Below are 203,948 nucleotides of genomic sequence, written 5' to 3'. Positions count from 1 at the left end.
TACGTTGGAAGGGGATTTGACCCTTGCCCGTCATCACCCTTCCCAGCCCCAGCAGCTGTAGCACCATTCAGGGTTAATGGTATTTTGCCTCCATAACTATGCACAGCTGAGCCACATGATAGGTCCTAGATTTGCTTTGTATTGTTGAGTTTACTTTTTTTTTCATGCCCCAATATTAAATTATCCTTAAATTTGTTGCCGAACTAAAAATCTCTCTGAAACGATGCAAATACATCAAATAATCTATCAGCTTTTTCTTCTTGGGAACATCCCTGCCCCCTGTTTAGGACTTTTCTCTAGGTTTACTGCCCTGGGCCCTTCGCCACCATCCTGAGCTGTTCCTCTTGTCTCTCTTGTGTTGGAGTCTCACATTGCCTGAACCCCACGTCTTAATTTTCTTTGCTTCATGCCCTAATTTTGATGTATATTCTTCAGTATCTTCCTGAAAACGATTCAGGGCAGATAAATACATTGATCTCATGTGCCTGAAAATATTTACCTTACTCTCACACTTAACTAATAGTTCGGCTGGGAACAGAATGCTGGCTTGTAAATAATTTTTCAATCAGAATTTTTAGGGCATCGCGCCACTCTTTTTGTTTCTAGTGATGCCGTTGGTTTAATGCTGTTGTAATTTCTAATCCTTGGCACCTGTTTTCCTTTCTCTCCCTGGATTATGTCTGTTCACAGTGTTCTGAGATGTCGTGATGATGGGACCTGGTGTGGGTCATTTTAGTTTTATTTTTTAAAAAGTACTTAAATTCAATTTAGTTAACATACGCTGTATTATTAGTTACTGGGGTAGAATTTAGTGATTCATCAGTTGCTGTTGGATATTAACCCAGTGCTCCTACATCTAGTGCCATCCTTAATGGCCACTGCCCAGTTACTCCATCTCCCCCATCCACCTTCCCTCCAGCAGCCCTCAGTTTGTTTCCTAGAGTTCAGTGTCTCTTACGGTTTATCTCTGTATTTTTATCTTAATTTATTTTTCCTTCCCTTCCCGTATGTTCATCTGTCTTGTTTCTTAAATTCCACATGAGTGAAATCATATGGTATAGGTCTTTCTTAAACTTATGTCACTTAGCATAATACCCTCTAGTTCCATCCACATCCTTGCAGATGGCAAGATTTCATTCTTTTTGATGGCTGAGTAACAGTCCATTGTATCTACATCCCACATCTTCTTTATCCATTCATCTGTCGATGGACATCTGGGCTCTTTCCGTATCTTGGCTATTGTGGACACTGCTCCTATAAACATTGGGGTGCCTGGGTCTTTTAAAAATTATTTGCTCTGGTCACTCAGTTGTTTTGATCTGGAAACTTAGTTCTGGAAAATTTCTTGTAGTCTCTTGATAACTTTCTATCCTCTGTTTTCTCTTCCCGGAACTTCTGCTAATCAGATGTTGAATACCTCAGATGGATCCCTCAATTTTCTTTTTCTTTTTTTTTTTTTTTAAAGATTTTATTTATTTATTTGAGAGAGAGACAGTGAGAGAGAGCATGAGCGAGAAGGTCAGAGGGAGAAGCAGACTCCCCATGGAGCTGGGAGCCCGATGCGAGACTGGATCCTGGGACTCCAGGATCATGACCTGAGCTGAAGGCAGTCGTCCAACCAACTGAGCCACCCAGGCGCCCGGATCCCTCAATTTTCTTAACTTTTCCAATTTTCTCTTCCTTTTTTTCCATTTGGGGAGATTTTCTCAACATTATCTTGCAGTTCATCTGCTGAAATTATTCCCTTCATATTTAAATTTTTAAAAAGATTTTATTTATTTATTTGACAGAGAGAGAAATCACAAGCAGTCAGAGGCAGGCAGATGGAGGCAGACGCAGGCTCCCGGCTGAGCAAAGAGCCTGATTCGGGGCTTGATTCCAGGACCTGAGATCATGACCTGAGCCGAAGGCAGAGGCTCAGCCCACTGAGCCATCCAGGCATCCCTCCCTTCATATTTTTAATCTTTCAAGAGTTTTTTTTTTTTTTTTAATCTCCGAATATTGTTTAGTCTCCTACACTCACAACCATGGCAAGTGTGTAAGGCTTTATTGGTGCCCATGGTTCTCAACTCTAGGTGCATGTCACAAAAACCTGGGAAGCTTTTACAAACTAATGATTCTCAAGGATTATGATTTAACTGGTCCAAGATGGGCCCCAAGCACAGTTTTATTTTTCTTAACCGTTGTCTCATCTCCACTCGAAATAAGCTCGTGTTCTCATTCCTTTATGTCTAGACATGGGCCTGATGCATAGTTAGGCAGGCACTAAGTAACTTTTGAACGAATCAATGAACAAAGCACTGCTTTGTGAAGATTAGAATAAGAACAAGTTACAGGCACTACATCTCTTTTATCCATAATGTTTTCTCTAAATATATTTGAAAACTTAATAGTACCCGAAAGTCCAACAAGTCTTGTATGTCCAGAAAGTATTTAAAACCCAGATGTTTTTTTAAATCATGAAATGATAATGATGATAAAATGATGAAACTCCTATTTCATCTTGCCTTTACGGCAAGTTTTTAACAACATAGGTCTTGTGAACTAGGAAGTTAAAGTCTAGTAATTTTCATCCCAGTTTCTGCAGAAGCTCCAAGGCAGGAGTGGCCGCATGCTGAGAGGAGCGGGAGGAACGCAGGACCGCACCACAAGGTGGCCCAAAGCCAGGCCAGACTTCTGCCTGCGCGCTAGCCAGGACAGGAGGTGGAAGCTAGAGGGTGAGATCGTTAGAAGCTGTTGATACGCTTCGATCTCCACCCAGGGAGGGAAGTGGTGGTTGATTCTGTTTCACCTCACATTGCCAGAGGCAGAGCGTGTAGAGGGAGTCCCTGAGCACCAGAGGCCAAAAGGCAAGTTGTCAGGGGCCAGCAGGCAGCCTGCAGCATCCAAAGTGAGGGAGTGGCCGGTGGGACAGCAGACAGGTCTTGAAAACACTCATGAAAGATGGACCAGAAGGACAAATTTCAGTTTTAAACATGTCAGGCTTAGAGAGCCAGAACCAAGTTCACAAGAGCTATCAGTCAAGTTCGCACTTTCCTCTCCATCTCACTCCCCTCTTAGCAACACTGGGGCCAAAGAGGTGGCAGCACAGTCAGGAAACAGGACCAAGCACTTGCTGCCCACCCTGCGACCCCCACCACATAAGGCAAGGCTGGCAGCGGGCTGAAGGTAGGTAAGGGGCAGTCTCTGTCTCCAAATCCAGTTAAAAGGTTTTGTTGTTACACTGGACTGGACACATCGCCTGCCGATGGGAGGGCCTTTGGTACCCAAAGGTGATGGGAGAAGCCTTAGGACTTGTCAGACCTTCTATCCAGGGGCAGGGGAACAACAAGCCTCAGAGAATAAATTGAAAAACTGTGGGAAACTATAATAAAGTTGCCTTTTGATCACATCGAGCCTGTTTAACACAACAGTTGAACTAGCACTTTGCATCCTGTGATTTCCTTTGCAACTGAATGCAATTTTTCAGCTTAAGTTCATTGATACTGGATTGTGGCTCTACTGAGTTGAGGTGTGGGCAAATTCATGATTTCTACCTTCTGCAAGAAGTCTACGGGATCTACGTTTCCTTTTCCTCCCGGTAATTCACGAGAACCTGAATCTGGTGTGGAAAGATGGGATTCTCAATGAAAAAATGGACAGAATTACAGTTGGTTTGAGTCAAACATATATAAAAGGAGAAAGCCTGTAATTCCTGCAGTGGCTTTTTTTCTCTTTTTTTTGAAGGTTTTATTTATTCGAGAGCGGAGAGCGTGACATGAGGGAGAGGATGGGCAGAGGGAGAGGGAAAAACAGACTCCCCCATGGGCAGGGAGTCTGATGCAGGGCTCAAACCCAGGACCCTGGGACATGACCTGAGTTTACCGCAGACGCTTAACAGATTTGAGCCACCCAGGCGCCCCACCCCCCTGCAGTGTTTTAAAGATTTACTTTTCGGGGGGGGGGTGGAGAGAGAGAACACGTGTAGACACATGAGCAAGAGCAAGGGGACGGGCAGAAATCTTAGGCAGACCCTGCTGAGCACAGAGCCTGACCAGGGCTCAATCCCAGGACTCTGATGATCATGACCTGAGTTGAAATCAAGAGTTGGATGCTTAACCGACTGAGTCACCCAGGCACCCCTGTAATTCCCTGCAGTTTTAAAAACACGTTTTTGGAGAAAGGCAGTAACCAGCTCACAGAGGAACAGAATTCCCAGACACACTGGCAAGTGCTGATGTGGATGCTTGAATGAAGGAGCTGCACTTTGGAGGGAATCTAACAAGGGCTGTCTTTGGGGGGTGCTGGGGGTGCGGTGGATACTGGCTGGGAAGCAGAATTTTCTGGGATGATGTGATCTTGAGAGGGGACTCAGTTGTCTGGTACACCAGCACTTGTCACGTAAGTGGCACACTTAAGATTTGTGCATTCACTGTACATAAATTTCATCCACCCTCCAAAAAAGGTAAAGGTAAACTAGCGCATAACATGCCTGTTGAAGTGTTTAGGAGTGTGTACTGTCTGCACCCGTCCTTCAAAATGTGTCAAAACCAGGATGGATGAAGGAACGGTTAGTAGCATGATAAAGAAATGTAGGAGAATGTTAACTATAGAATTAAATGGAGGATATGTAAATATTTTAACTTCTCTTAAATATTCACAATGCTGGCAACCTTATAAGATATTGGCAAATGTACTTCTGAACCCAGAAGCCACGCCCTTCCCTCCAGGTCCCGGACAGTTGTCAGCTTCTAACTTCAGTGGGTACTATATTGCCATATACTTGCTACTTTAAGTACAGAGACCCTAGGGTATCTGCAGGTGTTCTACCAACATTTAAACTTTTAAATATTAAAAAAAAACCCTGAGTTTTTACTTTTTTTTTTTTTTTTTTAACTTTTGACACCTTACGAGGACTCCAGCGAGTTTTACACATTGTATTTCCAGTTGGCTTCCCATGTGTGAAGAAATCCCACAGCCCAGGGGACTCGGAGGCAGAATAGATGTTCAGCAGTCATCTTGTTTTCCCCAAAGCCAGACTAAGCCTAAACCCTTACTTGGGACCTGGAAGGAAAGTTTTCGGAATTTTAAGGCAAACGAGGGCGTGGGAGGACGAAGGGAAGAAAGGAGGGAGAGGTCTGAAAGCTCTTGCTCTGGAGCCGGACCACCTCCTTTCCTAGGGACTGAGCCCCTCTCCTCCTTTAGAAACCCGACTTTGCAACCAGCTAATTTATGTTGACCAGACCTTCTTTCCCCGTTATCCTTCTTGGAGGAACCCAAGCCAGAAGGACACAGGAACCTCAGACTTAGATCCCGGCTTCCAGAAGCCTCTGAGACCAAAGAAGATGCCAGTGGCCATATCTCACTTTCTTTTAAAACTGAATCTCTGAGATCATTACGGATCCAGGGTCATTTGGCTCTGGTCCTACAATCCCTCCTTCCTCAGCTATGCTTCCTGAGCCCACTGGGACAGGGCAAACCTGCAATGTTTTCCCAGAGAATCAGTTTTCCTTGGTGATTTGGGGAAAATTATTTGAAAGTATTACTGTTATATTAAAACAAGCGTGGATATATTATGGAGTGGAAAATCCCCTATTATCTTCCACTAAAAAGGGAGATTCTGAAAAGATTTTGCTCAGCCCTTATAAACTACACCCCCACGCTCCCGAGGGTGCATCTTTTACTCCCCGGATACCATTAAGGAAACTTCACTGGAAAATCTCAAGAAGTATTTTTGCTAGATGGAAGAACTCACTGTAGACAAAGGTTACTTCTGGGGAATGAAGGATAATGAAGTTTTGAATCTTTTCCCTCTATAACAAGAAACAAAAGACAAAAAGAAAAACCTAATACAAAAAATAAATACATATGGTTCCTGGGAGAAAAATCCCAGAGTGCTACAGGATGACAGATGGCCTACGGCCTCACAGAGTAGCAGTTATGTTCTGGGACCACCCACCTCGAGTCTAAGGGAAGGAAGGCACATGTCTATCTGTTTATGAGCTCACTCATAAAGGGGACCATCGGGGAATTCCGAGAAGAAGGTGCAGAAAAAAAAGAGCTTCTGGAGTCAGAGACTGCCACAGTTGTGAAACTTTGGTTAAGTCATTCTCTAGACCTGTTTCCTCGTCTTTAATACAACTTTAACACTGTCTTCAGGGTACTGTGAGGATGGTATGAGTCAAGGTATATAACACGCTGGTGCATTCTGGGTTCTCAACCAATATCACTCCTTTCCGATCCCTGGTGCAGTGTAGCAGAAAAAAAAAAAAAATCTTTCAAAAACACTGGCGGGAGTGGGAAACGATAAGAGCGGCGGCTAGGGACTAGAGGCCCCGAAACCAGGATACCGATCACAAACCGGACTCTGTTCAGCAAGTGTGGCCACAGGTGCAGTAGGAAGCAGGCCTCTCTGAACCGCAAATACCATCTGCCATGGGGGCTGGAGGCAGCAGTGGGGCTCAGCCTTTAGACCACACGATTACACAGGAAGAGAGGGAGGGAGAGAGGCCTTTTTTCAACCTAGTATTTAAAGACACACAGCAGGGTAAGCATTTCAGTTATTTTTAGTTAAACAAAAACAGCCTTTTCCAAGGGTGATAAAGTGAACTGAAGGTCAGAAGGAAGCAGGGTGTGGGCTGCTCAAAGCTCTTGCTCCGAGATCTGGACGTGAGGAAAGAAGGCCCTCCCAAGAATTCAAGGGTGACCGGCCAGCAGAGGGATGCCTCTGATGACTGAGCACTGGCGCATCCTCTAAGGAGGCCCTAAGGTGATTTCCACCTGCCAGTCAGGTTGACATGATTAACATTATTATTCTTGGGGGCTATTAAATTAAGGAATGACGCAGGAAGCCAAGAGAGTGGCTTATTCAGTTGGATTCTGAATCACAATCAGGAAATAGTCTTTATCTGCAAAAGAGAAAAACGAAAAAATAAATCATTAAATCATTAAAATTAAAGTTAAAATGACCAACCATAAAAGGGGAGAGGAACATAAAAAGCATCAATGCTCAGGCTACTTCCAACTGTTGGGAAAACAGAAGATGAACTTGCAAGCTTCCCAAGGTGGCTGCCGCCCTGTGGCTGCCGGGAAAGCGAAGCCCCTCCCACCCCGCAGCCTCGGCCCGCAGCACCCCCCCTTTTCTAATATTCATGCTACCATATGAACAGGGAGGTAGGAGTATCATGCCTGCTTTCTGGGTAGGAAAACTCAGATTCAGAGAATTTAAATGAATGGCCTACGGCAGTGATTCTCAAACTAGAGGGCACATGAATTTCCCAGGGTCTGGGCTCAAAACAAACACTACTGGGCCCCGCCCCTAGCCCTTTGGATTCAGTAGGTCTGGAGTACAGCCGAAGAAATTGGGTTTTTTTAAATTAAGTTTTTATTTTTAAATTTGCATTTACTCTTTTAAAGTTCTGTTTATTTATTTATTTACTTACATATTTCTCGATACAGCCAATGTGGGGCTCAAACTCACAGCCCCAAGATCAAGAATCACATGCTCCTCTTACTAAGCCAACCAGGCATCCCCTAAACAAGTTTTTAGTTTTAATTACAGTATAGTTAAAAGAATTTACTTTTTTTTTTTTTTTAAAGATTTTATTTATTTATTTGACAGACAGAGATCACAAGTAGGCAGAGAGACAGGCAGAGAAAGGGGGAAGCAGACTCCCTGCTGAGCAGAGAGCCCAATTTGGGGCTCGATCCCAGGACCCTGGGATCATGACATGAGCTGAAGGCAGAGGCTTTAACCCACTGAGCCACCCAGGCGCCCCAAGAGTTTACATTTTTAACAAGTTCCCAGGTAATGCTGATGCTGCAGGTTCTGGGACAGCCACTAAGTTAAGGTTGCTTTTCATTTATTTTAGTAGAGATTGGAGAAGCAGAGCATTTCAAACTTGGCCCACTTAAACTACAAACATTTATTAAGGCTCCCATGTGCCCAGTCCTGGGCCAATCGCTTCTCATATGGTGCCTCAGTAAATCACTCCATGAGACAGACACTAGTGTTTTCCACCTCACTGAAGCTCAGAGAGGTTGCCCAAGCCAGAGCAAAAACGCAGGACTGGGCAGCCAGCTGGGTTAGACCCAGATGCTCCGCACACCTCTGGTCTGCCCTCTGCTGAAGAGGGGAGAAACGGCAGGACCTTGGCCTTGTCTGTTTTGTGTGTGCGGATTCAAACCTAAAGTTTGCTTCTTCCCATGATGACAGGCTGTTGCAGATAGGAAGAAACAGATTTTATATGACTAAGAGTTTCAGGGCTAAGCAATCTGTGTAAGTTAAAATCACTTACAAATAAAAGTAGAAATAATTAACAAGCCACCAATAAAACAGACACAATTAGCAATACTAGTGTCTTTTCTTCCAAGTATCAAGCTCTAAATTCAATAACATCACTCCAAGTGCTTTGTGGGAGGCAGAGTATTAAAGCTTGATCATGCTGTATTAACTTGGCTTTGTATTAGTGAGGTTAACAAATGAAAATCAAAAGTCTGTCTTAAAACGTCTTTTCGCACAGGCTGTTCTGGGCCAGGATGGGGTGAAAACTGGCACATATGCAGTGGACCAAACTGTCTGAAACTACCTGTTGCTATTTGTGGTCAGGGAAGCAGCTTCTTACTTTGATCAGCCAGAAAGATTAGGTGGGAAGAAAGGGATACTGGACTTCCTTCCTGGGCAGGGCTCTTCCAAGTTGTTCCCGTGGTGTGGGATGCTAATTATAGTACCATAAGGACCCACCTCAACATGCAGCAACTAGGCCTGTTCTATGCTGGGGGTGCCGTGGGACTTGAGCTCTGTGGAAATCCCAAGGCCATCTAGTCCTAATGCTTCAGAGGCTCTGGACAGTGGCCCCTGCCCACAAGAGTTCTGGCACCAAAATCCAGAAACTGTGAGCCCCTGTGACTGGGTCAATGGTTCTCCCCTTTGTATCCTTCTAAGCAGCCAGGGAGGTCAGAACAAGCCTGAGGCAGAGAACCAACACTGCCCTGCTACTGGGGTGGGTGCCCCAACAAATGACCCCAGAATTCTGCAGCCAGCTTCCTCTTCATCTGTGTTGCCAAGTCCAAGGACACTCAGCATCCACAGCCTCCCTATCACCCTCCTTCATCCGGGCCCCAAAGACAATCATGTTGCCTCCTGGCTTAAAAACCATCACAGGGTCAAGTCCATACAGCTAAGTTTGGTGTCTGATGCCTCTTTGATAATGGACCAAACATCTCACCCTCATTCCTTCCCACACATATTCTGATGGGCTAGACGAGCTGTGCTGCAGCCCACCTGTGTCACCATAGGCACACTGAACTTCGTGGCCCAGCCAAAGAAAGAGAGGGGGAGGAGCAGAAGTAATAATATAAAAATAGTCCTAGACAATTAATCTGTCCACCACTCACTCCAGTCTGTGAGTGAGGTAATACAGGCCACGACAGGTGGCCCTGATGTGCCCTTCTGTGGCCCAGTCCTTGCAGGCTCCTCCCAGGAGGCGCATTTCATCATCCTGCGAATGGTCCTAAGACCTAAAGACAGGTACAGTTCGTACTACACGGCTTCCACCCCCCTCAAGATTTCATTTATTTTTTTTGACAGAGAGATCACAAGTAGGCAGAGACACAGGCAGGCGGGGCGGGGGGGCGGGGGGAGAAGCGGGCTCCCTGCTGAGCACAGAGCCCCATGCGGGGCTCGATCCCAGGACCTTGAGATCATGACCTGAGCTGAAGGCAGACCTTGAGATCATAACCCACTGAGCCACCCAGACACCCCCTACACAGCTCGTAAACACAGGCCAAGCACTGCACGAGAAGAAACAAAAGCAGCAATTTGTTCCAACACTGGAGGAAAAGCTGGCCACACAGGGCCCAGAGAGACAGGACTACACTTTAGTAGTGGGCAATTTAATACTTTTTCAAGGATAAAATGACCATATGGTATTTTTGTCTTGTGCTTTGGTTTCAAATCACCGAATTCTTTTTCTTTCAAACATCGTTTTCCCATCCCTCCAACTTGGTTACACTCTTTCCTGTGCCTTCTAGATTCAGCTCAAATGTCCCCTTTTCTGGGAAGACCTAACCACACCTTCCTCTTTGTTCCATGAGACCACGATTCCCCTCTGTGGCCTAGGAGAGTCACAGTGCATAAGTATGTGTTGGGGATGCCAGCCAGAGACTAGCTAGGCAGTGAGGCAATCAACTCTGTACCTTTAATTCTTCAGGCTCACAATGGCAACTATGGGGACACCAATGTGCCAAGTTGTCCCGATAAGCTACCCACAATATGCTGGGACAGTCTGCTCCCAAGCAGGAATGTGGAAGACCTCTTACCTGGTGCAACCATAATTTCATTTTTCTTGGAGCGAATTCGAAGGAAGGTGAGGTCATTCTGGGGGTCAATTTCACGCACGGTGCTCCGGGCCTTCAAGATGAAGTTGTGCATGAGGTTGGCATACTGTGTGGTGGTGGGGTTGTCCATGGTGCTCTTGATGGGAATGCCTGAGGGGAGAGCAGGGAATGAGTAGGAAGCTGGAGCCCCATTCTGCCCAGCTCCCAACCCCACACCCTTAAGAGTACTGGACCAGCAATTGCCACTATTTACTGAGGGCTTGGCAGGCACAGCGCTGAGCACTTTCAGCATGGCAGCACCAGTCCCTGGAATTACTCTGGCAGTGGAATCACCATCTTCACTTGCCAGTGAGGCAACAGAAGCGCTGAGCCTTCACACAGCACAGAAGCAGTGGGGCTAGGATTCAAATGCGGGCCTGTTGGCTCCACTGCTGGGCTCCTTCCACAGGGCTGCACTGTCTTGACTGGCTTCCAGCAATAAAAGGGGAGACTGTCATTCAGAATACTTAGAACCTGAATAAAGAGGACAGCTCTTGTGAATTTGTAAATACTGAAAAGTAGGAAGAAGGAAAAAAGGTCGCCTGTGTAAAGACACTACCATCCCTAGGTGCTTTGCTCTAGTTCCCACCAAGGGAGGTTTAGGGCCCAGTTATAAACACATGTCCGTCCACACACATGATCGTGTCCCTCAAATTAAAGTGTGTTTCTCTGTCCGTGTATAGACTGGTAAACAGCATTGCTATTGCTTTCAAATAGCCCACAACTGGCCATTCCACAGAATTAATCATTCCTTTATTGTTGGGACATAGGCTGGATTTTTTTTTTTTACTTAATTACAGTGCCATGAACACCATTGTGTACCAAGCTTTTTCTGTTTTGAAGATTGTTTCCTTTCAATGAACTATTAAAAGGACCTCCCTTACTAGTCAGTACCTATCATCATGGAGGTGAAAAATGGGGCTCAGCCTGAGCGAACTCAGGACACAACTTAATCATCAGGTGCCTATGAATCACTGTGACATATCAGCAGAAGGTTCCACGGAGGAAGCCTTAAGTGCCCAACGCTAACAGGTATTTGTGATAAATGTGGCACAAATGACTCCTCACACATAAGTGGCCAGATATGGGGGCCCATGACCCTGCTGGTCTGGCCCATAAGTGACCAGCTTAAGGACTGGCCAAAGGCAATCACCCTCAGGCCTACTCACAGGTGGCAAGAAACTGGCCCAATCTTGTCTTCTTAGGGCATAGGAACATGAGTGTGGGCAAGAGAAGCAGCTGAGCCAGAGGCTGTTCTGAGCCAAGTGAAGTCATGAAGACAGACTAGTGACCATTTGCCTTTAAGCGACAAGACAACTAGGTCACTAGGGCTGCTACTGGGTCCTGGATGGCAACAATGTGCCCACCAGGGCCCCCTGAAGCTTTACTCCATAGCAGAATCTTCCTAAGGATGGCAGTATGAGCAGCCACGGTGATGACTGAGTAGGAATTCTGAAATCTGATGACCTGGACTTACACCCTAGCTCTATCCCTTGGGGTGGCTATGTGGCCTTACACAAGTGAGTTAACCTCTCAAGCCTCTGTTTCTTCATCTGTAAAATAATGCTTGTGCTGTGAGGATTAAATACAGCTAATCCATTTAAGAATGTTTAGCAAGAGTACAAACGTAATGTTGGCTTGTTACCAACATCAGTACAAAATAAATTCCATCCCCCAGGTAACTTGAGGGGCCAATGTCAAGGCCTGGCGAAGTCTGGATGATCAAAACTCTTAACCTTCTCTTCTTCTATACCACAAGGCCATCTTTTCTCAGGTCCCTCTGCCTGGGACTTTCCTTCCTTCCCGATTCTCTCATAATTCCCACTGGTCCCTCAGGTGTCCATTTTCTGGTGGATCTACCCACCTCCAGATGTGGTCAATGCCCCCACTCTACCACCCACCCAATTTTTCTTCAGAGCTGTTTCCTCTGGAGTTTGATATCACACCATTATGGAAGTGAGCAGGACCAGGTCTGATTTGCTCACCATTGTCCTTAAAGAGACTTCACTAAGCATTTATTGCAGATGATAAATAAGTGCTCTCAAGGGCTCCTTCAGCAGTTCAAATACTGTCATGAGTCTGATCACATTTCTACTAAGTGACAGGTGTACAAATGAGACCAGAAGCTAAACACTTGTCAGCTCACTTTAAAAAGCAAAACAAACAAACAAACAAACAAAAAAAAAAAACTACAAACACTGAAGTAGTGAGGAGGTGGGACAGGGACCAAAACCGGAGAGCATTTCAAATAAGGACAAGAGATCAAGTCCAGATTCACAGGATGTCAGAGCTGGGGACACCACACAGACAGCCGAACAATTAGGTCACCTCCTCCAAGCTTGTGCCTTCACAAATGTGGACTGTGCAGCCTGCAGAAGTAGCTGGTTACTAGGGAGCATGATTTCTAACTTGGGGCTTAGATCCGTCAAGACCAAGGTTGTACAGCCAGGTGCTCCCACCAAACCCAGATTCATTATTAATCAACAGTAAAAAACATTAACAATATTTAACAGAGGCAGTAATCCCCCGCATTATCTGTGGTTTCACTTTCCATGGCTTCAGTTACCTGTATCAACTCTGGTGTGGAAGCAGATGATTCTCTTGATCAGGGCAACAGTAGCCTACTGTTGTCTCACAATGCCTAGGTCATTCACCTGACTTCATTTCATCACATAGGAAATTTTAGGATCGCATGTCATTACAAGAAGGGTGAATACCATATAATAAGGTATTTTGAGAGACCACATTCACATAACTTTTATTATAGTATATTGTCATAACTGTTTATTATTAATTTTGTTCTTCATCTCTTCTTGTGCTTTATTTATAAATTTAACTTTATCATAAGTATGTACATATAGGAAAAACCATAGTACACATAGGGTTGAGTACCATCCTGTTTTCAGGCATTCACTGGGGGTTTTGGAATGTACCCCCCATGGATAAGGGGGGACTACTGTATTTGTTAAGCACCTACTACAACATTGTTCTAGGTGCTAGGGATACAGCAGTGAACACAAGAGACAAATCTCTGCCCTCGAAGCTTACAAGTTGAGTCTTTTATGTTGCCCCATGTGGGTACAGCACAAGATGGAAGTGGTCTGGGGGCACCTGGGTGGCTCAGTGGGTTAAGCCTCTGCCTTCGGCTCAGGTCATGATCCCAGGGTCCTGGGATCGAGCCCCACATCGGGCTCTCTGCTCTGCAGGGAGCCTGCTTCCTCCTCTCTCTCTGCTTGCCTCTCTGCCTACTTGTGATCTCTGTCAGATAAATAAAAAAAAAAAAAGAAAAAAGATGGAAGCGGTCTGAAGAGGTACAAATGGAATGGAGTAGTCCTTAAGTTTTTGGTAATTCCACTTAAAATTCACATTTTTACTATGAAACTTCATTTAAATTTGGCCAAGGCAAAGATGTCAAAAGGCAGTGGCAGGTGGTTGGTAAGTGATTGGGATAAGGGTATGTCATTAGTTCAGGAGCAAAAGCAGTCACTCGGGGCTGGAGTGGTTAGGAAATGCATCCTGCAGGAAAAGGCAGCTGAGCTGAATCATTTGGGTATGAAAGCCCTAGAGGGGCTAATAGATTAAAATCCCTAATCATCCTTCATGGAAGCTTCCAGAGAGCTTAAAGGCCCTATAGAGCAGTGAGTTCTGATGACCGATAGCCAGAAGTGGGTGACCTTGAACATGTCACCCAATTTCTCTCAGCCCTAGGTTTCTTATCGAAAAATGGGCAGTGCTCGCTTCAGCAGCACATATACTAAAATTGAAAAATGGGCAATACTCCTGCCTTGCAGGGTCATGGTGTGAAATGTAAATGAGAGACGAAAGTGGGAGCTCTGTAGTGGGATACAAATTAAAAATAAATACTTGCAATAATTTTAGCATTTATATGGCATTACATCAGGTACTGTTCTAAAAGCTTTCCTTAAAAGGAAACTGGAACAGAGAGGTTAAGTGACTAGCCTAAGATCACACAGCTGATAAAAATTAAGTAGAGCCAGGATTCAAACCTAGGCAGTCTGGTTCCACATTCTATATTCTTACCCACTGGGCAATACTGCCACATTAGTGTATAAAAAAGAAGTGCCCATCAGTATCCAAAAGGTAAGCAGTTGGTGCTATATTCTAATGAAAAAGCTCAAGTTTGGGGGCAGTTTTAAAGCAAAACTGAAGCCTGTGACTTCCAAATACTGATGGAGGTCTAATCCTCCCCCATTTGGGGTGAAAAAATGCCCAGTCTGAGAAGATAGTCTCTCTAGGAGATATACAAATAGTCTTTCAGATCTGGGAGTAAGAAGCAGCTAAAAGAGATTACCCAGATCAATCACTCCACTTATGGCAGCTGAGGTCTGAAGAAGGGAAGAGGAAGCCCCAGGCCCTCTAGCTGAGCAGTGGCAGACCCCAGCTGGAACTTGCTCCTGCCTCCACAGTGTCCTGAGGACCCCAAACCTGTTGCCTGCTTTGACCACATGGCATAATTAGAGTTTGACAAAGCTGGGGAGCATGCGCTGTGCGCTGCCTAGATTTGGGCTGGCCGGAGTCGGACAACTTGGAAAATAACATTCTAACTAAGGACACGTCACTTCAACTTTTTCACCCTTAATGACTTTCATTCTGCTCTATAAGTAGGAATTATTGAGAAGTCTGCCTTTCTAAAAACAAGGACTAGAATGACATCACATACACACAGAGCTCTTAAATCAGAGTTCACTAAATGCACTGCACTAGAGAATGGGGGAGGCCAGCTGGGTGACCCTAAGCATTGACTGGGCTACAGACCAACAGCTACTCTCTGTTTCTTCACAGTACAGTGTGGGAGAGAGCACAAGTGCATTCAGACAGACTTAGCATGAAATGTTGGTTCTTTTTTTTTTTTTTTTTTTAAGATTTTATTTCTTTATTTGACAGAGAGAGAGATCACAAGTAGGCAGAGAGAGAGAGGGGGGAAGCAGGCTCCCTGCTGAGCAGAGATCCCAAAGCGGGGTTGGATCCCATGATCCTGAGATCATGACCTGAGCCAGAGGCAGAAGGTTAACCCACTGAGCCACCCAGGCACCCCTGCAATCTTGGTTCTGTAATGGCAGGAAAATCAATTAAATTTCTAGACTCTGTTCTCTCTACTGCAAAATGGAGACAACAGGGCTGCTTTATGGAATAAATGAAACAAAATGTTTGTAAAGCAATGGCTTGCAGCCTGGCACAGAACAAGTGCTTGATAAATGTTAGTTCTTTTCTTCACCATGTCTACTGCAGTTTGGGAATATTAGTATCCGTACTCTTCTAGTTGATGAAATAATGTATAGAAAAGGAGGGAGAGGCGCCTGGGTAACTCAGTCAGTTAAGCATCCAACTGTTGATTTCAGCTGAGGTCATGATCTCAGGTTTGTGAGATCGAGCCCCACAATGGGCTCAGTGCTGGGCATGGAACCTGCTTAGAATTCTCTTTCTCCCTCTGCACTCCGCACAACCCCCGCCCCCGCCACCTCCCCAAAGGAGGAAAAAGCTATAGGCATTAAGAAGTTGACCAGAGTATTATCTAGTGAAAAAATAGAAACAGGGGCACCTGGCCTGGCTCAGTGGGTAGATTGTGCAACTCCTGATTTTGGGGTTGTGGGTTTGAGCCCTAGGCTGAGTGTAGAGTTTACTTAAAAAAAAAAAAAATTAGAAACCATATAAATGGTGGATGGCTGATAAACATTATACTGGCAATTAAAAATTTTGCTATGTAAATCATGACAAAAAAAGCCAGAAAACAAGCTCATGAGCGAACATATGTAAAAGAATAACAACTATAATAATTATGACCAAGAAAAGATATACCTCGGCAAGGGCTAGAAAAGCATGGCACAGTCAAAAGTATGATCTGTCAGGGCAGTGGAATTGAGTGAATTTTTCCTTTTTTAAACTTTGGAAGTCCAGTAATAGTGCTAGGACACTGGAAGTGCTTAAAAGAGGATACAAATTAGATTGTGTACGTGAAGGGGCTTAGTAAATAATAAGTGTCAGGCTAAGTTTGGGCTGTTTCCTTGGGGTCTGCCTATGAGCAGGTCATGGCCAAAGGGAGGGTGTACCTTCTGTGTTCACCACGATGATGCCCTGTACTCCCTTCTGGCTCTGAAGTCGCTTCAGTGTCTCCTCCACCTCTGCCTGCCAGAGAGAACAAGACCCAGGTTAGGAGGGGCCAGGAAGAGTGGACTGACTCCCTCACACTCCTGGCTGATTAATCACATATTTGTCTTCCAATAACAAACAAGTAACACCCAGGCACATGGCACCTCCTCAAAGCTCCCCAGGCCTGTTTGCAGTGGTCCCTAGGTCATCCCTAGGGTTTAAACCATCTGTTACAAACCCCGGCATGGGGTGTGGCTACTCCTGGCTCTTTGCCCACTAGGCACTATTACCCCTCCCGGCTTAGCTATTTGGGAGCAGAATATAAATACCATTCTTGGGAGAACAGACACATCCATGACTCTCATATTTGGAACACTGGGGGAACCAGACTCCAATGATTTGAAAAAACCTAAACAGCGGTGTCTACTAGGAAGGAGACTAAGTTGTCATTCGTGGCCCAAACAGCACAAATGAAAATATTCCAAAGGAAGAAAATGACTCCACGAGGATAAACTCGGTGACTTAGTAAGCTAGCATCTGAGACAGTGTGACACATGGTACATAGACACAGAAAATATGCCTGGGGAAGGGGCTCATTAATCCTGATTCTCCAGAAACTAGCACATGGCATTTGGGCCCTCACCCTATCATGCCAGGCCTTTTATGTTATTATCACGGCCATCTCTTCTACCCTTCCTTCAACTCTCCATCTTCACACCTATACCTCCTTATCTCCAAATCTTTTTTACCCTAACAAGGAAATCCAATAAATTCTTCTAGGCCATTTAAGGCATTACCTCTTCCATGAAGCTTTTACTGATCCCCAACTCTGGAGTCTTTGCCCGGTTCTGACTCCCCAAACTCTTGGACTGTACCTCTCTAGGAATGCATTAGGTACTGGTTTACTTAGAGTTTCTACAATGCTCTGCACAACAGGTGCTCAATAAAAAGCTTCTTAACTGAACTAGGCCTAACTCTGTGGATGGAAACTGGCCTTAAAGTGTGCTTGTTCTTAGGAGGCCCCTTCCAGACCAGCCCAGAATCCAGGCAGAAGCTACTCAAAGGGTGAGTCAGACTATGTTCAAAACAGATGCCATCAACCAACCTAAAGGAAGTAGTTCCCCACCCCCAAGGGCTAATGAGTTGGCCTGGAGGGGAGGAGCTCCTAAACAGTGATGGAGAGAGCACAATGAATTACTGTTTTTCTAGTAGGAAAAAAGCTGACAATCCAGTCACTACCACCCACTCCCCAATGATATAAGAATACTGAAATGCTGGAGAGAAGAGCAAACAAGTTCCTCCTATGAGATGGCAAATAGCCTAACACGTCATAAATCTGGAGACTGAGTAAAAGGACAGGGCTAGCTCTGTGGACGGGAGTATAATACAGCGGGTCATGAATGTATGAGGTCATAATTCACTCCAGACTTTCACCGAGCTGCTATTAAATGCTATTTTGGGGGGGGGGGGTGAAGTACAATAGTGGTCAGTTTTACACAGTACTCCATCTGACCTGGTAACTTTCCTGAAACTCATCCTAAGGAAATAACTTAAAAGAAGAATACAGCAAGATGTTTGCTGCTGTGACAACTGCAGTTGCAAAATACAGAAAGAGCCCAAAGTGCCCAATAATTAGGAGAAAAGTCAATTCAATTATAGACTTCTCTTCATAGGAATATAATATACATATTAACAATGGTAATCAGAATATATCACCACAAAAAGTTCATGATATTAACATTAAGTGAAAACAGCTAAATGCAAAAATAAAGTGCTTGATGAGGGCACCCACGTGAAAACAAGCAAGCTAGGACTCTGAAAAAAATAAAAGCCACATTGAACGCAGGGAATTGTAGATAAGATTTTCTTTTTTTTTTTTCTTTTCCAAAACAGCCTCTTTTTACTCCATTACATTGTTTCTATTTAAAAACATCTTTGGGGGGGCACCTGGGTGGCTCAGTGGGTTAAAGCCTCTGCCTTCAGCTCAGGTCATGATCCTGGTGTCCTGGGATTAAGCCCCATAACAGGCTCTCTGCTCGGGGAGGGGTCTGCTTCCCTTTCTCTCTGCCTGCCTCTCTGCCTACTTATGATCTGTCAAATAAATAAATAAAATCTTTAAAAAAAATAAAATTAAAGACATTTTTTTGGGGTGCCTGGTTAGCTCAGTTGGTTAAACATCTGCCTCTTGGTTTTGGTTTAGGTCATGATCTCAGGGTCTTGGGGCTGAGCCCTGCGTCAGGCTCCGTAAGTTAACACAGAGCCGCTTGAGATTTTCTCCCTCTTCCTTTCCTCCTCCCCTAACTCGTGCTCTCTCTCTCTAAAATAAATGAACTGAAAAAAAAAAAAAATCCACCAAACCCAAACATTTTTTTAACCCTTCTCTGTGTATCCAAGAAAGAGATCTCTAATATGGGGATACTGTAGGGCTCTGACATGCTCAACATTGACAGCTCAATGTTCAATCAACCTAGGGAAGAGAAAGAAAGCTAAAACCAAAGGTGTCAGAATAGAGGTCTGAAATATTCCCTGGAGGCTAGAAAGTAGAGCTGAAATGAAAGAGATGAATACTTCTTAACTCCTATTCATTTCAGCCCTACGTCAGGTATCTGGATGCCTTCTATATGCCAGACACTGTTTTAGGCCTGAGCTGCTATAATGAACAAAATCTAAAAACAAACAAACAAACAAACAAACCCCTTGCCCTCATGAAGCTGACCTAGGGGAAGGGGCAGACATTAAACAAGTAAAATATAAAGTCGGATACAGTAGGGAAGTGGTATCTGGAATTAAGGGGCTGATGGCAATTCTTTTAAAAATAGTTTATTTATTTGAGAGAGAGAGAAAATGTGTGCACAAGTTGGGGGAGGGGCAGAGGGAGAAACAGACTCCAGGCTGAGCAGGAGCCCGATGTTGGGTTCAATCCCAGGACCCTGAGACCATGGCCTGAGCTGAAGGCAGAGGCCTAACCAACTGAGCCACCCAGGCAGGCAATTTTAAATAAGGTGGTCAGAGAAGACCTCACCAAGCTGAAAGCTGTAGAGATCTGAATGAAGAAAATGAGGGAGCTAATGTGGATTTCTAAGGAGAGCATTCCAAACCGCATAAAGAGCAAGTACAAGAGCCCCAAGGTTAACATATTTCAGGGCTCAAAGGAGCCAGTGTGGTTGAAGTGCAGTGAGCAGCAGGCGGCCAGATGACAGAGGTGGCCAGGGTCAGATTAGATTTCAGTGGGTCTGGTAGACCACAGCAATGACTTTGGTTTTTAATGGGGATGATATGGGGAGCCACTCGCAGGTTTTGAGGTGAGGAGTGACAAGATCTGATGTTTCAAAACAATGGGTCTGGTTGCTCTGTGGAGAACAGACGGCCTGCCTGAGCCGTCTGAACAAGTACTGCTCCCTCTGAAGGAAGCAACCTTCACTCCTGCACTCACTGCTTGATGTAACTAATTCCCGACTCTTTGGATGCAGCTCATGAGTCTTCTGTGGGAGACCTTCTCCCCTCTCCTGGGTACCCTTCACCCTGCCTTCACAGCACATACATTGGGATGTAGCTATCTGTTTTGCTCTAGACCCAAAGCACCCCAGGAACAAGAACCCCAACTTTAGAGCCCCACTACCTGGCACAGTATAGACTCAGTAAATACTTAAGGAACAAATAAAAAGCATTTCTACAACCATGTTTTACAAAAATCAACCTTTTCAAGTGGGGGGGGGGGGCAAGGCCTTACAGTACCCAGGGTAAAAAAGAGCTGGGGTTTAGGTGATCCTATATTTAACCTCGACCAAGACTTGGCTGCTTTAAGAAAACACACACAAGAAAGGGAGGACATACAATTATATATTAACCTGCTCAATACCTGCTATAAGTCAGATATTGGGATGAATGTTTTCAGACACCTTTCTCTCATTTGAACCTTCCATGGTTAGTAGGATCTCCATTTTACAATGAGGAAATGGAGATTCAGAAATGAGAAGTTTTGCCTGAAGACACACAGCAGGTCAAAAGAAGAGATGAATATGCCTCTGATCACAACTGATGAGGTCCCTGTCATGGGGAGCTAACATTCTGGTGAAGAGACATTTTTCTTTTTTAAGATTTTTGTTTATTAAATTGAGAAAGAATAAGCACAAGTGTGTGTGTGTATGTGTGTGTGTGTTTGTGTGTGTGTGTGTGAGAGAGAGAGAGAGAGAGAGAGAGAGAGAAAGCAGAAGCAGAGGGGCAGAGGAAGAGGGAGTAGCAGGCTCCCTGCTCAGATGTGTTTGATTCCAGAACACTGGAATCATGACCTGAGCTGAAAGCAGGCGCTTAACTGACTGAGCTACCCAGGTGCCCCAAGATATTTCTTTCTTTCTATTTATTTATTTTTTGGATGGCTGATGGTGAAAACACCATTAAAAAACAAGTAACCATGATTCTTGAAGGGTACAGGGACAGGGCTGGGGGCAGAGGAATATACTTTAGCTAGTGTGGTCTGGAACACCTGAGGCTGTAATCTTCAAGCAAAGAACTAAATTAGGAGAAAGAAAGCACTCCAGGCAAAGGACTGAAAGCAAAGGCAGTGAAGTGGAAACAAGTTTGGCATGTTTAAAGAATGGAGAGGGCTAGTACTGCCAATGTTTTTTGATAGGTGAAAATCATGTAACAGAAAGTCAACTTTTCTTTAATTTTTAAGACTTATCAGTGAAATTGAAATGAAACATTGTTTACATCTCTCATTTTTAAGTCTTTAGATTTTTCCACATATCTACTGATTTTAAAAAACTTTTGTATGTTAGAAATATTAGACTTTGGTCAAGTATATAATTAAATATAAAAAATAGTTTTCTCTAAGACTAGAGAATAGTCTTTTCCAACATGATCCCAACCCATAGGATGGGGCTAAGCCTGGGTGAGTTGGGGATCATGAGGTCTAGAGAGGGGTCTCCAGGAGAGCAAAGCACCAGCTACTGATCTGGGTTCAGGAGAAACTGCTTTAAACAAGCCTCAAGTTCAGCCCTAAAAGAGCCAAGAAGAAAAACTAATGTTACCAAAAAGCCACAAGTAGCAACAGGGACATTTACAGATAGGAAAGGACAGTCCTAGGCAGGCATCCAAGTATTGCCAGCTCTAGATCAACGTTTGTCGTTCCTGCCGAGCTAGCCAACTGGTCCCAGATCTGCCTGAGTGGATATGCAGTCCCCCAGGGTTGGCTCACATCTCCAACTTCCTGTCCTGCTCCTAGAGAGAGCCCAACTGGTATATTCTGCATTCTGGGTTGTAGGTAACACTAACATGGTGTCTGCATCAGGCAAGAAACAAGCCTTTCAGGTTCTTCAGTTCCCAGGTACATGCTGCTGACAGATGGAAAAACAAGTAGCAGTATAAGCAGGATTATTTATTGGTTCAGCATAAGAGGAATGATAATCATCAGAAGCAAATGATTCGCAAAGAAACTGACCAATCTGACTCCTAAGCATAAACATTATACTTTGTATAAAATAAAAATGAATCAAAACAACAAAAAAAAAATCTGCATCTAATATAACAAAAGAGTAATTCCAAAACATGACACAAAATGATTAAGAAAAATAAAGTCTGGAGGCACCTGGGTGGCTCAGTCGGTTAAGCATCTGCCTTCAGGTCAGGTCATGATCCCACGGTCCTGGGATCAAGGCCTGCATCAGGCTTCCTGTTCAGTGGAGAGTTTACTTCTCCCTCTACCCTTCCCTCCTACTCATGATCTCTTGCTCTCTTTCACCTTCTCTCTCAAATAAATAAAATCTTAAAAAAAAAAGAAAAATAGTCTAAAAGTTAAGTGGGCAAAAAGGATACTAGTAGAAAATATACCTAAGAGAAATTACAAACATATAGAAAAATGTTCACGGTTTCCTGAAAAATAAGAGACATTTCATTTCATTCCTTAAAAAATGAAAAATTGTAGCAATGATGAAGTGATTTTAAATCTAGCAGTTATGGCAAAGCTGGTACAAAGGCAATTCGACCTTTTGGGAAAGTGACAGAACAACACTACCGCAAGACCTGTAAGTTCTGGTCCCTTGGCCTCAGAAGATTTTTTCCCTGAGGATTTTTCCTAAGGAAATAATCTAATAATTTTTTTAAAAAAGAAAAATAAATTCTACACATACAGAAGTACTCATCACAGCATTATCTCAACTAATGAAGAACTAGAAGCAACCCAAATGTACACCAGGGGAATGGCTTCGCAAATTATGGTACAGCTATTTTACTATTATGTAGTCATTAAAAATGACAGATCACAAAGATGATGTAGCAATCATCAGATGAGAATAGTTTTGTGTAGGGGCGCTTGGGTGGCTCAGTGGGTTAAAACCTCTGCCTTTGGCTTAGGTCATGATCTTGGGGTCCTGGGATCAAGCCAGGCATTGGGCTCTCTGCTCAGCAGGGAGCCTGCCTCCCCCTCCCCCTCTGCCTGCCTCTCTGCCTACTTTTGATCTCTCTCTGCCAAATAAATAAATAAATAAAATCTTTAAAAAAAAGGAAATAGTTTTGTGGTGAAGTAAAACTAGACAGTGTTATGGATGATTTTTATATCACCATTCTGAAGGTCAATCTGGCAGTTTCTACCAAACTATAAAATATGCATGCCAGAAGTAACACTTCTAGGAATCCACCCTATATCCTACATAGACACTAGCATGAACACACACACACACAGACAACAATTAACTGCAGGGGTGCCTGGGTGACTCAGTAAAAGTGTCTGACTCTTGATTTCGGGTCATGTCATTATCTCAGGGCCCTGGGATGGAGACCAGAATCCAGCTCTATCCTGAGTGGGGTCTACTTGAGAATTCTCTCTCCCTCTGCCCCTTCCCCTCACTTGCATTCTCTCTTTCAAATAAATAAATCTTAAAAAAAAAAAAAGACAATAGTCACTGCAGCACTGTCTAGAATGAAAAACTGTAAGTCACCTAAATGTATTTACTGCAATGGAATATTATACAGAATGAAGATTTGTATATACTGCCATGGAAAAATGTTTGGTATTTTTAGGTGACTAGAGTAAGCTCTAGAAAGAGCTATCTCTTCCTATGTATAGCCTAAAGTAAACTTAATACCTAGAAACATAAATGTTCTAGTGTCATGTAATAAACAGCTTATATGTGAATGTGCTTATGCACTAATCAAATCCAGGAGGAAACACACCCAACTGCCAACAGTCATTTATCATAGGGGAGTGACATGGGGACCACATGCACTTTCTACATTACTTTGAAACTGCTTGAATTGTTTAAAATGTGCATCTAAATATGTTCTGCTTCTGTAAGTAAAAACACAGTATAATGGTACTGGTTTCAATAAGCTACCATTTGTGTCAGAAGATGAGGGAGCATACACATAACTGTATTTGCATGTAGAGGTATAAGAAACTAACTTTCAACTCTGGTGACTGAGCTGAGAATCAGGGGTGGGAGATTTATTTTTCATTCAGATCCCTTCAGATTATTTTTTCTTACTGTGTGCAGGTTACTTTTTTTTACACTTTAAAAAGTTATGTGAGGGGCGCCTGGGTGGCTCAGTGGGTTAAAACCTCTGCCTTCAGTTCAGGTCATGAGTCCTGGGATGGAGCCCCGTATCCAGCTCTCTGCTCAGCGGGGAGCCTGCTTCTACCTCTCTCTCTGCCTGCTTCTGTGCCTACTTGTGATCTCTGTCAAATGAATAAAATCAATTAAAAAAAAAAAGTGATGTGAAAGATGAGGTTACATATATTCGAAGTAATTACTACATGTTTTTAGTGATGTTAACACATTCTTTGTGGTGTAATAATAAATGAAAAAAGCAGAGTCCACAACTGTACATTCAGTAGGAACTAAACTATATAAAGTGAAAACTGAGGACCGAAAGATTAGGCTATGTCTTCTAATTACAAATGTTTGCCTCTAGGTCATGGCACTGTCCCTTTTTCCTTTGCCATTTTTATTGTGGGCTTTACATTTTAAAATAAGATTTTGGCCTTAACATTTCAGAAGTCTCTTCAAGCTTTCTACAAGTAGGCAGGATAAAAACCACAGGAAAACAAACCTACAAAGGCATAAAGAGCCAAAGACATAAAGTTCCTGCCAGCAAGGCTTTGGGATGCCCAAGGGTGGATCCCCCCAATTTCTGATTCATGCACCAAGTTCCAGACGCTCGAAAGAACCACAGGCACAGAAAGGCGTCAGTCAAGCTTCCTGGGTTCAAATCAACCTCCGCCATTTCCTGAGGCCAGGCATTTAATTTGACTCGGCTTCAGACTCCACGTATGTCAAATGGGGATAATGGTTGCACCTACCTCAAAGAGCTGGGGTGAGGAGAGCCAAGGTACGGAAAGCGCTTAGCAGTGATTGACACAAATAAAGCTCCCAGGAAACATTACCATTATTGTTATCGCGCAACAAGGCCCGGGACGCTAGGATGCAGGAGCCTGTGGGCCGGCCTCCCCATCTCCGTCAGACCCTCGCCGAGGCCCGAGCTCCTGCTTCCGGGCAAGGGGCAGCGGGATCCGGGAGCCCCACCTCGGTCCCCGCTGTCCCCTCAATCCGGGTATAGAGGCCTGCGCCGCCCGGGTTCCGCCCTCCGGTCAGCTCCGGCCCAACCACGCCCAGCCCCGCGGATTCCCAGGCCGGCACTTTGAGACACCTCCGGAGGATGGAAGGCCAGGCGCAGGGTGGTGGGCGGCCGTGCTCGGCCATCTTCCGGCCGCTAGCCGCGAGCTCCAGGAGGACACTCACCATCTCTAAACGGACGGGTAGCTCCGCGACGCCGGCACTCTATCCAGTCCCGGTGCCTCTCCGCGCCTGCGCACACACCCTGTCAAGACGGACAGCTCTGGCAGCCTATCAGGAGCGAGTATAGCACGAGCGGACAGGCGGGTCTTAGCCTCCCCAGGGCTTGTAGGGAATTTACCAGGCGCTGTCCGAAAGTGAAAAGCAGAGGGGCTTTTCAGCTGTGGGAAATTCACAACTCCTTCTGTGCCGAAAGATGCTTGTTATTGGTGTCAGAAGAGGATTTCAACTCAATCGAGGTCTGAGTTGGCTCTCGAAGTCCTGGGTGGACGGTAGTGGGCGAATACGAAGGCGAGGTGGGGGGTTGCTGAGACCCCTTTTGCACCCTCATTAAGGCAAAAATGAGGCGCGGTGCCAAAATGCACCCAAAGCACAGTAAAGTCGGGTAGTGGGACCGGAGTCATGCGTCTCTGGGGTCACTAGAGCGAACACTTTGGGAATATTCCAGGCAGATTCTCAGATGGAATGGACAGGGCTAGCTTGGAAGTATGGCGGTTTAGGACTCTTGAGTTCAGCCTCATTTCTGGGTTACCTTGAAGAAACCACTTTACATCTTTGTGTTCCCTTATTTTCTCACTTAAAAGGGGGGAGCCTTCCTCTTGTCCTATTTTTTGTTCTTTTGCCTTTGTTAGAAAACAAAATTTGATGGCGTAAATTCGAAGCTCGAATTGGCTTTATAAACACGAGTGATGAATCCGGCATCTAAGTAAATAGAGGGAAGCTCTACTGAGCTATACAAAGGCTTTTACAGATGGGGGCATAAAAAAGAAAAGCAATTTGGGGCGCCTGGGTGGGTTAGGCCTCTGCCTTCTGCTCTGGTCACGATCTCAGGGTCCTGGAATCGAGTCCCGCATTGGGCTCTCTGCTCAGCGGGGAGCCTGCTTCCTCCTCTCTCTGCCTACTTGTGATCTCTGTTAAATAAATAAATAAAATCTTAAAAAAAAAAAAAAAGAAAGAAAGCAATTTATCAGCAAGGAACGAATTATTTAGGCCCTTGTAAGGGGAGAGGAACAGGTCTGTCAGTAAACTTTCTAGTACTGAGGAAATTTCATTTGACTGGCTTAAGGTCACATTCCTGGGAGGTTCCTCAATTCAACCCAGATAATCTAAGTCCAATTTTTCATTCCACTGTAGCCTCTCTCCCTTAGGGAAGGATGTGCTCCTCCAGGGGCGTCTGGATGTAAAGAGAATCCAGTAGCGACTTTAAAGTGAGAAAACTGGGCAGACACCATCTTAATCAGAGGTTCAAGGTTAACATTACTATTAATAGAATGTAAATGTGCAGGCAGGCAGGCAGGCTTTGGAGTCACAATCCAGAATTCCAGTTTGTACTCTTGCCACTGAATGGCCTCAAGTTCATCACTTTGAGCCTCCATTTTACTATCTGTAAAATAGAAATAATCATCCCTGAAAGTGGCCAGGAAGACTAACTGACAGTTACATGTGGCACATCTAACCAAGATTGGGACATAGTAATAAATGTTGATAGTTGTCCTGGGACTAAGTGAATATAGGTGTGGTATTGGTTGCTAGGATGGGGAAGACAGAAGAGCAGGTCTGAATTACATGAGGAAAAATAACAGTATGAGTGTTTTCAGTGATTTGTAGGTATGACTGCAAATTCTCAAGGTCCTGTTCTGTAGGGTGCCTTGAGGAAACCCTCTTGCCCACAGAACTTTGCTTAATGGGAACCTGTTAATAAGGGACAAACACTGTCCTTCTGAGGTCTTTACTGAAGACCCTCTTCTCCTAGCCAAATAGCAAGATGATCATGGAATCCTGTCCGCAAATGTCCTGGCCACAGAGGAGCCCTACAGACAAACAGACTTGATAATTGAAATAGGCTGGGAGTGACAGCAATTTCTGTTCTAGAGCTATGCAATAGGAGACATTTCCTAAAAGTCCAGATAACAGGGTCAGTTGGCCACAGCTAGTCTTGTTTGAAGTTGTTTTGTATGGTTTGGGGCCAGAAGCCAAATGTAAGAACAACTACTTCCCACGGAAAATTTCTATATGCTGGGAGAGATCAGTTCCCCCCATCCCTTTTCTCAGCCACACTGAAACCAGATCATTCTAGCTGCTTATTTGAAACATTAAGCAGGATAGGGTCTACTTCTCAGGACCTGGGAAGGAACTGCAGTTTCTGTCCTCTAGTCACTGTTAGTTCAGCATTAAAAACGAAACCAAAAAACAAAACAAATCCCCTTAGCCTCTCACTGCTGATTCTATTTTAAATGAGAGCATGGTTTCTTAACAAGAAAAAGGTCCACTGAAGCTGGAGAGTAGGACAGCATTTTGAGGTTAATCTTGGTAACGAACTGATGGTTGTCTACTCAGAACCCATGCTGGGGTCCTGTTTTAGAGCAACTTTAGTTGTCTTAGAAAAGCAGATGTCTTCATTTTTGTTCTCTTCAACATAGGGGACAAATCCAGTCTCATCCCAGTAGGTCTTTCCAGTTTTTTCTACCCACTCCACAGTACAGACAGGTTATAACCTGCCCACTCAGAAAAGCAGAGAGGCAGAAATCCATATGATTCAATCATATAGAAAGAAAGAAGGCTTCACTGTAGTTAGGGAAAACCTCCCTACTCAAACTAACAGAACAGTGTGCAAATAAAGGACCAAAAAAGTTTAATTATAAATGCAGTCTTACATCTTTTAAGGAAATGCAAGTGAGGCAGCCCCTTGAAGGACTTTTATAAGAGCACTTGACTCCCTGTGATATTTGTAGAGTTACCTGAGTATTTGAAGTTACAGTTCAAGGAAACAAAGGAACTCCAATACAGTAATATACAATCCAGTGCTGCCATTCCTGGTTTTTAGTAAATGAAAGCATACCATATATACAAATACTTTTGTATATAACTCTAATAAGAGAAAAACAAAAAATAAGGGGGGGCTGGAGATACCAACAATATTAAATAGAAGTAATTAACCTAAAGGAGTTCAGATGGAATTATATCCAAAACAAGGAGGGTGTAGAAATAGAGTAAGTCTAATAACCCCATGAGTCACCCCTGATAACGTTTTAGATTATTAACCAGATAAAAAGTGGCAGAGTGGGCTTGACTGAAATAATTCATTTAGGATGAGATCTTTGTGGGCAAGTGAGTAATTTTTCACTTAAATTTCCGATCCACTGACATTGATGTCAATCTCTTGATAAAAAATTAATACCTGAATTTTAAATAGAGTTATTGTAAGTCTTATGAAATTATATTCTTCTGCACTCTGATACAAGATCATAAAAGACAGAGCAAGAATTTATTGTTATGAGCTGCTGGATCAGTTTTAAACCACTCTGATAACAAGTGAGATCCTTCCCTCCTGACCCAGGCTGTGAAATGCTGCCTTCCCCAATTACCCAAAAGAGCAGAAGAATAAGGCAATTGCTCATTTTACTTTGTTTTTATTTCAACATAACATGCAGTAAAAAAAATTAACAGGGTTTATTAGCATTTACAATGCTTACAAAGAAAAAGGACTCTAAAAGCAATTTAGTTCAGATTTAAGAAATCGCTCTAATTGAACACTTACAATAAATCTATTTCCAAATGTTCAGTTTGGACCAAAATTTAAAATAGCATTTGGTAGGTATTTATGTTTGCTGTCTATCTGTAGTATTTTTATATAACCTCTGATTCTTGGGATATCCAGCCCCCATTTTCCTAACACAGCAGGGAAGACATATACATGTGGCCACTTAAATTAAGGAAGAAATGGAGTAAGGGAGATCCCAGGCTGCAAAAATATATACAAGCATTTACCTTTTCCAGAACTAAACGTTTCTTCCATAAAAATATTAAATAGCCAAGCCCTATAGAACTAGGGCCAGGGCTACTTCAAATATAACTATTCTGTATTTTAAAAATATAGGGCAGAAAGCCTTTTGGGTGATATTTATACATTTTCACACAATATTTCTAGGTCCCTAAATGAATCATCAAGCATTATGTAGAACAAAAAAAGGTCTACTTTCTTACATTATTTAATTTAATCTCATAAATCTCTAGTAAATATTGTAGATAACTACATTTTAATGAGAATTCACCTCCATGGTAAGTCTTTATAGAAGGCTTAATCTCCACAGCCATATATTACCAAAGTTCAGATTTATATAATGAATGGGTAGTTGGCAGACATTCGCTCTGTAAGACAAAGCAATAGCATTTTCCCCCTACCAACAAAAAGGCAGAGTCCCTACTTTGGAAACAACTAGGGCTTTTAGAGACCATACATTTCCTGGAGTATATGGAATAAAAAACAAAATAAAGATAGGGTTGGGGAGAACCTAATCTCCCCCTTTACACTGACAATTTCTAGATGAGGCAACCCTTTAACTCACTTAAGTCTGCTTTATGATGGCAGTGTTTTAGAGCACAGGTACACAAGTTTAAAAATGTTTTTGTTGTTGTTCCAGGATGTAAGAGTAGTTAGGGACAAAGAAAAACCATTTTCCTTCCATATGGAACAGGGGTTTGCTACTCTGCTTATTTTTGGCTCAGTGCTACTTGTTCATGTTATGCTACTGAAACCTGCTAAAGTCCTGTTTCACGAATTATGAGGCTGTCCTCAGGGTTTAGCTGTGATGGGCTCTCATTTGACTGAGGATTCATCCCACTATCCATAAAGTCAAATCCCTGACAGCAGCCTTCCTGACAGAGTCTAAGTTAGGCCAAGTTAAAATAATTAACTACAGAGATGTTCAAAAGTGCACTAATCAGATACTAATGGAGCAGGATGAAATTAAATAGTCATAGGGGATAAAAAGGAAAGCCTGTTAAAATTTTTAGGAGTGAGAGAGTATCCAATTCAGACAATGTCAAGAATGGAAAAGACTATTCCAAGGTGTGAGAGAAATGATAAGTTTGAAGACTTTTAATTCATACAGAGAATACATTTCTGTGGTTACTAGAAATGTATTGCTAGTAAATGTATTACTCCCTTCTATTTAGCCAGTACCACAGCTCTCCCTCCCTAATGAAAATGTAATTTAGAGAATGTTTCACTGACCTCTTTCTTTGGGTGTAAAGTACTCTAGTTATAACTTGAACTCCTTAGCAATAATTAAATATAACTGAAGTTGCTGGATTATGATGAAATTATAGATACAATTTATATATAGGAACATACAAAAATTGTCAATGATGGCCTTTGATGAATTTATCCAAATTAATTCCAATTCTAGATTAAGCTTTTATAAAACGACCGTGAAGGAAGCACAGTGTTAATATTGTTTGTAAAGTTTAGTATTTGCAAGGCAATTAAAACAAACTTCCAAATGAAGAAAGTTATAGGGTCATTTGCAGGCTGGGACCAACTTCTCCCTGAATTCAAAGTAACCAAACTACTTTGTAGACCGATGCAAGAGTCTTGTATCACTTTCCAACGATACCAGCAAAATGATGCCTGAATTCATGCTCCGGAAAGGAAAAACAACAGTCAGGCCAGGCTGAAATGAGAGGGAGAGCACAAGCCAGAAGTTCACTCACATCCCCAGAAGCTGGGCTGAGTTTGCACTTTTAATAAATACCTCTTACCAAGAGGCTTAAGGTCTTAATATTTCATTTACCAAGGGACGTCCCTGAATATCTGCAGAAATCTCTAAATGAAAAAAATCTACTTCCAAGTGAGACTTTTGACACACATATACAAAATTGTTAAGGTAACAATCTAGTGGAATAAGACAAGGCAGATTTCATTGCTGTGTTAAATCTCATGTTAAGTAAGATTTGACTAGTCATTTGCAGATCTGATTTCTGGAAATATTACGTAGAAATCCAGAATCACTGGGAGATAAATCTCAATGATAACATTAATTTACTTACACTCAAATAACTCTCTAAACAGTCACAGCCCAATTTTACAACAAGATGTGCAACAAGCAGAGAAGGAAAAGGACAGACGTTGCAATTAAGTTCTTGTCCTTTGGTGGCACAAGTTCTTGGAAGTTACTCTTGTCCAAATCCTTCTGTTTCTTCAATGGCAAATAACAGCTTTTCCTTCAGTTGCTCATAGCTCTTGTAGGGTGGCAGGTCCAGGCGATTAAAACTAAAAGTAAGAATTGTTAGCTTGAGAAAAGGAAATATACAAAGAATCATATGAGCAGTGTAGTATATAACAACACTGGTTTTAAAGTCAGGTAAAAATGAGTTCAAATCCCAGCTCTGTCACTGGGCCTTTGAACATTGCTTTTACCTTTCTCAATTTTGGTTTCTTCTTTGGTAGCATGGGAGTAACAATATTTACCTTTTAGGGTAGAATGAAGAACAAGTGTTTATACAACACAGGGGCAAGAGTTAGTCCTCTCATACTCTCCTTAATCTAGATTAGTGACCAGCAAACTTTTTCTGTGGAGGGCTAGACAGTAAATATAGGTTTTAAGTACAGATCTTCTCTGACATGAGTTACATGTGGATAAACCCTATGATAGTTAAAAGTATCGTAAGTAAAAAATGCATTTTAATAAATCTAACCTGCCAAATATCGTAACTTAGCCTACCTTAAATGTGTTAAGAAAACCTTCATTAGCCTATAGCTGGGCACAATTATTGAACATAAAACCTATTTTATAATAAATTGTTGAATATCATGTAATTTATTGAATAATGTACTCAAAGTGAAAAACAGAATAGTTGTATGGATATAGACTGGTTTAAATACACTGGTTGTTTACCCTCATGACTGCTGGCTGAATGGGAGACACAATTCACTACCACTGCCCAGCATCATGAGGGAATATCATACATATATTGCTAGCCAAAGAAAAGATGAAATTAAAAATTCGAAGTACAGTTTCTACCAAATGCATATTATTTTCACACCATCATAAAGTCAGTCAAGAAATCTTAAAGTCAAACCATCTTAAGTCAGGGACTGTGTACTACTTTAAGAAACAATTTTCTGCTTTAGTATCTAATATTCTAGTCCTACTGAATTTCTTGTCCTATTCTTACCTGTGAGGTCTTAAAGGGCATCTTCTAATTTGGGGCTACATTATTACCACCTTCATAAGGCACTGAGTTTGCCATTAAGGTTTTGGGCCTTCTGTTATATTTTAAGGATAAGGCCTAGGCAGATGTTTGACATCAGAAAAAATAATGCTATCTACAAAGAGAAAATAAGTCTATAATTATAACTTTTGTTACTTCTTGCAAATGAAAACTTGGAACTTGACAAACTAAAATGAGGCTGGGTTTTGTGTGTGACTGAGAAAAACTGTTCACAGGAGTATAATGGCACAGTCTGTTCCAAGTTTGAAAAAAAGACAAGGTCAAATAAAAAATGTGCATGTGTACAAGATGAATGTACAAAAATCAACAGTATTTCTGTACACTAGCAATAATCTTAACAATCTGAAATGAAATTAAGGAAACAATTCCATTTATAATAGCTTCAAAAAGAATAAGTGTCCCCCAAAACTGATCTATACATTCAGAGAAATTTGTATCAAAATCCCAGTTGACCTCTTTGTAGAAATGGACAAGCAGATCCTAAAATTCATATGGAAATCCAAAGGACTGAGAATATCCAAAATGATCTTGAAAAAGTTGGAGAATTCAAACCTCCTAATTTCAAAACTTATTACAAAGCTATAGTAATCAAGACAGTGTGGTACTACCATTAAGGAAAGACAAACAGATCAATGAAATAGATTCAGGAATCCCAAAATAAACTCATGTATTTATTTATGGTAAATTGATTTTCAACAAATGTGGCAATGTTATTTTTTTAAAAACCACATGTATGTATATAAATCAAAATATAAAGGAACAGACACTAAAACAAATATAAAGGGCAGATGGGAAAATAAAGGAATATCCAGCAAGGCTACTGAAATGTCTCACAAAATACAGTTCAAATACTGTTGATGTTAGGTGGGATTCCTACATATTGTATTTTGAATTAAAATTAGGGTTGTTTTTAGTTCTGTACATTTTTGGAAATGTGGTTAAGCTACATTTATAGTAAGAAAATATTTCTGTTCTCCCCAAAACTATGAAAAGTTGGTATCTTCTGCTTTCAGAGAAAAGTTAAAAGTTTTCCTAATATCACATTAAAAAAAAAAATCCATGGCTAGGAAAAGGGACTGACTGCAAAGGGCCATAAGGAATCATTCTGGAGTGAAAGAAATAATCTAAAATTGGTTGATGGTTACTACTCTGTAATCTTCTAAATATCACTGAATTTAAATGGATAACCTTATGACCTTTAGTAGTTTTACTGTATATAAATTATGCCTTGCTAAAGCTATAAAAATATAATTCAATACCATAGGGAAAATATTTCATTTCTAATTTCCAACAGGCTTTAATATCTACAGGGTAACTGGAAAAAAGATATTTTCTCTACTCTTTCTGATTTTACTTACCACGTATGACTTCTGGGTAACCAATTTTCTTTCCCAACTTTTTCAATGCAGAATTTTTGTGGTCCATTACTCCCTAAAACAGTGAAATCATCAATAGTTTGACACTTGGTGGTTCTCAAATTGTGACCCCCTCAGTCCTGCAGCATCAGCATCACCCAGGACCTTATCAGAACCACAAATCTGGGCTCCTGGGTATCTCAGTCGGTCAAGCGTCTGACTCGTTGATTTCAGCTCAGGTCATGATCTCAGGATCATGAAATCAAGCCCTGCATCAGGCTCCATGCTAGTGTGGATTCTGCTTGGGTTTCTGGCTCTCCTTCTTCCCCTTCCCCGACTTGTGCACACTCTCTCTCTAAAATAAGTAAAATCTTTCAAAGGAAAAAACCAAAACCAAACACAAATCCATGGGCCCTAACCAAAGCCTACCGAACTGAATCAGAAACTTTGAGGTAAGGCTAAGCAATGTGCGTCTGAACAGGCTTCCAGGTGATTCTGAAGAGTGCTAAAGTTTGAGAACCATTTTGTTAATGTATGCCCAAGAGAAGAAAATGCAGTTTTATCTGGCATTACTTTGCCAGAATAACAGAATGCTATAACTAACAGAACACTGAAAAAGCTTAATTTTAGCTTTAAACACAACAGGAAAACTACAACCGTCTTATACAATAAAGCTTGATTTAAATATAATCTAGTGAATTTAATATTAACAGTGCTTGTGCTTATAGGTCCTACAGAAACCTTATATACTTACAACCCACTTCTTGTCTCTCCTCTCAGTTACCTTCTGTTGTCAACAGAGTGAATGGTGATCCTAAAGCACTGGTTTTCTAAAAGGTCACTACCAATCCCTAGAAAGTATTTATTGGTAGTTACAATGATTGGTGGTGTTACTGCACTTTAGAATGGGCCAGGCAAACTGAATGTTGGCAATGTGTGGGGCAGTCACACTCAAAGAATTTTCTCATGTCCTCATGTCCCCCTTGACCAGTACAAATAAGCACTGGTAGTACTTCTGATTGAATAACATCAAAGTATTTGCACAAGTAGTTAACATGAAAAGCCCAGTAAGATAGGAAATGGTGATTATGAAAAACGACAGTTAAAATTATTAAATAATTAAACTCAAAATTACATTAACTCACTCTGAACATTCTCTCTAGTCAATATATTACAGCATTTCTAACCACAAAGAATAGAACATTTTAATAGTGCTAATTAATATATAACAGAAGAGTCTGGATTGCATTAAGAAGACAAGAGAATCAAATACTAAAAGAGAAAAATAGGAAATGAAGGGATCTTAGTGAATTTCACCAGTAAAGCTATCTTTCAAATATATCATATCATCCTAAGTGCTTTCTAAAACTTTACAGAATGGTAAGACATCAAGTTGTATACATTATACATACTGAAATTATTTTGAGGTTGCCTGTTTTCAATCTTATTCTGACATTGCCCCTAAGCCACACAAGTTTCATGTGGACTCTTGCACCTATGTTCCTATTTTCAACCCATTTCAACTTTCAAATAATATGGTCTCCGAGGACTTTCTATGTATCAGTGGAATTTCATCATAGATACTACCTCATTTTTCTCCACTTTGATCATCTCTAATTTATTCTGGCAAGTCTATTATCCCTACTTCATTTAGATTATTTCCCTGTTTTTCTTTCTTTTCTAAGTAGGTTCCACAGCAGCATGGAGCCCAGCGTAGGGCTTGAGCTCACAACCATGAAATCAAGACCTGAGCCGAGATCAAGAGTTGGATGCTACACTAACTGAGCCACCCAGCTGTCCCTCCCTCTTTTTCTTACCATACTTAAGTCTATTATTTCTTGCCGTTTCTTTTCTTTTAAAGGTTTTATTTATTTATTTGTCAGAGCAAGAAAGTGAGCAGACTTTCAGGGAAGCAGCAGGGAGAGGAAGAAGCAGGCTCCCTGCTCAGCGGACTGGATCTCAGGACCCTGGAATCATGACCTGAGCCAAAGGCACATGCTTAACCAACTGAGCCACCCAGATATCTCTATTTCTTGCTCTTTCTGTCTGTTCTTTCATATTCCAGTGTTTATTATAGAGAAAGCTTTCTGATCTCACCTTAAACCCAAACCTTTTAAGTAGGAACAATTACCTATTAACTAGTGTCTTCTAACAGTTTTTCCGAAATATACACTGACTAAAGTATTATTTCCTTATAAGTCACTTAAAAAAAATTAACATATAATGTATTATTTGCCCCAGGGTACAGGTCTATGAATCATCAGGCTTACACACTTGACAGCACTCATCATAGCACATACCCTCCCATAACCCAACCACCCTATAAGTCACTTCTTAAAAATTTTAGTTAGGCTAAGTTTTTGTATTTTTTTTGAGATTGTAGGTACTTTTATTTCATGTCTTCCAGTTTTATTCCAGAATATTGTAGAGGATATTATAAATATTTGTTACAGAAAAGGGATGTTAGATCTGTCAAAGTTGAAATCCAACACATTACATTGTTATATACATTATTCTTCCTCCTCCTACACTGAGTGGAAGGTTAAACCAGATGGCCTCTAAAATTCTATGAACCACAATCTCCTCTCCGCCTTCCACAGGTATCCTCCTATATTAGAGCTCCATCCAACCCCAAATATTATTCCCAAGAGCAGATCTAGTTGTTATCTCTTAAATGATCAGGTTTCTAGTTTATACTGAAACTTAGGCCACTTTTTTCCTTATTATGATACTACCTTATTTCCTGACCTACCAACATGGTTTTTCTTTTTCAAATTAAGACAGCATTCTCAAAAGATACCCCTCTCCAAAAATTTACTTAGTAATAATAAACATTCTCTGAGACCTCTCTAGAGCTGGATTAAAAAATCTCCTTTCTATATTGCTTCTGAGAGACAGAATATTTATTTCTCCTCTTCCCTCTCTGGCTCTAAATTCTTTTAAGGTTGCCTCTAGGCTATTTCTGTCTCATCCCTAAATACAAGTGTTTCTAAGCATCAGTCCTCTACTCTTTATATTCCATTTTTGCATTAGCCAACCTATTCTAATAGCTTCAAGTGTCACTGCTCTACTCCTACTTTGGCAACACCCACTCAACTGTCCCTCTGGCTTCCTGGTATTCTGTTGTCTGGCTATCACCTTGAACTCGAGTTTCTAAGCCATTCATTATCTTCCCTCAAAACCTCTAAACCATGTTCTTTACACTTTGTAACTTCTCCATTTCTCAAAACATGGTTTTATCCTTGACATTCTTCTAATCTCTAATCAAGTTCTGTTGCTACCTTTGGAACTTCTCTAGCATTTATCCCTTCTTTTCCGTCCCTACCTCCATCTCCTAAAATTAACTGCTCCAATATTTTCTTCCTCTCTTCAGGGTTTCCCTTATCCTTTAATGTATGCTATACCTTGCTATCAAGTCTTCCTAATATGCAGCTTCAGCAAGCTTTCCTCTCTTCAAAAATTTCCACAGCTTCCAATACCCTCAGAGTAATGGCCAAAATTCTTCTGGTCTGGTTTTTAGTCACTGTATCCAAAATTGCCTACTTAGTTTTTTACTTCTGCTTCAGCTGAAACAGACTTAGGGATCTTAACCTGTTCTCCTGTGGTACTTGGCATAATGCTGGTGTTAAAGATTTGAATTTACTTTATTATAAATCACAAAAGTATTTTCATGGTCATTCATGTCCAAACAACACACATTTTGATCAGTGAATACCATGTGACAAGTACTATGCGAGGCACCAGAAATAAAAAGATGAAAATATGGATCTGTATCTCAAGGAGCTCCAGGTGTAATAGAGAAGACTGTTAAACTCATTAAAATATAGTATAATACAATCAAAAGTGCCTGGCTCATAGGAGACCTAAAATGTTTACCAATGACTGAATGACCAAATAGATTTACATATAGAATATTGCTATCCTATGAAGTTAAAATGTGGGATCCAGCCTTAGGTTAAAAATTTCTAGGGGTAAAGACTACAAAGTGAATTAAAAGTTTACACAAATCCAGGGTAACTGTGACTGGTTGGGAAATGTCTATTCTTTGTTATTTCTGGTAAGTTTTATAGACATTGATTTGATATAACTGTGTTGTAATTTTCTGTGTAGGAAAAGTGATCCTGTATACATACCCATGAGGTCAGCAAATCCTCCAACTGGCAATCGGCAGGTTCCAGTAACAAACTGCAGAAGTCTCATTCTCTTCTCATTATCAATTTCTTTAACAAACTGTTAAAAAAACATACACACACACGTAAAGAGATATATAGGTCCTATGTTACGTTTAGCATAAATAAGAATGATATACAATCATTTCAAATGAACTCCCAGTGTTAGATGCACTAGATAATAATGACTATACCCCACTACTGTGGATGGATATTTCTCCATGTTTGTCGAAGCCCTGCCAACCTTCCCCGATATAAATCTTAGGACCATATCCTTTTAGGGAGACAGAAAAAGGAGGGTACCCTGGGCCTAAGAGCTCCCTACTCAAAGCCTCAAGATGAGCTATTTTAGAGAAGCCCCTTATTTTACCTCCCAGATAGGCTTGTCCTATAGGATACTCATGTGGTTACACAGGACACAGAGCTTGAGTGAGTCTGGACTTTTTAAATTTTATGAATACATGAAATCAAGCTCCTAGAATTCTGATCCAGATATTAATGTTTGCTCTTTTTTTTTCTTTTTAAAGATTTTATTTATTTGACAGAGAGAGATCACAGTAGGAAGAGAGGCAGGCAGAGAGAGGGGAAGGGAAGGAAGCAGGCCCCTGCTGAGCAGAGAGCCCGATGCAGGACTCGATCCCAGGACCCTGAGATCATGACCTGAGCCGAAGGCAGTGGCTTAACCCACTGAGCCACCCAGGCGCCCTGCTCTTTTTTTTAATGTTTGCTAGGTTTTGGTGTAGCTACATACTATCAGAATCAGGTGGTTTCCAACTCCTACAACTCTGGCTCAAAACATTAGGTTTATGGAAGATGCTTTCCAGCCTGTAGCACAAATGTTTTGACTCAGCCAAATATTTTTTGTAAATATTGTACTACTGTCAAGTATTTTTTATTTTTTATTTTTTTTTTAAGATTTTATTTATTTATCTGGCAGAGAGAGAGTACATGCAAGCAGAGAAGCAGGCAGAGAGAGAGGAGGGGAAGCAGACTCCCTGCTGAGCAGAAAGCCTGATGCGGGGCTCCATCCCAGGATCCTGGGATCATGACCTGAGCTGAAGGCAAAGGCTTTAACCCACTGAGCCACCCAGGCGCCCCACTGTCAAGTATTTTAAAATGCTAATTCTATTTGCTATAGAAGTTCAGTTCATCTGAGTTTCTTATTAATTTTTTTTTTAAGATTTTATTTATTTATTTGACAGAGAGAGAGAGAGAGATCACAAGTAGGCCGACGGGCAGGCAGAGAGTGAGGGGGAAGTAGGTTCCCTGCTGAGCAGAGCTCCATGCGGGGCTTGATCCCAGGACCCTGAGATCATGACCCAACCCAAAGGCAGAAGCTTGACCCACTGACCACTCAGGCACCCCCTTATGAATTTCTTTATATAAGTAACAGACATCTTTTAAAATTTTATTTTCTTATTGTGGTAAAATACATATAATTTTTCATTTTAAGCACACAATTCGATGGCATTAAGTATGTTCACACTGATAAATAGCTATTACCACTATATCCAGAACTTTGTGACCCTAAACAAAAACACTGAATTCATGAAATGTATCTTCTCATCCCCCAACCACCCTTGTTAACCTCTGTTCTACTTTGTCTCTATGAATTTGCCTATTCTAGATATTTCATATAAATGTCCTTTTGTGATTAGCTTATTTCACTCAGAATAATATTCTAAAGGTTTACCCCTGTTGCAGCCTGTCAGAATTTCCTTTCTCCTGAGGGTTGCTGGAATAGAAGGGGGTGGGAGGGATGGGGTGGCTGGGTGATGGACACTGGGGAGGATATAAGTTGTGGGGAGAATTATGGATAGTGTGATGAATCACAGACCTGTATCCCTGAAACAAATAATAAATTATATGTTAATTAAAAAAAAAGAACTTCCTTTCTCTTTAAGGCTGGATGATATTCCATTGTATGTGAACACCACATTTTGTTTATCCATTCACCTATAGATGGCAATTAAATTGCATCTACCTTTTCACTATGGTGAGTAATGCTGTTATGAAAGTAGGTATAGAAGTATGTGTTTGAGTCTTGCTTTCACTTCCTTTGGGAATACCTAGGAGAACTGCTGGATATTAATTTATATTTGCTTTTTGAGGAGCCATCAAATTGTTTTCCACAGTTGTGCACCATTTTACATTCCTACCAGCAATACAAGAGAGTTCCAATTTCTGTACATCCTCAACAAGGATGATTATTTTCTGTTTCTTGGTAATAGCCATGACAGTAATGGATATGAAATGGTGTCTCACTGTGGTTTTGATTTGCACTTCCCTAATGATTAGTGATTTGAGCATCTTCTCATGTGCTTATAGAAGGCTTTTTTTTTTTAAAGACACACCACTGTGATTCCAAACCTGATTGCTCCCTTAAGTTTTGCCTTCTGAACATTATATAATTCTTAATGAGGTATGAAGGATGAAAACCATACTTTAGACAGTTCCATAAAATTCCAAAAGCATTTAGATCAAATGCAGGGGAATCATCATCTGAGGTTGTCTTATACCCTGGGCAAAGGTAAAAGGTGTGTGTTGCTTACTCAGCAATAGTTTTTAAAAATGTTATAATCTTTTTTAAAAAATTTAATTCCAGTATAAACATGTAGTATTATATTAGTTTCAGGAGTACAATATAGTGATTCAACAATTCTATACACTACTCAGTGCTTGTCACGGTGAGTCTACTCTTAAACCCCTTCACCAATTTTACCTACTCCCACATGTCCGCTCTGATAACCATCAGTTTGCTCTCTCTAGTTAAGAGTAGGTTTCTTGGTTTATATTTTTCTTTGTCTGTTTCTTAAATTCCATATGAGTGAAATCATATGGCATTTGTCTTTTTCGGGCTGACTTATTTCACTTAGTACTATACCCTCTAAATCCATTCATGATATTACAAATGGCCAGAGTCCATTCCTTACCCCCTCAATAAAATTTCATTCTTTTTAATGGCTGAGTAATATTCCAGTGCGCGTGGTTGATATACACAAACATTTTATAAAACACACACACACACACACACACACACACACACACACCCATCTTGATCCATTCATCTATTAATGGACACTTGGGCTGCTTCCATAACTTAGCACTTACATCATCTATTCATTTATTATAATGCACAGAATGGAATGAGGGGCCTGAATATACTGATACATTTTGTTCTGTGACTTTCTTCCATATATGGTAAGCAGTTTCTAAAAAATTATGATGTTCTGCCAATTGAAATAAATCGAGACAAACCTGCCAAAACCACATGATTTGTTTGCTTGTCCTAGTGTAATGGCGGTAGATGGCATGTCTTTGCCAGTCATTCAAGTCAATTTCTTGCATTCCACATAAAAGGACCTTTGGAGATTTAAAGGAAAAAAAAAAGGTTTCTTTACAAGTTATATAAAACTGCTAGACATAGAGAAGAAAAGACTAATATTCAACAACTTTCAAAAAACAAATTAATCAGGAGGCTTAGGCGTGTAAGTTGTGCATCAAGAACTGTGTCTATATTACTTAAGAAGGTTGAGTTTTCATGGATGGTGTCACATATATATATACGTATTCAGGTAAGTCAGTCATTCACTGTAGAGAAGTTTTGATAGTAATTCTTTTTTGTGGGGGTAACTTTTTATTTATTTGATAAATTAATGGACTTTTTAAACCACTAGGGATACTTCAAAACATCCTGCTAGCATAAAAAATACTATTGCTACTGGAAAGATGAGAAAGTGAGCTAAAAGCAGACACCTGAAGGCATTATTTACCAGCATGCTGCAGAGGAAATAAGAAAAACTCATTACCTCTAATTCCTTTGCATCAAAGTATTGCAAATACTGCTGGGGAAGAATTTCATTAAAGCCCTCAAAGAAAGCTTGTGTCTGTTCTTCAACACCTCGAGACAACCTCCATTCAGCTACCATTCTGGTAAATAAATATTAAAAAAGCTATCAGGAAGTTTTAGATTTTACCTTTAATTCCAAGTGTAAAAATAATTTTTAAAAACTTTATTATGAAAAACTTCAAATACTTATAAAAGTAGGATATAATGAATCCTATGTATATCCCAGCTTCAACACAACACCAATCTATATCATTTTAAACGTAAATAATTCAGCATGTATCTCTTTAAGATAAATCCTCATTTTGAAACCACCACAATTCTATTATCACACAAAAATGTAAATAATTCCTTTATAGCCAAGTATTCAGTTCTCAAATTCTGACTCAATTTAACATACTGCTTTAATCAGCATCTAAAAAGGGTTCATACAATCTAAAATTCTCTTAAGTTTTTAGCTTATAGATTCCTCCTTGCTATTTTTTTAAATGAAAAAATTTTTTTGAAGATTTATTTATTTGAGAGAGAGAGAGATTAAGAGAGAGCGCATGTTTGGGTGGTTCAGTGGGTTAAAGGCTCTGCCTTCAGCTCAAGTCAGGATCCCAGGGTCCTGGGATCAAGCCCTGCATAGGGCTCTCTGCTCAGCAGGGAGCCTGCTTCTTTCTCTCTCTGCCTGCCTCTTCGCCTATGTATGGTCTCTGTCAAATAAATAAATAAAATCTTCAAAAAAAAAAAAAAAAAAGAGGGAGAGAAAGCGCATGCACACGCATCCAAGAGTATGAGAGTGTTTGGCACTGGGGGAGGGAAGGACTGACTAAAGGAGAGGGAGAGAAAATCTCCAGCAGACTCCCTGCTGAGCAAGGAGCCAGTAGAGGGGCTGGATCCCACCACCCTGAGATCATAACTGAGCCACCCAAGCAACCCTTGAATGAAAATACTTTTAGTGAAGATTCTCTACTAAATAGTCTAAATTTCATCTTTGACTTTTAAAAAAGATTTTATGTGAGGGGGTGAGAGAGAGAGAGAGAATGAACAGGTACAGAAGCAGAGGGAGAAGCAAACTCCCTGCTGAGCGGGGAGCCCAACACAGGGCTTGATCCCAGGACCCCAGGATCATGACCTGTGCCAAAGGCAGATGCTTAATTGATTGAATCACCCAGGCGCCCCTTGAGATTTTTTTCAATGACTTGATGTTACATGACACAGTGATTACAGAGCTGGTTTTTAAAAGAGTGATATAGCACTATTTTTAAAAAATGAAAGTTCTATATAACCAAAATTCTTTTCTATCCCTTTACATATAATCTTCAAACTGTGGTAAAACTGAAAATATACCAAGAAAGGGTGTATAAAACCTATCAGTACCCATTAGATTAATTCTCTGTAAAATTTAGTTTGAGTTCACCTGGAGCATATTCTCTCTACCCTGATGCCTCCACAAGAATCTGTTCTACCTTCTCATTTTTTCTGCCACTGGACTAGTTAAAAGAAATTTAGATCGTCTACTGAATTTGGTCCTTAATTTCTTGTAATGTAGTTTTTCTATCTACCATTTGGATGTAGCTGTAATTGTTCTCTTAAGGATTACTGTAACTTACTAGCCTCCACATCTTCTAAAGTTTCCTCATTTTCCGTGGCCTCTGAAATGCAGGACATGGCAGAATGGGATATCAACTCTGAGCTGCCTGACAGCACCATCACACACTACACTTCCCTACTTACTACTTGTGACTTGTGCTTTCCAGCCTTCGTATCTCTGCTCATGACTACAACTAGAAAAAATAATGTCTCCCTCCCTTGACTTCCCATAACACTTTCCTTGTTCCTCTCTCAACATACTTGTAGAAAGTGATCATGTCCATGTCATTGATCAAGTCTCATAATGATTAGTAAAAAGGCAAACATTATCTTTTGAAATACTGTCCACTACTATTACCAGGCAACTGTCAATGTGCTGTAGCCATTGTATGTTAAAAGGAGCATTCTCTCTCACCTGATATATTCCTCTTTATTTTCTTCTGTCACAAGAATATTGCCACCATTAGGTTTCAAATCATGACTCTTGATTTCACCTAAAATTTCTTTATCGACAGAGAAGTACATTTCCAAACCACATTCCTCAATATTGTTTTCTCTGCACAAATGAAATTAACACTATTTGTTAAACAAATTCAGTCGTAAAATTTTTTTAAAGAACTGTGTTCTTCAATAATTACTATAAAACTATAGCATCAAAATAAGAAAACTGGAGAGATTATATACTCAAGTCATATTTTTACCTAAGATATTGGGTGTATTCTGTAAAATCCATCATATTAAAACCCAAGACAAGTTTAATATTTAAATTCAATAAACCAATTACATGCCTACAGTTTGGATAAGTTACCAACACCATAATGAAAGCATATAAGATTATATTTTGATAAATTAAATGGAAACAAACTTACTTAACCCAGATGAGAGAATTGTAAAATTCTGGATCAATAGATTCTAAATCCTTGAGTCCAACTGGTTTGTTCAATATACGTTTATAGAATGGCAAAGAAAAACCTGTGTCTATGAATTTCCCATGGAAGAGAGCCTATATGAGAAGAAAATAATACCACCATTTATGATAATTTTATAATAGAATGTTAGATGAATTCTTCCCCTAAAGCTCCCCTGTCATCTATTATGGCACATTTTTGGGAAAAGGGCAAAGATAACAAACCAATCTTAAAATAATGTCTTAGTAATGAGAAAATTTCAAATGAGAAGATTAAAGAAACATGCTTTAGTATTGCTGAGCAACAGTTCTCCATTCATACTTACCATGGCAATAAACCTGCCAATAAAACGAAAGTATTTCAGGTGATCTGGATTGATGTAAGAAGCAGGATTAATCTGCAAGCAGTAGTTATCCTTCCCTGCATATTCAAACAGGCAATACATTGGGTTCAACACTTCGTGTGACAAAAGAAAGAACCACTCTCTGAAATCAAAAGAAAATTTAGGGTGAAAAACCATGCCAACAAATCAAACAGCAGTGCTACAAAGATCTCAGGAATCTACACTCCTCAGCTGGTGATAGTTTTTTAATCCCATGTTGATTTTTAACTGTTTCTGTTCAAACAGACATCTAGTTTATGAGACTGACGAGCTGCCTACTGTGCTAAGGAGGCAGGTCAGACATCTAGTTTAGAGAGATATTTACATTCTGCATATTATATCTCAAAGAATCTAAGACGTCAACTTAAAAGACACCATTATTTGATGAACCACTAAAAATTTTTCTAAATATAATTGTGATACATAGTCCAATGTCAGAGCCATTAAAATGTTAGTCTTAGAATCCATGAAATACTATATAGAGGCAAGTCTAAAATTCACTATTAACTCATGTAGTCAGAGCAGCTGAAAGAAGTCTAGTATTACTTCATTTGTTACTAAACCTCACAGAAATCCTCATCAAATGCCACTGCTCTCTAAATTTTAGGTAAATACAAGAAAACTTCCAATTTCACAAAGACAATAAAACACTTAACTGAAGCCACTCATTCATTAGAAAAATGCTCTGAGGAGCTCTAATTCAGCTGCTGTGAAAATACCAACCAATATTAACACAAGATTACAGTGACTACATAACATGGGTTGGCCTCATAGAACCGTAGGCAGAACAGATCTGGGGCAATACAGGTGATACTACCTTGTGTCTGAGATTTCTTTCTTTTTTTTTTTTTTAAAGATTTTTATTTATTTATTTGACACAGAGAGAGAGACAGTGGGAGAGGGAATATAAGCAGGGGGAGTGGGAGAAGGAGAAGCAGGATTCCCACTGAGCAGGGAGCCCGATATGGAGCTCGATGCCAAGACCCTGGGATCATGACCCTAGTGGAAGGCAGACACTTAATGACTGAGCCACCCAGGCACCCAAGATTTCTTTTTCTGTGAGTTCATGGCCTCTGGTGGTAATGCTGCTTTTACTTCTTAATACTATTTAATTTTCTAATTTAAGAATAAATGATTGCTCTCCTCCTGAACTGCCTTGAACTCATACAAAATTCAGTGTTTCTATTCATATTTACTATTTACCAGTGGCTGCTTCATACATTTTGAAATGTGAACTTTACTGTATAACATAAGTAAGAACTAAAATGCAGCTATCATTTAGTGAGCACACAAAAATGGAGGGTCTGAACTAGGTCATTAATTAACACTATTTCTACTCTTCACAATAATTCTAGAAAACTAGAAATGATTTTTTTTAATAGATGGAAGGTATGTACCCGAGGTTGTACTACTGAGTACAGAAAAAGGATTCAAATCCAGTCTTGACTCCAAAGTTCTTGCTTTCTACACTGCCACTGCTATGCAAATATTTAACCTGATAAGCTTTATTGTTATGCAACAAACAAAGGAATTTCTTTGCCACCAGGGTTTGTCCTCTAGGGTTTGATTAGAAGCTCCAATATTAAGAAAGCAGAATTTAAAATTTCAACTCCTATTTTACACAGCCCTCTGTATTCTTAAAGCAGATACATTAATCTCAGTTGGGAATTGAGTGGCTATCTCTGTTATCAGTAATCTGTGATGGGGAAAATAACCTGATCACAATAGGGCCTTGTATGCTCACTCTGTGGAAAAAAAAGAGGTGGTAGACTGGGGCTTCTGGTTTGATGATACAAAGCTTGCATCCATCTTCATTCTGTGCCATAGTTTAGTCTCTAAGCTTCATTATTACCTATAAAATTCTTACAGGGTTATCCTAAGGATTAAAAAGAGTAATGTGGGGGAAATCACCTAGCAGTCCCTTAGAGAAGTGCTGAATTAGTGTTTGCTGAACTTCTGTAGCTGCAGAATAAACGCACAATAATTTGCCACATTCATTTTCCTGAAATGTAAGATTGAGAAAATACTTGCAAGCAAAGTGAATGATACCTTTGGAAGAAAGGAACTAAGTTCTGAGTATTCATATTATCACTACCTTGCTACACCTCCATAATCTAAACCTTCTTCTCCTGGAAAAATCACCCACAAACGTCTTCGCAGATCTTGGGGACTGAAGCTCATTATCTACAAAATAATAAAGTAAAAGAATTGGTAAAAGCAGTTATTGAAACATCATTCTACCACTTCCAGGTCTAAGATATTCTTCATTATATGTAACTTGAGTTTCCCATGACAAAGAATGGTGTTCGTGGTCTAGTCAGCAACATACATACAGAAAATACATTAAAGTTTTATAATATTTTATGTAAATATTATATATATCTATGTTTTAATATACTTTATACATAATTTTCTTTTAATACCTTTTGACTTAGCAGGTTGCTTCTGTCACTTGCTTATTAGAGCAGAGTAACTGTAGGCATGGTCCTTTGTTAGGTCATTTGGGTGGTGAAGGGCTTGGTTTGGTTATGTTTGGATTTGTTTTATAGCCAAAAGTACACATAGCAGCATTTGGCTAACAGAAATGAAAACCAGTGGCTACCGAGAGAATATAGTTAATTTTGGAAACTCATTCTCAGTGGAAACCTATAAATACCTGGAAAAATACTCAAATTTTGTGTCCTACTACAGTGGTTAATAAGAACATCTTCGTGTTTGAAGGACAGCACCATTACTGAAATATAATGAGTAGACGATTTGGGTTTTTCCCTTGTAAAACTATTTAATTACTTGCCTAAAATTTGGCCAAAGGACAGTACATGCATTATTTACTTTTATAAAAAAAAGTAACAGGGCCTGGACAAAGAGAAGTGGACTCAATGCCATTCTTTTATGAAATCAGAATGAACTCTCACATTAAATATCCAAAGAGGCCCAGTAAGTAACCTGTTTATGCCAGGGCTCACTTCGAGTCACTTTCATGAATTCATCTGCTACTAAAAAATCCAGATGTAACAAAAAATTCAATGCTTATGGCAAATATTCTACAAATACACTAGGTTAGCTATATAGCAATACAAATGACAGACAGTAAAGGTTAAAATATTTGTTTTTATTGGTTTGTTTCTTGCTCCCTCTGGCTATTCCTTGTCCCTATGGCTGCTCCCCAAAACCTACAGCTGTTTTTGATCTCTCTTGACATTCCCCCAAACCTGAGACTGCCCTCCCTTGGAAATTTTACTTGTTTTTTTGCCCTGTGTCTGATATTTTAGGATTCCCTGGGAAAAATATCTTTAGATAGTGCCTTTTAATAAATGTCTAATATTAAAAAAATTTTTTTCTCCTGCAATTTCCCCAATGACCAAAACACTTACTATCCCAAACAACTTTATCCACCACTTAGGAAGAAAATTTGGTGCTAATTTTGCTATCAGCTCTGTCACTCTTCCAAAGCAAATTTTTCTTTTAAGTTTCGGTTTCACATGTATTTGGTGGATACCAAATCTAGGACAACAATTTTAAACAACTGTTTTAGTACCCTCTGGTCTGTCATTCTGCGAAAAGTCTTTAGGTTTCAAAAGTCAAAAAATAAAGGGATAGTCAATCATGTTTTGTACTTTTCAGCACTGCAATAACAAGTTATGTTCCAAGAAACTGGCCCACCAGAGGCTGACCACACAGTAGTTATGAATATGAAAATTAGAGGCAGGTAATGACTGGAGTTGGGAATGGTCTTGGAGACTTATATTAGATGAAGGGAATCACTCATGATTCTCTAAATGGCCTTAGTCAGGTTCTGCTGCTAAAAAGCTACCTGCTCTTACTTATTAGCAAGATGCCAACTGGCTTTTCTCTTCAATGTTAATTACAAAGATTCCATTAGGAAATGTACATAACTGACCTCCCAACCATCTCAGAAAATTTCTTTTTCCTCTGCATTCATTTTGAAGCTGTAGCTACCACAATTATCACAGGGGCTTGATAATAAAAAATTATGTCCATATCCGGCCATAAAATAAGGATTAAATTAACAGGTTCTGAGGACAATAAAAATAATTTGTTGACTACTTCTGAAAAAATATCTTTTTTTACTTTGGTATTGTAACCAATGACCAACTTCATTCCTACATAAAAAAAAAAAACTTTTATAAAAATTATGAATGACAAATGCTGATTGTAAAAATGCAAGTAACACACATGTGTAAAAGCAAAGTCATCCCCTCTTCCTTTCTACCCATCCAATAATGTTCATATGGATATTTCCAGACTTCTGTCTACCAAAAACCTACTTTTTTATTCAAATGTCTACTTCAAACTGAACATTTAGCTTAGAAATGAAAACCTGAAACTTACCAATTAAATTATTCTGACATTTCAAAAGCACAAGACATATATACATACAAAGCTATCTACATGTTCCTAAATTTTAAGTATGAATACATATGACAATACTTAATTTAAGGACTCCAAATCAAAAAGCCAAACTATTAAGACCTGGAACCAAAAGTGGTTTTGGACAGGCAGCCATTGGGCTTTATCAAGTGGATTAAAACAGTACCTGCTGAAAGGAATCTTCAAACAAGGTCTTTCTTGTCACTGTAATCTTTATGTGCTGTGGCATGGCCAGTTGCTGAAACGTAAGAATGACTAAGTCAACTCTCTCTATAATAAACAGCCTACTGAAAAACCAAAAGAGTGAAGTTCTATTTACTTTTATCTTTGCTTGGAGGAAAAAGTAGACTGTGAATATGAATCTATTTCAGTAATGTTTAAACATGCATTTGTGGACATTTATGCTAATTACAGATCATTTGATATATAACAAAAGAAAACAAAAAAAAAGAAAAAAGAAAAGATTTCATATGCAGTGCTTACTTAATGAGTCAAATATATCTTTATTTTTACTTTCAGGAAGCTAACATTATTTTTGCTTGCTTGGGCCCAGTTAATTACATGAGTTTGAAGTTTAAAAATATTCATCATAGTAACACTTTGATTAGTACATTAATTTTACTTAGAACCCACAAAGATATCATTAATTCAGAAAATATGTATCAGAAATAACTGATCACATCTGGGAAGAATACTCATAATGTAAATATAAATATAAATATATATCAAAGTCATTTACGTCAAATGTTAGATATGAAAGGGGCTGGTTACATAAATAAGAAAGGGGCTGGTTATAATCAGTACATCAGAGAATGCTTTAACTCATTTGTTTGAAGACTTTTGTAATCTTAGAATTATAGGTATATACTACTCTCCTTGAGTAGCAATTTTTTAATTCAAACGGTTTCAAATTTATTCTTCTGGACTACAGAAGCCACAAATGAGCTGATAAATTTTTTTCTTGCCCTAAAAATAGAAAAAAGAAGATTCCAATGTTTCCCATTTTACTTGTTTTTCTATGGTTTAATTATCCTCACAATCACTGGTAATATAAGCAACATAACAAAAGAAAGGGAGTACAGGAAAAAAGTCCTGATACTAACCTGACACCAGAACCGGAAATACTGAACTTTTGCCTTGAAATCCCGTACATAGGCTATCTGTGGTCCATTGTCTCTGAGGAGAAATGTTAATATGACATGTATAACAGCATGTAATATTATAGAAGGAGGGCAAAATACCACACCCCCTCAGTACTCAGTCAAATATAAAAATACTGTAGCATAGCACACTCCTTAACAGCACCTTTAAAAAAAAATTCCCAGGACTAGTTGTAAGAGACAGAAATTTAGATCTTCTTAAAGGCATTGTTGGGGGAATTTCTTTTATATATAGTGAAATCTAACAGGACTAGGTATATGAAGTTCTATCTAGGAATGTTGCCTATCCCCAAATCCATTCTTTCCTTTGTCCTTAAATCAGACTTCTGATATCTACCTGGGCAAAATACTACCCAGAACAAAGATTACATTTCCCAGCATGGTTGTGTGACTTAACCATGGTTAATGAACTGTAAATGTATAGGACGGACTTCCACGAGGCTGTTTAATTTAAAGAGAGTGAAGATAGCTAGAGAAGGATTTTTTCTTTCCAATTTGTTGTTCCTCTATATTCCAACCTAGAGTGCATTGATAGCCGAAGTTTCAGCAGTTACCATATACTATGAGGTAACCTTGAGAAAAGAGCCAATGGTCTGGGATGGTAGAACAGAAAGAAGCCTAGATCACTGATGGCACCATGGGGCTTCCGAGCAAGCCCTGGACTTCTTCTTCTTTTTTTTTTTTTTTAAACATTTTATTTATTTCAGAGAGCAGGAGGGCGGGGGGGGGGGGAGAGCACACCAAGGAGCATTAGCAGGGGGGGCAGGCAAGGGAGAAGCAGGCTCCCTGCTGAGCAAGGAGTCAGTTGTGGGCTTGATCCCAGGAACCTGGAACCAAAACCTGAGCTGCAGCAACCGCTTAACCTACTGCACCACTCAGGCACCCTACCCTGGGTAAATTTTTTTTAAATTCATTTTTTATATGTTCAATGTAGAAATATAATTGATTTTAGGGGCGCCTGTCTTGGACAGTAGGTTTGTCTTGGGGTTTGGGCCCTGCGTTGGCTGTAGAAATTATTTAAAAGTAAAATCTTCCAAAGATAAAGAAAAAGAAGAAAAAGAAAAAGAAAAGGAGGGGATAGGGCGGAGGAGAGTTCCTAATAAGTTGGTAAGTGTTCCCATCACTTTTATTTTATGAAAGAATTTGAATAGAGTTGATATTACTTACAGTTTTGATAAAATTTACCAGTGGAAGCCATCTACGGCAGAATTTTCTTTGTGGGAAATTGTTTAATTATGAATTCAATTTCTTTACTAGAGATAGGGTTATTGAGATTTACTATTTTTTCTTATATTAATTTTGGTAACTTGTATCTCTCAAGGAATTTGTCAGTTTGACCTAAAATATCAAACTTCTTGAAGCACCTGGGTGACTCAGTTGGTTAAGTGTTTGACTCTTGATTTTGGCTCAGGTCATGATCTCAGGGTCTTGAGACTGAGCCCCACATCAAGCCCTGCATCGAGCTCAATGCTCGGCTTAAGATTCTCTCTTTCCCTCTCTGTCCCACCCCTCTCTCTTAAAAAAAAAAAACAGCACACACAAAATTCTTGGCATTAGGTTGTTCAAGTATATACTCTTATCTTTCAATGTTGTATAGGATATGTAGCGTTTTTCACTTTCATATTAATTTGTGTTTTCTTTTTATTCTCTCTTCAGGTTTATTAGAGGTTACTGATACCATTAGTCTTTTCCAAGATCCAACGTCTAGCTCTGAGTTCTCTATAATTTCATTTTCATTTTATTCAAATCTGCTTTTATGCTTATTTCCTTTTTTGTGCTTATTTGGGGTTTAATAAACTTTCTTCTTCTAGACTAGGGTGAAAGCAGAGATCACTGATTTTATATCTTTCTCTTTTCTTTCTTTTTTTTTTTAAGGTTTTATTTATTTATTTGACACAGGGAGATCACAAGTAGGCAGAGAGACAGGTGGGGAGGGGGTGGGAAGTAGGTGGGGATGGGGTTGGAAAGCAGGCTCCCTGCTGAGCAGAGAGCCCAAAGCAGGACTGGATCCCAGGACCCCCCTTTCTTATTTTCTAATCAAATCCTAATAGAGCAATAAAATTTCCCCTGAGGACTATTTTTGTTAAACCCCACAAATTGTGATATGTTGCATTTTTATTATCATTAAATACAACGTTTCCTAATTTCTCAGGACTTCATTGAGCTAGGGGTTATTAGTAGTTTGCTTAATGATGGAAAGAAACATATTTCTGTCATAAATGGACCACTATGGTTTTATGTTTTTCTGTTTTATGAAACCAAACTTAACTGAAACTAAAAATAGATAATACTAAAGAATCTATTATTTATTTGCATCCTTAAATAATTTTTTCATTTTTAAAATTTAAATTCAGTTAACATATATTATTGGGTTTTTGAAGTAGAGGTCAGTAATCCCTCAGCCTTATATAATACTCAGTGCTTATTACAACACGTACTTTCCTTAATGCCTAACCCCATCCTTCTACCTCCCTCCCCTCTAGCGACCCCTCTGTTCGTTTCCTATGATTAAGAGTCTCTTATGGTTTGTCTACCTCTGTGATTTCATCTCGTTTTATTTTTTCCTCTTTTCCCCTATGATCCTCTGTTTTATTTCTTAAATTCCACATATAAGTGAGATCAGAGGATAATATTTCTCTGACTGACTTATTTCACTTAGCATGATACCCTCTAGCTCCTTCCAGGTCCTTGCAAATGGCAAAATTTCATTTTTTTTGATTGCTGAGTAGTACTATTCCATTGCATATATATACCACATCTTCTTTATCCATTCATTTGTCGATGGACATCTGGGCTCTCCACAACTGGGCTACTGTGGACATTGCTGCTATGAATAATGGGTGTATAGATGCCCCTTCGGATCACTATATTTTTATCTTTGGGGTAAATAATGATATTTAAATAATTTTTAATTTAATTAAAACCTAAGTGGCCTGAATTTCTAGTTTCTGCTTTATACAAAGTTTTTTAAGATTTTATTTTTATGTAATCACTATACCCAACATGGGGCTTGAAGGCACAATCCTGATATCAAGAGTCACATGTTCTACCAACTGAGCCAGCCAGGAGTCCCCAAAGCTTTTAATAAGCAGAAATTATAAAATTTAAAAAGCAGCAAGAGATAAACATTGCCCTGATATCAAAGCCAGAGACACTACAAGAAAACTACTGACCAGTATTTCTTATGAACTGGTAAGAGTCCACAACAAAGTATTAGCAAAATGAATTCAGCAGAATTTAAAAGGAAAGTGGGATTTACTCCTGGAATACAAGGATTGTTCAACATATGAAATGTCAATTCTATACACCAGACTTCAATAACAAAGGCAAAAAACCCCCACATGATCATCTCAATTGAGGCAAAAAAAAAAAAAGAGAGAGAGAGAGAAAGGAAAAAAACAAAAACAAAACACTGATAAAGTTTAACATCCTTCTATGGTGAAAAAAAATACTCAACAAAAGAGGACTAGAAGAAAACTCCCTCAGAATAGGAGCCATTTATGAACATCCCACATCTGACATACTCAACGGTGAAAATGAAAGCTTTCCTTCAAAGATCAGAAACCAGGAAAGGATGCCTGCGTTCCCTTCTATTCAACATAGTATTAGAAGTTCTAGCCAGGGCAATCAAGCAAGGAAAAGAAAAAAAAAGGTGTCCAGAAAGGAAGAAGTAAAAATTATCTTTGTTTAAAGATGACATAATCTTCTATTTAGAAAATCCTAAAGATTCCAAAGAACTATCACAACCCATAAGCACATTCAGCAAAGTAGGATATAAAACAACACAAAAATCAGTTGTATTTCTATACGCTAATAATCAATCTGGGAAATTAAAAAAAAAATCATTAAAAAAACCTCTGGAATTAACTAAGCCAAGGAGAAAAGATTTGTATACTGGAAAACTACAAACAATTGTTGAAAAAGAAATTAAAGGTGACAAATAAATGTAAAGACACCCTATGTTCAGGCTTAAAAGATGTCATATTGTTAAGATGTCAAAACAAACCAAAGAGAACTACAAATTCAATACAACCCCTATCAAAATCCTAATGACATTTTTTGCAACAATACAAAATTCTATTCTAAATCATGAAATCTCAGGGACCCTAAAAAGCCAAAGCAATCTCAAAAAAGAACTTGGAGATCTCACATTTCCTGAGTTCAAAATTTAGTAAAACCTACAGTCATGAAAACAAAGTAGAATTAGAATAAAGACAACTATAATGACCAATGAAATATAAACTCCAGAAATAAACCTTGCATATTTATGATGAAAGGATTTTTGACAAGGCTGCAAAGATCATTCAGCAGTCTTTTCAACAAAGGCTGCTTGGAAAATTGGATCATCACTTGCAAAGAAATAAAGTTGGACCCTTTGCCAATACCATTCACAAAAATTAACTAAAAATGTACCCAAAACCTACACCTAAGTTTTATAGCTTTAACTCTTAGGTGTACACATTCTGCTAGTAATCAGATTAGGAGAAAATAACAGCAAATGATGTATCTCATAAGGGAGTAATATCCAGAATATAAAGAACTTCTAAAATTCAACAATAAAAAACAACCAGATTCAAAGATGGGCAAAGAAGTTGAACAGACATTTCTTTAAGGAAGATATACAAATATTTGGTCAATTAGCACATGAAAAGATGCTCAAAATCATGAATCATTAGAGAAATACAAATAAAAACTGAGTGAAACCACTTCATAACCATCAGGTTGACAGTTCTAAAAAACAAACAGAAAACAACAACCACTGACAGGAAAAACTGGAACCTATGTACATTTTTGGTGGTAATGTAAAATGGTATACCCACGGTGGAAACAGTCTTGAAGTGCCTCAAAAAAACAAAGAATTACCATTGACTGAGCAATTCCACTTCTGATATATACACAAAAGAAGTGAAAACAAAACCGCAAACAGGTATTTGTACACTCACATTCACAGCTGCATTATTCACAATAGTCAAAAGATGTTTGAAACAACCCAAAAGTCCAGGAACAGATGTATAAATAAAATATGGCATATATATATACACACACTAAAGTATTATTATGCATTAAAAAGGAGTGAAATTCTGATACAAATGGTAACACAGATGAACCCTAGAAATATAATGCTAAGTGAAATAAACCAGTCACAAGCACAAATACCATGATTCCATTTACATGAGAGGTCAAATTCACAGACAGGAAGTTTAAGAGTTATCAGGGGCTAAGGAAAACAGGGGACAGGAGAGTTATTGTTAAATAGGCATAGAGTTTCTGTATGGAATGAAAGAATATTCTGGAGATGGACAGTGATGGTACTTAATGCCACTGAATTGTACACTTAAAATGGTTAAAAAGGTACTCTATAAAACTCTACTATACGTATTTTGCCACAAAAAAACACCTCAAACAAAACACATTAAGCAAAACAAAACAGAAAGTTACTTTAGTAACAGGAGAATTGAAAGAAAGCAGGCATCAGAAATCAGGGATTAATTGGTAAGCAGCACTGTACTGATAATTTCTAAATAACCTTTTTAGTGCTATGTGAATAGATAACAAATATGAAAGATCACTATGAGAAAATATGGCAATAACAAATACAAAATATTTAGGGAACAATGACTTCTGGGCAACCCAACTCAAGAAACAGTGAGAACTGTACTCCTTGCTAATTTAGCTCTTCATAACAAAATCTTAGGAATCGGTTTTACTTTTAACCTACAACGTTTAGAAAACTTACAGGGCAGATTTTCCAGTGCGGGGATCAATATAGGTGGTTGTTCTTCTATTGTGGTCCACAAAATACGGAATTCCATCGACTGTGAATCTCATTTCCCAGCCTTCAGGCAAGGGCTTTTCATTTAATTGACTATAAAACATAGGAAAAAATACAAATAAAAAATGTTGAGCTGTTTGTTTCCCAAATACACAAAACAAAAATCACCCATAAATGCAGCATCATTTAGATCACTTAGTCCAGCGTTTCCCACTGTTTACTAGACCTCTCTATAGATATCCTACAAGCATGTTAAACATGTCAATAGATTCATGGAACCACCCTGTTTCCACCTACCTGGCCTGTAATCCCTTCTAATAACCCACCTAAACACCTTTTGGTAACCAAGTTCTGCCCATTCTGCCTTGGAAGCCTTCATTTTCATCACTGTTTTCAATCCCCAAGAACATCCTTACCCTGGCATCATTCATCTGTTCTTTCTGAAGTATTTCTAACCACTTCTTCTTTTTTTTTTTTTTTTTTAAAGATTTTATTTATTTAGGGTGCCTGGGTGGCTCAGTGGGTTAGGCCGCTGCCTTCGGCTCAGGTCATGATCTCAGGGTCCTGGGATTGAGTCCCGCATCGGGCTCTCTTCTCAGCAGGGAGCCTGCTTCCCTCTCTCTCTCTCTGCCTGCCTCTCTGTCTACTTGTGATTTCTCTCTGTCAAATAAATAAATAAAATCTTTAAAAAAAAAAAAGATTTTATTTATTTATTTGACAGAGATCACAAGTAGGCAGAGAGGCAGGCAGAGAGAGAGAAGGAAGCAGGCTCCCCGCTGAGCAGAGAGAGCCCGATGTGGGGCTTGATCCCAGGACCCTGAGATCATGACCTGAGCTGGAAGGCAGAGGCTTAACCCACTGAGCCACCCAGGCGCCCCCTAACCACTTCTTAATACCTATCTTTGGACAGTGGTTAATCCCTCCTCTCAACTGCAGTTTGTTAAGAATGTATATATAGTAAGACTATAAAAGGAATAAGTGAGACAATGTTAGTAAAAAGCTTCACACATAGTAACCCTCAAGTTGTAACTATTAGTATTCCCCCTACTGTATAGTGATCATTCTTTTTGAATCTCTCAAAGTACTTCCTTCAGACTGCTAGCACAGCATTTGCCAAGTTTTTCAGCTTTTGTGTGTATGGCAACAACTTTCACCCTGCAAATACTATGTGAGCTTTTTTGTTTTGTTTTCTGCTTCTTTTAAAGATTTCATTTGACAGAGAAAGACACAGAGAGGGAACACGAGTAGGGGGAGTGGGAGAGGAAGAAGCAGGCCTCCCACAGAGCAGATAGCCCAATGTGGGGCTCGATACCAGGACCCTGGCATGACAACGCAAGCTGAAGGCAGCTGCTTAATGACTTAGTCATGCAGGCACCCCACTACCCGAGTTTTAAAACAGGGACTAGATTATAAGGCAATAGTGCATTTTTATTTGTTATATATTAAAATAACTGGGGCATAAGCATAAATATTCAAAACTGCTTACTTGTGAACTTAAGACATTTTTGCATTTTAAAATATTCCACTAGAATGGATAGAGAATTATTGAATACCTCCTTTGTAGTTTGTATTTGTGTGTTCCGTCATAATGGCAACTATTTTTTAACTAGTTAGGTATAAGTGTTCCAAGTTTTTACCCATATTTGCTAGTTTGTTTTCCTCTATTCTACAGCTTCAGATTTTCTGACCTGAGAGAAGGGAAAAAAAAAATAGAAATGTCCAAGTTCTCATCAGAAAGGAAGAAAGGGAGGAGTTAGAGGCATTTAAGCTGACTGGTTTTAGAGAGCCACTACTGCTGACAGGATTGTCATCTTCCTCAAATGTACTTCAGAGTAATAAAAGGCTAAGAACTATTGTTCAGAACAGTATTCTGTAAACTGTGTTGAAAGGTTAAGAACATTTAGCTTTATTCACAGAGCTGAACAGAAATGTCAGATAAAATGGATTACCAAAAATTTTTCAAAAGTTAACATTTATTTGTTATAATTTGTTTTCAAGATAAGCTCAGTAACAAACTGTTGTCTTGATACGATTCTCACTTCAGCTCTGACCTTTTAAAAGTCTAAGGGGGAACAAAAAATAATAGTAAATTACAGAAAGGTGACATAGTTCATTCTGTCCTTCAAGAGAGAGTTTTAAGAGCAATTTAAAATGTTACCTTTGAAATTCTTCTTCCTTTTAGGGATACTGAATATATTTAAATTAAATATTAACATAAAAAATGTGACGTTAGTATCCAGAAGCAGATTTTAAATTTAAACCGTATTATTAGAACAAAGGTACTTAACTTAGAGTCAAGGGATGTGTGAAGAATTAATCATATCAAAAGAGAGGTGTGGCCTCTGCCCTCTGTTACTGGGAGGTGACTGCTAGGCCTCTAGAATGTCCTGAATGTCGGGAATACCTCTGTTTGCTTGGGAACTTTGAACACCAGAGAGTCAACAATGTGATTTATGATGGAGGCTTTGGGACACCTCCCATCAACTGCAACTTCTGGAGTAACTAGACACTGACTCTCAAACTCTCAAACTCAAACTCTGGGACAGAGCTAGAGACTAAAGGTTAGCAATGCAAGCAGTACATAATGGAGCCCCAATAAAAACTCTGGATGTAAGAGACTCAGGTGAGATTTGCTGGTTGCTAATCCTCCACACATATTATTCCATAGCAATTCTGGGTATTTAGGACCTTCTCACATTCTGTCCTGTATTTCTTCCTTCTGCTGCTTGTAATTTGTATGCCTTCCCTATGACAAATGTAACTGTGAGTATAACAAGCTTCAAGTGAGCTCTAGTCTCTCAATGAGTTATCAAACCTGAAAGTGGTTATGGGAACCCCTAAGTCCATACCCAGTTGGTCTGAAGTGATAGCAATTTTGGGGGATCTCCCAGTTTGTGGTTGATGTCTAAAGTGAGGGAATTCTTGGGGAGAGTGCTCTCCAACTTTACAGCTTGCCAAATTCCTTGCAGAATGGAACCTTCTGGTGTTCTGATAAATGCACAGTATTAGATTTTATTATGGGCTGAATTGTGTTCATCCACAGATTCCTATATACTAACCATCAGGAGCTCAGAATGTGACCTTATTTGGAAATAGGGTCATTGCAAACATTATCAGTTAAGATGAGATCATACTGGAGTACAGTGAGCCATTAATCCAATAGGGCTGGAGTCCTTATAAAAAGGGGAAATTTGGACACTTGACACTTGCAGACCTGAAGAATGCTATGTGAAGACTGCAGTTATGCTGCCACAAACCAAACTACCAGAAGCTGGAGTGGAGCGTGGTGGGGATGGGGTGGCTGGGTGATGGACACCGGGGAGGGTATGAGTTGTGGGGAGTGCTGTGTACTCACTATAGGTCCGTGATGAATCACAGACCTATACCCCTGAAACAAATAACACATTATATGTTAATTAAAAAAAAAAAAAAAGAATTTCCTTTCTCTTTAGGGCTGGATAATATTCCACTGTATGTATACATCACATTTGGTTTATCCATCCATCTGCTGATGGACACGTAAGTTGCTTCTATCTTTTGGCTACTGTCAATAAACACGATTTATGAACGTGTCAGTATACAAGGATGTGTTTGAGTCCTTGCTTTCACTTCTTTTGGGTATACCTAGGAGAACTGCTGGATACATTAATTTATGTTTAGCTTTTTGAGGAGCCATCAAATTGTTTTCCACAGTTGTGCACTGTTTTATATTCCCACCAGCAATGCAGGAGAGTTCCCCAATTTCTCTATATCTTCAATAAGGATCATTGTTTCTGTTCCACGATAGTAATGGATATAAGCTAAGGCATGGAACAAATCCTTTTAGTGCCTTCCAAGGGAGCAAAGCCCTGCCTATACCTTGATTCTAGACATCTAGCCTCCTGAATCTCTTGAACTATTAGACAAATTTCTATTGTTTAAGCCACTCAATTTGTGGTACTTTGTTAAGGCAGCTCTAACAAACTAATATAAGTACTATTACATAATGCTACAAAGAAAAGCAAGTAGGGGTGCCTGGGCGGCTCAGCTGGTTAGTGTCTGCCTTTGGCTCAGGTCGTGATCCTGGTGTCCTGGGATCAAGCCCCACAGTGGGGAGCCTGCTTCTCCCTTTCCCTCTGCTGCTCCCCTTGCTTCTGCTCCCTCACTCGGAATGAAGGAAGGAAGGATGGGCAAGTATATACACAGTTACCAAACATTAAAAAAACAAACTTGTCTTTGAGATACAAACTTCCAATTATGAAATAAATGTCACAGGGATATAAAGTACAACAAAGGGAATACAGCCAGTAATACTGTAATAACTTTGGTGACAGAGGGTAAATAGATATATTAGGTAATAATTTCATAATGTATACAAATATCAAATCATCAATTGTACACCTGAAACTAATATAATACCTTATGTTAATTATACTTCAATGAAAAGGAAAACTTGTAATAATAGTATGTGTCTCTTTGTCAATATATTAACTAGCAAGTTCTTGCAATATGTGTAAAGTATATTTTGAGATAATTGCAACAATTGCAAAATGCTATTTTAAAAAACGTATGATTTCTACTGGTAGGAGAGTCCAAGGCACTGCTAATTCCACTATGGTTGTAGCTTACGATCAGAATGGATGGGAACACTCGATTTCAGGTAAAAGTTAATATAACTGAATCTGTGTTTATTCCCTCTTAAGCCACGTATCCCCTGAATTTTCTCTAGTGATCTCAGGTTGCAAAACCTGTGTTAGAGCTATTAATTTGGACTTACTAATAATAAATAGGAATTTTTAAATACATAGTATATTTGTATGAACCAATGACTTTTTTCCTGTACTCTCAAGAAACCCACATCTTTTATATACAATAATAACAGTGTAATTTTTTTCTTTCTAAAGTATATGGGTGAGTAATGTTTAAGAACTTTGGGGGAAGAACCAGTAACTTGATTTTTTCCGTAACTGAGTCAGAAATAGGGTACAATCTTCATGAGATTATCTATATACTAGTAACTGAAAGTTTCTTACCCTTGACTTCTGGGATCTTCCCACTGTGTGATACGAGTGTTGTGGTTGACAAAATATACTCTACCATTGCTGTCTGTTCTCTTCTCTTAAAGAAAGAAAAAAAAAAAGGCAAAGCATTAGAGTTGGCATTGTCTTCTTCCACAAACTAAAATAAAATGTGCTGAATTTTCCCATTTCTTATTGCACTGATTTTTATAGCTTCCAAATCACAACTTTAAGAGGTTTGACTTATTCTTTCACTTTTAAATTCATATACCTGCTAGAGCTATTAAAATATCATTACATTTTAGAAGCTAAACAGACTTAATTCACAATGTCCTGCCTACAGGACCTTTTTGTTCAATCTAACCAAAGGCAGCAAGAATAATTAACATTTTAACTTTTCATACATGACCTCATTTTATCTTTAATATTAGTCCCAGGAGTAGATAGTTTCATTTCATCTTCATGATAGGGAAACTTGGACAGGTTAAGTGATCTGCCCCAAATCTCAGAATTGAGTAATAATGACAGGATGGAAAGTCAGGTCTCTTTCAGCCATTTTTGGCATACCACATCACCTCCTTTCTTAAAATACAATGGGGGGAGGGATACAACTTGTTTCTTTGCTATATGCTAGGTATTATTCAACTAGAGAAGTCACTGTTTCAAAATATATCCTCTTCCCTAATATACTCAGTTCCCAAATCTTAAATATCTAAAGTAACCTTTTATACAAAGGGTGGGCAAAAGGCTCAGTTCTTTAGTTTACTGCCTTTGAAACTGCAGCTTCTTTCCTCCATCTACCTCTTGCTTTAGAATTCTCCTTGTTTTCTTATTCCCATTCTACACAATTTCCCCTGAATTCCTGAGCTTTCTCAGTAAGGTTTAGGAGACATGTAGATATCATTTTCTCTTTTAATAAAAGAAGAGTCAGTCCTTGAAATTTTAATATTAAGTTTGTTGTTTTAAACCACTGAATTCTCTATTCCATTACCAAGTAATTCTTCTTCGAAAGATAATTTCTATAACTGAATTTTTTTAGATGTTTCACAATGAGGTAAGTGAAGTAACGAAGAATATAGAATGGATCCCAATATTTTTAAAAGGATAGTTTCTAAAAATTAGCAATTTCAAATAAAATTTTAAGGTTAATTCCAAGCTGATCAAGTTTGTTTTCTGTTTGTTTTTGGTTTTTTATCCCTTACGGTTTGAAAAGTTGGTAGCTATTTTTCAAAAAACATTTATTTAGATCCTTTGGATCTTTCTCTGAGCAAGCTACTGCAGGACAAGTCTTAAGCCAAATTATATAGCCATGTCAAGTTAGTATTTGGTAACTTTCAACTGTTATCTCCAGCACTAATTCCATTATTTAGAGTATAGTGGTAATATGGGAGGTTAGAATGGATATACTGGCGAGTATCCTGAACCCCATCCTAACATCTCAGCTATTTACATCACTTGAGCCATAATGGAAAGAGAACCCCAAGTATGTGTAACATACAGATAAATGGGATTCTGCATTTTGTGACACATTGTGAATATTAACACTGGCTTCACTGGTCATGGCATCTTGAGTGTGAAAAGTAACCAACTTTAAGTCTGTTTCTGAGGTAAAAAGAAGCATCCACAGTGCTACAGCTACGTAATAATGTTAGTTAATATTCTGGGCAGTCACATTAAATTTAAAATTTTAAAATATATTTGCAGAAACTGATTTTTTTCTATCCAAGTAATTTTTATAATCTAAAAATAATACCAAGTGCATATCTGTAAGTTCAGACTTCAGGGCCAGAGATTTTCTCTTCAAAAGTTAACATGAAGCTGGATAAATTCAATAGAAAACTTCTTTTCTATGTATGTTCTAAGTATATACTGCTGATACCAACATTTCTTGAAAGAAGCTGTGAGAAACAAAATTTCAAAAGGTGGGTGCACTTGCAAACTGAAGGCTCATCTGCTTTTAATGAGAGGAAGTACTGTGACTATAGAGCTGATTTTTATTGAAAAAAGTCACATGATAAACAATACTGAGATTACTGAAGAGCAAAGGGAATGCAGATCAGAGCCCTTCCTGACTTGATGAATAAAACAGTAAAAACTTCTTGCTGTTCTATGTATTCTTTCACAGCAACTCTCAAAAGGAGAAAATATTTTTATACTTGATGGGTAAAACCAGGTATACAAAGCCCTATTAGACTACACTGTTGAACCAAAAACACTTTTTGTTCTCCAGCCTCTTTAGTTTGCATGTATTAAAAATTCTTCACTGTCAGCTTGTGAGGTGGTAATGTCTAGTCCTAGCATATAAAGCCTGAAAGGAGGGGCATCTGGGTGGCTAGGTCGGTTAAGTATCTGAGTCTTGGTCTCAGCTCAGGTCTCGATCTCGGGGTTGTGAGTTCAAGCCCCACATAAAGCCTTCTCATTGATTCATTCATAAATAAATAACATACTGTGTCACAAAAATAATGCTGTCTATTTCAGAATGTAAACACGTGCTATGAATTGGGGTTTTATTTCCTGGGTAAATCCTGAAGACATGTCAGGTAGGTTTTTGTCTGTAACAGTACCAGTGTTGTCACTGGTTCCACAAACAAGACATGTGCCCCAAAGGCAGAGAGTCATAAAGCAGTGCTTAGTCTAAGTAACAGGGTAATCATGAACTCATTTAGGAAGGGGTGTACATTTCAACTTCAGAAGTGTGAAACCTAAAAATAAGCAGAATATAAAATAAGGAAAGAGTCTCATAACATGGGTAAGCTGGGATTGGGTCTTTAGAGGCAATATTTCAGGGAAGAGTTGTTGGCTAATGTTAGGAAAAAAGAGAAAGATCCTAATAGTAATAAATTATTATTTATAATAACAAATAAATATTAATTATAACTAACTAATAAATATATTTATAATATATATTTATATGTGTAAATAATAATAAATACAGAAGGCACCGGAGCTTGCAGGAATTTTTTTTTAATTAAAAAAAATTTTTTTTAAAGATTTTATTTGAGATAGAGTGAGAAAGAGACAGCACAAGCAGGGCAGAGGGGCAGGGGGAACGGGAGAAGCAGACTCCCCACTGAGCAGGAAGCCTGATGCAGGACTCCATCCAAAGACCCTGGAATCATGACCTTGGCTGAAGGCAGACACTTGAGACTGAGTCATCCAAGTACCGGGAAAAGCTTTTTTGCATAAAGGCAACACAGCCTACAATTCATACTTCTAATGAGCAAGCGGTAATTTTTTCCTATAACTGGTCTGGAGAAGGTCCATGTTTCTGACAAAGCTACCTGGTCACTCACTGGTCATTAAGAGAATAATACATGACCTTCACATTCATCCTTTAATTGTATTAATTTCTCCTCTGTAATACAGACATACAACAATTCTAGAAATAAAGCTGGGAAAACCATCCATGTGTAGTAAAAGCAATCTGACAGGCCTGGTTCAATATGCTTTATATAAAGGCAACATTCCCTTTTCTAAAGTTACTTCATACCAACCATGCATACTCCTCTGACTCTAACACAGAAGACTCCTTATCACATTACCAAGCTTTGGTGAAGACTTTCAAATGCCCTCCCTTTATTACATGCTAATAACAATAACAATTGTTAAGTATTACTTATCATGTTTTTTACCTCTTTGTCTCACAGTGTTAAGGATAAATAACCAAAGGGCAATGGGACTTCTCAAAGGCAAACTTTATGTCCAGTATCATATACTGCCCAGATTCATGTGACCTGGACACATCAATTTTTCTCCATTCCTCAATAAAGTAATGCTAGAGCAATCTATCTTGGTACCAAGGCCTCTCAGACTATCTAGAAACATCATTTTCTGATTTTACCCCCAAGTTATAAAATATTTGCACTCTTGAAGACAAAACTTCAACTAGTTCCATGGCTGGCTTTACTTAGCTGTTTCCTTCTTTCTTTCTTTCTTTCTTTTTTTAAAGATTTATTTATTTGATAGAGAGAGATCACAAGTAGACAGAGAGGCAGGCAGATAGAGAGGGGGAAGCAGGCTCCCCGTTGAGCAGAGAGCCTGATGCGGGGCTCGATCCTAGGACCCTGAGGTCATGACCTGAGCCAAAGGCAGAGGCTCAAACCCATTGAGCCACCCAGGTACCCCATGTTTCTTTCTTTCTATACTCTCTTTGACATCCATACAAAACTACTTCTATATTGCTGTTTATTCTGAAAACTTGCTACTGTGCTAGGATTCACATATTACCATAAAACAAAAATCTGGTAGGGCACGTAAAATCTATTTATAGAATTTTAATACTAAGATAAATGTACTCAACAACAAAACATACCCAAGTACAAAGTCCTACCCTAACATGTTCCCCTTCCACTGTAGTTTCAAAATTACATCAACTCAACCAAACTATGAACAGTGTTTTAGAAGCACAAATGTGGTAAAAATATTTAAGCTTTTAATTTTGAAATAATCATTACAGGATGTTCCAAAATTATTCTAAGAATCTAATGTACCCTTCACCAGTTTCCCCCAATGGTAATATCTTATATAGCCATAGTACAATAATGAAATCAGGAAAGTGACACTGGTATATTACTGTTAACTACACACTTTATTTAATTTTCACCAAATTTTAAGCTAAATTCATTAATGTGAATGTATAATCTATGCACTTTTATCCCATATGTGTAGATTTGTATAATCACTACCATGGCAAAGACACGGAACTACTTCACCGCCACACAAGAACTACTTATATTACCTCTTGTATTTGCACCCACCTGCCACTAGCTCTGTCTCCTAGCAACTACTAATCTGTTTTCCATTTCTCTAATTTTGTCATTTTGACTATATTACATAAACTGAATCATACGGTATATAATCTTTTAAGATGGACTTTTTTTCACTATACATAATCGCCTTGAGGTCCATTCAGAATGTTCTGTGTATTAACCATCCATTTCTTTTTATTGCTAAATGCCCAAAATATTTTTAAACTTTAAAAGAGTAAATTAACTTTGAATTCCAGTAAAAATTAATTGTAATAAGACAATCAACTTAGAACTTCTGGGAAATTTAATACCTGTTTAGCTCTCTGAATTGAACTGACACACCCCAAAAACTTCCCAGATATTCACCCAAGCAAGAGCAGGCTGTTATCCATTAATACCTGATTTTTAAAATGACAAATGCAATGAAAAAAATCACGGGACTTACCCCATCCAGGTGGCAGGGGACCAAGGGGATCAAATTCTTTATTTTGTGATGTAGTAAACAAATCTTGATTCTAAAAAGAATAACAACATCATCAAGAAAAAGGTGAAATAATGAACAACCTAATTAGAACCTTGAAAGCAAGGGTTATGAGCTCTGGTGGTTACCAGTCTTCCCTGGTCATGTGCAATGTAACACACTTTTACAGAGTTCACGTCTTAGAGATATGTCACACAGTTAATGGATATATGCCAATACGCTCTGGAGGGAAAAAAAAATCTTTGTAAACATTAATGCTTGAAATTATGTGAAATTCAAATATTACAAATATGTAATCCTTATCCTCAAAAGATCATTTTCTTCTTCAGCCACAACTCAGTAAATTAGAGAAATACATAAATCCCCAAAGAGTCATTTATAAACCACAGTACTCAGAGTCACCAGATGGCTGAGACTAACCTTGTATTTCTAACTCAAAAAGAAGCAGCATATACAAAACATGGGGTATATACAAATATTGTGGAAAGGGTTGCTTTCCACAACCCTTTGGAGTAGGAAGAAGAGGCTATCAGATGAGGAAAAGAAAAGAATTTCAGTTGTAAAGAGTCGATAAATACAGATCTGTAAAGAAGATTTCTTAAACTTCTATTTCTAATGACCACATTGGTAGAGACAAAAGTCTGGTTAGAAAAAAGGAAACCATTTTCAACCATTAAAATAAGAGAAGCAAAGGTCATAGTGACCATGTAGGGTTAATGGGTATGTTCTGGTTTAAATGTATAATAAAGTGGAGATAACATGTGGTCTCTCGGGAAGATTTGGTTAAACCCTTTCCCCTTTAGTAAGATAAAATGAGTAAATAATAGATTCTAACTGCTTTTTTTTTTTTTTTTAAAGATTTTATCTATTTATTTGAGAGAGAGAAAGCATGAGACGGTAGGGTCAGAGGGAGAAGCAGACTCCCCACCAAGCAGGAAGCCTGATGTGGGACTCCATCCCAGGACTCCATGATTATGACCTGAGCCAAAGGCAATTGCTTAACCAACTGAGCCACCCAGGTGCCCCATTTTCTAACTGTTTTTAAAAGAAAAATTATTAATGGAAAAAATATTAAAAAAAAATAAGGAAAGTAAACCCTATGTACCCAGCACCAAGACTCAACAAGTATTAAGACTTTGCCAAATTTTTTCCCCTCTTCTTTGCTGAATCATTTAGTTATTTCACCCCTATATATTTTAGCATGTCTTTCTAAAATTTGTGGACATCTTCTATAACCACAACATTGTTAAGCATACCTAGCAAAGAATCTATGTTAATTTTATCATCTAATATCTGGTCACTAATTAAATGCCTATGATTATTCATTCAAGTCGAAATTCAAAGTCCTCCCATTACACTTGGTTGAGTCTCAAGTCTCAATCTATAGCAGTTCCCCCTATTGTCTCTGGGTGTTTTTTTCCCACGTCACTGACTTATTACAGAAACTGGGTAAATGATTGAAAGTTTTAAAGGAGGGACGCCTGGGTGGCTCAGTTGGTTAAGCAGCTGCCTTCGGCTCGGGTCATGATCTCAGCGTCCTGGGATCAAGTCCCATATCGGGCTCCTTGCTCGGCAGGGAGCCTGCTTCTCCCTCTGCCTCTGCCTGCCATTCTGTCTGCCTGTGTTCGCTCTCTCTCCCTCTCTCTCTCTGATAAAAAAAAAAAAAAAGAAAGAAAGAAAGTTTTAAAGGATATGACATTCTATCTCTGATTAAACAACTCTTGGAAGACAGACCTATCAAGAACTGGCCTTGCTCCTCCTGACAGACATAATTATGAAAAGCACTGAGAGCAGAGAGACCAGGGATAAACACTTATAAAAAGGTTTGAATACTGGTTATGGAACAGGTCTGAAAAGTCTGGCATATAACAAACTATTGGGGTAATTTTCTAAGGCCCAAGCCCAAGATCCAAGGCTCTTCCCTGGTTAAGTAAATTGGGGACAAACACATTGAAGCCATTGGCCAGGAAGAGCAATTACAGTGTTCCAACATCAACCATTTCCATTCTGAGGCTAAAAATGTTAGGTGTAGAGGTGTTTGGCTGGCTCAGTCAGTAGAGCATGTGACTCTTGATCTTGGGATTGTGAGTTCAAGCCCCACGTTGGGTGTGGAGCCCACTTAAGGAAAAAAAAAAAAGCTCGGTGTATGAGAGTCTACTGACCTATAACCAGGAAAACAAAGACCACTTTATAAAATAGACTTTCTTAGCAATACGCCACCACCCCATCACTTTTTAAGCAGCTGATAGTTAAGAATGCTTAATTCATAGGGGCACCTGGGTGACACCTGGGTGGGTTAAAGCCTCTGCCTTCAGCTCGGGTCATGATCCCAGGGTCCTGGGATTGAGCCCCACATTGGGCTCTCTGCTCAGCGGGGAGCCTGCTTCTTTCTCTCTGTCTGCCTCTCTGCCTACCTGTGATCTCTGTCAAATAAATAAATAAAATATTTAAAAAAAAAGAATGCTTAATTCATTAATTCAGTTAATACTGCCAGCTATTTTAAAGGTAACTAAAATAGGCTGTTTAAATTATGATTTAAAATACATTCTATAACAAGAACAAAGTGGAAGAATTTTAAAAAGTGGTCCGATTATTTTTGGATAAGAGTATAAAAAATAAAACAAAACAACAAAAACCATGGACAATGAGGTAAAAGGCTGCAATTCAAAGGAGGTTCCAAAGACTCTGAGTATCAAATTGGTAAAGTTTACAATGAAGCAATATATACTGCTGGTGCCCTGGAAATACATGCTAAACCAGTGTTTCAAAACAATGTTTTAAAGATGATGTACTGAAAAATTAAGAAAAAGAGCACATTTACAATGTGGGAATGAAAACTATGAGGGAATGAAAACTAACATTTCTATCCATCCAAAAATATGTGCCAAACATATTAGGAACTTTATTTTATAGAATCCTCAAAAAAATTCCTCTCAGGAAATTTTGTTAAACAGATAAAGTAAATGAGCCCTGATGAGGTTAAGTGACTTTCTCAAAGTCATATAGAGAAATTAACTGTGTTATCAGGACTCAAGCCCAGATGTGTCTGACTCCAAAGCCCATGTTCTTTCCACTGAACACCTATGTGGAAAATAGCTTTAAAGAAGCAGGCAAACTAGCATTCAACCCTAGAAGAAATTTGGCCAGGTATATCAAAGCTATTATAATTTAGAAAGAAGGGAAGATGTAAAACTGCATAGGAAAAAAAAAATGGGTAGGGTCAGGTAGGCAAGAGACAAATTAATTTCACTTCTAAAACCACTGGGAAGAAATATAATGACTGCTGCCTATAGAAAGTGGCAAGAAAAACTGTTATATGAAAGAATCTTAGTCATAACTAGGTAGTGAAGGGAAGGCTGGTGATAAAGAAGAATTTGGTTAAATCAGTGTCTGAAACCGTTATGGTGATTAGATCCAAGAAATAGATAAAAGTATGGAGAAAAGGGGAAATAATGCTCAGAGAGGACAGAAATGTAATCTGATGTATTCTAACAGGGATGATACCAATGGTGGTGGAGGGGAAGAGATGAAAATGGAGGTCAGTTCTGAACTCTTGAAGACCTTACTTTCTTTGGTTTTAAGTTCTACATAATGCTCAAACAAATCCCTTTTGTTTGGCCCCCAGAATCATATTTCTCCAAGGACTATTTTCCTTTCCTCAGAGAAAGGATCTGTAATACTTTATGATTTGAGAGACTATAAAATTCCTAGCACCAACGATTGCATTAAAAAAACATTAATATATTTTGGTGAACTTACAGCTATTTTTGCAGTATTACTCTGAAGAAAAATATGTACAACCTTAAACCATTTCTAAAAGGAAATATCTGCATACCAAAGATAATATAGTTTTGAAGCCAGAGTACATAGTTAGCATAATCATATAAGGAATTAAATTTCCTTAGTCTCCCAGCGCACCAATTAATTAGGTAAACTGTGCTTTCATGTTACAAAGTGATTAAATTCTGTCACTAGTTCTATATAACCACTTAATAGTCAGGTGCTCTTAGAGCCAAACCTTCAAATATTCTGCCAAACTAGGGAGCATTAAATTCAGAACTGTCTTAGTTGTCTTCAAACCACTTGGGTTTATTTTTATTATCCTTTTGTCCATGGATTTTAAGTTGTCCTAACTTCCTTTTTTATTTTTGACATTAACAAAGCAAAGGAGGTTGAACTTTAGAAGTTTTCGAAGAGGTAAGAATAGATCACATGCACAGAATACTCAAGACAAGATATAAATATAGTATATATCAACAGCAACAACTGGGTGCCCTCTTATCTTTTAGTACTTAACATTTCATATGCAAAAAAAAAAAAAGGTTAAAAACAAATACTTATTAAGTTTATAGTATAACAGGCTGCTTACCCCATAAATAAATCTCTGGTTAAACTGCTGCATTGCTCCTTGCAGCTGACTACGTTGGAGCTGCCACTGTTCATAGTTCCGGACGGATTCCAATGTTGGCCTCTGCCACGTTGTTGTTCTTGTGAAATGGTCAACATAGTAAATTCGTCCCATGTTGTCAACCCGACGTTCCCAGCTAAATCAGGACAAAAACAACCTAATTCAGTAATTACTTGTGATACAGATATGAATTGAACAGGACTTTATCTTGGCCCTGGTGCAGGTTTGGTAAGATTTTACCTTAAATTACTTTTGATTTACCTGAACTCTATTTTATATGTTTTTAAATGGTCATTAAGTGAACACGAAAGAAATGCTTTTAAAAATTTCTTTTCTTAAAAGTTAAGATGTATCAAGTTTTAAAAATACAATGCTTATTTAGTGGTTAAGTCTCAAATAGTAATTAAGAAAAAAGTTCTCCCATTTTCTTTCCGATGTTCTTTTGACTGTTGAAATCTTAATAGGAAGAGACAGAATTGTACATACAGCTTTTCACAGATGTCAAAAAGCACTTTTCCCATAAAATTACAACAACTGATCATGGGTGCATGGTATTTTTTAAAAAAATTTATTTTAGAGAGAGGAAAAGTACACAGGGGGTGGCGGAAGAGGGAGAGAGACAATCTCAAGCAGACTCCCCACTGAGCAGGGAGCCTGACATGGGGCTTGATCTTACAACCCTGAGATCATGACCTGAGCCTAAATCAAAAGCTGGTTGCTTAACTGAGCCACCCAGGTGCCCCTCAAATGGGTTCATAATATTAAGTAAACATTAAAACAATAACTTGTTGATTTCTACTTTGTTGTTTGTGGTTATGTCCAATATTCTCTATTATAAATAGTAAAATAATAAATACCTTTAATACATCAATTTTTTTTCTCCCTTTGCATTACTTCTTTGGGATAAATTTCCTAGACAGGATTACTAAGGGTATGTGCATTACTATAGTTATATATACTTTCTGTAAGAATTGCAACTAATTTATACCACCACTAGCAATATTATGTGATAAAGTTCCTCTACAAACTCACCAACACTGGATACTGTCTGCTAATTAGTAAGTAAAACAGTACCTTTTAAGTGTATATTTGAGATTACAGCAAGAGTAAATATTTCCCCATGTTTGCTACTGACATCCCTTGAATAAAAATATTTTCTTCCATGTTCTATAATGTAAATGTTAAATGCTTAACATCATGCATTAATACAGACTTTAATTCCCCAACTATTCTGCAATGACTTCAATATTATATATTAAAGTTTCTTATATAATAGGGAATTTATCTCATATATATGATGGGGCTATAACAATTCTTATTCAGTTACATTAAAATTAATGAGTTAATTTATTAAAATTAATTAGAATTAATCTAAATCTAAAACTAACTAAAATTAATCCATTAAATTAAAATAATTACTCTTGAAGAAACTAATTCTAAAACCCTATGGTTTGAGCCAGGTAAAATACAGAAAGGAAAACATGGAAATAGCAAGACCTATGGACTCTTTAGGTCAGAAATGAATAAAAATAAATCATTCATCATGTTCAATCAATTCTCTCTCCTTTCTAGTTTGCACCTACCACAACACAAAGTGGATGCTTTGTGGAAGCTTTGGAAAAGACTGAAAGGAAGAGGAAAGGTAGGAATATAGGGAAGATTCTGTACAGATATAATCTATAGTTCTGAATAAATTACTTTTCTTCTTCTTTAATTCAGATACTTACCCAGGAGGTAGAGGTTCTGGTCTATCCCATGTTGTTCTTTTTTCAATATGATCTACATAGTAAACTCGCCCATGCTGGTCCACTCTCTGCTCCCAACTTAAACAGAAAATTTAAAAAACTGATAAAGCACTTATCTTTGCTATCTTCTCTTATATGATCATATTACAGAATTAAGGCAAAAAAGCATGTTAATATCTAAAGAAAGTATCAAAAGAAGTTAGGAATAAAGTAAAAAAATGTTATCCTGAGGATGACAGAGTGCTGTCAAGCAGCAATATCTGCTCAAGAGGTGCCTTATATTTCTGAAGAGATTTGAGGTACATGCACTCAGGAGACAAAGTCTAGCTCAATCTGATCATGGCATATGCAAGACTTGGTGGGGAAAAAAAATGCTGTGATTAATGTTTTGAAATCTGAAGAAAGACTCAGCTAACTGAAAGGCAAAACACTATGTGTGCTCTAGAAGAACTGAAATCAGACTAAGATTTTGTCAGATGTGTCTCTGTACAGTCTAACAGACACAATCAGTCTGGGTATTCTAGTCTCCTTGATGGGTTAATTCCCAAAGAGAAGACAGAAATGAACCATCACAATTTAGAAGTACCAATCACTTTGGAGAGCACAAGTTTCTGTTTGCTAATCCCTTGCACAAATAATTTTCTATTTTGGTTTCCCATGTAGGTTTCGTAAAAGGAAAATGGCCCAACTACCCACAAATAGTATCTGTTTAGCACCCAAAAGTTTCACCATGAGGGTTTTTTAATTTATCAAGCAATTAATTTTAATTAGATTCCAAGCTCTGGATTAACTGAATGCCACAATGTATATATGTACATAAACTACTAGAGTATTAATTTTTAAAATAATTAGTAGAGATTAAAATGGGGTCATGAGTACGAATTTTCTCAGTTTCTTAAATTATTATTACTTTGCTATAATGACTCTATGATGGGAAAATTTTATTTTAAAAAGTGGGTTTTTTTCCTCCTTCAAAGAGAAAGTAATCCGAATTAGGCGTCTATTTTATTACATTGCATTGGTTAACTTTCTATTGTCCAAAGTCCTTCAATTTAAAAAACAAAACAAACAACAGAAAACCTTTGCCCCGGAATGGGAGGGTGTGGATTTTTAATGTGGCGAGGTTTTTTTGGTTCAGTTTGACTCTAGACACAGCATATCCAAAATCAATCAACACTGCTTTAGGATGTTTTTTTTAAAGAACGGAGTTCAGTATTATTGTCCTTATTAGTAAGAACATGCAGAAGCCTAAAACAAACAAATAGTAACCAAAAACAGTTACTTACCCAGGTGGTAGGGGAGCCTGAGGTACAGGATTTAATGGCCGAGGGCCTGAGCCTCCAGATATAGTCAGAGGAATTATTAATCCAGATGTTGCTCCTTCAGATGTATTTGAATTTATATTTGTTGGTGGCAGAGAGCCTGTACTGGATCCATCACTTTCAGAAGTGGCAGATGGGGAACCATTGACAGATGCTATAAAAGATTTGTGGAAAACAACAAACTTTTATTTTCAGAATTCCAAATTCAGGATAGAATTTTAACTTTAAAAAATAAAAAGGTAGGGGCGCCTGGGTGGCTCAGTGGGTTAAAGCCTCTGCCTTCAGCTCAGGTCATGGACTCAGGGTCCTGGGATCGAGCCCTGCCATCAGGCTCTCTGCTAGGCAGGGAGCTTGCTTCCCCTCTCTCTGCCTACTTGTGATCTCTGTCTGTCAAATAAATAAATTTAAAAAAAAATAAAAATAAAAATAAAAAGGTAGATAGATGACAAATAGAAAATTTAAGATATGGATATGCAGGTGAAAATTACTTAAATAAACTTTTTAAATAACTTTTTAGGTTCAATCTATCCAATGGCTCATTATTAATTATGAACCACATACAAATTCTGATTTCATGATACCACAAGAAATAAAAGCTACTTAAAAAAATAAAAAGGGGGCGCCTGGGTGGCTCAGCGGGTTAAGCCACTGCCTTCGGCTCAGGTCATGATCTCAGGGTCCTGGGATCAAGGCCCGCATCGGGCTCTCTGCTCAGCAGGGAGCCTGCTTCCCTCTCTCTCTCTCTGCCTGCCTCTCCATCTACTTGTGATTTCTCTCTGTCAAATAAATAAATAAAATCTTTTAAAAAAAAAATAAAAAGGAAAGCACTAATACCCTTTGGTACTTTAAGTTCATTTTCTAATTTTTCATATTTTTTAAAACTGTCTTTTCTACGAAACCCTGCAGATCAAAGACCAATTTTTTGATGTTAGTTTATAAAATAAAGAAGATCTGTTCAGCTATTGCATTCTTACAAATTGTTATAAAGTACATATTATGTCTTCAAGAGAGATTTGACATAACAATTCCTCAGGGAAGTCACCAATATTTTGACCAAGTAGTATATGATCATAAAGGCTAGGAATATATTTTTAACACATTTTTCTACCAAAAAGGGGGGAAGATGTATAATAAAAAACAAAGTTTTTTACTAAAATGATTTGTAGATAACTAGTTTACTTTTCCAATAATGTTTGGTTTAATTATTTTATATTGTCTGTCTACATACAGAAGGAAATACTAAAGATTCTATTCTGAGTAATTGGGAAAAATGGGTATTCTACCTATAGATGTTTACATTTTTACTACATGAAATATGCTCATTTGTTGTATAATTTTTGCTTCAAAATGTGAATATCATTTAGCATTATTGGGTTACTTGCCATTTCTGTCTTTTAAAAGATACAGTGAAAATAAGCAAGCAGATCCTTGACAATATGATATGCTTATGTCCACACTATTATAAACCCTGCCAAAAAGTTGCTATCTTTTCTATACTGCCTATAGTTTTAATAATGCAAATATGGTTCTCATTTTTCTTTTTCATTCTTAATAAAGCATTTCCCTCAAGAACTTCACCCTGGAGGAAAAACTTAGGGAAAAGGCACATATTAGTCTACCTATAGAAAGATCATTCTTGGCCAAAACTTAAATGTAAAAATACAGCTAGAAAACTGACCTAAAAGGGTCTCTTGACACTTACCTGAGGTCAATTCCCAAACAGAACATTATTTACAATCACAGTATTGACAGCTACATCCCTAGTGCTGGAATACGTACCTGGTCTACGTGGGGTAGGTGGAGGTGGTCGTGAAGGTCTTGGAGGCCTAGAAGGTTTAAAACCACCATTTGAGAGTGATGGAGAATTATTCCCATTGACCTTCCTATTTTCACCAGCCCCTGCATCCTCAGGCTCATCTGATCCATTTGTGTTTGTTCTGAGTAAGAAAAGGCGAAAGGGAACGGAAAACGAATGCTCTTTGAATTTAACAAAAATAAGAAGACCAGAACTTAAAATTTCTGGCCAGCTTTACCAAATACATAAATAGCCCTTGGGCAGAGTCTTATATACAACCCTCAGAGCCCACCCAGATACAGAGTGAGGGGTTGCCAAAGCACACAGAAACACTTGTGAGCCTTCAAAACTATTAGGTAAGGTGATTCCGATTTCAAGAAAGTCTTTGGAGGCCTTGTATAAGCAAGAACAGAATCAAATTCTCAAAATCCAAATGTCTTAGGAAGGGCCTTATTTTATTATGACCACAGCTAATATCACCATCCTTTTCCTGGTTTCCATTGGCTCTTAACATATTCAGTTTGGGGATAGGGCTGACTGTTCTTTGGCAGAAGAAATACTTTTATCCCAAAGATAAGATGTTTTCTCTCCATCCCAGCAACGGATATACAAAATGTTGAAAATTATTGTTCTGGGACGCCTGGGTGGGCTCAGTGTGTTAAGCCTCTGCCTTTGGATCAGGTCATCATCTCAGGGTTCTGGGATCGAGCCCTGTATCAGGCTTTCTGCTCAGTGGGGAGCCTGGTTCCTCCTCTTTCTCAGCCTGCCTCTCTGCCTACTTGTGTTCTCCCTCTCTCTCTCTGTCAAATAAATAAATAAAATCTTTAAAAAAAAAAAAGGTTATCATTTCTTCAAACCAATGCATTAATTGAGGGACAGAGAAGAAAGGGGAAAACAACAGGAAATGTCAAATTGAAAAGTCACTACTATGGCCAGCTAAATATAGTTGGTTCCTTTTCCCAGGGGATCTTGCCATGAATTAGAAAGCAAAGAGTGAATGTAGCCGGTTTGAAGATGCCTCAGTTAAGACTGCTATCTACTACTTGGTAAGCAGCGAACTACTACACAGTGTTAATACTCTACTGGACCTTCAAAATAAGACTGAATAAAGTAAAATCTACTTAATTCAAGAAATTAAAATTGAGAGGCAGCACAAAAAATTAAATCATTTTTAAACTATGTTGCCTTAAAGTTCTTTAGGGCCTTTCGACTCAAAGTAGTCTTTGGAACAGAAGCAAGGGTAACACGTAAGAGCTTATTAGAAATGCACAATCTTGGGGCACCTGCATGGCTCATTTGCTTGGTTTTGGCATAGTTTATGTTCTTGGGGTTGTGGGATAGGAACTGAGCCCTGCATCAGGCTCCAAGTCAGCCTGTCCCTCCCTTCTCCCTCTGCCCTTCCCCTCACTTGGATGCATGCTCTGTAACAGATAAAATCTTAAAAAAGAAAAAAAGGTGAGAAATGTACAATCTTGCACTCCACTCCCAGCACCCACTATATCAGAACTGGATTTTAATAAGATCCTCAGGTGATCTGGGTGAATAGTAGGACACAACAAGACTGCTTTGGGGGTGCCTCAAATGCTTACTTTGAATAGAAGAACAGTTCAGTAATTGGCAGTCAGCACCTGGGTAGTGCTGACTGCCTACAAGAAGGCCAAGCCACCCCAAAATATGAACTGAAGGCAAGAAGAGTCCGCTCTGACACTGCTACACCTCCCCTAGGTGCTAAGTTCCAAACCCATTTTGAGTAGTATACCTCTTTAAGACTCTAAGTATTGCCTCCCATACTATTTCAATAGATTACTAATTAGTTCTTAATGTTTTTAAGAACCAATATTTTTTAAAAGATAAGACAACAAATGATAGAATGAACCAAAACTATGAAACTAAGGTTTCTAGTTTCTGACTCTGCTGTTAAGATTTTTTGTTTTATTCATTTCAGAGAGATACAGAGATAGAGAGAGCACAGTAGGAGGAGAGGCAGAGGAAGAAGGAGAAGCAGACTCCCCACCGAGCTGGGAGACTAAGATACGACTCAATCCCAGGACCTGGAGATCATGACCTGAGCCGAAGGCAGATGCTCAACCAACTGAGCCACCCAGGTGCCCCTCTAATTCTATAGTTACATGACCAAAGAAAAGTTACTTCTCTCTTTTTAGGAGAGGGAGAGTAGGGGTGGGGTAGAGAGAGAGGGAGAAAGAATCTTAAGCAGGCTCCATGCCCAGCAAGGAGCCCATCACTGGGCTCTATCCCACAACCCTGAGATCATGATCTGAGCCAAAATCAAGAGTCAGATATTTAACAGACTAAGCCACCCAGGCAACTCAGTTACTTAATCTCTTTGTACCTCAGTGCTAGTCAAGTTTTAGGAATATGTAAGTAAGTAGGAACATTCAGGGCATGAGGTAAATCTGTTATTACAAAGGTGTAGCAAAACTGGTTCTCTTGTTGAGGATTAAAAACTTGGGAAATTTTGGGGGCACCTGGGTGGCTCAGTGGGTTAAGCCTCTGCCTTCTGCTCAGGTCATGATCTCAAGGTCCTGGAATTGAGCCATGAATGGGGTTCTCTGCTCAGCGGGGAGCCTGCACCCCCCCACCCCCGCCTGCTGCTTTGCTTGTCATCTCTCTCTGTCAAATAAATAAATAAAATCTTTAAAAAAAAAAAAAAAAAAAAGCTTGGAAAATTTCAACATCCATGCTGTTTACCCTTCTAAAAACTTGGCCTCAGTTTCTCAACATAGTTATCTGACAACTTGGAAATATGACAACTCGTTAAATTTCCTTGTTGGTTAGAATTGCTCTTGCTTCCTATGTCTTTTAATTTTCAACTCTACCTACTCCTTCTACAGCCTTCTACTCCTACCTGCCTCCTACTTTATCTTTGATTCACTCTCATTATGACTTTTAACCCCCTCTTAAATTCATAGTTCAGCAGCTCCCTTCAAGTCCCACTTGGGCTCCACCAGAGGCTACTACTTCCCCTAGGTCCTTTAATTCCTTCATTATTATCCATTATCCCCTAGCCCCAAGCAATCCTTCTACTACAACTAATCTTCATTTACTTTTTACTTTTTCTACTACTGTTCTCTGGGGCCAAGACGTAATGACAGATAATGTTCTGGTGGCAAAATCAGGTGTAATTTAGCAGAGTAAATAAACTAGTTTTTTAAAAAGTACCAAATTAAAGGGGCAGTCTGTTCTATAAAAGGTCCCTGTAAATTTTTCACTGTACCCAGTAAGAAAAAGTCCCCAAGTTTTCATTTCCAATGTCTAACAAGGTAGTCTTTTCTCCCTGCCCCTGCTTAGTTGCCAAAGTGAGCACTTTTTTCCCTGTTAAAAAGGAAGAAATCACACCTCAGATCTCCTGGGAGCTAAACAATTATAAGTTATGGAGGACTACGACAACTGAACACCATGGATTCATCGGGATTGGTGTACTGATGTTAAAATTAACAGTAATAAAAAAAATTGATAGTAATCTGGTAAGGCAAAGGACTTTTACTAGGTGCTGTAAAATTAGAGAGACCTACACACACAAAAAAAAACCAAAAAGAAATTAAAATTGTGTTTCTTGAGTCTCCATCTTCTTATCCTGGCAGACATCAGTTTCTTAAATCTTAAAGCATGCTCATTTTAGGGACTGAGGCAACAAAAGCTACAGTTGACCTTATTTAACAACTTCAACTGGACTACCCATACTGCTTGGATATCAATCATTTCCTACCGATCTAATCTACTCTTGATCACTTTCCCAATCTGTAGATGGCTCCAATGCTGCCTTTTCTCTAATAATGATTATCCACTATCCTTCAACTGTCTAAACGTCTCTGTTCTGAAGGGGCAGCAGGTACAATGTACGGCCACAAGGATGGCAGAAGCTTCTGAAGTAGCCCAAGAAGCAGGCCAAGGAAATGTACAAGGAAGATAAGGCACTTAAGCAGAAACAGAGGAGGGGCAGAAAAAACTCAAGGAGCTAAAAGCAAAGGCTGCAGAGAAGGGCCCCCTGGCCGTAGATGGAATTAGGAAATTTGACGAAAAGTAAGCTGTCTCTTGTGTCTGAGACAAATGGTGTTCCTTAATTCCACTCCTGTTTAAACATCTGGATTCCCTGTCTGTTGTAGCATCTATTGTCAACTATAGTTAAAGTAAGTCTTATCTTAGATCCTGCTATATATTTAAGAATAAACTTGTTAAAAAATAATAATAAATCAATCATAAAAAATTCTCTGTGCCATTAATCACCTTCATTTCTTTGTTTCCTTTTTTGGGGGGAAAAAGAAATCTCTTCACTTCTTCAAGGTTAATTTGTGTCCTTGATTTCAGCCTATATCCTCTAGGACTTTCCACCATCATTTCACTCCTTATATCTTCCATCATCTTCCTTCTTCCAGCTCTTTCCTCTTACTTCACAAATATAATCAAACTACTCAACCTAAACATTTCCTCAATCCTATTGCTCTTCACAGCTGGTCCCTTTTTTTTTTTTTTTAAGATTGATTGATTGATTGACTCTCTATACCCAATGTAGGACTCAAACTCATCACCTCAAGATCAAGAGTCAAATGCTCTACCAACTGAGCCAGCCAGGTGCCACACCAAAGCTGTTTGTTCTTTCATTCTCTTTTCCTTCATTATAATTTCTTGTATTTATGTAATTAACATATTTAGTAATTTTAATTTTCCAAAGACTTCCACTCTTTCAAAGTGAAAAACGGCTTCTAATTATAAAATCACCTTCCATCCTACATTCTGGAGATCAATCCCATTAAGACATGGATGCCCATTTCTTGCCAGTCCTATTTCATTGGCTGTGTCTGTGATCATTAAATGTTTCTTACCTTGAGCAAATTTGTGTTTGTTTTGTTATTTATTATATATGTGGCACTTCCCCCAAATTATTCAAAAACATTTATAATATCTAATGACTATAGGATAACATATAGACATGTCCTCATTCCAACATTTTTTCTTTTCTTTTGGTGGTGGTAGTGGGGGGGAGGGTGGTTCTATTTCCCACAGACAGACTGTCAGAATAGAATACCTGGGTTAAAGTATGCAAATATTTTGAAGACTGAAATACTAACTGCTAAATTTTTTTAAAAATATTTTCAAAGGTATTTTCTTATCAGTTAGTTATGAAAATGCCCTTTTCACCATCAGGTATGTAAATATTTTTAAGTCTTTGCTAATCTTGTAAATAAAAAAGTTAATGTTCAACAATATTTCATTTAGAAGCCATTTGAGTTTCTTCTTCCATGAACTGTATACATCTCCTGTAAATCTTTCTGTCATATAATTCTCATAAGAGAATGGTTTTCCTTATTATTTGTAATATCTTTTTACAATCTGAGGATTTTTAAAAAAGATTTTATTTATTTGAGAGAGTGTAGAGCAAGAGAGAAAATGTAGAGTGTGAGAGAGAGAGAGCAAGCTGGGGTGAGGGGTAGAGGGAGAGAGAGAAGCAGACTCTCTGCTGAGCAGGGAGCCACCCAGGTACCCCAAGAGAAGTGTTTTTAAAATATGGGGTTTTTAATGCTGACAAATACTGTAGAAGAGAATGAGGTCTTAGACTAAGCCAAGGAAAACTGGCTGTGTGGAAAAAGAGAAGTCAGGTTAGAGGTTCAGCTTATTCCAAGAATAGAGGAGACTCCAGGATGATTTAAAAACTGATTTCAAAAAAATGAAACTATGAGACCTTTAGAAGAAAATGTGAACAGTGAACTTATTCCTGAATAAATTTAAATATACAGAAATCAAAAACTTTGAGTTAAGCCTCTGCTTTCATCTTGGGTCATGATCTCAGATCTAGCCCCACATCAGGCTCTCTGCTCAGTGGGGAGCCTGCTTCTCCCTCTCTCTGGCTGCCTCTCTGCCCACTTGTGATCTCTCTCCGTCAAATAAATAAATAAAATCTTAAAATAAAATAAAATAATGACTTAAGGGCAAATGACAGATATTTAACAGTATGAAAAATGATAAATTGGGGTGCTTAGCTGACTTAGTCATTAACTGACTTCAGCTCAGGTCATGATCTCAGGATCCTGGGATCAAACCCTGAGCCCTGCTCAGTGAGAGGCCTGCTTTTCCCTCTCTCTCTGCTGCTCCTCTTGTTTGTGCTCTCCTGCACTGTCTCTCAACTAAATAAAATATTTTAAAATAAATAAATAAATAAAAACATTTCTCTTAACTTCTGTGACAGTGTTTTCTAATCTTTTACTCCCACTTCTAACCATCTCTTCTGTTTGTTTTCTTCCTTCCATTCACTAAACATAGTTCCCATTGTTCTTGTTCTTTCCTCTTCCTTGTCTTTTCCCCTAGAGTCTCAAATTTCATGATTTCAAATATCATCTCGGAAATGATTCCCAAATCAGAAATGGTCATCCTTGTCTTATTCTTATCCTCTGGTACCAAATTATCAACTAAATGCAGGAGATCTAGAATAACTCTCCAATTCTAATACTATCATTCCTCTCATGTTCCAGTTCCATGAGTGGTACAGCTATCTTCCTGGGAAACTTGACTTTTCTTCTCTCCTATGCCTCCTGATGCTAAAGTCTCACTGATTTCACTTCCACATTCTCTCTCTACTCTTCCACTACCAGTGTCCCAGTTCTAACCCTCCTTCTCTCTTACTGGATTACTGTAACAACTTCCTGCCTAGGTCTTCCCACCTTCATTCAAACTATACATGATTATCAAATGAAATAATTTTTCCAATGGAGTTCTGATCATACCAATGCCTCACTTAAATATTTTTAGAGACATTCCTCTCCACAGAAAGATTCCATGAGCCTATACCAGCATACCTCAACAATACTGGTTCCAGACCACTATAATAAGGCAAGTATTAAAGTCAATTTTTTAAAATTTCTCAGTGCATATATGCTTACACTATGCTATAGTCTATTAAGTGTGCGACAGTATTATGTCTAAAAAGAACAATGTACTAATTTTTTTTTAAGAATTATTATTTATTTATTTGACAGACAGAGATCACAAGCAGGCAGAGAGGCAAGCTGAGAGAGAGAAGCAGGCTCCCTGCTGAGCAGAGAGCCCGATGTGGGACTCGATCCCAGGACCCTGGGATCATGACCTGAGCCGAAGGCAGAGGCTTAACCCACTGAGCCACCCAGGCACCCCAACAATGTACTAATCTTAATGTAAAAATACTTTGTTGCTAAAAAATGCTAACCATCATCCACCCTGAAAGTGATTCAAGTCTTAATCTTTCTGCTGGTGGAGGGTCTTGCCTTGATGCTGATAGCTGCTGACTGAGAAGTGTGGTGGTTGCTGAAGGTTGTTGGGGTGGCTGTGTTGATTTCTTTTTTTTTCTTTTTAAAAAAATTATTAACATATAATGTATTATTTGTTTCAGAGGTACAGGCCTGTGATCCATAAGTCTTACAAAATACACAGCACTCCCCATAACACATACCTTCCCCACTGTCTATCACCCAGTCACCCCATCCTTCCCACTGCCCTCCATTCCAGCAACCCTTAGTCTGCTTCCTGAGATTAAGAGTCTCCTACGGTTTGTCTCTCTCTCTTGTTTTGTCTTGTTTCATTTTTTCCCCTTTTCCCCTATGTGTTTGTGGCAATTTCTTACAACAATAAAGTTTGCTAGAACAACTGAATCTTCCCTTCACAAATGATTTCTCTGTAGCAATACTGTTTGATACTGTGTTTACCAAAGTAGAACTTCTTTCAAAATCGGAATCAATCCTCTAAAACCGTCCTGGTGTTTTGTAACTAAGTTTGTGTAATATTCTACTTCCTTTGTTGTCATTTCAACAATCTGCACAGCATCTTTACCAGGAGTAGATTTAATCTCAAAAAACCCCCTTTCTTTAACTCATCCATAAGAAAAACTTCTTGTCTATTTAAGTTTTATCATGAGATTGCAGCAATTTAGTCACATCTTTAGGCTCTGATTCTAATTCTAGCTCTCTTGCTATTTCTACCACATTTGCAATTACTTCCTCCACTGAAGTCTTAAACCCTCCAAGTCATCCATGAGGATTGTAATCAATTTTTTTCAAACTCCTATTAATGTTTACATTATGACCTCCCATGAATCACAAATATTTTTAGTGGCATTTGAATGTTTACTCCTTTCCAGAAGGTTATCAATTTATCTTGTCCAATCCATCAGAGAAATCACTATGTATAGCAGTTATTAAGAAATACATTAAGAAATATATTTCCTGGGGTGCCTGAGTTGCACAGTAAGTTAAGCATCTGACTCTTGGTTTCAGTTCAGGCTGTGATCTCACATTCATAGGACAGAGACTCCCAACTGGGCTCCATGCTCAGCATGGAGTCTGCTTGAGATTCTCTCCCAGCCCCATACCTCCTGCTCATCTGTGAGCTCTCTTTCCCTTTCTCTGAAATAAATAAACATTTAAAATATAAATAAAAATAAATGTATGTATGTATGTATGTATGTATGTATGGGACGCCTGAGTGACTCAGTTAAGTGTCTGCCTTCGACTCAGGTCATGATCCCAGGATCCTGGGATGGAGTCCCACATTGAGCTCCCTGCTCAGTAGGGAGCCTGCTTCTCCCTCTGCCTGCCATTCCCTCCTGCTTGTGCTCTCTCTCAAATAAATAAATAAAATCTTTTTTAAAAATGTATTTCTTAAATAATAAAACCTGAGGTCAAAACTGCTCCTAGCTCCATTGGCTACAGAACACACGCTGTGTTAGCAGGCATGAAAACATTAATCTCATTGTACATCTCCATTAGGGCTCTTGGGTGACCAGATGCACTGCCAATGAGCAGTAACATTTGAAAGGCATCTTTTTACTGGGCAGTAGGCTTCAACAGTGGGCTTTAAATATTAAATAAACCTTATAAACAGATGCAATGTCATCCAGGTTTTTTTGTTCTGTTTATACAGCACAGGCAGAGTAAATTTAAATTCTTAAGGGCCCTAGGATATTTGGAATGGCCAATCAGTACTGGTTTCAACTTCAGTCACCAACTGTATTAGCCCCTAACAAGAGAGTCAGCCTGCCCTTCTAAGCCAGGAACTAACTTCTCTCCAGCTATGAAAGTCTTAGATGGCATCTTCTTTCAGTATAAGGCTATTTCATCTATGTTGAAAATCTGTTTTTAGTGTAGCCACCTTCATGGAATTAGCCAGATTTTCTGGATACTTGCTTTGGCTTCTACATCAGCACTTGCTGCTTCATCTTGTACTTCTATGATCATGGATATGGCTCCTTTCCTTAAACCTCATGAACCAAACACCACTCACTTCAAACTTTTCTTCTGCAGCTTCCTTATCTCTCTCAGCCTTCACAGAACTGAAGAGAGTTAGGGCCTTGCTCTGGATTAAGCTTTAGCTTAAGGGATAGTTGTAGCTGGTTTGATCTTCTATCCAGGCTACTTATAATCTACTACTAATACTCCATATCAACAATACGGCTGCTTTGCTTTCATATCATTTGTATGTTCACTGAAATAGCACTTTCAATTTCCTTCAAGAAATTCTCCTCTGCACTCACAACCTGGTTAACTATTTGGTGCAAGAGCCCTGCCTAGCTTTTGGCCTAAAATGCCTTCCTCACTAAGCTTAATTATTTCTAGTTTTTGATTTAAAGTGAGAGACAAGCAATTCTTCTTTTTCACTTGAGTACTTAGAAGCAACTATAGGGTTATTAATTGGCCTAACAGTTGTAACTCAGGGAATAAGGAGGCCCAAGAAGAGGGAGAGAGACAGGGAACAGCCTATCGGTGGGGCAGTCAGAACACACACATTTATCAGTTAAGTTCACCATCTTATATGGGCACAGTTTGTCGTACTCCAAAACAATTACAACAGTAACATCAAAGATTACTGATCACAGATCACCACTACAAATATAACAATGAAAAAGTTTGAAATAGTGTAAGAATTACCAAAATGTGACAGAGATACAAGTGAGTGCATGCTGTTAAAAATAATGGTGCTGACAGATTTGTTCAATTCAGGGTTGCCACAAACCTTCAATTGGTGAAAAACATAATATTTGCAAAACACAATAAAATGAAGTATATCTGTATTTACAAACAAAAACCTCTATCTGGCCCCAACCTATGTAACATTAAAAATAATTGACATTTATTGAGGATCAAGCACTTATGAGATTTAAAAAAAAAGAAGTCCCATTTTAGGTCACAGTAAAGCATGACAATTATGAGTTCAGGCTCTGAAGGTCAGGTAATCCCAGGCTCAACTATGCTATGTTGAGCCTTATTAACTCAAGCAAGTTCCTTTCTCTTTCTAAGCCTCAGTTTTCTCATCACCCATAAAAATGATATACACCTACCTACTTCATAAAAATGTTCAAGATTCACTGAAATGAGGGGAAACATGCTCAACACACTGCCTGACATATAAGATGCAATAAACATTAACTGGTTGATTCCACTCTCAAATTCACCACCTCCTATTTTTCCCTTTCAATTACTCTATTTTGAGCTATTTATGCTATAACTGAAGACCCTGTATTGTTCCCCATCTGTTTTTCTTCCTTCCACCTAGAAGTCCTTCCCCTCTCCAATTCCCCAAAGCATGCAAAGCCAAATTATAATTATGCTTTGTGGTCTTGGGCCAAATGCCATTTCTTCCATGAAGCTTTTAAACATTTTACATACTGATAAACATTTTTTAAAACCATCAAGCATTATTTTTTAATAATAAACAAAAATTTTAAAAGTTCAACAAAAGAAACAAGATTTAAACTAGTTCTGAAGTAAAAGAGTATGAGATTAAGGTAGAATGACAATTCTGCAAGGTGGGATTTTCAAGAAACAGACCTCATTACGTAACGGGAAAAAATTTCCCATATTAGTTAGCTGTAATCTAAGAAATAGCTGTATGTCTAACCATAGTGATTCTCAAAGTATATGGCCTGGTCTAACAACATCACCATCACCTAGAAACCTGAGAAACACAAATCTTGAGCCAAAACTAGAAATAGCAAATTGAGAACTAGAGATTAAGACACAACCTGTAGTTGAACAAGTCTCCCAGGTGATTCTGGTGTACTCTGAGGTTTGAGAAACACAGCCATTTAGTTCCTTTAATAAATGGGTATGAAACTAAAACCTGAAATGGATTTTGAAAACCAACATGGAAACCTACTCACTATACAGTATTGTCAGTATTAACTTACCACTACCAACTATCTTTTAAAAGGAATTGGCTACAAAGTATGTGCTTTACTATGGCTCTGTTCCTCTGCTCCACAATCTTACCACAAACCTCTCCTTATCTCATCACACTTATATATCTAACTTACACATAAGCTTGGATGTTTATGGACAGGATAAAGTACCATGGAGAACCAAGATGCCAATACAATAAGTTCATAACAGTTGGAAAGGTACTCCTAATAACAAAATCTTGAGTACAAGGCAGCGATCACCTTGAACTTCATAAAAATGACAAAAAACAACACAGAAACACAAAACATCCAGACATGTTACAGAGAATAGAAGACTACCAAGACTATAGTCACAGTATACATAGTGCCTGAATTAGGACAAAAAAGTAAACCAATCAAAAGTTGTTCAGTCATCTTCCTAAATGATAACTAGGGCAATGGACTGGAGGAGATGGGCACAAAGCCCCTGTCCACTGGGTATACATATTGCCCTGCTTTTTAATCTTATAGTTAGGAAGTCTGTAAATAAAAATAAAGGGGAAAAGCCAGTCATGGCCATGATTACTGCAGAGTACCATTTAAAAACATTTGAAAGGGGTGCGTGGGTGGCTCAGTTGTTAAATGTCTGCCTTCGGCTCAGGTCATGATCCCAGGGTCCTAGGATCGAGCCCTCATCAGGCTCCCTGCTCAGTGGGAAGCCTGCTTCCCCCCTCCTACTCCCCCTGCTGTGTTCCCTCTCTCGCTGTGTCTCTATCAAATAAATAAAATCTTAAAAAAAAAAAAATTTGACAGTTTACTAAATGCTTTTCAAACCCATCATCTCAGAGGTATGCTCTCTGGAATAAAAGCTAATGCAAAGGAATTCATGCTTAACACAAAAGACAGGCTGAGAGATCACTCTAACTATCTCAGAAATTTAGAAGGTACTATTCCTCAGATTATTTATGACAATGATTTACTTGGGAAGATGTAGAGCATTGATTAAATAAATGGCATGAAGAGAGGACTCCAGGAATGCCTTTGCAAGAAACTTATAGTTGTCCAGAGTAGTTTAACCCACTGAGTCACCCAGGCGCCCTGTCCAGAGTAGTTTAAATAAAGTATTTTAAGAATGAGATTTGTAGGAGGCACTTGGCTGGTTCAGTTCGGTAGGGCATACAACTCTTGATCTCGGGGTTATAAATTTAAGCCCCGCATTGTGTGCAGAGATTACTTAAAAATTAAATAAAAACATAAAACTTGACATTTGCAAAAAAAGAAAATGACTTAGACTTTCAAGAAAGCACACAAAATTCTATCACATTCTCATTAATGGAAAAATATGGATTTATTATGCAAAAGTTCTCAACTCATGAATGCAAACTGAAATATTATACATTATTATGCAGAAATTTTCAGGAATTCAAAAAACTTCTATTAAAAATCTAACTAAAAAGAAGCACAAGAGGCCTATGCTGTCTTCCAGTCTACAGATATATTTATATAATTTCAAAAACCTTTTCTATTGCTTTTTAATCACACTGAGCAATAAAAGCAGTTATTATTCAGGGTGTCTGGGTGGCTCAGCTGGTTAAGCGTCTAACAGCTCAGGTCATGATCTCAGAGTTGTGAGACTGAGTCCTGCATCATTGGGCTCCACACACTGGGCGTGGAAGCCGCTTAAAATTCTCTCTCTCTCTCAGCTCCTCCCACCCTTCTCTTTCTCAGGGGAAAAAAAAAAAAGGCAGTTATTAATCCCTGAACAAGATGTTATTAGTCCTTAATTTTTCACCTCTTGTGAGATTAGTACGAGAGATGAGTCTTTGTTATAGAAGCGACTCTGAAGGTAGATCTCTATTAGATGAAAGACAACAGTTTCATATACTTTCATTTCCCCAAAGATCTTGCTGAGTTGTCTTTTTTTAACTTTTATTATGAAATTTTCCCTACATCATGCAAGTAGACAGACTGGTACAACAAACTCCCTATCGACTCAGCTTCAATAACCACCACCATTTTGTTCTACTTGCTCCACCTCTCCTCTCTTAACAGCACTTGACACTGTAACACCCACTTCTCCAGATATTTTCCCTTATGTTCTGTGATACTGCTTTTCTATTCTCCTCCTTTGACCATGACACTTCCGTGGTTCACCATCTTCCTATTTACTGCTTACTCAGTTTGGGAAAAACAAAGAATCAAATGGGATTTTCTAACTCTTTAAGATACATTCCTCTTACTGCTTTAAGACTAGGAACATTTCCTTTTCTAAGTTTATCTCCCATTACCAACTTCTAGGATGACCACTAAACACTTAAAATTTAAGTCAGGGTGCACCTGGTTGGCTCAGTCCGTTAAGTGGCTGGGCGAACTCTTGATTTTGGCTCTGTTCATGATCTCAGGGTCCTAGAATGGAGCCCTGCATCAGGCTCTGTGCTTGGCAGAAAGTGTGCTTAAGATTCTCTCTCTCTCTCTAAGAAATAAATCTTTGAAAAAAATAAAAGTTTAAGTCAGTTAACACAACCCAAGGCAATCAATATTTTTCAGACCCTAGACCTCAAGGCAGATAGGCACATGAAACTGCTGAATCTATTGGCAGCTGGCTGGCACAGTCAGAAGAGCTGGCTCAGTCAGAAGGGCAATTCAGGTACCCTTGTTCTAATCTGGAGAACTGCAGTCAGATGAGCTAAGAGTCCTGAAACATTCATAAATATTTTCTTTCTTACCCTGAACCCTGAATTTTTTTTTAAAGATTTTTTTTTTTCTAAAGTAATCTCTACACCAAAGGTGGGGCTCAAATTCCACAACCCTGAGATCAAGAGATGCATGCTCCAGTCACTGAGCCAGCCAGATGCCTGAGTCCTGAATTTTTTGACCCTCGTTTATTCTTGTAGCAGTCTAAACTTCTGTTTTAGTCAAACTAAAATTCTGACTACAATTAATATTCATTCTCCCTTATCTCTTCGAATATTCTATAGTAAAGCAAAAAGTGAACTCTTACCTTGTTTCATCCTTGGGTCTGGAGCCATCATCACTCTGTGAAGCACCTTTAACATCAATAAAATTTACACAGAAAATGAGATTCAAAAAGTGTTTTTCACCTTCTTCCTAAACATGCAAAGCCTTTCATTAAATATTGTAGAATATATTATAACTTAAATTTCAAGGAAAATGTGATACATGTTCATGTGATTGAAATTAGAAATGTTTTACCAAAATGTTGTTCGAATGCTTACTACATGTAAGAGATGTCAATTAGTCAAGGTATTATTATTACTCATGTCCTACTTATGCCTTTTGAAATGTATGTCTGCTTGATTCTTTTTTTTTCTCAAGATTTGTATTTATTTGTTTGTTTGTTTGATTCTAACTCAAATCTAATACTTCAGCCATCTTTTATATTCCAAAAACCTCACAAAAAATTCTGATCACCATCAGGATAATGGATAAAAAACAGAATCTGAAAATAAAAAAAAAACTAGTAACATCTCTCTAATGCAAGAGACTGGAAAACAACTACAAGATAGGAAAGGTACCAATTAATCTCAAAGTGGCAAATTAATGCCACAAATTTCACATTTTCTTCAAATTTTATTCATGGTAATTATTCTGAGGATTCAGTAAGGGCCTGCGCACTAGAAAAATATTAAAAAGCAGGCCCAGTGATTGTAGCAAAAATAGTAGGCAGAGAAAGAAAAACTATAAAATGCAGAAACAAGAATTCAAGTTTAACAGTCTACCTCATTGTAGTTAAAGAACAATAGTCCCTTAATACAGTCATAGTTTTAAACAGTAAAATCGTAACTGCTATTGCTCCAAGGCATAATTAATGAATAATTCATTTAAAAAATGCTGAATCATCACTACATTATATCACCTCAGCAATGTTGGCAGGTATATCATCTTGTCTAGAAAATATTACATTAAAAAAAGTGGGGGCATAAAATGTACAGCATAAGGAAATAAAGTCAACAGTATTTTACTAGTGTTATATGATAATGAAATTTCAGAAAAGACAAATTTTTGGAGGTAAGATAGATAAGTGGTTGCCTGGGTTTAGATATGAGAACAGAATTTTGTGTAAATAAAAGGGATCTTGCCGGGGGATAAAAATGTTCTAATCCTGATTTACAGTAATGGCTGGATCACTCAATTAAATTACTAAAAAGCATTAAATTTTAGACTTGCAATGAGTACATTTTATGAAATATAAAATACACCTCAATGAAACAGTTAAAAATGGTTTTAAAAACATGGCACAATGAAATGCATTTTAGCTAAAAAGGGCACATTTCAGTTTTACAAGAATTACTTTTAGGGAGTCCTAGGTGGCTCATTTGTTAGATGTCTGCGTTCTGCTCAGGTCATGAATCCAGGATCCTGGGATCAAGCCCAGCGTCAGGCCCCCTGTTCAGCGGGAGGCCTGCTTCTCCCTCTCCCATGCCCCCTGCTTGTGTTCCCTCTCTTGCTGTGTCGTCAAATAAATAAATAAAATCTTTAAGAAAAAAAAACCCTTATTTTATATAGACTATATTCACCTAAAATAGCTGATGAGACAAATGAAATCAGAAAAGGAAATAAAAATATAGTTTTACTAAAATCAGACAATTAGTATCCCACCTATCTAAAAAATTAAGAAAGTCGTTTGGAATATTCTTTTTAAATCTACCAATAAATGCCGCTTCTAAACTTCTTATATTGCAGAGAAGCATAGTATTTAATCACATGGACCCTGAGGCCAGACTGCCTGGTCTGCATCATAGCTTCCATCATGTACTAACTTCATGACTTTAGAAAAGTACACATAATCTTCCTGTGCTTTTTATTTTACCTCACACAAAATGGAGACAACAAGGATACCTACTTCATAGAATAGTTGTGAGGATTAAGCATAAATATTTAGAGCAGTGCCCAGAACACATAAGCCCTCTATAAGTATTAGCTATTACTGTCTCAAATTTGCCTTTTTTTTTTTTTTAAAGATTTTATTTATTTATTTGTCAGAGAGAGAGCACAAGCAGGCAGAGTGGCAGACAGAGGCAGAGAGAGAAGCAGACTCCCCCGCTGAGCAAGAAGCCCAATGTGGGGCTCGATCCCAGGACCCTGGGATCATGACCTGAGCCGAAGGCAGCAGCTCAACCAACTGAGCCATCCAGGCGTCCCTGCCTTTTTTTTTTTTTTTTAAAGATTTTACTTATTTACTTGACAGAGATCACAAATAGGCAGAGAGTCAGGCAGAGAGAGAGAAGAAGGCAGGCTCCCTGGTGAGCAGAAAGCCCAATGCGGAACTCAATCCCAGGACCCTGAGATCATGACCTGAGCCAAAGGCAGAGGCCTAACCCACTGAGCCATCCAGGCACCCTCAAATTTATATTTCATCAGTAAATATAGACAAGGGCCATTTTGTTCGATCTTTTATTTCACTTCAAAACGGAGGTGAAGACCTAACTATGAACTGTATGGCATAAATTAAATAGACCTAATCTTGTGTTTCCAGAGAATAGTTTTTTTAAAAGGCACAAAATATCTGACACTTATACAATGAATTCCAAGAAGGAAACAATGACCATACTTAAAGTTTGCATTTTACAAATGTATTGTTCTTTTACAGCATTCCTACTCCAAATTTCCTCAACAAAAAATCATCATTTTTCTAAATGCACACATATTACCCACAGGACACTTTGGAGGAACATCTACAAAGATCTCTTCTATTCAATAAGCTACCCAAAAGAGCTTTCCTGCCACAAAATAACTAGCTGGTAGACAAAGCTATTTAACACACTGCTCTATTTCCAGGGTGCCTAGCAATCTTAAAAGCCAAACAAACAAGTGAACTGATACTAGAGCAGGAACAGGGTGCAGTAAGCAAATATGAGGGGGGGTGGGGAAGGTTTCCTGATGGCTATTATCAGCTCGGAGATAGAACAGAAACAAAGGTCTGGGATCCTCTAAAGGAGCTGAAGTGTTCCCAGGTATGTAGCACACCCTGGCACTACCAGAAGCAAAAGAAATTTTCTCTGGGGCAATTAATCCCCAATTTAGGCCCCTAAGATACCCAAAGACTACAATAAAAAATAAACTGGCAATCAAAGAGTAGCAAACATATAAGAAAACAAGCCTCAAGGAAGGAGAGACATAAAAACATATCTCCAAAGATTTCTGATACTGGAATTTTCTTTTTATATATGTATCTATTATAATTTTCAAATGGAGAACATTAAAAAAAAACTGTATCAAAAGCAAATTAACAAGGAAAAAAACAAACTATCAAACAAGCACCAGCAATTCCATTCCTAGGAATATACCCAAGAGAAATGAAAACATATGCACAAAGAAACTTACATACAAATGTTTATAGCATTATTATTTATGACTCATTAAAAGGCAAAGGTGGAAAAATAAGTCACATGTCCACCAGTGGATGAAAATGATAAACAAACTGGCATATACATACAATGGAATATTATTCAGCCACAAAAAAGGAAGTACTGATACATGTTTCAAATTGATAAACCTCAAAAACAATATGCTAAGAATCCAGACAAAAAAGGTCACATACTATATAATTTCTTCTTTATAATATACCCAGAATAGGCAAATCCACAGAGACAGAAAGCAGATTAATGTTTACCAAATGGCTGGGGTGGGGTGCAGGGGAGGGGAGATCAGGAAGTGATTATAGAATGGACAATGGTTTATTTTTCTGGGGTAATGACAGAGTTTTGAAATTAGAGGTGGTGGATACTAATTATACATACAATAAATGCCACTGAATTGTATTACTTTATAAGGTTAATTGTATGTTGTATAAATTTTACCTCAATTAAAAGAATCACAACAAAAAAGGGCCATATTTGGAAAAAAATCTGAAAATGCACATATCAATATGTACCAACAATTCCACTCCCAAGTATACATCCTACACAGACTCTTCAACCTGTGTACCAAGAGAAATATAAATGTATAAATGCAGAAATATTCAAGCTATGACTATCCACAATGGCAAAAAACTAGAAAGAAACCAAATTATCTTTTGACATAAAAATGGATAAATTGTGGTATATTCACCCAACAGATTATCATACAGCAATGAAAATAAGTTACAGAAACAGTAATATGGATAAATCTTAAAAAGGAAAAATCTATATTCACAGAGCTCAAGAAAAAGGGCAAGTAATACACTGTTTAGGAATATGCATATGTATTAAAAATTTTTTAGGAGCATCTAGCTGGCTTAGATCATATAAAAATAATAAAAAAATCTTTAAAAAATGTTAAGCAAGGAAATAATAAATTCAAAATTCAGAGTAGTGATTATCTGTAGGGGAAAGACAAGGAATGCTACAGGGAGGAAAATACAGGTGGATGCCATGATGTTATTAATGTTCTAATTTCTAAGTTGTGTAGTAATTCATGTGTGCATAATTCTATTATGCTGGTTTATATATTATACATAATAAATAGAAGAATATATGTTATAAAATGAGATAGGTGTTTTATATATATATTCTCATATACGGCATATAAGTCAGTGTTTTGTAAATTTTTAAAAAAGGATGAAAAATACAGCAAAATCTTACTCTAAACCAACAATAATCATATTATAGCTTTAATACTTGGATTTTTTGTTTGTTTTTCTGGATTTCAAATATTTTATTATAGGAAAAAACTTAGGAGAAGGATGATATCCTTTTTTTGGTTTTATTCATTTGATAAACAAGTATTTATCAATCATCTTCTTGTGTCAACCCTGATCTAGAAACTGGGAAAACAGAAAAAAACAACCCCTATCCTCAGGGAACTCACATTAAACTAAATATATTAAAGCTACATATAATGTAAAATATAATAGTCGGCAAATAGAAATAGATAGAAATAGATAGAAAATAGAATTTTTCTATGGAGAAAAGTACGTCAGGATTTGATGAGAGGGCTGTTGAAACATTAGACATATGGCCAGGAACAACCTTGCAGAGAAGGTGACATTCAAGTAAATCCTGAAGTGAATCACACAGAATACTGAAGGAAGAGAGCTCAAGCCAATGAAAGAAACCTTTAATGGCCCTAAAGCAGGCATGTTCCTGTAGTGTTCAAGAAACCACAAGGAGAGTGGTGTCACTCAAGAAAATTGCGTAAAAGAGTAAGTAAGAGATGAAGCCATCAAAGTAGAAGAGCTTTGGATGTCAGACCACATAGGCTTTAACAACTTCTAAGGTGCTATAGAAAATCACTGGGGCAGGCATCTGACAAGGTCTTTCTTATGTTTTCTCAAAACTACTCTGGCTGTGTATTTAAAAAAAAAAAAAAAAAGAAGAAGAAAAAAGAAGCAAGGGAGAAGAGGGGTGAACACCACTCTCCAGCTTTCTCTTCCTGCTCTGTGCCCGACAGGTGTAACCTGTAGGACATACATTAATCACTAATTGGCTTCTTTGGCTCTACCTTGCATTGGGTTCAACTAATGAGACACAGGGGAGATTGGGAGGACACTAAGATTTAGCTCTTTATTTCCCTCTTCAGCTGTTTCAATACTTGGATTTTAAGTAGAACTAGTGGAGAGTTTTCCTAGTTTCTTGAGGAGGGCAAACTCGTTCATATTCTGAGCATACATAGAAAACGTCAAAGATAAGTCAAATAAGTTTCCCTCCATAAATTAGTTGGTGCCCAGACCTTACTGAGATCTAGTAATTTCAAATAAAATTTGGTAAAGCAAAAAATTTAAGCTAGTTTCTTAGAATTTATTATACTGATAAGAAAACATTACATATTCACACAAAAATGGCTATTTACATTAAAATTAAAAGGGACCACAAAAACTAGAGTCTAATGCAAGGAAGTAAGATAAAATCAAAATGGAATGGAACACACCCAATAAGAACCAAAGGTCTCATGTGCTGAAAAACTTATCCCTAAAATAATTTTATATATACCAAGAATACACATGGTAAAGAATAAAGATTTTTACAAGAGTATGCTCTCATTTTATAATCATGAATTCATAACTAAAATAGATTTTTGTCTTTAGGAAAAATAATGTCTTTGACAGTAATACTTTTCAATGGCACCACCAGCAGCCCAAGAGGTAAAAATAGATGAAAAGGAAGTACTTGCAGATATGAATAACTGCCTACACTCAATTTGCTAATTTAGAACTGAGTGTTAAAACAATAAGTCTATCTAACTAAAGGATTCTTCCCAGAGATTCATAAAAGCCTATTAACGCTGTACTTAAGTAGAGGAAAACACCAGAGCAAATTATTAAATTATTTTCTAAACCAAAGAAATAAGAAAGACTATCAAAGAAAATGTGACAACTACAACTAACACTCATTTTGCATATTAAAATTGTTCTCTGAGCCAGAGCAGGGGGTGGGAAACTGGAGTGAGGATAGAAAGCTCTCTAGTTTTCAAATACAGCTTGAAGATAAGTGGAAAGAAAAAACAAACATGCTGAGAAAATTTTACTTTACTTGAAAAAGGTCTACTTATATAATTGCCATTTTTAGAATATTTATCCACCAGGGGTGCCTTGGTAGCATAGTTGATTAAGCATCTGACTCTTGGTTTTGGCTTAGATTGTGATCTCAGGGTTGAGAGATGGGGCTCTAGGTTTGGTGTGGAATCTGCTTGAGACTCTCTCTCCCTCTGCCCCCTCTCCCTGCCAAATAAAAATAAATCTTAAAAAAAAAAAAATCTGAAAAACTTAAAAAAAAAAAAAGGAAAAGAAAAAGAAAAAGAAAATTTATCCACCAAGAACAATGACCAAAAATTTCTAGGTACCCAAAGAGATAATACTGTCCCATCAGGAAAACCAACTTTCACAGTACATTTAAATATATAGTAAGCTATTATTTAGTGACTCTTAATACTAAAATTCAGACAGTGATTTCTTTTCATAAAACTTAAAACCAAATACTTAACCAAAAATATTTACATCTACAAGAACAAATTTCTTCTAGGAACCATCCTATGTATTCTTTCACAAAAATACTTCTAGGTGCACCTGGGTGGCTCAGTGGGTTAAGCCTCTGCCTTCATCTGAGGTCATGATCTCAAGGTCCTGGGATTGAGCCCTGCATTGGCTTTTCTGCTCAGCAGGGAGCCTGCTTCCCCTTCTCTGTCTGCCTGCCTCTCTAACTTGTGATCTCTCTCTCTCTGTCAAATAAATAAATAAAATCTTTAAAAAACAAAACCAAACCCAAAAAACTTCTAACTGAGGCTCCTGGCTGGCTCAGTCAGTAGAACATATGACTCTGGATCTCAGGGTTGTAAGTTTAAGTCCCACATTGGGTGTAGACAGTACTTAAAAATAAAGTCTTTCTTAAAAAACAAAAACTTCTGACTAACATCCTTAGGGGAAAAAAAATCTGAAAATCTTTAACAGTAGAAAATTACTGGAATACAAAAGCAATCTCCCTCAACCCCCCGCTCTCATCCAACCAAACAACTGCAGGTACTAGAAATTAAATTTTAATACTAAACTCTAATTTTCATTTCTAACTTGCAGTTAAAGTTACAGAAATGGAATCAAAGAACAATCCAAGTGTAGTTTCTACCACATATGCTTGTGAAAGGAACTGGATTTTGTTTGTTTGCTTACAATTCATGATGTGATTCAAAATTTCTAGATTTTTAAGTGTGAAAGCAATTGGAAAGAATACGAAACATAAATATTTGTGTTTCAGTCTTGACTCTGCATCATACTAGCTGGTAAGATGTTGGACTTACTATTTAAATGATCACAACCTCACTTTCCTTATATGCAAAATATAGGTTATGCCTTCAAAGCTATGACGGTTAAATGAGTATATATGTACACACACCAACATAGTGGTTGGCACACAGCAAGCATTCAAAAACTGGCAGCTATTTTATTTGGAAACCACTGTGATTTTCCAGTTAAAAACCTCTAAGTATCAGGTTAAAATTCTATCAATTATTTTCCTAGCTGAGTGGAAAACTGATGACATAGAAATGTTCACTTCCATGGGCAATAAACATTAAAGTAAGTTTAAATATATAGTTTAGGTTCTACTCTGAAATATGAAGACGATTATGCTTTGTTAATTATTAAATATTCTGCATTAATAGTTTCAACTTGTAGGGGGTAAAAAACTTGGGAAGCTATAAATACTGAGTTCAGAGCAATTTAACAATGAAATTTAAGTTGTATATTATCTTCCAGAATTCTAATCTATAGAAAAATTTGACTATTCAGAGCTCCTGTGAATGGCAGTCAATTAAAATGAACTTGTCAACTCTGAAGCAGTACAGTATGATCCTTTCAGAAATTTCTCTCCACCCTCATTAACCTCAAAGAACCAATCTGGAAGATACACTGAGACTATCTTGAAGGTCCTGCTATTAAAGAAGGTCATAAGTTGGGGGGCCTGGGTGGCTTAGATAGTTAAGCATCTGCCTTTGGCTTGGGTCATGGTGCTGGGATCTTGGGATTGAACCCCATATCGGGCTCCCTGCTCAGTGGGGAGTCTGCTTCTCCCTCTTCCTCTGTCCCTATCCCCCTGCTCATGCTCTCTCTCTCTCTCTATCTGTCTCAAATGAATAAATAAAATCTTTAAAAAAATTTTTTTTTTCACAAGTTAAAAAAGTAAGAAGTTTTCCAAAGCAGAAACGGAAGAATAGTAACACCTGACAAGTGCAAAATGTTTCATAATCTAGTTCCTAATAAATAAACAAAAACTTTGTCAGACTAATCAAGAAAACCATTAATCTTCTCTTTGTCTTGGGTCCTCTAAGTTTCACTTGAGTATCTAGAAGGAATCGACTAAAAAGTAGTTTTATTAAGCATGCTAGCTATACAGGCACTAATTCAGGTGCCGAACTTCTTTCAATTACTGTTGTTTCATGTTTCTTATTTCCTGTAACAAAAGCTAGTAAATCATAATTTATAAGATATAATGGCATACATGTAATGAATTGATTTTGTTATTATTGTAACACAAAGACAGCTTTATAAATGTAGCCTACAGAAAATGGCACAGGAATGGCAAATGGACTTTGGCTTGTATTGGCAGTCTGGTACAGTACTAAGTAGGATTACTAAGCACTAAGCGGGATTTTGCGAAATTTATACTCAACCAGATACAGCTGCAGGCCAGTTATGTCAGCGACTGGCACTGGAGAAGATGTGGCATTATAAGTCATATTAACTGTGATTACTGGCCTATAAAATAAATCAACCCATTATACAGTCAACTGTGATTCAACTTTTCTGTGGTTAGCTTTTCAACTTACAGAAAAATGTTTTATTCACAGAAACAACACAATAAAAGGAAAATGTTTAAAATAATGTCTCCTTTTAAAAAGGAAATAATTTCTTTAAGGTGAAAAAGAACAGCACTGATTACATCAGCGTTCTTTGGTGGCTAATGTTAAGAATCATTAAAGAGCCTACAGAAAAAGTGATTACTTACTTTCTGAACATGTAGTTTCACCATTGGTAACAACTTCAGAATCTAACTGCAGCCCATCAAGACAAACTGACAAGTCTCCTATTGTCTCTGTCGGCTCTTTGTCACCTACAAGCTGTAAAGTCACAACTACTTCCTCAACTGTAAAAGAATATAATTACAGAACAAAATGATCAATTTTTCTTTCTTTAAGTCATCTTAACTGTTAAAAAGAACGTCAGAAAAACTTGATATTTATGTGCTTATAAATTGTTTTTAGTATAGTTCATTGAGGTTTCAGGCCTTTTGACACAAAACATTTAAAAAACAGAAAAAAATTTGCTAATGCTTAATATTCATAATGTAAAATACTAACTAGCTCAATCATCTGTTATATTCATTACATCCTTGCATAAAATAAGTCAGCAGGATTATTCAGCAACATATGCCTGAATTTTATTGAGTGAAAACATGTAACATAGGAATGGACTGTGTCTCAGAGCGCCTGATTTGCTCAGTTGGTAAAGCTTTCAACTCTTGATCTCAGCTAAGGTCTTAACACTCAGGGTCATGAGTTCAAGCCCTGTGATGGGCTCCACACTGGGCGTGGAACCAACTTAAAAAAAAAAAAAAAAAGGATTATATCTCTTAAATGAGATTTAGGAAGTATGTTTTAGCTAGTCAAGGAGGAACAAGAATATCTATGTTTTAAATCATGATACTAATAAAAACAAACATATTTCAAGTTTATTATATCTCCATTTTATATATACATACACAAATAAAACCACAGCCAACTAAAATTAATAAATTTTCAAAGTATTTGAAAAGAAAATCTGCCGAAATATTAACCATATTGTCTCTGAAATGGGATTACATTTTTCATTAATTTCTGCTCTGTATTTTTTAGTTTTCCATAATTGAGTATGTAATCTTTTAATAAGTACCTATTTATTAAATTTATGAAAAATACTGGGTCAAAAATGAAAATGAATGGCTACATCAAGGTTATTTGGAATGCTTTAAATAAATAGTTCAAGGTTCTTCTCCTTAATATTATAATCAAGTAAGCATAAAAACAAATAGTGAACATAGTCATTCTATATCTTTTACACATGAATTTCATACAGAAAAACAAATAGCCTAGCACAATTTCTGTTACTTTTACATACATACGTTTCATGTTGTTTGACTTTAAGGTTTCAAAGATATCTAATGCAGCAGTTCCCAACAAAACATCAGATTTCAGTGTCTGGTGACTCCATACACGAAAATGTAATTTACTCACAGGGGTGACGATACTAAAAGCAAAGACGGGTAAAAAAAGATGTATTGTTTTCATTAAAATAATCACAATAGATCCTAAATAAATTGCAATTAAATTTTAATGTCTATAATATTTTAACTGTAGACCTTAAGAGTTTACTGTACAACCAATATTGCCCATTTTCTATAACCTAATGGAAAACACCTGAATACTACATGCTCATATCATCATTTTCACCTGTAGTTGAACTACAGGGGCAACTTCATGCATCATCAATAAAAGTAAAACTGCCTATCATGCTACAAACTGTTAGAAATCTAGTTTTATTTCAATAGTATAAAAAAGTTAATTTATAAATTAAATCCCTATTTTAGGTCAGGTAGTGATAAGCCTGAGGTTATATCATTTAATCCTCACAGCAACCCCAAGAGATGGGGAATTACCACCCCACCTTCAGATATAGAAACTGCTATTCAGAGAAGTTAAGCAAATTACCCAACATTGCACAGCTAGCTAGCTAGTCAATGGCAGGCTATAATTTGAACAAAGTCTGGCATTAAAATTTGTATTGAAAACTTCCTCAGTCTTGAGAAAAACAAGAAACAAACAAGTTCTTCAGTCAGCTACATGATCTGAGGATTATGTTAGATACCCTAAATTTCACACTGTTAGAAGCAAAGTGTCTGTAATAACTGTCAAATATAGACTCACTTGCACCTTGCCAAATGCTTATATAGAATACTATCTGGGAGGGGAGAAGGAGGCACCTGGGTGGCTCAGTGGGTCGAGCCTCTGCCTTTGGCTCAGGTCATGATCTCAGGGCCCTGGGATAGAGCCCAGCACAGGGCTCTCTGCTCAGGAGGGAGCCTGCTTCCCTCTCCCTCTCTGCCTACTTGTGATCTCTGTCAAATGGATAGATAAAATCTTAAAAGAAAAAATAAAAAAGGATACTATCTGGGGACACCTGGGTGACTCAGTCCTTCTAAAAGGTGATCAAATCTGGGGGGATAAATAAACACTTTCTCAGAAGTCTACCTATGCCTAATCTCCCCATCATATTTCCACCATTTTAACAAACTAAAAAATTCTCATCTTAACACTGCCTCTTCTTTTGTGGGATAGGGAAGGACAATGTAGTCTTCTCTTTGAAATTCTCAGATGGGGGTGCTTGGGTGGCTCAGTTAAGCAACTGCCTTCAGCTCAGGTCATGATCCCGGTTCCTGGGATGGAGCCCTGCAACAGGATCCCTACTTGGTGGGAGGCCTACTTTCCCTCTCCCACTCCCCCTGCTTGTATTCCTGCTGCTGCTGTCTCCCTGTCAGATAAATAAATAAAATCTTGAAAAAAAAATTAGAAATTAAAAATTAAAAAATAAAATAAAATTTTCAGATATTACATTCAGAAGAACATATCAAGAAAACATTCCTCCATTAGTCATCTGGGAAATCATAGTGGGGATAGAATAAAATAAATGAGTACTTTTACTTTAATTTGAGAGAGGATAAAGTATACTGTGAGAGGATAAAGTATACTGTGAGAGGATAAAGTATACTGTCAAAGATGGTCTGACCTGAATTATTTCAATTCTAGAAACAATGTCTACAATGGAAGCCACGTTAAAATTGCAGACCAATCTGTTGCAACTTAAAAATTCAAAACTTGAGCTATGTGTTTCCCCAAACATCTGGGCTCAACAAGAGCACTACCTTAAGGGGCTACAGGGAGAGTTTCTTTTTTTCTTAACTTTTAAACCACTAAAGAATTCACATCATCAGTTTAAGAGCCTCAAAGTGCACATCTAGTGAACACAGCCAGCAGCTGGGAAAAACTAGATGAGTATTCAGTGAATACTGAAATTATTCTGTTGAACATCTCTAGTTATTATGGGGGCTGTGAACTTTAATAGATTTTATTTGCTTTTTAAAAAAAAAAATTTACTCACATAATTTAAAATTTAGAGACAATCTCTAAAAGATCATTAATTAAAAACAAAGTCTAAGGGCGCCTGGGTGGCTCAGTGGATTAAGCCGCTGCCTTCGGCTCAGGTCATGATCTCAGGGTCCTGGGATCGAGTCCCGCATCGGGATCTCTGCTCAGCAGGGAGCCTGCTTCCCTCTCTCTTTCTCTACTGTGATCTCTCTCTGTCAAATAAAGAAAATCTTAAAAAAAAAAAAAAAAAGTCTAAGAAACTTTGTGGAAATTAATACAAATGAGAACCATCAGAATGACACTTCTTAAATTTCACTCATTTGCTCAAAATCATAAAATATATCAAGATATTATGCAGGGCACATACTGCATGGAGCACTGAGTGTGGTGCATAAACAATGAATTCTATTATGCTGAGAAGAAAAAAAAAAAAAAGATACCCTAGAAATCCAAAAGTTAAAGAACAAGTTAGGTATATCCAATTTGTTCTGTAATTTATTAGGAATAAATACTATACACATAAGTGTGTACTGTGTGAAGAACATATAGTTTCAAATATCTTATCTCACTGGTTAGAAATAAAACTTTTCTTTAGTCCTTGGTTTACTTCTCTAAGGGGAAAAAATGCAAGAATTCCAAATGTTAGGTAATAAAAAAACAATTTCTGTGTATTTGATGCAGTAACAACCAATTATATTTTGAACTACATTTTTAATATAGTTGGTACCCAAATTAAATATGCTATTATTCTTTTGAAGTCCATTTGTTGTTAAATCACATTTTCTTCCATTTTAGTAAAAACATTAAAATTAATCTGTAATTCTCTTCAGTGAGTATTCAATACCAACACATGGGGCTCTGTCAGTAAGTGTTAAAAACTGAGCTATGTGCTACTTCCGTGAATTCATTCTGCAGATAACAGCACCAAATTACAGACACAGGCACATGATGTATACTGCGATGCTGTGTAATAACACAACATTAGAAACCAAGTGATAACAGAGAACTAGTAAAATAAATGATAGTCCATTCTTATTATGGAATATTAAATAACTATATAATGTATGTTAGATCTCTATATATACAGCTAGAGAGATAACCATACTAAGTGAAGTATTAAAACAGTTATAGAATAAAGTTAGTAATTTTTTTAAAGGAAGAAAACCCTCATGTAGGTTCTGTGTGGGCACTGTAATTAAAAACACAAAATAAAACCATTTTTAAAAATTAAACTAAAAAATAAAGTGAGTGGGACACCGGGGTGGCTCAGTCGATTAAGCGTCTGCCTTCAGCTCAGGACATGATCCCAGGGTGCTGGGATCCAGCCCGGCCTCAGGCTCCCTCTTCAGCAGGGAGTCTGGTCTCCCTCTCCCTCTGCCCACCTCGACCACCCCCGCCTACCCCCTCACCCCCTCATGCGAGTTCTCTCTTTCTCACTCCCTCAAATAAATAAATAAATGAGAATTAAGTGAGCTACTCATAGCTCTAAATTAAGGAAAGAGCTATTAAGAATCTTTCTAGGCCCATGACCATGGGCTCTCCAGATACTGTTCAGCAGCAGTAATGATACCATCATCAACTAACCTACAGAAGATAAAGGAGAGATTGGAGAAAGAAATATCTAAAGAGAAACAAACAGGGACTAAAGAAAGTCGTCCTAGGAATAGGGGAGAAAAAAAAATGAAAGAGGAGGAGCAAAGAAAACAAGTGAGAAATTTTTAAAGCTTCGTTTCTCTTCACCTACTAAACTAAATATACTATCGAAAATACTTTCAAACCTACACTGTAAGGGGTTGCTTCCATTTGGGACTGTTCGTATTGTTGCATTTTTCTGTCTTCTTTGACTGTCCATCTACTGTGACTTCCACATAAGGACTTGGTCCAAACCAATTCTTTTTATTTTCTTTAAGTTTTGCTGAAATGACTAGGCAAAAGAAAAGGGAAAATATTTAAATATTCAAGATGTTAGTTCGTCCTTCAACTTAATTTCATAAAGATTACACAGAACATTATTACTTTTACTCAGAGAGGCAGTTTTGCTCTAAAATATTTACTAATTTCATTCAGTCATGACCTTTGTATTTCCTCCCAACCTACTAAATAAACATAGTCCTTCCCCCATATAATGCATCCAAATTACTATTAATATACCTCCAATGTCGGTATCAACAGTCTCAGAACTCTAATGTCAATTGGAAAGTACAGCAACAAACCTGGTTAACAAATATTTGAATGCTTACCATATACCAGATATTGCTCTAACTATAAATAGAGCAGTTTACAAAACAGAAAAGCCTCTGGCTCTCAGGGAGATAATATCCTAGTTAGAGGAAGTCCATATGCTGAAACACAGGCTCCTGTGGCAGAATATGACCTGTTAGTAAGGAAGGCCTCTGAGGAAGCATTTTGAGCAAACATCTAAATACAGGGAATAAGCTGTGAAAAGTGGGAAGAGCATTCTAGAGAGAAGCAAAAACAAAAACAAAAACAAAACCTTGGCACATCTGAGGAAAATATAGCAAAGAGGGAAGTATGGTAAATGAGGTGAGATCACATTTAACTTTGTAGGCCCAGATAAGGAATTTGGATTTTATTCTTTCTAAGCATGCTGGAAAGCCATCAGAGGAAGAGAGTTACAAACTAGGATTATTTTTAGCATCTCATATATCTCATATTAGCAAAAGCTTCCTATAAAATGCATCTTAATTAAGATACTGACTCCATCATCTTCACCCTTGAGTTAGTAACTTTTGCCAAAAAATAACCTTGTCCAAGCCCCTTGGAAGGTGTAACAAGTAGGTATGTATCCAGCAGAGTACCTCATGGTTCCCACAAATGAGAAATTGCTCCCCCATAAATGAGGTGATCACAGCCATGGAAATATTCCCTGCAAAGCACAGAGAATGCCAGTACCTATATCAAGGTAAAGCGACCCTTGGAGTTGTTAGAGTCATCTGTATAGCAGCTACCCAAGAAGCTCAATATATAGTTCAAAGTACAGTCTGGGCATCCTACAAGTCCAGTCCCAGGTAGCAGCCATGAATCTCTTGAGATCACAAGTACCACAGACTTCTGTCCTTTGGTACATACATGCCTTTTTTTGATAGCATGCAAGCCAGCTACAGGGTTAGTACTCCAACAATGTATTCACATTCTATAAATTAGAGCTCCATCAGTATTTTAGAATACTTGGTGTAATAAAGTTCAATGAGATTTGAAATCAATATGCAGTATCAAAAAAAGTATCTGTCAACAAAGAAAAAGAGCTATAAGAGATATTACTGAAGTAGGCAATAAGGAGCCAGTACGGAATTTTAAGTAAAAGAGTGCTATTCAACAAATTTACTAAGTGCCTACTACATATATGAGGTACTATCTGGGGCACTGAGAATACAGCGATGATCAGACTAAAACGCAAAGATCATTCCACTGCTGTGGGAAAAATGAAAGGGAAACAAAAGTAGGAGTTAAGAGACTACTAGAGCCTTCTAATCAAGAAATGACAGTGATTTGGTGGTGAACATGGATATGTACATGGAGGAGTAAGGGAGGAGTAAGTATTTTCTGAGAACCAATAGGATTAGATTACATAAGGAAGTTGGAGAAAAGCAGCAGCAAGGATAACTCTCAGGTTTCTAGCATGAATAAGGGAATGGAAGATAGTATCATTTAATAAGATGGAAAAGATCTGGGAAACAAGTTTGAGGGGAGTGGCTTAGGCAAGAAAAAAATCAAGAGTATTGTACTGAACATATAAAATTTGAGATATGTGTGAGACATCCAAGTATAAACACTTAGAAATCTTTTTCAGAACAGAAAATACTCAAGTGGGGACGAGACTGATCTCTGATTAATACGTACTATAAAGCTCTAGTACTTAATACAGAACAAAATTCAATCACAGGATTGCCTCAGAAAAAATATAAAACCCTTCTTTTTAATATATTTCTGGTCTGAGAAAAGGTGAAAGAGCCTAAACAATTATGCAAGACCCACCACTGTATTTCAGGGGCTCTTGCGTTCCTCTAAAACTGATTAACCAAAGCAATGCAGGCCTGACAGGAAGGAAATGATCCGCCCTCAGTGGTTTTTTAGGGCACCTGGGTGGCTCAGTCAGTTAAGCGCCTGCCTTCAGCTGAGGTCATGATTCCAAAGCCCTGAATAGAGCCCCACATCAGGCTCTCCGCTGGGCAAGGAGTCTACTTCTCCCTCTCCTCCTGCCTGTAACTCTCCCTGCTTGTGTGTACGCATGCTTGCTCTCTGTCAAATAAATAAATAAAATCTTGGGGGGTAAAAAGGATTCAAACTTTTGGAACTGTTTTGCCACATAATCCCATCCAACCCCAATAGAACCATTTTAGGAAACTTTAAATGGGAAAATAAGAGGGGTAAAGGAAACTAACACCACCTGTCAGTGTTTGCTATGTGTCTAGACTTAAAATATTGTTATTTCAATAATCAAGACTAGTCTGTGAGATAGATACTATCATCTTAATTTTTACACATAAAAAGACAAACTCAAAAGAACTTAAGAGTTTGCCCAAGGGTCACTTGTGAAGCCTGAACAAGAGAAATTAAGTGCTCAAATCCCACTTTATTTATTTATTTGAGACAGAGAGAGAGAGAGAGAGAGAAAGAGAGAAGCATACTCTCCACTGAGCAGGGAGCCTGATGTGGGGCTTGATGCCAGGACCCTGAGATCATGACCTGAGCTAAAGGCAAACAGTTAACTGACTAAGCCATCCAGGCACCCCCAAAACTCAGTTTAGAATGCATAAAACTTTGTTATAGTCCTAGTATCTGGAAATAGATAACTTACTATTTCCCGAAATTTAAATTCCTAGAGTAAATAAGAAGAATAAAAACAGTCAACTATATGACAGGGAACCAAAAAATTGTCAGTATCATCTGTTACACAGGCTAATGCAAAGATCTCTAATAATTTTTTATTTTTAACCTCACATCTTCTAGAATTATCTTCCTAAACAGATGTGGTCATGTAAATACTTTTCAAATACTTCCCTAATACCTGAAAAATGAAATTTAAACTCTGGGGTATTTTACATTGTTATGTACCTTTTCAGCCTCCTCCTATACCAAATCCCACCCAGCCCCCTGGCATTCTAACCACCCTTAGCTGTTTGCTGTCCCTCACAAGGACTATGTATTTTCATATGCTACTCTGGAAGTTCCACTCACAATGATCAAGACTTCTTCCTTTCCTACCTAATAAAATCCTACTTCTTGAGAAAGAGATGACCTGATTTAATGCTTCTTTAAACCTAAGAAGTTAAATTGCTACTGTCTCTACATTTCCTCTGCATTTTCATATTTATGTATGGTTCCTACAGCTCTTCATTCTGCCTTAGCTTTTATTAAGTTTACTGGTTTTTAGTTTAACTAACACTGTAATCCCTGTCATGACAAGGATGTAGACAGTCTTTATATAGCATCTAGTAATTTAAACATGAGAGACATTTGACGTATCTGTTGAACCTAATGATTAGTCATGGTAGAAAACAAGTTTCCCTGCTTTATTGTTACATACACACATACAGTATCTATTGTATATAGTTTCATGGCATATATTAATGTTCTTCTGGGGCACCTGGCTGGCTCAGTCAGAAGAGCATGCAACTCTTGATCTTAGGGTCATGAGTTCAAATAAAAAACTTCTTAAAAATTTTAAAATTTATATTAATGGTCTTTTGATCCTTTCTGAAAGTCAATGCTTTGACATGATTTGGTTCTTCATCCTAACTCTTCAGTACAAAAAACTTTGACAATTTATTATTTCTTTTAAAAGGCTTATTTATTTGGGGGGGAGGGGCGTGCGGCAGAAGGAGAGGGAGAGATTCCCAAGCAGACTCCCTGATGAGCATAGAGCCTGATACAGGGCTTGAGTTCACGACCTGAGCTGAAGTCAAGCATCAGACACTTACCCAAATGCACTACCCAGGCACCCTAACAGCTTAAATATAAAGAAATTAAAGTGAATCCTTAGCTTATCCCAACCTATTCTGGGAACTGGGGGGACTATAATGAACAAGGTAAAACAAGTAAGGGTGCTGAGACCCAGTAAATTAGCAGTATGAGCTGAATAAGAAATAAACCAGTTAAGCAAGGGCTAACTTTATGGTCAGAGTTATGACAAGCCACAAAAGACCTCTGTGGCAGAAGTATGTGTTGACTAGAAAGAATTTTATATAAACTCTGAACTTTAAATTCAAGGAAAAAGGGCATTCCTACTATCCAAGCAATCAGATTACAGTCTTCTAGTAAATGTGGTAAAGTACAGTATTATTTAATCCCAATTAATAGTAAAATCAAGATGCTTTCTCTTCTTCAAATGATCAGTTCTAAGTAAAGACTGAGGCAAAGAAAGTTCTAGGAAATAACAAAGTTACTTATTTTGTCCACATTATATAATGCTATCACACAACAAGCATCAAATAAAAAACACAGATGAGTTCAGAATACCTGAGGTTATGTGTACAACATAAACAGAAAATGGCTAAAGAGAGGGAAGGACATAAGAAAACAGACTTATGTACAAGTTAAGGGACTAGACCATGTCATTACAGGAAAAAAGAGTAGATGACCCAAAAAATCCAATTGTAAAAATCAGCAGAATCTAATGACAGGAATGTGAAGGATACAGGACAAAGAGGTAAAGAAATTTTAAATATGTGATCCACCAGTTAGCCTCCTCATAACAATGTTAACACTTATAAATTAAACTTTTACATAAGCATCAACCATCTTTCACGAACACTGCCATTCTTGCCATTCGTTCTTTTAAACTTAAAGAAAATTAGAATGAGGGTGCTTGGGTGGCTCAGTCAGTTAAGCATCTGCCTTCAGCTCAGGTCATGATCCTGGGGTCCTGGGATGGAGCACTGAATCGGGCTCCCTGCTTAGTGGGGAGTCTTCTTCTCCCTCTCCCTCTGACCTTCTCCCCTGCTCGTGCTCTCATTTGCTCATGCTCTCTCTCAAATAAATAAAAAATCTTAAAAAAAAAAAAAAGTAAAATTAGGATGATAAAGGTAATGTAAAATAATCAATGAACTTTATTTAAAATTTTAAGCTTAGGTTGCTGTTAAGATATTAAATTAGATGAGTAATACTAGAAGGAGAAGGAAATAAAGAATCAGGGGAAAGAGAATAATCTATACTTACACAGTGTTTTAGAGTTTTCCAACTCATATACACTGTCTCCCAACAACCATGTGACAAAGATGTTAATGTCCTCAGTTCACAGCTAAGAAAAGAGGCTCAGAGATATCAGTGACATGCACAAGGTTATAAAACTATTAAGTATCAGAACCAAGACTAAATTCCAGGGCCATTAACTCCCCTGAAGATGGGAGTCATTAATCTATATAGATTTCGTCACTAAAACTAGGGTTGTGTCATTAAGTGTCATTTCTCTGAAATAAATTTTCTACTTGCCCTCAATCAGGTGAGGATGACCAATTAGCAAATATATATTGCAAATAAATAATTAAAAGGAATTTATGTATGTATGTCTGCATGTATGATAGAGGAGGTTAAAAACAGGCCCCTTTTTGGCTCAGTTGGTAGAGCATATGACTCGATGTCAGGGTTATGAGTTCAAGCCCCATGCTGGGTGTGGAGACTACTTAAAAATTTTTAAAAAAAGAAAGAAATTTGAAAGAGGTAAGAAAATAGTAAGAGTAGAAGCCATCTGCAGGTTCAGTGCACTGCCTATCAAGATTCTAGTAGCATTTTTTTAAAAAGATATTATTTATTTATTTGACAGACAGGGATCACAAGTAGTCAGAGAGGCAGGCAGAGAGGAAGGAGGAAGCAGGCTCCCTGCTGAGCAGAGAGGCCGAATGCGGCACTCAAACCCAGAACCCTGAGATCATGACCTGAGCTGGAGGCAGAGGCCTCAACCCACTGAGCCACCCAGGTGCCCCTCTAGTAGCATTTTTGATGAACATAGAAAAAACACTCCTAAAATTTATATGGAACTACAAAAGACCCTGAATATCAAAAGAAATCCTGAGAAAGAACAAAGAAGGAGGCATCATACTTCCTAATTTCAAGCTATCCTATAAACCTACAGTAACTGGGGCGGCTGGGTAGCACAGTTGGTTAAGCAACTGATTCTTGGTTTCAGCTCAGGTCATGAACTCAGAGTTATAAGACTGAGCCCTGCATTGGGCTCTGCACTCAGCACAGAGTCTACTTAGGTTTCTCTCTCCCTCTGCCCTTCCGCCCCCATGTGCATGCTCTCTCTCTCTCTCAAATAAATAAAAAATGTATCTTAAAAAAAAAAAAAAAAGCAATAGTAATCAAAATCATATGGTACTGACATAAAAACTGACAAACAGACCCATGGAACAGAATTGAGAGCCCAGAAATAAACACAAACATATAAGGTCAACTGATATTTGACAAGAGCCAAGAATACTCAATGGAGAAAAATCAGTCTCTTCAATAAATGCTGCTGAAATACTTGGATTTAAAAAAAAGAAAAAGACACAGGCACATGGGTGACTCAATTGGTTAAGCATCAGACTCTTGATCTCAACTCAGGTTTTGATCTCAGGGTCATGAGTTCAAGAGCTGTGTTGGGCTCCATAGTAGTAGTGGAGCCCACTTAAAAAAAAAAGGAAGGGGATGCCTGGGTGGCTCAGTCAGTTAAGTGTCTGCCTTCAGCTCAGGTCACAATCCCAGGGTCCTGGGACCAAGTGCCACATCACGCTCCTTGCTCAGTGGGAAGCATGCTTCTCCCTCTGGCTGCTGCTCCCTTGATGACGTTCTCTGACAAATAAATAAATAAAATTTAAAAAAAAAAAAAAAGCCAAGAAACTAGAGCAGAACCACAGAATAGGATTTTAACTATGACACTCAACTCTTATCAGTCTTTCACAGCAACCTTCTAAAACACAAACACAATTGATTACTCTTTGTTAAAAGCCCTGATTACTCTCTAAATCTTCCAAATATGATTTTTTTGTATCCCTGACACACACCTTAAGGAGAGGACCCACTCCGCATTAAATTCTCATGGTTCCCCCACTCTGTAGCAGTGGCTGTTAGGGGCACTGGTGAAGTCTTGTGCATTTCCCTGCTTTGTGCCTCTTACCCATATTGTCTCCTAAAAAAAATCCCTACATTTAAAAAAAATAACCTCCTGCATTTAAATAGTAACAATGTTTTAAGCAGCGACTCCTTTCACTGCAACTTTGGTCAAATACTGATCTCTCTTTCCTGACCAAAGTTGTTCTCTTTTCTTGACATTACCATATATCATGGCATTTATTTTTTACACTTGAATATTTATGCCCTCCTTGATTCTAGAAAGATGTTGAGGCAGCTTACCAAAAACAAAACAAGACAATACTATAAATGATCCATTTACACAGAATAAAAATTGTAATGTCATTAAAGGGATCTGTGCAAAAAACTTAGTTCTAAGGTTTCTAGCATCAAAAGCAAAGAAGTAAACAATGAATTATGAAGCACAGTTGATTTATTCAACTTGGCACATTACTCTTTATAATCTTATGCCCTCCATTTGTCTCATATCTAATGATATATTTGCCAAATATGTAATTTTTATCATTCTTTGTTTTTATTAAACTGTTTTTGCCTTGTACTTGTGCATCCTCAGAAAATATAGACCCAAGATTAAAACCTTATAAATGCCAAGAATTTTGTCTTCCTGAGGTGCATTCAGGCTTTTATTAAATATTCTTCCTACTATGATAATGATGATGATAGCAAATATGATAAGCAGTATGCAAAGAAAAATTCAAAAGGAGCATACACTGAAACCTAAACAAGTAAAAATATCATCTCTGAGGACTAAGATGATAAATAAGACCCCTGATTATTATTTTACTGAGTTTGTAAAACTAAAAAACATGTGCATTACTCATGTAACCTGAAAAGGAAAAGACTTTTTTTTGTTTTGTTTTGTTTTGTTTTTAAAGATTTATTTATTTGACAGAGAGAGACACAGTGAGAGAGGGAGCACAAGCAGGGGGAGTGGGAGAGGAAGAAGCAGGCTTTCCGCTGAGCAGGGAGCCTGATACAGGGCTCGATCCCGGAGACCTTGGGATCATGACCCGAGCCAAAGGCAGATGCTTAATAGCTGAGCCACCCGGGCGCCCCGGTAAAGACGTTTTTTTTAAAGATCATTCCAATCAAAGGTTTCAACATTAATCTGCCCCAAAAAAGAAAAATAATAAGAAGCAGGCTCAATTTAAATCAGCTATTCAGGCTAGCTTCAGGATGGGGAGCACTGGAAAACAATCAGAATCTTGCTTAACAAAGAAATATTAATACCTTTCACTGAGAATCGGACATCGCTAAGGAAAGACACTATAGTGAAGGAATCCCCCCAAATAAATTCTAAGATGCTGTCACCTTACGAAAGTGTTTTTATATAATTCACTTTTAGGTTTTGAGAAAGATAATAAGGATATGGTTTGTGGCCCAATATTCACAATCCAGAGGTAGATCCCAGGATCAAGGCCTGAATCTGGTTCCCTGCTCAGCAGGGAGTCTGCTTCTCTCTCTGCCCCTCACCCTGCTCGTGCTCTTTCTCTCTCTCTCAAATAAATAAATAAAACCTTGGGGCACCTGGATAGCTCAACTGGTTAGGCAGCTACCTTCGGTTCAGGTCATGATCCCAGGGTCGTGGGACTGAGCCCCACGTCAGGCTCTCTGGTCAGTGGGAAACCTGCTTCTCCCTCTCCCTCTGCCAGCTGCTTCCCCTGCTTGTGCTCATGTGCTCAATCTCTCTCCCCCAAATAAAGAAATAAAATGTTTAAAAATAAATAAACAAACAAATAAATAAATAAATAAAATCTTAATTAAAAAAAAAAAAGACAGGTATAATAAAAGCTAAAATACTGGGGTATCTGGGTAGCTCAAGTCAGTTGAGCATCCAACTCTTGGTTTCAGCTTGGGTCATGAACTCAGCGCCTTGGGATTGAGCCCTTTGTTGGGTTCTGTGCTTGCATGGAGTCTGCTTGAAATTCTTTCCCTTCTGCTTGCCACACCCCCCTACCCACTCATATGCTCTCTAAAATAAATAAAAATTTTTAAAAAGCTGAAATACTATACAGAGAATAATTGTTCTATAAGAAATAAATGCCATTAAAAGGATAAAGGCCAAGGTTTCACTGTGTGATACAGACACATGCATGTCTGGAAAAACTGCAGTGACTCACCAAATAATTCATTTATAAATACCTACAAAGAGACCACATGGAGCCAGACTGTTAAAGCTCTTAGCCCAGGCTACAGAAATTCTCAACTATAGCCAAAATGAAGCACTAACGGGTTGTGAGCAGGAATGTAATCTAACAAATGGCATAGTAGAGCATTAGGAATACTAACATGAAAGCAATATACTTGGCTAGTATGGTTAGAGAAAGAGAGAGATATTAGTTAAGTAATAATAGTAACCAAAGGATTTAAACAGATATTTCTCCAAAAATATATATAAATGGCCAATAAGCTCATGAAAAGATGTTCAACATCATTAACCACCAGAGAAATGCATATCAAACCCACAATGACATACCATTTCATACCCACTAGGATGTCTATAATCAAAAAGACAGACAACAAGCAATGGCAAGCATGTGGAGAAAGTGAAACCCTCATAGAGGGCTAATGGAATATAAATGGTGTGGATGCTTTGAAAAATACTTTGGAGTTATTCCTCGCAAAGTGAAATACATATACTATATGACCCAGTGACTCCTCGTAGGTATATACTCAAGAGAACTGAAAAGACAAAATTTCACAAGAACTTGAACATAAATGTTCATAGCATTATTCACAATAGCTAAAGAGTAGAAACAACCCAAACATATACCAACTGATAAATGGATAAATAAAATATAGTATGTTCATACCTAATATTATTTGGCAATAAAAAGAAATGAAATACTAATGCATGCTACAATACAGATAAACACTGAAAACATGCTAAGAGGAAAAAGTCATAAACAAAAAGCCATACATTTTACTGCTTCATTTATATGAGAGATCCAGAACAGGCAAATCTACAGACAGGAAGTGATTAGTGGCTGCCTAGGGCTGAGAGTGGCTAGGAGACATGGGAAGTCCTCCAGTAATAGGTAGAGGTTTCTAAAATTGACTGTGGTGGCAGTTATAAAACACAATGAGCATACTAAGGAACACTGATCCTCTAAATGAGTGAACTGTGTGCTATGTGAGTTACCTCTCAAGGCCATTAATACAAAACAAAAAACAATAGCAATTGACCAGACTCCAATGTTTAATAGGAGAGAAAAAACAAAACCTTCAAAACACCCAAGAATATTCTGAAATAAAAACATAATTTTTATACTATTAAACATTCTTCATTCACCAAGCAAATATTAATTCAACACCTAAAAAAGCCACTGAAGATTTTCTTAAGATTATTTTTATCTTGGGGTAAAATGTATAGATGTAGATCTTTTTAAGACTTACCAGTGATCTGAAGTTGTGATTTCATGGTCAGGCTACCCATTGAACCAAGCTGTGATCCACTGCCAGACATACCACCAATAGGACGGCAAATCTGAACATGGAAAAGGAGACACTGTAAACATCAAAAAATCCCATATTAAAAATATGTATAGTGCTAACCAGGCTATTTCCATGTCTCACCAAAGACCACACAATAATGGTAGCCTTAACACTGCTAAATAAAATTTCCAATTCTAGTATTCATCCTGTCTAAACTATCAACAAAATGACATTGCTTTTCATTCTTTCTTCCATTGTTTACATTCTTTCCTTGAACTCCTAAGACTCGTTCTCTAGGTTTATGTCCTACCTCACTGATTGTTCTTAGGCTTCTTTGAAAATCCCTCCTGTTTTCTCCCCTCTCTTAATGTCGGGAGTGCCCTAGGGCTCAGTCCTGGTTCCCTCTTAACTTCTCTACACTCATTTCCTCAAGGATATAATCCAGTATTATGGCCTTAAATGTCATCCATATACCAGTGAGTCCCAACTTTATATTTCTATCCCAGATGTCATTCCTAAACTCCAAACAAGTTCACTTGGTTATCTAAAAAATGCCCCCCCAACCCCGCCAAATTTCACATCAAACACATCAAACGAAACTGCTGATAACAATTCCATCCTTTCATATACTCAGGCTAAAAACCTCTACCCTGCCTTTTTTATTTCCCTTCCTATCTGTCAGCAATTCAACAGTCTCTGCAGAACATATCCAGAATCCAACCTTTTCTCACCAACTCTACCATCAATCTGTTCATAGTGGCCTCTGACAGCCTGACTTTTCTTCCTGCATTATGCTTCCCTCCTAAATTACTTAATTACCAACTAGTCTTCCTGTTTCTACCTTGTGTCTAGATTCAGTGCCTATTCTGAACACAATCAGGATGAGTTTTAAAGTGTTTAAAACCTGGGATGCCTTGGTGGCTTTATCAGTTAAGCATCTGCCTTCGGCTCAGGTCATGATCCCACTGTTCTGGGATCAAGACCTAAGTCCAACTACTTGCTCAGCGGGAAACCTGCTTCTCCCTCTGCCCCTCCCCGCTACTCTTCTGATTCAAAGTGCTTGTAATACAAAAAATCCTCCAAGACATCATTGCAACATTCTATGTAGTTATTACCTTGTCCTCAATACCCAAAGGATGTATGTTAACAGTACTATGACATCAAGACAAGTGAATCAAGAGACAGCAAGTGAAGTCCAATATCTGGGTGCTAATCTTATTATGCATGATACACTACCATTCTAGTTGCTGATCTATATCAACAATCTACTGCTGAGAAAATATCCTTCTTAATGGTATGGCATACATTAATTATTCTAAGTTAAAATTACAAAGTTGAAAAGAAAATAAACTTAAGGTCTCAACAGAAATAAAATATATTTTAAAAACTCAAATCAACTTCATATAGAAAAGACTCATGGAAGTACAGACTACATTTTTAGGAACAGGGATTCTCCCCCAGATAATTACAGGGAATCACTGTAGTAATAACAGATGCTCTGTAAAAACATGCTAGTAATTTTAATAATTGATGAACATATACATATTACTTTTTTTATATCAAGTATTTTAAATTAAGAAAAATTAAAATAACCATCCATATAATAATAAAAAAGAAAACCTAAAGAAACCAACTAATATATATTGGCAACCAGTTAAATCACATATTCATACCATAGAACAGAATACTATGCAGCCACTGAAACAAGTAACCTATTAATGAATGAAACTAAATGATTACAAGAACATTTAAGTTACAAAATATATACAATATGGTGTTATTTTTGCAAACAGAAATTATATACTGCAGACAAAAATTATATATTCCTATAGGTACCCATAAATAAATGCAAAAAAGGTATACATCTGAAATTGGTCACAGTGGTTACTTTTGTGGAGGAGAAGAATATGCACAGAAGGTGTTCATGGGGATCTGTAGTTTTATATGTATTTTTGAGGTTTCTAAAAGAAAACATGTATCACAGATGATCTGCACAATTTAAAAACAGGCAAGAGAGAGAGTAGATATAAGAGAGAATCTATACGTCAAGTCCCATCTTTCTCCCTGAGCTCCGGACTCTTAGGTTTGACCATTATTTACAAATGCATACCTACCTGGTTAAAATGACTAAAATTTTACACTCACCCTGGCCTCAATAGCACCACCATCCATTCAGTTGCTCAAGCTAAACAAAATGTGGGCTTTATCTTTCCCTCAATAAATTCCAAAGATCCTGCCTACAAAACATACCCTACTATATAGCTACTTTTCTCCTTCCCTTCTTAAGCATCCAAGTCCAAGCTATAAACATCCATTCCTTCCTTGGCAACAAATTATGAGAAGTTATTAAACTGGTTTCCTTGCTTCTGCACTTGCTCCCAGCTCCTGCTCCCTCCCCGCCCCACCATTCTCCACAGAGCAACTAGAATATGCTTAAAAAAAAAAAAAAAAGGTTAGATTAGGGATGCCTGGGTGGCTCAGTTATTTAAGTGTCTGCCTTCCGCTAAAGTCATAATCCCACAGTACTGGGATTGAGCCCCATGTCAGGCTCTCTGCTCACTGGGGCATCTGCTTCTCCCTCTCCCCCTGCAGCTCCCTCTGCTTGTTCTCTCTCTCTCTCTCCCTCTCAAATAAATAAATCTTTAAAAAAAAAAAAAAAAGATCATATTCTACTCTGCTTAACCACTCAGTAACCTCCTATCTCAGTTAAAATAGAATCTAAACTCCTTCCCTGGCTTACAGATGCCTGACTCCATTCTACCCATGACTGAGTCTCTGATCTTATCTCGTTATCATTCTCCCCCTCACCCATTAAAAATCTAGCTTTCTTTCTATTTCTCAAACACGCTAGGTCTTTCCAGCCTTACAGAGTTTGTACCTAACTGTTCTGTCTGCTGGGCATGCTTTTTCCTCTGTCTTTAAATAGGTGCACCTGGGCGCCTGGGTGGCTCAGTGGGTTAAGGCGCTGCCTTCGGCTGAGGTCATGATCCCAGGGTCCTGGGATCGAGTCCCGCGCATCGGGCTCTCTGCTCAGCAGGGAGCCTGCTTCCCTCTCTCTCTCTCTGCCTGCCTCTCTGTCTACTTGTAATCTCTGTCTGTCAAATAAACAAATAAAATCTTAAAAAAATAAAATTAAATAAATAAATAAATAAATAAATAGGTGCACCTGAGTGGCTCAGTAGATTGAGCATTCTGCTCTTGATCTCCACTCAAGTCATGATCTCCCAGTCCTGGAATCAAACCCCACATCTCTCAGTGGGAAGTCTGCTTGAGGATTCTCCCTCTGCCCCTCCTCCAGCTCATGCACACACGCTCTCTCTTGATCTCTCTCTCAAATGAATAAATATATCGTTTTAAAAAAATAGCTAACATCTTATATTCAGTCTTCAAGTTAAGTATCACCTCCTCACATCTGTCTGGACTTATCCTAAAGGAAACATCCAATCACTTTATATGAATGGACTTTAAAGTCCACAAAAGCAGGCACCTTCTTTCTCTACCTTGTTATCAGTGCCTAGAATATTCTGGAAGTTTTGTTGTCTTCTTTTTTTTTTTAAGTCCACAATTTCACCTGTCACAATACCTCGCATCAAAAATACAAGAAATAATAAGTATTGGCAAGAATGTTCAGAAAAGGGACCACTGAGCACTGTTAGTAAGAATGTAAATTGGTATGCCACTGTGGAAAACAATATGGAGGTTCCTTAAAAAATTACAAATAGAAATACCACACGATCCAGTAATTCCACCACTGGGTATTTACCCAAGAAAACTTAAAACATTAATTCAAAAATATATAAGCACCCTTATCTTTAATGCAGCATTATTTACAACAAATAAAAAATGGAAGCAACCTAAATGCCCATCAGTAGATGAATGGATAAAGATGTGGTATGTATATACAACAGAGTATTAACCATATTTAAAAAAAAAATCTTGCCATTTATAAGAGCATTGATGGTCCTAGAGGATATTATGCTAAGTGAAATAAGTTAGACAGAGAAAGACAAATACCATATGATTTCACCTACACATGGAATATAAAACACAAAACAAATGAACAAACAAAAAAAGCAGAAGCAGACCTTAAATACAGAGAACAAACCATGGTTGTCAGAAGGGAGAGGGTAAGGAGACTAGGCAAAATGGGCAAAGAGAGTGGGAGATACAGACTTCCAGTTATGAAATGAGTAAGTCATGGGGATGAAAGGTACAGCATAGGGAATACATCAATGGTCTTATAATAGTGACGTAGGGTGAGAGATGGCAGCTACACTTGCGGTGTGCATAGCATAATAGAGCCATCAAATCACTATGTTGTATACCTGAAAATAATGTAACACTGTGTGTCAACTATACGTCAATTAAAAAAAAAACTGTTCAGGGGCGCCTGGGTGGCTGTTGGTTGAGCCTCTGCCTTCAGCTCAGGTCATGATCTCAGGGTCCTGGGATTGAGCCCTGCATCAGAATTCCTGCTCAGCAGGGAGCCTGCTTCCCCCTCTCTCTTTGCCTGCTACTCTGCCTACTTGTGATCTCTCTCTCTGTCAAATAAATAAATAAAATCTTAACAACAACAAAAAAAGTCCAGGGGCACCTGGCTGCACAGTCTGGAGTACGGGACTCTCGATCTTGGGGTTTTGAGTTTAAGCCCCACAGTGGGTATACAGATTACTTAAAATCTTTTTAAAAAAATTAATAAAACTTTAAAAATTAAAAATAAATAAGTCAGTCAGTCCAGGGATGCCTGGCTGGCTTAGTCCGTAGAGCTTGCTCAAGCAGTTGGTAGAGACTCTTGATCTCAGGTTGTAAATTTGAGCCCCTTAAAATTTGACATCTTAATGTCAGGTAGGTGGAATCATATAATTTGAGGCCTTTTCGGACTGCCTTCTACTACTCAGCAATATTACTAAAGGTTCCTCCATACCTTTCCATGGCTTGACAACCTTTTTTAATTGCTGAATAATATTCCATTGTGTGTTTGGTTTGTTTTTGTTTTTTTTTAAAGATTTTATTTATTTATTTCACAGACAGAGATCAAAAGTAGGCAGACAGGCAGGCAGAGAGAGGGAGAAACAGGCTCCCTGCCAAGCAGAGAGCCCAATGCGGGATTATGACCTGAGCCAAAGGAAGGCAGAGGCTTTAAGCCACTGAGCCACCCAGGTGCCCCTCCACAGTTTATCCATTCTCCTATTAAAGGATATCTTGCTTGCTTCTGGTTTGGGGCAATTATGAAAAAAACTGCTATAAAAATTCATGTACAGTTTATTTGTGGACTTAAGCTTTTAATTTAATTGAGTAAATAGGTATACAACTGCTGGATAATGGTAAGCCTATGTTTTAACCCTCTAAGAAACTGCCAAATCATCTTCCAAAGTAGTTGTACCATTCTGCATTCCTATTAGGATTGAAGGAAAACTCCTGGGGCTGTTGGGTGGCTCAGTCAGTTGTCTGCCTTCAACCCAGGTAATGATCTCAGTGTCCTAGAATCAAGCACCAGGTCAGGTTCCCTGCTTCCTGGAGAATCTGCTTCTGCCCCACCCCCACAACTCATGCTTGCTTATTCTGTATCTTCACCAGCTTTTGGTATTATTAGCTTTTCAAAATTTTGCCAATCTAACAGATATACAGTGATACTTCACTGATGGTTTAATTTGTAATTCCCATGATATTGAACATCTTTTCATATGCTTATTTGGCATCTATGTATATATTGTTTGGTAGGGTATCTCTTCAGAGCTTTTGCTCAATTTTTAACTTGTTTCTACATTATTACATTTTAAGAGTTCTTTATGTATTTTAGAAACAAGTTCTTTAAGAGACTTGTGTTTTGCAAGTATTTTCTCACAGCCTATGGCTTCTCCTTCTTAACAGCGTAAATGTTCCAAACTGTGGGTGTATGTGGGGGATGGGGGTGGTTTCCTCACACCAACGACCAATTTTCTGACACCAGCTGGGTGTCCTACAGCTTAATTCTTAATTCTTATTCACCCAGACATAGTGTCAGATCCCACAGGTTAAGTGATCAGTCCTACAAGTTCCCCCGACCCCACTTCAGATGCTTGTCTCAAGTCCAGGATGCCCTGTGCTGACTAACCAGCTATATACCAGAGGTTCTAATGACCACCTCCTTGGGTCTGATTAATTTGCTAGAGTGGCTCACAAATTCCTAGATTACCAGTTTATTATAAAAAGATATCACTAACAGCCAGATGAAAGAGATGCACAGGGCACGGTATGGAGAAAAGGTATGAAGTTTCAGATCCTCAGCCAGTGCACTACTCTCCCCAAATCTTCCTGTATTCACCAACCTAGAACCTCTCCGAAAACCATCCTTTTAGATTTTTATGGAGGCTGACCATTATCAATTGAACTCCGATCTCCAGCCCTCTCCTCCTTGGGGGTGGGAGGGAACTAAAAGTGTCAATCTCTAATCACATGGTTGGCTCCAATGACAACCAGCTTCCACCTTAAGACAACTTTTTTTTTTTAAGATTTTATTTATTTATTCATTTGACAGGCAGAGATCACAAGTAGGCTGAGAGGCAGGCAGAGAGAGAGGAGGAAGCAGGCTCCCTGCTGAGCAGAGAGACAATGGGGGGGGGGGGCTGATCCCAGGAACCTGGGATTAAGACCTGAGCTGAAGGCAGAGGATTTAACCCACTGAGCCACCCAGGCGCCCCCTTAAGACAACTTCTAAAAGCCACCTCATTAACCTAAGAAAAGACACCTTTATCACTCTGATCACTTAGGAAATTCCAAGAGTTTTAGGAGCTCTGTGTCAGGAACAGGACTGAAAAGCAGATACATATTTTTTATTTTAAGACCACAGTATCACATAGTGCATTTTTTTAAAAGAGATTTTATTTATTTATTTGACAGAGAGAGCAAGAGAGGGAACACAAGCAGGGGGAGTGGGAGAGGAAGGAGGCTTCTTACTGAGCAGAGAGCCTGATATGGGGCTCAATCCCAGGACCCTGGGATCATGACCTAAGCCAAAGGCAGATGCTTAACAACTGAACCAAGCAAGGCACCCCTCACTTAGTGCATTTTAATAAAGTCCAACTTATTAAGTTTCATCTTTCATGGATTATGCTATTGGTGTCACATCTAAAAACTCACTACCATCTCTTCAACAAATGGTGCTGGGACAACTGCACAACCATATGTTAAAAAAAAAAAAAAGAAAAAGCTGGACCCCTACAAAAGAACTGTGGTTGTATGTTTTGACCTGTCCAGAAGTTACATGAAGGACTGATAGGTTCAAGAATGTCTCTTGCCTTTGTTCTCTTGCATGGCAGCTTCCTTGGGGCTGAAATAGCCAGGTAGCGTTTGCCAAAAGCATTTAAAAGCAAAGGCAGTAACCTATGCCTCCAGGGGAAAGGGATAATAGGTGGGGCACGGAAGGAAGAGACTGGAGAACAAGATGTATTGGGGCAATGAGGGCTTTGAAACACTCTTGGGTATTATGTTAAAACTAGAAGTCCGTGCAAAGGCCAAGGGGTGGATGCGTGCTCCGCAGGGCTAGGAGAAGATCCTGGCCCTTAACTCTGATTGACCTTCAGGCTCCACGCAAGGAGGAAATAAAAGCTAAGACAGTTTTAAATTGCCTAACCACAGGAGTGTCCAAACACAGCCAATCTGCAAACATGGTAGTGTTTGGGGGGTTTTTTGATTGCAAGTTTTTAAGGACATCCATCAATCATTGCTGAACACTAATCTAACAGAACACAGACTTCAGTGGCCATACATGACAAAGAATACAGACTACACAAAATTAGTTTGGAAAGGTCATCGAATAAGTAAACAACCACTATGAGCAGCAATAAGAAATCATGAAATAAGGGGCAGCTGGGTGGCTCAGTCTGTTTGAAAAAATGAAAAAATTTTTCATTTTTTTAAAGATTTTATTTATCCATTTGACAGAGAGAGATCACAAGTAGGCAGAGAGGCAGGCAGAGAGAGAGAGAGAGGAGGAAGCAGGCTCCCCGCCAAGCAGAGAGCCCGATGCGGGACTCGATCCCAGGACCCTGAGATCATGACCTGAGCCGAAGGCAGCGGCTTAACCCACTGAGCCACCCAGGCGCCCCTGGGTTTTTATTTTGGGCTCAGGGTCATGATCTCAAGGTCCTGGGATCGAACCCTGCATCCTGACTCATGCTGAGCAATGTCTGCCTGGGTCTCTCTCCCTCTCCCTTTGCCCCTCCCCCTGCACACACGTGCTCTAAATAAATAAATCTTAAAAAAAGAAAAGAGAAGAGAAGAAACCATGAAGTAGCAGATGAATTTGATTTCCAGAACATTAATAATGTCCAGTTTTTCATACTAGCAAACCAAATTCAACAACACATTAAAAGGCTAACTATGTTATGACCATGTGGGATTCATCACTGGGTTGCAAGGATGGATCAAAATACAAAAATCAGTGTGTTACAATTAAAAGAAGGCTAAAAATCACATGATCATCACAACTGATGTAAAAAAAAGTATTTGACAAAATTCAATAGTCTTTCATGATAAAAACTGTTAAACTAGGAACAGAAGAAAATTACCTCAACAAAATGAATGGTATATATTGAAAGCCCACAATTAATATCACACTCAGTGGTGAAAAATTAAAACCTTGTCTTCTAATACTAGGAATAAGACAGAATGCTAACTCCCACTGTTTTTATTTCATATAATACTCCTAGCCAGAGCAATCAGACCAGGAAAAAAAATAAAGAGAACAACCCCACTTACAACATCACCAAAAAGAGTAAAATACTCAGGAATAAACTTAATCAAGGAGATGAAACTGCAAACCTTGGGGTGTTTCGGTGGCTCAGTCGGTTAAGCATTGCCTTTGGCTCAGGTCATGATCCCAGGGGCGGGGGACTGAGCCCCCGCACCCAGCTCCCTGCTCAGTGGGGAGTCTGCTTCTCCCTCTCCCTTCTCCTCACTCGTGTTCTCTCTTTCTCATGTTGTCTCTCTCTCATAAATAAAATAAAAAACTACAAAACTCTGCTGAAAGAAATTAAAGAAGCCACAAATAAATGGAAGGACATCCATATTCATGGGTTGAAAGATTTACAGATTCAGTGCAATCCCATTCAAAATTCCAATGGCATTTTTTTGAAGAAAAAAAACCCTAAAATTCAACTAGAACCCAATATAAAAGCAAAAGCAAAGCAAAGTGTATATAAATTAAAAGTTAAAATTTTTGTTTTTCAAAACAACCATCAAGAAGTGAGAAGCCAGGGCACCTGGGTGGCTCACTTGGTCAAGCAACTGCCTTCAGCTCAGGTCATGATCTTGGAGTCCCAAAATCGAGTCCCGCATCAGGCTCCCTGCTCAGTGGGGAGTCTGTTTCTCCCTCTGATCCTCCCCCCTAATGCTCACTCTCTCTTCTCTCTCTCAAATAAATAAATAAATAAAATCCTTTTTAAAAAAAGAAGTGAGAAGCCAGAGGTATCTGGGTTGCTGAGTTGGCTTAGTCTCTGACAGATGATTTCAGCTCAGTCATGATCTCACCGTGGTGAGATCAAGCCCTTCACACTGAGCCCCATGTAGGGAGGGATCCTTACTTAGCAGGGATTCTACTTGGGATTCTCTCTACTTCTCCCTTTGTCCCTCACCCAAAGCACAAGCAGATGGGCCGGTATACATGCACACTCTCTCTAAAATAAATAAATCTTGGGGAAAAAAAAGTGAGAAGCCAACCCACAAAATGCAAGATAATTTCTGTAAATCGTATACATCCGACAAAAAGTATCTAAATATCTAAGGAGCTGTCGCAAAGGCAATGACTGAAAAACTGGCAAAATACCTAAAAAGACATTTCTCCAAAGATACACAAATGGCCAATAAGCACATGAAAAGATACTCAACATCATTAATCATCAGAGACATGCAAATTAAAACCGAAATAAGATACCACTTCACACCTACTTAGGATGCCTATAATCAAAATAACCAATAACTACTGTTAATGAGGATGTACATAAGTTAGAACTTTCATACAGTGTAAAATGGTGCAACTGCAATGGTTCCTCAAGAAGTAAAACACTGAATTACCAGGTGATACAGCTATTCTTCTCCAGGGATACACCCAGAAGAAATGAAAACATGTCCACACAAAAACCTGAACATGAATATTCACAGCATTATTCATAACAGTCAGAAAACAAATAACCCAAATGGCCATCAAATAATGAATGGATTTTTAATGGTGGCTCAGTGGGTTAAAGCCTCTGCCTTCAGCTCAGGTCATGATCTCAGGGTCCTGGAATTGAGTCCCACATCAGGCTCTCTGCTCAGCGGGAGCCTGCTTCCCTTCCTCTCTCTCTGCCTGCCTCTCTGCCTACTTGTGATTTCTCTCTCTCTGTCAAATAAATAAAATCTTAAAAAAAAACAAAGTCACTTATGGTTTGTCTCCCTCCCAATCCCATCTTGTTTCATTCATTCTTAAAAAAAAAAAAGAAAGAAAAAAAATTTTCAGACAATGGAATATTATTCAGCAATAAAAAGAAATGAAGCACTGGTAAAATCTGTATCACGAACCCTGAAAATACTAAGCTAAGTGAAAGAAGCCAGTCACAAAGGACCAGATTATTATAGGATTCCATCTACACAATATGTCCAGAGTCAACTAAACTATAGAGACAGTAAGTAAATCATTGGTTGCCTAGGGCTAAGCAGACGTGGCACTTGGAGTGAGAACTAAGAGATGCAGAGAACTATACATTAACAATGGGTATATTGTATGGTGTGTGAACTACAAATCAATAAAACTAAGACAAAAAAAAAACAAAAAAATTTTAGGAGAATTTTTTTATTTTTCTACGCTAAAGGTTTTACTACCAATGGATCCTCACTAGAAGAAATTCTACACTTGATCTTAGCTGAAAGGCAAAGAAGTTTTAAGAAATTCTAAAGGAGGGGGCCTGGGTGGTTCAGTGGGTTAAACCTCTGCCTTCAGCTCAGGTCATGATCTCAGGGTCCTGGAATTGAGTCCCACATCAGGCTCTCTGCTCAGCGGGAGCCTGCTTCCCTTCCTCTCTCTCTGCCTGCCTCTCTGCCTACTTGTGATCTCTCTCTCTCTCTCTCTGTCAAATAAATAAATAAATAAAATCTTAAAAAAAAAAAAAAAGAAATTCTAAAGGATGTACTTCAGGAATAAAGACAATGATTCTTAAAAGAAGTTCTGCGACTCAAGATAAAAAAGTGACTAAGAGGGGCGCCTGGGTGGCTCAGTGGGTTAAAGCCTCTGCCTTCAGCTCAGTTAATGATCTCAGGGTCCTGGGATCAAGCCCCCAGCCGGGTTCTCTGCTCAGCAGGGAGCCTGCTTCCTCCTCCCATTCTGCCTGCCTCTCTGCCTACTTGTCTGTCAAGTAAATAAAATCTTTAAAAAAAAATAATGTTTACCTAATGGTACACATTAGGTAAATATAAAATATGTGAAAGAACATCTAATTTGAGGATTTAAAAATATAAAGCTAAAATACTGAAATGAAAATCAGGAATGAAGATAACTGGAGTTTATTTCTAAGATCTTCCTATTGCTCAGCAAGGCAAAGATACTGATTAACTTTTGTGATGTTAATATGCAAGTTAAAATTTCAAAACAAAACAGTAAAAAATTAAAAACAGAGTGCACATATTTCAAACCAGTATGGAGAAAAGAGATTTGAGAGAAAAAGAAATACGAATCCAGAAGAATGCAGGAAGTAAACAAAAAGAGAAAAATGAAATATGTAGAGAAAGTTCTTTTACAAAATGATAGATTACACATGCATGTCTGAATCTCCTTCCAAATTCCGTCTAAACTCTAGCAAAAGGGACACCTGGGTAGCTTAGTTGATTGGACATTTGCCGTCAGCTTAGGCTATGAACTGAGGGTCCTGGGATAGAGCCCCACATCAGGCTCCATGGTCAGCAAGGAGCCTGTTTCTCCCTCTGCCTGCCACCCCCCATGCTTGTGGTTTCTCTCTGACAAGTAAATAAAATCTTTTTTAAAAAATGTACCCCCAAGGCGCCTGGCTGGCTCAGTGGGTTAAAGCCTCTGCCTTCAGCTCAGGTCACGATCCCAGGGTCCTGGGATTGAGCCCCGAATCGGGCTCTCTGCTCAGCAGGGAGCCTGCTTCTCTTCCTCTCTCTCTGCCTGCCTCTCTGCCTACTTGTGATCTCTGTCAAATAAACAAATAATACAATCTTTAAAAAAAAAAAAAAAAGTCCCCCCCAAAATCCTTACGTCCTGATATTAAAACTCTTGTGTAATTCCCCTGACAGTGACACAAGGCTGGCTTATACAACCACAGAATATGGTGGAAGTAGCATTGTACTATATTTAAAGCTAGGTCATAAAAGCATTACAAACTTTTGCCTTGATCCCTAGGATTGCTTATTCTGGGAGAAGTCAGTAAACATTTAAGTGGTCCTATGGAGATTTCTAGGTAAAAAGGAAATGAAGCCTCCCACTAAAGCCAGCACCAATTTGCTAACCATGAGTGAGCCACCTTGGAAGTAGATCTTCCTTCCAGTCCTAGTCAAGACTAAAGATGAATGCAGCCTGATTATCTAACTGATATCAAGAGGTACCAAGAGAGACCTTAAGCCACAACTGCTCTGGCAAGCTACTCCCAAATTTCTCAACCATAGAAACTGCAGAAGATAAGTAATTATTATTTTAAGCCCCAGAACTTCTGGATAATCTATTGTATAGCAACAGGACACTAACAGAGAAACCATGGTATAATCTTGGCTAAGTACTAGGGTAATATAAGATCTCTGCTCTAAATTACATGAAAAAAAAACTTACACTGAAGTACTAGCCTAACATGCTTAAAACCTATCCTTAAGTTCTTACAATTCAAATAGAATGGTATGTGCTTATTTTACATTTGGTAATGATTTATTTCTTAAAAGGCAAAATAAAGAATAGGATGAATTATGGGACAGTGACCATTTAATTTTTCATACAAACTGGAAAGGTTTTGATCGTGAACAGGGACAAGATGAGATGTTGTGTCAACAGGAATAAACCCGACCTATACTAGGCAAACCATGACATAACGCCACCCTAATTATGCACTATAGGTATGGAAATTTAAACTGCTAAAATAATGTGGTATAAAAGAAAAAGTATTAGATTCAGGAGACTGCAATAAATTACAAGCATCATCATAATAAAAAATTATTAGTTTGGGTACCTGGGTGGCTCAGTCAGTTAAGCATCTTACTTTTGATTTTGGCTCAGGTCATGACCTCAGGATTGTGAGTCCTGTATCAGGATCTGTGCTGGGCATGGAGTCTGTTTAAGATTCTCTCTCTCCCTTTCCCTCTGCCCTTAAGAAAAAAAAAAAAAACTAGTTTGGGGGCACCTGGATGGCTCAGTCAGTGGAGATGCAATTCTTGATCTCAGGTTATGATTTCAAGATCCACCTGGGTGTAGAAATCACTTAAAACCAAAATCTTAAAAAAAAAATGACTCAGTAGGTTAAAGCCGCTGCCTTCAGCTCAGGTCTTGATCTTGGGGTCCTGGGATCGAGCCCCACATCGGGCTCTCTGCTCAGCAGGGAGCCTGCTTCCTCCTCTCTCTGCCTGCCTCTCTTCTTACTTGTGATCTCTAATAAATAAATAAAATCTAAAAAAAAAAAAGGGCACCTGGGTGGCTTAGTCATTGTGTGTTTGCCTTCCACTCGGGTCATGATCCAAGGGTCCTGGGATAGAGCCCCTGGGGTGAGCTTCCTGCTCAGTAGGAAGCCTGCTTCTCCCTCTCCCACTCTCCCTGCTTAAGTGTTTCTTCTCTTCAGGTATCTCTCTCAAATAAATAAATAAATAAATCTTAAAAAAAAAAACAAAAACTAGTTTGGTGAATAATCATATGCTGGGAACCATTTTAAAGAATTTTACATGTACTAATTCATTTAATACAATCTCCCGGTAATGAGCTGAGTAATGGCTCCCAAAATATGTCCACATCCTATTTCCTGAAACCTACAAACGTGACCTTACTTGGAAGAAGGGTCTTTACACATCTAATTAGGAATTTCTAGATGGTAGCATCCCGATTATCCAGCTGCACCTTAAATCTAGTAACAACTGTCCTGTTAAGAAACATACAGAAAGTAGAAGAAAAAAAAGGCCATGAGAAGATAGGCAGAGATTAAAATTATGTAGCCAAAAGCCAAGAGACACCTAGAGCCACCAGGTGGTAGCAAAAGGAAGGAAGGATTCTCCCCAGAGTTTTAAAGCAAATGCAGCTATTCTGACATCTTGCCTTCAGACTTCTAGCCTCCAGAACTGTGAGAAATTCTCTATTTTAGGTCACCAAGTTTGAGGTAATTTGTTATAGCAGTCACAGGAAATTAATACACTCCCAATGACATAGATACTACTATCAACATTTTGCCAATGATGAAACAAGCACAGAAATGTTAAGTAATCAAATAAACCAGAAGATCTGGGGATATGAATAAAAAGTAATAAAATGTAATTTAAAAAAACTGGTTTGGAAACAGTATTTGGAGGCTGGTCATAGGGACTGAGTTTGCTGTCAAAACTTAGCTGAGCTTAATAAATGAAGAAGAAATGAAAGAATCATTATTTTGCAACCTGAACAGATGATGGCATTTTAATATATATCCACAAACTATTTGATATTACTCCCTTCAAAAGATGGAACCTAATACCCTGTCTCTTGAGTGCAGGCCAGATTTAGTTACTCTCTTCTAATGAACAGAATGTGGCAAGAAAGGATAGTATGTGACTTCCAAGGTGAAGGCATAAAAAGAAATGCCACAACAATGCACAAGATACAATTCTGTAACATCGATAACTAAAATGGGTACTGACAGAGCTGTAAAGGAAAAGCTTTTGTATATTATTGAAATTAAGTGGTTATCAACCCTACAGGAAATACTGAAAATGGTCCTCTAAAATAGAAAGCTTAAAAGTCATATACACCAGAAATGAACAGAGACAATATACAGTAACAGTCACCTTACAGGCAATACAATAGCACTAAAATCCTATCTTTCAATAGTTACCCTGAATGTAAACGGGTTAAATACCTCAATCAAAAGACACAGGGTTCCAGAATGGATAAAAAAGTAAGACCTTTTCATATGCTGTCTGCAAGAGACTCACAGACACCTCCAGATTTAAAGTGAGGGGGTGGAAAACCACTTACCATGCTAATGGACATCAAAAGAAGTCTGGGGTGGCAATCCTTGTATAAGACAAATTAGATTTTAAGCCAAAAACTACAATAAGAGATGAGGAAGGACACTATCCTACTTAAAGAGTCTGTCCAACAAGAAGATTTAACAATTTTAAATATCCAGGGGCACATGGGTGGCTCAGTGGATTAAGCCGCTGCCTTCGGCTCGGGTCATGATCTCAGTGTCCTGGGATCGAGCCCCGCATCAGGCTCTCTGCTCAGCAGGGAGCCTGCTTCCCCCTCTGTCTCTGCCTGCCTCTCTGCCTACTTGTGATCTCTCTCTCTGTCAAAAAAATAAATAAAATCTTAAAAAAAAAAAAATTAAATATCTATACCCCTAACATGGGAGCAGCCAATTATATAAATCAGTTAATATCAAAGAAATATACTGACAGTAACACAATAATAGTAGGGGAGTTTAACATCCCCCTCACTGAAATGAACAGATGATCTAAGCAAAAGATCAACAGAGAAATAAAGGCTTTAAATGACACAATGACCAGATGGACATCACAGATATATTCAGAACACTCCAACCCAAAGCCACAGAATACACATTCTTCTCTAGTGTACATGGAACATTCTCCAGAACAGATCATATCCTGGGTCACAAATAAGGTCTCAACTGGTACCAAAAGATTAGGATCATTCCCTGCATATTTTCAGGCTGCAATGCTTTGAAACTAGAACTCAATCACAAGAGAAAAGTTGGAAAGAACTCAAATACAGGGAGGCTAAAGAGCATCCTACTGATGGATGAATGAATCAACCTGGAAATTAAAGAAGAATTTTTAAAAATTCATGGAAACCAATGAAAATGAAAACACAACTGTTCAAAATCTTTGGGACACATCAAAGGCAGTCCTGACAGCAAAGTATATAGCAATACAAGCCTTTCTCAAGAAACAAGAAAGTGGACGCCTGGGTGGCTCAGTCAGTTAAGGAGCTGCCTTTGGCTCAGGTCATGATACCAGCGTTCTGGGATCAAGTCCCACATCAGGCTCCTTGCTCGGCAGGGAGCCTGCTTCTCCTTCTGCCTCCTACTCTGCCTGCCTGTGCTTTCTCTCTCGGACAAAAAAACAAAATAAAAAACAAAAACAAACAAACAAAACAAACAGACCAAGAAAGGTCTCTCAAAAACAAAAACAAAAACAAAAAACCACACCCTAACCCTATACCTAAAGGAGCTGGAGAAAGAACAGCAAAGAAAGCCAAACCTCAGCAGGAGAAGAGAAATCATTAAGATCAGAGTAGAAATCAAAGAAAAAGAAACCAAAAGGACAGCAGAACAGATCAACGAAACTAGGAGCTGGTTCTTTGAAAGAATTGGTAAGATTGATAAACCCCTGGCTAGATTTGTCAAAAACAAAATAGAGGGGCGCCTGGGTGGCTCAGTGGGTTAAGCCTCTGCCTTCAGCCCAGGTCATGATCCCAGGGTCCTGGGATCGAGCCCCGTGTCAGGCTCTCTGCTCGGCAGGGAGCCTGCTTCCCTTCCTCTCTCTCTGCCTGCCTCTCTGCCTACTTGTGATCTCTGTCTGACAAATAAATAAATAAAATCTTAAAAAAAAAAATAGAAAAGATCCAAGATAATAAAATCATGAATGAAAGAGAAGAGATCACAACCAGCACCAAAGAAATACAAACAATTATAAGAACATAGTATGAGCAACTATATTCCAGAAAATTTGACAATCTGGAAGAAATGGATACATTCCTAGAGATGTATAAATGACCAAAACTGAACCAGGAAGAAATAAAAAATCTGAACAGACCTATAACCAGTAAGGAAACTGAAGCAGTTATCAAAAATTTCCCAACAAGAGCCCAGGGCCAGATGGCTTCCCAGGGGAATTCTACCAAACATTTAAAGAATTAGTACTTATTCTCCTGAAATGGTTCCAAAAAATAGAAATGGAAGGAAAACTTCCAAACTCATTTTATGAGGCCAGCATTACCTTGATCCCCAAACCAGACAAAGACCCCATCAAAAAGGAAAATTACAGACCAATATCCTTGATGAACACAGATGCAAAAATTCTTACCAAAATACTAGCCAATAGGATCCAACAGTACATTAAAAGGATTATTCACCATGACCAACTGGAATTTATTCCTGGGCTGCAAGGGTGGTTCAACATCTGCAAATCAATCAATGTGGTATAGTACATTAATAAAGGGAAGAACAAGAACCATATAATACTCTCAACAGATGCAGAAAAAACATCCCTTCGTGATTAAAACTCTTCACAGTATAGGGATAAAGGGTACATACCTCAATATCATCAAAGCCATCTGTGAAAAACCCACACCAAATATCATTCCCCATGGAGAAAAACTGAGCGCTTTCCCTCTAAGGTCAGAAACATAGCAGGGATGCCCACTATCACCACTGCTATTCAAAATAGTACTAGAAGTCCTAGCTTCAGCAATCAGACAACAAAAATAAATAAAAGGCATCCAAATCGGCAAAGAAGTCAAACTCTCACTCTTTGCAGATAGTATGGTACGTTTTGTGGAAAATCCAAAAGACTCCATCCCCAAAACTGCTAGAACTTATACAAGAATTCAGTAAAATGAAAGGATATAAAATCAATGCACAGAAACCAGTTGCCTTTCTATACACCAACAGCAAGAAAGAAGAAAGAGAAATTAAGGAGTTGATCCCACTTACAATCACACCCAAAACCATAAGATACCTAGGAATAAATCTAACCAAAGAGGCAAAGAACCTGTACTCAGTATAAAATACTCATGGAAGAAACTGAGGAAGACACCAAAAAATGGAAAAACGTTTCATGCTCATGGACTGGAAGAACAAATATTGTGAAATATCTTTGCTACCTAGAGCAATCTACACATTTAATGCAATCCCTATCAAAATACCATCAACATTTTTCAAATAAATCCAAATAATCCTAGAACTTGTATGGAACCAGAAAAGACCCCGAAAGGCCAGAGGAATGTTGAAAAAGAAAACCAAAACTAGTGGCATCACAATTCTGGACTTTAAGCTCTATTACAAAGCTGTAATCACCAAGCAGTATGGTACTGGCACAAAAAAAGACACATAGATCAATGGAACAGAATAGAGAGCCCAGAAATGGACTCTCAACTCTGTGGTCAACTAATCTTCAACAAAGCAGGAAAGAATGTCCAATGGAAAAAAGACAGTCTCTTCAACAAATGGTGTTAGGAAAACTGGACAGCCACATGTAGAAGAAACTGACCATTTCCTTACACCACACACAGAAACAGACTCAAAATGGATGAAAGACCTAATGGTGAGACAAGAATCCATCCAAATCCTTCAGAACACAGGCAGCAACCTCTTCGACAGCCACATCAACTTCTTCCCAGGAACATTGCCAAAGGCAAGAAAAACAAGAGCAAAAATGAACTACTGGAACTTCATCAAGATGAAAAGCTTTTGCACAGCAAAGGAAACAGTCAACAAAACCAAGACCAACAAAATGGGGGAAGGTATTTGCAAATGACATATCAGATAAAGGGCTAGTATCCACAATCTATAAAAAACTTAAACTCAATACCCAAAGAACAAATAATCCAATCAAGAAACGGACAGAAGACACAGACATTTCTGCAAAGACATCCAAATGGCCAACAGACACATGAAAACGTGCTCAACATCACTTGGCATCAGGGAAATACAAATCAAACCCACAGTGAGATACCACCTCACACCAGTCAGAATGGCTGGAAACAACAGGTGTTGGCAAGGATGTGGAGAAAGGGGAACCCTCCTCACTACTGGTGGGAATGCAAGCTGGTGCAGCCACTCTGGAAAACAGTATGGAGGTTTCTCAAAAGTTGAAAGTAAAGCTACCCTATAACCCAGCAATTGCATCACGGGGTATTTACCAAAAGGATACAAATGTAGTGATCCGAAGGAGCATGCACACCCAAATGTTTATAACAGCAGTGTCCACAATTGCCAAACTATGGAAAGAGCTTCGATGTCCATGAACAGATGAATGGACAAAGAATATGTGATACACACACACACACACACACACAATGGAATATTACACAGACATAAAAAAGCCCCCAAACCCTGCCATTTGCAACAATGTGGATGGAACTAAATGGTATCATGCTAAGTGAAATAAGTCAGAGAAAGACAATACCATATGATCTCATCAATATGAGGAATTTGAGAAACAAGACAGAGATTCATATGGGAAGGGAGGGAAAAATGAATCTAAACAAAACCAGAGAAGCAGACAAACCATAAGAGACTCAATCTGAGGAAACAAACTGAGGGTTGCTGGACTGGAGGGTGGTAGGAGGGATGGAGTCACTAGGTGATGGACACTGGGGAGGGTATGTGCTATGTATGGTGAATGCTGTGAATTCTGTTAAGACTGATGTATCACAACTGTATCCTTGAAACAAATAATACATTATATGTTAATAATAAAAAGAAAAACTAAGCGGTTATAAATTCAAATTAGAGTATTATAACTTTAGGACTTTAAATGTAATCCCCATGGTAACCACAAAAGAAAACAGTTACAGAATATACACAAAAGGAAATAAGAAGACAATGGAAATGTTTCACTATCAATTAAACACAATGACAGTAATGAAGGAAATGAATGACAAAAGAGCTCTAACATATATGGAAAACAAAGAGTAAAATGAGGAAGTCCCTCTTTACCAGTAATTAGTTTACATGAAAATGGGCTGAACTCTCCAATCAGAAGACAGAAATTGGCAGAATGGATTTAAAACATCATCCAATCATATGTTGTCTACAGAAGACTCATTCTAGATCCAAAGACACAAATGGGCTAAAAGTAAAAGGATGGAAAAAGATATTCCAAGTAAACTATCAATAGTAACCAAAAGACTGCTGAGTTAAGTCTACTAAAGTCACACAAAACAGACTTTTTAAAAAAGATTTTATTTATTTATTTGATAGAGAGAGAGAGAGAGAGAAAGAAAAGAGTATGAGCGGGGGGAGGAGCAGAGAAAGAGAGAGAAGCATACTCCCCAAGGAGCAAGAAGCCCTATGGTACCCGATTCCAGGACTCCGGGATCACGACCTGAGCCACAGGCTGACATTTAACTGAATGAGCCACCCAGGCACCTCCAAAACGACTTTAAATCAAAAAAAGTTGTGAGAGCCAAGCTGGCTCAGTCAGGGGAGCTTGAGACACTTGATCTCAGAGTCATAAATTTGAGCCCCACATTAGGTATAGAGATTAAATTTAAAAATACATAAACAGAACTTTAAAAAAAAAAGGTTGAGACAAAAGATGTTACAATATTAACAAATTAATTAATAATTAATTATTAATAAAAGGCCCAAAACAGCAGGAATATACAGTGATTTATAAACATTTACACAATTATAAAAATTTAGTAATAACAGACCATCAAAATAAATGAAGCAAAAACTAACAGGCTTGAAGGTAGAAATAGACATTTCTCAGCATACTGGAAGGATTATATATGAAGTGGGTTTATTCGTGGCATTCAAGGATGGTTCAACATACAAAAATTAATCAATGTAATACACTATATTGAAAGAATAAACGGAAAAAATCACAATCATCTCAATTGATAGAGAAAAGGCACCTGACAAAATTTAACACCCTTTTATGATAAAAACATTCAACAAAGTAGGAACAGAAGGGAACCACCTCAGTTCACTAATAAAGGCCATATATGAAAAATGCACACTGACATCATATTCAATGATGAAAGAATGAAAGCTTCTTGAAGACCAGGAATAAGGCAAAGATGCCCACTCTTACCACTTCCATTCAACACAATCCTGGAAACCTGAACCAAAGCAGTTAGGCAAGAAAAAGAAATCAAAAGCACCCAAATAGGAAAAGAGTAAAATTCTGTTTGAAGATATGATCTTATATATAGAAAACCCTAGAGATTCCACAGAGAAAAACTGTTAGAACTAATAAATTCTGCAAACTAGCAAGATACAGAAATCAACACATAAAAACCTGCTGTATTTCTGTTCATTAACAATCAACAATCCAAACAGAAAATTAAGAACACAGATCTATTTATAAAATCAGTAGGTTAAGCATCTGCCTTCCATTCAGGTCATGATCCCAGGGTCCTGGAATTAAGCCCCAGTCAGCCCCACTCTGCTCAGTGGGGAGCCTGCTTCTCCCTCTCCCTGGCCTACCCCTACTCTTCTTTTTTCTCTCTCTCCCAAATGTATAAAACCTTAAAAAACAAAACAAAAACAAACAGTAAGACACCTACGAATTAACCAGTGAGGTAAAAGACTTGTAACACTGAAAACTGTAAAACACTGTTGAAAGAAATTAAAAGACGCAAATAAATGGAAAGACATCTTGTGCTTATGGATTAGAAGTCTTCATACTAAGATATTAATACTACCCAAAGCAGTCCACAGATTCAGTGTAACTCCTATCAAAAAACCAAGGATGTAAAAACAAACAAAGAAATAAACAATGACGTTCCTTGCAGAAACCAAAAATCCATCCTAAAATTCATATACAATCTCCAGAGACGTTGAATAGCCAAAATAATCTTGAAAAAGAAGAACAAAGTTAGAGGATTTAGATTTCCTGATTTCAAAATTTAGTACAAAGCTGCAATAATCAAAACATTGTGGTGCTGGCATAAAGACATACAAACTTATTCCACTGGACTTAAAGAGCCCAAAAATAAACTCTGACAGATAAAGTAAAATGATTCCTGCCAAAGGTGCCAAGGCCATTCATTGGGGAAAGGACAGTCTTTTCAACAAATGGTGCTGGGAAAACCAAATCTCCACTTGCAAAAGAATAAAGTTGGACCCTTACCTAACACCATTTACAAAAATTAAAAATGGATCAAAGACCTAAATGTTAAGACCTAAAAATATAAAACTCTTAGAGGAAAATAGGACAAATGTTTCACAACATGGATTTGGCAATAAGTCCAATGACACCAAAGGTATAGGCAACAAAAGAAAAAAAATAGATAAACTGGACTTCACAAAAATTTCAAACTTTTGTGCAAAAGAAACTATCAACAGAATGAAAAGGCAACCTACAAAATAGGAGAAAATATCTGAAATCATTCATCTAAAGGATTAATATCCAGAATATCCAGAGAACTAAAATTCAACAACAAAATCTTAATTCAAAAACAGACAAAGTGTTTGAACAGACATTTCTCCAAAGAATGGCCAGTAAGCACATGAAAAGACACTTAACACCATCAATCATTAGGGAAATCCAAATCAAAACCACAATGAAATACCACCTCACACCCATCAGGAGGGCTACTATCAAAAAATCAAGATATTAACAAATGTTGCCAAATATGTGGAGAAATTATAACCCTTGTGTACCAATGCTGGGAGTGTAAAAGGATATAGCTACTGTGGGAAACAGTATAGTGGCTCCTCAAAAACGTAAAAATAGAATTACCATAAGATCCAATAATCCCACTTCTGCTATATACTCAAAATAATTCAAAGTAGGTTCTAGAAGAGGTGTTTATACACACAAGTTCATAGCAGCATTATTCACAATAGCTAAAATGTGGAAGTAACCCAAGGGTCCATCAATGGATCAATGGATAAACAAAATGTGATCTATACATACAAATGCAATAATATTAGGAAGGAAATTTGACACATGCTGTAAGATGGATGGACTTTGAGGACATTATGCTAAGTGAAGTAAGCCAGCCAGAAAAAGATGACTCCACTTATACGAGATACCCAGAGCAATCAAAATCAGAGACCAAAAGTACAGCAATAGTTACCAAGGGCTCAGGGGAGAAGGGGATGTGGATGTGTTGTTCAATGGCACAGAGTTTCAATTCTGCAAGACAAAAAGTTCTAGAGATGGATGGTGGTGATGACTGCACAATGATATGAATGTACTGAGTACCACTGAACCACAGACTTAAAAATGGTTATGACAGGGATGCATATAGGTGGCTCAGTTGGTTAAGCTTGGTTTCAGCTCAAGTCATGGTCTCCAGATCCTGAAATCAAGCCCTGCAACTTACTTTCTTATGGTTCAGCAAAATCAAAAGTAACTATCTAGAGAGAGAAAGCAAACGTCACAAGATGTTATTAACTGGTCAGTCCAGGCCAAGTGATTACAAGTATTCACTATACCATTCTTCTGACTTTTCTGTATCTTAGATTTTTTTTAAAGTAACTTTGTTGTTGTTGTTGTTGTTGTTTTTTAAAAAAGAATATAGGGGCGCCTGGGTGGCTCAGTGGGTTAAAGCCTCTGCCTTCGGCTCGGGTCATGATCCCAGGGTTCTGGGATCAAGCCCCACATCGGGCTCTCTGCTCAGCAGGGAGCCTCCTTCCCCTTCTCTCTTTGCTTGACTCTCTGCCTACTTGTGATCTCTCTCTCTGTCAAACGAATAAATAAAATCTTTAAAAAAAAAAAAAAGAAGAAGAAGAAGGAGAAGAATATAAAGAGTATCCCATCACAATGAGATACCTGACACTATTAGAATGGCTACAACAAGAAAATACTGACAATAACAAGTGTCTGACAAGGATGCAAACATCCTTATATATTTGTGGTTGGAATACAAAATGGTAAAGTCAATATGGAAAATCTTTCGCCTACTTCTTATAAATTTCAACACATTTACCATACAACCCAACAATCCCATTTCTAGGTATTTACCTTAGAGCAGAGTTCTTAACCGGAGGTTATTCTACACTATGCAACTTTTTTTTTTTTTAAACAACTGGCACAAGGTGCAGGTGGCTACTGTTATCTAATGGGTAGAAGAAGCAAGGGATGCTGCTAAACATCCTACTGAGCTCTCCACAACAAAGAATTAATTTTCCAGCCCAACATGTCAATAGTACCAAGATTAAGAAATCCTGCCTAAAGAAATAAAAGCAACATTCACCTAAAAGCTATACAGAAATGTTAATAGTACCTCTGCTCATAATTACCAAAAATGTGAAACAACCCCAAATCCCTCAACAGATAAACTGATAAACTGTGGTGCAACAAAAAGAAACAAACTACTGATACATGAAACAACCTGTATGTATCTGGAACACATCATGCTCAGTGAAACCCAGTCTCAAAAAGTTACATAAGTCCAAAAAAAAAGTTACATATGTATTATTCCGCTTATAGTGACAATCTCCAAAAGACAAAACAACAGAGATAGATAACAAATCCATGGCTGTTAAGAGTAGAGTGTGGGTAGGACTACAAAGTGCAGTACAAGGGAGGTTTCTGGTATGATGGAACAATTCTATATCCTCATTATGGTGTTACAAAAATCTGTACATGTGTTAAAAATTCATACAACTGTACACCAAGAGAAAAAGCCAATTTTACTCTATGATTTTTTTAAAAGTAGCATTAAAAACATTTTAAAAACCACATTTTAAAAAAAGAGGATTTATTCTGGGGGGGGGCAGAGGAAAGAGAATCTCCAGCAGACACCTCACTGAGCATGGAGCATGAGGAGGGGCTTGATCCCACTACCCCAAGAACCTGACCGAAGCCATAACTGAGTTAGATGCTTAAACAACTAAAACACCCAGGTACCTCCCCAAAACACACTGTTTTTAAAAGGCTACATCCCCTATGTGCTATGCTGATAGTGTCTCCCCAAAATTCATGTCCACCTGAAATCTCAGAATGTGACCTTATTTGGTCTTATACGATCTTTGTAGATATAATCATTATGATAAGATCATACTGGATTAGGGTGGGCCCTAGTTCAATGACTTGTGTCCTTATAAGAAAAATTTGTGGACATATAGGCATGCACAGAGTAAAGGTGATATGAAAACACATAGGGAGAATGCCACACAAAGACAGAGGCATAAAGAAATGCAAGGAAGGCCAGCAACCACCAGAAGCTATGAGAGAGGCATGGTACAGATTCTCCTTCTTAGAAGTTCAATCCTACTGACACCTTGTTTTGGTCTTTTAGACTCCAATACTGTGACAGAATAAGGCTCAGCTGTTTTAAACTAACCAGTATGTGGCAACTTGTTACAGCAGTTCTAGGAAAATGAAATATCCTATGACTCTATTTATATGACATTCTGGAAAAGGCAAAACTATTGGGACAGAAAACACATCAGTACTTCCTAGGGGACAGAGCTGGGGAGAAATGTATGACCACAAAGGAATAAAACTGTCAAAATTCAAAGACCTGTATACTAGAAAAGGATGAATTTTACTATGCCCAAGTTACATCTTAATAAACTTAACTGCAGGGGCACCTGAGTGGCTCAGTCAGTTAAGCGTCTGCCTTTGGGTCAGGTCACATACCAGGGTCCTTGGGATCCAGCCCTGTGTCAGGCTCCTTGCTCAGTTGGGAGCATGCCTCCCCCTCTCCCTCTGCCTGCCTGTGCTCTCTCTCCCTCTGTGTCAAATAATAAATAAAATCTTTTAAAAAGAAAAATAAAAAAACCCGGGGCGCCTGGGTGGCTCAGTGGGTTAAGCCGCTGCCTTCGGCTCAGGTCATAATCTCAGGGTCCTGGGATCGAGTCCCACATCATGCTCTCTGCTCAGCAGGGAGCCTGCTTCCCTTCCTCTCTCTCTGCCTGCCTCTCCGTCTACTTGTGATTTCTCTCTGTCAAATAAATAAATAAATAAAATCTTAAAAAAAAAAAAGAAAAAGAAAAAACCCTTTAAAAAATTCCCAATCTGAATGACCCCCCCAAAATCCTAATCTAGTTTGTACAATTATAGAAAAAAAAAAATTGACTCTAGCTCTCCTGTGTATCTTGGGGAGGTCTCTCCAGGACCCATCTATCCTTTCTAGTACTACCCTTCTACTTCCATATCTCACTGCTACATTAACTTGTCTTTTCTAACGTCCCTTTCATTTTATGATCTATCCTTTAGCCTCCTCTTCCTCTTCCTAACACCCAATTTTTAAAGCAATTTCAAAACTTTGCTTCCAAGATATAGAGACATGGGGCACCTGGGTGGCTCAGCTGGTTGAGTATCCAACTCTTGATTTCAGCTCAAGTCATGATCTCAGGGTCCTGGGATCAAGCCCCATGTGGGTTCCATGCTCAGTGCAAAGGCTGCTTGAGGATTCTCTTTCCCTCTCCCTCAGCCCCTCCTTCCACTCATGTGCTCTCACTTACTCACTCTAAAAATACATTAAAAAAAAAAAAAGATATAGAGACAAGATGGATACCTCAGTTTGAATTTCCTATAAAAAGTAACAGGGAAGGGGCACCTGGGTGGATCAGTCGGCTCAGGTCATGATCCCAGGGTCCTGGCATTGAGAACCAAATCAGGCCCCCTGCTCAGCAGGAAGCCTGCTTCTACCTCTCTAACTCCCCTTGCTTATGTTCCCTCTCTCGCTGTCTATCAAATAATAAATTAATAATAATAACAGGGATGCCTGGGTGGCTCAGCTGGTTAAGCATCTGCCTTTGGCTCAGGTCATGATCCCAGGACCCTGAGGTCAAGTTCCACATCCGGTTCCCTGCTCAGTGGGAGCCTGCTTCTTCCTCTCCTTCTGCCTGCCTCCCTCATGCTTGTGCTCTATCACTCTCTATGACAAATAAATAAAAACTTTTTTAAAAAAATAAAAAATAATAATAAAATAAAAAGACAACAGACTTACTTTTTACATCATTAAAAAAACAAAACTTTCACCATCAAGTACAATGGAGTCTCTATCTTTGCCTGGTAAACCACTGTGACTTGAACCACTGAAGATACCAGTCTGAATCTAAGATATAATACAATATTAATATAATCTATAACCTATTAGTCTATCAGATACAAAGAAACTTAAAATAGGGTCAATTCTTAAAATTTATATATTGTTTATTTTGAGTAATGTTTACTATCACACTAGAAAAATGTGACAGAATGTCTAATGCAGAAAGGAGGTCCTAAAACACTGCCATAGGTAAAAACTATCCTTAACATCTTCCTGAAAGGCAACAGAAATAAAAATGTGGAAAGAAAAAGACACATTTCATATGATTATTTCAGTTATATCTTGTCCCACAAGCAACAAGCAGCAAACTACATTTCTAGCCTTATTTTTTTTTTAATTTTATTTATTTATTTGACAGAGAGAGATCACAAGTAGGCAGAGAGGCAGGCAGAGAGAGAGAGAGGAGGAAGCAGGCTCGCTGCTGAGTAGAGAGCCCGATGCGGGACTCGATCCTGGGACCCCGAGATCATGACCTGAGCCGAAGGCAGCGGCTTAACCCACTGAGCCACCCAGGGGCCCCTCTAGCCTTATTTTAAAACATTATCTTATTCATAGAAAAATTATTAGGACATTATTAAATTTGCTTGGTTTATTTTCAGAAATAATACAGCCAACATAATCTGTTTTTTTTTTTTGTAGGCCACCATCTATTTTGACCTAGAAAACTTTTCAATAACTTAATATGGGTCTATAATTCTTAAAAGAAGCCATCAAAAAGACATTTCAGAAAACACACTATGAGGGCGCCCGAGTGGCTCAGTGGGTTGAGGCCTCTGCCTTCAGCTCAGGTCATGATCCCAAGGTCCTGGGAACAAGCCCCACATCGGGCTCTCTGCTCAGTGGGGAGCCTGCCTCCCCCACTCTCTCTGCTTGCCTCTCTGCCTACTTCTGATCTCTGTCAAATAAATAAATAAAATCTTAAAAAAAGGAAAACTCACTATGGGCAACTGGGTGGATCAGTCAGTTAAGTGTCCGACTCTTGATTTCAGCTCCGGTCTGATCTCAGGGTTGTGAGACTGAGTCCCCCACTGAGCCCTGCATACTCGGGCTCTGCACTAGGCATGGAGCCTGCATTCAGATTCTCTTTCTCCCTCTGCCCTCCCCCCTCACCACCTCACTCTCTCAAAAAACAAAAACAAAAACAAACCCCAAAAAACCACACTAAACTGCTAAGGAGAAAAACTGCTTGTCAAAGCACAAGTACATTGCTCAAAGAGCTAAAGTACACAGTGGTATTCAGAGAACTAAAACCTAAGGGAAGTCAAACTCTCAAACAGCCTTACTATACAATACAGAAGTGGGACACTTGGGTGGCTCAGTCGGTAGAGCGCCTGACTCTTGATTTCAGCTCAGGTCATGACTTGAGGGTTGTGAGATCTAGCTGAGGTGGGCTCCACACTCAATGGGGAGTCTGCTTTAGATTCTCTCCTCCTCCTGCCCCTCCCCCCTCAAATAAATACATCTTTAAAAAAATAAATAAAATAAGATACAGAAGCATACACCATAACTGTCAATACTGAGTAGTCTCCTTCGAACAAGGCCACTCAACCATGTTCTTAAACCACCACTCAAGTAAAATCGCTATGTCTAAAAGGATCAGCTTTTAAAAGTCTGTATTTATTCACCAGCCACTACTGTGAAGAACAGAGCCTCAATCCAGATGCAAGTAGAACCATGAAGGTGATAATGGTTCTTATGTATGCCACCAGTAGCCACACTACCCAGCCAGGTTGAAAACTAGATCCTGCTCTCTCCAGTCATAGTAGCAGAGACTAACCAGAAGGAACAACCTTTAGATCCCATTCTCTACTAATAATGGCAATAGAACTTAACTTGTAGAAGTTGGAGGTATTATCAGAGGGGATAAGAGTTCTTTGGGTTGGGGTAGAAGAGAAATACTCATTTCCATAACATTCTCAATAAAATGAGAGAAAATGGAACTCAAACCCACTGATGATGGGGAAAAACTGCTTTCTTACTGACTAGAGAAAGTTACCTTAACAGAAAGGTAGGGCATAGAATATTCTCCCTCTCAAAAGTGACACCTTGGCTCTGAACATCATGTAAATCATCTCAGATCACTGAAAGCTCATTTCCCATTTTCCAACCAAATCTATGCGTGTGGATCTAAAGCATATGCATAAAAAGACAATTATCTTATTCAAAGAGAAAAACAGAAAGTTGTAACTTTCAAGGTTCAAGAGTATGGCAACAGAATTTAAGGAAACTGGCACTAAAATCAAACTTTTAGTATTCATTTGCTGGTTTGAACTCTGTACCCACTACTTCAGATGGCAATTTTCTCCCTGTTCTCCCAAACAGCTAACAAACATTTTAATATTAACTATTACAAGCTATTTCCTGGTTTTGACTATTTACTGCTGAATTTTAAATTATATGATATGCCACAATAAATATAACTACCATTGTGCTACAGTAAGTATTGCTCTCTTTTGCAAACAATGCTTGTGTGAAATTATACAACCTAACTATGTATCAAGGTGTATACAACCTAATTATGTATAAATTATGTACTCCCTGGCTCCCAAGAAACTAGTTTCTCTTAATACCTACAAATTGTCCTCAAAATACAAAATCCTGATAGCCACCATCCCCATCCTCCCAACAAAACTTTCTCAGATCATTTCTGAACATAATTTTAAGAACTCTCAAGTAAATTAGATATCAATATTAATGAATCACTGAGTAACATGTATGTATACTTTACAAATTTATATTTTTATTAAAAGGAGTCAAAAACCATTATTATTCAGGCTGTATTAAAAATGCAGAAAAAAAAAATCAGAGAATCATTTACAACCAGAAGCCCCAAATATTTGTGGCAGGAGAGGAGGAGAGAGACAAACACCACTTACCCATTAGGAAACAAACAGGATTATGAAAGCAGGGCCAATTTTATATTTCAATATGGGTCTATAGATTTTCACCTTAGTATTCTATTCCAAGACTACCTTCTCTACTTCAAACTCAAAAAGACATTGAATAAAAATATTATTGCAAAGAAGTCAAAATACACAAACATCTTATTTGTTCTTATAGGTAAACAAACTGAAATCCAGAAAAGTTAAATGGGTTGCCCAGTTAGGCAAAGATTTCTTATATATGACAAAAGTACTACTCATAAAAGAAAAAACTGAGAAAAAAGCCTCAACACAATTAGGAACTTCTACTTTTCAAAAGACATTCTGAATAAAATGAAAAAAAAAGACAACCAAAAGCCTAGGAGAATATATTTGTAAAATGCATATCTAATAGAAGACTTAAATCCAGAATTTACAAAGAATTCTTACAACTCAGTAATAACCCAATCAAAATGGATTGTCCAAGATCAGAACAAAAGATGTGGCCAAAAGAGAGATCGCTAGCCTTGTTCAACATTAATTTCATGATTTAAAACCATGGTTCCTAAAATAAATAAATAAATAAATAAATAAAAATAAAACCATGGTTCCTTAAAGGAAACAAAAGACAACAGGAAAACAAACAAACAGGAGGGGAGGGAAGTGGGGGATAGGGTAACTGGGTGACAGACAGTAAGGAGGGCATGTGATATAATGAGCAATGAGTATTAATAAGACTGATAAATCACTGACCTCTACATATGAAACCAGTAAGATTATATGTTAATTAGCTGAATTTAAATTTTAAAAAATATACTTATGTCATTGCTATACTTGAATTTATTCAGGTTGACCCTTTTTAAAATCATTAACATATATATTGAGTCTAGGATCACTCCTAATCCCCTCTTGCCTAAAGCAAAAACAAAAAACAAATAGCACCTTCAAAATAAGAAATTCTAAATCATTACACAAGAAAAAGTTAAGAAGTGAATCACTGAGAGGCACCTGATTGACTGAGTTGGTAGAGCATGAGACTTTTAATCTCAGGGTTATGAGTTCAAGCCCCACATTGAATATACAGATAACTGAGGGGGGAAAGAAAAATGAGTCACTGAAATGATTAAAACAGATTTTCTTCCTTCAGAATCACAAAAAGTAAAATCCTTCTTTGGATACCTCAGGCCAACTTGTACTTAAACATTAATAGCAAGCTTCTCAGAGAAAAATAAAATTTCTTTTAAGACCTTATATTTTCCTCCTCTAAAACACAATCTAGGGCGCCTGGGTGGCTCAGTGGGTTAAGCTGCTGCCTTCGGCTCAGGTCATGATCTCAGGGTCCTGGGATCGAGTCCTGCATCGGGCTCTCTGCTCAGCAGGGAGTCTGCTTCTCTCTCTCTCTTTCTGCCTGCCTCTCTGTCTACTTGTGATCTCTCTGTCCAATAAATAAATCTTAAAAAAAAAAAAAACACAATCTAAATGACACATAGACTTCTTTCCCTAAAAACATAATCTTTCATAAATGTCTACCCAACCGGGGGGCGCCTGGGTGGCTCAGCTGTTAAACATGATCTCAGGGTTCCGGGATGTTGCCCTGCGTTGGACTCCCCACTCAGAGGGAAGCCTGCTTGTGGATTCTCTCTCCCTCTCTCTCTGCCTCTCCCCTGTGCTTACCTGAATCTCTCTCTCAAATAAAAAAAAAAAAAAAAAAAAAAAAAGTTTACCCCACCAAGTAAATGTTTAAAAGAGAACAGGGAACTCCAAAACTTGAGAAAAATGTAATGAAGGTCTTGCCCCAACCAACATTTACCTTCCCAGAAAGCCCTACTTTTAACCTGTTATCATCAAACATTTACTGAGGGACTCTCCATTGGAGAGAATGGTTCTAGCTGCTCTTCAACAATAGGAAAGGAGAAGAGCAGTAGACTAAGAAGCAGAAAAGATATGGGCAGAAGCCTACAAAATAATCAGGACACCACATACCAAACAACCCTCATTTTAAAATGGGAAAGGACTTGAGCAGACATTTTTCAAAAAATATACTAACAGCCAAAAAATGCATGAAAAGACACTCAGTATCACTGATCATTAGAGAAATGCAAATCAAAACTATAATGAGATACCAATTTACTCACTGGGATGATTACTTTAAAAAAAAAAAAATGCCAACACAGCAAGTAACAAATGGTATGTGTGTAGAAAACTGGAATTCTTGTGCACTGCTGGTGGGAATGTAAAATGGCACAGCTGTTGTTGAACAATACGGTGGTTCCTCAAAAAAATTACACACAGAATTACCATCTGATCCAGAAATTCCATTTCTGGTAATATACCTAAGAATACTAAAAGAAGGGACTCAAACAGTCATTTGTGCACCCACATTCATAGCATTATTATTCACAAAAGCCAAAAGGTAAAAGAAAGCTAACTGTCCACCAACAGAAGAATGAATAAACAAAATGTGGTGTACACATAAAATCGAGTATGAGTCAGCCTTAAAAAGGAATGAAATCATGACACATGCTACACCAATGAACCCTGAAGACATTATGCAAAGTGAAACAAACCAACATAAATGACAAATACTGTATGATTCCACTTACATTAATTAACAGTCAAATTCTACACAGAGAAAAAAATACCATAGTGGTTATAAGGAGTTAAGGGAAGGAAAATGGTGAGTTATTTTTCAGTGGGTGCTGAGTTTCAGTTTGGGATGATGAAAAAATCTGAGATGTGCACAATGGTAATGACTGCACAACAAAGTGAATACACTTTTTTAAAAGATTTTATTTCTTTACTTGTCAGAGAGCACAAGCAGGGGGAGCAGCAGGCAGAGGGAGAAGCAGACTCCCCGCTGAGCAAGGGGCCTTGACCTGAGGCTTGATGATCCCAGGTTTCCGGCTAAAGCAGATGCTGAACTGACTGAGCCACCCAGGCATCCCAAAGTGAATGTACTTAAACTGAACACTTAAATAAACATTTACAATAGTCAGTTTTACATCATGTGTATTTAACCACAAAGAAAAAAAAACAAAGGGGCACCTGGGTGGCCCAATGGGTTAAGCCACTGCCTTCGGCTTGGGTCGTGATCCCAGAGTCCTGGATCTAGCCCCACCCACATGGGGCTCCCTGCTCAGCAGGGGGCCTGCTTCTCCCTCTCCAGTCCCCCCCCCCGCCTGTGCTCTTCTGCTCTCTGTCAAATAAACAAATAACATCTTTTAAAAAAAGAAACCAAAAAATAATCAGAACAGATAAGTTAATCATTTTCATTGTCCCTCAGAGGTGAAAACATCAACTGATAAGAGTAAAATCAACTAACTGGACTGACTGAACATAAGAACTCCAACTCCATTCCCTCCTAAAACACCAGCAAAATGAAATAAAGTCAAAACAGAGACAAAAGGCAAGGAGATGACAGCAGTTAAATGTCAACAACATTCTAGACAATGAAAAGCAGTAGTAACTAGGTACTGCACATTTCAATATACATATAGCATATTATTTTTAATTAAGACCTGTGGTAGGTATCTTTCCTCTAAAAAATTCAAGAACAGAAAAAGATAACTTGGGATTTCCTCTTAACTACTAACTTTCCACAGAAACAAATGCAGCTAATCCCTCTCTCGTGTTCCTTACCTTCCTACTTCCAAAACAGATGTATAATTAAATGAACTACCTGAAAATCCCTTTCAATATTCAAGAACAAATGAATTCCAAAAACTAGGTTAGACCATGCTTTAAAAATTTAAAAAAAAAAAAACAATCCCTTCTCCATTAAATGAGATTTAGATTTAGTTCAAATCTATTTGACCCTATTGCTGCATCTCTCTGACGGGCCCCAATTTTTTGTACTTTTCAGAGGCTCAGTTCAGGACTTTTATTCATCAGTGAGGGAAATATTACTGCATCTCAACTATTCTTAACACTCAGGCTATACCTAACATACTACTCAACTTACTCATCAAAAAGACTACTTACAATAACTACACTTGGCATTTTAGGCAAGAATAAGAAATAATTTCCCTGTATATGTCAAAATTCTCAAGAGGAACTATAAAATAAATCCTGGTGAAAATGAAATCCTAAAAATCACTTTCTCAAGTCACACAGAATAAACACATTCCACCTTTCTACAATGTTTATCACTTTCTTTAAACATTCTAAATCATGAATTAATTATTGTGTCAAGCTTCTGCAGCAAAATTCTACATCTTTTCCATGAGAAAACTGCCAGTGTTTCCAAACTTTGGTAAATACAAAAATTCCATGTATAAAGTCTAATGAAACTTATCAGAGATCCGAGATCACCAAAAATCCAAAACTAGAAATGTGATAAACAGCTGAACTACTTTATTTCCTCTTTTTTCTATTCTCTTTGTGCAAGCTGGGCAATTGTAAGACTATGTATACGATCCATAATTAAGCTGGGGTGGAGAGATTGATAAAGCAAGATCCACAACACAAAAAGGAGAGATAATAGTATTATTCTCACATACCCCAGTTTTTACAAAAGAACTAGGGGAAAAGCTTTCAAAATTGGCTATCTTTATCTACTGCAGGGTTCCACTGTCACAGAGTGACCCATATATATATATGCATGCTTTTGTCTCTTACACAAGCTTTTGTCCCTTCCTTTCCATTCCCACTACCACCTACCTCCCTAGCCTGTTCTTCCAGCCTCCAGAAGCTACCAACCCTAGTAAATACTGCAGGCTTCAGTATTACCTAATAAATCGCCACAAAATACCATTTTATTCTGTCAGCCAACAGGACTTAAGTTATCCCAAAACAAGAAGGCTGGTCTCTTAACTATCAAACTTTCTTCTATTACCAGGCCCATTAAACCCTCTTGAAACTAATCTAAACTCCAACTAATCTATTCCCTGTACTACCACAATCTCAAGTCCATTCCTGCCTCTATACCTTTGGCAATTTTTAATCTATCTTAAATAACATCCCTCCTCCTCTCTGCCTTAATAATTACCCTGTGTACCTCTCATTCAGACCTAGACTGCTCTGAGGTATTGCCTGAACAGTTTTAAATCTTTATGTGTGTAAGGACTTTCTTTCTGGAAGGCAGGGAACATGGGTTATGATGCAAAAAGTCAAGCTCCAGAACAGAGGCTGCAAAGCGGCAACCCACAAGACAAATCCTTCCCGCAGTGGTGATTTGCTTGGCCCATAGCATTCATGATTTCAAAAGTTGTCAACATTTTAAAATAAAGATTTCTCACAAAATCTGGATTCCCAGCTTCTGTTTAGAAAAAAGTTAAGATGTTTGGCCCACACTTCGTCCTATATTCCCCACTAGATCAAAAGTGAGGCAACACTGAATTATATATATTTTTAATGGTGAAAATGGTCAATTTTACCTTTAATTTTTTAAAAAAGCAAGCCAAAGCCACTTAACAACTACCCCATTAGAGGAACACGAATTCCCTGGTTCACTTTAGTCTCAATTTGATCTTTACTATTTAAAACGTCCCGTTCAGGGGCACCTTAGTGGCTCAGTGGGTTAGGCCTCTGCCTTCAGCTCAGGTCATGATCTCGGGGTCCTGGGATGGAGCCCTGAGAAAGGCTCTCCATTCAGCGGGGCCCTGCTTCCCCCTCCCTGCCTGCCTGCCTCTCTGCCTACTTGTGATCTCTCTCTCTCTGTCAAATAAATAAATAAAATCTTAAAATAAATAAAATGTTCCATTCAAATTTATAATGCTCACCCTAGATAAGCTTATTTAATGAGTTAAACAACTGAGATAATAATTTTAAGACAAGTGCCTGCCTCTCTGCCTACTCGTGATGTCAAATAAATAAAATCGTAAAATAAATAAAATGTTCCATTCAAATTTATAATGCTCACGCTAGATAAGCTTATTTAATGAATTAAACAATTGAGATAATAATTTTAAGACAAGGTCGGTGGTAATGATGATAATAAAAAAACAGTAATAGCAATGAACACTTCATACTTATTCAACCAACTATTATTCAAGCAAAAATATTTTACCTTATTTAATCCACAGAACAACCCTATGGATATATGCAATTTCTAGTCCCAATTTATGGATGAGGAAATTGACCAAGGTTATACTCCCAGTACACAGTAGAGCCAAAAGTCAAAACCAGACAATCTAAAGGAATCATAGATTGCTTTAGAGTGGCATTCTCTCCTCTGTGACCAACTGAAATAATTCCCTGGAACAAGGAATGCTAAATTTTAGATCTCCCTCTTTCTTTGAATGATTAAGAAGCAAACCAAAGTTTACCTACACATGTTATCCAGACAGCATTTGGATTTTTTCCTTACCCTAAAAGAAAAATTTCTGTCATTGACAGAGAAAACAATACAGATCCAATAAAATAATACAGATTTTCTCAGAAAGTATGTTATGTAACATTTGGGATTGAGGGAAGCTCAATATGCAGATGAATTTAGTTTAAAACTATGAAGTGATGATACAGTACAAAACTTCTTTCCTGGGACAGAAATGTAAATCCTTTAGGGTAAGCAGCTCCCAGACATGAAAAAAAGCCTGAGGTCAGGGACTTTTTTTTCATCATGAGTCCCTGCAACACCTAGCACAGAGCAGCACTTAGCATATATTCATTTATATTAAAAGAACAAAGAAATCTAAAGCTTCTACCTTAAATTGCAATGCAATGTAATCCTTATTATAGCACTTATCACCCTGCTTTTTACAAAAATTACTGGTGAGCACGTCTGTTTTCCTGACAAAACCACAAAATTCTTTAGATAGAGGTTTTATATTTACCTATTGGGACCTAGCACAACAGGAGCTCAAATAAACACTTGTTGAATATTACAAACTTAACATTTCTGTACTTAGTTTTTCTATACATCTCTCTTTCTGCCAATGTTTAAAGTAGAACTTAAAATATAATGGCTTCTCACTTACAAGGTAATGGATATTATGAAGTTCTACTATAAGATATTTCTACTACCAATCTTATATTGTGGAATCAACAAAATCCTGAAAAATTAGTAAGAGAACATAAAGCACAAAATATAATCAAAGAGTGAGCTAGAAGAAAACAGAGAGATCATCATGTTTGATACCTTTAACATACATGTGAGGAAAAAGAGGCCCAGAGAGATTTAAGCGAACTGCCCAAGATTTCAGGAGTAAGCAACAAGAAATACCAAAGGCTAGAACCCAGGTTTCCTGGAATGTTGCCCTAGTTTTCTTTCCACAAAGAACTACTCTGGTGAGTTCAGGATGCAGTGGATACTTTTAGAAATATTTTAAAGATACTTGGTATGGGGGCACCTGGGTGGCTCAGTAGGTAAAGTGTCTGCCTTCATTTCAGGTCATAAACCCAGGGTCCTGGGATCAAGCCCCATATCATGCTCCCTGATCAGTGGGGAGCCTGCTTCTCCCTCTCCCTCTGCTGCTCCCCCTGCTTATGCTCTCTCCCTCTGTGTCAAATAAATAAAACCTTTAAAAAAAAAAGATACTTGGTATGAAGAATGATCTTTCCCAGCACATAACTTTTTGTGAGGTATTATATCACCATTAAAGAAATGAAAGCTGCCTTGGTTCCTTAACTGCAAGTAACACCACTTCCTTTTCCCCTTCTTTTTTTGCACTATGTATTTTTCACTTTCATGTACTTCCTTTCTTTATTTTTTGGGAATTATTCTTCTTACTACATCTTATTTACCTACTTTCCCTCTTAGCCACTTCCTTTCCTACTACCTCTCACAAAGCTCCCACTATCTCCTTCCTTTCCCTCCATAATTATAAAAAAAGAACAGAGTAAGCACACATTTGATTACAGCAATGGCCTGGGACACCATAACAAGCAAATCGTAGTCTTGTTCTCTAAGCATTTAGAGGGTAATTATTGAACAAAAATATAAACTAAATGCAAAGGGTCACGTAGAGGTATGAATAATAAATACTGACATTTACAGTGAGGACAGGAATCTAAGTATGGAATCTAGGACATTATGTGAAGGTAGTAATGACAATGACAACAAAGAGTTGCAAGGTTAAAATTAGTAAAAGGGACCACTCTCTACAGTATTCAGCTTTCTAACCTACCAATTCATTAGTTCTACTTCATTCACTCCTTACTCTCTTCTTGAGTTTTTCCTGCTCTACTTTTTTTTTTCTTATCGAGTAGAGTCTTCCTTTTCTCTCTCCTAATCCTTTAAAGTCAATCTGTCCTGTCCTCATGTTTTCCTTCTCAGTATTACTCCCAACTTCTCTTACCTTATAGACCTAGATAATGTCTTAAGTTGTGAATTCATTTTTTTCTAAAGCTTTAGTATGTATTATTTTATTTGATCCTCACAACAATGTCAGGAAGGCAGGTAGGAATCGATACATCTATTTTACAGATATATAAACTGAGGCCAGTCAAGATTAAATAACTGGCCAAAAGTCATACAGTTTGTCAGTGGGAAAATCAAATCAGTCCTTTCTTTCCAAATTCTCTATCTCCATTGCATGTTGCCTTCTTTTTACTTAACTTTTTAATCATAACGCACATATCTGGACAAGTATACAGAGATAAATGTTTATAGAACAGCACAAGTGGGAAAAATGTGTGTATGTCCAAGAAAAACAAAAAAAAACAGGAAAGTCAGAAGACCAAAAGTAAGAGCAAAGTGTGGCTCACAAGCTAATCCTTATAGAAGAGACTATGAGTTTCAAACCCAAGTGCAAAATGCCTAGCTCAACCAATTGATGTAGTCAGCATCAACACCCTCTTTCAGTTATATGACCAGGGCTCTCACCCTCTGCACCATTCCTGTCTCCCAAACTCTTTCACAGGCCTGCCACCATACCTGAAGTTCTCACCGTTCGAGTCACTTCTTTGGGTTAAGGTGTTGTCTCCAGAAGACCGCTGTTAAATGCATGTTACCTGAGAGGGGAAGGAGGGTCCATTAACACATTATTCTTATAGTTAAACACATCAGATTAGCAATGACCTTGGGAATTTGACAGCACAATGGCTTTTTAAGCTTCATGGGATAAGGGTACCTGGCTGACTCATCAGGAGAGTATGTTAATTCTTGATCTTGAGGTCATGAATTCAAGAACCACGATGGACACAGAGATTACTTCTAGAAATTAATAAAATAAATGTAAAAGTTTCATGGGATAGATAATTTGGGGAGGCACAGATAATTTTTGGTGGGGCAGGCAGGATAAGAAGGTGAGTTATGAAAAATGACTCCTACAGAGTAGGGGTGATGCCCACTTGGGTATGATGGCTACATGGCAAAATGAAGATGACCATAAAACACACACTCTATGTACTGGGGTCACTATAACAATGGTCCCTGCAACTTGGGAGGCTCCTAAGGATAGGAAAAGAAAAAGCACTTCAAGGATCAGAGTACAGTCAGTTCGGAAAAGAAAAAAGCTGAGGTGGCAGCAGTTTTCCAAGGACAGTACACTGCTAGACTGAAGGAGGAACAGCTCCTGGTTAATGACTACTAGTTGTGAAGCTATTTCCAACTCAACATTTTTAGCTGAGGGGCCGACCTACCAACCAGATAATGCTGCAATTCAATTCTGCACCACTGATATTAACTCAAAACCAGTATCATGTACAACCACAAAAATCAACACGCCTTTACTAAGAGCTTATTATGAGCCTAGAATTTGGTGAGGTGCTACAAATACAGGAAAAAATAACTTTATACACTTTGTCTTAACTCATATAAATAAAACCAATCCCCAAAACCCAAAATTGAGAGAGGGGTAAGGAACAAGGATGTGGGGGGCGGGGCCACAAACAGGTGACTATTTCCTAGCAGTACTAACGACAATTTTTTTTTAAGATTTTAATTTATTAATTTGACACAGAGAGAGAGAGATCACAAGTAGGCAGAAAGGCAGGCAGAGAGGGGGAAGCAGGCTCCCTGCTGAGCAGAGATGTGGGGCTCGATCCCAGGACCCTGAGATCATGACCTGAGCCGAAGGCAGAGGCTTACCCCTCTGAGCCACCCAGGTGCACCTAACAACAAATTTCTTAAGCCAAAATAAATAGAACAAAATTCATTCTAGGCCAAAGTTCCTTGTTAAACTCTTGCCTAAACAGTCAAGAGGCACAGGCTAGAAGTATCTTTTTTTCTTTTGGTCTAATACCAAAGGCTCTTTAGCAGCACATATTCATCTTGACACACTGGAGATTAACTAAAAGTTACAAAAACTCAGTTCTAATTCTAGCTCTAATTCTTTTTTTTTTTTTTTAAGATTTTATTTATTTATTTGACAGAGAAAGATCACAAGTAGACAGAGAGGCAGGCAGAGAGAGAAGCAGGCTCCCCGATGAGCAAAGAGCCCGACGCGGGGCTCGATCCCAGGACCCTGAGATCACGACCCAAGCCAAAGGCAGTGGCCCTACCCACTGAGCCACCCAGGTGCCCCCAATTCTAGCTCTAATTCTTAACTAGCTCTAGGTAAATTATTGAACCTGCTTAGGATTTTTTTTTTAATAAACAGAAAACTAAGTTTGGACTAGTCTAAGGATAGCATATACCTGGCACATATATCACCTACTAAGTAACTGTGTCCACAGGAAGCATCACTAATCAATCATAACTCACGTTCCCAGAGAACATATATGACCAAAATCGCTCTGCCAGCTACTTCAAAGCAGAGCTGGTCCATAGACCAAAATATATTTGCCACTGTGGACTAGTAATCTCTGCAATCTCTTCCAACTCTTTAATTCTAACACCAAGTTTCTGAGTATGAGAGAAACACTTCCAACAAGCTTAGATCAATAGTGTTGATAGTCATAAATTGCAGTCTAATCTCCAAATTCTCCTACAAATTGCAGCCAATCTGATTCTAATTTTTCAAAAGTGCTAATGGAGGGTGCCTGGGTGGCTCAGTTGGTTAAGCGACTGTCTTCAGTTGGGGTCATGATCCTGGAGTCCCAGGATGAGTCCCGGACAGGGCTCTCTGCTCAGCAGAGAGTCTGCTCCTCCCTCTGACCTTCCCTCTCTCTGCGTGCTCTCGCTCTCTTTCTCTCTCTCGCTTAAATAAATAAATAAAATCATTTTTTTTAAGTGTTAATGAAAAATATACTCTGATACCATTAATATATATAACCTGGCAAAATTATTCAGATTTGCTTGTGGGTCCTTTTTACAGAATAAGAGCCTTTTCGAAACCCAGTGGGGCCCTAACAATTTTCATCCAAAAATATGGTAACAATATTGCACTAGTAAAGAACTAAATCCAATCCTCACAGCCTCTCTCCAACATCAAACCTCTAACCTCTCACCTAGACTTCTGCAACAGCCACTCTTCCATCGCTGTACTCTCATCACCAGAGCCATCTTTCTACAACATTCATGTCACTCATATAATTTCCCTGTTTAAAATCTGAATCTATTAGTAACATAAAACTCAAGGGTTTTTTTAGCATTATACTTGTAACTTTTCACATAGTTACCTCCTTTTACCTTTCTGACCTCATGTCCCACAATGCTCTCCTTCCTGATCCCATCCCTGCTCCATGAAACCTTTTTCTCCCACAGTCTTCTGCATTTACACACAGCATTAAGGGGGGTCCTGTCTGCCCTGTCCTTCCTTTAACCTATGCTGGTTACACTCGTACACTCATCATCTAAGACCCAGCTTAGGACCAGGGGTAGGTCCTGCCACCTTCTATGGCCAAACCCCAGACAAAACTGGTATGAGTCTTAAAAGTTTTTTGCGCGTTTCTCAGGTTCACAGTATTGTTTGCCTCAGTGGTTCCCAAGACCATGAGAGCGGCTGGAAGCAGGTTTTAAAAACAAATTCTTCTGTGGCTCAGTGGGTTAAAGCCTCTGCCTTCGGCTCAGGTCATGATCCCAAGGTCCTGGGATGGAGACCCACATCGGGAAATCTCTGCTCAGCGGGGAGCCTGCTTCACCCCTCTCTCTCTGCCTGCCTCTTTGCCTACCTCTTTGCCTACTTGTGGTCTCTGTCAAATAAATAAATAAAATCTTTAAAAAATAAAATAAAATAAATTCTTCAGAACCAAAGCAGACCTACTAAATCAACCTTAGGAAGGAGACCCTGGAGTTTCTACTTTTTAAAAAGCTCCCCTAATTATTCTACTGGGCAATTTGGGGAGCAATTAGTTTGTCTATCTCTTCCAATAGGTAAACGAATGTGTTTTTTAAAAAGAATTTAGAAATCATCCCTCTAGAACACTGTGAAAAAGTATTCTGCATTTGTTTTTTATTTCATATTCTTTTTTTTACTTGATTCCTATACTAAACATGAAGGAATTCCCTCTGGATTCACACCCAAAAAACTTACTTTCTCTGTTGGTAACTGTACCTCGAGTAAATCTGTGAATGCATAGTGCAGGCTCTCAGCATTATATGCCATGAGAATTTTATGTCAGCTGAGAAATCCTTAGCCGATTTTGAGGATAGAAATACACTGCCTTTACACACCTCCTTAAAATCGAATTATATTAGGAGTAGATACGGGAGACCCCAACTTAGTGCAATGGTAAGTGGCTGGCCCCGCTTTCCAAAAAATTTCCAAAGGAAAAAAAAAATCCCGCTTTTCCTTCCCCAACCTCACTCCCCAAAAAAGTACACTAGCGCTGTAGAATTACGGCAGAAAATGTAACAATATTAAAAGGCGAATATAAGCAAGAAAACAAGTTGTGACGGGGAAATCGTGAATTGCAGGTAGTTTGCACGTTCACCTGGTTACATCTCTAACTTTAGGCCTAACGTCCACCTTGGACGCAGAGACCCAGAGCCTCTCAAGTCGTGGCCCGGGACTATGTCTGAAAACTTGAGTTCCCCCACTTAGTTCCCACTAAGTCATGTCCTCATCACGTTTCGACCCTTAGAATACGTTCGCGGCTACTTTTTTCTTTTCTCCGATGAAAAAAAGGGCACTCAGGAGGGAGGGCAGTGACAGCTCCACGTCCGCAAAACTCGGCGCCGGGAAGTGCCGGCGGGGTCGCGACACCGGGCGCAGAAAAGGGCGCCCGGCCCGGGACCACCACGATGGGGGACAATGGAGGGAGGAAGGGAGTGGAAGAAGGAGGAGGCAGCCGCTGTGTTGGGCCCGCCTCCCGACTGGGGGCTCCAAAAAGTCTCGTGAAGGCCAGCCGAGTGGCAGGTGGGCCCCGCCGCCGCCCCTCACAGAGCCACGTCGGCCGCTCCGGCCGCTGCCGCGGGGCCCCGCGCGTAGGCCGGGCCGCGGGAGACTGGCCCCCGGGCGGGGCTGAGGGGCGCGGGGATGGACCCTGCTGCCGCCCGCCACGGCCCAGCCCTCTCACAACTTGGCGCCCGCGAGGCGAGGGGCTCCCCATACCCCGGCCATTAGTGGCTGGTCGGCGCCTCCGGCCAACCCACCCCTCGGCCACTAGCCCGAGCTCCCCGCGACCCCCACGGGCACCGGCTGTGAGGGAAAAGAGAGCAGTCGCGGCTCTGGAGTCCTCCGCCCGCGCGCCGCACTCTCACCCCTGGTTCTCCTCGGACACTCTCATGCGGGCTCCCCCCTCTACCCAGAACTACCCCCGGCCAGCCAGCGAATGTTTACCGGGACTCGGGGCGGCGGCGACTCTTCGGTCCCTCGACTAAGATGGCAGCCGGTCCCGAGCCCCGACCACAGCAACTAGAGCTAGTTGGAGGCCAACGCGCAGGCGCCTCCAGCTTGGAAGGAATGTGGACCACAAGCCCCAGAAGGCCTTTCGCGCCGACCGGGAGAGTTGGCAGAAGCTTGGGAGACCTTCTAAACCGGAGTAGGCTCGCGCTTAGGTGGGAGGGACCCTGGGAGTTCTCCCAGCCCCTCAAGGCTTTTTTTTTTTTTTTTTTTAAAGCTACTCTCCACCCCCGAACCTCTAAAGACTGTAGCTGTGGTTCCCAAACGCTAATGTGCATCAGAATTACCTGAAGAACTTGTTGAAACTTAGGGGCCCCACCCCCAGAGTTCCTCTTTCAGCAGATCTGGGATGGATGTAATAATTTGCCTCTATCTGACTCTGGTGTGCTCCTGGTGGGGGATCACACTTTCAGAACTACTGGATTATAGTTTAGTCCTTAAGAAAGTACACTAGGGAGTTTGATTGATCGGGTTCAAATCCACCTTTTTTTTTTTTTTTTTTTTTTTTAACAAGGTGCGGTTAAGGATATGGAAACAGCCTACATAAAAGTGATGCCAACGCGGCAGGTGTTCGAAGAGCTGATCCGTAAGCTCTTTCAGCCTCACAACAAATCTATGACAAAACTACTTGTATTATCTTCACGTTACAAATGCATAAACCAAGTCACAAGCTGGATGGAAACTCAGGCAGGGGGCGCTTGGGTGGCTCAGTGAGTTAAAGCCTCTGCCTTCAGCACAGGTCATGATTCCCGGGTCCTGGGATCGAGCCCTGCACTAGGGCTCTCTGCTCAGCGGAGAGCCTGCTTCTCCCTCTCCCTCTGCCTGCCTCTCTGCCTACTTGTGATCTGTCAAGTAAATAAATAAGATCTTTTAAAGAAAGAAAGAAACCCAGGCAGTCTGGTCCGTCCTCTTAACTTCTTGTTTGTGAGAATTAATAGGCTGTGCAAGTAGACTCAGAGACCCAGCTAAGGACTTAGTAATTAATGACCTTCACTGTTATTGTTTAGCCTGTCCATATGAACATATTTTACCACATGGCAAGTCACTTGCATTTTTCAAAGTACGTTCAAATCTCTTTGTCAATGTTGGCTGCAATATGGCTTAGGAGAGCTGGTTAAAGGTCCAGACTCAGGGATCTTACCCCAGTCAGAATCTCCAGGGCAGTGGTTCTCAAACTTTAGTGCCCATCAGAATCTCCCGAAGGATTTGTTAAACGATAGATTGCTGGGCCCCACCCCCAGAATTTCCGATTCAGTAGATCTGGAGTGAGACCCGAGAATTTGCATTTTTAACCACAGACCACGCTTGACGAATCATTGCTGTAGGGCAGTGTTTTTCAACCTTTTAAAAAAAAAAAAAATTATCAGCTCTCTAAAGAACTTTTTAGACATGTTTCTCTAATTATTCCCCCATGAAATTTTAATACCACAAATATACTGTATATCTATTAATGTATTTATGTGCTTTTAATATATATGTGTGCTTTTACATAAGCAAGGAGAAAATTTTTCCTCTCTACCCACAACCAATTTTTGTCTTATGAAGAAGGTATGCTCTGGGGAATATGGGTTTTTTAACTAGTGCCCCAGGTGATTCTTGACACCACACAAGTTTAGGAAACACACTGTCCCTTTAAGGTTTGAGGTATTTCTATGAGCATTATACAGAGAAGGAGATTAGATGACTGATTCTAGATCAGTTAGTAGGAAACCAGGGATCCAGTAAAAGTCCTGTGGTTCCAGATTCTGTCTTCATGTACAATTTTTTTTTTTTTTTAAGATTTATTTATTTGGGAGGGGAGGGGCGGGGAGAGGGAGAGAGAGAATCTCAAGCAGACTCCTAGCTGAACAGGGAGCCCCACTCAGAGCTTGATTCCACAATGCCGAGATCATGCCCTGAGCTGAAACAAGAGTGGGTCGCTTACCCGCCACCCAGGCATTCCATACCTTCATCTATAATTTTTAAAACCATATAATGTTAGGCAAAACTAATCTAATAGTGTTTGAGGTCAGGATAGGGATTATCCTTTGAAGAGAGGTAATACCAGGAAGGGGCACAAAGGGGTTTCTCCAGGTTGGTAATAATGTTCTGTGTCTTGAGCTGAGTTCTGATACACAAGCATTCTCACTATTTGAAAGCCCATTGAGCTGTATACTTATGATTTGTGTCTTTTTCTGTATTTATATTATATGTCAGTAAAAGTTTACTTAAATATGCTTTAAATATGTGCACTTTTTAAAATGCACCTCTTTCTATTATTCATAAAGATTCTCAAACTTCAGAGTGCATCAGAATCACCTGGAAGGCTTATTAAAACCCGATTGCCAGATATTAGCCACAGAATTTCTGAGTCAGAAAGTTCTGTTATCAGTAGGCCCAAGAATTGCATTCCTCACAAGCTCCCTGGTGATGTTGATGCCCAGGGATCACATCTTTTTTAAAATTTTATTTATTTGACAGACTGAGATCACAAGTAGGCAGAGAGAGGAGGAAGCAGGCTCCCTACTGAGCAGAGACCCCTATGCCGGGCTCGATCCTAGGACCCTGGGATCATGACCTGAGCCGAAGGCAGAGGCTTTAACCCACTGAGCCACACAGGTACCCCCCAGGGATCACATTTTGAGAACCACTGGATTATGCTATCCTAACTTGCAGATTCCAACAGGGTGGATTAGCTCTGATCTGGGAGGCAGTACCTAGCAGAAGTTAAAAACTTATGTCTCTTCCAAGGCATATAGATCAAGGATCTAGCCCTGACAGTCAACAATTTAGGGGTCTTAGGCCAGTCCCTTAGCCTCAGTGTCTGAATCTCTAGATGGAAATAATAGATTCTACCTTGTAGGATGTTGTGAACGTTCTGGTAGTTGGTAGAAGGTAGTTCGTGGTTCTCAAAGGAGAAGCTGAATTCATGAGAACAGAGAATCCCAGTGTGACCACTTCCTCCTCTCCCTTGCTGTGGCTCTGGCTCCCATGTTCCCTGATTCAGAAGTCAGTGTAGACCTGGTCGGAATGCAGACCCTGTGACTGATAAAGCCCTGAACCACCGACACCCTTCTTCTGCCATGGACACCCAGGTCAGCATGGGACAGGACCCAGTCCTGCCAGAGCAGCGCTGGAGGAAGCCCCACCAGCAAGGGAAGGAGCTTTCCAGGCCTCTGGGGAGAGAAGGAGGGAAGGAAGCAGGGATGCAGAGCTGGAAGGAGTGGGAAGAGAAACCCCAGCAGCCCACATGCCGCCTGTCACTTACTGGCTTTCCCCACAGAACACTTAGTCATGTTGCTGCCCCAGTCTTCCCTGAAGCCACTCTGCATTCAACTGCCAGAGGCAGGGGAAGACTTGAAAAGTGGCAGAGTTGTGCATTGATGGAGACCAGACACTAATGGAGCTTCTAGGAGACTAAGATCTGGATCCACTTAAGACCTCATGGCTCTCTCCTTTGCCCTCTTTAAGACTGTTTACTTATCTCCAAACTGATGTGCACAAGTTCTGTCCCTAGTCACCTTAGTCATTTCCTCCAAGGTAAGGTTGCCATACTTAGAAAATAAAAATAGAGGAGGCTGGATTAAATTTGAATTTTAGATAAACAACGAATCACTTTTTAGCATTAATATGTGACAAATTTGATGTAATATAGTTAGGCTAAAATTATTTTCATTGTCTATCTAAAATTCAAACTTAACTGGACATCTGCCTTTTATCTGGCAACCCTATTCTCAGGGTTTTATACAGTTTCTCCATTAAAAGTAATAAACTTAGGGGCACCTGGGTGGCTCAGTGGGTTAAAGCCTCTGCCTTTGGCTCAGGTCATGATCTCAGGGTTCTGGGATCGAGCCCCACATCGGGCTCTCTGCTCAGCAGGAAGCCTGCTTCTCTTTCTCTCTCTCTGCCTGCCTCTCTGCCTACTTGTGATCTCTGTCTGCCAAATAAATAAATAAAATCTTTAAAAAAAAAAAAAAGAGTAATAAACTTAAATTCTCCCAAGAGGGACACCTGGGTTGCTCAGTCGGTTAAGCGTCTGCCTTCTGCTCAGATCATGATCCCAGGGTCCTGGGATGGAGTTCCCCATCAGGCTCCTTGCTCAGCAGGGAGCCTGCTTCTCCCTCTGCCTGCCACTCTACCTGCTTGTGCTCATGCATTGTCTCTCTCTGTGTCAAATAAATCAATAAAATCTTTTTAAAAAATCTTAAAAATTGATTGATTGATTGATTCCTCTAAGGGCCAGTAAGGTAAAACGAAAAATAACAACTAATGTTTACTGTCTACATTGTAGTTACAACATAGAGTCCCAAGTGCTTTCCAGACACTAGTTCTTTGAATACTTCCAGCAACTAGGTGGAGTGTTCAGTTTCCAAATCTATAAAATAGGAATGGTAATAAACCCTATCTTGTGGGTCATTATGAGGATTAAGTGATTATGTGAAAAACTTGGAAAGGGCCAAGCAAGCACATGGCAAATATTTAATAAGCAATAGCTGTCAGTTTTCCCATTATGCAGATTGGGAAAACTGAATCTCAAAGAGATAAAGTAACCAGCACATGGGCACATATCTAGCATACAACAGAGCCAGGATTTGCAGCCAGGCATACAACACTGGCAACCAATACAAAGTGTTTAAAACTTCTGTGTGGGGGTGTCTGGGTGGTTCAGTGGGTTAAAGCCTCTGCTTTCGGCTCAGGTCATGATCCCAGAGTCCTGGGATCCAGCCCTGCAACGGGCTCTCTGCTCAGCAGGGAGCCTGCTTCTCCCTCTCTCTCTCTCTGCCTGCCTGTGATCTCTGTCTGTCAAATAAATAAATAAAATCTAAAAAAATTTTTGAAAACCTTCTGTGTGCTCCATCAACAGGAAAATGAATAAATTCTGTTGTAGTCACTCATACAGTAGGATACTACTAGGCAATAACAACATTACTAATATGCAAAAAATAGATAAGCCTCAGACATCATACTAAAGGAAAGATGCCTTATGCAAAAGAGTATATATGTATAAATAATATTTTAAAATGTTCTATAAATTGTAAAATGTTCTAGAACAGGTAAAAACCTAATTGATGGTGGAAAAAATCACAATAGCGGTTGCCTCTGGGAGGAGGGAATTTCCTGCTGTTGAAAATGTTCTCTCAGTACCTTGTGAGGGGTGTGGATTACACAGTTGTATCCATTTGTCAAAAGCAGCAAATGGTTTACTTGAGATCTACGCATACCACTGTATGTAAATTTAACCTAAAAACAGAAACAAATATTGAGCTCTAATGAGGGGGTGCTGAAGTGTCTAGAAGGAGAGTGAACTCTGCAGCTTCTGTGAATTGCATCAAATAAGATGGATAGGGGCGCCTGGGTGGCTCAGTGGGTTAAGCCACTGCCTTCGGCTCGGGTCATGATCTCAGGGTCCTGGGATCGAGTCCCGCATCAGGCTCTCTGCTCAGCGGGGAGTCTGCTTCCTCCTCTCTCTCTCTCTGCCTGCCTTTCTGCCTACTTGTGATCTCTCTCTGTCAAATAAATAAATAAAATCTTTAAAAAAAAAAATAAGATGGATAGATGGAGAGCTAGATAAGTGAATAAACACATGACAAAGCAAACATACCAAAGGGTTAGCAACTATGGAATCCAGATGGTGGATACATGGATGTTCACTGTACAAGTGTTTCAACAGTTCTATAGGTTGGAAAATGTTCATAATAAAATGTTGGGAGGAGAGGGGAAATCCTGCACCAACAAAATGCAGTCCACCTTCAGGGCTGGATTTGTAACCCTTGATTCATTCGTAGACGTCTCTATCTCCCACCTGTCCCCCTGTCCCCCTGTCCCCACCTCCTCTTTTTTTTTTTTTTAATAGGCTCTACACCCAGTGTGGGGTTTGAACTCACAAGCCTGAGATCAAGAGTGGCATCAAGATCAAGTTCTACTGACTGAGCCAGCTAGAGAGGTGCTCCTCTTCCTCTCTTTTGAACTACAAATTGGCATGATTTTATTTCCAAAATTCCTTTCTCGTTGCTTCTGTCCCAATATTCCTCTTAATTGTGTTCCAGTCCCCTCCCTACTACTTACTTGCTGTATTTCTTGGCCTCTCTGGGCCTCTGCTGACATGTGAAAATTGGAGTCATGTGTCTATTTTATCAAAGGCAGCGGCCTAGACCATTTAATCTCTCTTTCCTCAAATCGTAAGTTCTTCAAGGGCAAGGACACAGTCTTATCCATCCCTGTATTTCCTCTGGCCTGCAATAACATTTTAAAGATGCTCAGAAAATGCTTGAATGAAAATTTCTTGTAAATTGTGAAAGGAGGAAACAGAGACACACTGAGTGCCCACTGTATGCCCTGAACTAAATGTGTCTCTATTCATCCCCAGTGAGGGAGGAGGCATTGTGATTACCACTTTTCCAGAGGAGGAACAGAGGTCAGAAGGGTTGGGTGACTCGCCAACTCTGTTAGCAGAATGCAAGAAACAGACCTGATATTTAAACCTAGGACTGTCTTTTTCACTTATTCCACAACTGCCTCTTTGAATCAATGCCAAAAAAAGACTTTGTGCTTCTCTGTATCCTTCAGATTGTCTGTACTGAATTTAGAAGTAGAAAAAAAAAGTCATAAAAATAAATAGCCATAAGGAGCTCTGAGCACCTCCTCCTGCAGTTTTTGGGAGGACTAAAATTTGGATGAGCAACTGTAGGACTGAAGAACTCCCTTGGATAATAAACAGTATGTCAGAGCTTCTGTTCCTGCTCATTATCCCCAGTTCCCTCTTTTCTTGCTCTCAAACCTAAAGGTCTCCTTCTCCTAGTTAAGCCCCATTACCCTATCTCTACAAATTGCCAATCAGAATCATTTCTTGCCCATGGCACTGGAAATGTCTGTCCTAAACCAGAATTTCTATCTCTTAAAAAGAAAATCTAATGCATGCCTGCAAATTCCTCAGGCAAAGATAGAGTCAAGCAATACGCATCCAGGTCACCTTATGCAAGCTGAGAATATGTCAGACCAGAAACAATCCTGGGAATTTTAGAACTCAGCCTCCATTTAAGCAAACTTCTGAGGTGGCAAAGGGCACAATCAAATATACAGGGAACGTGACTTTATTTTCAGTCCTTGAGGACCTTCCAAGGTTGGAGGGAAGGATGGGCAGGTCCTACAAGGTTAAATGGTCCAGTCACCCTATGTGTCTTAGTAATATATGCTAAAGCAATAGGTAGCTAATACACGGAGCTATTATATTTCACAGTAGTGATTAGGTTGTGGCTAAAGCAGAAATTTAGCAAAGTAAAGCTCTGAGATGCTATATTTTCATGATTAGATTGGCCAAGAACAAAAGTTTGATAACTGAGATATCAAAGAGATAGCAACTCTTTGAGATAGCAACTGCTAACACACTGAGTGTGAGAAAACCGCCATGCTCGCTGGTGATTGGTGTGACGCCAGTTGTGTGGTGGGGAGACAATTTGGTCATCTCTATTGAAATTAAAAATATATATGTCAGGATATCCACATGTAAAAAGATGGGCTTATAACACTATTTTACAGCATACACAAAAAATAACTTAAATTGGATCTGGAACCTAAAGAGAAGAGTCAAACTATATGACTTTTAGAAGATCCTGGAGAAAAATCTTTGAGACCTTGGTTTAGGAAAAGTTTTTTTAGATATGACACAACAAAGAATTATGGATAAAAAAAATTAATGAGATGATCAAAATTCAATTTTTTTCTTCAAAACGCACCATTAATGAGTTGGTAATTTTATTTTTTAAGATTTACATGTCTATGTATTCTCTACACTCAACATGTGGCTTGAAGTTATGAATTTGAGATCAAGAGTTGCATGTTCTTCCAACTGAACCAGCCAGGTACCCAGAATTGTTCAATATTAAATGGTTGATTTTATGTTTTGTGATTTTTCCTTCAACAATTTTTTTTAAAGACATCATTAAGAAAATGAAAGATGGGGTGCCTGGCTGGCTCAATCAGTACAACATGTGACTCCTGATCTCAGGGTCATGAATTCAAGCCCCACATTGTGTGTGGAGCTTACTTAAAAAATTAAAAAATATATATATAAATGGGTGAATACTGTCTTAAAAAATAAGAAAGAAAAAAAATGAAGACACAGACTGGGAGAAAATTTGCTCAGAACACATATATTGTAAAGGATTTGTATCCAGAATATATAAAGAACTTGCAAAACTCAATAATAAGACAAAGAACCCCATTTTTTAAAAATGAGCATTTTTACCATTTCACCAAAGAAGGTACAGGAATGACTAATAAGCACATGAACAGATTCCCAATATCATTAGTTATTAGTGAAATGCAAATTAAAACCACAATGACATGTCATTACACCCACTAGGATGGTTATAAGAATAATAATAAAAAAAAAAAACAGACAATAACAAACATTGGCAAGAATGTGGAGAAGCAGGAAGTTTCATACATTGCTGGTAGGAATTAAAAAATAGTACATACACTTTGGAAAACAGTTTCTTGGTTTCTTAAAAAGTTGAATATAAATATATCACACGATTCAACAATTCTACTTCTAGGTATCTACCCAAGAAAAATGGAAATAAATGTCTACCAATGATCTGCATGTAAATGTTCACAGCAACTTTATTCATAATACCCAGAAAGTGAAAATAAAAAGAAACAATTCAAATATTCATTAATTGGCAAATTAATTAAAAAAGTATTTTATTCATACAATGGGATACTACTCAATAATAAAAAGGAATGAGTTATTGATACTTGCTATGATATGAATGAACCTCAGAAACATTAAGTTAAATACAAAAAGCTAGACACAAGAGATCACATATTGCATGATTCTGTGTTCAGTACATGAAATGTCCAGAAAAGAAAAATCTGTAGAGACAGAAAGTAGAGATGAATGGTTGCCCGTGGTGGAGAATGGGAATAGAAAGTAATTGTAAATGACCACAAGGGATCTTATTGGAGTATTGAAAATATTCTAAAAATAGGTTATGATAATGGTTGCACAACTCAATAAATCTGCTACAAATCATTGAACTGTATCTTTAAAATGGGTGAATTTTATGATATGTTCATTATACCTCTACAGAGTTGTTTTAAAAAACATATATGGGGGCGTCTGGGTGGTTCAGTGGGTTAAGCCTCCAACTTTTGATTTCAGCTCAGGTGATGATCTCACAATGGTGTTGTGAGATCTAGCCCCAAGTAGGGCTGCATTCAGGCTCCAAGCTCAGGGTGGAGCCTGCTTTAAGATTCTCTCTCTCTGCTCTTCCTCCCCTACTCATGCATGCATGGGCACTCGCTCTCTCAATCTCTCTCTAAAAAAAACTCTCCCTAAAGAAAAAAAAAAAAAAAAAAGCAGACCCCATACGCCCAAAACAAAAAAACCAAAAAACAACCCACATATGCCAGGTGTTCCAGCAGTTCGATTTCTAGGAATTTACAAAGAAATATACAATGAGCAAAATAGCAGATGAATCTGGTTATCATAACATTGTTTGTAATAGGAAAAAACTGGAAATAAGGTCAATGTCCATCAGTAGAGGATGAGATAAAACATGGTGCTGGAAAACTATGCAACCTTAAAAAAAAAACCAAAACAAGGAAGATCTATGTACACAGATATGAAACGGTCTCCACTTTATTTTATTTAGGAAATAAAATCTAAACATTTGGTAAAAAAAAAAAAAAAGTAACTGGACTATCCATTTGTTTATGTGTGCATAGAATATTTCTGGAAGACACAAAGGAAATTAATAAAGCGGATGTCTCTTAAAGGAGTTGGATGCTGGGGTGCCTGGGTGGCTCAGTGGGTTAAAGCCTCTGCCTTCAGCTAAGGGTTTCATGATCCCGGGGTTCTGGGATCAAGTCCCGAATCGGGCTCTCTGCTTAGCAGGGAGCCTGCTTCCTCCCTCTCTCTCTGCCTGCCTCTCTGCCTACTTCTGATCTCTGTCTGTCAAATAAATAAATAAAATCTTAAAAAAAAAAAAAGGAGTTGGATGCCTGGAAGATAAGGACAAGAGAAAAACATTCTCCTCTATACCTTTCATACTCTTTGAATAGTGTCTTAGATCCTTATATTAACTATGTGAAAAATAGAAGTTGTGAAAATAATGAAGATTGGGTTTTTTTGAAGAACAGTTAAAAAAATTTTATCCATTTATTTGAGAGAGAAAGAAAGAAGGAGAGAGATAATGAGGGAGGGGAGAGAGAGAGAATCCTAAGCCGATTCCCTGCTGAACACTGAGCCTGAGGTGGGCTTGACCCCGCGACCCTGAGGTCCTGATCCCAGCCAAAACCAAGAGTTGGACGCTCAACTGACAGAGGCAACCAGGTGCCCCTTGTTGTGTGCCCTAAAGTTGTTTTAAAAAAGGAAGTTGATTTAAAGAAAATAAGAATAAGTCAATCACAGAGTATATGCAAAAAAGGACAAACCGCTGAGGTAGGATGATGATGAGTTCAGCTGGGAGCCAACACAGGCCATCCATCAAGGTGGCCAGCCTCAGCCTGCCCTCCTAGTGACTCCACACCCCACTCTGTCTGGCCTGGGGTTGAAGAGACAGAGGCTGGGCGCCTGAACCTTGAGCCTTCCGAGCACTGCCTGACACAATGGTTGTGGAAGGAGCAGTCAGGAACTTGTGGTTGCAGCCTGAGAGGGTAAGAGTGAGCTCATATCACAGATACAGAGCTCCCAGCCACTAAGCTACATCACAATCTTGCTGCCACCGGGGATGGGGTCAGGTCACCTGGGTCTTTTGGACACACATGGCAATTCCCCAGTCCCAGAGAGTAAAAAGAGGAAGGGCCTTTATTCCATTCCTCTGCAGTTGAGATGCAGAACTTAGGATGTGGATGGAGTCAAGCCAGGTTCTACTGCTTGTTTGCTGTGCAACTTCAGGCAAGTCACCTAACTTCTCTGAGCCTCCATTTGCACAGTTGTAAACATGGAGATGACACTTTCAGAAATACATATAGATGAAATAAAGCAATACACAAAGGAAAGTAAGAGAATAGCCCAAGTGTTTTCAATAGAATGAATAAAATAAATGATGGCACATTCATACAATGGAATGCATCTAACAATAAAAAGTGCAAACTACCACCACACGTGAAAACATAGATGATTTGCACAAACATAATGATGAATGAAAGAAGCTGGACAAAAAAAAAAAGATGCCCATAAAATGTATACTTTTTCTTTGAATGTTTAAGAACAGGCAAAACAGTGGCGCCTAGCTGGCTCAGTGGGTTAAGCCTCTGTCTTTGGCTCAGGTCATGATCTCAGGGTCCTGGGATCGAGCCCACATTGGGCTCTTTGCTCAGCAGGCAGCCTTTTTCCCCCCTCTCTCTGTCTGCTTCTCTGCCTACTTATGATCTCTCTCTGTCAAATAAATAAATAAAATCTTAAAAAAAAAAAAAAACAGGGGCGCCTGGGTGGCTCAGTGGGTTAAAGCCTCTGCTTTCGGCTCAGGTCATGATCTCAGGGTCCTGGGGTCGGGCTCTCTGCTCAGCAGGGAGCCTGCTTCCTCCTCTCTCTCTGCCTGCCTCTCTGCCTACTTGTGATCTGTGTCTGTCAAATAAATAAATAAAATCTTTGAAAAAAAAAAACCAGGCAAAATAAATATAAGACAATAGAGGTAAGAATAATGATTTCTCTGGAACAATAGGAATTAGCTGGGACAGGAGGCTTCTGGGACAGGGCTGATTCCTGTATATTGATCTAGTTATACCAAAACCTAGACACACATAGTAACTTGAATTGTACACTTGATATTTGTGTACCTTACTGCATATGTGTTATAATTCAATAGAATTTTTTTAAAATAAAAAAGGGAACAATGTACACATGGCCCAGGAGGATGGTCACTGTGATCAGGGAAAGGGTTGGCTGGGGTGGAGGGCAGATAGTTAGAAGTTACTGTGAGGTTCTGCATTTTATTTCGGGATGGTGGATTCACAAGCACCTCTATTATTTATTATATTATTTAAAACATTCATTAAGTAACTCAAACATGCTTTTAATACAAATAATACACATTCCTATAGAGTTGCTATGGAACATACAAATCAGAAGGCTTAGTTGCTGGAACACCTGGGTAGGCCAGGTGGTTAAATGTCTGTCTTGGCTCAGGTCACGATCTCCAAGTCCTGGGATCAAGCCCCAAATCAGGCTCCCAGCTCAGCAGGGAGTCTGGTTCTCCCTCTTCTGCCTCTTCCCTTGCCTGTGTACGCTCTCTCTCTCTCTCTCTCAAATGAATAAATAAAATCTTAAAAAAATAAAAGCTTAGTTGCAAATAAAAGAAATCAACTCTCTTCCGTTTGAGTAGGAAAGATATTCAATAAAGGATGTTGGGTGGCCCATAGGATATCCATGAGAGCCAGAGCACCAGGCTTGGGGACTGTATACAATTAGGAACGACTCCCCAGATCACCCTGAGAACTTAGGCAGGAGAGATGCCAGGATCACTGCTGTGGGGATGGACACTATAGTTTGCTTTGCCAACCCTGAGATCTGGATGCTACCAATAGCTACCAGTCTTACTTCTCTGTGCCTCATTTGTGAAAGAGAAACAGTATCTTATATTTACATATATGATTTGTTTACATTTTATGTATGTATATTAAGGGTGTGTAGACATGTGTATGAAATCATGTGTATAGAATGCTAGGCCAGATGCCAGGCGCACTGAAGTACCTACTCAAATAGGGTGAGTAATGATAAGGTCACGTGGCAGCCCACAAGACCTGTTTTGGAACACAGGAAAGACACCCCCAGAGATTCTAAGGAATTTTTGAAGGAGACTTGACAGGGAATGCCAGCCTGCTCTGGCAGATGGAGGTCAGGAAATATGCAATTCTTTTGAAAAGTTATTTTAATAAAAATGTGTTATACTGGTACTAACACTATTATGTCCATTATCTTATTTCATTTTTTTTTCCTAGTATTTGCAAAGAACAAGGACTGTAAGAGCTACACATTTTCAGGATGAACTCCAGCTCTGCAACTTCCTGGCTGTGGGGTCCCAGACAAGTGACTCTCTCTGAGCCTTTGTGTTCTCATCTGCAAAATGGGTCCAATCAGACGTCATGAGGATTAAATGAGAGGGGATAGATACCAAGTCTGGTGTCGAGTGGGTGTTTGTTAGGGCTCACGGAAGCAGGTGCTGTTATTTGCTTTATGACTCTCATTTCCCTCCCAATCCATGTCAGAAGACGGTCTGGCCATGGGACAGGCTGTGTCATGAACAGCAGGATTTGGAGCTGTTGACACAGCCTCCAGGGTAGAACAGGTTCTGGAGTCAGAGTCAGCTAAAGGGGAAGAGAAAAAGTCCATGACAGTGAACAGAATGTAGGATTCAGAGATGATGGCGGCAGGTGGCTGGCGCAACGCATGTTTGGCACGAGGTGGCCTGGCAGCAGCTTAGCTCTGCAGGAGAGGAGGCAAAACCCCAGGGCCCTAGCCTCCGAGGCTGAACTCACTGATTCAGCAGAGTAAAGGTGTGACCCAGGCTCCTGGGTTAGCAGAGGTGGCCTCAAATCCCAGCCCTCCTGCCAACATCACTGTGTGACCTTAAGTATGTGCCTCACCATCTCTAACCTCTTGTTTCCTCCCCTGTAGAAAAACTGGTTGTTTTACTTCTTACCTCTACTCCTGACATTCTTCTAGGATGATTGATTCAGTATCAGAGCCTTCCTTGGTCTCCTCTCCTCCAGTGACCTTGGTCTCCCAGGGTCATATCTGAATGCCAAGTCTGAACCCTTGATTTCCTTTTCCCGCCTCCTCTCCTTTGATCTGGAGAGGCCAACGGCAGCCACCCAAAATGTACCACAATAACATAGTGATTGTTTTTGAATTGAAGCTACTTGGGAAGGAACTCGTGCAAGGACAGGACACTCAGACTCTGCTCTGTCCTGCTGAAATCAGGAAACAAATCTCCCATATGAAAGACACGCCCCAGCCCATAAAAAAAGGAAAAGACATCCTTATTACCAGAGAGAGGAACTTCAAAACTGAGAAAGCTATAGAAAAAAACCTTGTTAAATTTTTACTAATCTACTACCTCAGCACAAATTCCACTTAGAATTCCTTATTAATTATGGGGCGCCTGGGTGGCTCAGTCTGTGAAGTGTCTGTCTTCGGCTCGGGTCATGATCCCAGGGTCCTGGGATCGAGTCCCGGATTGGGCTCCCTGCTCAGCCTCTTCCTCTCCCTCTGCCCCTCCCCTGCTGGTTCTCTCTCTCTCTCAATCAGATAAGTGAATAAAATCGTATAAAAAATTCCTTACTAATTAAAGCCTCCACACATCTATTTTCTTTATCCTGTCAATTCCTCACAGATTATTGTCTCTTTGTCTAAACCGTATAAAAACCGCCTGTGGGGGTTTGCCGCCAGAACACAGGTGTTGTGAAAACCACCGCTCATCCTAAACCAGAATGGGGAAGGAAAAGACTCATATCAACATTGTTGTCATCGGACATGTAGATTCAGGCGAGTCTACCACTACTGGTCATCTGATCTACAAATGTGGTGGGATTGACAAAAGAACTATCGAAAAATTCGAGAAGGAGGCTGCTGAGATGGGAAAAGGCTCCTTCAAGTATGCCTGGGTCTTGGATGAACTGAAAGCTGAACGTGAACGTGGTATCACCATTGATATCTCCCTGTGGAAATTTGAGACCAGCAAGTATTACGTGACCATCATTGATGCTCCAGGACACAGAGATTTTATCAAAAACATGATTACAGGCACATCCCAGGCTGACTGTGCTGTCCTGATTGTTGCTGCTGGTGTTGGTGAATTTGAAGCAGGTATCTCCAAGAACGGGCAGACCCATGAGCATGCCCTTCTGGCTTACACACTGGGTGTAAAACAACTAATTGTTGGTGTTAACAAAATGGATTCCACTGAGCCACCCTACAGCCAGAAGAGATACGAGGAAATCATTAAGGAAGTCAGCACCTACATTAAGAAAATTGGCTACAACCCCGACACAGTAGCATTTGTGACAATTTCTGGTTGGAATGGTGACAACATGCTGGAGCCAAGTGCTAATATGCCTTGGTTCAAGGGATGGAAAGTCACCCGTAATGAATGCCAGTGGAACCACACTGCTTGAAGCTCTGGATTGTATTCTGCCACCAACTCGTCCAACTGACAAGCCCTTGCATCTGCCTCTCTAGGACGTCTACAAAATTGGTGGTATTGGTACTGTCCCTGTGGGCCGAGTGGAGACTGGTGTTCTTAAGCCTGGCATGGTGGTCACTTTTGCTCCAGTCAATGTTACAACTGAAGTCAAGTCTGTTGAAATGCACCATGAAGCTTTGAGTTAGGCTCTTCCTGGGGACAATGTGGGCTTCAATGTCAAGAACGTATCTGTCAAAGATGCTCGTCGTGGCATTGTGGCTGGTGACAGCAAAAATGACCCACCAATGGAAGCAGCTGGCTTCACAGCTCAGGTGATTATCCTGAACCATCCAGGCCAAATTAGTGCTGGATATGCACCTGTGCTGGATTGTCACACAGCTCACATTGCTTGCAAGTTTGCTGAGCTGAAGGAGAAGATAGATCGTCGTTCTGGAAAAAAGCTGGAAGATGGTCCCAAGTTCTTGAAATCTGGTGACGCTGCCATTGTTGATATGGTTCCTGGCAAGCCTATGTGTGTTGAGAGCTTCTCTGACTATCCTCCTCTGGGCCGTTTCGCTGTTCGTGACATGAGATAGACGGTTGCTGTGGGTGTCATCAAAGCAGTGGACAAGAAGGCAGCTGGAGCTGGCAAGGTCACCAAGTCTGCCCAGAAAGCTCAAAAGGCTAAATGAATATTATCCCCAATACCTGCCACCCCAGTCTTAATCAGTGGTGGAAGAACGGTCTCAGAACTGTTTGTGTCAATTGGCCATTTAAGTTTAATAGTAAAAGACTGGTTAATGATAACAATGCATCGTAAAACCTTCAGAAGGAAAGGAGAATGTTTTGGGGACCATTTGGGTTTTTTTGTGTGTTTGTGGCAGTTTTAAGTTATTAGTTTTTAAAATCAGTACTTTTTAATGGAAACAACTTGACCAAAAATCTGTCACAGAATTTTGAGACCCATTAAAACAAAAGTTTAATTAAAAAAAAAAAAAGCCTGTGATGGCCATTTGATTAGGTCTCCGTTTCATCATCGGGCCTCTGTGTGCACCTAATAAAACTTTGGTTTTTTTCTCTGTTAATATATCTAGTGTAAATTTAATTCTTAGTCCAGGTGGAAGACCTTGAAGAGAGGAGGAAGGATTTTTCCTTCCATCATACTGTTGACCTCAGTGAGACCACAAATCCACTGGCCCTGAGACACTGCCCACCTACCCCCGCTCCACTTCCGTGTTCCTCCTGGTCCACCTGGATTCCCTGTTCATCACTGTGATGGATGAAAGATCCTTGTCCCGTCTTCTCCTAGGTAATTCCCGACGTACAGAATGAGCCCATCATATATCTGCCTTCTCTGGCAACCATGTTGAACACAGCTGGAGAATACTGTATGTCTTAGCTTTGTTTTACTTTTAATTCAAGTACACAACCTCCAGTGGGGTCTCAACCTTATCAGGTTAACTCTTTTGGCTCATTCTATCAGACAACTGTTTCATACATTCTCCTCTCCTTCAAACCTCTCTCAAGAACTCTCTCCCCTTTCAGCTGGCAATGTCATCTCAAGCCTCTTGAAGAAATGGAAATCAAGAGAACTCCCTTACTTCCCCCTCTATCCCGAAGAGATAGCCCTCATCCTATCTAAAACCATCTCCCTCTTTTTTTTTTTTAAGATTTTATTTATTTATTTGACAGACAAGAGATCACAAGTAGGCAGAGAGGCAGGCAGAGAGTGAAGGGGAAGCAGGCTCCCCACTGAGCAGAGAGCCCAAAGTGGGGCTTCATTCCAGGACCCTGGGATCATGACCTGAGCCAAAGGCAGAGGCTTTACCCACTGAGCCACCCAGGTGCCCATAAAACAATCTCCCTCTTGATGCTCTGGGTCTCAGGGTCCCATCCCTTTCACCTTCTCAATTCTACCCTCTCTCTTGCTTCACTAGTTTCACCCTCTCTATTGGTCTATCCATCAGCAAATGAATATGTTTTGGATCCAATCATATCAAAAAACAAGTAAGCAACTCTCCTTTGATTCTATATCCCCTTTATCTGTGTTTCTATTCCCTGTTTCCTTTCACAGCCAGCCTTCTTCAAAAATCTGACTTCATCTCCCTGATATGAGGAAGTGGTGATGCAACATGGGGTCTTAAGTGGGTAGGAGAAGAATCAATGAAACAAGATGGGATTGGGAGGGAGACAAACCATAGTGACTCTTAATCTCACAAAACAAACTGAGGGTTGCGGGGGGGAGAGGGGTTGGAAGAAGGGGGTTGGGGTTATGGACATTGGGGAGGGTATGTGTTTTGGTGAGTGCTGTGAAGTGTGTAAACCTGGTGATTCACAGACCTGTACCCCTGGGGATAAAAATATATGTTTATAAAAAATAAAAAATTAAAAAAAAATCTGACTTCAAAGATCTTTCTTCCTGCACATCTACTCTACCGTACTCCAATCTAGCTTCCCTCACCTTCTTTCCAATGAAATTATGTTTCTTCTTTCTTTTTTTTTTTTTTAAGATTTTATTTATTTGACAGAGCGTAAGCATGCACAAGAAGGGGGCAGGCAGAGGGAGAGGGAGAAGCAGGCTCCCTGTTGAGCAGGGAACCCAATGTGGGGCTTGACCCCAGGACCTGAGCCCACAGCCGATGCTTAACCAACTGAGCCACCCAGGTGCCCCTGAAATTGTGTTTCTTAAGGCCACTGACAACTATGTTTCCAAATCCAACAGACATTCATGTTTAAGAGCTTGCCCTAGAGGTAGATTGCCTGGGTGAGAAACCAGGTCTCCTTGCTTCCTGTGTGGCCTTGAGGGAGTTGTTCAATCTCTCTGTAACTCAATTTCTCTTGTGAGAATGGAGATGAAAATAATGCCAACCCCATAGGCTTACTACAAAGATGAAACGGGTAACGGTGTGCAAAGCACTAAACACAGTGCCTCATTGTGTAGGAAAAACTGTTTTCCTTCACTCTCACACTACAACAGCCATACTCACAACACTTCTGATACCACACGTGTGGGTTTTCCAAATCAAGCAGTTCCGACAATAACCGCCTGGAGTTAGCACAGTTCCTACAGGCTAAGGGCTCAGTCCCAGAAGACTGCCCCCAACATCAGATACCAATCACAAGCAGTGGGTCCTCAAGTTACCACAACTTCTTTCACTCTTGGCTACAAACTGGAGGTTCTCATGACCCTCATTTCGCAGTTTGGTAATTTGCTAGAATGGCTCACAGAACCCAAGAGAACAATTTGCTTACTATTGCTGATTTATTACCAAGGATATTTTAAAGGATACAAATGAACAACCAGTCAAAGATATACATAGTGTGAGGTCTGGAAAGGTCTGTCCCAGGGACTTGGGGTGCACCATTATCCTGGCACTTAAATGTGCTTACCAACTCAGAAGCTCCTCAACTGCCAGACCTTTGGGATTTTTATGGAGGATTTAGCACATCATTAATGATTTTTTTTTTAAGATTGTATTTTTAAGTAATCATTACACTCAACATGAGGCTCAAACTTACAATCCTGAGATCAAGAGTTGCAGGCTCCACTGACTGAGCCAGCCAGGGGCCCCTTCGTAGTTAACAATTCTTGATCATTACTCAAACTCCAGCTGCTCTCCATTCTCTGAGGTTGGAGGGTGGGGCTGCAAATTCCAAGCCTCTAATCATGGCTGGGTCTTTCTGGTGACTGGCCTCTATTTCAGAAGCTATCCAGAAGTCCACCAAGAGTTGAATCATTAGAATAAACAATGCTCCTATCACCCAGAAAATTCCAAGGGGCCTAGTGCTTTTATCACTTAGAAAACTACAAGGGTTTTAGGAGCTCTGTTCCAGGAACTGGGGGTAGAAACTTATACATATATAATTTTTCCATTATTTCACACTGGAATATAGAAAACTAATTTTTATTAGTAGTAGTAGCATCTATCTGTCTGTGTCATGCTTGAGCTCTAAACAGCTGTCAGTACAATTGTGGGCCCTCCACTGGTAAGGAAAAACTATCCCGAGTCCCTGTGACACCTGAAATTCCTGTTTTTCTTCCTGCCAACTCTTCTACCCAACATCTAAATGCTGCTCTCCTCAGGATGAGTTTTCTTCACAATCGAAATGATAGAATTCATTCTCATGGCTTAAAATGAAGAAGGAACAATAGAATGATCTTTGAACACAGAAAATCTATACACATGAAGGGATGTATTCTGAATATCAAAACTTCATCTGGTGTTTTTATTGTTACTATTAATGTTGGTATGGTAATTTTGGAACTAGTATATATACAGTATAGAATAAAGCAAATAAGTAATTATGTGATTATCAAGAATCAAAATTTTCTATACAAGAGAAAAGAGATCCCAATATAAAGTTAAAGAACTTCTGAAAAACACTTATAAATTGGAAATAACAAGAAGATAACCACATGATCATATATATTTACCCAGTGAAATGGAAAGCCTGGAAGTAATAACAAGCCAGTAGCAATGAACCTAAATCTTAGTCTTTAAATACCTTTCTCCATTGGGGAGCGTGGCTACATCAGTCAGTAGAGCATGAGATGCTTGATCTTGGGGTTGTAAGATCAAGCCCCATGTTGGGGGCTGCCTGATGCTCTGTCTACTTGTGATCTCTGTCTGTCAAATAAATAAATAAAATCTTTAAAAAAAGAAAAGATCTTAGGGGTGGCTGGATGGCTCAGTAAGTGAAGCCTCTGCCTTTAGCTCAGGTCATAATCTTGGGGTCCTGTGATTCAGCCCCACATTGGGCTCCCTGCCTCCCTGCTCAGTGGGGAGTCGCTTCACCCTCTCCTTCTGTCCCTTCTATGCCCCACCCCTGCTTATGCTTCCACTTTCTCTCTCTCTCTCTCGGATAAATAATTGAAATCATTAAAAAAAATCTTTAAAAAAAACCCCCACATTTTTAGATTAAAAGTGGCCAGGGCTCTTTGGAGAAATCCCTGATTCTAGAACTTGGGCAGAGCCTAGAACATTTTGTTGTGCCAAAAATAGGGATGCACTCAAGATTAGTAAGGTTATGTCCAAACAAAGAAACAAAGGTAGGTTCAAGAGGCTTTGCCTGAATTTGGGACGATTTGAGTATTAACAACAAAAAATGAATGTAATTAATTATAAAACATTGAATAAATAAAAATCTATGAATTTACCTCTTTACCGTGATTATTGGTTATTAGAAGGAGTTAATCATTTAACCCATCTTTCTAGTAGGACCTGTAATTCATCCTCAAAAGTAAGAAAACTTTTCTTTACCAAAGAGTGATGCTGATCAAACATAGAAGGAATGATAGATTTTATTTACCCATTTGCCAGAGAGAGAGAGTGTTTCCACACAAGCTGGGGGAGCAGCAGACAGAGGGAGAAGCAGACTCCCCACTGAGCAGGGAGTGAGATGTGGGATTTGATTCCAGGATCTTGGATCATGACCAGAGCTGAAGGCAGATGCTTAACCCACTGAGCCATCCAAGCACCCCTAAAATTTTTTTGAAATTACCATTTTGCAACCTCCAGTGAAATAATTGGTCGAAGATCATCAATGTCTGCTAACACTTAGATTTTAGCTGTTTGACAATAGGTTATTTCCCCTGTGACAACATATCACCCCACAGATTATTCACGAATTGCAAAGAAGAAATAGATCTTTTTTTCCCAATAGCAAGATCTGGCCATCCGTCGTCACCCCCTCACGGGTGGATCAACATTCGCAGTTTTCACAGATGGACTGCCTGACAGTGTGTGCCTGTGACATGATACAATGTGAGGTGCCCCAACATGACCTATGAAGCTCTGTATTTTGGCCCAAAATATTTATCCCAAATATAATGAGGCCTTGAGACCTAGTTTCCAATTTAGAGGAAATATACAAGACAGAGGAGTAAGTTAAAGAGCACCACAAGCAATTAGAGAATGACAGAATGCAAGACATTACTCAAGCCAGTTGGCTTTGTTCCTTCAAAACATCAGTGCCATGGAAAGTAGGAGGGAGGGGGGACGACTGTTCTAGGTTGGAGGAGACTGAAGAGATATAAGACCAAAACGCTTGATGTGAAATGTCAATGGATTTTCTTTCAGAAAAAGCTACCAAAACGGGCAATTTTGACTATCTGATTATGGGGGCGCCTGTGTGGCTCAGGTGGTTAAGCATCTGAGTCTTGTTTTCGGCTCAGGTTATGATCTCAAGGTCGTGAGATCAAGCCCTGCAGGGGGCTTAGTACTGGGCAGGGAGTTTGCTTGAGATTCTCTCCCTCTGTCCCTCCCCACCGCAAATAAATAAATATCATTATTAAAAAATAACATCTGATTATGGAATAGAAATTTGATATTTGGGAGTTATTATTCCTTTTCCTGTGTGCTATAGTGAACTGTTTAGGAAGGAAACATCCTTTCTAAGGCATGCATGCTGAGGGGTACATAGTGCTGACGTGTCTGATGTCTAACACTCATTTTCAAAAGGTTTAGCAAAAAACAACACAAAAAAGTACACACTCACATGCTTATGTGCAGGTAAAGCAAATATGGCAAATGCTAGCAGTCATTAAATCTGAGTCTTTGGTTGATCATTATGTTATTCTTTCGATTTTCTGTATATTTGAACATTTTCACAATTAAATTATTTATTTATTTGAGAGACAGAGAGAGTATGTGTGAGCTGGGGCAGGGGGCAGAGAGAGAGAGAGAATTTTTTTTTTTAGAGAATTTATTTCTTTATTTGACAGAGAGCTAGACAAAGAGAGAAGGAATACAAACAGGGCGAGTGGGAGAGGGAGAAGCAGGCTTTCTGCTGAGCAAGGAGCCTGATGCAGTGCTCGATCCCAGGACTCTGGGATCATGACCCGAGCTGAAGGCAGACAGATGCTTAACCACTGGGCCACCCAGGTGCCCCAAGAGAGAAAGAATCTTAAGCAGACCCCTCCCCCCCCACTGAATGTAGATCAACTTGGGCTTGATCCCATGACCCTGAGATCATGACCTGAGCTGAAACCAAGAGTCAAGGCTTAACCAACTGAGCCACCCCAGTGCCCCTAAAATTTATTTTAAAAAATAAAAATCAAATTACCATCCCTGTGCCAGTGACCACAAATTTTATTTTTAAAATTTTTTTTATTTTTTTTTTTTAAGATTTTATTTATTTATTTATTTATTTGACAGACAGAGATCACAAATAGGCATAAAGGAAGGCAGAGAGAGACGGAGAAGCAGGCTCCCAGCTGAGCAGAGAGCCCGATTTGGGGCTCGATCCCAGCACCCTGGGATCATGACCTGAGCCAAAGGCTTAACCCACTGAGCCACCCATGCATCCTCAAAATATATATTTTTTAAGTAATCTCTGCACCCAGGGTGGGATCAAATTTACAATCCCGATATCAAGAGTTGCATGCTCCTCCAACTGAGCCAGACAGGCTCCCCTCCAAATTTTGTTCCTATAGCTAAGACCTTTCCCCTGAGCCTGGAAGGAAATATACTAAAAATGTCACCAGTGGTTATATTTGAGTAGTGTGATTATGGGTGATCTTTTCTCTTCTTTCTACTTTCTGTATTTTTCCAGATTTCGTTGGGCATATATTACTGTTCCGGTTTTTTAAAAAAAACTTGCCATAAGTAAATGTATACATATTTGAAGACAAGATTAGATGATCCACCAGAATGCCCACACTAAATTTGTTGGGATTGTATGGAATTGTAAGGTTTCTTTTAAGCTTTAAATGTTCTGTAACAGTATTCTAAAACTATGCTGGGCCTTAGAATCACTCGTGCAATTTTTATAGCTTTATTAAGATCCAATTGACATACAATAAACTGTTCATATTTAAAGTGTGCAATTTAGGGGCACCTGGGTGTCTCAGTCAGTTAAGCATTCTACCTTCAGCTCAGGTCATGATCCCAGGGTCCTGGGATTAAGCCCCGACTAGGGCTCTCTGCTCAGTCAGGAACCTGCTTCTCCCTCCCCCTCTGCCTGCCACTCTGCCTACTTGTGATCTCTCTCCATGTCAAATGAATAAATAAAATCTTAAAAAAAATGAAGAATGCAATTTGATAAACTTTGACATATGTAAAGACCCACGAACCCCAATATATCCACACTTCCCAAAATTTCCTCATGTCCCTTTATAATCCCTTCCTTTTGCCGTGTCACAGGCAACCACTCATCTGCTATCACTACAGATCAGTTTACATTTTTTAGAATTTTATATAAATGAAATCATACTGTATATACTCTTTTGTGTCTGGTTTCTTTACTCCACACAATTATTCTGAGATCCATCAACACTGCAACATGTAGAGATTGTTCATTTCTTTTTTTTTTTAATAAAAGATTTTATTTATTTATTTGACAGAGAGAGAGCAAGTAGGCAGAGAGGCAGACAGTGGGTGGGGAAGAAGGCTCCCTGTGGAGCAGAGAGTCCAGATGCGGGGCTCAATCCCAGGACCCTGGGATCATGACCTGAGCTGAAGGCAAAGGCTTTAACCCACTGAGCCACCCAGGCGCCCCCACTTTTAACTTTTTAAGAAACTGCTGAATTATTTTCCAAAGTGATTATACAATTTTATTTTCCCAAACAGCAGCGTAAAAGAGCTCCAGCTCCTCCAATACTTGCTGTGGTCAGCTTTACTAATTTTAACCATTCTAATAGGTGTATAGTGGGGGTTTTTAAAAACATTTTTTCCTAAGTTTTATTTATTTAAGTAATCTCTACACCCAAAACGGGGCTCAAACTCATGACCCTCAGACCAAGAGTTGCACATTCCTCCAATGGAGCCGGCCAGGCTCCTCACAATAACAATGTAGTGGTTTCTAATTGCAGTTTTAAGTTGCATTTTCCTAATAACTAATTATGTAGAGCATCTTTTCATGTGCTTGTTTACCAGCCATATCTTTTCTTTGGTAAAGCGTCTATTCAAATTGTTTGCTCATTTTTGGGTTGTTCATTCTCTTCATGAGTCTTGAGAGTTGTTTATATATTCTGGTACTTTATTTTTTATGATTTACAAATATTTTTCTCTCAGTCTGTGACTTGTCTTTTCATTTTTCTAACAGTGTCTTTTGGAAAGTGGAAGTTTTTGATTTCCATGAAATCCATTTTATCGATTTCTTCTTTTATGGATTGTGCTTTTGGTGTGATACCCTTGAAAACTTTGGTTAACCCAATGTCATAAAGTTTTCAGTTTTACATTTAGGTCTGCGTTTGAGTTAATTTTTGTAGATGGTGCAAGGTATGAATCAAATTTTTTTTATATTTTATTATCTTTTTCTTTTGCATAGGGATAACCAGTTGTTTCAGCACCAGTTGTAGAAAAGGTTATGCTTGCCTTTAGAATCTTTGTGAAAATCAGTAGCCCATATACAATGTGGATGTGTTCCTCAACTCTGTTCTGTTCCATTAATCTATTTCTCAGTCTTTCTGCCAAGACCATATTGTCATGACTACCACAGTTTTATATAGTCTTGAAATCAAGTTTTGTCTATCCCAGGCTCTTGCATTTCCATATGAGTTTTAGAACCAGCTTCTCAATTTTTACAAAAAGCCCACTAGAATTTTTAATTGGGATTGCATTGAATTTATAGGTCAATTTGGGGAGAAGTAAGTCTTCTGACCCATAATACAGTATATTTCTCAATCTATTTAAGTCTTTTTTTAGTCTCTCAGCAATGTTCTATGGTTTTCAGACTACAGAGATATTTCATATTCTTTACCATACTTATCCCTACATATTTTCTTCTGTACTGTAATGTCTAATATGCTGTTAATCCCATCCAGTGTATTTAATTTTTTGTTTTATTTAAAAAATTTTTTTTGTATTTTTATATAATCAGTACACCCAATGTAGAGTCCCCTATCACAAGCCCAAGACCAAGAGTCACCTACTACAACAACTGAGCCAGCCAGGCTCCCTGCATTCAGTGTATTTTATTTTTTTTAAGATTTTATTTATTATTTGACAGAGAGAGACACACACACACACACACACACAGTGAGAGAGGGAACACAATCAGGGGGAGTGGGAGAGGAAGAAGCAGGCTTCCTGCAGAGCTGGGAGCCCGATGCGGGGCTCGATCCAAGTATCCTGGGATCATGACCTGCGATGAAGGCAGACGCTTAACAACTGAGCCACCCAGATGCCCCAAGTATATTTTTGGGTGGCTCAGTGGGTTAAGCCGCTGCCTTCAGCTCAGGTCATGATCTCAGGGTCCTGGGATCGAGTCCCGCATCGGGCTCTCTGCTCAGCAGGGAGCCTGCTTCCTCCTCTCTCTCTCTCTCTGCCTGCCTCTCTGCCTATTTGTGATCTCTCTCTGTCAAATAAATAAATAAAATCTTAAAAAAAAAAAAAAATCTCACTCATCCCAGGAGCACGGGCAACATGCCCCCCCAACCTTAAGGAAAGCTGGAGCTGGGGGTGAGAAACCCCTGGGATTCAGAGCTAGGTAGGAAGTGTGACCGGTGCATGAAGGACTAGTTTATGAGTAAGACTTGTTTTCTCACTTAACCTTCTTTAAAAGAAGAACGTCGCCATTAGCCTTTAGTTCTGGCATGGGATTGGGAATGGCCTTCTCCAAATGTCAGCATGAATTCCAGGCTCCTTATCTTCTACATGGGAAATATGTCAAAGACCGGGGGCAGTGACTTATACCGGAGAACACCCCAGTGGGAGGAAAAGAGAAATCATGTTCATGCCTCAGAAATACTGAAATGCCCTGGAGTAAGCGGACATTCTTCTGTAACAATGTTATCAGTAATGCTTTAAACTCTGGCACACTGGGGTGCCTGGGTGGCTCAATGGGTTAAGCCGCTGCCTTCGGCTCAGGTCATGATCTCAGGGTCCTGGGATCGAGTCCCGCATCAGGCTCTCTGCTCAGCAGGGAGCCTGCTTCCTCCTCTCTCTCTGCCTGCCTCTCTGCCTACTTGTAATCTCTCTTTGTCGAATAAATAAATAAAATCTTTAAGAAAAAAAACACAAAACTCTGGCACACTGTTTCTGTTTCTGAAACGAAGTCCGTTTCTTGTTTTGTATTTTCTCTTTGGAAATTGCAAGGAGGTGGTCTTAAAAGAAATAAATTAAAAATAGGCAACCCAGAAATCAATCAGTCAATAACATCTCACTCATTTCTAGAGGTTTGATTTTTTTTTTTTATGTCTTCCACGTATCTACTTAACTTTTTGGACATGTAGAATTCAGTTATAATAGCTGCCTTAATTTCTTCTCTGTTAATTATTATTTTTTTTCTGCTAATTATTTTTATTATTTTAAGATTTTATTTATTTATTTGAGAGAGAGACAATGAGAGGGGAGAATGTCAGAGGGAGAAGCAGATTTCTGCCGAGCTGGGAGCCTGATATGTTTAACCAAATGAGCCACCCAAGTGCCCTTCTCTGCTAATTTTAATACCTATGTCAGTTCTGGGTCAGTTTCAATTCCTCTTTCTTCTCATTATTTCCTGCTTTGCATGACTGGTAAATTTTTTTCCTGGATGCTAGATATCGTGGATGTTACCTGTTGGCTGCAGGATATTTTTGTAATTTTATGAGTATTCTTGGACTTTGTTCTGGCATGCCCTTATTTGGAAACAGTTTGATCCTGTGGATATTGCTTTTTTTCTTTTCTTTTTTTTTTTTTAATAGTCACAGTTGCTTATTAAACTTTATTAAACTTAATGATTTCTTCTAACATCTTGGAAGTAGAAGATTCAACATTTTTAGTCTATTCTCAACCCAGCAACCAGCATGATCCTATAAATGTAACTCATTTCCAGTCACTCCTTTACTTGAAACTCTTTCATAGCATCCCATAAAACCAGTGTCTTACCTATTAGGCTCTGTGGTCTGGCCCTGCTATTTTTATTCTGACATCATCTCCTACTACTGTCTCCCTTACACCATTCTGGACACTCTGTGCTATTCCTCAGAAACCCCAGGCATGCATCTACCTTTCTGTTCTTTTTTGCTAGAACATCCTGGAACCCAGATAGCCATGTGGCTCCCTGCCCTCACCTTCTTCAGATCTTTGCTCAAATGTCAACTGTTTGGAGGGTCCTTCCCTGACCATTCTGTAAATTTGCAATTATGTTATTTAAAATTGCAAGCCCTGTCACGACACCTTGTCTGTCTCACTTGCCTGCTATATTTGACCTCTCAGAATTAACACTATGCAACATGTCATATTTTGTTATGTTTGTTCTCATTCTCCCTCCACTGGAATATAAATTCCATGGGAGCATGGGTTTTGGCCTGTGTTGATCACTGCTATTATCCCAGCAACTAGAACAGTGTCTCACATGTAACAGGCACTCAATAAATGTTTACTGAAGAAATCAATAAATCTTTTTAAAAAATATTTTATTTATTTATTTGACAGACAGAGATCACAAGTAGGCAGAGAGGCAGGCAGAGAGAGACAGGGAAACAGGCTACCCGCTGAGCAAAGAGCCCAATGCGGGGCTTGATCCCATGACCCTGAGAATAGGACCTGAGCTGAAGGAAGAGGCTTAACCCACTGAGCCACCCAGGCACCCCAAGAAATCCATAAATGTTAAAGGGTCTTGCTTTTAAGATTAGGTAGGACCAAAACAGGGCTTAGTCTAGGCCTAATTTCTCCCCACTGCTGAAGCAATACGGCCTGTGTATTCTACCAAATGCCCTATGAATCATGAGGCTTGCCAGTCTGGCTGGTGGAACTGGGGACTATTCTTGGCCCATCAGGAGCACTGAACACTGTTCCTTCTAATCCTTTGGTCTGGTCCCTTCCTTGTCCTCAGGTAATTTCTTCATATGCACGTGCTGGTGAATACTCAGCTGAATATTTGAGTAGATCTCCAGAATTCTCTCTCTCTCCTCTTTGGTACACTTCTGGTCTTCCCAGACTCTCAGCTCTGTCTCCCCAACTCAAAGAGGCTGCTGGGCTCCACTTGGAGCCCTGCACCATTTAGCCTGAAAACACCATCTCAAGATAGTAGTCCAGAAAAATCATAGATCCCACCTCGTTCATCTCTAGGCTCTCAGGGAACACTGTCTTTATTTCTTGGTGTCCGGCGCCTGAAAACGATTGCTTCAAAAATACCCAAAAAACCAAAGACAAAACCCCAAAAAACAGTTGTTTCATTCAGGGCAGTGAGGCAAGGGAGCTTTTAAAAATCCCAGTGTCTTGGGGTGCCTGGGTGGCTCAGTGGGTTAAAGCTTCTACCTTTGGCTGAGGTCATGATCCCAAGGTCCTGGGATCGAGCCCTGCATCGGGCTGTCTGCTTGGCGGGGAGCTTGCTTCACCTTCTCTCTCTGCCTGCCTCTCTGCCTACTTGTGATCTCTGTCTGTCAAATAAATAAAATCTTTAAAAAAAAAAAAATCCCAACATCCAAGCCCAACCCTAGATAATTAAATCTAAATTTCTGGAGGTGCGGTCTGGGCATCAAATGAACTCCTCAGGCTGATTTCAGTGCACATCCAGATTTAAGGTCAATATTTTATATTGTGATTTTAGTACTTTGATTTAAAAATAGTTTATTTTGAACTGGTCTTTGACATAGGAAACATGGTACTACAGCACATTTTCAACTTATGGCTGAGCCCCTGATTAAAGAATCAAATCTCTTTAAAGTCCCTGATTAGGGCATCTGGGTGGCTCAGTTCATTAAGCATCTGCCTTCCGTCAGATCATGATCTCAGGGTCCTTGTCAGGTACCCTACTCAGGGGGGAGCCTGCTTCTCCCTCTCCCTCTGCCTGCTGCTCCCCCTACTTGTGCTCTCTCTCTGTCTCTGACAAATAAATAATAAAATCTTTAAAAAAAAGTCCTCTGATTAAAAAACAAGGTTGGTCTCAAGCCCAGAGCAAGGCAGAACCGCAGTGTGGCTGTGGGGAGGGCGGGGCAGCTGGGCAGCTGGGCAGCGCCTGGCAGGCTTGGGGACATTTACAGTTTATTATTTCCACTTAACAAAGTATTCCTAGCTCACTGTCTTGCTTCATTTTCTTCTCCCAACGACCCTGAGGCGAAATCACTATCTCTGTTTGTCAGATGAGGAAATACGACTCAAGAGGATGAGTGACTTGACACAGGGCAAACCATGAGCAGAGTTAAAATGTAAACTTGGTTCTCAGGAGCACCGGGGTGGCTCAGTCATTAAGGGTCTGCCTTCCGCTCAGTTCACAATCTCAGCCAGAATCCTGGGATGGAACCCCGCATCAGGCTGAGCAGGGAGCCTGCCTCTCCCACTCCTCCTGCTTGTGTTCCATTTCGCTATCTCCCTCCCTCTCTCTCTCTGTCAAATAAATAAATAAATCTTATAATGTAGTCTCTTTTTAAAAAAGATTTTATTTATTTATTTGACAGACAAATAGGCAGAGAGGCAGGCAGAGAGAGAGAGGAGGAAGCAGGCTCCCCGCTGAGCAGAGAGTCCAATACGGGGCTTGATCCCAGGACCCTGAGATCATGACCTGAGCCGAAGGCAGAGGCTTTAACCCACTGAGCCACCCAGGCGCCCCAATAAATAAATCTTAAAAAAATAGTAATAAACTTGGTTCTCAGAGATAGAATAAGGAGCAAAGCAGTCCTTAGCTGTGTGGCTGCCAGGGTAAGGGAACATCCCCGAAAGGCCTGAGATGAAGGGAATTCGGTGCATAGGGCTTCCTCGCAGATGAGCAAGAAATCACTAGATCAGCTACCAAGGTGGGACGCCAGAGACTGAGACTGTGCTGGGGGAGCAGTGGCTGGGTCCCACCCTGCCTCCTAGGAGACTGAGGTTTCCATAGCACTTCTGTCCCCAGAAAGGGTAGGCAAATAGAGAGTCAGAACTGAGAGGCCAGGAAGATAAAGAAGATAACTAGTGTTGCTACTGCATCCTTCCTCCCGGCCCTGCCTCACGCAGTATCCACCTCTGCTCTCGAAGAATAAAGACTGTAAAATAATACGGTAATGCTGGCGCCTCTCCACGAGTGTTCGCCAGGACCCAGACCCTTCCCTGGCATCATCCTACTGAATCCTCCCTGTGATTCTTTGCAGCGGGTGCTTCTGTCATCTGCAGTTCAAAGGTAAGGAAAGCGAGGCCGAGGATGAGTGACGATACTCATTATTGCTGCATAACAAATTATTCTGAAGCTTAACAGCTGCAAACCACAGTAATCATTTGTTATATCATACATTTTCTGTGGGCCAGAGAATTTAAGAGCAAATTAGCAGGGTGAATCTTGACTGGGGCACCCCATGGGCTTCCAGTCAAGCTGTCCACCAGGGCTGGAGGATCCAGTGCCAAGGCAGCCCCTTGCAAATCAGTTGGCAGTTGTATCTGTTACTTGCTATGTGGCTCTCGCCATTGGGCTGCTTGAGTGCACTTACAACAAGGCGGCTGACTTGTCCCAGAGCAACTGATCCAAGAGAGCAAAGAGGACGCTGAAATGTATTTTCTGGCTTAGCCTCCGAAGTCACGCTATCATTTCTCTAATATCCTAGTGGTTACACAGGTTAGTTCTAATCACAGTGGAGGGGACCGACTCTACAAGGGTATGAAGAAAGACCAGGAGGTGAAAACCATTGAAGGACATCATGGAGGCTAGCTACCACAGTGACAAAGTAATTTACCCAGGGTCATGCATAGGGTAAGTATTAGGGGTGGGCTTTGAACTCAGGCAGTTACCATGTCAATGGTAAAGACTGGCTTGAAGGAGTGGGGGCAGGCAGGTGTCTACAGATCTCCCGTCCCGGAGATACTCATACTTCAAGTCAGTGAGCATATCAGTGTGGATCTCATTCCATAGATCATATGGATCAGACACTATATCCGATGTGTCAGACAGTCACTTTGTCAAAACCACATGACCTGGGCATGTTTATAGAAGATCGCACAAATCATCACTTGACAGTGGACTTGGTGAGTCAGAGGGAACCTGGATTTGGCTCCAGCTTTGCTTCTGACTTTACTGTGTGACCTGGGGCAAGTTTTAATTCCTTTGAGGCCTTTGATTTCCTAGCTGTACAATGGGACTGTTTAATCCCATGGGCCCTACATGCCTCTGGTTAAGAGATTCCTGGATTTCATGCATGGAGTTGTTCACCAGGAGTGTTGAGGCAAGTCCCTCTCCACTTTCCCTGGATCTCTCAGACTTTTCCCCAAGTGGAGTGGACTCCTTAGGTACAAGGGTCACTTTTTTGGACCCAGGCCAGGCTGGGCCAGGCCGCTCAGCCCTGCTTCACCCGCAGCTGGCTGGCACCATTGTTCCCCCATAAAGCCGGGCCCTTTTCCAGCTGCTGCTGCCCTTGAGGCAGGGGAGAAGCTCAAAGAGCTCAGTTGTGTGGCTTCCTCCCTCCCCTGGGGCAGGCCTGGGTCACCCAACAGGCTGACTCAGCCCATGCAGATGAACAAAGACGACCGAGATATGGTTTAAGGAAAGAATTTGACATTTACTATTCCAGCCCCTCCCCCAAGAAACTTCAAAGTAACCATCAGAGCGAAAATCTTGTTCTCCTTATTTTACAGTTTTGTAGGATATTAAAAAATGGGGTGAGATCATTATAATTTTTCAGTGCTTTAAGGGCCCATATTTTAATGAGTCTACAATACACATCTGTTTGTCTTTTAATCTTTGAAATTGGGATGCACGTAATAGTTGAGGTATGTGTAAAAAGCACATGGTGATACCCAAAATAAAATAACAATGGTTAATGGTGTTACACATATTACAACAATGGGTCTCAAATTGGATGAAATGCGGTCCCTTGGGCTCTGTTCTTGGAGACGGGGCCTGGCCGTAACCATCTCCTCCTCCACTGTCCCACTCCCAGGCCCACTCCTGCCCACCACCCACGAGCCTTTCTTTACCCTCTGTCTCCAGTACAATCCTTCAAACTTTCTCAAGCTTTTCCTCTGCATAAAACCCCAAAGGAATTGTGAGGGTGTAGCTAGCCCCCACTTCTGACCCAGACAGAGAAGTTTTCAGTTGAGTGAAAGAGCACAAAAGAATGAAAAGAAATTTAATTTCATGAGTAATAGCTAACAGTTCTTTGCACTGTGCTATAGGCACTATTCTAGGTGATTCATGTGTGTTAATTCATTTAGTCCTTACAGCCATTTAGCTACTAGTGTATCCCCATTTTAAAGATGGGGCAAATGAGGCACAGAGAGGCACTATAACTTGTCCAAGATCACATAGCTATTAAGTGGCAGATAAAACAGCAAAATTCCTCCTTTGCCCCAGAGGTAACTCTGTCATACCTGTGGTCTATATCTTTCCAGATCTTGTTTTTATTGGAACTGTGGCATAAACATACAGGAAAATATCATTTTACTTTTCCAAGGGGGAAGAATAACTAGAAATGTGCAACTAGCTTTTCCTACTTCATCCTAGGACCTAAAGATATCTTTTCTGTACAAAGACATAGATTTTTCAGATCTTTGTAGTTTTAAAAAATTTTAAAAATATTTACTTAATTACTTAAGTGCCGAGATCAAGAGTCATATGCTCTTCAACTGAACCAGCCAGGCGCACCTCCTAGCTGTTTTTTGTTTTGGTTTGGTTTTTAAGTAGGCTGTACCCACTGCATCTCTAAGAGCCTTTTTTCTAAGACTTTATTTATTTATTTGACAGAGAGAGAGAGATCACAAGCAGGCAGAGCAGCAGGCAGAGATAGAGGGGAAAGCAGGCTCCCCGCTGAGCAGAGAACCTGATGTGGGGCTCAATTCCAGGACCCTGAAATCATGACCTGAGCCGGAGGCAGAGACTTCAACCCACTGAGCCACCCAGGCGCCCCCCTCTAAGAGCCTTTCTAAATGCAACAGCGCCCTCCCGGTACCCTACTGGAGGATATTTGGATTGTTTCCTATTTTCCCCCATGACAAACAATGCTGAAGAGAACATCCTCACACATGCTTCTTTCTTGTCCACAAGGATATGTTTCATAGGGTCGGTTGTGATGGTGACCTTGCTGAGTCAAAGGCCATTACAGTTTTAGCAACAATACTGCCAAACCTCCCTCAAGAAGGCTTTTCTAGGGGCGCCTGGGTGGTTCAGCCTGTTAAGTGTCTGCCTTCAGCTCAGGTCATGATCCTAGAGCCCTGGGATCGAACCCCACATCTGGCTCTTTGCTCAACAGGGAGCCTGCCTCCCCCTCTCCCTCTGCCTCTCCCCCTGCTTGTGTGCACATGCTCTCTCTCTCTCTCTCTCTTTCTCTCTCTGTCAAATACATACATACGTACATACATACATACATAAAAAGAAGGCTTTTCTAATTTACCTTCCCACCAGCTGGAGATCCTGTTTCCTCTAAGAAGCACAGCATTTGGAGTCACCCCACCTGGGGTTGAATCCCACCTTTGCATGTATGTGTTTCTTCCTCTCCTCCTCTTCTTTCCCCCTCCTCCTTCTGTTATGCAGGGTCCCATTGTACGAATAGTCCACAGTTGACCTGTTCTGCTGTTGACGGGCATCAGGATTGTTTTCAGAGAAGACTGCCATGATCACACAAGCACATGTTTTTTGGATGTATCTATTTACTCTTCTTGGACATATAAACCTAGGGGTGTTGCTGAATCATAAGAGAGATACAGATTTAGCTTTAGTATGTAATGCCAAATAGTTTCCAAAGGGGTTGTACCAACTTATTCTCTTACCAATAATGTATGAGCGTTCTAGTTGCTCCACATTCTCATCAACACTTGACATCGTCAGCCTTTTGCATTCTCACTATTCTGGTGGCACTATGCTCTTGTCACCCTCATATCACCCCAAGAGGTGAATTTGTGTGTGTGGATACTGTTGATTAGTGACTGACCTCATCAATATTCTCCTCTCTAGCTACCTTCTAGCTAAGGGGAGTGCTGGGTATAATTCTGGCCAATGAGACAGAAGAGAATCCATGGGGTAAAACTTCTGGTAATACGTAGACTTTCTAAGAAGAGTTGATCTCCCTTCATTCCTTTACTTTACTTTCTTTTTCTACCTGGCACATGGACCTGATGTCATCCATGGAACAATATATCCCATGAGGCTACAATACAACAAAAAGGCCAACAGAATCATGGAGACCCTGGCCACGACATCATTAAGCCAGTGAAACAACCCAAGCAGCTCCCTATGTTGAGACTTCATGTAAAACAAAGTCCCCTAACTTACTATTGGTTCAGTTTTCTATGGCTTGCGACCAAGAGCATTCTTTGGCAATACTTTTACTATCTCCACTCTGCATCTGAGCAAAGAGAGGCTCAGGCAATTCAACTGAAGCAACAATGTGCAAGGAGCATTCGGGAATGGAGAAGGTTCTGAGATGCATGGAGTTGACAGGAAATGAGAGACCTTTCCTTGACAGGACCCTTGGGCACATGGTACCCTTCCTGAAGGCTCAGAAGGGGAAACAAGGCTGCCATAAGGACCTCTGTAAAGATCAGTCTATCTTTCAGGACAAATTTTACAAAGTATCCTTCCTCCAACTAAAGTCAACCTCAAATCAGCACCCCCCTCCATTTACTCTAGTAGAGCAGCCCTGAAAGGAAACATTCTGGGAAGGTCAAGAAGTGTGTTTTGTATAGAAAATGAGGTTCTGAAGCCGCAGAGGAAACATCTAAGACAAGCACCCATGTAGGCAGGACCAGGGATAGGGAAGCCTGAGCCAGCAAGGAGTGAAGGAATGGCTGAGTGGGGGAGTGCTGCAGGCAGGGAGGGAGTGGGCCCAGGGTGGGAACTGAGTTTAGATCCTGATGGGATGAGAGTACTCAAGGAAGAGCCTGGCATCCATATATTCATTCTCCCCCAACTCCCTTTGGTGGCTGCACCTGCTAAGGGTCCCTGAGTAATCCTGGCCTGGTCTCAAGAAAGTGGTGAAGGTATCACAAGATTTGTGATGGGGCAGCTGGCCATAGGATATCTCTGTGGGAGAGGGTCCCTATACCCAAACCATAATTGTGCTTACTTCCCCATGTGTGGAATTGCCTCCTGCCCCCAGGAAAGCTCCCTGAACAGTGATTATAACAAATTTCCTTTTCTATCCCTAAGGATGAGAACTGGATTGGGAGTAAGAAAATCTAAGCCTCATCTGACTTGTTCATTAATTTGCTGTGTGACCCTCGACAAATCAGTCAGCCTCTCTGGGCCTCAGTTTCATTATGGCTAAAAGAGAGCATGGGCTTGATCTTTGAGGCCCTTCTAGATCTACCACCCATGATTCTCTACCTCTTCTCTCTAACCCATCTGGTATGTGTAATTACATTACAAGAGTATAGCACATCTTATGATCCTGTTGATGGACATTCAGGTTGTGTCTAATATATCACATTTACAAACAATGATGCAATAAACAATGTTGTACACGTCTTCTTGAGCACATGTGTGATATTCTGTTGGGTATAGACTTGGGAATGGAATTGGTAGGCATGCACAGCTTCAACTTGGCAAGTTACTGCTAATTGGCTCCCCAAGAGATTATGTGCATCTACTTTTCCCTACTAACAAAGCATGAGAAGTCCTAGTACTCCTCACTGTTGTCAGCATTTGGTTTTAGCAGACTTATTAATGTTGTGATGGAGATATAACACAGTACATTTAAGTAAATAAAATACACCTGTCCTAAGCGTCCAGCTTCATGCATTTTTACTTTTGTTCAAAACCATGTAACCTCTACCCAGACTGTTTCTAGACCACTAGATGACTCCTTCATGTCCCTTCCCAGTTAAGAGTCCTCAGTCTCTCTGCCAAAGTAACAACTGTCCTATTTTCTACAAACGTACATTAGTTTTGCTTGCTCTTGAACTTCATACAAGTGGAGTTATGCAACATGTACTCTTTTTTTTTTTTTTAAGATTTTATTTATTTATTTGTCAGAAAGAGAGAGGAGTGAGAGTGAGCACAAGCAGACAGAGTGGTAGGCAGAGGCAGAGGGAGAAGCAGGCTCCTGGCTGAGCAAGGAGCCCGATGCGGGACTCGATCCCAGGACGCTGGGATCATGACCTGAGCCGAAGGCAGCCGCTTAACCAGCTGAGCCACCCAGGCGTCCCAACATGTACTCTTTTTTTGTTTGGCTTCTTCCACTCAATTTAGTACCGAGATTCGTCCGTGTTAAAAAAGAGAGAGAGAAATTTACTTGAGGAATTGAATCACATGATTACAGGGACAAAGTCTCATGATCTACCATCCTCAAGCTGGAGACCCAGGAAACCTGGTGGTATAATTCTGTCCAAGGGCAGGAGAAGATCAATGTCCAGCTCAAACAAGCCATCAGGAAGGGAATAAACCCTCCCGTTCTCCACCTTTTGTTCCATTCAGGCCCTCAGTGATGCCTACTCACATTGGGGAAGACAATGTCCTTTACCGAGTCCACTGATTCAAATGTGACTCTCACGTGGAAACACACAGAGACACCCAGAAAGAATGTTTAATTTGGACACCCTGTGGCCCAATCAAGTTGGCACATAAAATTAACCATCACAAAAGGTGAGGGTGGTGGGTACTTTTTGCCAACCAGAGCAGCATTGGGAGGGGGACCTGATGTTGGGCCTGCCCCTTGCTTTTCAACTCCCATGGTGCCTAGGAGAGGCTCTACACTCAATAGAAGCTCAAGAAACTTGATAAAGTGACTGATTTCATGGAGACACACCCCCAATAGTAACAATTCAATATGGAGCACCTACATATCTGGGGCACCTTTTTATTCATGACTTCAACTTTCCCTCTTGACAACCTTAGGAATCCATGCCATTGTCCTCTTCTATAAAGGTGGAAACTGAAATCCACAGAGGCCCCACTTGATCTGCCTTAGATCCTAAAAAAATGAAGTGCGGTGGGTTGAACAGTGGCCCCTCAAAAGATATACCTATGTCCTCGCTCCAGAACCTGCAAATCGCAGGTGCAATTCAATTAAGGATCTCATGATGAGTTTATCTGGATGGACCCTGAATCCTAAATCCAATGATAAGAATCCTCAGAAGAGACGAGAAGTCGGAAGAGACACAGAGAGAAGAGGAGGCCATGGGAAGATGGAGACAGATTGGAGGGATGTGGCCATAAACCAGTGAACTCCAAGAGCCACCAGAATCCAGAAGAAGCAAGAAAGCATTCTCTCTCCTAGAGCTTTCAGAGGGAGTGTGGCCTGGCTGACACCTTGATTTTGGACTCCGGTCTCCATAACTCTGCAAGAAAAAATTTCATTTGTTTTATACCACCAGTCCACGGTAAGCTGACACAGCAGCTGCTGGAAAGGAACACGCAAGGGTAGCAGAGAAGGCAATGGAAAGGAAGGAGAGAGAGTCCGCCTTCCCTCCTGAAGCTCATGATTCTTCATCTTTATGACCCAATTTCCTGCCTTCTGCTCCTAGTTCATTTCACTGCAGCCTCCCGGGTCTCCTCATCATTCCTGGAATGTACCAGATTCATTCTCACCTAAGGTCTTGGTGTTTGCTGTTTCCTTTGTCTAAAATATTTGTCTTCCCCTTGACACTCAGTTCTCTGCTCCCCAAACAGGCCTCCCTGGTTTCCTCTCTGCATCTCCCACCTCCCAAGTCACCCCCATCTCTCTGATTTTTTTTATGGCCCTCACCACCACTTGATGTGACATTTGTCCATGATATATGTGTTTATATATGTAATATCCCCTCCAATTAAGACACTGGTTTCTGGGGCGCCTGGGTGGCTCAGTGGGTTAAGCCGCTGCCTTCGGCTCAGGTCATGATCTCAGGGTCCTGGGATCGAGTCCCACATCGGGCTCTCTGCTCAGCAGGGAGCCTGCTTCCTCCTCTCTCTCTCTGCCTGCCTCTCCATCTACTTGTGATTTCTCTCTGTCAAATAAATAAATAAAATCTTTAAAAAAAAAAAAAAAAAAAAAAACAAAGACACTGGTTTCTCTAGGGCAGGGGCTTTACCCCCAGCCTGTAGCAAAGTTCCTAGTCCAGAGTAAATATTTAGTAAATGTTTGAACATTAAAAAAAAAAAAAAAAGATTTTGGGGGCACCTGGGTGGCTCAGTGGGTTAAAACCTCTGCCTTCGGCTGAGGTCATGATCTCAGGGTCCTGGGATTGAGCCCCACATCCAGCTCTCTGCTCAGCAGGGAGTCTGCTTTCCTTCCTCTCTCTTTGCCTGCCTCTCTGCCCACTTGTGATCTCTGCTGTCAAATAAATAAATAAATAAATAAAATCTTTTAAAAAAACTACTAAAAGCTTTTATTTATTAATTTGAAAGAGAGAGAAAGACAGCAAGAGAGGGAACACAAGCAAGGGGAGTGGGAGAGGGAGCAGCAGGCTTCCCGCAGAGCAGGGAGCCTGATGCGGGGCTCAATCCCAGGACTCTGGGATCATGACCTGAGCCGAAGGCAGATGGTTAATGACTGAGCCACCCAGGTGCCCTGGTATCCAATAAAAATCTGAATGACTGGCTCGCTTTGACAGCACATAGACTAAGACTGAAATAATATGGAGAAGATTAGCATGGCCCCTACAAGGTTGACAAGCAAATTCATGAAGTGCTTCATACATTTGTATGTTAACTAATGTACAAATTAAAATTAATTAATTAGAATTAAAATTAAAACAAAAAAAGAGAATAAACTAGTTGACTAAAAAAATGTTTTGAATGAATGAACAAATGATCTACTAATAGTGGTGGGAATGAAGAGGAAGAGGGCCCAGGTGTGACTCTGTCATCCAAGTTGAAGAGACAACTGTGTGGGGGAAGCTGTTGGCCCTAACAGGGTCCCTGGTTCTCAGCCCAAGTGTGATTAGGAGCCTCAGAAAAGCCTTTCTCCACCCTCCTCCTCCTGGCTTGCCTAGTCTTCCCAACTGGTCACAGTCCCCAAGGGTTCATTTGGTCCCCAAGGGTTCATTTGATTCAAACATCCTTGGGAAGGTTTGAAAGCATTCTTTGTTTCTACATGTTCTCATTTTTTCCCAAGCATCAAGCACGGACAGATACCATTCAGAAAACACCCGGGCTCACGTACATAGGCACACACCATCTAACACACACGCTTGGCCATATCCCACATTCTCATGGATCTTCATGGCTCCATCTGCCCCCATCCATTACTAATTGTGTGCAGCTGGGAACACACACTCACCCTCAGTCATTCTCACTCCCCTGTCTCACACACTCACACACTCCCATAGTCCTGCAGGTGCCCCGGTGCATGGGGAGGCCTGCACTCAAGGTCCTACCTAGGTAAGTCTTCATACTGACACACATACACACTCATTCAGCTCCTCTGGGCATGTGGGTCCATGCACATACATCCATCCTTGAACATACCTCCAGGCTTCCTCATACACATATAAACAGGCAATGGCCTGGGTGGTGACCCCCACTCGTCAGATCTTGGCATGATGACAGTGATAGTGACTGAACATTGGCCATGTGCCAGGTACCTGGCCTTTGGACCTTTGGGACCTTGACTCATATAATCCTCAGAGAAATCACACGAAACAGGTGTTATTTTTAGTCTCATTTTATAGATGAGAAAATGAAACTCAGAGCCATAAAGGGTACTGCTTGGATTCTAACCCAGGCATCTGACTCCAGAGCTCCCCACTTCCTTATTGGGTGTGGTAGAGCATATTTTTAAAAAATGACCACATCAATAGCTCCCATCCCTCATGCTCTTCTAGAAACTTGTCACTCTCCAATGGAACAGTAGAATCTATGGCCCCTTCTCTTGAACTTGAGTGGGTCTCTGGGACTGCTTCAAATAACAGTATGGTAGAAGTGATGCCAATATCAATTCCAAGGCTAGATCCTGAGAGATGATACCAAAAAATGGCCAAGACATGGAAACACCTGACTGTCCATTGATGGATGAATGGATAAAGAAAAAATATGCCACTTTCCCCCACACAATGGAACATTGTCCAGTCATAAAAAGAAGGAAACCTACGGCACCTGGGTGGCTCATTCAGTTAGGTGTCTGACTCTTGGTTTCAGCTCAGGTCATGATCTCAGGGTTGTGAGCTGAAGCCCTGCATCAGGCTCTGTGCTGGGCAGGGAGCCTGCTTGGGATTCTCTCTCTTCCTCTCCCTCTGTCTCTCTCCCCACTCATGGGCTCTTTCTCTCTATCTTTCTAAAATAAGTAAATCTTTGGAAAAAAAAGAAAAGAAGGAAATCCTGCCATTTGGGACAACATGGACCGAGTTGAGGGCATTGTAAGTGAAGTAAGTCAGACAAAGAAAGGCAAATACTGCAGGTCTTATTTATACGTGGAATCTCAAAAAGCCAAATTCATAGAAACAGAGAATAGAATGGTGGTTGCCAGGGGCTGGGAGTGGGGAAAATGGGGAGATGTTGGTCAGAAGGCATAAACTTCCAGTTAGAAGATGATAAGTTGTGGAATGTATTATAAGATGGTGATTATAGGGGTGTCTGGGGGGCTCTGTTGTTAAGTGTCTGCCTTAAGTTCAGGTCATGATCCCAGGGTCCTGGGACTGAGCCCTGCATCGGGCTCCCTGCTCAATGGGAAGCCTGTTTCTCCCTCCCCCAATCCTCCTGCTTGTGTTCCCTCTCCTGCTGTGTCTCTCTCTGTCAAATAAATAAAAAGAATTTTTAAAAAAGATGGTGACTATAGCTAGCAATACTATATGGTATACTTGAAAGTTGCTAAGAGAGTAGATCTTTTTTTTTTAATATTTTATTTATTTATTTGACAGAGAGAGATCACAAGCAGATGGAGAGGCAGGCAGAGAGGGAGATAGAGGGAAGTAGGCTCCCTGCTGAGCAGAGAGCCTGATGCGGGACTTGATCCCAGGATCCTGAGATCATGACCTGAGCCTAAGGCAGCGGCTTAATCCACTGAGCCACCCAGGCGCCCCTAAGAGAGTAGATCTTAAAGGTTCTCATCACCACCATTAACCACCACAAGAAAAAAAATTACTGATAATTATGTGAGGTGAATGATAGCTATACAGTTACCTAACTTTATTGTATTCAGATTTTCACAATACATATGATTGTCAAATCATCATATTGTACACTTTTTTTTTTTTTAAGATTTTATTTATTTATTTGACGGGGAGAGAGTGCGCATAAGTAGGGGAAGCGGCAGGCAGAGGGAGAGGGAGGAGGAAGAGGGAGAAGCTTAAGGCAAATGCTTAAGCAACTGAGCCACCCAGGTACCCCTGTATACTTTACACAATGTTGTATGTCAATTACACCTCCATAAAGCTAGAAAAAAAATTTTTTTTTAAAGAACAGTTAAAAAAGGGTGCTTGGGTGGCTCAGTCAGCTGGGTGTCTGCCTTTGGTTCAGGTCATGATCTTGGGATCCTGAGATGAGCCCCATGATGTGCTCCCTGCTCAGTGGGAAGTTTCATTGGGATGATCCTAGGCTGGTGAGAAAAGTAAGTCAGGGATCACTCTGTTTCTCATTTCCCCTCTGCCCCTGCCCCACTGCTTGTCCTCTCTCTTTCAAATAAATGGGTAAAATCTTTAAAAAAACAACACAAAAAGAAACAGTTAAAAAAAAATAAAAGGTGACATCAATCCTTCCCGGTTCTCTCTTGGGACACTCCCCCAGGGAGCCCAGCTACCATGCTAGGAGGAAGCCCAGGCCACACAGGGAGCCCACGTGCAGGTTTCCTCCTGACAGCCTCACCGAGGTCCCAGCTGACAGCCTGCACCCACTGGCAGCCATGTGTGTGAGGAAGCCTTTAAGATGACACCAGGCCAGCCACTACCTAACCACAACTGCGAAAGAAACAAAGACCAAGAACGGCCCAGCTGAGCTCCATTAACCCCCAAACCAAAAGGCAGTAGTAATGATTACTGTTGTTACATGCCACTAAGCATGGGGGTGGGGGATGCTGTACAGCAGTAGATAACTGGCAGAGACTGACCAACATTTAGCTTCAGACCACCATGGGGCAGGGGTGCCAAGCTCTCTGTCCTCCCTCTGGAGCCTTCTCTTCCACCCCCAGAAGCCAGGATCTCAGAGCACAGTCCTTATCATCTGATCCTCACATCACATGACCTCTGCTGCGTCAAACTCCCTATCTGGCTGGGAGCTTTAAAGCCCCAGGCTATTATCCCCTGCTGACTCCAGGATGCTTCCAGCAAGACCTTGTCCCTGTTTACTCTTCTGTCAAATGCATAATAGTTCCAGCTCTGTCCACCTCAAAGGGAGGCTACAAGGATCCAAAGCCCAGAGAAGCTTGAGTTTCAGAGGTTATTATTATTTTTTATAAAGATTTTATTAAGTAATCTGCACACCCAGTTTGGGGCTTGAACTCACAACTCCGAGATCAAGAATCACGCACTCTATTGACTGTGCCAGCCAGGCACTCCTAAGGGGTTATTTTTAATGCTTGTATTTTCGGATCCCGGGGGGCAACTGGAAGATAGGTACATTATAAGCAACACAGGAAGTCTTGCAATGCGGGGACATCTAGCGTGGGGGCAAACAACTCAGTGGCCACTGTGCCAATGAGACTGGCAACCAGTGATCATTGGGATGATCCTGGATCGTTGAGGAAAGTGAGCCAGACACCAGACTGTCAGAACAACTGAAGTGGACCAGGGGCGGGAATGGATGTTGGCCTGGAGAACTTAAATACCATCTAAAGAGGGCAGTTAACACCCAGCTTGCCCACCCATGGCTATAGGACAACATACGCTCACTTGCCAGACCTGATCATTTTTCAAGAGAACCTAGAAATATGGATTTCCATGGGAACTCTCCCAATTTTAAAAAAATTGGCAACTAATTCAGACTTTATACTTTGGGGGTGGAAGGTGGTTATAACGCACTTTACAAAGCTGTTTGCCAAAACCAAAATAACACAGTGTGGTTTCTAAGGGCACACTACTGGAAAGTTCTTCTTGGGCGGGAGGCACCAGAATACTTAGATGAATTTTGAAGGGCGTGAGGAGGGGGACACTATATTGTTGCACCTGTCAGGGCCCCCTTCAGTGGCAGAGGAGAGAGAGGAAGGACGTCTATGTGTGGGAAGCAGAAGTAATCACAGCCAAAGCAGCAGAAACCTGGCGCAGTGAGTCTGCACCTTGGGGCTGGGTAGAACTTGGTTCAGATCCTGGCTCTGCAGCTTTACCAGCTGGGTTTTCCTGACCCTCAGTTTTCTTATCTATAAAATGCAGTTAATAATGATTGTTATCCCATAGGATTGTTGAGGGGGTTAAACAGGATCATTGACATGGAGGGTTTGAAAGAGTTCATGATGTCAACTGCTATTTCCCCCACTCTTTTACTCTGTCATGACTTTGCTAACATTTCCATGCTGGAGCAGGTCTCTTTCTGCCTTTTCTGTCTGGCTCTTTCTAGACCCAGGTGGGCACAGCTGCCTCTGAGAAACCTCCACAGCCCCCCAGGCTGGTGCATCATTGCTTCCCTCCCCTCTGGACCCTTTGCTCAAATGTGCCTGAACATCGATGGTCTATGTGGTGGTTCTTGGTGAGTCTTTGGACCCTGAGCTAGGAAGTTTCTGAAGGGCAGGAGCCAGGCCTGAGTCATCCATGTTCCCCAGTAGTCTGCCCTTGGGTGGGGGTCCAGCAGTATTTCTGGAATAAAGGGAAGGGAAGAGGAAGGGAGGGGTGTCACAGGCAGCTCCCTGATCACTGACTGAACCTTGGGCCCCAGGGCTCTGGCAGCTAAAACAGGTCAAGGGCCCATCCTGTCTAACACTTAACTGTGTGTAAATGTGTGTCTGAATATATGTGAGTATGTGACAGTGTGTGAATGTGTGTGCCTGTGAATGAGTGAGAATATGTGTGTGGGGGGGCGTGTATCTGTGTGTGATGGGGGGAAAAACGTTTTTATGTGAAAGAATATGGGTGTGAGGGTTTATATGGTTGCATTTATGTGTAAACACACACGGTCACTAAGATGGAGCTCCACGGGAAAGGGTCTTTGTGTTGTTCCTCTTTCTGTCTTCACCTCTAGTATCTGGCACGCCCAGAATGTGGAGGGGGGAGGGGTAAATCAGGAAGAGCATCATGGGAAAACAGAATAGCACAGTGCTTACCAGCAGGGGTCCAAGAGTCAGATGTCATCAGTGCTTCTAACTTTGGGCCAGGTGACCACTATAAGCCTCAGTTTTTTCATCTGTAATATAGGTACGATTGCAGCATCTAACCTGTAGGGTGGGGCGTAGGAAGTAGTTAGCAAATGTCAGCCAGTATCATTATACTGAATGTCACTATTGACCCCCACAGTGGATACTTCCAAAGGCTAAAACCCCTCCAAACATGTCAACAGACTACAAACTATATCCGTCAAAATTCTCTGAGCCTTAGTTTCTCCTACAATGCCCTGTATTTTGCCTCCTAGGGCAGCTGGGAGGTTTATGAGATCACCGGACTGAGGGAGGCAGAAGCCAAAGCTAGGAACAGGGTGCCCTCTCCTGGAAGTATGGGGTAAAGGTTGGCTCCCTCAGACTAGTCGCGGATCTCATAGGGGGCAGATGCTGTCAGGACTGCCCGCAAAGGGGCAGCTGGGAGGAGGGGGTTTCTACATCTGGGGAGCTTAGGCTGCCTCTCCCCGCCCCCTTTCGTCTGCTGGACTCCTTCCTCAGATCGCGCTTTAGGAGGCGGACTGAGCCAGGCCGCCGTCACAAGTTCTCAGAGCAAGCCGTATTCATTTTGCATTCTTCTGTGTGATTATTTAGACAATGTCTATCTCTTCAGGAGGGAAGGACTCATCTGAGAAATGACAGGGAGTGGCAGCATCCCAGACCACTGGATTCCTAGGATCCCTGGTCTAGGTTCTCAGTAAATGCTGGAATAAAAGGATCGTGGAAGCCCAGACTCTAGTATGTTAGAGTCAAGAAAACATTTAAAAAATTTTTTTTTGTTTAGTCAAGAAAAAATATTTAGGTATTTTCTAGTCAAGAAAATGTTTTAAAAAAATTTTTTTTATTTAAGTTCAATTTAACTAACGTATACTATATTATTAATTTCAGAGGTGGAATCCAGTGAGTCATGAGTAGTATATATCACGCAGGGCTCATTACTTCAAGAGCTCTCCTTAATGACCATTAGCTGGTTACCTCATCCCCCCACCTGCCTCCGTTCCAGCAACCCTGTTTGCTTCCCATAGTTTCTTATGGTTTGCCTCCCTCTCTGTTTTCATCTTACTTCATTTTTCCTTCCCTTCCCCTATGTTTATCTGTTTTGTTTCTTAAATTCCACACAGGAGTGAAATCATATGGTTTTTATCCTCCCCTGACTTATTTTGCTTATAATACCCTCTAGTTCCATCCATGTCATTGCAAATGGCAAGATTGCATTTTTTTTTTTTTAAGATTTTATTTATTTGACGGAGAGAAACACAGTGAAAGAAGGAACACAAGCAGGGGGAGTGGGAGACGGAGAAGCAGGCCTCCCGCTGAGCAGGGAGCCAATGTGGGTTCCATCCCAGGATCCTGGGATCATGACCTGAGTAGAGGGCAGATGCTTAATGACTGAGCCACTCCAGTGCCCCAAGAATGCATTCGTTTTAATGGCTGGATGTTTTCTTGGATCAAGAAATGTTTTCTTGGGGCGCCTGGGTGGCTCAGTGGGTTATGCCTCTGCCTTCAGCTCAGGTCATGATCCCAGGGTCCTGGGATCAAGCCTCACATCAGGCTCTCTGCTCAGCAGGGAGCCTGCTTCCCCCCCCCCTCTGTGCTGCTCCGCCTCCTTGTGATCTCTCTCTCTGTGTCAAAGAAATAAATAAAATCTTGAAAAAGAAAAAGAATAAGAAATGTTTTCTTACTCAGCTGTCAAGAAAACGTTTCTTGACCCAAGAAAACATCCAGCCCCCCTCAGGGGAAGGCTCCCACTTCAACACTTCAACCGGGGACATTCGAGACCTGGATTTGCAGAGTTCCTGGTCCACCCTGCCCCCCAACCAAGGATAGTCAGGTCTGTGGGCTGAAGCCAAGAGACACAAGCTGGGTTCTGGGGCCTACATCTGAGAGCGTTAATTCATTCCACA

At 39.6% G+C, this 203,948-nt stretch overlaps 2 protein-coding genes and 2 pseudogenes across 12 annotated transcripts; 2 read left to right on the top strand and 2 right to left on the bottom strand.

Annotated features, from left to right (window-relative positions):
• Nucleotides 1–6,527: 6,527 nt before the first annotated feature.
• Nucleotides 6,528–25,350, bottom strand: DYNLRB1 (dynein light chain roadblock-type 1). Of its 2 annotated transcripts, none has more exons than XM_004746590.3 (4): nucleotides 25,200–25,350; nucleotides 16,425–16,500; nucleotides 10,300–10,467; nucleotides 6,528–6,887 (listed from the first exon to the last, which is right to left on the bottom strand). In XM_004746590.3, the coding sequence occupies exons 1-4, from the start codon at nucleotides 25,200–25,202 to the stop codon at nucleotides 6,844–6,846; spliced, it is 291 nt and encodes a 96-aa protein (XP_004746647.1). In that variant the 5' UTR covers nucleotides 25,203–25,350; the 3' UTR covers nucleotides 6,528–6,843. The 2 variants fall into 2 exon arrangements, with proteins under 2 accessions (XP_004746647.1, XP_044940038.1); XM_045084103.1 differs by lacking the exon at nucleotides 25,200–25,350 and adding an exon at nucleotides 24,845–24,998.
• A 2,518-nt stretch (nucleotides 25,351–27,868) lies between these two features.
• ITCH (itchy E3 ubiquitin protein ligase) lies at nucleotides 27,869–158,024 on the bottom strand. Of its 10 annotated transcripts, none has more exons than XM_045084102.1 (26): nucleotides 157,906–158,024; nucleotides 153,177–153,253; nucleotides 150,632–150,669; nucleotides 114,560–114,650; nucleotides 103,853–103,994; nucleotides 100,051–100,175; nucleotides 98,899–99,036; nucleotides 89,466–89,520; nucleotides 75,312–75,469; nucleotides 73,497–73,686; nucleotides 72,193–72,288; nucleotides 70,427–70,601; nucleotides 66,022–66,091; nucleotides 60,844–60,928; nucleotides 55,796–55,924; nucleotides 50,002–50,074; nucleotides 49,065–49,136; nucleotides 46,602–46,690; nucleotides 44,450–44,609; nucleotides 44,086–44,219; nucleotides 43,632–43,772; nucleotides 41,601–41,721; nucleotides 41,050–41,154; nucleotides 37,756–37,852; nucleotides 33,626–33,698; nucleotides 27,869–31,305 (listed from the first exon to the last, which is right to left on the bottom strand). In XM_045084102.1, exons 4-26 carry the CDS (start codon nucleotides 114,627–114,629, stop codon nucleotides 31,206–31,208), a joined length of 2,598 nt encoding a protein of 865 aa, XP_044940037.1. In that variant the 5' UTR covers nucleotides 114,630–114,650; nucleotides 150,632–150,669; nucleotides 153,177–153,253; nucleotides 157,906–158,024; the 3' UTR covers nucleotides 27,869–31,205. The 10 variants fall into 10 exon arrangements, with proteins under 10 accessions (XP_044940037.1, XP_044940036.1, XP_012908838.1 ...); XM_045084101.1 differs by lacking the exon at nucleotides 150,632–150,669 and adding an exon at nucleotides 131,840–131,935; XM_013053384.2 differs by lacking the exon at nucleotides 150,632–150,669 and having other exon boundaries at nucleotides 114,560–114,671.
• A 14,344-nt stretch (nucleotides 158,025–172,368) lies between these two features.
• On the top strand, nucleotides 172,369–173,882 carry LOC101680842 (annotated as a pseudogene).
• Nucleotides 173,883–196,414: 22,532 nt separating this feature from the next.
• Nucleotides 196,415–196,515, top strand: LOC123393143 (annotated as a pseudogene).
• The last annotated feature ends 7,433 nt before the right edge of the window (nucleotides 196,516–203,948 follow it).

The sequence above is a fragment of the Mustela putorius genome, unplaced genomic scaffold (genome assembly GCF_011764305.1).
Source record: "Mustela putorius furo isolate JIRA1106 unplaced genomic scaffold, ASM1176430v1.1 tig00000743_pilon_pilon_pilon, whole genome shotgun sequence".
Taxonomy (NCBI): domain Eukaryota; kingdom Metazoa; phylum Chordata; class Mammalia; order Carnivora; family Mustelidae; genus Mustela; species Mustela putorius.
Note: the sequence above shows the minus strand (reverse complement) of the source record. Positions and strands in the feature narration are given on the sequence as shown.

Excerpts from the sequence above, each read along its gene's own strand:
- DYNLRB1 (XM_004746590.3), bottom strand. Across the intron at positions 10,468-16,424 it reads CATCGTGGTGAACACAGAAG|GCATTCCCATCAAGAGCACC; the intron begins GTACACCCTCCC and ends CTCTCCCCTCAG. Across the intron at positions 6,888-10,299 it reads TGAAATTATGGTTGCACCAG|ATAAAGACTATTTCCTGATT; the intron begins GTAAGAGGTCTT and ends TCTCTTTTGCAG.
- ITCH (XM_045084101.1), bottom strand. The coding sequence starts at position 131,872 with ATGTACTGTTGGATCCTATTGGCTAGTATTTTG. Across the intron at positions 66,092-70,426 it reads ACCAGAGATTTATTTATGGG|AATCAAGATTTGTTTACTAC; the intron begins GTAAGCAGCCTG and ends TATTCTTTTTAG. Across the intron at positions 55,925-60,843 it reads GAAGATCCCAGAAGTCAAGG|TCAATTAAATGAAAAGCCCT; the intron begins GTAAGAAACTTT and ends TATGTTTTATAG.